The sequence below is a fragment of the Silurus aristotelis genome, assembly GCF_946808225.1.
Source record: "Silurus aristotelis genome assembly, chromosome: 9".
NCBI lineage: Eukaryota > Metazoa > Chordata > Actinopteri > Siluriformes > Siluridae > Silurus > Silurus aristotelis.
The window spans coordinates 22,780,355-23,068,712 of NC_139582.1; the positions used below are offsets into that span (position 1 = coordinate 22,780,355).

The 288,358-nt window shown below is 38.4% G+C and overlaps 3 protein-coding genes and 2 pseudogenes across 10 annotated transcripts; 3 read left to right on the plus strand and 2 right to left on the minus strand.

Annotated features, from left to right (window-relative positions):
- Positions 1-15,283: 15,283 nt before the first annotated feature.
- Positions 15,284-17,090, plus strand: LOC310731278 (tubulin beta-4B chain-like; annotated as a pseudogene). The gene is made up of 3 exons (XR_014538409.1): positions 15,284-15,401; positions 15,736-15,846; positions 16,040-17,090. The product of XR_014538409.1 is annotated as a tubulin beta-4B chain-like (transcript).
- A 28,875-nt stretch (positions 17,091-45,965) lies between these two features.
- Positions 45,966-50,005, minus strand: LOC310731107 (tubulin beta chain-like). Its single transcript, XM_083550499.1, has 4 exons — positions 49,829-50,005; positions 47,942-48,050; positions 47,309-47,419; positions 45,966-47,115 (listed from the first exon to the last, which is right to left on the minus strand). The coding sequence occupies exons 1-4, from the start codon at positions 49,883-49,885 to the stop codon at positions 46,061-46,063; spliced, it is 1,332 nt and encodes a 443-aa protein (XP_083406625.1). The 5' UTR covers positions 49,886-50,005; the 3' UTR covers positions 45,966-46,060.
- Positions 50,006-80,276: 30,271 nt separating this feature from the next.
- adam12b (ADAM metallopeptidase domain 12b) lies at positions 80,277-227,135 on the plus strand. 2 transcript variants are annotated; one of them, XM_083550436.1, is made up of 23 exons: positions 80,277-80,583; positions 107,018-107,124; positions 110,774-110,847; positions 146,480-146,552; positions 152,978-153,054; positions 156,358-156,544; positions 159,298-159,363; positions 160,113-160,184; positions 163,021-163,190; positions 163,420-163,504; positions 175,268-175,416; positions 205,764-205,941; positions 207,612-207,701; positions 208,761-208,956; positions 211,114-211,222; positions 212,701-212,899; positions 213,031-213,108; positions 216,656-216,764; positions 218,297-218,483; positions 219,037-219,145; positions 221,884-222,150; positions 226,449-226,624; positions 226,710-227,135. In XM_083550436.1, exons 1-23 carry the CDS (start codon positions 80,484-80,486, stop codon positions 226,747-226,749), a joined length of 2,898 nt encoding a protein of 965 aa, XP_083406562.1. In that variant the 5' UTR covers positions 80,277-80,483; the 3' UTR covers positions 226,750-227,135. The 2 variants fall into 2 exon arrangements, with proteins under 2 accessions (XP_083406562.1, XP_083406563.1); XM_083550437.1 differs by having other exon boundaries at positions 218,345-218,483.
- A 3,955-nt stretch (positions 227,136-231,090) lies between these two features.
- Positions 231,091-240,174, minus strand: fank1 (fibronectin type III and ankyrin repeat domains 1). 5 transcript variants are annotated; one of them, XR_014535064.1, is made up of 12 exons: positions 239,923-240,174; positions 238,661-238,844; positions 238,369-238,493; positions 237,381-237,462; positions 233,856-233,930; positions 233,665-233,730; positions 233,365-233,530; positions 232,367-232,510; positions 232,186-232,263; positions 231,982-232,026; positions 231,813-231,907; positions 231,091-231,695 (listed from the first exon to the last, which is right to left on the minus strand). XR_014535064.1 is itself a non-coding variant. In XM_083550519.1 (12 exons), exons 1-12 carry the CDS (start codon positions 239,969-239,971, stop codon positions 231,752-231,754), a joined length of 1,050 nt encoding a protein of 349 aa, XP_083406645.1. In that variant the 5' UTR covers positions 239,972-240,174; the 3' UTR covers positions 231,091-231,751. The 5 variants fall into 5 exon arrangements, 4 of the variants coding, with proteins under 4 accessions (XP_083406645.1, XP_083406646.1, XP_083406644.1 ...); XM_083550519.1 differs by having other exon boundaries at positions 231,091-231,754; positions 231,878-231,907; positions 238,661-238,847; XM_083550520.1 differs by lacking the exon at positions 231,091-231,695 and having other exon boundaries at positions 231,765-231,907; positions 238,661-238,811.
- A 39,568-nt stretch (positions 240,175-279,742) lies between these two features.
- On the plus strand, positions 279,743-280,883 carry LOC310731596 (putative nuclease HARBI1; annotated as a pseudogene). Its single transcript has one exon. The product of its transcript is annotated as a putative nuclease HARBI1 (transcript).
- Positions 280,884-288,358: the final 7,475 nt, after the last annotated feature.

The window sequence follows — 288,358 nt, forward strand, 5'->3', positions numbered from 1 at the left end:
ATGTTCTGGGACCTGTTTCAGTACTTGTTATACTTTCTGTTCAGTCTGTTCTGAGCCTTCTGCCCATTAGGGCCATTGTCCTACCTGTTCCATTTGTGTTTTGTAATCAACACGGTGGGAGCTATTACACTATCTTTGTTCGATAGCTTTATGTTAAGATATTTTTCATATGGTGACACACTCATTTTCTTCTACTGGTATCCATTCAATTACATGACTTGCTTCCTTAACTATTAGCCCTAAGTCTTTTTTTTTTAATTTACACAAGATCATTATGGAGACATTTGGAAAGAGTTCTTGACTGAATACCGCTGAGTGATTTAGTTTGGTAACTGTATTGCTGCTGATATCCCTTGGGGACCAATGATCACGTTTTCTGCTTTGATGCTGTACCGGTTCCCTCTACTTGTTCTTTCCACAACGTCTCATATTCTTCATCTTGTCCCCCTCATAAAACTTTATTGTACAATGCCATGGTTTTCTGGCATCCATAAAGTCAGGGTGCATATTTGTGAACCAGGTTCTCCACCATTCATACAACTTATGGATTTCTGAAGAGGTATCCTTGAGTTCCTGTGAGTAGACTTTGTCCAGTGTTTGTTGTTTTATCTTTCTTTTCACCATTACATATTGTTGAACTAGATACTCAGGAAGTTCAACCCATAAACCTGTGGGTCCACAGTAGATTTTTGCTCCTAGCTTGCAAAGTACATGCCTTCCTAGTAGGTTCGCTGGAGTATCAGGAGAATACATTTTTGGCACTTAAATGGTGATTCTTTCTACCATTGTTACATGTGGCTCTATAAATTGCAAAGTTTAAGTTTTACCCGAGAAGCTAGTCTTTACTGCTTTGTGTGAGAGGGGGAGCTTAGGGCCTTCTTTTCCAATACTTGTAAATGTTGCTCCTGTGTCAATCAAGAAAGATGCCTGGAGCTGGATACCCACATCCACCATTATTGTTGGTTCCTGTGCAGGGTACAGAGAGGTGGGGCACTGTACCAGCTCCCCCTCTAGCTTCTCAGGGCCTCCTCTAAGGTTCACTTAAATTTAGTCTTGCTGATTTGGTCCAATCCACAGTCCTGTCCAGTTTCCAGGATTCTGCCAGCTTTGATTCTGTTGAAGGTGCCCAAATGCATGATAAGGGACTGCCCATATCCAGTAAGACAGCAACAGGAATTTGTTCCCCATCCCCAATTTTGGTACTGTTGGGTGGATACTGTTGATTTATCGTATATGCCATCTAAGGAATTAGCATTCAAATTGTCATATGTACCTGCGGTTTGAACAGCTGGAACCTGCTGTATAGCGCTTTCTCTCCTTTTTTTGTTTTTCTTGATTTTCTTGTTTGTTGTGTGTCAATTCTCCAAGCTGTGCTTTGTGAAATAGTACCACTAGATCTTCTGCCACCTTCTTGTTTGTTTTTTCCCTTTTCGCATACAGTTCAACAAAGTGTATTACATTTGCCTTGAAGGTTGTCCAGGGCATTGTATTAAGCCCTACAACTGTTTTAAGTTGTAATGTACTTCACTCAAGAGTGCCTTTTCCAAAATCATCTTTAATAATTTGATGCTAGCCGTTGTCTTATGCCATGCTGCTCCCATCTCTTCTCTCCAGGCTTCTGTAACTTTATGATGAATTGAGCCACTCCCTCATTTTCTTTCAGTCTCAACTTTCCACCTTGCTTGAATCAGCATAAGTTAGCTATGCTGTTCAACGAGCATCCCAAATTGTGTTTCTTCTTTGAAGGGGTTGTACTTCTTTTTTTTTTTTCCTACAAATTCTATTTGTGCCTCTTCCATTATTTCTATCATCTTAGCTTTTCACAAAGACTGTGTCAAGATTGCCTTGATATCTCCCTTGGCCAGCATCTGACCCATTGTTTGTTCTTCAAAGCGTGTTATCTATTTCTGTGCTCCTTCACACATGGTGGTTTGTGTTGCATTTTCTTCTCCATGCAGGGTCACTTGTAGCATTTGCATTTCTGTCTGTAGTTGGTCATTCTTTTGCGGCATATTGGGTGTCATCTTCAATATTTCATGACCAGTTTCTGACCACTTCAGGTAGACATTTATCTGTCCCACTGTTACACAATATCCTCTGGTCCCACCCCGTACTCTTTACGGTGACTCTCCGAGCCTTACACATCTACAACTACATCTTCTTCTACTACTGAACAACTCATGACCTTTCAATGTACCCTTTCCACTCCAGGTTAAGAATCTGGATCCCCCAGTAACAACCAATGGTATCTTTACACTATTAGACCATATGAGAAACCAGAATCACAGATCACCATCATCCTGTTCTGCATAGTCTGCAACCTATTTAGACCAATGAAAAGATAAGATATACCTTTATTTGTCCCAGCAAAGAAAAAGAAATGTGAAAATATATAAAGAAGTAAAAACATAACAGTATATACAACACAATGTATAAATAAAAAAGAAGAAAAAGAGATCACGAATAGGTAGTTACAGTATTAAACATATTGCACATAGGTAATATTGCACGGTTTAAAACTGTGCATTAAAAAAAACTTATTATTGTTGTTATTATTATTGCACAGTTAAACACAATAACAGTGTATATTTTGGTGACTGGTTTCCTGAGAGCAGCTCTGATTGTAAAGTCTAATAGCAGCAGGGAGAAAAGTCCTTCTGTATCACTCCTTCAGACACTTAGGATATATTAGTCTGTCACTGAATGAGCTGTTCAAAGATGAAACCATTTCATACAGGGGGTGAGGGTCGTTCCAGACTAAGGTACTTAGGTACAAATAATCAGTCGTAGTTCTATTTGGGTACCACCCTGCGTCTCTATATGCAGTGACTCTCCAAAACACTATTTTTTTATTCACATTTGCTTGTTCTCATCCAACGCTATTTTTCCACCCAATAGTTCTTGACCTGAGGTCAGCAGCCTACATGGGCATACAGTTACTAATCACAGACTTTGAGTATAACAGGTGTTTGCTTGACACCTAAATTAAATGTTTGTTGCCAGCTTTTGCAGCCCACAGGATGCTCAGTCCCTCATTCAGGTTTTCAACCTTTCAAAAACCTTGGAAAGTGCTAATTTAAGTGTTTAAGTGTAAATGTTTTACTAGCCACATAAGCAACATGTGAGGGAAAGGACAGTTGATTGTCCATAGTTACCCCAATGTTACAAGCAGAGGCTGGAGGGGAGAGCAGAGAGTCATGAAGAGTTGTTCTGAGATCTTGACCAAGAGATGAATCATCTGGGATGACCAGCAGTTCTGTTTCGCTTGGGTTGAGTTTTAACTGATGAGCACTCATACATGAAGATATGTCTGTCAAGCATGCCGAGATCCGAGTGGAAGCTATGGTATCTGAGAGAGGGAAAGAAAAGATGAGTTGAGTGTCATCTGCATAGCAGTGGTAAGAAAACCCATGTGAGGATATGACTTCACCAATGGAGTGGGTATAGAGAGAGAAAAGTAGGTAGATGTGGGTCCCCTCCATGTTACCTGGTATGAGCGACCTTCCAGGTAGGAAGTTTACTGTTCCCATGCTGTTCCGTGGATACAGAGGCTCCTGAGGGTAGACAAGAGAGTCTTGTGGATGACTGTGTTGAATGCTGCTGAAAGGTCCAGGAAGATAAATATAAATGACAGCTTGGCTGATCGAGCAGCAAGCAGTTTCTCAGAAACAGACAAAAGGGCCGTCTCTGTGGAATGTGCCGCTTTGAAACCAGACTGGTTTGGATCATGAAGGTTGTTCTGTAACAACTTAACAGACAGTTGGTTAAAAACAGTGCATTTCAGAGATTTAGAAAGAAAGGAGAGAAGTGATACTGCTCTGTAGTTGATGATGTCTGATGGATCCAGATCAGGTTTCTTTAAGATAGGAATAACCCTTTCTTGTTTGAAGGTAGTTGGCACATAGCCAGATGTTAAAGACCTGCACAAAACTTCTGACAGCCAGGGTGTGGGACTTGGGTTTTCTTGGGTTTTGTAGTCAAGGGGCAGATGAGGTCCATGGCTGAGGAAAGAGAGGAGAGGAGTCAGTAAGCAAAGTCTAAGGAAAAGGATTTAGAGTACAGCAGTACTACAGAGGAGGGAGAGATGGATTAAGGGTTGGATGGATGGATAAGAGAGACATGTAAATTGTTTTTAGGTAGAACAGGAAGATTAATTGAAAAGGAAACCAGGTAATCATCAGAAATTTGAAGTGTAGTGGCAGTCATGTCTGTAGCTGGGGTAGGGAGGGTAAAAACCAGGTCCAGGACATTTCCTCCCTTGTGTGTTGGAGGGCAGCTGTTAAATGTCAAGGAGAAGGTATTCAGAAAAGTCAGGAGGCAAGATGACCGAAGTGTTTCAGATGTGAGGATGAAGTCATCAAGAATTGTCAAAGGGGTGCTCTCAGAAGGGAAAGTACTGAAGAGTGAGTCCATCTCTTTTAGGAAGTCTCCAAGTTGACCAGGAGGGCTGTAGATGACAATAATGAAGAGGCTGATTGGAGAGGTAACTGAAACTGCATGGAATTCAAAAGTAGACATGGTTAGACAAGACAAAGGGAGAGGTGTAAAACACCATCTCAGTGACAACAGTAAACCCGTACCACCACCTCTAACGGTTTCTCTTGGTGAGTAAGAGGCAGAAGACAGAGCAGCTGGTGTAGCAGTGTTCTGTGGGGATATCCAGGTCTCAGTAAGTGGCAGAAAGTCGAGGGCATAGTGTGAAGCCAAGGCTGTGATAAAGTCAGCTTTCCTTACGACAGACTGGCAATTCCAGAGCCCACCTACCACCGCTGTTTAAAATTTAGACATCAGAGGAGGATAGATAAGGGTACTGGCAATGTGACCTCTGTTCTGTGGATGAGAACGTCTCTGTAAGAGGTGACTACAGAGATGAGTTTAAGAAACATGACTGATCTCTCAATTTGAGATCAATGTATGAATTTTAAGAACACAAACAATATATGAACTGATAAATAAAGAATTACTGGCTTAGATAAGCACCTACAATATAAGTGATTAAGCCCTGCTCACAATCCGCACCTCAAGTGAGACAGAAACTACCCTTGAATAATAATTCGCTGATAGAACTAATAAGCACAGACTAACACTCTAGAATAAATTGAGTTACATAGATATACAAAGTTAGAATCCCAGCTTACCAGAAGAGAGTAGATTCAAGATAGAACTAAAACACACTTTAGTACCATCACCATCAGTTTTAACTCCTCTCCCTCGCATCAGAGCTTGCACAGTTTATTGACTATCTATCTTCCCTAACTGTTCCAGATAATCCCTTTATGCCTCCTCACATTGTGCAGCATACTAATATGCATGATGTGAGCACACAGACCTCACCTGACCTTCCTGCTATTTTTCATCATCGACAATGAATACTATGGCAACCTACACACTTGCACACCTTTTATCCTCCCGTTATTCTACCTGCTGGTCTCCTACTGATTACTTTCTTCCCATGCCTTCACCTGATTCTGACCCTAATTATTTTCCCATATCCTTTCCAACTCCCAAGGCCTACGAGCTCGTTTATCCCAATAAACTTGCCCAAATCTGCCACCTGCTGATTGTTTTATTTCACCTGCACACTCACTTCTTCTCTATATGTTAGTATATGCTTAATTTTACTTGAAGTAAATAGGCAAAAAAAATGTTTGATGATGACATAAATAAGTTTAATCATGCTATTTATATTACATTTATGGTATCTACCATAAATCCGACTTCCAATATCAACACATTAACAATATAATTTTTATGAAAAAAGTTATATTTTTGCCAAAAAATCATTTGTCATGTAACTTTTTGGTTATCGTTCACTTATTAATAAATATAAAGGAACTTGATAAAGACATAGATACGTTATTCTCAGGAAAATCTCCAGGCCCAGACCACCTCACTCCTGAATCTTATCTTTTTTTTTTTTTAAGTGAAGACTTAAGTGTTCCCATACGAACATCAAAATGTTTTTTACAATAAAATACTAAATACCTTAACTTTAAGCATATTAAAATTAACTACACAGTACAGCAGCCACACCAGGTATCAAAATAAACTACTTTGTTCAACTGTGAATGTCCTTCACAGTTAAATGTCTTAGGTGGGGCACTTGGGGTAAAGTCAGTTTTGAATATCAGACCATAAAGCATCCACAAACATACAGTAAAAAAAAAAAAAATGTTGTGTGGTTTTATTATCATCACAAAGTATACATTTATTAAAAGCAAATTCAAATTGTAGTCATTAATATTCACTGGATGGACCGCTTAAATATAAAATGTATTTCTTTAATTTTAGGATATAAAGGAAATTTTAAATACTTGCTTCTAAGTATATGAATGGCATCTTTTGAAAAGTTGTGAGATTGGGATCTGAGGGACTCATGAGTCCACGGATTCTGTGAATTATATAAATTCGTGAGTGCCCTCTAGTGGAATTCCATTGCAAAAGCAGGCAGGCTCTAATGAATTAAGTGGCTCAAGGAAATCGTGAGACTCGGATCCGTTCACTGAGTGATTCAGAAGGTTTTGATTCGAAAAACGAATTCGGATATCTCATCTCTAGTTAAATAGTTGTTGTAAAAGATCTTCCGGGTTGCGATTTTGGGTTGGCCAATTGGAGCGCGAGGCAGCGGGCTGCTATAACCGGAAACCGACGAGTCCATTGTTTGTGCTTCGGGGGGGAAGAGAAATAATGTTTATACAATATTTTATGCATTTTGTTTTATTGTATTATTAATAATTATAAATTATCAATATTTGTATAGAATAAATGGTATATAAATAAATATATAGAGAAGCATCTATAAACTTGTGGTAATGGTTGAGCCAGAGGGAGGGGCTTAGACATATAAAGAGAGCCCCTAAGCGGCTGTGATGTCACAACATTTATTGTATTAATACTGTGAGTTATCTCTAGCAAGATTGCAGTTAATATGGACGCGTTATACCTTTCACGTTGTGTTTTAGCTCTATTTTTATTTGGTGTTTTTTGTTATATATTTTATTTAATCTTAACATATGCCAAATAGGTCTTCCATTTGGAAGCATCACCTTACACTTAGCTGTTATTTGCTGTTCTGCTTGAAAGCCTCCATCACTGAACAGCAAACCTCAACAATGATAAAACTACAATGAAAGGACATTCGGTGCCAACCAGATGAGTCTGGTTCTCTCAAGGTTTCTTCCTCATACCATCTCAGGGAGTTTTCCTTGCCACTGGCTTGCTCATTAGGGATCAACTTAAAGGCACCCTTACAAAAAAATAACTACAGTATTACTAAGATAAACAAAAGTTCAACTGTTGTAAAACAGCAGTATTAGAATGATAACTACAACATTTTTATATAATGATGTTTAAGCACAGTTCAACTATAGAACAATAAAGTTCTGCAGTACATGGAAGTCCAACTGTAAAAGCACTAAAGCTTTAAGACTGGTGATGTACACCATGTTTGAGTGATATACTGAAATGCATGTTTACTGCACTTTGTCCTATATATTTGTGCAGTGATGATCTATAGTGCAGTCTGCCAATGCTGTGGTTACTGTACTTCATTAAATGCTAGTAACTGAGGTGGACCACTACTGTGCAAAATTAAAAGATGAGGGTGGTGTGTGTGTGTCGTTTTCAAAGAACCTTTAAAACATAATAAATTCCTTGTGTTACGTAAACTTGGCCAATGGATTATGTGTTAATTTGTATGCTTCGACAGAACATTTTAGTAAAACATATACTGTATAAAAAATATTTAATTTGTCATATTTTGAGATTAAAACATTACAGCAGGTAAGTTACAGTTAATACAAGAAATCTAGTAGGCACCTGTTTTTATATTCACTCCCAAGTATAGTTTTTACAGTTTACAGTACTGTATAACCAAGTATACAGTAGGTTTACTGGTCGGCGCTATTTTGGTTTTGTGTCTCGTCTTGTCTTGTGTTGTCTGTCTGTTTGTACTGTTTGCACCAGGTTGCACTCAATGCACTTTATGTAGCTTGTGTTGTGTTGTAGCTTTATGTTATTGTTTAGTGTAGCACCAGGGTTCTGGAGGAACGTTGTCTCGTTTTTACTGTGTACTGTGTACCACTGTGTATAGTAGAAATGACAATACAAGCCTCTTGACTTGACTTGACTTGACCTGTGTGACTTTTTACAAATCATATCATATTGAAATGATATTTAAAATTAAACATTTAATATTTTATTTTTAATTTATGTCATTAATTATTTATTTTCTCTCACACATTACACTGAGACACTGTCACAAATTAAGTCATTCTGATTATTTGTTAATCATGTTCATATGAATTTGGTAAAGGTAAAACAACCCATCTGGTGTTTTTTTTTTCAATTTCTATACATTTGTTTGTTATTTCAGATGTACATACTGTAATAATAATAATAATAATAATAATAATAATAATAATAATAATAGTAATAGTAATAATGTAAAATATTTTGTAATTGTTTCTGGGATGTTTTTGAATTTGTGTCTTTCACCGATTTGGCGTTTGATATTTTTATTAATGAAATTACTGTAGCCCGAGCGCGCGCGATCTGTCCTTGTCTTAGCGGCAACGCGCTTGGTGTCCTGCCAATGAGTCTCGAGCGCAGTTGCTACGTTGTCTGGAAGAGAAGTTCCTCAGGCGAGCTCGAGCGGTGGCCTGGTTGATTCATTCAATTCTGCGGTGAGTATTCATTCATTCATTTTCTCCCGCTTATCCGTAATTCGGGTCGCGGGGGCAGCAGTCTAAGAAGGCCCCCGCCTGCTGCCCAATCCTCACAGCACCGTCCCTTACGGTCCCTCCTGCAGGTGGTGAGCCCACGGAAAGGCGGCCCCACGTCACGCACCTTGATATTTCCCTCGTAAGGGACCCCCGGAGCATAGAGGGTTAAGGGCCTTGCTCAAGGGCCCAAGAGTGGCAGCTTGGCGATACCGGGGCTTGAACCCCAGACCTTCCGATCGGCAACCCAGCGCCTTAACCGCTGGAGCCACCACTCCCCCGTTGCAGTGAGTATATTACTGTATATTTTCCTCACAAGTTTATAATTTAAGAAGTTTTTCTAACGTCATGTACAAAATGCTTTACGAATGTCATAATCAGGAAACGGAGCTTCATTACTGAACTGATTGAATACTGAGTGGTTTAAGCGTGCAACAGTCGGTTCTGGAAGTAAAAGCAAAATTTCTCCTTAGTGAAATAGATTTTTAACAATAACTGAACCTTTGAAAACAGATATGTTGTGAGCCCAGGTTGAGTCTTACTATATGCCATATACTTATGTTGAACCTATTTCCTCGCTTTAATTCAACTTATTAGAAAAAAAAAAACAAACTACATTTCCCATGATGCTGTGCAGAAAATTCCACCAATCGGCGAGAGATATCGGGCAACGTGCGCCAAAAGAGATCTTCAGTTCCACCACTGCTGTGAAACACCGCAATGAAGTAATCGAGGAGACTGTATTACTGATTTATTTGTATTTATATGCATATTTGTCTCTAAACGTATTTATTTTAACGAATGTAATTATTTGTACAGAAACCAACAGAATAATTGTAAGGAGCATCTTCACCTTAAGCAAGGCAGTTGTCCTCTTGGCGATGTGTTTGGAGTCGTTCTTATGTTGAAAACTGCCGTTCGGACCAGTTTCTGAACGGAAGGCATCATGTTCTGCTTCAGAATGTCACAGTACATGTTTGAATCCATGTTTCCCTCAATGATCCACAGCTCCCCAGTACCAGCAACACTCATGAAGCCCTAGACCATGATGCTACCACCACCACGCTTGACTGTAGACTTTAGAAGTTTCTTGCTACTCGGTTTGAGCACTTACGAGTGGACCTTCTGCTTCTGGAACCTATAAAGCAATGCTGCAGCACTCATGTATCTATTTTTTGAAGCGACTTCTTTGATGGACCCTTGCGAGGTCTGTTCTGAGTGGAACCCGTCTTGGAAAACCTCTGTATGACCCTGGCCACTGTACTGTAACTCAGTTTCAGGGTGTTACTGATCTTCTTATAGCCTCGGCATCTTTGTGGAGAGAACAATTCTAATTCCCAAATCCTCAGAGTCTTTACCATGAGGTGCCATGTTGAACATCCAGTTTTCAGTATGAGAGAATCGACTCAAAGCACCAAATTTAAACTGCTCAAATATAAGATACACAAAATTGTATGGTCCTGTCAAGCAGACAAAAACATGAACATGATGAATAGGACATGTGGCTTTGTGTGGATACACCATGCACAGCTGATATCACTTAGGGTGTACTTACTTCTGTTGGCAGTTATTTTGACAATAATGGCTGTATGTTGAGTTATTTTCAGAGTACAGTAAATCTGTACTGCTATACAAGCTGCACATTTACTACTCTAAAATATATCCAAGTTTTTCTATAGTATTTAAGATTCAAGGTTAGATTTTTTCTGAATAGACCAAGCATTTTAGGGGCTGCCAACATTTGTGACAGGGCCTTGTGAAAGTATTCGGCCCCCTTGAACTTTGCGACCTTTTGCCACATTTCAGGCTTCAAACAAAGATATGAAACTGTTATTGTTTTGTGAAGAATGAACAACAAGTGGGACACAATCATGAAGTGGAACGAAATTTATTGGATATTTCAAACTTTTTTAACAAATAAAAAACTGAAAAATTGGGCGTGCAAAATTATCCAGCCCCCTTACTTTCAGTGCAGCAAACTCTCTCCAGAAGTTCAGTGAGGATCTCTGAATGATCCAATGTTGACCTAAATGACTAATGATGATAAATAGAATCCACCTGTGTGTAATCAAGTCTTCGTATAAATGCACCTGCACTGTGATAGTCTCAGAGGTCTGTTTAAAGCGCAGAGAGCATCATGAAGAACAAGGAACACACCAGGCAGGTCTGAGATACTGTTGTGGAGAAGTTTAAGGCCGGATTTGGATACAAAAAGATTTCCCAAGCTTTAAACATCCCAAGGAGCACTGTGCAAGCGATAATATTGAAATGGAAGGAGTATCAGACCACTGCAAATCTACCAAGACCTGGCCGTCCCTCTAAACTTTCAGCTCATACAAGGAGAAGACTGATCAGAGATGCAGCCAAGAGGCCCATGATCACTCTGGATGAACTGCAGAGATCTACAGCTGAGGTGGGAGACTCTGTCCATAGGACAACAATCAGTCGTATACTGCACAAATCTGGCCTTTATGGAAGAGTGGCCAGAAAAAGCCATTTCTTAAAGATATCCATAAAAAGTGTCGTTTAAAGTTTGCCACAAGCCACCTGGGAGACACACCAAACATGTGGAAGAAGGTGCTCTGGTCAGATGAAACCAAAAAATCGAACTTTTTGGCAACAATGCAAAACGTTAAAACAGCTCATCACCCTGAACACACCATCCCCACTGTCAAACATGGTGGTGGCAGCATCATGGTTTGGGCCTGCTTTTCTTCAGCAGGGACAGGGAAGATGGTTAAAATTGATGGGAAGATGGATGGAGCCAAATACAGGACCATTCTGGAAGAAAACCTGATGGAGTCTGCAAAAGACCTGAGACTGGGACAGAGATTTGTCTTCCAACAAGACAATGATCCAAAACATAAAGCAAAATCTACAATGGAATGGTTCACAAATAAACATATCCAGGTGTTAGAATGGCCGAGTCAAAGTCCAGACCTGAATCCAATCGAGAACTGAAAACTGCTGTTCACAAATGCTCTCCATCCAACCTCACTGAGCTCGAGCTGTTTTGCAAGGAGGAATGGGCAACAATTTCAGTCTCTCGATGTGCTAAACTAATAGAGACATACCCCAAGCGACTTACAGCTGTAATCGCAGCAAAAGGTGCCGCTACAAAGTATTAACTTAAGGGGGCTGAATAATTTTGCATGCCCAATTTTTCAGTTTTTTATTTGTTAAAAAAAGTTTTAAATATCCAATAAATTTCGTTCCACTTCATGATTGTGTCCCACTTGTTGTTGATTAAAAAAAATAAAAAAATTGTTTATAACAGTTTTATATCTTTATGTTTAAAGCCTGAAATGTGGCAAAAGGTCGCAAAGTTCAAGGGGGCCAAATACTTTCACAAGGCACTGTACTGCATAGTGTTGATTATGTTTATAAGTATGTTATTCATAATGCTATTTATTGTAAATAGGCCACCTATGCACTTCTGGTTAGATTCTAAATGCATTTCATTGGCTCTGTACATGTGCATTGCACAATGACAATAAAGATGAATATAATCAAATCTAAAAAAAGGCACTTTATTTGTATTATTTAAACATTGTATATTAATAATCCAATGGTTGTACTCACTTATGTTGCCAGTTATTATGACAATAATGTTTTTTTATTCTACAGTAAAAACATATCCAATATAAAATATATCCTTTCTGAGATACTGTATATTGTGTGCACATGCCGACTGAGAGAGGGAGAGGGCGGGGCTAATTCTTAGAGCGCTCTACCTCATATTATAACATATCTTAGAACATGTGATTGGTGTACTTGATTGGTGTATATTGTGTTCACTCAAACAGATCTTGTACCACAATGATCTACAGTTTTAGACATTAAAGATAACTTCAATTAAATGTCATTTTTTATTGGATCAAGGCCCAAGACCTCAACTGATATCCCAAAATTACTGTGAATCCATGGGGCTTCCCCAGTATTTTATAATGCAATAAATTACCAAATAAACATGATCCTAATGGTATTTGGTAATGTGTGGTGTATATGCTGCCCACCCTGTAAGAGTGAATATGTCTTATGGCTTTGTCAGGGGAACCAGGCCAAACTGCAAGGCGTAGAATTCCCCAGTCACTCTCTATAGGGGCTAGAATACAATAACTAAGAATTCTGAGCAGGTCTTTGGGTTTGAGGGGTATATATGTGGAACCTATTTCATACATGTCAGATAGTCAAGGGCTAAGCTGTGAAACATGAGTTTTTTGGCCCCATTAATTTTCTATGGAAAACAATTAAGAGTGTTTGGTCATGTGATCAAAAACCGTTAGTTACAATCCTTTAAAAAGTCATAGCACACATCCCACTAATGGGCTGAGTGATATACTGAAATGCATGTTTACTGCACTTTGTCCTATATATTTGTGCAGTGATGATCTATAGTGCAGTCTGCCAATGCTGTGGTTACTGTACTGTGGTCACTACTGTGCAAAATTAAAAGATGAAGGTGATGTGTGTGTCATGTTCAAAGAACCTTTAAACCACAATAAATTCCTTGCGTTACGTTTATTTGTATGCTTCGACAATACATCTTAGTAAAACATATACTGTATGAAAAATATTTAATTTGTCATATTCTGAGATTAAAACATTACAGCAGGTAAATTACAGTTAATAGAAGAAATCTAGTAGGCACCTGTGTGACTTTTTACAAGTCATATGATAAACAGAATACATCTTATTCAAAATGATATTTTAAATTAAACATTTCATATTTTGTTTTTAATTATTGTCATTAATCCTTAATTTTCTCTCACACATTACACTGAGACACTGTCACAAATTAAGTCATTCTGATTATTTGTTAATCATGTTCATATGAATTTGGTAAAGGTAAAACAACCCATCTGGTGGTTTTTTCAATTTCTATACATTTGTTTGTTATTTCAGATGTACATACTGTAATAATAATAATAATAATAATAATAATAATAATAATAATAATAATAATAATGTAAAATAAAATATTTTGTAATTGTTTTTTTTTTTTTTTTTATTCGGAATCGATTTTTCTGAATAGAATTTGTGTCTTTCACCCATTTGGCATTTGATATTTTTATCAATAAAATTACTGTAGCCCGAACGCAATTTGAGGTATGTTTCATGGCATTGGCGTGAAAACTGAGGGACTGGTTAAAAAAAAAATCTTAAATATGAGCAGTTGTAATAGTAATGCTTTTCAAGTACTACTAATAAGAGGTTGTGATGTACAGCACTGTAAATTAGGAATGTGCATCTCTATAACAGGCTGATGTGATTCGCATCTCAATGCATAGCCAACGATAGCCCTGTTTAAGTTGCAATGTTTGTAAATTCTTGGGGCTGCCCCAGGATTTTATGATGCAATTAATTACCCAATAAACATAATTCCTGAGATTATTTGGGAACGTGTGGTGAATATGCATGATCTCCTGCCCACCCGTTCAAGGACCCAGCTGTGACACCCAGCGTTTTCGGCCCTATCCATTTACATGGGAAATATTTCTACTTTTTTTTAAATCCTTCGAAAAGTAATACCACATGTTGAACCAATGGGCTGCACAATTTGAGGTTTAATCAATTATAACAGTGAGGCTTTGCTTTTCGAGCATCACTATTAAGAAGTTATGATGTACACCACTGTAAATGCATGAATATATCATGGGCCCCTGCGTAGCGCCTGGCCTACAGCATTCCTTTGAATGCTGTTTTTTACCATTTATAAGAACAGTTATAACCAGACTTAGAGACCTAATCGTTATTGTAGTGATACAATGAAATTGTTTGGTAGCTCTCAGAGTCCAGCAGCAATAAGAAAATGTAAGAATAGACAAAATAATGTACAAAAAAGATAAAAGCAATAAAATGTAATATGACTTTGTACAATGAAATACATGTGCAGTGGGACTTGGTGCAAACAGAGGAGTGCAAACAGGATTATCAAAAATAATGAAATATTGCAGAAGTTATACTCATAACTGCTTACTAATAATACTAATAATAAATAGTAGTAGTCTGGGTGTAAAGTGTAAGTGGTGCGTTAGTAGCAACGTGGGAAAAAGAGGCAGACAGCTCGTTTTATGTCTGTCTCAGTTCTTAACAGCTGTGTGTGTGTGTGTGTGTGTGTGTGTGTGTGTGTGTGTGCGCGCGCGAGTGCGCGCGCGCGCGCGCGTGTGTTTGGGGGGTGTGGGGGAGTGTAAGATAAAGACATGAACATTAAAATCTACTACAATGAAGTTACAGGTGAGTTTTTCACTTTTTATTAAAAATATTTGTATCAATTAAAAAAGAATTCCATAAAACTTTTCTAACAACATCAGACATAAGTATCCACCAACACTGTAAATCTTCTGGCCTATGACGTAAACACGCGTGCTACGTATGTTTCGGTGATTCCACCAGACTGTAGAAATAGGCTTTAATTAGGTTTAACGACGACATTTGTTGCTGGAACTGACAGGAGTAGTTTCAAGTTTCAATAGCAACGTATTTTTTTATAACACGCTAGGAAGAAAAAAAATTATAACGCGTTTTTAAAAAAGCTATAGTGTCTTTTTTTTTTTTTTTTCGGCCTTCAGTTCTGGGAAGTAATTAGTGAAGAACATGGGATTGACCCAACAGGCAGTTACCATGGCGACAGCGACCTTCAGCTAGAGAGAATTAATGTCTACTACAATGAAGCTACAAGTGAGTTTATTTCTTTTCACTGTTGGTATACATTTTTTTTTTTTTTACTTTATTTATTGATCTCAAGATAGTGCTGCACTAATGGCAGCCTGTTGCATTAGTTCCTGTGTATTTTTTGTATTTATTTAATGTTTATTTATGTTTATATATTTATATATTTTTATGTCTTTCTCACTCTCTTTGTATTCTGATTCGGATATTTTAATTAAAATCTAAAATTTTATTCTATACCGTATTGCTTGTACTTTGTTGTATGTCTGTGAACTGGCTACTGTAACATTTCAGTTTCTCTTTGGGATTAACAAATCTATTTATTTACCTTTCAATTTGACAGGTGGTAAATATGTCCCCCGTGCTGTGTTGGTGGATTTGGAGCCAGGTACCATGGACTCTTTGAGATCTGGACCGTTCAGACAAATTTTCAGGCCTGACAACTTTGTTTTTGGTAATTATTACATACCATTCTAATGGTTCATACAGTTTCTTTTTCTATAATGTATAGAGGCAAACTAGTAAATCTGATGGTCTCTCTTGCAGTGAATTTTGGGTTTATTCTGACAGTGTGCATTGAGATTTGTCTGCTGTTTCCTGTCAGCTGTAACAGTGTTTGCATGATAGTCACTGTTTCCTTTCCACAGGTAAGACTGGTGCTGGTAATAACTGGGCCAAGGGCTACTACACAGAAGGTGCTGAGTTGTTGGACTCTGTCTTGGATGTGGTGCGTAGGGAGGCTGAGAACTGCGACTGCCTGCAGGGCTTTCAGCTCGCTCACTCCCTGGGTGGAGGTACTGGGTCCGGCATGGGCACTCTGCTGCTTATCAGCAAAATCCGAGAGGAGTACCCGGACCGCATTATGAATACCTTCAGCATTGTCCCCTCATCCAAAGTCTCAGATACAGTGGTGGAGCCTTACAATGCCACCCTGTCTGTCCATCAGCTGGTAGAAAACACAGACGAGACATTCTGCATTGACAATGAAGCCCTGTATGGCATCTGTTTCCGCACCCTAAAGCTCACGACACCAACATATGGTGACCTCAACCACTTGGTCTGTGCCACCATGAGTGGGGTCACAACATGTCTGAGGTTCCCTGGGCAGCTCAATGCTGACCTGCGTAAACTGGCTGTCAACATGGTGCCCTTCCCTTGTCTGCACTTCTTTATACCTGGTTTTGCCCCTCTGACCAGCAGGGGGAGCCAGCAGTACCGTGCTCTCACTGTGGCTGAAATATCCCAGTAGATGTTTGATGCCAAGAACATGATGGCCGTTTGCGACCCACGTCATGGCCGCTATCTCACGGTGGCTGCCATTTTTCGTGGCCGCATGTCCAGGTGGATGAGCAGATGCTCAACATGCAGAACAAGAACAACACCTACTTTGTCGAATGGATCCCCAACAATTAAAGACAGCCGTGTGCGACATTCCACCCCGTGGCCTTAAAAATGTCCGGCACCTTCATCGGGAACAGCACCGCTATTCAGGAGCTGTTCAAGCGAATCTCTGAGCAGTTTTCATCCATGTTCAGACGCAAGGCTTTCATGCACTGGTACACAGCTGAGGGTATGGATGAGATGGAGTTCTGTGAGGCTGAGAGCAACATGAATGACCTGGTGTCAGAGTACCAGCAGTACCAGGAAGCAAGTGCTGAAGATGAAGGAGAGCTTGAGGAGGAAGTAGAGCAAGCCTAAATATACAGTTTTCCATTCACCACCTTCCTTTTAAGCTTTATTAATTAACAAAAATAAGTAATACAATTAATTTTTTTTTTATTATGTTTCTAAGATTCTATGTTCCAAGCGCTAGGTTTGGAGCTTAATACAAAAAAAGTATGCAATAATTAGTTCTTGTCCTTTCAGTGTTTTAATCCACAAAATGTAATAAAAGTTCTCCTACAAATTTAATTGACCAATTGTCTCTGTTGCAGTGTTCTGATATAAGGCTTATTAGGTATTTTTTTTGCACATTCCAACCACCAAACATGTTGGGTATTCAGTGTGACCATCTGCAATAGTCACATTGCAGCTTCTGGGCACTGAGATTGGTGTTGTTTCAAAACAGATCACCAAAGCAGACAAGGTTGAGAACATCAAAAGGATAAGGCACACAGTTCCCCATACAACACACCTGGGTAAATATTTGCAATTTATTAGCTGAGACATTAAATGCTGAATAAAGATAATTCTTCTGTCTGGAGTGTTTTTTTTGCAAAGGTTTTATACACTCAGTAGCAAAAACCTTTTATTAAAAATCATACTATTTTCACACGTATAGATTTGTGGGCCAGATCAGGTAAAGAGGTTTGAATAGTAGTATTTTTCATTGTATTTTAGTAAATCTATACTTGGTCTTTGCTTACATCACATTTCTTTGTCTATTTAGTGCAAACAAATGATGGATACAACAATAAGTCTGCAGAAGCTCATCACAGCCATTAACCTCCATCATGCCTTCTTTTCCTGATCTAACTCTCAATCTCAAGGCTTTTTTTTTTCACTGATATCATGCTTTCACCTCACAGGGACATTAAACATGACTGCCACATTAAAGGAAACAAAACCAAAAAGTAATCAGAAATTAGGCAGTAATTAATGACGGATAAATTATTTTGTAAATGACTAGTTATTGACCTTTTGAGAAAACGTCACCTTTACTTAGGGTGAGCATGAGGTCTTAAAAAGTCTAAAATGTAAAAATAAAATGTAACATCTTAAAAAATCTTAAATTTAAACAGGTCTTTATTTGTTTATGCACATGTAACCCTACCTCTAATGCTCATTAAAATGCTCCCATTTTTGTTTTTGTTTGTTAGTTTTCTTGGTGTTGTAGTTCTTTTCTTCGCTGGTTTAAATGTAATTCACTGTATTACAACTACAAATAAAACCAACATTTAACAGCCAATCAACTTTCTGTTATACAAAAATTACAGTAAGAAAATGCTCCCATACATGCGATTTGAATTATGCAGGAGGGTTTTCAATTTCTTCTAATGAACAATGTAGGAAAGCTATTTACCTCTGATGTTATGTCAATGAAAATGGGGTGCAGCCTTCTTTCTTTTCTTCTGTTTGTCTACTAGTTGAGGCTTATCTGATTTGCACAAACTTGGTGATGAGGAGGTGGTGCCATCATTGTCATCATGGTGGTGGATTTCCTATTTCACACTTGATGCTAAAATACTATTAAACCATCGTTTAGGCAGTTTTATATGGTAAAACACGTCAACTAGGAATGCTAAGAATCACCAATTCACATGGTGCGTCAGCGTAAAAGTTAACGATGTGATGCATCGATTAAAATAATATGTTTTTAATAAATAATATCGGATACAAGTTGCCATTTGTTTTGCACTGCATCGTTTTTAACATATTTGCATCGGTAGAAACCCATTTATTTATATGTAGTGAGTGAAATTTAAGGTTATAAATAATGTAGTACAAATTTAAATAAGATCTGAAGATAATACCTCTAGAACTGTCACGCTAAGATCTAGAGTCAGCAACCAAAATACAGACAGTACATTTATTAGCGTTGGGAGACAGACAGAAACTAGGTCGAAGCATGCACCGGAAGACAGGCATACACCAAAACACTGGTGGAACAGGGATGATCGCCAGAATGAACTGTAGATCGGACAGTAAGTGAGTGAGAACAGTGGGCCTTATAAAGGTAGGGTGTAGATCGGAGACAGGTGAAGGTAATTAGTATGAAGGCGAGGCACTGCGAGTGTGCTGAGTGCAGAGGGGAGGCGTGGCAGGTGGTTTCCTGACAAGAACAGTGCCCCATGATTTGGAAACGCAGAAAAGAACCGTCTGCGCTGAAGTTGTGAAAGTGTAAAGTGCGAGAGAGACAACATGCAATGTTTAATCCACTGTGGCGAATATATGAGTTTCACCTCCCGATGTTCAATAAACCAAGTGTTGTGATCTCCGGAGCTCCTTGTCCTAACTGCAGTGGTAAAAAACCGAATTGGCAGAACAAAGCCAAGAGCCTATGAACACCGCTGGGTGAGTGAATTATATGTAACTAAATGTTTCCTCTCTTCTACAATGTGTTACAGTAAAACAGTTTAGATATCATAATCCCTGGTTAGGCGGCTAACACTAACATCATGGATTCTTTAGCGTTTTCATACATGCGCAAAACAAATCTTATTTCCCGTACGAAGGTTTTCTTTTTATACCCCTGGCATTGTCGTGTCAATGTTTTCAAGTTTAATAATAACAACACAATAATAATAATAATAATAATAATGATAATAAAAGCACTCAAAATGCAAGGAGGAGACTAAACAAACTTGCGGTCCCCCACTTAATCCGTTCCTGAAGGAACACGTGTACTGAACACAAAGCTCTGTACCCAAAAATATGTGTACCGTTACAACCCTAGTGCCTACAAAGATGGAATCGACTGTTGTACTTATGATTTATGATTAAAGAAATATAACTAAAGCTGTTAACCTAAACTAATAGCCCTCAGTAGCCATACAACTGAAATCAATGAAAATAGCAGAAGTTCAAATGTCTGATGTGTAATTTGCTTGTACGTAATAAATATTGCACACACAGTATTGACCATCATATTATTAAAATATATCAACAATAGACTAAACAAATATTATAGGTATTACTTGGTTAGTATATTAATCTGTTCTTGATTATGTTCTCTGAGAAAATCATGTTTTTCAAGAAACAAACTTAAAGGCACTATGCAAATAAAATAAAATAAATTAATTAATTTGAAAAAAGACAACATACTACAGTGGAACCCAGTTATGTCGCCGGCCTAGGGGTTGCCAAAAAGCGTAGAGATAACCGATGATCAAGATAAACGAAAACCAATATGGCGCCAATATATTAACATGCTTGAAATTTCTTTATTTACATGATGCGTTATTAAATGAGAATGTACATGCACATGTTTTTGAAGGTTTTTTTACAGAACAACGTTGCCGCGATTTGTTTGATTGGTCATGCGGCTCGAGATAAACTGTAATGCGGATAAGGAGGTGGAAGCCGAAGTAAACGCAAACAAAGTTTATTGAGAATACTCAGGAGATAATCCACCAATACTTGTAGAGAAGCAGTAATATCAAGTGCTGCACTCCGAGAGCGCGGTCCACCAAGTTCTGTGAAAGCAGAGACAGTTTATGTAGAGAATCCACGGATCCGCGCTATGGAAAGCGCAGCGCTGGGCAGCAACGGATAAACGTGGTGCAGACAGCGTGAACATGGAGAACAGCAGGATCAGGGGAATCCGAGGGGCCGTTGAGAGAATGCAGAGTCCGAGAAGAAGGGTACGTAGCAAGATACGTATACGCGATTACACAGACCGCACAAACAATAATGGACCGCGTGTGTGTGGAAGTGAGGGGCTTAAATAGGAGATGGGATGAGTGAGTGAATGAGAGTCAGGTGTGTGTGTGATTAGCATGAGTGCGACGAGCTCGCCCGCACGGGAGAAGCAGGGTGCTTCGGGGAATGCTGTCACCAAAGCGGGCGTGGCAGGGGGATTCCTGACATATCTGACGTTAAGTGGAAAATTTGCCCCCCTTGTGCTCGAGATATTAGGGTTCGGCGACATTAAAAAAATCGACATAACCGATTAAAAAATGCTAAGACAAAGAGAGAATTTGGCAGTTCCACTTCAGAAATGTCGACTTAATAGGGTTGGCGAGTTAACCAAGGGCGAGATAAGTGGTTTCCACTGTAGTATCAAAACCCTGGCTGCTGCATATGGCTGAGCAAATTGTTTACACTTTCTCTGAGTTTTTCTCTGGACCACATGTCAGGAGTAAGATTGTTAAGATCGGTGGTGGGCTGTCAGGGCCAGCAAGGCCTTCTCCGCTGGCCAAAACACTATCAGAATCACTTACTTTAATATATTTTGACCTTGAATATGTAGTAAATTATTCTCATTAGTCTATTCCCTGAATTTCATAGCATTTCTCTTGATTGCGCATCTTCAAGAAGTGTATGTTCAAGAAGCAATCTGCCAGAATCAAGAGTGCAGACACTTGCAGCTTCAAATAGATAAAAGATACACAGATTAAATGAGGAATTCGGATCTAAATTAGGCTGAAAGTAATAGCAACAGAAAAAAATAAGTTTTAAAACAACACCAAATGCATTGTTCAAGAGAAAGGCTAAGGGTGAATCATTAGTTTTTAAATTAGAAATTTGGTTACCTGAGTGTGGTTTCCAGAGGGAGGTAATTTCAATCTGAGACAAAGGAAACAGAAGAAAGGGGAATGAAATGACTATAGATTGGATTGCATAGAAAATGTGAAAATCTGAGGCAGAAGTCAGGGCAACAAAAACTGGGTTACATAAACTGCAATGTTTTGATGAGAGGAAAGCTTTGTGTGGAGATTGCAAAATGTTACATGACCTTGTTTTGGAACGAGTTGTCCAAAATCTCAGAGATGCATAAGTGAATGGATTCCCAGTGAGACAGGACATGAAAATCAGGATGTGCAAACAGCTGGTTTATAAGACTGTTTTACAGAATTTCAATGACTCACAGCGGCCTATGATGTACACTGTGAAACTGAGCGACCTGACAATGTGGCGGATGAAGTGGTTACGCCATACAAAGCTCATTTCAGAAACAGCTTCCTTAAAGGCCTAAAACCTGAAATATCACCCAAGGTAAATAAGTATATAGCTAGGACACTAAAAAGCTGCATCTTATTTAACAGCATGCCATGTGTGGTAGGAAACTTCTGTGAGACAAGAGGACAAAGTTCACTACGCAGAGAGAAGCGATGGCTCACAAAACCATGCTCAGTATGGTGCAGATGGCATGAGAAAATCTGAGATTTAAATGCAGGCCAGGGAATAGTTTGTGGTGGTAGTCATGGCAGGGGAGCAAGAAGAGGTTATAGCTATGGTTGTGCCTCTTCTGGAAACAAGGGAATGTTCAGAAAAAGACATCGATTGATCTAAGGATGACAAACCAGAAAGATGTGGTGAGTTGCAAACTTTTTTCTTCCTTGTCATGAAGTCTCGCTTACACCCTTTTTGCTCTTTAATCAGAAAGACTGTGTAAAGGAGGTTGAAAATGCTATTAAGTATTTAGAGGAATAATGTAAAATCTAAAAGCACACTAGAATATTAACAACCGGCAAACTTCTCTAGCCATGGCATAATGACTCAAGACTCTTGCCCCAATTTATTATAGAGGATCCTCGTATACACAAAGCTAAATTGCAATTCATAAAACAACAGGTAAAATTGTGGCAGACAAAATATCCCTATGCCCAAGACAAAAAAAAACCTCATTTTTTTAAGAAAGTGTACACAACAGTACACAACAGAACATTCATTCAAAATTATGCAGTCCTTGAGGCTCTCTTGAGTGCAGTATTTCATAGAAACTAAAAAATGCACTTAGCTGGACAAACAATGATTAAATACATATATAGATAATTAAAAATAAAATAAATTTTTTGCAAATCTGAAATAGGCTTTGTAAACCACTCCAACAGTGAAAAAATTAACTCCAGTAGCCTAACAGCACACATCAGCAGTAAGATGGTTAAGAACAGCAGTGGGCTGTCAGGGCCAGCAAGGCCTTTTCCGCTATGTTTTACAATATTTTTGTTCATAAATGTGTATTAAATCATTCCCTTTAGTTTATTCTCCTAATTTCATAGTGTTTTTCTTGTGTGTGCTGCATCTAGGAGTGTCTGTCTACGTTTGAGTTTCTAATCAGATTTCAGCCATCATATTACGTGTTGACAGGGTCAAAGGTATCTGTTGTGAGGCCTCCATAGTCAGTAACGTGGGTGCCTTCAGCTTAAAGTTTACACTACACAAGTTAAAATATATTATTGTGGATTTAATCACGGTTTTAAAACTTTGCTTTTATCATAATTTCTCTCCACACAAAATGCTTTGGAACAATTGTCTCTAGGAATAAGTATTTATTTTTGTGTAATTGGTTTGAAATAACCTATACATTTTCATTGATCTCTTTAATAAAAGCAGACCTTTTTCAATAATATATCCATTTTGTTGGAGTTTTAGAAAGTTGTAAAAACTTTTCCAAATGGATTTATACACTTTATGAAAAGTTACCTATTAATTAATTGTATTAGTCTATTTTCTCATTCCTGTAATAATAAAAATATTAGGTTAATTTTTTAATTCAAACATAAAATCCTCTAGAATGAAATGTTTTTGGAATGTGCAGATTGCTGATATTTAGTGGAAAGAGGCATGGTTAAATCTATATAAATTTTCGTTTGTTGAACAAAGTTAAAGAGGTACAGTAAAATACTTCACAAAATCTACCCATCATTTGTTTTACAGCTGTGATCTAGCTTTATAAATTATATTTAAAAGATGTACTGTTCTTACACAAACAAAACCATATTGTATAAATATGTGGTGACTTTTACATTTTGCACGGTACATATTATATACACAAGCAAAAATGTGCAAATTGTATACCTAAATGTAAATTGTTCTTAATAGAGATGGAGTCATCAAGAAAGTCCTTAGTGTTTTGATTTTGGTCAACTTAAGGAAAAAAATTATTTGTCTTTAGGGAAGGGAATCTCTATTCAATTCAATTCAAATCATCAGGCCCGGGTTACCAACGACCGCCAAAGGTATCATTAGCCAACAGGGTACTGGTGGAAACTGGGCTCATGGTTGCTGAAGGAGGAGAAGGAGAGGAGGAAGACGTCTACAGAGACAGCAGGGAAAGGAGAAGTATAGAAAAGTGGAGGATAGGGTGGGCACTTTAAATGTTGGTACTATGACTGGTAAAGGGAGAGAGGTAGCTGATATGATGAAGAGTAGAAAGGTGGATGTGTTGGGTAACTACTGCAGAAGTGATAAAGGAAACAGCTAGAAAGGTACTTTGTGTGACATCTGCAAACAGAAAGGAAGACAAAGAGACATGGTGGCAGAACGAGGACGTGCAGGAGAGGATACAGAGAAAGAAGTTGGCAAAACAGAATGGGATCGACTGAGTGAAAAAAGTAGGCAGGAGTACAAGGAGATGTGACAGCAGGTGAAGAGGGCCAAGGAAAAGACATATGAGGAGCTGTATGAAGTTGGACACTAAGGAAGGAGAAAAGGATTTAGACCGATTGGCCAGGCAGAGGGACCGGGCTGGGAAGGATGTGCTGCAAGTTAAAGCAATAAAGGATGGACATGGAAATGTGTTAATTAGTGAGGAGAGTGTGTTGAGAAGATGGAGGGGGTATTTTAAGCAGCTGATGAACGAGGAAAATAAGAGAGAAGGTTGGATAGTGTGGAGATGGTAAAGCAGGAAGTGGATAGGATTAGTAAGGAGGACGTGAGAGCAGTGATTAGGAGGATGAAGAGTGGAAAGTCAGTTGGAAAAGATGACATACCGGTAGAAGCAGGGAGATGTTTAGGAGAGATGGCAGGGGAGTTTTTAACCAGGTTGTTCAACAAGATTTTGAAAGGGTGAGAGAATGCCTGAGGAATGGAGAAGGAGTGTGCTGGTACCGATCTTGAAGAATAAGGGAGATGTGCAGACCTGCAGTAACTACAGGGGAAAGTAAGTTGATCAGTCACACCATGAAGATATGGAAAAGCCATGTGGAAGCCAGGCTGAGAGAAGAGGTGACCATCTGTGAGCAACAGTTTGGCTTCATGCCGAAGAAGAGCACCACAGACACCTTAGTTGCTTAGAGAATGTTAATGGAGAAGTATAGAGAAGGTCAGAAGGACTTGCATTGTTTGTTTGTGAATTTAGAGAAAGCGTATGACAGGATGCCAAGAGAGGAGTTCTGGTATTGTATGAGGAAGACAGGTGTGTCAGAGAAGTATGTGAGGGTGGTTCAGGACATGTATGAGGACAGTGTGACAGCAGTGAAGTGTGCAGTAGGAACGACAGACTGGTTCAAGGTGGAGGTTGGACTGCATCAAGGATCGGCTTTGTGCCCCCTTTCCTGTTTGCAGTGGTGATGGCTCCATAGACTATGATGTTTGCAGATGATTTTGTGATTTGTGGAGAGAGTAGAGAGCAGGTTAAGAAGAGCCTGGAGAGCTGGAGGTACACGCTGAGGAGAAGGGGAGTAAGACAGAGTGCATGTGTGTGAATGAGAGGGAGGGGTGCAGTTGGAGAAGGTGAGAACAGTTGGAGAAGGTGAAGTAGTTCAGGTACCTGGGGAAAAATGTGCAAAGTAATGGATAGTGTGTTAGAGAAGTAAAGAAAAGAGTGCAGGCAGGGTGGAGTGGGTGGAGAAGAGTGGCAGGAGTGATTTGTGATAGAATGGTATCTGCAAGAGTGAAAGGGAAAGTTTATATGACTGTGGTGAGACCTGCGATGTTGTATAGTTTAGAGACAGTGGCATTGACTAAAAGACAGGAGGTGGAGCTGGAGGTAGCAGAGCTAAATATTTTGAGGTTTTCGTTGGTAAAGTGACGAGGATGGACAGAATTAGAAATTAGTTTATTAGGGGGACAGCGCATGTTGGACGTTTTGGAGACAAGGTGAGGAAGGCGAGATTGAGATGGTTTGGACATGTGCAGAGGAGGAACATGGGGTATATCGGTGGGAGACTGCTGAGGATGGAGCCACCAGGAAGGAGGAAAAGAGGAAGATAAAGGAGGAGGTTTATGGCTGTGGTGAGGAAAGACATGCAAGTAGTTTAAAAGAGGCAGATGTAGAGAACAGGTGGGTATGAAGACGGATGATCCGCTGTGGAGACCCCTAATGGGAGATGCCGAAAGAAGAAGTTTGTAGAGTTTTGAGGCAAATAATGAACTTATCTAAGGTGAAGATTGATGTTAGTATTAAGATTATCCTCACACTGGTTCTCTAAACATGCATTCCTATGTTGTCTGTGCAGTGTCTATAGCAGACATTGGCAAACTATGGCCTGCGGGGCACACACTTGGTTGGGCTTATTAATCCAGCTCGCCAAATGTGACCAAATTATATTAAAATAGGTACGGGTAAACCATGTTCAATTTACCTTTCCCCTGTAATGCCCACGTTATCAAAGAAAAGTGGATAGTAAGTGCCGAGTGTTTAATACAAAGTGGACAACAAAATATTTTTTACTGAAGTCTGATCAAAGGCTGTATGTCTAATATGCCAAGAAACTATCGCGGTTTTCAAAGAGTACAATATCAGCCGTCACTTTGCTACTAAGCATGCCAACTACGCTAGCAAGCAGTCAACGCAGGAACAGGCGGCTACGGCTCAGAGGTTGGCAGCCAATTTACTGACTCAGCAACATTTTTTTCACCAGCAAACAGCGATTCAATTGTCAAGTACCAAGGCAAGTTTTTTGCTGCCATTCAAATTAGCAAAAGCTAGCAAGCCTTTCTCTGAAAGAGAGTTGTTAAAAGAATGCATGGTAGAGACGGCAGGTATCTTGTGTCCTGAGAGCCAAGGCAAGTTTGAAAAAATCAGTTTGTCACAATGATCTGTGACTCGCCGGGTGGAACTGATTGACAAAGATATAGCCAGCCAAATAAACAAAAAAGCTTAGTCCTTCAAATTATATTCACTAGCACTAATGATAGTTTTGAGATAACAGAAGAGTTTTTGAGCATGGAGTCCCTGAAGGGAACAACGCGGGGAGAGGATTTATATAACGAGGTGTCTGCTGCCATTGAGAGACATAAGCTACCTTGGAGTAAACTTGCTCAAGTCACGACAGATGGATCACCAAATTAAACTGGAAAAAACATTGGGCTGCTGAAAAGAATCCAGGATAAAGTGAAAGAGTAAAAATGAACTTGAGTTTTTCTGGTGTTTTTATTGATGCACTGGCAAAAAAAAAAAGATAAAAAAGTTGTTGATCTTTTGCCACTTGATAAAACTGAATGTGAGTTTTTCTGCTGCGTTTATTCAACTAAAATTTAATAAATTCATAATATTAATTTAATTGATGCATTTGGAAAACAATTTGTACAATGAGCCTTGCATATTCATGCTTTGCTACATGTTACAGGGCAAATATCGAATGTATTATGTACATTATATATATATATCCTGGCCCGGCCCTTCTGTCAAATTTTACAACCCATTGTGGCCCGTGAGTCAAAAGGTTTGCCCACCCATGGTCTATAGGATCTTTACGATGCAAGTAAGCAAGGTATACAGAATGCCTTTGTCTGAGTTCCCACATCTTTGGTTAATGTTATCCTCTAGCACTGCTCGACTTGTAGCACCTTCTCTCAGGATTCTCTCAAGAGGCAAGTATACCTCTAAGACTATTCTCTGTTCTGGCACTGAGGTGATGGAATGAACTTCCCCTAGATGTACGAATAGTGGTGTCCCTGGCTATCTTCAAGTGATGTGTAGAGCCCTTTCTTTTCCTGAAACACTCAAACTAACACTTTCCATGTTTGCTTTGTTGAACAAAAAAACACAAAATCCTCTCAACAGAGTTGTAGGCTGATTTATCTTAAGTTTGTAATCTAGCTAACAGTGTAGATCTATTTATCTATTAATTAAAAGAGACTCAAAGCACTTTTGTACATCGATCTAGACAAGGGCATCTGCTAAATGCCACAAATGTAAATGTACTGTCTTCTGATCCAATCAGGAACAATTTTAGCCAATTTATTTTTCCAGTTCGTGTATATTATATATATATATATATATATATATAAGAACGTATGCGTACACTTGTATAATTTTGGATGCAAGTATTTTTATTAATTTGGAGTGTTACTTTGTTTCAGTTTAAATGCATGTCATTTTTTACTCAGTGTTTATTAATATAATTAATATATTCACATTTATTTCATTAGCACATTCTCCTGCTATCTGCACTGTTCTCAGCATGGCTTTGTGAGCCAGGGACTTTGTCTTCTTGTCTAAGTTTCTCAGCACAGCTCTCAGGCTGTTAAATGTGATGCAGTTTTCAGTGTCCTAGGTGATATACTTATTTATCCTGGGTGCTCTTTCAGGTTTCAGGTCTTTTAGGAAGCTGTTTCTGAAATTAGTATAGTGTAACTGCTTTATCCGCCACATTGGCAGATCGCTCTGTTTTACAGTGTTCGTGTGACATTTTGCAATATCCACATCAAGCTTTCCTCCCATAAAAACCTCACAGTTCATGTGAAGTTGGATGGAATTCTCAATCTTGCCTAACATCCTATCTTGCTAGTCTATCTTGCAAACATCCATCTATCTTTGGTCAGGCCTGTTCTTTTTCCTAGGGGGTAATTCCAGAAAGCAGGTTATGTGACACACTGGGGTAAGTTTAATGGTACGTAAACGATAACCTTAGCTTTCGGTTCCAAAAATTAAGGTAACTTTCAGGGTATGTAGGTAACCATAGCAGCTTATGCTCTAAACATATCGTGAAAGTGAACCAGCTCTGGAGCAAGTTCAGTTTGTATCATAGAGGTGACAAAGTGCCCTTTTGAAGATGATCTTGTGGATGTGGAAGCACAAATAATACAAAATCTTTTCCATTAAAGGGTGATAAGACCACATATGTCCATACGATGTCCAAATGAATATTTAACAGTTTAAATATTTTAATAGATTATTGAGTGATGAATCTTTTGGTGTTTAAACAGTTCAATCATGTACATTTAATGGTCCTCATTAACTAGGTAATATGTGCTGCCACCTGCCTCCTCACTAATGTTGAAGCCAAATGGCCAAGGTCTGCACGTGATGCCAAAATGTTTAGGGAGCCATCGTTGTGCAAATATCAACAGGGAATATTTTGCTTTACACAATGTGGGGTTTTTTTTATTTTATATTATGTTATTTATATAATTATACACCTCAACTACCAATATAGGACAATTCTATGGTTACTTGCTCGAGGACAGAGGGTACCCTTGTCTGCCCTATATGATGGCACCCTATCCTAATTTCAGTTTTTGTCACAACAGATGTGGTCTCGATTCTCATTCTACAGTGCAATTAAGTAAGGATGCTTAGTCTACCAAACAGAGACATAAAAACAATAATAGTCTGGTGTTGCAGGAGGGTCCAACAATGCAATGTGGCCATCAGCAACTGCAACACAATTAAACCAATAAAATACTTAATGTATATTCTCAAACCAATACAACTAATAAAGAAAGTCATTAGGAACATCTAAGTATACAGCATATGCAGTAAAATAAAATAAGCACGCATAATGCACAAGTAAAACACAATTCAAAACACCTTTTTTTAAAACTGATAAAAACAGTGCAAAGATCAGTAAATCATAAGTAATAATACGGTGCACCTACATTTTACTAAGCCACTTGAGTTAGTAGCGGAGTCCGACAAACTACCCCCTAGAATCCCATCGATAACAGGTCACCCTTTATTAGGGGGCAGTGCCAGCTCCTTACCTAGGGTGAGGAAAGGGTGAGGTGGACCCCATCTGTATTATGCACCTCAGCCTTCTTTCTATTGGCTACATAGAAAACTAAATTACACGAAATACTAAATTCCATTGCTTCAGTAACAGTTTATCAAGTTTTAAAAATATGACCTTTTTGGAGAATGTTTTTATGCTTTATTTTGTGTTTGCCTCTAAATACTTCTGGTTCCAGAAGGATTACACCTGTGTGTATCCATCCATCCATCCATCCATCATTATTCATTTATTTTGTCAATATATTAGTAGTTAATTATGTATACTACTACAGTAATATTAAGAAATTTATAAAGCCCAAAAAGTAAATGCTTGTCTATTTTTATATTATACAGTATATTTGTCCAGAATGCAGCGGTTCTCACAAGGTTGAGAAAATATGACCATATTACCCGATCTTATCATCCCTACACTGGCTACCTGTTAAGTTTCAAATCGACAACAAACTATTGCAACTTTCCCACAAAGTGGTTTGGCTTCCATGTATCGATCCAGTCTAACACGCTACAATCAGTCACGCTCTTTAAGATCACAAAACTCTGAACTTCTAATAGTTAATAGAATAGCAAAGTCCACTAAACGTGGTAGAACATTCTCACATTTAGCTAAACTTTGGAATAGTCTTCCTGACAGTGTTCAGGACTCAGACACACTCTCCCAGTTTAAGCATAGGTTAAAGACGCATGTTTTTATCATGGCCTATAAATAACACATCACATATAACCTTGTGCTCCAGTACATCTGATCAAATGCACATTATTAACTTGTGCTTGTTAATATTGTGAACAGCAGCTACACTAATTCCTCTCCACTGCTTCTCTTTCTCTACTTATCCGGACGCATTCTGAGGTTGCGCCAGCTCTACTTGTGTCCCACCTCATGAAGATTATTGACCTTTAAAGAAGAAGATACTGACACCACAAACATCACGGACCATCTAAAGACGTACCAGCAGATTTTGAATCCCACTTTATGTAGAGTTTGGCATTGGACCTCTTTGAATGTTTAAATGTGTTGGATCTATGATGATCTCAAATGTTGAGCTATTTTATGAGTTGCTCATAATATATTTATTATACTGTATATTTCTTGTCCTTTCTACAGTCTTCTACAGTATAATGTATATTACTCATAATCACACATACTGCGGTACTTCTCACTCTTCAGTGTTTTTTATTGTTTTAAGATTTATAATCACACAATTGATATCACCCAAATGAGGATGGGTTCCTATTTTGAGTCTGGTTTCTCTCCATAAGCCACCATTAAAACCTCCAACTCTGTTTCACTGAAGTATGTAGTATAAAAATTCTATGGTGACTCCTGAAATCACAGATCCATTCAAGATGTCTTTTGTAAGAGTCAGAGTAAGCAAGTTTGGGGTTAATTAACCGAGAGTTCAGGGTATATGTAATGGTAAGTTAAACATGCGCTCTGGAATACCCCCCCCTGACCCATCAATAACTGTTTTGCTTGCAATTACTTCTGCTTCCGATTTTCACATTATATGCAAACAATTAACAGTGCATTTGATGATGTTTTAAAACTCTCCTTTTTTATGTTGATTACCAATCTTTCAGCTAAATTTTGTTATGATTTACTTAGTCAACCTGCATGTCAAACTTTTTTTTTTTTCACCTTTTGCACGATAATCCCATCTTGGCCATTGAATGTCCGTGGAGAAGATCAGAGTCCTTGAGGGCTGGAGCCAGTTGGATCCACTCAAGATGAAGTGAAAGCCTTCAAGGACGACCTAGGATGTCCTCCTCAGGGATCTTAACCAAGACCATACCAAGTAGTGAATCTAGCAGACAACGCCAACATTGTGGTGGAAACATCTGTAAAACAAGTCTCAAAACATAGTATTTGATGAAAGCAAGAGGAAAAGGTTTATTTGGCACATCTGCAGAAAGTGGGAACGCTGCAGAAAGCTCACCCAAATTGCTCAGCCAACTGCAGTAGCCAGGGTTGTAAAACTAGTAAGTTGTCGATGTCACAAATGCAATTAACTACTTACTATTATTTGTTTTGAATATCTCATTTCCATACATTACCATTAAAATGAAGATTGAATTTCTAGAAAAGAAAATAAGTGGCAAGAAAAAATAATTGGAGAACTAGAAAATTAACATGATTTTCTCAGAGAACAGATTTAAGAACAGGTTAATATGCTTAACAAGTTATAATAAAATACCTAAGTATATTATTAATATACTACATTAATATGATAGTATAATTATATGATGGTCCATGCTGTTTGCAATATTACATATTACATGCTTTATCTTTCACCATAAATCACAAGTAAAACAGCCGATTTCAAATTTGTAGGCACTTGTTTTTCACACAACAGACTTTATTCAGAGCAACATCATGACTGGTATGAAAGCGAAGCTGGAGGGATTAATATATAACTCAACAAAATTATTTGTTTATTTCTAATCAATTTATCAGATAAAAGAAAAATATATATTTTTTTAATTAGATGTTTTTCTTATTATAACAATAAAACCATAATTTAGGGTATTTATGTATAAAAATATACTTAAGCCACATATTGAGTAACTATATTTAATTTTGACATTGTAAAGCTTATAGTGGCTGCATGGTGAGTACATGAGGGATTTCTCCTTTGAACAAATTCCTTCATGCTGGGTTGTTTCTGTTAAATAAATAAATAAAAAGAAATCATTTGAGTATGCAATGTGATGCAATTTGTGTAAATCAACATTTGTATTGTATTTTTCAGATAGCGAATTGACAACTATGCTTAAAAAAAATCTATATAAAATAAAATTCAACATTTTGAAGTAGCTTTTTTTATGACACAGACATTTTTGTTCAGTTGTAAAGATAAGCATCTAGAATATATAATATAATTTTGTAGAGTAATTAAATGATATATGCATGAATTAATTGAAAACAAGCATTTGAATGTAGTAAAGCTGCAGTTAATCACGTTCGAAAACAAGTCAACTGTTGTAGTAGACAAATGCTATAAAAAGAGAAGAGAATGGATGCAGAAACGCAGCAGGCTAATAGGCTTGATTGAAAAAAAGGAAAAAAAATATGCATAATGCATCACCCGCTAAACTCTGGATGGCGATTGACAGATTAACACAGAAAAACGCTACAGAATGAAAATTTGAGAAAACCGAGGGAGGAGGAGAAGATTTAGGCCGAAGTATCATGGTATGGTACTGTGCGAGATTTAATAATTAGTTTCATTAAACAAACAGTTTACCATAACTTGCTCTAAACGGTCACTATGTAGGGACTTTCTGAATGCACTGTATTTGTATTTTGATTAAATATGGCAATTAAATGCAGTAAATGGTTTTAGTTTTTACTGATATTCTTTTCTGCAATTTCAGAAATACAAATACATTTTTTTCTAAAAAGAAAAACAAATTACTTGTTCTTTTTAGGAGACCAGTCTTATTTTCTCTCATTTATTATTGCTCTTTAATAAAGAAAACTTCTTATCCGATTACTTGATTATTTAATGGAATAATCATTAGAATACTGGAATCCTTATATAATCGATAGCAGCAGCCTTACTTCTAAGTAAGTTGTTCCTGCCATACTTTTGTTTTCCTCCTTAATTTACATTTATGATTTTCTCTTTTAAAAATAAAAGTTAATACACTCAAAGTAACCACAAACACAATTAGGTCATTAATGCATTAATCTTTTTTTTTTTTTTTTACATTATGCTATTTAATGTCATTGATCACTGTGATATCAAAGCTTTAGGCTTTATTCCCACAGAAACAAAGTCAGACCATTAAATGGCAGTGTCCAAAGTTACAGTAAAAACACACTCTTCCTGTCTAGGCAACACCTTTTTCCTTGTTTGTCAATAGCTACAGAATCTATTTTCATTTTTTTACTTGAAAACAGGAATATTATCTGCTACCGTCAGCCCAAAGAAAAATGACGGAAAAATGGCGGAAAAAACCTCTCATAATTATTTCAAATAATAATCAGTATGTGTAGCACGTAGCTTGCACCTGCACTGGCCAGAAACTAAACGTATAAGTTCTGTTTCCAAATCTATAAGGACGTCAACGGAACTACCGACCATGAATGAGACTCATGCATTTTTACACATGCACACACATTAGGCACTTACTGTGGATATACTGAGTACACTTTCTTTGGTTGCACAGTGTACATGTACAGTGCATATATATATATATATAGCGTTGGGTCGGACCATGGGTCGCACCACGTGGCACGTGCGTGCCGGGGTACTTTTTCTCCACAGCTTGCGCCCTCTTCATGAGCTCTTTCTCTCGCACTTCTAGCTGCAGCATGATCGCGCTCAGCTCCATGTACAGGTTGTTCGCCCTCTCCAACATCTTATAATGCTCTCGAATGTCCAGTGCAGTATTTAGTATTTAATATTTGCGTACATTCCAACATCAATATAAATGGGAACATGTATAGAATGTATGTGTATTTGTGAATGTGTAAGTAATCAAAACTAACTGGTAATTCAGAACCCTGCCAAATAATTATTTGTCCTTTCTTAATATATGCATTAATGTTTGTGTATGCATAAGTCCAGAAGTCCATATGTGTGTGTGTGTACATGTGTATGTGTTTGTGTTTGTGTGGATGAGTGCAAATGTGTAGGTGAAACGGGTCACTGAGATCAGAAACAAAAGTGTATAGTCCATTGTATGTGAGTGTTAAAGTCCCCTTCTTCTTCTTCATTCCGCTTCTCCCATTAGGGGTCGCCAAAGCATATCATCCTTCTCCATACCCCCGTCCTCTACATCTGCCTCTTTCAAACCAAGTACCACATCCATGAAACTCATTTACTCCAAAACGTCCTACATGCGCTGTCCCTCCAAAAAACTAATTTCTAATTTTGTCCATCCTCATCACTCCCAACAAAAACCTTAACATCTTCAGCTCTGCTACCTCCTGTCTTTTACTCAATGCCACTTTCTCTAATTCATACAACATCGCAGGTCTCACCACAGTCCTATAAACTTTCCCTTTCATTCTTGCAGATACCCTCCCATCACAAATCACTCCTGTCACTCTTCTCCACCCACCCCACCCTGCCTGCACTCTTTTCTTCACTTCTCCAACACACTCTCCATTACTTTGCATTGTTGACCCCAGGTACATAAACTCCTCCACCTTCTCCACCTCTCCTCCCTGCAACCGCACCACTCCACTGCCCTCCCTCTCATTCACACACATGTACTCTGTCTTACTACTACTAACTTTCATTCCCCTTCTCAACAGTGCGTACCTTCACCTCTCCAGGCTTTTCTTAACCTGCTCCCTTCTCTCACCACAAATCACAATATCATCCACAAACATCATAGTCAATGGAGAATTCTGTCTGACCTCGTCCGTCAACCTGTCAATCACCACTGCAAACAGAAAAGGGCTCAGAGGCAATCCTTGATGCAGCAGTACGAATATCAGCAGGACGTTCAGTGTCACGTTCAAACTTTTCAGCAGCAGCCTGAACTGGAGGTTCTGATACCTTTCCCGCCACTGGTGTTTCCTCTTCTTGATCATGAATGTCTTCAATGTCACCCATTGTTGCTTCACAGGGTTGCACCCATGGCACTCTGGTAATCCATCAGTAGTGATTCAGACGAAGAGGTACTGCCTTCAACTTGTACTGCTGTCGGATTAGCTCTCACTTCTGTGTAAAGGCCTTCTCTTCTAGGCTCATTCCACTTCCTTCTGTACACGCTGGTAGACTTCATCACCTGGAACAATGTGAATCTTTTTCTTGCACCAGCTCCTTTCTTTTTTCCTGTAAATAAATAGACATATGTATATGTATTGCAGTTAATTGCTGCATACTATCTTTAATCTCCATCTTCAACTGCTGAAGTGAAGGCCCTCCTAATAAAAAGGCACAGGCATTGGTCGACCAGTTAGCATTTCATCCAGCTTTAAATGCATGCGATAGGACGTTAGTGCAAGCGGCAAAGCATCAACCATGTCTAGTTTAGTACGATCTGTGTACGATCACAGATTTTGTTAAGCAAAGCTTTCAAAGTACCATTTACTCGCTCTACCATCCCCTGAGATTATGGATGGTGCACACATCCTAGCCTCTGCTTTATCCTAAGTTGCTGCAACAGTTTTCACTTTTCTGAATAAAGTGTGATCCATTATCTGAACTTATCTCTGAAGGTATGTCAAACCTAGGAATCACTTCTTTTGTTGAAAAAAAACCCACTGTTCCTGCTTCCTGGTCTGCAGTCGGCACTGCCTCTACCCATTTGCTAAGTCGATCAATGATCAACATCTCTTGCCTTGCACTTGCTTAATCATATCTACAAAATCAATAACTAGCATATGACCAATTGGAGTAAAACGTCTTTTTCCCTGACATTGTTCTGGACACATAGATCACTTGTATATAAAACATTATCTACCATTGACTGCAGATATAGAGTCCAGTACCTATGCTGTTTAATCTTCCTGAGAACTTCACTTCTCCCACAGTAATCAAATCTATCTGCAATTAGAACCTCAACCATGCCTTCATGTAATTACCAAATACAACTTGCATCCAACATCCTTTGTAAGCCCCTCTCTAATTTCACACTCATTTCATATGGACCTGCTTGTTCTTGAATGCGAGCAATATCTGGCTTTACCTGGGGTTCAGTTAGTATCATAGGGGCTAGAAATGCAACTTGGCATCCGGATCCCTTTTTTTGCTTTTGAATTAGCAGCATTATTTCCATTTATGACAAAATCATTGCTCTTTTTATGTACTTGACATTTAGTTTGAGCTAACCTGCTAGGTGTCATCGTGGCAGAAATTAGTTGACCAATTTGTTCAGCCTTTTGAACTGGAGGACCATTGCTTTTCTTAAATCGAAGCGGTTTCCATACATACCCTAAAAAAATTACTATGTGCATAAGCAGAATCAGTATTCATGTTGCAATTTTTTTCCCCTTTGCCAACTGATCATCTTTTCTTACAAACCAAGATGATCTCTGAAACATAAACCATCTAAAAAAATAATCAACACCTGCATTTGGAACAGGTGACTATTCTAAACGTGGGCGTAAACGAGTGAATGCTAATGACTCAGCAACACAAACATGTGGAGTTCCCAAAGGGATCTCCAAAGGGAGCAATTCTGCTGGATTCACAGTTGTACATCTTTTGTCACATCAGGAAAGGTCAACAAAGGTGATAACCCATAGTCAAAGTATAAGCTCTCATATGCATAATGTACAGCTGCCAAACTCTGCTGATAGCATGGTGGAGAACCCTGAGTGACACTATCCAGCTTAGTGCAATAGTAGGCAATAGGCGGTTTCTTCCTACCAATACACATCTCCTGCATGAGCACTGCAAAAGCATACCCCTATCAGCACACAAATAAAAAGGCTTTGTATAATCTGGAGTGGCTAATGTAGGTGTTACTTGAAGCTCTTGCTTCAAAAGCTACTAAAGAATCAGGATTGCATTCGAAAAATGATTCCAATTTTGCTAATTTGCCGTTTTCTTAGGTTCTCCAAGGGGAGCAGTTTTAACAGCATAATCATCTATCCAGTCTGCAAACCTGGTCACTCTTTATGTTCTTTTTGCTCAGCGGCGGTTTCTGTCATGAAAGTCTGCCTTTCAGACCATTTTTGCCCAGTCTCTTTCTTATGGTGGAGTCAACACTGTCTTTAACTAAGGCAAGTGAGGCGTAAAGGGTGAAAAACATGCAAAAAAATAAGAATTCAGGAAGGAGGCAAACATTTTCACACCACTGTACACGGTTTTACTGCATATGTAAAGGCAAACAAATGTCTGCTTTCCTCTGCCAGGAGAACACTGAAAAAGACTGAATAGAGATCAATAACAGTAAAAATTTTAGCATCAGTTGGAACATTTGTCAGCAATGTGTGTGGCCTAGGAGCCTCTTCTTATTCTTTTTTCGGCTGCTCCCATTAGGGGTCGCCACAGCGGATCATCCGTTTCCATACCACCCTGTCCTCTACATCTGCCTCTTTCACACCAACTACCTGCATGTCTTCCCTCACCACATCCATGAACCTCCTCCTTGGTCTTCCTCTTTTTCTCCTTCCTGGTGGCTCCATCCTCAGCATGCTCCTACCAATATAACTCATATCCCTCCTCTGCACATGTCCAAACCATCTCAATCTTGCCTCCCTCACCTTGTCTCCAAAACGTCCAACATGCGCCGTCCCTCTAATAAACTTATTTCTAATCTTGTCCATCCTCGTCACTCCCAACGAAAACCTCAACATCTTCAGCTCTGCTACCTCCAGCTCCACCTCCTGTCTTTTACCACTGTCTCTAATCCATACAACATCGCAGGTCTCACCACAGTCCTATAAACTTTCCCTTTCATTCTTGCAGATACTCTACTATCACAAATCACTCCTGTCACTCTTCTCCACCCACTCCACCCTGTCTGCACTCTTTTCTTCACTTCTCACACACACTCTCTATTACCTTGCACTGTTGGGAACCTGAACTCCACCACCTTCTCCACCTCTTCTCCTTGCAACCGCACCTTTCCAATGCCCTCCCTCTCATTCACACCCGTACTCGGTCTTACTCCTACTGACTTTCATACCCCTTCTCTCCAGCGTGTACCTCCACCTCTCCAGGCTCTTCTTAACCTGCTCACTACTCTCACCACAAATCACAATATCATCCCCAAACATCATAGTCCAGGGAGACTCCTGTCTGACCTCATCCGTCAACCTGTCCATCACCAATGCAAACAGGAAAGGGCTCAGAGGCAATCCTTGATGCAATCCAACCTTCACCTTGAACCAGTCCGTCGTTCCTACTGCACACTTCACTGCTGTCACACTGTCCTCATACATGTCCTGCACCACCATCACATACTTCTCTGACACACCTGACTTCCTCATACAGTACCACAAGTCCTCTCTTGGCACCCTGTCGTACGCTTTCTCTAAATCCACAAATACGCAATGCAATTCCTTCTGTCCTTCTCTATACTTCTCCATCAACATTCATAAAGCAAATAAGTTATCTGTGGTGCTCTTCCTCGGCATGAAACCATACTGTTGCTCACAGATGGTCACCTCTTCTCTCAGCCAGGCTTCCACTACTCTTTCCCATAACTTCATGGTGTGACTGATCAACCTAATTTCCCTGTAGTTACTGCAGGTCTGTACATCTCCCTTATGCTTAAAGATCGGTACCAGCACACTTCTTCTCCATTCCTCAGGCATCCTCTCACCTTCCAGAATCTTGTTAAACAATCTCGTTAAAAACTCCACTGCCATCTCTCCTAAACATCTCCATGCTTCTACCGGTATGTCATCTGGTCCAACAGACTTTCTACTCTTCATCCTCTTAATCGCTGCTCCCACTTTCTCCTTACTATCCTATCCACTTCCTGCTTTACTAACTCCACATCATCCAACCTTCTCTCTCTCTCATTTTCCTCGTTCATCAGCTGCTTAAAATACTCCCTCCATCTTCTCAACACACTCTCCTCACTAGTCAACACATTTCCATCGCCATCCTTTTTTGCTCTAACTTGCAACACATCCTTCCCAGCTCGGTCCCTCTGCCTGGCCAATCGATACAAATCCTTTTCTCCTTCCTTAGTGTTCAACCTCTCATACAGCTCCTCGTATGCCTTTTCCTTGGCTTTCGCCACATCCCTCTTCACCTGCTGCCACATCTCCTTGTACTCCTGCCTACTTTTCTCATCACCCTGTCAATGCCACTTCTGTTTTGTTAACCTCTTTCCCCTTATGCTCTCCTGCACATCCTCATTCCACCACCACGTCTCTATGTCTTCCTTTCTATTTCCAGATGTCACACCAAGTACTTTCAATTCAATTCAATTCGTTTTTATTTGTATAGCGCTTTTAACAATGAACATTGTCTCAAAGCAGCTTTACACAGATGATGTGGTGATTAAACGTAAATATGTTCTTCGTAAGTATGTTTGTCCCTGATGAGCAACTGTGGCAAGGAAAAACTCCCCGAGATGGCATAAGGAAGAAACCTTGAGAGGAACCAGATTCAAGAGGGAACCCATCCTCATCTGGGTTGCACCAAATGTCCATTTGAAGCAGATATACAATGCTGCGGGGTACAGTGATGACGATCAGAAGCAAACTGCACTCCCGAGTCAGTGCAGCAGACCGCCGACACCAACTACAGTCCAATCCATCCTCAAAGCACCCTTTCTACTCCGGAATTACATGGAACCACCCAAGGTGTTGATGAGAGACCGTCCCAAGCTGCACAGAAGTGTGAAGATCCACGGAGGGGAGAGGGGCAGGAACAGTGGTCACTGGAGCCTCAGGAGCATGTTTAACTCGACAGAGAGAGAGAGAGAGAGAGAGAGAGAGAGAGAGAGAGAGAGAGAGAGAGAGAGAGAGAGAGAGAGAGAGAGTGATGGGAAGAGAAGGATATGGATTATTAAGTGTCCCTATTGGTGTATGAAAGTTAATGTCACTGTGCAGTTTGGACTCCGGCAAGACTCGCTATGGCAGCATAACTAGAAGGGAGAACCAGAAGGTAACACAGACATGAGGGATCTCTGAGATAAGAGACGACCCACCACACCACCGCCAACAAACCCGAGTGAACGTGTGAATGTGAGGGGACGACAGCATACAAATATACCAGTTCACCAAACACTCTATATCCATGCTCCCTCCAGATCTGCTCCTTTACCTAAGAAAAATCTACTGATTAAAGGCTTGACTAAATAAATAAGTTTTCAACCTCGACTTGAACACTGAGACTGTGTCTGAGTCCCGAACACTGATTGGAAGGTTGTTCCATAACTGTGGGGCTTTATAAAAGAAAGATCTGCCCCCTGCTGTAGTCTTCATTATTTGAGGAACCAACAGATAGCCAGCACCTTTTGATCTAAGTAGGCGTGGAGGATCATACTGGTACAGAAGTTCACTCAGATACTGCGGTGCGAGACCGTTAAGTGCTTTATACGTCAGTAGTAATATTTTATAAGATTTGATTGGGAGCCGGTGTAGATTGATTAAAACAGGGGTGATGTGGTCATATTTCCTAGATCTAGTGAGGACTCTTGCTGCTGCATTCTGAACTAACTGAAGCTTATTTATGCACTTACTCGCACACCCAGACAGTAAATCGTTACAGTAGTCTAATCTAGAAGTAACAAAAGCATGAACTAGTTTTTCTGCATCCTGTAACGACATCATATTTCTAATTTTAGCAATATTTCTAAGGTGAAAGAAGCCGATCCTGGTGATATTATTCACGTGAGACTCAAAGGAAAGACTCGAGTCAATAATCACACCAAGGTCTTTGACAGCCGTACACGCTGAAACAGAAACACCATCCAGAGATGCTACGTAATCGGAAAGTTTACTTCTAGCTGCATGTGGTCCTAGTAAAAGTACTTCTGTCTTATCTGAGTTGAGCAGAAGAAAGTTATTAAGCATCCTCTGTCTAATGTCCTTTACACATTTCTCAACATTGTTAGGGTGATCTCGCTCATCTGGCTTTGCTGAAATATACAGCTGTGTGTCATCAGCATAGCAATGGAAGCGAATCCCATGTTTATGAATGATTTCACCAAGAGGCAGCATATATAAAGAGAAAAGCAGTGGGCCTAAGACAGATCCTTGAGGAACACCAAACTTTACCTCATAAAGTGTGGAGAACTCACCATTTACATCAACAAACTGATAGCGATCAGTCAAATAAGACCTGAGCCAAAAGAGAGCTGTTCCCTTTATTTCAACAACGTTCTCAAGTCTAGCAAGCAGTATAGTGTGATCAATGTTGTCAAAAGCTGCACTAAGGTCGAGCAAAACAAGTAAGGAGACAAAACCCTGATCAGAGGCCAATAACAGGTCATTTACCACCTTAACTAGCGCCGTCTCTGTGCTATGATGAGGCCGAAATCCTGACTGATACATTTAAAAAATGTTATTCATAAGTAGGTGTGAGCATAACTGCTGCGCTACAACCTTTTCTAAAATTTTGGATATAAAGGGGAGATTTGATATTGGTCTCTAGTTGGACAACTGACATGGGTCAAGGTCAGGTTTCTTAATAAGGGGGTGGACAACTGCCAGTTTGAAGGATTTAGGTACATAACCAGTGCTAATGGAAGAGTTAATTATTTTTAAAACAGGTTCAATTACCTCTGGAACTATCTGTTTAAAGAAACTTGTAGGCAAGGGATCGAGAATGCAGGTTGATGATTTTGATGAGGGGATTAATGAAATTAAGTCATTCTCATGAATAGGAGTGAAGCTTTGTAGTTGATTGTCTGCTATAATTACTCTGCTGTCTACAGGGTTACTTGTAAAATAATTTGGATTTATATTAACCGTCTGGATTTCTTGCCTGATGTTTTCAATTTTATTATTAAAAAAGTTCATGAAATCATTACTACCTAATGATGGTGTGCATGTTAGTGCAGTGCTTTTATTCCCTGTTAATTTTGCTACCATGCTGAATAAAAAGCCTAGCTGCCTCCCTCCTTACTCCTGCAGTGGTTTCCCAATCTTTCAACACCTCTTCACCAACGCACTTCACCTGTGTTCTGAGCTGCACGGCATCGGGAGAAAAATCACCGATGGTGATTTTTAAAGGCACGACGATGCCAAAAGAAAAACTCTCAAGAGAAATTGTTGTGAAAGGAAGGAGGAAGATGGTAAACAATGACTTTCTTGGTGGGCTACTGTTTAGATACAAGCCGTGTTACAGGCATGTCTTTTGTTAAAACCTGTGTAAAGTTCATTAGTTTTAATGTAGGCACCTGTGGCTTATAGACAGGTTCGGTGTATTTATGTACAAAATAAAATTCTGTCAAATTCAGTGGGTGTGGCTTATATTTAGGTGCGCTTAATAGTCCGGAAATTACGGCAAATTGCTTAATGAATATTTTGTTCCCAACTCCTTTACCAGAGATCTTATCAAAACTCTATCGAAAAAGTGGACACACTTGCCTGATAAGGGTGCAGTCAACGTAGCATTGTATGAGGAGATGGAAACTTGATAAAAAATTACACAGTATTTACAAAGAATTGGAAGAGGCATGACCACAACAAACAAAACAAATGAAAGTACCATTTAATGTTTCAGTATATAATTATTGTGAAACCAGGGGCAGCCATGCAAGTAGACAATTGTACATTTTTCGAGATTTTCCCATGATGAAATCTGTACAAAATATTTAATGGGAAGCTACAGAAAAGAGATGTATATTAAAATTGTGTGGTACTCCAATGATTTGTACTCTTAGAGAAATAAATTACAAGTGTATGCAGATAAGCAATACTCTGAGATGGAGAATGAAGTGTCAGTTGAATTATGGTCTCGGCATGACACAGATGTAGGGTAGGTACAGTCAGCCATACCCATTTGGATTAAAGTTATGCCAGGTGCTCATTTGCCTTAAAGGCAACAATATCCATTAAGTCCTGAAGCAGAACAGGGCATTCACAAGACTAGTCTATTAATGAAGAGCTGTAAACGAAGTTGTGGAATATTACCCAGCAGAGGCTCCTAGTCCACCCAGCCATTAGGGAGGCACAAGCCAGTGCACTCTTAGTGCCGGTCCCAAGCCAGGATAAATGGGAAGGGGTTGTGAAATGAAGGGCATAAAACATGGATTTGGCATAAAACATGTGCCAAATCGAATATGCGGGTCACGATTAAGAATTTCATACAGGATCGGTCGAGGACCGGGTTAACAATGACCGCCAAAGGTATCGTTAGCCGACAGGGTACCGGTGAAAATTGGGCTACTGTTGGCCGAAGGAGGAGAAGGAGAGGAGGAAGACGTCTACAGAGACAGTAGAAAAAGGAGAAGTGTGGAGGTTCGGGTTGGTATTTAAAATGTTGCCACTATGACTGGTAAAGGGAGAGAGCCAGCTTATATGATGGAGAGGAGAAAGGTAGATATGTTGTGTGTTCAGGAGACCAAGTGGAAAGGGAGTTAGGCCAGGAACATTGGAGGTGGGTTTAAACTGTTTTTTCATGGTGTGGATGGAAAGAGAAATGGTGTAGGGGTGATCCTGAAGGAAGAGTACAGTAAGAGTGTATTAGAGGTGAAGAGAGTTTCTGATAGGGTGATGAACGTGTAGCTGGAAGTTGAAGAGATGATGATAAATGTCATCAGTGCCTATGTTCCACAAGTCGGCTGTGAGATGGACGAGAAGAAAAGATTCTGGAGTGAATTAGATGAAGTGGTAGATGGTGTACCTAGAAATGAACGTTTAGTGATTGGGGCAGACTTTAATGGGCATGTAGGTGAAGGGAACAGAGGTGATGAGGAGGTTATGGGTAGGTATGGCCTTAAGGAGAGGAATGTGGAAGGGCAGATGGTGGTAGATTTTGCTAAAAGGATGTAAATGGCAGTGGTAAATAGATATTTTAGGATGAAGGAGGATCATAGGGTGACGTATAAGAGTGGTGGAAGGTGCACACAGGTGGATTATGTTCTATGTAGGAGATGAAACCTGAAGGAGATTGAAGACTAAGGTGTTGGCAGGGGACAGTGTAGCTAGACAGCATCAGATGGTGGTCTGTAGAATGGTTTTGGAGGCGAAGAAGAAGAGGAGGAGAGTGAGGACTGAAAGAAGAATAAACTGAAGGAGGAAGAGTGTAGTGTAAGGTTCAGGGAAGAGTTCAGACAGGGGCTCTGGAGGAAGTGAGAGCAGTGATTAGGAGGATGAAGAGTGGAAAGTCGGTTGGAGCAGATGACACACCGGTAGAAGCATGGAGATGTTTAGGAGAGATGGCAGTGGAGTTTTTACCCAGATTGTTTAACAAGATTCTGGATGGTGGTAGGATGCCTGAGGAATGGAGAAGGAGTGTGCTGGTACCGATCTTTAAGAATAAGGGAGATGTGCAGACCTGCAGTAACTACAGGGGAATAAAGTTGATCAGTCACACCATGAAGTTATGGGAAAGAGTAGTGGAAGCCAGGCTAAAAGAAAAGGTGACCATCTGTGAGCAACAGAATTGTTTCATGCAGAGAAAGAGCACCACAGATGCCTTATTTGCTTTAAGAATGTTGATGGAGAAGTATAGAGAAGGTCAGAAGGAGTTGCATTGTGTATTTGTGGATTTAGAGAAAGCTTACGACAGGGTACCAAGAGAGGAGTTGTGGTATTGTATGAGGAAGTCAGGTGTGTCGGAGAAGTATGTGAGGGTGGTGCAGGACATCTATGAGGACAGTGTGACAGCAGTGAAGTGTGCAGTAGGAATGACAGACTGGTTCAAGGTGAAGGTCGGACTGCATCAAGGATCGGCCCTGAGCCCTTTCCTGTTTGCAGTGGTGATGGACAGGTTGACGGACGAGGTCAGACAGGAGTCTCCCTGGACTATGATGTTTTCGGATGATATTGTGATTTGTGGTGAGAGTAGTGAGCAGGTTGATAAGAGCCTGGAGAGCTGAAGGTATGCGCCAGAGAGAAGGGGAAAGAAAGTCAGTAGGACTAAGACAAAGTACATGTGTGTGACTGAGAGGGAGGGCAGTGGAGTGGTGCAGTTGCAGGGAGAAGAGGTGGAGAAGGTGGTGGAGTTCAGGTACCTGGGGTCAACAGTGCAAAGTAATGCGGAGTGTGTTAGGGAAGTAAAGAAAAGAGTGCACCACCCACTAACAGGTGCCATGATGAAGAGATACTGTTATTCACTTCAATGTCATAATGTTATTCCTGGTACATAGCTTGTAAAAGTAAATACTGAGTCATTTAGAAATGTGGCAGTCCATGTGTAATGTCCCTGTAAAGTGGAAGCATGAGATCAGTTAAATAACCCACCTTAAGATTAAGAAGTGGATCAGGAACAGAAGGCATGATGCAGGTTAATGGCTGTGATGGGCCTGATGATGCAACTTCTGTAGACTGTTGCTCAGTGCTCTCTGGCAGACTGGTAATTGTTGTATCCACAGTTTATACCGATCTGGCCCCAAAACCTAAATGTGAAAATAGAATGATTTTAATAAGTTTTTTTTTCTAACGAGTGTATAAAACCTTTGCAAAAGTCACTTAAACACTCCAAAAAGTTGGTTAGAAGTAAGCACAGTGCAGCATCTTCACTTAAAGTGTGCTTTGGTGATCTGTGTTGAAACACCGATCTCAGTGGTCAGAAGTCGAAGAGTTAAAATAGATAAGATCAAACATTCAGAAATGGTCCCATTTGTCCAAGAATTCATTACATTTAAGGACAAGGATTAATTATTAGCATTAATCAGACCAAGAAACTGGAACATAGAATCTGAGAAACAATTTTTTAAAATAGATTTTATTAAATAACTTTGTTAATTAAAGCTTAAAAGGACAGTGGTGAAGGGAAAATATGTATATTTAAGCTTGCTCTTCTTCCTCCTCAAGCTCTCCTTCATCTTCAGCACTTGCTTCCTGGTACTGCTGGTACTCTGACACCAGGTCATTCATGTTGCTCTCAGCCTCACAGAACTCCATCTCATCCATACCCTCAGCTGTGTACCAGTGCATGAAAGCCTTGCGTCTGAACATGGATGAAAACTGCTCAGAGATTCGCTTGAACAGCTCCTGAATAGCGGTGCTGTTCCCGATGAAGGTGCCGGACATTTTTAGGCCACGGGGTGAAATGTCGCACACGGCTGTCTTTACATTGTTGGGGATCCATTCGACAAATTGGCTGCTGTTCTTGGTTTGCATGTTGAGCATCTGCTCATCCACCTCCTTCATGGACATGCGGCCACGGAAAATGGCAGCCACCGTGAGATAGCGGCCATGACGTGGGTCGCAAGCGGCCATCATGTTCTTGGCATCAAACATCTGCTGGGATATTTCAGCCACAGTGAGAGCACGGTACTGCTGGCTCCCCCTGCTGGTCAGAGGGGCAAAACCAGGCATAAAGAAGTGCAGACGAGGGAAGGGCACCATGTTGACAGCCAGCTTACGCAGGTCAGCATTGAGCTGCCCAGGGAACCTCAGACATGTTGTGACCCCACTCATGGTGGCACAGACCAAGTGGTTGAGGTCACCATATGTTGGTGTTGTGAGCTTCAGGGTGCGGAAACAGATGTCATACAGGGCTTCATTGTCAATGCAGAATGTCTCGTCTGTGTTTTCTACCAGCTGATGGACAGACAGGGTGGCATTGTAAGGCTCCACCACTGTATCTGAGACTTTGGGTGAGGGGACAATGCTGAAGGTATTCATAATGCGGTCCGGGTACTCCTCTCGGATTTTGCTGATAAGCAGAGTGCCCATGCCGGACCCAGTACCTCCACCCAGGGAGTGAGCGAGCTGAAAGCCCTGCAGGCAGTCGCAGTTCTCAGCCTCCCTACGCACCACATCCAAGACAGAGTCCATCAACTCAGCACCTTCTGTGTAGTAGCCCTTGGCCCAGTTATTACCAGCACCAGTCTTACCTGTGGAAAGGAAACAATGACTATCATGCAAACACTGTTACAGCTGACAGGAAACAGCAGACAAATCTCAATGCACACTGTCAGAATAAACCCAAAATTCACTGCAAGAGAGGCCATTAGATTTACTAGTTTGCCTCTATACATTATAGAAAAAGAAACTGTATGAACCATTAGAATGGTATGTATTAATTACCAAAAACAAAGTTGTCAGGCCTGAAAATTTGTCCGAATGGTCCAGATCTCAAAGAGTCCATGGTACCTGGCTCCAAATCCACCAACACAGCACGGGGGACATATTTACCACCTGTCAAATTGAAAGTAGACCGACATTATAATCCCAAAGGGGAATTGAAATGTTATAGAAGAATATTAAGCATGGATTAAAACCACACACACACACGCACACATACATGTAATTTGTTTGCTTTTAGAAAAATGTATTGCTGAAATTGCATACAAGGATCTGTGAAAACACACTGTACAGTGTTTTCTTTACATTTTAGTTTCAAATGATCCCAAACTAATCCCACATAAATAATAATTAAAAATTTTTTATAAAGTTAGCCTAATTCTGACACCCCCCCTGACACCCCTCGCAATTCCAAATTTTTTCCACCGCAATTGAGACTACTTTTTAGCAGGTGGTGCATGAGTAATAATGGTGAAACAGAATGGTCCGTGTTTAGTTAAAGGGACTAAACAAGTAACGAGGAAAATAATTTGTGATTTGAATTTTTGTATTTGAAATACATACATCGTTTCAGCCCTAATATTTAACATACATATAACTCACAACAAAAAAAAACAAAAACAAAAAGAAACTCACCTGAAGCTTCATTGTAGTAGACATTAATTCTTTTTAGCTGATGGTCACTGCTGCCATAATAACTTCCTGTTGGATCAATCCCATGTTCTTCACTAATGACTTCCCAGAACTGAGGGTCAAAAATAATTGTAGAAGGAAGAGGAAAAAAAAAATTTAAAAAAAGGCAACTTAAAGTGGCTTAATGCAATAAGACCAAACTCAGTAGACATTAATACAGCACATGTGCAGACAAGCACAAATCCAGAATAAGAACGTAATACGTTTAAATTTAAGCTTTCCCTCACACAGAAAACTTAAGGAAAATGCTTAACGTTGCATTAAGCATATTTGAAAAAAGCATTCAATTATTTTGTACAATTATTCCATAATTCAAATTATTTTAGATCCTTGTCGCCCTGTTTTTGAATACAGCCGCTTTCACATGGTCACACAGTTGCTTACAACCAATCTTAAACTGTATACTTATCTATACACTGTACATGAAACATGAAATAAATGCTTATATACTAGCCAATAGTTAAAAAATAGTTAGAAACAAATAATTATTTGACATATATAATTCAATAACACAAAAACACACACGATTCCTTTGGCATCGTCGTGTAAAAATCACCATCGGTGAAGCTTTTCTCCCGATGCTGTGCAGCTCAGAACACAGGTGAAGTGTGTGTTTTTATGCCCGGTTGTTTTCAGCGTGACGAATGATTCGCATTTCCTGAAGACAGTCCGAGTGAGCGGCAGGTCAAACGTCAGAGGAACCGCATCCATATTTATGATGTGGTGCGGCCCGATTCAGTGGGAGCGCATCTGATTTGATATAAATAGTTTCATTGGTTCACCTAAACTCGTTCTGCAATTTCATTGGTCTAATATTATGGGGCTCAGTTTTTTGGCTTGAAGTTTGTGAAACCGGGAAAAACCAGGAAAAATCCATAAATTAGCCGCTTCATTGTTTAAGCCGCGGGGTTCAAAGCGGCACACACACCTACATACACTACACACCACACACAAATCATCTAGGGCATTGGTTCCCAACCTTTTTTTTTTTCCCAGAAGAGCCCCCTTTTTATCCTTGAAACATTTTAACGACACTCATGATCCTCTAGTGCAGGGGTGGCCAACCCGCGGCTCTCTTTGGCTGGTTTCATGCGGCTCTTACGTTCATATCAAAGTTTGTGGGGGTTTTTTATGTGCGTGTTCGCTTCACTTTAGTTCAATATGGTATTTTTAAGACTTAAATGATCTTGCCCCTACTGGGAAACTTTGCGGTATAGTATATTCATCTCACGCGCATGCGCATTTGACGAAAATACATAAAAAAAAACACAAAGTCTGTGTTTTCTACCCTGAAACACATGAAATCAAAGCATCAATCTGTTCTGACTGACACCCATGTGAAAGAATTGCTTCCAGTGGCAACAACGGAATACGAGGCAGATTTGAAGGGGATTGTTCAAGGCAAGGATGCCAAATTTCCCACTAAGTAACATGCATAGTAAAAAAAAAACGCTATTGTAAATTATTATATTTTTGTTTGTGGACTTGGTTGAACTGAGAGTTTGTGTGTGAGACAGTGCACACAATGTTAATTGTTGAAAATGACTGTCCTGTGGTCTTAGAACTGTAGGAGTCCATTTCTGTCATTATGTTGGTGTGTGACATTTACAATAAATCTGGCTGAGCAGAGGTGTGTGCGTGCGTGCGTGTGCGCGCGTGTGTGCGCGCGTGTGTGTGTTAGAGGAAGGGATGGGTGATGTTCATGTGTGCCCATGTGTATGATGTGGCTCTTTGTAAAAAAACAGTAACACAGTAAAAAAAAATGTGACTCTCGGTCTCTGACTGGTTGGCCACCCCTTATCTAGTGTTTAAAAAGCTTTAACTTCTTACCTTGGCACCAATTTGGTTGCCGCACTGTCCTACTTGCAAATGAATAATTTCTCTCATTTTGTACGCTGTTGACCGAAGAAGCAAATGAAATACAACTTGCTCGAATCGGTTTCAGCGACAAATGAGCCGTTACGTCAAAGCAGCTATTTATACACTGGTTAAATCGCCCAAGTTTACGTCATAGGCCCGCCTCCCAAAAGAATTTATTGGTGGAGACTTGTCGCGAGACTATTGGCTGAAAGTACGTAAACTCGCTTCTGATTGGCTGATGTATTTACAACCGTTGTAAGGGAATATTTTGTAATAATTTATAACAAGCATAATTCGTTCTTGAAAATTGCTCGTAGGTCCATTTGCTCGTACGTTCGAACTAGTTTTCCCAATAAGAATGAATGTAAAAGCGATGTAATCCGTTCCGAGATCTCATTCGATCGCTTAATTCTGCAATTTGTAGACTATTTTAACAAACAAATACACCGCAAATTACCATATAATAATTGAACACTTACTCGTGTGGTAGTGGTTGATTGCGAGTGTGAGACGCACAACACGCTCGTAACCGTCTCGGTTTCCATGGTAATTTACTTTCGTTTTTCACAGCACATCCAATGATATTCAAGTGTGAGACGTGCACCATGCTTGTAACCTCCTCGGTCTCCATTGTAATTCTATTTACTTTCGTTTTTACAGTACTTCAAAACATTTTCAAGATTTCTAGTGAAATAAAAATATTAAACTAAAAAAAGTTAAGTTTTTGCTGCACTGAACAATGAGAGCGACCGAGTGATACGTCATCAACTAAGCGACTGATGCTTCCCTCAGCCGAAAGCGGGGAACCGTGGGTTTGCTCGTGAATTAGGGTAAAATTTTGCTCGTAAACGTTCGTATCTCCGTTTGCTATACAGTAAAACCCCGTTGGACGAGCATAATTCGTTCCATTTGCTCGAACAAATGTCCCCATAGGAATTAATGTAAAAGCGATTCGATCTCTTATTTCTGCACTTAAAAAGTATCTGCAGCCTATTTTAATAAACAGATACACCACAAATGACCGTACTGTAAACATAATTTAACACTTACCCATGTGGTAGTGGTTGATTGCGAGTGTGAGACGCACAACACGCTCGTAACCTTCTCGGTTTCCATGGTAATTTACTCATTTACGTCTCTCTATATGGGTAATGTAAAACCTTTTCATATGGAAACACACTTTAGTTTTGCATAAACATTGAATCTGGAACAACCAAAGTTTAATATTATAAACACGAGAAATTAAATTGGAAATAAAACACACATCAGCGGTATTCGTATCTTATTATGTTTTTCTCTCTCTATCTAAAGACTTTCTAATTCCTTTTTAATGTAAACCTTTTTTCACAGGGCAACAACAAAACAACCAAAAAATAATAATTTCCTTCAATTAAAAAAAAGCAATCTTTCAACTATTAACAGTGCATGCCTTGGAGTAGGAAAAGTGCATAAAGACCAAATTAATTCAAGCTCAGTTTTTACACACTGATTTCCTCTAAACTCATGTCTCCTCAGGATAGAGTGGAGGTGTTCATCAGTGAGACTCCTGAGTGGTGTTTTGTTCATCTTCATTAAAGAGAACAGTTACACACACAGACAGTGTTGCGGGGAACGCGTTACAAGTAACGTGCGTTACGTAATAAGATTACTTTTCTGGAGTAACAAGTAAAGTAGCGCGTTACTTTATAAATTTACACATTAATATCTGAGTTACTTTTAAATAAAAGTAATGCGAGTTACTTTCCAGTTAAATTATTTTGCATAAAAAAAACAATACTGAATTAAAATGAACGTAGTCACGTAGAATCGCGCACTCATACGTGCGAGCCGCGGGAACAGAAGCTGGTCAGAAGCGGAGATGGCAAACCAGGGCATTACATTACTGTGATGGAAGTGTTCTTATTATTTTGAAATAGTCGAGGAAAAGGAGAAAGGAATAATGGTTAAGTGTAGATTATGTGTTGGTGAAAAGCTCTTGTCAACTGCAAAAAATAACATTTTGCCGACTTTCCACCTCTGCAGATCTATGGACTGCTCAGAATAAAGGTTTTCTGTGGGAGACACATGATAGAGAGCATGATAGATAGAGTTTTCCGATAGAGAGCAAATTCACAGCTTATTTGCTCTTTGTGGGAAGATAAAGTGCCACGGTCACTGATAATAGCACGAACTTTGTAAAGGCGTTCAGAATGTTTAATGCTGATGATGAAGCAGGGAATGATGTAGACGAGGACGAGGTCATATTTACGGAATTGCACGATGTTTTACGAGATGACAGCGAAAGGTATGTTCTCCCTTCACATCACCGGTGTGCAGCCCACACATGTCTTTTGCTCTAATATAACTTATTTCTTAATGGCAATTATCTATATTACACCTGTTACACCTGTAAGGCGTGAAAGAGATACAAGTAACGCAAAAGTAATATAACGCATTACTTTCCATAAAAAGTAACTAAGTAACGTAATTAGTTACTTTTTTGGGGAGTACCTCAATATTCAGCTCCATTTGGAGGTTGGTTGGTGCGCTTCCCACGTCAACCACAAACGGATTACTGAGCAGATCAAATCTGCATTTCTGGGCTTTAAAGTCGGTAAATCTCCGGGTAAATTCAACGCTGAGTAGGCGGAGTTTTTCAGCGGTCTTGACTGACGCGCCAACGCAATAACAAAGCATTCTGGGATTTGTAGTATTAGCGGTGTATGCGCGATATACTGGCGGGCCAGCTATAATACACATTTGATATGATCTCGCGGGCCAAATATAATTACACCTGAGTTTGACACCCCTGCTCTTATCTGTACGATCAAAAAAAGAGTAATTTAAGTTCGTTTCAGCGTTACAAAGAAAAAAATGCCACAAAACACAGAAACGCTGGTGCGTTTGTCGACCCCCAAGAGGGATACTTGTGTGTATCATGGAGGATTTTGGTGCTGATTTGAGACTTTACTGATTAAATATTATTTTTCGGTGGAGCTTATTTATTTATTTTTTATATCTGAACAAAGAAAAGACATTGTGAATAAACGTGTGTTGTGCTGAAGGTTTTAATTTTGCCTCTTTTATATTTATTTATCTATATTTTCATAAAAAAAAAAAGGTCAAACAGAAATGCTCGCTGCATTGATTACGCGTTAATAAAACCAGTGCATTTTAACACAACACGAATTATAAATGTTGTTACCCAATACATGTATACAGGCTAAATATCCACTATAATGAACACAAGAAGAGAAATGATGATGATGATGATGATGATGATGATGATGATGATGATGATCAGGAATGTTTTTGTTCTCAGTCATGTTTACATCACTGACTCCCTCTGTCTCATCCACATTAACCCATAACTTCTTGTTGCATTCTGACTGCTCATTGTTTGCTTCATAAACTAGTATACATCTGTGGTGTGTGAGAGCCAGGAAGTAATACACCAGTGGTAGATTAAAAAAGCTGCACAATGACAAGAAATAGGCTGATGATCTGAAACATTAGTGTATTTTCAATTATTAATTAAAGTCGTTTTACTGTACACTTTTGGTTCAAATTAAATAGACGTATTTATGAATTTTTTTAAACAAACGTGTTTGGAACGTGTTTGATGAGTGTTTGAATATGAGACATGATAAAAATGCACTGCTGTTTGGAGTGATTCTGTGTTTACTTTTCTCAAAAACTCTACAGTAAAATGACTTGACATGTTATAGAGTAATAGATGGGAACAGTCTAAATAAGAACATTTGAAAACATTGAGCAAACCTATAAAGCAGAATGTTTTATGAGTGTGTGAATGTGGAACATAGATAACAAATGCACTGAGGTTTAGAGTGATTTTGCCTTTACTTTTCTCAAAAACTTTACAGTAAAATGAGTTGAAATTTGATAAAGTAATAGACAGTGACACTCTAAATATGAATTATTCGAAAGATTGAGCAAACCTATAAAGGAAAATGTTTTATGAGTGTATGAAAATGTATAGAGTGATAGACAACATCTATCTAACTGACAGATTACATCTATTTTGAAGGCGCCCACCACCCATACCGTAAGTGTATGATTAGACGCGCAACATAAAGAAAAGTGCGGATGGTTTGACCGCAGTTGTTTAATAAGGCAAAGCAATGTCGAGTTACTCAACCAACCCAAGGACTGAATACAAACTGTACATTAGACAGTTCAGTTGTTAAACGTTGTTTTTAGCAAGTAACTGTAGCAACAAATAGCTGACTGAGTTGTTTAGGAAATGTCCTGTATGGTCAGAAACACAAGAGACTCCGTTACACTCTCACAACTCCCTCACAGATTCTTCTTTTCCGCTATTCCAAATCACGTTTCTTGCGTTATTGCCTCCAGATCTTATTTAAAGTTGTAGTACATCATTTATAACCTTACATTTCACTCCCTACAATTTAATATAATTCAGTTTGCAATGCGATCTATTGTTAGCATAGACCTACAGACTTAACCGCGTTTGTTATTGTTTACGTTCTCGAAATGGACTACAACATCAGCCAATCAGAAGCTAGTGTGCGTGTTTTCAGACGATAGTCTCGCGTCAAGTCTCCACCAATGAAATCTTCTGGGAGGCGGGCGTATGATGTAAACCTGTGGGATTTAACAGGCTGTATACCCAAATAGACGTCAAATAAATAAATAAATAAATAAATAAATAAATAAATAAATAAATAAATAAATAAATAGCGCAGGGTTGACGGCTGCGTTTGTTAATAATCATATCTTTTTATTACGCGCTACAATAAAACAATAATTATTAATTATTAATTAATTACAAAATTTAAAAAACGTTTTTATAAACTATAGTGTCAGCGACAGAGTTCAGAACTAAATCCCAGATGTGCTAAACCGCGATTGTGAAGCCAAAGTGTCAGTTGGCTAAGCGCTTCACTGTGTTAAATTTGGGCGTGTGCTTAATTTTTGTAATGTCAAGGACAATTTCAAGTAAATTCAAATTTATTCCCTTTTACAATTGTTTTTTTACATTCTTAATTCTGGGAACTCGTTAGTGAAAAACATGGGATTGACCCAACACACAGTTACCATGGCGACAGTGACACAGCTAGAAAGAATTAATATCTTTTACAAAGAAGCTACAGGTGACTTTTTTGATTTCTTTTTTAGAATTGTGTACCTGTGAGAAAAAAAAAGTATGGGCTCTGGCATGTACATACTGTTAGTACAGGTGATCGTCTACTTACATACAGAATCGTCACTAATGTCATGAGACACCTCAAAGTTCTTATTAGATTTTTTAAAACGCTTCTCTTGAGAATGGAAAGGAAAGATCATCTATGTCACACAATTTATTTTTTTTGTTGGGCACGTGTCAACATACAAACAGAGAACACATAGGAGTGGATGTCACCAGGCTGAAAAGTGACACTCACAGGTTCTGAAACTACTTCAGGTAGGGAGATGACCTTAATCACGGCAACATTATTTCCTAGAATGACTGAATCGCCTCTGACTAGTAGCTTTGAGTGCACACCTTCACTATTTTTGAGAAATTTCTCCATTTCCAAATATACATAGTGTAATGGTACACAAATTATCCCCATATCAATGCCTTGAATTGATACATCGCTACCTGCAGAATAGGCTTCAGAGAACGCTACTATCCAACACAAATGTCTGTGTCAAGCAGTATCTCTTTATACATTTACCGGAAGTTTAACTAGGCGAACACTTAGATACATAACCTGAGGACACAAAGGAATTTAACACTTGCTATATTAAACTCTCAGAGGTGTTTTGCAATCATCTTTTTAATCGCCGTCTGCGGTTTCATTTGCTTCCAATTTAACACTGGACAGTTTGCAAACACATGTCCTGGCTCATGACAGTAAAAATGGCAGTGGGAACCAGCTGAAGATTTAGGCTTAGTACCAATTTTAGTCACGGGTTTAGACGAACGTGCAGACACATTCTAAGATAAAGGAGGACTGAAGACAACTTTATGAGTCAACACAAACTCATTGGAAAATATCGCAGCTTTGGCCAAGGTGTCAATCTTCTGCTCATTTAAATGTACCACCAGCTGTTCAGGCAAACACAACTTAAATTCCTCCAGCAAAATCTTTTTAAGATGGTCAAAATCTCTCACACCACTGATTGAGCACCAATTATTAAAAGAGCGTGGCAAACTCAACATAGGTCTGGTGAGCGAACTTCACAGTAGCTTTTACAGTCTCATAATTTAAATTGTGTTCTAGAGTGTGGGAGGAATCTTACCTTACCTTGCCTTATCAGACAGTTTACACTGCAATAACAATGTCCATAAACCTTCTTTGCTCAGTGGCAACGGGAGATGGAGAGGCTGCTGTTGAGCACTTAAACCTCCATGGCAGCCTCACCAGCTTTCGTCACTGATATGCCAGGTCGAGTTTTTACCTCTCAAGTTTCAACTCTCGTGCCAGAGCTCCCAAGAACTGCATTTGGTGCTCCTGCTGCTTATTCTCCACTTCAAGCTCTTTTAGCATGCGCTGCCAACTGGGATCTACTGCATCGACCTAAGGCTGCTCACGACTTGCCTCAGCCATCTCCAGCTCCATCATGGCCTCCATCATGGAAGTGTTTCCCACACAGGTAGTACCTGATGATCGACAAGTGCCTCATATAGGGCTGCTTTGGCAACCTTCTTGTTAACTGTCTGGCAAATTGACACTATGAAAAAGTCAGCAACAAAAAGCAGATCATCCTTCATGCACCTTAAATTCTACCAGTGAAGAACACAGTGTAAATGTGACAAGATCATAATACCACCGAACCAACACACCAAAACGGCAAACACACCGGAATATATCTCACAAAAGTGAGTACACACCTCACATTTCAGCAACCATGTTATTATATGTTTTTAAGGGACAATACAATAGAGATGAAAACTGGATATATTTTAGTCAATGTGCAGCTTGTATAGCAGTACAGATTTACTGTCCTCTCGGACATGTGGCTTTGCATGGTTGTTATCATCTGTATTCACTTTTGTTAGCAGTTATTTAGACAATAATGGCTGTATGTTGAGTTATTTTCAGACGACAGTAAATCTGTACTGCTATACAAGCTGTGCATTGACTAAAATATAGCCAAGTTTTATTTCTATTGTATTGTTCCTTGAGAAGATATACTAAAATGGTTGCTGAAATGTGAGGGGTGTACTTACTTTTGTGAGATACTGCATATATCTCACAGCTGTACAGTTACCTCTCTTCAAGGTGGGCCAAAATAATAAACAAAAAGGTCTGATTTGAGAAGCTTTCTTCCCTAAAAGAAAGTATAGTTTAAAAATAGTTTAGTAAGTACTGGAACAGTCTGCCAGTGCAAAGACAATCCACTCTATAACTGTATAGTAGTAGTAGGCTGTTTTGTATGGTTTCTTTTTTTTTTTTTTTTTTTTTTGAATGATGGTACTCAATTACGTTTAATGTCCTTCATTAAATTGCATTTGCATACAAATGGTGGACGTGAGTCATTCTAGCACAGGAATTGAGTTTGGGAAATCTTAATTAACTGAGTCAAAGTTGATCTCAGGGCATTCATCTTTCACAAAGGATAAAGCACAACTTTGCATGACTAAAATAGCTGAAACATTTCTCAACAAGGTTATTTAAGAATGCGTAAAGACAAAAGATATTTTTTTTACATCTCATGCAAATATTTAATTGTTGCCTTTTTGCAGGATGATTCTAATGACTTCACAAAAAAGCTGACTAAAATAATCCTAAAATCCTAAGAGTCAGTGTGTTTGGTAATGGAATAGCCTACACTCATGAATAAATTGAACCTTTTTTTTGGCAGGAGCACTGAAACCTGACTCACGTTCACCAGAGCTTTTACTTTAGACTGATCTGCAATGTGGCAGTGCAGCAGTGGGTTCTACATCATCTACAGACAATAAAACTTTACAGGAGAATGATGGCAAAGAAACACCCTGGGGTATACAAGTCCAGCTTGTAAATATTTTAGAGAGGAATAAAGGGGCACACAAGGACCAGAGGAATTGAAACTTCAAAAGCTGGAGGCAGGTTTCTTGGGTTCCACCACATTCCTTTATTCACCAAGAGAACTGAAAATAATCATCTTACTGAAAGAACAGTCCTATCCTAAAGCCTTTACCAAGGCAGAAAACTTGCACAATTGCAAAGTACTGACACTGATATTTTTTTCCGTAACTGCTGAATACATTTCTCCTTACAGAATGTAGATACTTTACATTTTTCTTCAAAAGGTGCTTTTTATGTGTCTACAAATGATTTGTTAGTATTTAAAGTTATATCAGAATCAGCATATTATTATAAGCATGGAGATTTGATGTACATCTGGAACTACTGTGTTGGTTGTGCTATTATAGAAAATAAATCAAATTTTAAAAACTTCAAGTCTCTGCTAATTAATACTTTTTGTGAAAGAACATAAAATGACAGACTCTTGATACAATTAAAAAATTTTTAATTAAATTAAAAACAAGGAAATGAGACAAGACAGGAATATTAATATTTCTTGAACAGACTACTAAAATGGAAATTATGTCCATATTTCTAAACATAAAAACATATGTATACCTGCATATTTATGTAGTTAGACAATCTGTAACAGCTCTATAATGCCAAAAATCATGCAGATACAGCTCAAGAGCTTCAGGTAATGTTCATACCAAACAACAGAATAGAGAAAAAATGTGGTCTCTGTGGAATAACTATGGCATAGCCGAAGGTTTGAGTGTTTCAGAAATTGTTGATCTCCGTTTTTCACACACAACCATCTTTGGAGTTTACAAAGAATGTTGCAAAATCAGAGATCAGAGGAGGATATCAGATTTATCAGAGACTTGTCTTTATCCGCTGTAATCCATCTGCCTCCAGGCATGGTGCACATTCAGAGATGATTGATCTGCACACCACAATTGCAAGTAGTGGCCAGATTAAATCAATACATTTCTCTTTTGCATCTTTATCTAAAAAAAGCGTTCCCAAGCACATTAAACACAAGAACATTGTCAGCTATCCACTGACTGCATGCTTCTCTGCACTGAATAAGTATATATTACTAAGTATATTTTGCAGAATAATTTTCATGTCTTTCAGTAAATTGATTCTACAGTTCTAAAGCTAATAATGGGTCTTTTCCAGTGCTTGAATTGAGGGGGGCTGGGGGGGATCCAGGACCCCCCCATTAGGCATAAGGGACTCCCCATGACAAGTAAAAAATAGACTTAGCAAGATTTTTTAAATAAAAAAAATATATGAATTGCACAACAACTGCGAACCCCCCATAAGACTTGACTCAATTCAAGCACTGGTCATTTCAACTAAATACATAAAGACCTCAGTATTCATTTTGAGGTACTTGCCATTTCTTATAAAACTGATAACAATTTTGAAAAAATGTATAAAAGTTGAAAGTGTCATGTATATTACAAGCAAGAAACATACCAAGCACACATCCAATCTATGCAATGAATGGTATTATGTGACTGTGGAACATTAGGTGTTGGCAAACGTCTATACTACAGTATATAAATCCGACGGTCAGGGCAATGATGCATAGTGTTCGGTCTCCTACAGTATGTTTAGCATTCTGGCATCACATTGGTTCCTTTTTACACTTTGGAGATAGAGACAGGCACAGAGGAACACACAGAAAAAGAGTGATCTGGTATTTGTGCAATTCCACTCATTGGTAAAAGATAAGATTTGATGAGATGAGATGATGAGATGAGATCTAACATTTCTGTGTTACAGCAGCAAGGAAAAAGAAATGTGCAAATATGTAAAAAAAAAAAAAAAAAAAGTAGAAACATAATACAGTATATACACAACACAATGCCTAAATACAATAAAAGAAAAAGAGACCACAAATAAGTAGTTACGCTATTATACATACTGCACATAGGTAATATTGCAAGTTTTAAATTATTGTTATTGCACATGTATTGCTTAAAATAAAATACTTTGTTATTGTTATTATTGCACAGTTAAACACCATAACAGCGCATATTTTGATGACTGGTTCACTTGGAGCAGCTCTGATTGTAAAGTCTAATAGCAGCAGGGCGAAAAGTCTGTATCGCTCCTTCAGACACTTAGGGTGTAACAATGTGTCACTGAAGGAGCTGCTCAAAGATTAAACTGATTCATACAGGGGGTGAGAGTCGTTCTCCAGTAATGATGATAGTTTAGCTACCATCCTCCTTTCTCCCACCTCCTGTACAGTGTCCAGGGGTATCCCCAGGACTGAGCTGGCCTTCCTAATCAACTTATTTATTCTTTTCCTGTCTGCAGTAGAGATGCTGCTGCACCAGCAGACCAAACCATAGAAGATGGTAGATAAAACACAGATAAAACACATAGAAGATAAACACAGATAAAGTAGAACACTTTACTCTCCACAGGGTATTTCAGTGCTTCAGTGAAAGCTAAAGTAAAATTGAGTTGTTTCACTGGGGATTTTGGGTAGGGTGGGGAATTAATGCAGTTGAAGATTGTACTAATCTTAGCTTTGCATTTGTATTTGTTTAAATTGCAGGGTTGCTGTAGTGCAAAAAATGATTTCAGATTTAAATGGATTTGAATGATTTAAATGGATGTTTATTTAAAAAGCCAGCCTTTTAGGATTATAGATTTTATGTTTGTTTAAACTGTTTGTTGGGCATGACAGAAGAGGGCCAGTCTGATGAAATTACAGTACAAGGGCTTTCAATGAGATTTGTTTTTTGCTCCATTAGAGGTTAATATGAAATCTCTAAATTTGACTGATTTATGGCAGCCAGAGGTTTTACAAAATAGTCAAATATTGTGTGCTAATCAATTTGATTTAGACCCATATATAATAAATCTGATGGTTATAATACGAAATGGACATCTTAACCTGTAGCTGGTGATAATAGGTGCCTCACAGCTCTAGCATTAATTGTTCTATCCTGAGCTGTGTGAGTTTTTATGCATCTTCTTTTTCTGGTCACCTTTTTCCTATGTCTCTGTAGGTTAGTCCCTGTTTGTTGATGTCACCAAAATGCTTGTCTCTGCCTAAGTATCTTTTTCGTAAGTACATTTTCTATGCTTTTAATAATGAGTATTTAAGCAATACTATTTGCGGCTAAATGCCACAAATGCAATACTTTGTCCTAAATTGTTTCAATTATTGTATAGCGGAAGCTGTAAAAGATGCTAATAACTTGTCAGTAAACTGACACAATGTACCTGTTAATAATTGATATGATACAGATGAAAGCTGCTCCTGTTACAACACACATCTTCAAGTTTAGACAGCAGAGATGGTGTCCTGTTCTGACTTAGTTCACTGTGTAACACAAAAGGTTTTTGTTGTTGTTTTTTTCCTGCAAGATTATTGTAAGCCCATGCAATTTTTCTGTTGCTTATTTTACCAATCTTCATGGGACTATAAAATTGGAGATTAATGAGCCAGGCTTCACAAGACATAGTTTTGGTAAGTATCTTACAGCCTTACAGCATTTTACAATAGGTCTTTTCTTGGTCTTTGGTTTGTGATACCAGTAATAAATTGTGTGTTAGGATTTTAAATAATGTTGCTGAGATGATGTATGATAGTATGTTTGTGATGGTTTAAAAAAAATTGTGAAAGAAAATAGTAGTCATTGCTTAACAGTGTGTTTGTGTTAATCTAAGGAATTTGAGATTATTAATTTTATAATTCCTCGAATCCTAAGGTATGTGAAGATACATAAAACACGTCAGATATCTTTATCACACAGTCTTTTATTTTTTAATGTCCATATATCTCTAGACCAAATTGAACAATATACATGTTTTTGAGATTTTCTAATTCACTGTTGTTCTATTTTTAAATAAACAGTTTGCATGTGATTTAACATTAGTAATAGAACCTCAGGAAGTGATTTTTTTTCCACCAATAATTTCCAGCTGATAGTAACAATGTAACAAAACCATTTTATATTGTGTAAACAACAACATAGTTTTAAAAGAGACCTAATAGGATATCCAAATGTATTAATGCTATAGGCTGTTATTGAATGAGTTTTTAAACCCAGTAAAAGAAAATAAAGAGCCAACAACATTTAGTATGCACACTGGAGTTTGTATTAAGTAGTTGTTCACCTATGTTAACTTATAAACATACACCTTAAAATGCACACACAATGTTAAAAGCAGCCTAACAAATTGGTATTGGAAAAGTGAGACATTCTTTCCTTTTTTTTTCTCAAAGTTTGCTAAAGAAGATCACCAGGATGCACATGCATTTCTTCTTTATCCCTCTTTAAAATATTATATAAGATCTTGCAGTACAAATGTTCAATGCTGACAAAATGTCTGACCATTATTTGAATAAATTTTGACCATTCCCAGTTAGGAGCCAAAAAGGTGAAAGAATTTGTGATTTTTTTTGCCAGAGTGGCAATATAAATACTGTCTGTCATTGTTTAATATTTTGTCAAAGTTAGCCTGTTTGTGTGAATGCCACACGTTGCCTGTTTTAGCTATGTACAGTATTTAAGTTAATGCTACTGCTAAACCTGCAGATTTGGTTAGTTTAGGGTCTTTTTATTCTTTATCTTTTCAAATACACTGTATGGAAAAAAATTGTGGAAACATTTACATTTATGGCATTGTGGCAGATGCCCTTATCCAGAGAGACTTACAACTGAGCAGGGGTTAAGGGCCTTGCTCAAGGGCCCAGCAGTGGACAATGCCTTAACCACTGAGCTACCAGCCACCAAAACCTTCCCATAAAATTCATATGTTATTTTTCAACATCCTATTTAGTTCCAATTTGCTGTTATAATAACCTCCACTCTTCTGGGACTATTTTTGGGAATGTCATTGTGGAGATACGTGGAGCTCATTCAGGTGGACTGGGGTGCAGTCAGCTTTCCAACTCATGCTAAAGGGATTGGGTTTAAGTTTGGTTTCAAGTTTTTAGGATCCTTAAGCTCTTCTATTCATGTAAGCTATATCTTTATGGAGCTCTTCTTCTTCTTTCAGCTGCTCCCATTAGGGGTCGCCACAGCGGATCATCCATCTCCAAACTACTTTGTCCTCTACATCTGCCTCTTTCCAAACAACTACCTGCATGTCTTCCTTCACCACATCCTTGAACCTCCTCCTTGGCCTTCCTCTTTTCCTCCCTCCTGGCGGCTCCGTCCCAGCATTCTCCTTCCGATATAACCCATGTCCCTCCACATGTCCAAACCATCTCAATCTCACCTCCCTCATCATGTCTCCATAACATCCTACATGCACTGTCCCTCTAATAAACTAAATTCTAATCCTGTCCATCCTCTCAACTCCCAACGAAAACCGCAACATCTTTAGCTCTGCTACCTCCAGCTCCGCCTACTGTCTTTTACTCAATGCCACTGTCTCTAACACCATACAACATCGCAGGTCTCACCACAGTCCTATAAACATTCGCCTATACTCTTGCAGATACCCTTCTATTACAAATCACTCCTGCCACTTTTCTCCACCCACTCCACCCTGCCTGCACTCTTTTCTTCACTTCTATAACACATTCTCCATTACTTTGCACTGTTGATATCAGGTACCTGAACTCCTCCACCTTCTCCACCTCTTCTCTCTACAACTGCACCACTCCACTGCCCTCCCTCTCATTCACACTTATGTATTTGTCTCACTCCTACTGACATTAAATTCCTTTCTCTCCAGCACATACCTCCACCTCTCCAGGCTCTTCCCAACCTGCTCTCTACTCTCACCACAAATCACAATATCATCCGCAAACATCATAGTCCAGGGAGACTCCTGTCTGACCTCGTCCGTCAACCTGTTCATCACCACTGATTACAGGGCTCAGAGCCGATCCTTGATGCAGTCCAACCTCCACTTTGAACCAGTCTGGTGTTCCTACTGCACACTTCACTGCGGTCACACTGTCCTCATACATGTCTTGCACCACCCTCACATACTTCTCTGACACACCTGACTTCCTCATACAATACCACAACTCCTCTCTTGGCATCCTGTCATACACTTTCTCTAAATCCACAAACACAAAATGCAACTCCTTTTGACCTTTTATATACTTCTCCATGAACATTCTCCAAGCAAATAATGCATCTGTGGTGCTCTTCCTCAGCATGAAACCATACTGTTGTTCACAGATGGTCACCTCTTCTCTCAGCCTGTCCTCCACTACTCTTTCCCATAACTTCATGGTGTGACTGATCAACTTCATTAGCCTGTGTTTACTGCAGGTCTGCACATCCTTCTTATTCTTAAAAATTGGTACCAGTACACTTCTTCTCCATTCCTCAGGCATTCTCTCACCTTCCAAAGTCTTGTTGAACAACCTGGTTAAAAACTTCCCTGTCATCTCTCCTAAACATCTTCATGCATCTACGGGTATGTCATCTGGTCCAACCGACTTTCCACTTTTCATCCTCTTAATTGCTGCTGTCACTTCCTCCATACTAATCCTATCCACTTCCATCTCTTATTTTTCTAGTTCTTCAGCTGCTCAAAATTTTCCCTGGCTTTCGTCACATCCCTCTTCACCTGCTGCCTCATCTCCGTGTATTCCTGCCTACTTTTCTCATCTCTCTGCCGATCTCTATTCTGTTTTGCCAACCTATTTCTTCTTATGCTCTCCTGCATTTCCTCATTCCACCACCATGTCTCTTTTTCTTCCTTTCTATTTCTGGTTGTCACACCAAGTACCTTTCTAGCTGTCTCCCTTATCACTCCTGCAGTAGTTTCCCAAACATCCAGCACCTCTTCACCAACACTGAGCCCCTGTCTGACCCCTTCCCTGAACCTTACACTACAGTGTTCCTCCTTCAGATTCCACCATCTTATTCTTCTTTAAGTTCTAACTCTCCTCCTCTTCTTCTTCACCTCAAAAGCCATCCTACAGGCCACCATCTGATGCTGTCTACCTACACTGTCCCCTGCCAACACCTTACAGTCTCCAATATCTTTCAGGTTGCTTCTCCTGCATTGAATATTGTCCACCTGTGTGCACCTTCCTCCACTCTTATACGTCACCTTATGCTCCTTCTTGTTCTTAACATAAGCATTTACAACTAATTTACCACCATCTGCCCTTTTACATTCGTATTCTTAAGGCCATACCTACCCATCACCTCTTCATCACCTCTGTTTCCTTCACCAACATGGCCATTAAAGTCATCTTCCTCCTCTCCTTCTCCTGCTTCGGCCAACAGTAGCCCAATTTCCACCCTCTACCCTGTTGGCTAACAATACCTGTGGCAGTCGTTGGTAACCCGGGCCTCGACCGATCCGGTATGAAATTCTGATTCGTGACCCACATATTTGATTTGGCACATGTTTTACGCTGATTGCCCTTTCTAACACAACCCTCCCAATTTATCCGGCAGTAAGTGGCTTGTGCAACCCTGATGGCTGGGTTTATCTGTTTTTTTGTCATTCTGGAGCAGGTTTAGGTCTCCTAGTTTAAGCCAAGGGGTAATTCAATGCCACTCCATCCAAAATCATCTTATACAATTGTGTGCCTTCAGCTACGGTATGTGGAATAGTCTGGGAAAGAACCACATATGGCTGGAACAGTCATGTGTCCCGATACTTTTGTCCATGTAGTGTATGTCCAAAAGATTAATAATAACCATAATATTGCATAATATATAATACATGTATCTGCTGCATCTAGAGATTGACTGTATCCTATTTAAAGAAAGTAGTTTTTAGGTTAACGCGGTGTTATTTGCAGTTGTGTATGGTGTATTTTAAAAAGTTAAAATTAATATTACTGTTTAAATGATGCTATAGGACACTAATATTTAAACACTTTACAGGCAGAGATAAAGGGCTCCTGTCCACGTCTTCAAAATGTGTTTACAACATTGAGAGGCCAAAAGAAGGAGAGAGAACAGGACATCAAGCAGTGTTGGAGGCCCACAGCCTCTCACTTTTCTGCAACTGTTGGTGAGAAAACAAAAACCAAAGCAACAAAAACTATTGCCTCGACTCCTGATGGTCCATTTGTGAGCTGGACTCTAACTGACCCTCAGGCTCACTGTCGCGGTCCCTCATCTGGATTATTATTCATCACTATCTCCACTCGCAAAATATCAAGCCCCCTGAAACAACAAGGCCAGATCCCAGCATCCTCTTGTGTTATTTCAACAGTAAAGAATGATAAAGCATGCAGTCATTCCACAGTGACATACACCTGCAGTGCAACCATGGTGAAGGTGATAGAGTACAGATCAAAATATGAGTCAGACCAGAAAACCAGTGCTTCACAACTCTCAGTCACAACACGACCCACCTTTTCTTCCTCTATCCATGTGGAAGTCTCAAGCCAGTCTCCCAGTTCAACATTTTACCTGTACAAATCACTCTCTCATCCTCTTTGCAGTCCACAATCTGTGTACAGGTCATCACTCTTTCTATCGATTGGAAAATGTAGTTTGTCCTCCAGCTTAAAGAAACCACAAGAAGCAAGACATATGCCCAAGTCCTGTAAACAAAATATTAGAGTTTGCAATAGAGCAGTAGAAAAGGCTCATCACCTCAGCATGGCCATTGTCAAATCCAGGAACTCTGTAAATGAAAATGCTAATGATGTCTCGGGGACTCTGCGGAGCAATCAAATGGGGAACGACAAAGGCCCAGGTAGGAATCACAGCCACCTTTCTTGCAGAAGCCACTGCAAATGGGGTCAAGCAGAACCTCTCTCACTCAATCATGCAACTTGCCTTTCCCTCCATTTCAGTACCATCAGCAATGATAATAAAGCATTGGTCAGTCACCAAAAACCTTGTGTGTGTGTGTGTGTGTGTGTGTGTGTGTGTGTGTGTGTGTGTGTGTGTGTGTGTGTGTGTGTGTATATATATATATACAGTGAGGAAAATAAGTATTTGAACACCCTGCTATTTTGCAAGTTCTCCCACTTAGAAATCATGGACATAGACATAATCTAAAAAAAAAAAAAACCAGAAATCACAATGTATGATTTTTTAACTATATATTTGTATGATACAGCTGCAAATAAGTATTTGAACACCTGAGAAAGTCAATGTTAATATTTGGTACAGTAGCCTTTGTTTGCAATCACAGAGGTCAAACATTTCCTGTAGTTTTTCACCAGGTTTTCACACACTGCAGGAGGGATTTTGGCCCACTCCTCCAAACAGATCTTCTCTAGATCAGTCAGGTTTCTGGCCTGTCACTGAGAAACACGGAGTTTGAGCTCCCTCCACAGATTTTTAATTGGGTTTAGGTCTGGAGAGCAAAAGTTCTATTTTGGTCTCATCTGACCACATGACTTTCTCCCATGACTCCTCTGGATCATCCAAATGGTCATTGGCAAACTTAAGACGTGCCTGGACATATGCTGGTTTAAGCAGGAGAACCTTCCGTGCCATGCATGATTTCAAACCATGACGTCTTAGTGTATTACCAACAGTAACCTTGGATGACAATTTAAGACCCATCCATGATTTCTAAGTGGGAGAACTTGCAAAATAGCAGGGTGTTCAAATACTTATTTTTTCCTATATATATATAAAAGAATACAAAATATTACCTTGCACAGTCCTCTCTTTTTAAAACTCTTTATCTTTGCCCAGTAGCAGTTGTTTTTTTTTACTTTTATCTTATATGGCTCCCATCCACACTTTCTTGGCCTCTTATTTACACTGATCTTTTGCATGCAGTCTACAGGGCATGTGCTAATTTGATTGCATGATTGTGCTCCGGAGCAATCACTGCAGGTAGGGCAAAGAAAAGGACACTTCTCCTCAAGTTCCTTTTTTATCAAATCTCTCTCTCTCTCTCTCTCTCTCTCTCTCTCTCTCTCTCTCTCTCTCTCTCTCTCTCTCTCTCTCTCTTCTCTTTCTCTCTCTCTCTCTCACGTATATGCCTTTCTCATCCCCTCATTGTTCTTCTCTACCTTTGACATCATTTGCTTCTTACAATGACTTTCTGATTAAAATATCTTAGTTTTATCTTTTAGTTTATATCTTTTAGCTTTATTAGCTACACTTCAGAACCTGATATAAATGAAAGGTTTAGTTAAAATACCTCTGCTGTGGTCAGGTCATCATAAAAAACCTTAACCAGGAAAAAAAAGAAGATGCAAAATGGCTATAAAATTGCTCTGCTTTCAACTGTTAATTGTTACCCAAATTGGATTATTGTATTAATAGTAGACCCATAGCATTATCTGTGTGTGTGTGTGTGTGTGTGTGTGTGTGTGTGTGTGTGTGTGTGTGTGTGTGTGTGTGTGTGTGTGTGTGTGTGTGTGTGTGTGTGTGTGTGTGTGCATGTGTCTGGGCGCATGTCTGTGTGTGTGAAACCTGCCTTTCATTAGGGAAGTCTGGAGTGAGTGTGAGAATCTCTTCCCCAGGCACAGTTTCATGCTCCCACACTGAAATAATTCCTGGTTCACAAGAGTGTGTTGTCTCCTCCCACCTGCGAAAAAGCTGTGCCTGTGGATCCAACAGCACTGACCAGCTCCAGCTCTTAAGCCTTAAAGTATGCACTTATATATTCTATGTTCATATTCCAATTCATGCTTCCAATGATATACTATGAGCTGTTTAACAAAAGGTGAACACTTCATAAACATAACATTTCCAACCATATGTGGTTCTTCACCAAACAGTAACAATGAAATTAGAGGCACACAAATGTATAGGATGTCTTTGGATCTGGCAGTGGTGAACATTAATGACATAAATGTAATTGGTTATTGCACTTAAGTAGCTTTTTTGTGTATTGGTATTGGAGTTTTGATGGCTGCTTGATTGTATCTATTTAGCATGAACATACAGTGTCAGTTCAACAGCAAGCAGAACATTTTGAGAGTAATAAATGATAGAAGAATCTCCTGAATCTAACTTACCACAACACCAGTGGCCTTATTTGTGTGATTTTTTTTTTTCAAGTAGTTGAAAAGTAACATTTGGGCTCATTATAATTTTAATAGATATCAATCAGTGTTTGATTAATTAATATAATTCTATTAATAGAGTGTAACAGAGTCTTTTCACATAGACTAAGTTGATTAAGCAAGAGTATTCTGACAAAAATGATAGCAGGAACATTATAGCCATATTAAAACATATTACTTTGGTTACTTAAGTATATTCGAAGGGAGCACTTTTACTTTTTCTGGAGTAATATTTTAACTAGTGGGTCTCTATATTGAGTACTTGGTTTGTGTACTTCATCCACCACTAGGGTCTGGTAGAAGTTTTCCCTTCACTTGAACTAGAGGACTCATTTGTGATAGTGTAAACTGAGCTACAAGTTTTGTTTATATTTTAGGAAATGGAACCAACAAAATTTGTTAGTGTTTTGGTGAGCATAGTGGTGGCAGTTATATTTAGTTTACAAAAAAACCTTTTCACTTTTAGCCATGTTGGCTTTTTATCTAATCTAAATATGAGATATTTTTAACACTAAATAAATGGCACCCTGACTTTGAGACATGAAACATTTTTTACCTGTTGTGCTTGTGCATTTAATGGCTGAAAACTATGTCTGTTAAAAGATATTATTTAATACGCATTTATGCGTATTTTTCTTTTGTACAGGAGGCTTTACAGCTTTTTCGACCAGATTTTATTCACCGTTCACAGAGACGAGTACATCGACTGGAGCAGAGGGCCAGAGAGAGGCGGGGCTTACAACCAGCAAATTCCATAATATTGTTTCAGACCACCAATAAGAGGCAGAGGTGCACCAGGCCACACCCACTCAGTGGTATGACATGAAATTGAGGTGAAATGTTTCTAAAATGGATCAGTCTATACTGTACTGTATATGTAGCATTCCTTATACTGTAGTAGTATGCAGAATCATATACACTTTGTGATAACCAGCCCAAAATACCCTGTGTTTAGCATTTTTGTTAAATTTTTGTTCATATTTAATACATTTTAAACTCTATTGAAAGTATGCCGTAGGAGGACCGAGCAGTGTAAAGATGTATTATTAAATAAAAAATTTCTTTACTTTATTGCCCCAATTTTATTTCACTTGAATTCCAGTTAAAAATCCCATAATATTTATCGCTATAATTAGGTACTTGTTGCACTTCACATATTTGTTTTAAAGTAATTACTTTGACTGAATAGAAATCTTTTAATTATATATTTTTTCTTTAATTAAAAGAATATAAAGAGCAAAGAGTCATTAAGTTCCACAAAGATTTTATTTTTTAAATTAATTGAAAACGTGCTTTATACTTATCACTTTACTGCACAGTAAAATCTTTTCTTCACATATCCCAGCTATGTTAGGAAGCTGGGGTCAGAGCTCAAGGTCAGCCATGATACAGCACCCCTGGAGCACAGAGCATTAATGATCTTGCTTAAGGGCCCAATAGTCACAGCTTAGCAGTGCCTGGGTTTAAACCCCTGAACTCCTGATCAGTATTTTAGAGCCTTAACCACTGAAATACCAAAACCCTATAAGTAGTTATAATTGTTTGTCTATAGGTACACATTTCTTTCCACTTAGGAGCATGTAACACTGGTGTACAAACAAGAAAATATTTGTCTATCAAACGGCAACTTTCTTTCGGCTTCTTAGGGGTTGCCACAGCGGATCATCCGTATTCATGATCATATACATATGGTATATTGATATACCTTGTAAAATTCATGGATAAAATTATTAGGAAACCTGACTTTTCAAGGTGTCTCAGGTGTGGTTCTGCTCCAAACTGTTACCTCAAAGTTGGAGGCACACAATTTTAAAGGATGACTGGATGCAATACATTTTCCCATTCACTTTAACTAGGAGAGCCAAACCTGTTCCAGCTAGACAATACCTTTGAGCTCAAAGCCAGCTCTATGAATCTTAAGTGTATTGCTATACAAGCCTATTGAACACCCTTGGGATGAATTGGTTGACTGCACCTCAAACCTTCTAACCCTACATCAGTAGCTGACTTTACTTATGCCCTTGTGGCTGAATGTGCACAATTCTCCACACCCACACTCCAAAATCTATTGGAACCTCTTCCCAGAAGAGTGAGGTTATTTCAACAACAAAAAAAAGTTGAATGGGATTGAAATAAAATACACATTAATCTTTTTGTCAGGTGTAGTCCCTAGTAGTCCCTAATATTCTCAGTGGTGTTAGGGTCTAGTGGTCAATCTATGTGTGGAAATGATATTTCATCCTCACTGAACCATTATTTTACAATTTGAGCCTGATTAATTCTGGCAATTTTATCTTGGATATGCCCATGGGATCATGAAGAGAAAAAATGATTGCTTAACAAAAAATAAATAAATAGATATATATTAATTGGAAAAACCTGGACATTAAACCTAGATCTTAACATTACCCACACAGGCTTGTATGTTATGCACTAGGCAGGATAAATCACTTCATTCACCTTTCTTCCTACTCTAATGTGGCCACCGCTCTGGAACGGGTTAAATCTGGCCTCATCAGATCTTGTTCCATTACCTTAAATGACACACACACACACACACACACACACACACACACACACACACACACACACACACACACACACACACACATTACTGTGTCCTTTAATGTTTGGAATGTCTGCCATCAGAGTGAGATAGCACTGTCTGTTGCATTATTTAGTTGTTAACATCGAATTGAACTAGCCTATCTCTTCCACAGGCATTCACTGACTCACCGGTCGCAATATTCAGAGTAGAATAGACTAGTCAGCGCAGTGCTTGCTATAGAAACCAGACACGAAATTACATAGTACATATAATCATTTAGGAAATAAACTAGACAGCATGACACTCTTGCAATAGAAAAACCTTATTTGATACATAGAAGATTTTCTTTAAGCATGTTTGTTTGCTGCAGCAAACATATTGCAGTATGGCACTAGCAGCAAAGCACCTGCAGACTTTTAATCAGGTCTGCAATCACATAAATGCTGCATGGTCTTATATAAGACATTTACAATTGACCAGAGTACACACAACAATTGACCAGAGTCCATTTAATCCAGTGCATACACATACTTTATATTATGTGATTTAAAAACAACAATTTTTATGTCTGTAACATCAACTCAAACCTATAGTATTCTGTTTCGTCCACAGTGTTCTTTAAAAAAATCCATATTAAACAGCTTTATGGTTGAAATTAGATATTTAGTTTTACTCTGTTTTACAGTGCCTGAAAACTACTGAAATGCATATTCAGTCTGTCCCCAAATCAGCTTACTCATACCCCCTGCCGGTCATTATATCAACCTACACCTTTAAAAAAATGAATAGAAGAATCAACTACATTATTTACACATAATTAACTTCTTGATACATGCAGTGTTTTGTAAGTACTGTTGTGATAAATTCCCCTATAAACGTGCTGTGCTGTGGCCAAACATTTTTTTCTGAATCTGTTCTTTAGATAATCTTTTTAAACCCAAGGACAGAGAGATCTCAGACAAGGAGATGCAAGTCCGATCTAGACGGTTAGTCCATACACGGATGAACATATTACATAGCATGCTGTGAACAAAATTATTTGTATTTTCTCAAATTCTTTTATTTTGTAATTCTTGTCCCACTTCATTGTTTCAGATCTTCAAATCATATTTCAGAAAAAAACAAAAAAAATAAATAAATAAATGCACCACAATTTTCTGGTTTATGTTTGTTGCTGTGAATCTTTAAAAGCTAGAAACAGAGAAATTGTACATATATTGTGTTCTTCCTTCTACACAAGGGTAAAATCATTAAAATTACTCAAATAATTAATGGAAAAATTGGGTTTATGAAAAATGTCAGTGAAATTTTTACAGCTCATCAACACTGAATTGAACAACACTGACCCACTGACTAATTTTTCCATGAACTGTTGTTAAAACCATTGAAAACCCAATGAAATAATAAAAGATACAGAATGGTTCCTACAGTATCAGTAGTGAGCTGTCAGGGCCAGCAAGACCTTCTCTGCTGCTTCTTTGCGTTAACCAATCATATTTCGTGTGGGTGACACCGGGGTCTTCTAGCAGGCATACAATAACACTGGCATTTTCACCGCTTTTGATTGACTAGTCAGAGCTATCAAACCTCAAATATATTCATGTAGGCTTATCAGCTGTTTTTTTATTTCATAATTGATGAGAGAGGAGAAGAAATTCATTTGGATTCAGATATACTTACAAGGCAATTTTCAAGACAGACTTTTCAAGAAAATCTAGACATCGTGAGGAAACGTCAGCCAGTTGTTAAGCTTATTCAAACTTATTATTTAGACTTTTTAATTTTTACTTTTTTTTATACCATTTATAATTTTTAGTTTTCTTTTCAGTAGGATTTGCAGGTTTTCCAAGGTCAGACAACTCAAAACATACTACAAAAAAATGCATGGAAAACCAGGCTGGAATGTATTTTTGTCTTATGAGGTTAATATTAATGCTTCTTTAAAAGCATTGCAGATATGGCTGCAGTGAAAGGAGACTTGATGAATTGTATAGTTTGGTTTTCTTGCTTTAGCAATGACTCATTTTCTCTGCTTGAGAGACCTGTCTGTGAAGCAGTGCTCTGTTATACTGCATTTCTGTGTAATATCGATGATTTCTGTAGTAATGACGGTGTTACGAGGTAAAATGAATGCAGGGCCTAGGTGTGAAATGCGTGGCATGCCACTGTATAGAATTAGCTTATTGTCTACTTTGTGAAACCTTTCAAAAGAATACCAAGCAAGTCATTTATTAGTAACAGTTAACTGAATTTATATAAATTTACTTTGAGCGTATCTGTTATCTCAATATAATATACATCTAGATATTAAATAAAGGGTATTGTACATAACCAAACATAGACCCACACAAACAATTTAAAACAAATAACTACTCACAATTATTTTATCTTTTATTCTGTTTATCTTGCAGTAAATCGATTTAGCTTTTATGTGAGAAGATCTCTTTTTTGTTTAAAGGAGCTAATTCCACGTCTCCATTCCATGTTTAGGATGAAAATTACATCTTGTACCATGAAAATACCACAGAATGTTAGCTAAGGCTCAGTATCAGAACAGAACCAATTCAAAAGCTATGATCTTGTTCTGTAGACTATTTTCTCTCTTATAACAGAATTTACAACAAACTGCCTGAAGTGACTAAAAAGAAAGAAGACGAGAGAAGAAGGCTGGTGCTGCAAACCAACAGACTGAGAGCTGATGTCTTTAAAAAGGTAGAACTCTCTCAACATTCGGAAGTATATTTAAACACCAGTAATAATTTATTACACTATGTAAAAGCTTCAGGGTTAATAAAACACACTTCTTTTACGTTGTCATTCATCATGTATTAGGTATAGTTTGTAGAATTTTGAGGAAAAAATGAATATAATCCATTTTGGAATAAGGCTCTAACATAACAAAATGTGGAAAAAGTGAAGCGCTTTGAATACTTTCCGGATGCACTGTATTTGAACATACATGAAAAATATATAAACCACTGGTTTACCGATACACAACCAAATATTAAAGCTTTAGCTGTCTATTCCTATAATTTTGTTTGCCTAAAATGGAGCAGTCTGACACTAAATGTTTGGTATTTCATGTTGTTTAACACATGTAACTGAAAATCCTAAACTCTTGTCTCACATTTACCTTTTGATCTTGAACCTCGAAAGTCTTCTACAACAAAACAGCAAGAACAAATAAATTGGTCTTGCCATTTCCATAGTGTCATAGGGGACTATATGCATTTGACAAATCTTAAGTAGAACAGTGTGCATCTGATCTCAGATACTCAGAAAAGTATGATGCTTGCTGTTTGCTGTAGACAGTAGGTGTTGAATGACATCATGATGTCCGCTCTCAACTGGGTTTAATCTTAACTCTGAGCTGCTTTTGCTGTGTTTGATAATGTCCCCAATTTAAGAAAAGGCTTATGTTCCATGCTTATAACAGCAATTTTAACATTTGACCAAAATCTATTATAGAGGCTGTTACGCTTTTTGGACTAATATACTTCACTCCTTCTAAATGAATGGCTCTCTACTGTATAGACAGATTTTTGGGCCTAACTTTTCCCGTCGGGCCATTTTTTATAACATTTTCACACAGGTGGTTATGACATCTGCTGGAAATCAACTTCAGGAAATCAAGAGAAATAAACCTCAGGCTTTCGAGTTGATACCTGATGATACCACTGAATTTGCTGGGGTCTGTATAAATTAATATATCAGCCTTACAGAATCTAGGGTAGCCCTACCATTCATTTTCAATTGATGACATAAACAGAAACGACGAACAGCCTCAACAAAATGATTTACAAATACAAAACTTTGAAAATTGTAATTATTTTTACACACTTGTTGTTTGTCCTTTATTAATTAACAATTGATTCATTAATGTGACATTGATTAATGGAAATTTAAATTGATGAATCAATCCAGATTGTTACTATATATCATTGATCCAGATTGATTGATTTCTTTGCAATTTTATATGTATATTTATCATATTGATTCCAAATGATGACAATTACTGTAGCAATCACAGTTGTAGAAAAGATCTGGGGGCTGTGAACATTTACGCAAACCTTATTTATTAACAAATAGTAATAATTACGTGAATCTTTTTCTTCATGACCAGTAGAGGTCAATATTGTCCTATGTATGAATCCATCCTACCCTCTCAGACTTTGCTGTTTAGAGTTCCTTTAAATCATATTAATTCATCCATTTGTTTTGGTTATTTTGGCTTTTGAATGATTGACACTTAGATTTGAGATGGAATATATGCTCATTCTGCCTCTGTTTTGGTGCTGACTGTCAGGACAGTAGCAGTGCCCCTCACACAGTCTGATGTACTTCCTGACAGGCTGCTCTGTGGATAGCTAAACAGCATTGACTTTCTGATGAGAGCTCCGCTTTTGCGTCGTGGTGATTTAATATTATCAGTATCAGATCCTCAGAGAGCTCAGCTCTATCATCCACAGTCAGTCTCACTGTCTTCCCTGCAGCTTGCTATGAGAGCTACAACTCCGCATGACAGTGACGGCTGTGTGATCACTCAAGCAAGAGACAGGCTCAGAGTCTGCACATCAACTCCAGCCTGGAGTGTAACAAATTCCAGATCTAGGGGTGTATCAGACTTTCCTTTTTTTTTTTTTTTTTAAGTGAAACAGCTGAGCTGTGATCACTATTTAATATTTCATAATACAAATATAGGTCATCATGAGGGCAATCTTGTGTTAAATAGGAATTCTGAGATGCATAGTTGTTTTCTGTGATTCTAAACTGTTGGGTATGTGAGCTAGACTCTCCTAATGCTGGTTTTCACTGTGTTTGTATGCGTATGTATTTATATACAATGAATATCATTTTGAAGCTTAAAATGATAAGCTTATATTGCTTATAAGCTTATATTGCACTACTGCATTTTTTTTTATGTTGATGTTGATTTTTATAACTGATATTCTGCTCCACCCAAAAGCACGCTTGGCTTCAGAGTGAATCAGATAAATGAGATAAATGCTTTGCTGCATTACATCTAAAATCGAATTACAAGTACACCTCTAAACACTTTCAGAAAGCAATAATCATTTTTTTAACTAGAAAAAAAACAACTATATTTTAGTGTTCACAAACATTTAATAATCAAAATTCAAAGTTTCATGGGATCTATACTGTTCAGTTACAGTTACTGTAATGTTCAGTGCTTTTGCTGGCAACAGAATGGGAGATACGTAAAAACAGGATGTTCGTCCAGGAGTAAAAACTCCACAATTAGGGGAAAAAAAGATGTGATAGTCCAGTATGGTGGGTGGACTGATAGCAGGTAATCACCACCTTTTACAAGATAACCATTCGAGGAATAAACCAGACAGAATTCTTGGTAAACTGTATTTTATATTGTTATCCCAAAGGGTAGAAATCAGCTGTGAACAGTAGATTAGCTGTTGTAGATCAATAAAATAAATGTATTTATTTTCTTTGCTTTCTTCACAGAAACTTCTAGACCAGATCCTACAAAGAAACATTGACTGAAAAGTGTCTGTGCACAAAACGTGCGTCCTTCATGGTCTCCTTGCCTATGGTGAAGAACTTGAGGTTCAGAAGAGCTATGAAGCCCCCAGCTGAGATCAGTACAGGATTTTTTCCAAACACACCTCAAAATACAAACCACATCTCGCTGTAGTTGAGGTGAATGCACATATTCAAGCCCTGATGCTGATAAAATGCTGATTATAATGCACTTTGTCAGAATAGAAGACAAAGCTTAATCCTAGCAGACCTTATGAAAACAGCATGACTGCATCTCATTTGAATGGACATTATAAAGTTTTATAGAGCTAATTACGCCCTACTCTTAGAGCACTAATGAAGAGTCGAACCAATCAAATAAAAGAAATGACATTTCTTTTTAATCATTTTATGTGCTCCAAATTATATGGGCGTCTAATTATCGGATAAATGCCGAGTTAATAGAGTCTCCGGAAAAAAGACATATGCACATACATAGACTAATACATTATTCATAGAGTGATTAATCACCCCACTGTTTCAGCCTGAAAGAAATACATCACTCCAATGCTTTGGGATTAGCATGAGGGTTTTCAGTCAGTGTTCTATACAGCATATCCTTTTACAATGTCATATTTTAAGAAAATGCGACCCTTTTGTTATATCAATTACACAAAATGGGTTGTCTTCCTTTTTTTTTTCTTTACACAAATAACTACTAAGAAATGTTTGCTTTCAGCATGATGCTTTATAATGTACTACACTGATATCTGTCTACTTGTCTTTCTAATTTTAGATATTATTCCCTTGTTTGTCTCTTTCAATAAATTGAGCTGCTAGCACAAGTTGAAAATGTAATCTGTTGTTTGAGAGAGAATGGAATCTTCTGCAATTCCTTGAAATGCCTTTTGTGGTCATGGAACATGGAATTTTGTATGATTGACTGAAAGAGGATGAAAGCTCCTCTCACAGAGAGGGTCACTAAACAGAAAAGGACAGGATAACATCATGATAGGAGAAAGATTGCTGACTCTTATCTAATCAAAGACAAGATCAAAGGTGAAAACTGAATACATTTTTTTTTCCATAAAGAAAGTGCCTGGAGAAGAAAAAGATGAATATTTTTGGGGGTGCAGGATATACAGTATATAATGCTACAAATACACCTACATGCATATCTTGGACACTAGAAGGAAATCTGAGAACAAGGAAGAAACCCAAGTTAACAGAGATGATCAGATGTTACAGAAAAAAAAAACTGAGCTGAAAACTACAGCGGGAACCCTGGAGTAGTTAAACTGCCCACTGAACGACAAATCCACCTGTTTTTGCGATTTTTCTCACATACTGTGACTGACATATTCGGTAGCTTATACACTAAGAAAAAAAATAGCAATATAATTTGAAGATGACTATAAATTACTATTTGTTTTTTAGCATAATAGTAAGAACAGTTTTAACTAACACTATTCCTGAAAATGTGCATTATCACAGACGTCAGTTCCAACACAAACATGCCAAAATTTGTGTTTGATTATAGATACGACTGAATTCCAGGTGATCTTTGCTTAGGAAGGGTTTATTTTATGCTTGGGTAAAAAATACCATTCATGAAAGTGATGTCTGTACTATGGAGTGTAGCACTACTCAATGATTTCTTTAAAATTGCTTTTTCATAGCAAATAAAAATATATGCTGTATGGTCTATGGTTTGTTACCACAAAGTTGGAAGCACACACCAGTGTAGAATGGCTTTGTATGCTGAAATTTACAATTTCCCTTCACAGGAACTAAGCAGTCCGAACTAAGTTTTGAGTAAAAGAACTCAAGTGGCCTTGACATATTCCTGACCTCAACCCCACTGAACACCTTTGGGATAAATTGGAAGGTGACTGCACCCTAGGCCTCCTCACCTAACATCAGTACCTGAGCACATATTTCAAGTCACCTACCAAAATCTAGTAGAACACTTTTCCAGAGGAATGGAGGTCATTATAACAGCTGAAGTCTCCATCGTGTTGTGTCCCCAGCATGTTTATGACAGCAAGTGACGGAGAGGTGCTGCTTAATAAAACAAAACGCAACATGCCCTAATCTGTCAAATGCTGCAAACGTGACCTGTACTGCAATTACATTTCATGTTAAAAGTATATGCAATTAAACCCTTCTAAGTGAAAGTTACTAAAGATACAAAAGGTTTTTCCTTAAAAGTACCCTCCACCCACGGTGGCAAGGAATGTACAGTTTATTAATTTTTTCTGAGTAAGTATGCTACTTCTTCTATCAAGGTCTATGTTTTAACCCTGGTTCAATCCTCAATTTTGGTTACTGTTTGGTTAATATTGGTCATGTGTGTGTGTGTGTGTGTGTGTGTGTGTGTGTGTGTGTGTGTGTGTGTGTGTGTGTGTGTGTGTGCACCATAGTGTTATTTACTCAGAGATGCCAAATATACATACATCCTTTACTCAAGGAGGAGTACAGACACTTATGTTTTGAAGATTGAAGTAGTTACTACAATTTTTTCCCTCAATAAAAGTAAAGAAGTTTGGGCTCTGACATGTACTTATGTAAGTAAAAAGTAGCCTTTACGACACCCTCTTTTAGTGTCTAGCTGGTAACTAGACCTTACATCAGAATATAAAATTTTGTTATATAATGAATTAACATCCATGTCATGTTTATATCGCTGACTCCCTCTGTCTCATCCACGTCAACTATACTGTACTTCTTTTGCCTTCTGCCTTGCTTGTTGTTAGAGTCGTAGGCTAGCCGATGTCTATGGTGTGTGATGGCCAGGAATGATATACCAGTGGTAGGTTGAAAAAGCCACACAATTATAAGAAATAGGTTGATGGGCTGAAAACGGTTTGTACTTATTTCTTATTCTTTATTATTGATCATGTCATCAAATAGATTAAAATCAAAGTAACAAGCCTGGGTTGAAAATGTAAGAAGTAGAAAGTACAGATATTTGTGTAAAAACTGTAATGAGTGAAAGTAAATAGTTGTCTGAAAAAATAAATAGTGAAGTAAAATACTAATACCAGAAAAATCTACTTCAGTACAGTAACGAAGTATTTGTACTTCATTACTTCCCAGCTCTTTATTTTCTGTATGTAAATGTCTCGACCCGAATTTTTATTTGCAGTTCCAAATAGTAGTCCATGAGGACTTTCATCAAATCTGGCAACATATAGTAGCTGAAAGCTCAGAAAGAGTGCACATGGGAATCCAGCTGTTTAAGTAGCGCGGGGTTTCAGCCCATTAAATGAAGCCTCTCTCTCTCTCTCTCTCTCTCTCTCTCTCTCTCTCTCTCTCTCTCTTCTCTCTCTCTCTCTCTCTCTCTCTCTCTCTCTCTCTCTCTCTCTCTCTCTCTCTCTCTCTCTCTCTCTCTCTCTCTCTCTCTCTCTCTCTCTCTCTCTCTCTCTCTCTCTCTCTCTCTCTCTCTCTCTCTCTCTCCGTGCAGCACGCGCCACTGTTTCACTATGGATTTCCATTCTGCAGGAGAAGGAAACTTTTTCTTACGGACTGAATCCGCCCCTGTGCATTTTGGGATTTGATGGTGGGCTGTTCGCAGGAAGTCCCTCCACATCCTGCCTCCTGCATCACTGCGCTCTGAGGGTTTATTAGAGCTGCTCTTTCCTGCACGCGTGCTTTAATCCGGTAAACATGATGCACCGGCAGCGCGCGGACAAATGCACTCTCACAGCTGCGCTTGTGCACGCGCTCGTGCTGCTGACCGTCACACTCGCCGCTCAGTTACCTAATGGTAAGCCTTTACATCCCACATTCAACACTATTATAGATTTTTTGCTTTTTATTATTGACACACAAAAGTAAAGAAATAAACAAATCGTGGCCACAGGCGAATCTTTTATTTGTTTATATATATATATATATATATATATATATATATATATATATATATATATATATATATATATTGCTTTTGCACTACAGCCCGGGGGAAGTGAAATTAATGAGAAAAAAAAAGTTTTACACCCTTTGTTGTGGATCTGCCAGTCAGTATGAGAGCTGACAATCTGTTTTCTATTCTATTCTATTCTATTCTATTCTATTCTATTCTATTCTATTCTATTCTATTCTATTCTATTCTATTCTTCATTTATAGGAATATATATATATATACTTTTTTTTTTATGATATACCAGATATAAAAACTTGTATGTATTGCAAAACTGTATTTGCAGAAGTTTCTGTACTTATTCAGTAAAGAAAAGCATGCAAATGACATACAGATTATAGCAGTGGTGTGTGATCTCTCTCTCTCTCTCCTCTCTCTCTCTCTCTCTCTCTCTCTCTCTCTCTCTCTCTCTCTCTCTCTCTCTCTCTCTCTCTCTCTCTCTCTCTCTCTCTCTCGCTCTCAGTTTGAGAGACAGCACAAGAATAGAATATCTGACAGTAGTTTTGACCTTGTGGGGACATTTGGTTGCTGTAAAAAATAAACTAAAAAAAAAAACCACTCAGCAAGTATTAAAAAAGAAAAAAATAATCAAAGATTATTGATTGAGGTGTGATCTAAGTGCAGGCATGTCATTAATCACATGCATTAATAACTGTCAGGAGATGTTCGTTAGAAGGATAGTAAGATGAATTGTGTGTGTGTGTGTGTGTGTGTGTGTGTGTGTGTGTGTGTGTGTGTGTAGTAATCTACTATATGCATGGATCATTGATCTGAATATTAGTTTCCATCATATATATGTGTGCGTGAATGGGAATGAACAAAGCACAATGGCAGGAATGAGAGTAAAGAGACACTGTTTACATGAGTCAGCTGCATGCTTCCTCACTTATCAGGAAGAAAGAAGTGTGTGTGTGTGTGTGTGTGTGTGTGTGTGTGTGTGTGTGTGTGGGTGTGTGTGTGTGTGTGTGTGGGGGGGGGGTTGTGTGCTTATTAGTTACATACATCTGTTGTTTTTTCATTAAACACTTTCAACAAAGGAACAGAGAGACAGAATTTGCAATAAATACATGAATCCAATTATGTCCTAACATAAACATCAGTAGAAGTGTTAGAAAATGTAGTTCTCATGCCACAATAAATTAAACTTGTACAAATTAAAAAAGGTAGACAGTGTCTTCCAATAACTGCTAAAAGTACCGATCCTTTAAGTAATGCCCATGAGAACAGCACACTCCTGCTAGTGGCATGTTACAGTAGGAGTCATGTATCTGATCTGCCTATGGTCCATGGTGACGAGGTCCATCACCCAGTGGTCCAGTTTCTGTTTTGCCGAAGAATCTGCTATGTCATTTGTGTTTAACAATTGACATTTTAGTTAATTGACAATTCAAAAACATGAACAGTTGGTTAAAGGATCTGATGACCACAATTCTGTTTAAATAGTACCACGGGGTGTATCTTGGGTATAGGAAAGGAATAGTGTGGAGGTTCTCTCATGGAACACTCACAATATATATTATAATAAATATATATATATATATATATAAACATTTTTTTCCTATTTTGTCATGTTTTAATAGAAGAGTTTATTTTCCCTCTTTATGTTATTGCATTAGAATAATCCCTGCACACACAGCATCATAAAAATGGAAATGTATGTTATACTGTATACTTTAGAGAAGCTGCACGTTGAAAAATTAGAACATTGATTCAATGACAGTTTAATATGAATCAATACACTGAATATTGATTTATACACCATCATTTTATTACAAATGGATCAATGAATATCTTAGCTGATTAAAAAAAGTGTGTGTGTGTGTTTCCCAGAGCTTTTATTTATGATAATGTATACCTTATTTTATACAGGTTTACTATTTGAACATTACATCCAGAGCATGTTGATTTGGTAGAGTTAATACAGGTCAAAGTACTTAATAATTGTATTATTACTGCTACTTTTTTATACTACAAAACTTGATCAACATTTAAGTGGTACAACTTGTTTTAGATAGAAAGATAGATCGACAAAATAACATTAAAGCATGCCAAGGTTGTGCTTTGATTAGTGGATGTTCGTGGACGTCCAATTCTTAGTTGCACTTCCAACACATCATTTTGAATTTGATTAATAAGGTTGGCAGCAGTGTCATGTGTGATGTGCTTGCCATTGTCTCTTGTTATAGTCTGTTGCAACTTTAAAACATCTTTCCGATCCAGCCGTGAAAACTCTTTTGTCAAAGGCATTCTTGAAGGCTGTGTGAAAACTGGTAATGTATAGGAGACTTTTGGGACATCCTGTTTATTTGAGGATCAGTGGTTTATTTAAATCGGCAACATTTTTAAGAGAGTTAAAGAAAAAGTCGGGATTTTATACCTCTTAGCCTTCAGCGTCACCCCAGCACAGCTGATATCCCATTGCTCTGAGGTTTTAATGTTTACCAATAGATTAAATGAAAAGGGACAAGAGTAACCATGACAAACTATATATCATTCTAAATGACATATTCTCAGATAAATGTTTGTAGGCAACTAATTCTTTTTACATTTTCATAAAATGTACAATAGAAACTCATGAGACATGTGGCCCAGTACTTTTTTGGATTGCTCCTGGACTGATTTCATGTATTTATATATAAAATTTAAAAAAAGGTTCAATAAAGGAAATGTATATTTAAGGCATTTCATCATATAATACTTATTATCTTTTTGAGCAATATCAACTTTGAATGATTGACAGTTCAAAAGTGTATTCCAAATTGTGTATGTAGCCCACTTCTGTCAGGAACTGTTAACATTTAAAGTTAGGTAGGTCATTTTTTAGCTGTGATTTTAAAAGCGGTGGCGAAGACTAACAGTTTAAACTCTATATGTGTTACGGTTATGGTTTTTGTGCGGGAGTTGCTGGAAAAGGGATATGAATAAATACCTGAAATAACAGGTAATGTTGGTAAAAGTAGCTACAAATATTGACTCAGAGTTGGCCAATATGGTGTAGCATTATAACTCGGTTTTGTCTGATACAACATTAAAGACATGCTGTATTATTTAACCATGACAAAATATTTAACCAAAAATATCTACAGTTTGATAGTGGTTCAAGTCATAAGTCTGGACTGCTGTTATAGGATAGAGAGAGAGAGAGAGAGAGAGAGAGAGAGAGAGAGAGAGAGAGAGAGAGAGAGAGAGAGAGAGAGAGAGAGAGAGAGAGAGAGAGAGAGAGAGAGAGAGAGAGAGAGAGAGAGAGAGAGGTTTTATGCCTGCTAACATACTCCAGACTTATCAGGGTTGTAAGATGTTTCACATGTTAACTTTTAAACTTTTGAGTTATCAATCTGTGTGTGTGTGTGTGTGTGTGTGTGTGTGTGTGTGTGTGTGTGTGTGTGTGTGTGTGTGTGTGTTTTAAAACAAAACAATCCACAGAATCTCTGTTCTTTAGAAATGTAAAACTGTCAAATGTGTTCTTTGACAAGATCATAAGTCATTTAAAGGTAAGTGAATATTTATTAATATTCTTAACAGCACATACACGTGACTCAAACAGAACGAGAACCATGACGTGGTCAGCGTAGTAATCTTGCCTCTTACTTCTGGGGTGCACCTCTGTACAGAGTAACCTGATAAATGGAAATGGACAATGATTGGTTTACCTGCCTCCTTTTAAAATGACTGGAGGATGTTACTTAAGCATATAAGTAGTGTGTGTGTGTGTGTGTGTGTGTGTGTGTGCGTGTGTGCGTGTGTGCGTGTGTGCGTGTGTGCGTGTGTGTGTGTGTGTGTGTGTGTGTGTGCTGTCTATATTTAAGCACTTGTCACTAACACCTGATACTCAGCAGGGAATGTTGTATAGAAACTGTCTTTTGGTTTTTATAGTCATTTATCACCCTCTGTCACTCTGAACGCACCGCAGTGTGTATTTATGTGTGTGGGTTTGTTGTAATTGGAAAATGTCTTGTACTAAACTTATACATTTGACATTGCATGAGATTATCAACTTTACAAATTTTCTGCATCACAAGTCTGTCTGGTCAAAAACAAAAACATTTGGACACTGATATTATTATTATTTTATGGTTATTAGTATTTAGGTGTCTATTGGAGTTAATACTGTATATGAGCTCACAGTGACTACTTTCAGCTTTAATTTCAGGGTATTCACATCTAAAATGGTGTGGGAATTACACTAAGTTTTATATGATCCCATCTTTTTTAAGGAACGACGAATAACTGGACAAATGGACAGTCATCAATTTAACTGTAAATTTTCGATAGTTTGGTAATTAATCCTTTGAGATCGATGACTGCTTGGAGTCTGGAAGCCATAAATATCCCTAGCCACTATGTTTCTTCTCTGGGAATGCTCCGTCAGGTTTTTACTATGGCTGTCTTTTGTTGCTGCATGCTCTTGTGTACAGTTTTGTCTTCATGTTTGCTTCCAGAAATAAAGTTGGATTCGGTTTAGGTGACTGACTCGGCCAGCACTAATTTTTGCACTTCTTGGCTTTAAAAACGTCTTGTGTTGCTTTTGAAGTATGCATTTTAAGTCGCGCACCTATTGTAATATGCAGCTTTGGGAAGCAGTTGTCTGAATCTGAGCAAACAAAACAGCCCTGTACACTACAAAATACATTCTCAATAAATACAAGGTATCCCGTTTCATTGTCATGCTTTCACTGGTAGTATCAGGGAAAAATTCGAAGGATGTACTGATTAAACTACATTTCCATCTTTACTGCAATTGTTCAAATTCTGCAAATTACCAATGTACAGGTTGTACCTGTCAGAGAGTCACCAGTCACGCCTCCCTCCAAGGCTCAACACTCTTGCTCAGCCTCTCCCTCCTACTAATTACCTACACCTGTCCTCTATTTACCCGTCCCATTTATAAGGCCACTCTTCCCCTCTGCCCCCCGTCCGATCTACAGTTTATGACCGTAGATCATCCGGACTACCTACCGCTCTTACTGCCTGAGTTTCCATGCTTCTAGCAACGCTTCAGGTGAAGCACTCATTTAAGTTTGCCATTTCCTGCAGTTTTGTTTCCGTCTCGTTTTCCTATCCGTGACAGTACCTCTGAGATTGCTATTACTTTTTTGATAATTCAAATAAGAAAGGAGCGTTTCAATGTCTCAACTATGTCTAGACCAATAAAAAAAGCAAACAAATAAGAAAATAGAAAAAAAAGACAAAGCAAAACCATATTTGTCGTAATTGCTATAGGATTTCAAGGTATCATACAGCTAAAATGAAACCTTAAAATAATTAACATGAATTATTTAATATGATATATATTTGGCACTTTTCTAATGTAAATGTATATTCTACTGAAATATAAAATAATATAAATATAAATAATAATAGTGAAATAATAATAATAATCATAATCATAAAAATAAATCACAATCATAATAAAATTATTATTATTCCGTCACTTTCCTGGATACAAAGTTTTTCATGACAGTGAACTTGATTATTTACACCCTTCACTCTGACAGAAGCACACCAGGAATCCCAAACACAAAAAGACAACATAAAAGAGTCGAGCTCGTGTTTGTGAATGTGCCGTGTGTGTTTGTGCTGTGTGTGTGTGTGTGTGTGTGTGTGTGTGTGTGTGTGTGTTTGTATGTCTGTCTGTGCATGTGCACTCACTTCCAGTTTATGTCTCTAATGCGGAGTTGCAAATTTTGATGTTTTATACTGGAATTTTGTTTGAATCTTGGTTTCCCAAGTGTGAAGCCTGCAGGCGTTCAAATCCAGACTAATTTAACACCTATGCTCTGTGGTAAAACAGGTGGGAATTAGGCTTTAAGTTCATATTTCCCTTGCTGGGGGAATTTGTGCAGAGGCGTGTGTGTGTGTGTGTGTGTGTGTGTGTGTGTGTGTGTGTGTGTGTGTGTGTGTGTGTGTGTGTGTGTGTGTGCGTGTCTGTGTCTGTGTTATTCTTTAGGGGATTCAGGAATGATATTTTAGAAGGGTGTGGTAACGTGACCCAGAGTAGAGCACTACTCTACTTGCGACCTACTTGAACGCTGTGTGTGTGTGTGTGTGTGTGTGTGTGTGTGTGTGTGTGTGTGTGTGTGTGTGTGTGTGTGTGTGTGTGTGTGTAAATGGTTTGCAGGAAGTTACCCTGAAGTTGTGTTGGTCACCTCTTAGTGGCTTTGCCATTCACGTCTGTCAGGTGCACACACCCAAAAAAACCATATGTTCCACAAAAATTTCACCTTCAACTGAAACAAATGTATATGTGCTGTCTAGTTTGTTATGTATTAATTTACATTAATATATGTTATACACCAAGCTTGTTAGGTTTATGAAATAAAACTATTATGCAAGTTTAAACTACTGATATCCAAACTTGCTGACTGTGCATTAACTATTTCATTTTACCATTTGGGCATGGACAGTGAAGGATAATCGCTATACTGCTTTAATGGACATTTTTTTTCTTTTGCTATTTGGGGGAACGGCTGACATTGGAAAATCAGATTTCTCTGCATATATCAGATTTTTCTGGAAATTTCAGATTTTTCAAATTCGAATGTAAGCAAATGTGTCATATTAACTGCTTTGTACAAAAGGTCCCATTTTTCCAATGTCAAATCTCTTCTATTGAAGCACCTATTTAGAAAACACTCCTAGTGTTCCTAGATTTAAAATGCCTAAATCCGGTCAAAAGTTTGTCTATTCCAGCGTGAGTGCACACTGTTGTATTTCACAACTGCTTCAATCTATACAATCAACTTTGTAAGATTTTATCTTTTTTTTATGTTAGAAAAATTAATCTGGTGTAAAATCTTTTCCCAACTTTTCTCCATTGTAATTATTATTATTATTATTTTGTAAAATTACAAAAATTTGAGTAAAGGTTCATGTATATAACTAGCTGGATCAAACTTCATTCTTTAAATTGTTTCATAAATGTAACTATATCTAAACAAACATATGTTGTTTTAATTTTCTTTCAAATTTATTGTGTATGTTTTAAGTTTAGAGAATAGTTGCGAGAATAAAAAGTGCACCAGAGCCTCAAATTTTAAATAACTACCTGTCAAGAAGAAAAGCGAGCTAGGCCTTGGTTATCAATCAAAGCACTATCAAAAAAACCTTGTCAGATAGGAAGACTTTATAAACAAAGGAGAAATGCATTTAGTTCTGAAGAATAGGGCTGTCATGATATTTTTATCTAAGCTAACTGCTTAGAATAAAATGGAATCATGACTTTGAGTGCATTATAATTTTGTAGTGGGGGTGTACAACTATAATTTCATTGTATAACGACTACTGTAATTGGTCAAGGTGGGAATAGTTTACTTTATATTTTTTTTGTATTAGATATTCATTTATGTTTCAAATGTGTTACTTTATAGGCAGTAATGGCATGATTTTTGATTGTACTAGTCAAATGTGTCATGCAGTAAGAGACATTTATGTGTGTATGTTACAAGAGTGGAAACTATTATGCTTCATTTCTAAACTGTAAAATTTGTCATGTAAATTAACAGTAGAATATTGGCAACACGGTAGTCTTAAGTTTACTTTTATTTTGCATATTCATATTGAAATTAGCTATACACTTTGTTACTCTAATACAACAATGCCCTGACTTCCAGTAACCTGCAGCATTTTCTAGATTTAACAGCAGGCTACTAGCAGGGTTGCCAGTACAACCATGTACTAAAAGATTGCATTAACAAACTTCATATCAAGAGAAAGTTAAAGAAGGAAAGCCTCATCATATAATATGTGTGAATGATTCCTTATGAAAAATTACTGATGGTTTCATGTTTTTTCTGTTGATGGGACAGCTGTACCGAGCAACCTCGCGCCTTTAGAATAAAAAGCACAAACAACAGAAAGAACTGTTGAATTACAGACACTCGGACACTGATTCAAATCCTTTTCAGAACCTTGAAGTGTGTCACGCAGTTAGGAGGAAAGGTGGATGCAAGTAAAGATTACATCCACTACATTTCTTACTCTAGAAAAAGTTATAAGTAAAAGAGAGGGAAGGATCACAGGGTTTCTATAAATCCTAGGCTGAGCAGCAACAAGTTCTTAATGCAAGAGAGCTGGGTTCATAAAAAGTACAGGTTTATAAAGGCACGTATGGAAGACATCTTGAGCTCTACTGGCACTGTATCTTCTCTTCTTTAGATCAGACCAGGCAATCTTTTGAAAATTAATAGAGAACAATTACATGCACCAAGAGCAGACAATCAGGTCGCTAGTGCTATACCACAAATAATCTTTTATTGACCAGCAACAGAAAAGAAACCTTTTCTGTTTTACAGATGTTAATACAGAAATTACATTACTAGAATGTACACTGAATGTATTAGCCATGACTTTGAAATATCGGCTTTCTAAAGTCATACATGATGTAGAATTAATGCAATTCCAAGTTGATAAACATACACATACACCTAAATTACATCTAGATCCTTGTGTGTATCTACACTGGCAAATGGCAATGGCAAAAATGAAGCTTTTAATAATAGTGTGTTCATGATTTTTACATTTGTGTACAAAAATAAATAATTCATTTTCCTAAAACAAACGACTGCAGCAAAAAAGGTGAAAAAGAAGGTGGCACAGGAGCTATCAGAAGCTTTTTGTTTCATTCTGGATAACTTTTTGAGCAATGATTTGTGGTTATGACCATTAAAAGCTTCACATTTGCCATATTTGCTTGAATCATTTTATGTTGCACAGGAGTGTAGAAGAAACTGCATGTAGTCAAGAACTCCTAGACTCCACTAACAACCGAGTCATAAAGGACATGCCGTTAAACACGCTAGCAACGAGGAAATTTATGAGCATTGGTTTACAGATTTCACATACTACATCACACTAAAGGTTAGAACACACGCCCATGATAATTAAAGCAACATGATCCTTTTTTTGTATCTAGTGAGCATTGCATTGTGGACCGGGTGTGTAATGTTCATCTCCCAGTTCCATCACTGTACTGTTGCAGCAAGAGCAAAAAAAAAAAGAAATCTTTGTACTGTCAGATAAGATCAATCTTTTAGCAAAGTAGACTAAAATCTGAAAACAGAACTCCAAAATATTGAAAAGCTCTCTTTTATTTTTAAATTCTTTTAATTTTTTTGACATAGTATTGATTATAATTTTGTTTTATTTCAGTCTTGTCTGCTGTCAAAATTTTACTGAAGGTGACTTTATTGACATTTGCATGTTTTCTATTGTTGTTATTTTTGTTTCAATCTGTGATGTACTGCACTTTATATCATTTCCATCAAAAATCTAACTGGCTAACAAGTTCTCTTAAACTGTCATTATCATGAAAGACAGAAACAGCAAAGGGAAATTCCCATCAAACTCGTTCAAACACACAAGTGACTTGCTAAATTTATGTTGTTATAAGTATATAAGTATGCTAATATTCTAAAGCTAACACTAGTATTATATGCTCTGAGCTTGTTTTACAGGGGTGTACTGGGTGCCTGGATTACTTATTTTTCAACACATTAACTCCCAAATAAATTTTATACATTTGATGCATTAAATCAATTATTTCCTGTTTTTAAATAATAATATTTATAATAAACTCCAGGAGAGAGAAAAAAAACCCTGCTGCTTTTATTAAATTATTTAACACATTCTGGTAACAGGATTCATTCCGGTTTTGAGGATGTTCCACAATATTATAATGCAGCTACATACAAAATAAAAATGTTAAAAAGCATCAAATATTGTTATTAATAATGTAACCCTTTTAATGTGTTAGAAAGCTGCCTACCTAGTTTGTGTTAGCGTGCCAAATGGGTATTTATGTTATCTGACTATATTATTATTGTTATATATTATAACAATTAGTTATAACAGTAGTGACTTCTTTTTCTTCTTGCGGCTTTTCCCATTAGGGGTCACCACAGCGGATCATCAATCTCCATACCCCCCTGTCCTCTCCATCTGCCTCTTTTAACCCAACTACCTTCATGTCTTCTCTCACCACATCCTTCCTCTTTTCCTATTAACTGGTGGCTCCATCTTCAGCATTCTCCTCCCGATATACCCCATGTCCCTCCTCTGCACAAACCATCTCAAGCTCGCCTCCCTCACCTTGTCTCCAAAATGTCCTACATGCACTGTCCCTCTAAAAAAAAACTCATTTCTAATCCTGTCCATTCTTGTCACTGCCAATGAAAACCTCAACATCTTTAACAATAGTGACATCTGATGGGCAATTTTATGTTAGGAAAGAGGTAAAAAGTCACTGTTTCACATAATCAAATACATTTTGCTAAAAATTGCAAAGTCAAATAGAACATCTAAAAGCAGCATGTTTTTATCTCTTTCTCAAATTGACAACATAAATTTTATTTGTGTGCGTGCGTGTTAAAAATAAAGATTTTGAATTGAATACTGAACATTGACAAGGTGTTTGTGTTCATATGCATAAATCACAGTATGTGATTGTTTAGTGTGCTCCTTACTGTGCATATATGTTTCCCACATTTAGGTGCTCCACCCTTTTGTCCCAAACATCCCTAATGGGAGCAAGCTTGTGATTTAAATGGCGAGCAGCTCTTGTCCCTCGATTGTCAAAGCAGATAACTCTTGACAACACATAAAAGGTCTGAATGGTAGCTCGTAAAATGCTCTGGGGTGACTCACCATCCCATAAGCTGGCTGTAGCCTCATTACTGGATCTGTACACTCCAGCAAGAACCAACGGCCCTATATAAGCATTTAGGTGTGTTTTGTCAATCTCCACTCAGCTGTTGCCAAACACGCTTTACCCTTTAGTGTTTGTCATCTCAAGCAGGATCCTCTAAACAGATGGTGGTATGAACAACTCAAATTCTGTCCTGATGTATTTAAAATGTGACACAGCATATCTAGTAGACCTCGGGGTTATTCTGATCATGTTCTCAGTTGGTGCTCTGCCTTGGTTGGAATAAGGGATTGACGAGCATGAGATGTTACCTTTTTTTATTTGAAGATTTTTTGTGCCATTTGGACTGTCCTTTTAATCAAATGTATCTTTTTCTTCAGGAACATACTCCACATCGTCCTCATCCTCAGACACATCCTCCTCACTGTCACTTTGCTCTCTGTCCTCAATATTACTCACATGACCAAATATATGGTCAGTAACCTTATAGACACTGAATATATGTTGTGTCTATGAGGTTATTGACCATATCTTTGTTCATGAAGGAAATCTGTGAATAAGGATGATGTGAAGTATGAGCCTGAATAAGACACATCTGATGACAGCCCAACGACAATTAATCTCTTGCTCATGTTGAAATAGACTGATGATGCTACAGACTGAAACTGATAACACACAAGCTTTATTTACAGGTAGCAATGTTCAGAGAATTCTGTGCATATTGTTCATACCACACCCCCAAAATCAATATTCCACAAAACGTTTTAAATGATACATGGATGTATATAACAGTCAAAATACTTGGTGTTTTAAATTTGACCCATTGCACCACAGACGCTTTTAAGACCTTCAGAATTTACTAAAATGGTGACTGTTTCTTTTGTCGTGTTAAAATTGCTGTCTTTGAGGAGATCATGAAGGCTTGTTCAAGCAAAAAAGTAAATATAGTTTTTTACATATAACTTGAAAACATGTCAAATTTCACCCCAACACAATATAAGGTTAAAAAAAAAAGATTAGAAATGAAAAAAATATAGATAAAGGAATGTATGTATGAATGGACTGCTTGTTAGATAGCAGAACCATAGGGTCATTCAGATCCCTATACTTTTGTGAACGTCTTTTTGGATGACTGCACATGTATTCAGTGGAAGAGAAATCTAGCAGCAGAGGCAAAAAATGGTTGGGTTCTTTGATGGTTCTCCACATTTATCATCACACAATGAAAAACATATGGCTACAGATGTTAATCACCAGACACATACTACATTGCCATGAAAGGTAAGCATTAGTACATACTGTAAAGGTACTTTAGTGAAACAAACACAAAAGAAATACATAAAACATAGCCAACCAAACACAAAGCTATTCACAGGTATACTGACACTGATACCTGGGTCCTTATTTTCTTTGTTGAGTCAACAAAGTCAAGTTGACTTGAAAGAACCATCTTTAATATTTAAAATAAAAGAAGCAATAGTGGCACCTTATGTGTCCCAAACAAAGGAAATAGCTGAGAACAAAAAAAATGCAGTGGCTTTCTTGCAGTTAAGTGTGGTTTGAAGCCAAATTATATATTTTATAAGAGCTCCAAATAAGCAAAGATAAATAGGTATGTGTACCGTATTTTCTGGACTATAAATCGCTACTTTTTTCCCCACACTTTGAACCCCGCATCTTAAACAATTAAGCGGCTAATTTATGGATTTCTTCCTGAATTTTCCGGGTTTCACCCTCTTGCCGAACGGGTTCAGGTAAACCAATTAAATTATTTATATCAAATTGGATGCGCTCCCACTGAATCAGGCCGCACCACATCATAAATATGGATGATGTTCCTCTGACGTTTGACCTGCCGCTCACTCGGACTGTCGGAAATGCGAATCATTCGTCACGCTGAAAACAACCGGGCATGAAAACACTCTTCACCTGTGTTCTGAGCTGCACGGCATCGGGAGAAAAGCTGCACCAATGGTGATTTTTAAACGCACGACGTTGCCAAAAGATAAACTCCCGAGAGAATTTGTTGTAAAAGAAAGGAGGAAGACTTTCTTGGTAGGCTACTGTTTAGATACAAGCCGTGTGTTAGGCGAGGTACGGAGGCGGAAACCGGAGTAACGGCAAACAAAGTTTATTTTAACAAAAGGCAGAGCCAACACAAAATACCCGCGTAGATCGGAAAAATCCGGCAAACGGCAGTCCAATAATAACATCCACGGTGCGTTATGGAGGAAGCGCGGCGCGGAGGAAGCGACGGAGTAGCGTTGGTAGTCCGAGGTGCGCTGGGGAAGGTAAACGCAGCTGTGGAGTGAGCGAGGAGTCCGGGAGGAAAAGGTATGTAGCGGAAGCAGCATACACACGACCACGCATGAACATATAATAACAGACGCTGAGTGGGGGTGAAGGAGGGGTTTATATTGGCGGTGTGATGAGCGAGTAGATGGGAGTCAGGTGTTCCCAATGAAGCCCGATTGCGAGCAGCTCTGTGCGGGCGGGGCACGCACGGGAGAAGGAGCGAGGTGCTTTGGGGAATGCCGAAGTCTGGCAGGGGAATTCCTGACACCGTGTAACAGACACTGTCTTTCGTTAAAGCCTGTGTAAAGTTCATTAGTTTCAGTGTAGGCTTATTTATGTTCAAAATAAAAATCTTTGTTAAATATAGTGAATGCGCTTAATAGTCCGGAAATTACGGTATATACAGTATGTATATTTATACATATTCAGAAAATTTAATAGATCAAGTAAATAGCAAACTGCTGTTATCACTGCTCCTACTGTTCAGCCATGTGGCATTAAGCAGCTAATTTAATATATAGTGCAGTGATTTTGTAAAGGTTTTACTATTTCCTATTGTATGTGTACTCCTTCCCCTACCCTGGCTACTCCAGTGCTCTATAGGTTATCGTATTTAGTGTGCAAGTGAGATAAATACCCTACAAAAATATAAATCAATGCAAAAGCAAAAAGAGAAAGGGTAATTAATGTATTAATAATATTTTTTTTTATTTGCTTGTCAAAATTCTTCTTCTTTTTCTTTCGGCTGCTCCCAATAGGGGTCGCCACAGCGGATCATCCGTCTCCATACCACCCTGTCCTCTACATCTGCCTTTTTTACACCAACTACCTGCATGTCTTCCCTCACCACATCCATGAACCTCCTCCTTGGTCTTCCTCTTTTCCTCCTTCCTGGTGGCTCCATCCTCAGCATTCTCCTACCGATATAATTCATGTCCCTCCTCTGCACATGTCCAAACCATCTCAATCTCGCCTCCCTCACCTTGTCACCAAAACGTCCAACATGCGCTGTCCCTCTAATAAACTCATTTCTAATCTTGTCCATCCTCGTCACTCCCAACGAAAACCTTAACATCTTCAGCTCTGCTACCTCCAGCTCCGCCTCCTGCCTTTTACTCAATGCCACTGTCTCTAATCCATACAACATCGCAGGTCTCACCACAGTCCTATAAACTTTCCTTTTCATTCTTGCAGATACCCTACTATCACAAATCACTCCTGTCACTCTTCTCCACCCACTCCACCCTGCCTGCACTCTTTTCTTTACTTCCCTAACACACTCTCCATTACTTTGCACTGTTGACCCCAGGTACCTGAACTCCTCCACCTTCTTCACCTCTTCTCCCTGTAACCGCACCACTCCACTGCCCTCCCTCTCATTTACGCACATATACTCTGTCTTACTCCTACTGACTTTCATTCCCCTTCTCTCCAGCGCGTACCTCCACCTCTCCAGGCTCTTCTCAACCTGCTCACTACTCTCACCACAAATCACAATATCATCCGCAAACATCATAGTCCAGGGAGACTCCTGTCTGACCTTGTCCGTCAACCTGTCCATCACCACTGCAAACAAGAAAGGGCTCAGGGCCGATCCTTGATGCAGTCCAACCTTCACCTTGAACCAGTCTGTCGTTTCTACTGCACACTTCACTGCTGTCACACTGTCCTCATACATGTCCTGCACCACCCTCACATACTTCTCTGACACACCTGACTTCCTCATACAATACCACAACTCCTCTCTTGGCACCCTGTCGTACGCTTTCTCTAAATCCACAAATACACAATGCAGCTCCTTCTGTCCTTCTCTATACTTCTCCATCAACGTTCTCAAAGCAAATAAGGCATCTGTGGTGCTCTTCCTTGGCATGAAACCATACTGTTGCTCACAGATGGTCACCTCTTCTCTCAGCCTGGCTTCCACTACTCTTTCCCATAACTTCATGGTGTGGCTGATCAACTTTATTCCCCTGTAGTTACTGCAGGTCTGCACATCTCCCTTATGCTTAAAGATCGGTACCAGCACACTCCTTCTCCATTCATTAGGCATCCTCTCACCTTCCAAAATCTTGTTAAACAATCTGGTTAAAAACTCCACTGCCATCTCTCCTAAACATCTCCATGCTTCGGTATGTCATCTGGTCCAACCGACTTTCCACTCTTCATCCTCTTAATCGCTGCTCTCACTTCCTCCTTACTAATCCTATCCTCTTCCTGCTTTACTAACTCCACATCATCCAATCTTCTCTCTCTTTTATTTTCCTCGTTCATCAGCTGCTCAAAATACTCCCTCCATCTTCTCAACACACTCTCCTCACTAGTCAACACATTTCCATCTCCATCCTTTATTGCTCTAACTTGCAACACATCCTTCCCAGCTCGATCTCTCTGCCTGGCCAATCGGTACAAATCCTTTTCTCCTTCCTTAGTGTTCAACCTCTCATACAGCTCCTCTTATGCCTTTTCCTTGGCTTTCGCCACATCCCTCTTTACCTGCTGCCGCATCTCCTTGTACTCCTGCCTACTTTTCTCATCACCCTGTCAATCCCACTTCTGTTTTGTTAACCTCTTTCCCCTTATGCTCCCCTGCACTTCCTCATTCCACCACCACGTCTCCTTGTCTTCCTTTCTATTTCCAGATGTCACACCAAGTACCTTTCTAGCTGCCTCCCTCATCACTCCTGCGGTAGTTTCCCAATCATTCAGATTTGCTTGTCAAAATGAAAACTTCAAAACTCAGAAGGTCTTTTTTTCAGTATTTTTTTCATTTTAATATTCTAAATGAAGTATGCTTTGACTTTTATGAAGTGTGCTTTAAATTAATAGAATAGCACAATGCAAAAGTATTCATGTGTTGCTCAAAAAAAAGAAAAAACTTCAAAAACGTCGACTTAATAGGGTTGTATATATATATATATATTTGGGGGTTGGGGAAATTTGCCATTTAACGTCAGTTATGTCGATCGGCGCCGCAGAAGAACTCGTGAAAATGGCGGAAAAATCAAGCCTTACAGATGCTACAGGTGTTGTATTGTATACTGGTGAATCTCTGCTGTTATGCCTTTTGTTGTTAAATGTTATGCAATGAACGGGAGGCGAAAGCGCGCTTGGTAGGAGCGGCAAAAGCAAAGAATTAACAACGGCAGGATCGGGGGGGAATCCGCGATGCGCTTTGGGAAGAAAAGAGCAGCCGGTGAGAGAGTGCCGGTGGGAAGACACGTACCGGGATACGCATGCGCGATAACAACGACCGCCATGAACCAACATATACCAACAATAACGGACAGTGAGAGTGTGGAAGTTTAAATAGGAGCTGGTGATTATGCTAAACGAGCACCATATGAGCCGGGAGCTTCAGAGTAAGCGGCCGAGAAATCAAGTGGATTCCTGACAGTTAACAAACATGTATGTACATTTTTATAGCATGCCTTCATCAAACAAATCGCGGCAACGTTGTTGTGTAATAAAAACCTCCAAAAACACGTGCATGCGCATTCTCATTTATTAACGCACATCATGTACATAAAGAAATTTCAAGCACGTTAATATACTGCCGCCATATTGATTTTCGGTTATCTCGATCATCGGTTATCTCGATGCTTTTTGGCAACCCCCTAGGACATCGACATAACCGGGTTCCACTGTGTATATATATATATATATATATATATATATATATATATATATATATATATATATATATATATATATATATATATATATATATGTGTATGTGTGTGTGTGTGTGTGTGTGTGTGTGTGTGTGTGTGTGTGTGTGTGTGCCTATTAACCATTTGTTCCGTTTGGGAGAGATTCAACGTTCCTCCAGAACCCTAGTGATACACTAAACAACATAGAGCTACAACACAACACAAAGCTACATAAAGTGCATCTAGTGCAACCTAGTGCAGATGAAAAACAGTACAGACAGACAATACAAACAGACAGACAACAGTATAGACAGACAGACAACACAAGACAATACACATAATACAAAACAGCGGTGACCAGTAAACCTACTGCATACTTTAAATATACAGTACTGTGCAAAGAGAACTATAAACACTATGCAGTGCAAAAACAGCAGTAAGAGAGGTGCAAAAAACAGCATGTAAACAGTGTAATATAGTTAAGTATAAATAATAATAAATAAATGGTGGTGGAATGGATTGAGATGAGTAATGAGTGTGTGTTAAGTTCAGGTTGTACAGTTTCAGTAACACACAGTTGAGTGAGTGTGTCCGTGTGTGTGTGTGTGTGTGTGTGTGTGTGTGTGTGTGTGTGTGTGTGTGTGTGTCTGTGAGTTCCAGTTTAGTTCTGTGTTGAGGAGCCTGATGGCTTGCGGGAAAAAGCTTTTACACAGTCTGGATGTGACGGCCCGAATGCTTTGGAACCACTTTCCTGATGGCAGGAGGGTGAAGAGTGTGAGTGTTGTGTGTGGTCATCCGCAATGCTGTTGGCTTTGTGGATGCAGCGTGTGGTGTAAATGTCCATTATAGAGGGGAGAGAGACTCTGATGATCTTTTCAGCTGTCCTCAATATCCCCTGTAGGGTCTTGCGAGCCGAGACTTTGCAGGTCCCAAACAAGCTCCAAAGGTCCCAAACCAGGCAGTGATGCAGCTGCTCAGGATGCTCTCAATGGCTTCTGTAGAACATGGTCAGGATCGGGGGAGGGAGATGGACTTTCTTTAGCCTTCTCAGGAAGTAGAGACGCTGCTGGGCTTTCTTGCTGATAGAGCTTGTGTTTAGTAACCAGGTGAGGCTATCCACCAGATAAACACCAAAGAATTTGGTGCTCTTGACGATCTAATGTAAATGTGAGGATCCATTGATGATCAGTGGAGAATGGCCTCTCTGTGCTTTTCTAAAGTCCACAACCATCTCTTTGGTTTCGACAACGTTCAGAGACAGGTTGTTGGCTCCACACCAGGCTGTTAAATGGTGCACCTTCTCTCTGAATGGTGACTCGTCGTTCTTGCTGATGAGACCCACCAGGTCGTGTCATCAACAAACTTGACTATGTGGTTCGATCTGTGCATTGGTACGCAGTCGTGAGTCAGCAGAGTAAAGAGCAGTGGGCTGAACACACAGCCCTGAGCGGCCCCAGTGCTCAGTGTGCAGGTGCTGTTCCTGATCTGGACTGATTGATATCTCTCAGTCAGGAAGTCCAGAATCCAGTTGCAGAGGGAGGTGTTCAGGCCCAGTAGGCTCAGCTTCTCAATCAGGTGCTGAGGGATGATTGTGTTGAATGCTGAGCTGAAGTCAATGAACAGCATTCGTACATACGTGTCCTTGTTGTCCGGGTGGGTGAGGGCCAAATGGAGGGTTGTGGAGATGGCATTGTCCGTGGAGCGGTTTGGACAATACGCAAACTGCATGGGGTCCAGTAAAGGTTGAAAGCTGGGTCTTAATGTTCCTCATGACGAGCCTCTTAAAGCACTTGATCACGATGGGTGTGAGCACGACGGGACGATAGTCATTGAGGCAGGAGACAGTAGACTTCTTCCACACGGGAACAATGGTCGTTGTCTTGAGGCAAGTAGGAACAGCGTTGTTGCTCAGGGAGATGTTGAAGATGTTGGTAAAGACATCCGCTAGCTGTTCTGCACATTGCCTGAGCACTTGAGTCAAGTCAAGTCATTTCAGGTTTATTTCTATAGCGCTTTTTACAACAGACATTGTCTCAAAGCAGTTTTACAGAATTTTGAATGTGTGAATGGTGTGCATTAATCCCTGATGAGCAGCCATGGCGACTGTGGCAAGGAAAAACTCCCTTAGATGTTATGAGAAGGAAACCTTGAGAGAAACCAGACTCAAAAGGGGAACCCATCCTCATTTGGGTGACATCAAGAGTGTGATCATAAATCTTTGAACAATACAGAACACTGGAGAGTGAGAACTAACATGAGCACTGGAATGCAAGATTATGAGTAATGACCTTTCTACATTCTTATACAGTCATTTGCTCCACAGAGCACCTGGTCACTGGGAGGAGGGGTGGTCTTCCTCGCCTTCACGTTGTTCTGTACCTTAAACTGGGTGTAGAAGTTGTTCATCTGGGAGGGAGAAGTCACGGTCACAAGCAGGTGATGTCTTGTAGTTCATGATCGCCTGGATGCCCTGCCACATGCGCCGGGTGTGTCCGCTGTCGTGGATTTTCTTTGCATGTACGCGCTTCGCCTCTCTGATGGCACGGGACAGTTTGGCCCTTTCTGTTCTTAAGGCTGTCTTGGCCCCTGCACTGATGGCAGAGTCTCATTGTTTCAGCAGCGCACACAAAAGCACTACATGCTTCTGGTTGAAGCATGTAGTGATGGACTTGGAGATGGTCACGTCATCAACGCACTTGCTGATGTAGATGGTCACTGATGATGTGTACTTCATCATAAGCGGGCTTGTATCATCATAGGCCTTGTCAAGGCCTAAATAAGTTTGAGACTTTGCCAGTGTCGAAGAGTCAAGAATTAGTCTTTAGGAAATCTCTTCATTATTTCCAGTTGGAGCAATACCGATAAACATTACATACATTGTTAGGTCAAGCCTTTACTTCAGGTTGCCTTGATTTGTTAATTTGTGTACATGTTAATCATAATGCTGTGGTTTCTAGAGGAAGGGATTACTTCTGGTAAAACTTTGTACATTCAGAAAGCAAAGATAAATCCAACATTAATTTCACAAGCTCTAGGTCAAGAACAAGATGCATGTTTACAGACTGACACTGAAGATGTGAAAAGTCCATGAACAAAACATAGCATAACCATTGTAATTCAAAATTTGTCCTACAGCTCTATCACAGACTTTAAATTACATCTTGACAAAGACATTTAAGGTTTAATAAAAAAAGCTTAAAAAAAAAATTGCACATGAACATTCATAGCTACACCGTTTAATTTTAACTTAATTATTTTGTTGTTTGGTTTAGACTACTGTATAAACCAGCACTTTAGAAATCAAGATACATGTCTTGACAATCACAAACACAGTTTAGGGTTTTAAAAAATAAACCATAAAAATAATCCATCATACATACATTTTTAATCAATCACAAAAAGTATTTGGGGACAAATCTAGTGTTTCTCTTTCATCAGAGGGTTTCTATTTCTCACAGTCAGGCTGAATGTACAGTGTTATTTCCAGTTTATAAGCATACTTACTGTATAATCATACCACTTTAACGGATGAATTATGTAATAATTTTATCTTTATGAATTACACTTTGAACCAGTTGACTTGTCACTCATATTTGTCATCCAAAAAAAAAAAAAAAAAAATTTAAATCTTTATAAATCCAAGTTTACAAGTTTTAAGAGAAACATACCAAAGACCAAAGAGATAAAGAAAGAGACAAACTGAGGGTGGATAGACAAACCTCAAGACACACACACACACACACACACACACACACACACACACACACACACACACACACACACACACACACACACAGGAAGTCAGATAATTTGTGTGTGTGTGTGTGTGTGTGTGTGTGTCTTTGGATCTTTGTATATATACTTTGTGTATACTGTATTTTCGTATCTACTAGATATATTAATATTATATATTTTAAATGTTTACATTATTAATATTATGTGTGTAAGAAAGAGCGAGAGAGAAAGAGACAGAGACAGACAGACAGTCAAAGCAAAAGAGACAAGAAAAAGAAAGGGAATTTAATTTTTAAACAGAGAAATGAGCTTTAAAGAATAGAAATAAAACAGTGAACAGCAGAAATATTCCACAACTCAAGCAATGGCCCTTTTGCTAGCCTTCATTTATCTGTCCTCCTGGGAATCAACATATCCTGCAACAGTCTGCCACATGATACCCTGTCTGGCCCATTTTTTCTTGCCTCAGAGCCTCTCATTATGTCATTGTAGGGCGCAGTTTCCCACTTCCTGCCTCTGGGAGCAGAGCTATGGGGAATAGGAAGCAGCTTAACAGAATCTGGCAGCGGAGGTTCAAGTGGGATCAGGATTCAGGGAGTGTGTTCAGCTCAAGGATTTCTGATGTGCTGAATGCTACGAGGTGCTGAGTGTGTGGGAGCTTAATATAGCATGAGCAGAATTTTCCCCACTTATGTTCAGTGACCTTGTATTCATAAGTACTGTCTCTCAGTGTCTTGTCTAATCGTATATGCGGTTTACATTGGACAGTAGTGTTTGCGCGAAAATGTATGGCTCTTAATGTAAAATTCATAAAAATACACTGAAGCTTTTTTATTATAGAATAAAAATGACAAATGGTCGATTCATATAAAAAAATATAGAGTCATTCTCTTTGCCATTTGCACATTTCGATCCATTTTACTTTTTAACAAATATAAAAGCCACAGTTGTGTGGTTATGTTCTCACTAGGAATGTGCCTTCTGCCTAATTTGAATTTTTAAATATGTATAAGAGTTAATGGAATGGATGAATGGATTTTCAATTAACCACCAGGAGAGAATACATCCATAATGTAGTATATCAAGTGGCAAGCACTGAAACTTTACTTCTATTGGTGGTAGTGTGCACAAATGTGTGTCAGAGGAAAGAGCAATAAACATCCAGCAAAAGGTTTGCTACAATTTCACCTGTGCTATGCATTATGATAACAGCATAAGCATGCATAAAGATAGCAGTTAATTTTCTGAATAGGTAATCGTCCTGTTTGCATTAAAATGACGGTCAGTGCATATATTTGTACATTATATTCACTGAACGAGTAAACAAAAACACCTCCATGTGAGAGTGAGACATCTGGTGTAAAATGAAAACTGCCAGGGAACAGATGCAATCTTCCGCAAGTGCTTCTGATGTATGCTGGAATTAGGCTGCTACCTGATTTGTGTCCACTGTGCTTTAATCCTTTTAACTTTTTTATTTAAGGCCCAAAAATGGAATTTCTGCTTGGTTTTAGTTGCTTGTGTTTAGTGTTTTGATTTATTTATTTGTGGTGCCACACTCCAGAGAAGTGTTTAATGGCTCTTTTAAAATTAAAATGAATAGGCGCCTGTAACATTCAAATCTATGCTTCATGAAGTGGTAGCTTTCACACAATCAGACTACGATTTGGCCACTCCAAAACCCGCTAGCAGGCATCCAAACACGTCTGCCACATGATACCCTGTCTGGCCCATTGTTGTGTGGTCAGAGAGCACACTAGTCAGACTCGGAAACTGCACAAATATATTTGTGTGGATTTAATATCTGTTTTTTATTCCACATTGGCTGACAAAGGAGAAGAAATTGATTTTGAATGAAAACATTTACCATATTTTTCGGACTATAAGCCGCTACTTTTTTCCCACGTTTTGAGCCCCGCGGCTTAAACAACGAAGCGGCTAATTTATGGATTTTTCCATGGTTTTTCCCGGTTTCACAAGCTTCAAGCCAAAAAACTGAGCGACATAACATTAGACCAATGAAATTTCCGAACGGAAACGAAAAAAACGCACCTCACCTGTGTTCTGAGCTGCACAGCTTCGGGAGAAAAAACTTCCACTGGTGGTGATTTTTAAACCCACGACGATGACAAAAGAAAAACTTGTTTTTTTTTTAAGAAGAAATAGTTGTGAAAGGAAGAAGGAATACAGTGAACAATGACTTTCTTGGTCGGCTACTGTTTAGATACAAGCCGTTGTAACGCGTTGAGTCAGGGTCATGGGAGAGCTCGCTAACTCCAGTTGCAGCAAAAATCATATAAGCACAGACAGGTTTCCAAAACTTGTGCTTTTTTATTTTTCTTGGCAACAGCGTTACGGGTTAGTCAAAGAAACTTAGAAATGAGCATCAGAAAATAATAAAGACATATTCCTCGGTCTTGCACACATGCAGTAATAGCGGAAAAATGCGGCTGCAGGCTATTCCCAAAATGCTGCTCTGCTCTTAAAGGAGCCACAACATATTTCACCCGTTACACCATGTAACTGACCCTGTCTTTTGTTAAAGCCTGTGTAAAGTTCATTAGTTTCAATGTAGACACCTGCGGCTTATAGACAGGTGCGGTGTATTTATGTTCAAAATAAATATTTTTGTCAAATTCAGTGGGTGCGGCTTATATATATGGGTGCGCTTAATAGTCCGGAAATTACGGTACACAAAAGACTTTTTAAGAAAAAACTGGACATCATGGGCAACGGTCAGCTAAAAAAATTCAAAACAGTTGTCAAGCTTTTCATGAATCAGTTTGTTCTGTAGAATTTGCACAAACCATGCAATCAGTTTTCATTCTCAAATCCACAGGAAAACCATAATGCATGGAAAAAAATGGTATGGTAGAACACCACTGACGGCCTAGGTGTTAAATGCACAGTCCGCACCTACTTAAACACCTCCCATAACCTTTTTCCTTGCCATGCTCTTGAGCAGCTAAACACAGTTATGAGACTGTACACACAAAAACCAAGCTGTGTCCTGATTAATCATATAACAGAACTTTGATTAAAAAGTTCATTTAAATTCATAATACTAGTGAACATTCATTCAAAAATCATACTAAATTTTCTAATTTAGAATATTTCTATATTTTGTAAGTTCTAATGGAGATTTTTAATGGAAATCAGAAATGTTGAGAAAGTATTATTTCTCTTCTGGCCAACAAGCAGCATCCAAATATTGCTTAATGCTGCTTTTTCTTTTTAAGCACCATTCCTATTACTGGCTTTATGTTGATGTGTAATGAATATTGGTTTCAGTAGGCCCAAAAGCTTGTGCATATTTTGGAGTGTGACTGTGGTTATTTGTGCTCATTCAGCTACAAGGGCATTAGTGAGGCCAGACAGTGACATTGGGTGAGGAGGTCTGGCATGTAGTCAACATTAAGTGGGATTTAAGGTCAGGGATCTGTGCCCAAGTTCTTCTATCCAAAATTTTATATTTGACCATGTCTCCTTTTGCAAACGGGCATGCTGGAAAATGTCTGGGACTTTTTAGTTCCTGTGGATGGAAATTGTAAGGTTACATCCTACAAAGACATTCTATGCAGTTGTGTGCTGCCAACTTTGTGGAAACAGTTTGGGCAAGAACCACATTCGGGTGTGATGGTCAGTTGTCAGCAAACTTCAAAGTGTATTTGAACAAGATGGGATGTGTTTAATATTGTCTATTCAGTGCAGTCTGTTTTGCATTAAAAGTTGGTTGTGCTGCCGAGGATGCATGAACTAAATTATTCCACTTGAAAGTTTTTTCCTTGTTAAGTTTAATATTTCTCTTCATTATTTCACTTTGGTTCATCTGCTGAACAATAACAATCACGTGTGCTTTCGCTGACAGGAAGAATGTTCAGTTTTAGTGGGAAAATTATACTTGATTGCACCATATTAATGAAGGAAGCATTTACATTTTTGACTTCCCTTGTTGTAATTAGCCAAATAAAGATTTCATTACCGCTTCATTAAAATAAGGCAGAAGGACCACCCCCACTATGTCAATACAATCTGTACGTCCCTTCTTCTTCAGAAACATCTGGTTCGATCATTAGAGTAAACTGACATTTGGATTTGAAGGCAGGAACTTAATTCTCCTCGTTGTTTACAGAACAATAGCTTTTTGTTTGAAATGCCTAGCTTTTAGTCATGTTCAGTCACAGTGGCAGTTGCCTTTTATTTTATTAATATGAATAAATCCATATTCCAGAATGCGTTTCTGCAGAATTACACCATAACTCTAAAATTACAAACGTTTTAACGTTACTCCAGAAACCATTAAAGTACTCCTTTAACATTACTACTTTTTTAAAGGTACTTGCAAGTAGGGCTGCAGCTATCGATTATTTTAGCAATCAAGTATTCTACAAATAATTTTATATCTACCAAAGTTATTTTTCTTTATTAAAGAGCAATGCTTAATATACAAGAGGAAATTAAACAACTATCTTAATATTAACAAGTAATTTGTTTCCTTTTTAGAATTGCATACAAGAATTTCTGTGAAAACTAAACACATTTAATACATTTAATTATCATATTACTTTAAAATGCAATTTCAAATATATAAATAAAATATTGAAGAAAAAATCTATTTCAAAATACTTAAAAAAAAAATGGTAACCATAGTACAACTGAAAACTGAGGCATACATCAAAATAATAGTAATAAAAACAATAATAAAGCCTAAACATTGCATTTACAGTATGAAGTGCAGCTTCACGTTTCAGTGGAACTACAGCTCTAGCATGACATAAGCCTTTACAGTCTTCTTGGAAGGCTTTGTGGCTATTTTTTGAAACACCACCTTATTGTTATATAATATATTTTTTCATATCTTCTTTTACTTTTTAGTTTTCTCATATTCTCTTATATTTTAGACTAGAATGTTATCTCTACATTCGATGAAATGTAGTGCAAAAGGTAAACATTGAGTAAAAATACTTTGGTACTGTCTTCCATGTCATTTCTCGTCATGTTCGCATTCTGTAACTTCATTAATGAACTCTCAGATACAAGAAACATACACAAAGTACCTGGAAGTCTAGATGTTATTATAAGCATGTTTTTCAGAACAACTCGTATGAAGAAAATAAAGGCGGGAATGTAGAGTTGTAGGAACTAATTGTGCACATAAGTTTTTTTGTGTTTGTGTGTCAGAGAGAAAGATGCTTGCAGTGCTCCAAGGAGCTGAAAATAACGCACTCGGTCGCCTCACTTGCTTCCCGGGTCTCAGAGCTGTTGCACTATTATTCTGTAGCGTGTGCCTTTTTCATTCATAATGGATGTTGTAATGGATGGTTGTGGTGTTTGGAGAAGCCTACTGGGACATACTGCACTACCTAAAGAAGCGAGGGGAAAATTTTGATTAGGCTAAAGTAACAAGGTACAACAAAAAGAGAAAGAAAAAAAAAATTGCCTAAATTTGTAGTAGTATTTCCATAAGAAAATTTACATAATCCCTGATGGTAAGAAATTTTATGTGGAAAGCTGGCAGCAAATTAAAATATATATAAAAAAAATAACCCTATCATGCTCTTTTTGATCCTTAATCCAATTACACGAATCGCTTGCTGTTTGTCGGAGCAGTGGTGCGGTGAATCAAAAACTAGGACGGTAGGCGTGTGTGGAACATGTAGGCTTGTATATCTATATGCACCTATAATTTTTTTGTGTCAAATTCATCGATTTTTTTTTGTCATTTTGCTTTGAGTTTGAGCCTGTTTGTATTTCATGGAGTGAGGGCGGTTTTGGGGGTGAACCTTTTCGCTGTATACCAGTATGTTTATCTCAGTTTTATTTAAGCCTTGGTGTTTGATTTACTTGAGCAAAATATTTTGACTGGCATTCCAGTCTTTTTTGATAGCCTTTCAAATGTAAATTTATTCCACTGCAAAACTCCTAGGTACATTTCTTCTGTACTTTTTTACAGGGCGGCTTTTGAAAAGAGTGGACATGAAGCTGGAACATTATGAGACTATGGTACCACTGCTGCTGGATGGAAATAAACAGCACTCAATCACCTGGCTTCGCTCTAGGGTAAGACCAATATTAGACCTGCAAGTGCCACATATGGCATGACATATCAATAATGCAAAACTAAAAGCTATCTGAAGCCTGTGTGTGTGTGTGTGTGTGTGTGTGTGTGTGTGTGTGCGATTATTTATTTCTACATCAATGATCTATAGGATGAATAATCCATAGCACTAATAATTTTCTTATAGAACATGTATGATTTCCATTAAGAAAGTCATTAATACTGTACACACATTGGTGATAGGGGTCAGAAAGTCATCCATCACTTCAGGTTTTATACCTTGTGTCATGTTATATAGGCAGAGGCAGATGCAGATCATTACTGAATAAATGTAAAACACAAATAAACAAGCTAAAAAAAACAGAAACATGAGCATGAGCTTGAGCAAGAACAGCAAAATTGAAAGACAATTATTAGACAATGAGGGTAGTACACAATGTAACTACTGTAAATGCAATTAACCACAAATGTGAAGCAGGCATGTGGCATGAGGTGCAGTTTAATGGTGATGACAAGTTTAGTTCTGAGGTATGAAGCCAAAACCTTCCTGTATTTATTTTATTTTACAATGTAATTCTTGCTCGAAAATCTGTATGCAGTACATCATTATCCTATTTCTAGTTCAAGTACAGTACTATACTACTTATCCAATGGTCCACTTCTGTTTTAGCCAATGTTTTAACTCACACAACCTCCCAATGTATGTTTATTTTATATGCAAGCAAAGTATACGCCACACTGATGGCCATAAGGAATAGACAACGTGGTTCTGTATTTGGATTTATACCCAAAGTAGGTGTGGACTAAATCAGAAGGCTTGTTTGACTGTTTGTTTGTATTCACCACTATGCCTCTTGAAAACATAGGAAAAAACTAAACAGAATGATTGAACACTGTATGTTCATGTTAACATGGTTATTGTCGTCATGTTACCATGGGTATTGTGCTTCTTCTTCTTCTTCTTCTTCTTCTTCTTCTTTTGGTTGCTCCCATTAGGAGTCGCCACAGCAGATCATCGGTCTCCATATTACTCTGTCCTCTACATCTGACTCTTTCAAACCAACTATCTGCATGTCTTCCCTCACCACATCCATAAACCTCCTTTTTGGCCTTCCTCTTTTCCTCCTTCCTGGCTGCTCCATCCTCAGCATTCTCAATTGGGCCTCTCCCATATTGTCCCCAAAAACGTCCTACATGCTAATAAACTCGTTTTTAATCCTGTCCATCCTTGTCAATCCAGATAAAAATCTCAACATCTTTAGCTCTGCTACCTCCAGCTCCACTTCCTGTCTTTTGCTCAATGCCGTTGTCTCTAAACCATACAACATCGCAGGTCTCACCACAGTCCTATAAACTTTCCCTTTCATTCTTGCAGATACTCTTCTATCACAAATCACTCCTGTCACTCTTCTCCACCCACTCCAGCCTGCCTGCATTTTTTTCTTCACTTCTCTAACACACTCTCTATTACTTGTGAACTATTGACCCCAGGTACCTGAACTCCTCCACCTTCTCCACCTCTTCTCCCTGCAACTGCACCACTCTACTGCCTCCCCTTTCATTCACGCACATGTACTCTGTCTTACTCCTACTGACTTTTATTCCGCTTCTCTCCAGCACGTACCTCTAGCTCTCCAGGATCTTCTTAACCTGCTCCCTACTCTCACCACAAATAACAATATCATCCGTGAACATCATAGTCCATGAAGACTCCTGTCTAACCTCGTCCATCAACCTGTCCATCACCACTGCAAACAGGAAAGGGCTTAGAGCCGATCCAACCTCCACCTTGAACCAGTCTGTCGTTCCTACTGCACACTTTACTGCTGTCACACTGTCCTCATACATGTCCTGCACCACCCTCACATACTTCTCTATCACACCTGACTTCCTCATACAATACCACAAGTCCTCTCTCGGCAACCTGTTGTACGCTTTCTCCAAATCCACAAACACACAATGCAACTCCTTCTGACCTTCTCTATTCTTCTTCATCAACATTCACAAAGCATCTGTGGCCAATTTTAAGATATTTTGAGTTTACTCAAACTGTACATTTCAGTTTACTTTTTCTTTTGCTTATTATAAAATTAATATGCAAAGTAAAACAAAAGTGAACAAAAATCCATATAAATAAACTTTGAATTGATTGTACATTGAAATAATGTTAGGATCATTAACCATGAAGCATATCACATGTTTAATATTATAGCTCTTTTTTTTAATTATTGATGTATTATTTTTCCTTATAGGAATGGTGTGAATAAATACATATGTAAACACATTTAACAAAATTTTTATAAAATGAATCTGTGGCGTAGAGGGTGAACATTTAAAACACTTCCTTCACACTCACATTGTAAGATGGCAGAGGTTTATAATAGTGCCTAGTAACTGATTAATCTTTTGCCTCGTATGTTATTTCACCTTTTATTATTACATCGCTTTAGATAGATTTAGATTAATTTCCGTCATATTTAGTATTATAATATTATTGAGCTAATAATTTATTCTTCATTGATCAGAGGAAATATTAGTAATATCACTATAGAATACATCTGTTAACTGCCTGGAAGAAATTAATAAAACAAGCAAATATGTATTATAGTTAATGCAATAATAACAGTAATAATGATTTGCAGCTTACTGTATATGTGGCTACAACACCTGACTTACAGCAGAATCCTAAATATAGTAACTTTTTTGCGTCTGTTGACAATTATCTAGTATTTACTATAATATAACTGTTTTTTTGTGTTTTACCTACAAACTAGTACAGTTTGTAGTTAAACATTTAATAATGTAAAAAGGTTAATCAAGCAGTGGTAGACAAAGTAAACTATTCCTGTACTTGAGTAAAAGTACACATACTCATCTGCTTAATTATTACTGAGGTAAAGTATTACATTTCAAATAAAGCAAAAGACCTTGCTTTAGAATTTACTTACGTATCAAAGTAAAAATGCTGAGACCAATAAAAATATAAGAGCAATATCTCAGTAATTTATGCAATTCAAAGTTTCATTCTCCTGCACTTTATAGCTTTTTATGGAGTGAGCTTTCTATTGTTACAGACACACATTAAAAGAACCCTTACTACACACAAACTTGCATGAACCGTAGGGTTACAGTTGTGAACCTTAACAGGTTTTCTTTTACCACAATTTATGTATTCTCTACATAAGTAGCAAGGGACGGCATTTTTCTGAAATATAGATGAGTAAAAAGTAATACATTACAATAAAAGTGTAGTAAAGTCAAAGTTTCCCAAAATAGAAATACTCTGATAAAGTACAGATACTAGCTAAATGTACCCAAGTACGGAAAGTGAGTAAAAATATTTCTAAATATTGCATCCAATGGTCACTTTCTGTAGACAATGGCAAAAAGGACCAGCATTTGATAGACTTATAGTGGCCTACTAAAAGTGAGATATGGGATCTTAAAATACATCAATATTAAAGTGTTTAGCATTGACCTGGTGTGCCACATGCCCTTGTGGAAAATGTCAGTCGATGGGCTCCCTTTGGCTCCATAGGGTTTTCTGTCAAATTTTGATTTACACACTTTAAGGATTTTTTAAAGTAGATTCGACAGATTTAAACTATATGGGACTTATGAGGTCATATATTTTTGTTTGTCTCTCCTCAGAGTCCGCCAGCTTTGCTGCAGATATTGATAGAGGCAGAAGGCCAGCAGTTTATCCTCTTGCTGAAGAAGAATGAGTAAGTGCAATCCAACAGCATGTCTTCTTAAAATATGTGAAATATGGTAAAATGCCTACATACAATAGCAGTGTATATAACACATTAGCCAATATGTTTGGCCAAAGAACATTTACGGTTCATAGCTTTCATATAGTTTTACTACTAGTCCAAACCGTGTGAAATGATAGTGAGATAGTGTGATTCTGCATGTGAGTATATGACTCTCAGCACTTAGAAGCAATGAATGTGGACAATTTTAACACAATTATACAATTGAGTAGAAAAAACAAAAGCTCTTTCGGGAAAGGAAAAAACAAAACATTCAAGAATTACAACCTGATGCACTTTTGGCTCTACAAATAAACCATTCATTCTATTTTTTGAGTTAGAGGAGTTCAGATTTACAGTCTCTCCATCCAGTGCCTGCTGGTATAAATGAGCCTGTCTGTCTTTGAAAGAAAATAGGCTCATATTTTGCCTCCACATTGTCATCATTTGTTGTTGCTGATAATAAATAGCTTAACAGAGATTATATTTAATTTTCATGGAAGCTTGAAACAAAGCACCACCTATGTCAGTAATGCCAAATGCATAGAATGAGACATTGATTCTTTCTAGCCCACAATGTAGATTTGTTATTTCATGGTATAGCATCTCTTCAAATTCCCCCAAGTGTATTGAGTTAATTTTTGATTAACTGGTTTATTTGTGCACAATCACTGTTTTTTCCTAAGTCATTCATTTAGATATTTAGCTTTCCCATTCAGTTTCATAACATTCTTATTTTTTTCACTTTACTCTTAATCATTTGCAAGATCACATTTCAGACACAATATTTAGGCAAAAAAATTGATAAACTATATAATATTTAGGATTTTGAAATGATTCAGTTAAAAATAGTGCATTCTAATAAAATCCTTTGTATTTTGTGAAATCACAAGTTAATAAATCTCTAGAGAAAAACATTTGTCAATGATAAATTATGTATGCATTAACATGTGTTAGAGAGAGAGAGAGAGAGAGAGAGAGAGAGAGAGAGAGAGAGAGAGAGAGAGAATACTCACAATTTTGCATACTTAAATACAAAAATAGTTACCCAGCTGTAGTTCATTTGGAGGTGACGTGACATTTTATGCACATATAATTAATAATTTTATTAATTATGACTAATTACTGTATAAAGTGATTGATGCAGTGAACAATGAAATGGTGACTCATTGTCTCTGAATGATGGTGATGAAAGCAGATGGAACACTTACAGAATGGTTTGTTCTTCCAATTGCTGTACTTCACACTTGTTGCATGAAAGTCATGTATGTTTTTTATTTAAATAGAAATAATGATCATCTGTCTATTTTTCTGTACACTATAATTTGAAATAAAAATTATGAAGCCCAAGTAAATTTAAATAAAATATGTTATATCTCCTGCATTACTCATTGGAAAAGCTTGCCTAATGCTTCAGTGAAATTAGGCTTTGCAGAAATGGATATTGTGACATAATTTAATATTTAGAAGCGCCTCAGGGAGTCTAAGATGGCTTCCACAGTGGTCTTTTTGACTCTTGGACACAGCCAATAACACAGTGAAAAAGTGTGACTTTCACACAAGCCTTTCTCCAAACGTGTTCTGAATATATTACTCTTCCTATGTGCACTAATGTTATTTCTTACTTAAGTTCTATTAAATTCGCAAATCTGATTGGCCAGCAGGAGCTGATTAATTTTCAATAAAAGCAGCTCTGACAGAATAACTGTCTGCAGGCAAACCTTAGGATTATATTAGTGTTCTCATTCTAATATGCTCTTGTTTCTATAGTAACAACTTACACACAGGGGCTTGTATGGTGGAGGTGACACATAATCGGATTATAAAATGTGTGTACATGTTGATATGGTGAAGTATGTGTGAGGTGAAAGGGAGAAAGTGTCAGGGTTTTGAAACAGTCTGAGGTAAAGCTATTATATTAAATCTTCAGGCGTGGTAAAGTTTTACTTTTTCTGTTTATTTTGTCTTATCAACTTCGAACCAGAAAAAAAAAGCAAAAAGCTATTGAGGGAATTACTGTTTATATAACAGACTGAATGTTTCCAGACACCTGACCATCACACCCATATGAGGGCCTTCTTCAAACTGTTGCCACTAAGTTGGAAGCACACTAGTATAATGTCTTTGTATGCTGTATTATTGCGGTTCCCCGCCACTGGAACTAAGAGTCCAGATTTGGAGTGGAAGATCTTGAATGTCCTGCACAGATCTCTGAACTCAACCCCAGTAAATACCAGCAGAGGATGGGTTTCCTTTTGAGTCCTGTTTTTCCCTATAGCATCTCAGGGAGTTTTTCCTTGTCACTGTCGCCAATGGCTTGCTCATTAGGTATTAACATATAATAGATACATTTATGTGGACTGATTTATAAATGTAAAAGTAATATTCATAATCTATTTATTTCTGTTATGGGAATGTTCATTGTTAAAAGTGCTATACAATGAAAATTTTATTAAAATGTAATTAATTTAACACATCTGGGATGAATTGGAACACCTAGTACACCCTCGACCTCCTCACATAACAGTTTCAAGTCAAGTTTATTTCTATAGCGCTTTTCACAACAGACATTGTCTCAAAGCAGCTTTACAGAAATCAACAGTCAAGGTGAATGGTGTGTATTTATCCCTGATGAGCAGCCATGGCAACTGTGGTGAAGGAAAAACTCCCTTAGATGTTATGAGGAAGAAACCTTGAGAGAAACCAGACTCAAAAGGGGAACCCATCCTCATTTGGGTGACATCAAGAGTTTGATTATAAATTTTTTAACAATACAGAAGTGTGTGTGATCTCACTACTCACTAAATTGGGTTTTTACAGTGGTGTGTAATCTCACTAATGCTCTGGCTGAATGAAAAATAATCCCCATAGCTGAGGTCCAAAATCTATTGCAAAGACTTCCCAGAAGAATGGAGAATATTATAACAGCAAACAGGGATGCAACTCTTGAATCGAATGTTTAGCAAGCAGAAATGAGTGTAATTGTCAGGTTTTCACATACTTTTGGCCATATGATGTAATGGATAACAGGATGTTTTGTTTTTCTTTAAACATTAGTTTAGGATTGGTGATGGTGTAAGTGGAATAAAAATACCCTTTGACTATTTTTCCAATTTGACAATTTTCCAATAGCAGACTTTTAAATGCTAAACTAACTGCAGTATGTTTAGTATTCATCAGCTGCCTTTTTTTTTTTTTTTTTTTTTTTTTTTTTTAAGTTGTCTACCCATTCTAACACTTGCACAGTTACACACTTACTACATGACATAAATGAGATGTGAACTACACTTAAATACCAGCAGGTCTAATATGACATTAGGATTTGGTCCCAGCCTTTTATCTTCCTTTGACACATTAAAAAGAGCTAATGTCTGAAACCCCTGCAGTAATCGCTATGGTATGAATTATAATGGTCACAGAAATAGAAGATGAATACTGTAGATTCCATTTTAACTCATCTTTTAAATGCTTATAAAGTGGACTAGGACCCATAGTTGTTGCTAGATTGACAGCTGTGACATTTCGGCTAGGTTCTTTCTCAAACATTGCATCTGTTCTGGGAATAAATTCTACCTGTCAAACATATCCTGTCATGCATCCTCTACTAATATAGAAAGATGCAGTGAGCTATTTTCACTACCACAGATGTCACTGCTATTAAGGAAAGCGACAGAGATTGTGCAGTACATATTCTTCCTCTCATTCAGCCAAGCAGGAAGGAACACAACAGAGGGATACAAAAAACATCAGTCTGCAGTAACTCAAAACATCTCCACAGCAGCCAAGGCAGTGTGTTCGTGATAGGGAAGGTGTTTGTGCTTGTTCTTGCCTGAGTGACATCACCTGATCTTTAAGATCTAATAGTACTAGATCTGTTTATTTGCTTTAACCTAAGACACACACACACACACACACACACACACACACACACACACACACACACACACACACACACACACACATACATATTTAATTTTACTCCTCACAGTAATATATATAGGTAGCATATGTAATGTATGAAAGAGATAAATTGGTTTGATAAAGATAGAAAGGCTGATAAAGAAAAGCTAAAGATAGAAAGGCCGATGATCTTTTTGTCCTTACCTCACTTTTAGATAGCAGCAGGCTCACTAGACATGTGTTCTGACAAATTGGTAAACCTATGGTAAAACTATGTTTATATACATATATATATATATACACACACACACACACACACACACACACACACTACATTTTATATATATAAACACGTTATAACAGGCAAATAAATTTTAACGGCACTCATTTTATTAATGCAGCGTGCATTTCTGTTTGCTTATTTTATTAACAATATTAATAAATAAATATAAAAAAACAAAATTAAAACCTTCAACGCAACACACATTTATTCACGACATCCTTTTTTTTCTCAGATCCCAAAATAATAATAATAACCCCCACTGACAACTGAGTGTAATCATTAAACATTCGTTTTACTGATGCATCAAGTCTCAGATTAAGCACCAAAATCACAGTAAATATGCGCACATCAGGCAGTTAAAGCCATCCACGAGAAAAAATAGCAAAAGTTGTGTTTGGTATCCTGATGATTAATGTAAAAAAAAAAAAAAAAATATATATATATATATATATATATATATATATATATATATATATATATATATATATATATATATATATATATATATATATATACTGTGTATATATATATATATATATATATATATAGATAGATAGATAGATAGATAGATAGATAGATAGATAGAGAGAGAGAGAGAGAGAGAGAGAGAGAGAGAGAGAGAGAGAGAGATTGATTATTAGGCATGCCCATAGTCCCATAATAATTAAGGACAGTGCATAGTGGGAGCAGAGGGCACATACTAACATTGACAGCATAACAAAGTTTAATAATGTCTGTACTGTACACTGTGATCTCAAACAGTACTTGATCGATTGTAATGTTTCAGTTTATGTAAAATCAGCAAAATCTTTGTTATGAATATGACAATATGATAGTGTTCCTGGAGCAGATAGAGTTAAGGGCCCAAGAGTGACAGCCAAGCAATAACCCAGAGTCTTAACCATTTAGCCACTAGTCTGCAAATAGGCTTGTTAAAGCGAAAGTCTGATAAAGTCTGCTTTTGAGCATATGCATAGCTAAAACTATTTATTTTGTAGTAAAATGTTATGTAAAGAATTATATGCCATTAACTAGAACTGGAACGGATGCTAGTCTAAACCGCCAGTAGCAAGGAAAGAAAGGTTGTCTTTTACATACAACAGTCACGCATCAGAATAGCAAAGCAGTGCAATTAGTAAAAGTATTTTTGCACCCATGGTTAAGTATTTTAAAAATAACTTGCTTTTAGGATATGCTATACATAAAACGAATACCGACCCTATTATGATAATATTGTAAATAGGAGTTATGAACTTTGGACAGTAATTATGCAGCAGTTATAATTACAGCAGCAGTTCTATCCAGGTGTGATTATCTATGGAAGCAAGAGTGCTACTTTGGCATAAATTGTTTAGTGTCCCCATGGTGGACTATTGAAAGCAGCAGAAGGTGAGCTACAACTGCAGAACTCTCCAGGTAGAGCTTCATGATGAATCAGTTATTTCTAAAAGGAGAGGAGAGCAGAGTCACAGCAGGGAAGGTGTGTCAGAATTAGGCACCGGCAACACATCAGGCAGCAGGAGTACACATGCAACTCGACAGAAAACAGATTATTAGTTATGCATTTAATAACTTAAGTGATGAGACTGCATGCAGAAGCTCTGTCAGGGCTAATCAAAGTTTAACATTCAGTAAAGTTCTTCATTAGTTACTTATTGGGGTGGAAAGAAATCTTATGTTTACAATATGCACTGTCAGACTGTGGTTCTTTCTCAACATGGTTACCTATATTTTGTTGTGAATCTAGGAAAAATTCAGTTTTACAAAATCTGCTTCGAAAAACATCAAGACATTTAACTCTAACTATGTCTGTATGTATAAAATCTGCATAAAATGATGACAGAAAAAAAATAGAAGTATGAAAGGGGGTTATTATAGGTTAATGAGAAAGTCTGTAGATTCAGTGTGAACGTTTCCAAGTGCGCATGAACGTCCCCTCTCCTGAAAATTACTCCTGCACAGGGGGCATCAGGTAAATTTTCGTCTTGAAATGGAAATAGACATTGTGTAGTCAGGAGTGCTGGAGAGTGCCATAACTTCAATAGGTTGGAGACACAGGAGAAGTTAATAGCGTTTGCCGATTTAAAATGATAGAAAAATGTTGCTTTGACTTATTTATGAAATCATGATCTCATACCTCATTTTTATGTTTTTTTGAGACAAAATCTTGGGAAATTCTTAATTTTTCAAGCATGATGTCTTTTGTTTGTGCCTTTTGCATGTACACCTCCTTGTAAATCTCTTTGACTTCTGGCTTATATATATATATATATATATATATATATATATATATATATATATATATATATATATATATATATATATATATATATATATATATATATATATATATATATGTGTATAAAGCTGTTTTTCCACATTGTTAGAATTGCTTTAAAATTTGAATTTAATTTAAAATAAATATTGCAAAGATGCTTAGAAAATAATGAATAAAATGTTTTCAGTACTAAATATGTGTCAGCAGTTTTAGCTATTGATCCCTTGTCTTACCTGAAGATAAGGTAGGAAGGTTTGGTGCATTTCGCGACACACAGCAGTGTGTTCTTTCTGTGCACCTCAGTTTGTACATCAGAGCCTGATAAGAAGAGAACTGGAAGTTTGTGTTGCATGACTGTGCAGTGTCATGATGGTGTAGAGTGCAGAACTTGTTCTTTTAGGTTGGTGTCTCCTCTGGTTATTGCCCCAATTCAATTCAATTCAATTCATTTTTATTTGTATAGCGCTTTTAACAATGAACATTGTCTCAAAGCAGCTTTACACAGATAATGCGGTGATTAAAAATGAATATGTTCTTTATGAGTAAGTTTGTCCCTGATGAGCAAGCCGGTGGCGACTGGCGACTGTGGCAAGGAAAAACTCCCCGAGATGGCATAAGGAAGAAACCTTGAGAGGAACCAGACTCAAGAGGGAACCCATCCTCATCTGGGTTACACCGAATGTCCATTTGTGCCGGGTATACAATGTTGCGGGGTGCAGTGATGATGATCAAAAGCGAAGTGTATTTCTGAGTCAGTGTAGGAGACTGTTGACATCAGTGTAGGAGACTGTTGACATCCAATCCAGGCAGGCCTGGATGAAGTGGGAAGATCCACGGGGGGGAGAGGGGCAGGAACAGTGGTCACTGGAGCCTCAGGAGCATGTTTAACTCGACCGAGAGAGAGAGAGAGAGAGAGAGAGAGAGAGAGAGAGAGAGAGAGAGAGAGAGAGAGAAAGAGAGAAGAGGGTGACAGGAAGAGAAGGATATGGATTATTAAGTGTACCTATTGTTGCATGAGAGTTAAAGTCACTGTGCAGTTTGGACTCCGGCAAGACTCGCTATGGCAGCATAACTAAAAGGGAGAACCAGAAGGCAACACAGACATGAGGGATCTCTGGGATAAGAGACGGCCCACCACACCACCATCAACAAACCTGAGTGAACACGTGAATGTGAGGGGACGACAGCGTACAAATATCCCAGTTCACCAAACACTCTATATCAATGTTCCCTCCAGATCTGAGCCTTTACCTGAGAAAAAATCTACTGATTAAAGGCTTGACTGAATAAATATGTTTTCAACCTCGACTTGAACACTGAGACTGTGTCTGAGTCCCGAACACTGATAGGAAGGCTGTTCCATAACTGCGGGGCTTTATAAGAGAAAGATCTGCCCCCTGCTGTAATCTTCATTATTGGAGGAACCAACAGATAGCCTGCACCTTTTGATCTAAGTAGGCGTGGAGGATCATACTGGTACAGAAGTTCACTCAGATACGGTGGTGCGAGACCATTAAGTGCTTTATATGTCAGTAGTAAAATTTTATAATCAATGCGAGATTTGATTGGGAGCCAGTGTAGACTGATTAATACAGGGGTGATGTGGTCATATTTCCTAGATCTAGTGAGGACTCTTGCTGCTGCATTCTGAACTAACTGAAGCTTATTTATGCACCTACTCGCACACCCAGACAGTAAAGCGTTACAGTAGTCTAATCTAGAAGTAACAAAAGCATGAACTAGTTTTTCTGCATCCTGTAACGACATCATATTTCTAATTTTAGCAATATTTCTAAGGTGAAAGAAGGCGATCCTGGTAATATTATTCACGTGAGCCTCAAAGGAAAGACTCGAGTCAATAATCACACCAAGGTCTTTGACAGCCGTACACGCTGAAACAGAAACACCATCCAGAGATGTTAGGTAATCGGAAAGTTTGCTTCTAGCTGCATGTGGTCCTAGTAAAAGTACTTCCGTCTTATCTGAGTTTAGCAGAAGAAAGTTATCGAGCATCCACTGTCTAATGTCCTTTACACATTTTTTAACATTGTTAAGCTGATCTCTCTCATCTGGCTTTGCTGAAATATATAGCTGTGTATCATCAGCATAGCAATGGAATCTAATACCATGTTTATGAATAATTTCTCCAAGAGGCAGCATATATAAAGAGAAAAGCAGAGGGCCTAAGACAGATCCTTGAGGAACACCAAACTTTACCTCAGAGAGTGTGGAGAACTCACCATTAACATCAACAAACTGATAGCGATCAGTCAAATAAGACCTGAGCCAAGAGAGAGCCGTTCCCTTTATTCCAACAACGTTCTCAAGTCTAGCAAGTAGTATAGTGTGATCAATGGTGTCAAAAGCTGCACTAAGGTCGAGCAAAACAAGTAAGGAGACAAAACCCTGATCAGAGGCCAATAACAGGTCATTTACCACCTTAACTAGCGCCGTCTCTGTGCTATGATGAGGCCGAAATCCTGACTGATACATTTCAAAAATATTATTCATAAGTAGGTGTGAGCATAACTGCTGTGCTACAACCTTTTCCAAAATTTTGGCTATGAAGGGGAGATTTGATATTGGTCTGTAGTTGGACAGCTGACATGGGTCAAGGTCAGGTTTCTTAATTAGGGGGTGGATAACTGCCAGTTTGAAGGATTTTGGTACAAAACCAGTGCTAATGGAAGAGTTTATTATTTTTAAAACAGGTTCAATTACCTCTGGAATGATCTGTTTAAAGAAACTTGTAGGCAAGGGATCGAGAATGCAGGTTGATGATTTTGATGAGGAAATTAATGAAATTGAGTCATTCTCGTGAATAGGAGTAAAACTTTGTAATTGATTGTCTGTTATAATTACACTGCTGTCTACAGGGTTACTTGTAAAATAATTTGGCTTTATATTAACCGTCTGGATTTTTTGCCTGATGTTTTCAATTTTATTATTAAAAAAGTTCATGAAATCATTACTACCTATTGATGGTGTGCATGTGAGTGCAGTGCTTTTATTCCCTGTTAATTTTGCTACCGTGCTGAATAAAAATCTAGGATTATGCTTGTTATTTTCTATGAGGGTGGAGAAATATGCTGATCTAGCAGCACTAAGAGATTTTCTATAAATTAGGAGGCTCCCCTTCCATGCTATTTGAAATACTGTTAATTTTGTTTGACGCCATTTACGTTCTAATTTTCGAGTGGTCTGTTTTAAGGTGCGTGTATGATCATTATACCACTGTGCTAATTTTTTCTCCCTGATCATTTTGGTCTTAAGGGGAGCTACATCATCTAGGGTATAACGTAATGTTGATTCTAGGTGTTCAGTGGCCCAGTCAAGCTCTGCAGGGTCTGACGGAGATCTATCTAATATCGTAATTTCTGGAAGATTGTTAATAAAACGCGCTGTTGTAGCTGACGTGAAAGTACGCTTAACACGATAACGTGGTGAAGTAGTAATGCAATGACTGAGGCAAATTTTAAAAGAGATGAGATAATGGTCTGAAATAGCTTCAGACTGTGGAATTATGACTACGTTTTTTATTTTTAATCCAAATGTTAACAACAAATCGAGAGTGTGTCCACCACTATGAGTGGGTCCTATAACATTCTGATTAATTCCAACTGAATCTAGAATGGACACAACAGCTGCTCTTAAGGAGTCTTCCTGATGATCAAAATGAATGTTAAAATCACCAACAATTAAAGCTTTGTCTAGAGAAGTAACTAAATTTGTGATGAAATCTGCAAATTCTATGAGAAAATCAGAGTAGGGCCCTGGGGGTCTATAAATAATAATGAGTGGAATTGTCTGACTGGACCTGCTTTCAGACACTGAATATTTTATGCTGGTGTAAAGAACTTCAAATGTTTTACATTTGTGTTTAGTCTTTTGTGTGACGCTTAGATTATTATTATAAATAGCTGCGACTCCGCCTCCTCTGCCATTTAGACGGGGTTGGTGTATGTAACTATACCCAGGAGGACTCGCTTCATTTAATGCTAAATATTCATTTGGTTTAATCCATGTTTCTGTCAAACACATTATTTTAAACTCCTGGTCGGTAATAATTTCGTTTACATTAAGCGCTTTAGACGTGAGAGATCTAATATTCAGCAATCCTATCTTTAGATCAGAGGTGCTGGCTGTGCGTTTAGTCCTATTTAATTTTATGTTAATCAGGTTACTAAAACAGACTTTCTGAGAATTCCTATATGTTGGTTTCGCTCGGGGGACAGACACAGTCTCAATTTGGTGGATCCTGAGTAACGACTCTGTGCAGCTAGCAGACGGTCGGTTTAGCCTGTCTAAACCCCATCCCCCTTCCAGCTGTTAGCATTCGGAAACTATGTTCAGTCCATTTGTTTTTCGTATTTCATTTTTTCCAGACTCATCCAGACTCAGCTCTATTCGAATCTTCCACAGCACTGCTAATTGATGATGCTTTATCTATATTTATGCACACGTTCTAATACATTAGTGATTGAATAATAATCACAAGGACTTAAATTATAAAATGTTTTTGTATTATTTATATGATTATATTATGTGCTTTTAATTAACAAATTAAAATGTATAATCATTTGTACTGTGAAGTTATGAGAAATATATAAATAAGAATTATATTTCTGCAGGACAGGATGTTTTCTTGCTTTATTAAATTCAAGATAAGTAACAACAGAGAAGCAAGAGAATACATGCTTATACTGTAGCTGCCCTGATCAGCTCTATATCATAGGCAAAACATAGAACTTTTTTGCAGGAGTTTCATAATGTTAACTGAATAAAAAAAAATATATTTATGGTCAGTGTTTTTTATTTTTTATTTGATTAGTTCAATTTGTAATTATTGGCAAATAAAGCTCTATGGAACATTTAGTTATAGGAGAATAATTTAGCTTTTTTTGGTCATTACCGTGGCTGGGCTTTGAGTTGACCTTTCACACACCTTATTATTTTCCTAATACAGCACATCTCATTGTTATATATCTTACATATAGGATTAGAGTCGTTTAGATTAAATCAGACCAGGTTAGATTAGATTAAGTATTTACATGCACATAGGAAGTCAGTGCAGGGAGTGTAGCAATGGGGCATGCAATTAATACAGGATCCATTTCATGCAGAAAAAAACACCGATCCGCTGTCACTGGAGTCTGTTGTTAAAACTTAAAAACAAATTGTAGAAGTATTCACATGTAAAGAAAATCTGTCCAGCAAAGACATTTAAAAAATTAATGCTTAATGTTAGAAATAAAAAGCTTCTTAATTTGAAACATAAAACTACCTTATATTATATAGAAGTAAACAGCCAAATGACTAAGTCATGAAAGTAAATGGATTAAAACTAAATAAATAAAAATAAGCACACTCACATTTCTCTCACACAGATTTGATGAGTTGTTCAAAGCACCTTAGGGAGCATGCCAGTGGAACACTTATTCTGCAGAGTTTGTCTTAGCAAGTCCCCATATGGCCTTAATAATGTTTTATTCTTCTTTTAACAACATATAACATTTCTCTCTGAGATTTAATGTTTCAATTTGATTGTAATGATTGGAAATCAAAATGTTGCTTTTTTTATTTTTTATTATTGTGCAGTAAGCAGAAATGCAGGAGACATAAAATTCATATAAATAATATATGAGACAAGCAAAGTCGTAGTGCCTTAGACACAGCTTGTGTGAAATGTATTTTGCTTACACAATTCATTTAGCAGTAAACAGAGTATAAGCACCAAAGCTCATAGGTTAGTGCACCAAAATCCAGAAAGTCACAATTTACTGTCGAAATCGTATAAAGGGTCTTTTTTGTTTAAAACTCTCAGAGAGTAATATAATAAGGTAACATATACCCATTGGTTTAGAATTGCATTTTTGTACTACTTCATGATTATATTTGGGTAGATAAAACTGGTAATAGAATGATACATTGTATCACCAACTACCTCATCAACCTAAAGTATTTATTGCTACAATACACCCCTCAGAACCACATGCTGCCTCAGTGCACTTTGGGTAAATCACTGTTATTAGCATTATTCCTCTAGAGGTTATTTCTCCCAAATGGCTAATTCATAGACTGACTGTTCAACTTTTTAGTAGTGACCCCATTTCCCAATTGTTAATAAGGTGACGCTGTCATAAAAAAAGAGCAATACCCCTCCCCTCCCCCCTTAGAGAGAATAAAATGCTGCTATGCTTTATGATACACATCTTGGTTTAACTTAAAATTGCTTGTGTAATAAGATTAATGTTTGTCTGCTTTTGAGAAGACATATAGTTTGCAGCGAATGTTGGACCAAATCATATAATTATAATTCACAGAGATGGCAAATAGGCAATCCAATGCATTTGTGTGTGTATATATGTATATATATATATATATATATATATATATATATATATATATATATATATATATATATATATATATATATATATAAATGATAGATAAACATTTTACTATAAATAAAGCAATGGTATAGAGGTTAGTACTTTAAAGCATGCTATCATCACTCTGGATAATCATAAATTTTCTTTCATGCGGAGCTTCAACTCCAATTCCTGTTTAATCCCTTTAGAGTGTTCATATATGCTTGAGAATGTGCAAAATATTCGCTTCTCGCTAATTGCATCTCTAAGGCCAGTTTTATTCATGTCGATGCTCATGCTCTTTGTTTATCTGATTAAAATACTTGCCAAAGTCACTCAACTAGAACAAAGTACCTAAACCTAACATCTGCCATTCATAGGATTAGAATAAATTACTAAGGTGCTTCAATATAACATGGCAGAAACATGTCAAACATGAACAAAAAGTTCAACAAAGTAAAAAAAAAAAAAAAAAAAAGTAAAAAGCAAATGATGTTTTGAAACAAATGTTTAATTTTTACAAACCAAAAAGTTAAACTAGATAAATGCTTTTGCAGTTATCATCTTGTAGGTTTCTCCACAGTCAGCTAAGATTTTAAATTGTCGCTCTCACAGTCTCACTTCCTGTTCCCAGCATAAGTTTTGACCATAATGACCTCATCACTGAAGGTCAACAGCACAACCAGGAAGTGAGTACCCTCTTTATCAGGAAAACGTGATGATGACAAAAACATAGGAAATGCGCATAGGGGATAGGGGATTTTTTGTGAGTGAGAGAAAGAAAGAGAGAGAGAGAGAGAGAGAGAGAGAGAGAGAGAGAGAGAGAGAGAGAGAGAGAGAGAGAGAGAGAGAGAGTGTTTGGTAGGACAAAGACAGTGGAGCAATGGGTCCAAGTGGAAACGTTTTTTTTTTTTTCTTTTCAGGAACTGACAACACAATAAGAGCGATGTTTGATGTTGTGTGTTGTGAAAGAACAGTTCATATGTTTTGGACATACTTTACTCAAGGGAGAGAAATTTAGAGAAATAGAGATAGAGAAATTTACCCAGAAGCAGATTGTCATCTGCTGTCTTTCTACTCTTTTTGTCTTTCTTGCATTCTCTCACTCTATTTCTTGTCTAATTGTCCTGGTTACAGCTTGTTAGTTTAGAGATCTGGTTAAACTAATATAAATTACATTGACATTAACTATACCAACTCTTGTGGTGTTACTTACAGATGCTCAGAAAATGCTTACGGAAATGTAACATTTAATCACCACATTATCTGTGTAAAGCTGCTTTGAGACAATGTTCATTGTTAAAAGCGCTATACAAATAAAAATGAATTGAATTGAATAAATGTAATGTAGGTGACTTGGTTTGTGGAATAATAATACTTATAATACTTTGATTAAATGCTTTTAATTTGTCTTATGTTTTCCCCTTTTTTTCCAGACTTCCTCAGACCTCTCAAAACTTCTTTTGTAATGAAGCAAGTATTAAACAAGAGCAGTTTGTAGCTTCTGCCTGTCTTTTTTACTCTGTGTATGTCCTAGTCTTTAGTACATTACAAATCCATACTAGAGAAATACACCAGGACACACACACACACACACACACAGAGAGAGAGAGAGAGAGAGAGAGAGAGAGAGAGAGAGAGAGAGAGAGAGAGAGAGAGAGAGAGATTAGGCTCTAATAAATTACCTGAGAATTATTAGCATGGAAAATTACCAGAGAAGAGGGTAAGCCCACACACAAAAAAAATAAGACATATGTGAACATGATCCAGAAATGGTGTCATCTTCTCTAAACCAAAAAAAAAAACATTTCAAATAAACTGAAACCAAAGTATAAAAGTTTTCTGTGGTCAGACAAATTTAAATTTAAAATTCCCCATGAAAACCATGGACAACTCTATCTTTGGAGTAAAGAGGAGGGGGACCATCTGGTTTACTATCAGTGCTCAGTTTAAATGCCTGCATCTCTGATGGCCTGGGGTGCAATAGTGCCTATAGAATGTGAACATTAATGCAGAATGGTATATACAGGTTTTAGGGCAACATATGCCTCCAACCAGATGCTGTTTTTTTTATTATTATTATTCAAGGAAGGCCTTGGATATTATAGCTAGACAATGTTAAATTGCATATTGCAACCGTATGGCTTTGTGGTAGAAGAGCCCGAGTGCTGAACTGGTTTTCTGTCCAGACCTTCCTAAAGAATTTGGTGCATCAGGAAGCAATAATGGGCAACATTCCTCTTCCAAAACTCCAGCAACTAATCTCCTCATTTTCCAGACATACACTGATCAGGAATAACACAATGACCACTGACAGGGGAATTAAATAACACTGATTATCTCTTCATCATGGCACCTGTTAGTGTGTGGGATATATTATGCAGCAAGAACATTTTTCATTAAGGTCTATGTATTAGAAGCAGGAACAATGCTCATTGATACACATGGGGAGTGAAGATTGGCCTAAATGGGAAGAGTTAACAGATTAGCTAACTGTAGCTCCAATTGCTAAAGAAGGTTATGAACAAATTGTTCACTTGATGCCTAATATATCCGACCTACTAACGGGTGTATTGATGAAAATATATTCAGTGTTATTCACTTCACCTCACAGTGGTCATAATGTTAATGGTACTTACTTTTGTTGCCAGCTATTTAGACAGCAATGTTTGTATGTTGAGTTATTTTTAGAGGACAGTAATGCTATACAAGCTGCACATTGTCTACTCTTTCCATACTGAATACAGCTAACATTTTAGCCTTCTCACTTAATCAGAGTCAAATACCTACTGATAATCCTGTAGATGCTCCTTTTACAGTTCTCATAGTTAAATATAAAGATAAATTCAATACTACTGAACTTCTTAACTAACACACTGTAAGTAAACTGTGCTCACGTCAAAAATATTGGGTTTTAGTAATTAGCATTAAAAAAATGTGTGTTCTATGCAGAGCAACTGATGTTCTTTCAAAGGCTCTATCAATACATGCCCCATACATTGTCAACACTGTCATGTCAGCACTGTTAGCATTCTGAATTCTGGCTCTGATAGTCCCTGAACTTGCTCTTTGTTTGTTCCACAAGCTTAATATATGAGCAAATACGTAAACCCAAGTGAAAGTCATTCATCTAGTCATTCTCCTAGTTGTAAATTTTTTCCTTTTTTTTTTTTCAGAAGTCTTTAGCTGTTTAATCGTTAAATATATAAAAATGCATTTATATTTAGTTACATTCATAGTATATTAGTGTGTGCATTCGGATATTGTATGTATAACCAGGCACCTGCACTTGAACCTCAGCACGCACTTGATGGTATTTCATCTCAGATGGATGTGTCAGCTAGGATTTGGAGTGGAAATAGTTAGAATATCAAAAAGAAAGAGATTGTAAAATCATAAGCACAGTCTCAGTGGGATGACTGAATTTGAGCAACCAAAAGCATAGTCTTAATGAATAGATGTTTACTTGTGTTTTTACTGTGAAAGACGCTGAGTCAGTCTTTTTTCCCCTAAGAACTAGGGTTATGCACTCTGTGTTATGTAAAAAAAAATTTTATTATCCATTTTTTATTAATAATGTACCCATTAGGGATACTGCTTTATATCTTCCAATTATGGCCACATCTTTTATTGTGTATATATGTGTGTGTGTGTGTGTGTGTGTGTGTGTGTGTGTGTGTGTGTGTGTGTGTGTGTGTGTGTGTGCAGAGAATCAGTACAATAATATCCCAGGTTGCTTGAGGAGCCATTTTCAGTACTTTTTTTATATTAACAAATACAGTAGGGATCAAGCAGAGAGCTGAAAATGAAAGCTATTTAACAGCGTTTTCCTTTTGTTTCTACACGCCATTAGCTTGCTTAATTGTGCAACCTAGCACTTTGTTCCAAAATGTAATTACTGTTGACTTTCTTTGGGTATAAAGTGGCAAAATGAATTAAGCAGCATTAGTACATGGATACAATATAGTGTCAACTACATAATTATAGGCACCTTTCAAAAGAGTAGGTGAAAAATTTGTCTATAAAATAAGCATCAGACAAGATCATGCAAATTTTCCATTCAAGCAACTGGAGAAATGACAGACCATTCTTAAGTAGAACCATTCTTAACACAATGTATTCATGATATTTAGAGTTAGTGTAATCTTGGGGATGTCAGGTTTCCCAGATTATACAATATATGGACCAACGTTTGTGGACAGATGACTATAAGATTTGTATGGGATTTTTGAAAGTGGAAGACATTGAACATGAACAGTACTATAAAAAGGGTTTCAAATAAGATCTTCTTAATAGTTAGGGGAAGCCGACATAAAATTCTGGGCAAGCAAAGGAAAAATGCAGCAAGGCCAAAATACCAAATGTTAAGCTTATAATAACCTTAAAAACTAAAAATATTTTTTTTAATAGCTTTGCTGATTGTTATGAGAGTGTTGACTTTAGTTTAGGAGAAATGTACCATCAGTTATGTAAATGCCAAGGTGCAAATTGTTTTTGAACCACTTTTTTACAGAAAAAAACATCTTCAGAAAATGTGTGCTAAATTATGCAGTGTCATATATTTTAGCTTAAAATCGTTCAATTGTTTTACTTTTAAAGTATTTTTAGGGGGGTTCTTCTTCTTCTTCTTCTTCTTCTTCTTCTTCTTCTTCCTCTTTCGGCTTCTCTTATTAGGGGTCGCCACAGCGGATCATCTGTCTCCATACTGTCCTCTACATCTGCCTCTTTTAACCCAACTACCTGCATGTCTTCCCTCACCACATCCATAAATCACCTACTTCTCTCCACCTCCTGTCTTTTACTTAATGCCACTGTCTCTAAACCATACAACATCACAGGTCTCACCACGGTCCTATAAACTTTCCCTTTCGCTCTTGCAGATATCCTTCTATCACAAATCACTCCTGTCACTCTTCTCCACCCACTCCACCCTGCCTGCACTATTTTCTTAATTTCTCTAACACACTCTTCATTACTTTGCACTGTGGATCCCAGGTACCTAAACTTCTTCACCTTCTCCACCTCTTCTCCCTGCAACCGCACCACTCCACTGCCCTCCCTCTTATTCACACACATGTACTCTGTCTTACTGACTTTCATTCCCCTACTCTCCAGCGCGTACCTCCACCCCTCCAGGCTCTTCTCAACCTGCTCTCTACTCTCACATTAACATTTACATTTGCGGCATTTAGCAGACGCCCTTATCCAGAGCGACGTACAAAAGTGCTTTAAATCTCTAGTAATGAATAAATCTACACTGGGACGCAAAATTACAAACTTAATATAAATATAACTCGAATTCTACAAACATATAATGTATATACAGACATACCATTTAATTAACCTGTAGAGATGAATCTATATTTTAGATTTGAGGTATAATTTCGGTTAAAGGCTGCTTTTATTTTTACTTTTATTCCCACCACTAGCCGTTTTTCTGTTATTGTCACTTGGTCTATGCTTACTTCCTCGCTTTCAAATGATGTTTGCTCAACTCTCATGTTAATAATTTGCTGAATTTGCTGAATATTTTCCAGTGTGATGTTTTCTGATATTTGGATAGTGTACAATAAAAAATACAGTGTCATATCTGTAGTATTTTTTTCCCCAGAATGTTCTTTCCATATCAACTCTTCCAATGAATCACAACGGGGTGGTTGGGGGCCTCTGCTCTAGATATACTATACTGTATCTGTACATATCACTAAGCATACTTTCAATAGCATCTGACTTAGAAATCTTAATTATTTCTGTAGTGTGTAAGAGTTTATCTGACATTACTATAGTGTTTTGACCATTTTAAGACAGTTTCATTGGTGACAGCTAAGCTCAAGTAAAAGTCTATAAAAGATCAATAAAAAAACACTTCCTTGTAATAGTAGATTGTAATTCATCGAGAACACCTTAAGTTGTTCCTAAATCCTTGTTGGTTTTTAGAAGGTTTATTTAGGATTTAACCTGGATTTTATATAGACTATACCTCTGGACAAACACTGTTCTTTTCGAATTATTATTATTTTTTTTTTTTGTGTGCATGTAGTATGGGCAAGGGGTGATTCTGCATAAAAGGTATAAAAGGTCAACAGGCCGAGTTGCTCTCACAAGGATTGGATACGTGTAGGAAAATATTTTTTTTTTACCTCTGAGGATTTCACCACTCACCAGCAGTGTTTGAATTGTGAAGGTAGAACTGGATGATGCTGTATTCAATTTATGAATTATGGCAGTATGTGGAAATGGAAATAGAATTAGGATTTTAGAGCAAGCAGTAAATTAGGGTAATCTATGTGTGTGTGTGTGTGTGTGTGTGTGTGTGTGTGTGTGTGTGTGTGTGTGTGTGTGTGTGTGTGTGTGTGTGGTTGGGGGGCGGGGGGTTTGGGACTCAGTAGTAGAGCATATGTAAATCACAGACTGAGGAAAAGCTGAAACTAATGAGATTAAGGTGTGTGTGTGTGTGTGTGTGTGTGTGTGTGTGTGTGTGTGTGTGTGTGTGTGTGTGTGTGTGTGTGTGTGTGTGTGAAATAAAACATTTTAAGGTAATGCTAAATACGTTTCCATTCTCTCTTGAAATGGTAGAATGTGTCTGGATTGTCTATGTTTCTGTCTGTCTGTCTGTCTGTCTGTCTGTCTGTCTGTCTGTCTGTCTGTCTGTCTGTCTGTCTGTCTTTCTCTGAAAAATATACATTTATCTTGACTCAAATCCAAGTCAGCTACTCCTGACACAGTTCAGTTCAGTGCATGTCTGGCCCAGAGCAAAACAGTTGTGTAAGGTAGAGTGCAGCTCATTATCTCTTAAATTAGACAGATGTTTAACTTTGAAGCACACTATTAGCTCGACCTCACCTCTTGCCAACCCATTACATTTCATAGATACAATACATGCAGCATTTATGTATAAATGCTGTATTAAGACAGACTTTAACAGCTGAACAGGAGCTGTTTTTATTTTTTTATTTGTGTTTATATAAGTATTGTATTTTTGTAGAGCTTTGTATACGGGTTAATATTAAAATAGTCTGTGGACCTTTGACATAAGGAAATGCCAGTACTTCTTATTATGAACATGGCAGCACTGTTTAGAGTTGTTATGTGTACAGCATAATGTGTGTAGGTCAAAAACAAATCAATGTTTTTAAATGAAAGTTTTAAGTAAATGAATTGTTCTTGTTCACTTTTTATGTACTAACTCATATTTCTTTTACCCTATGTAAAGTATGTAACTGTAACTGCTTATGTGGCTGTAAAGGAGCATGCGATTGGTTAGAACTATTAAAAGAACACGGCTCTTAATGAACATTACTTGGTGTTGAGTTTGTATGAGGAGATTTTACTGTGTACTGCACTGTATATGTTTGGAATGAGAATACTTTAGTTTGCTTGACTCAGTGGCCATTTTAACAAACTTGTGATAGACTTTATGGACTGCAGTGGTCTGTCTAACTGTCCCAGCCAATTTCTCTGGTTTCTCTGTTTAGTGACGGGTGGTCAGGGCCAGCAAAGCCTTCTCTGCTGGCCTAAACACTATCAGAAGCACTGACCTACATTTACAACCTAAATTCTAATATTTGTTCAAGGATTTTGTATTAATTTATTTCCAACAGTTTATTCTCTTCATTTCATAGCGTTTCTCTGGGCTGCATTGCTTCCAGTATGTGGATGTTAGATTTTTTTGTCCAATCAAATTTCAGCCTCTATGTGCTACCATGTCAATCTAATCTGCCCAGGTTGCCTGCAAAGTCTGTTCTGCTGGTCCTTTTTACCAACATCTCATCAATAAATAGCTCTGTCCCTTTAACCAATCACATTCGCTAGCTGGCCCAGAATAGCGCCAGCATTTTCCGCCTGATTAGTTGGTCAGAGGGAAACTGTTACAGCCAAGTTTCGACTGGCAAAACACACGTGTAGCGCTCTGCACACATTAATACATCTGAGATAGACTTTTTTATGCCTACGGAGGAAATTAAATTAATTTGGTCGCAGACATATTTAAAAATAAATTTTCTAGAAAAGCTAGACATCGTAAGAAGAGGTTGGCCAACCCTGAAGCAGGCTAGCTTGTCTCAGCCCGGGAAAGGGTTTGTTCGCCACTTCCAGACCAGTGAATATGAGAGGTACCACTGGCTTTCAGTCTCTGAGGAGCGGTGCAAATTATGAGTCTGCATCTCTGGTGAGTAGGTTGTATTTTATTTACATTTTTTATGTTTTTGTCATGTTATTAGACAAATATTGGTTCTGAACTGCTCCAGATAATGTAGGTGGTACAGTTGCAGTTGTAGTGTAGAGGTTTGGAGTTGTTTTAGTAAAATGGTATTCATCCTCAATATGTGAAATGCCTCTCTCTCTCTCTGTAATGCAACGTGTTGTTATATTGCGTTTTTGTATTGTATTGATGGTTTCTATTCTATTCTATTCAGTGGGGTAAGTCCCCACTGAAGGCCCATGTACCAAATGCACGGCACACCACTAGTTTACGTTATCATCAAAAGAGAAGCTTCAGAAGGGCAAAATGTAAATTTAACACCTTGTACACCGAATTAGACAAACGGTCCTTCAATTCTGGCTGTAATGAACATAATTCTGTGTGTGTGTGTGTGTGTGTGTGTGTGTGTGTGTGTGTGTGTGTGTGTGTGTGTGTGTGTGTGTGTGTGTGTGTGTGCCAGGGCGAGCAAGAGAGAAAGAGACAGACTTCAAGGACAAAATCAAGTGAAATAAATGGAAGAATGAACACTTAACATTTATTTCACCTGCCAAACTCCTAGCACCTGATGAAGTTATGTCTGGGAAAATACATGTGTGCAGATTCAGAGCAAAATGAACCATTTGAACCTATCTGAACAGTGATTATCCGAAAATATATATATATTTTTTTTTTTTCATTTTTGCAGGTTTGTCCCTCAGAGAGAGAATAGGTCTAGACTGAGACAGAATTTTCGATATTGTCCGTGTGTGCCAGACTTTCTCCTGACAACCACCCATGAAGTCTGGAATTTAGTTATATATGAGGAGTCAGACTGGATACTTTTTTACCACTCACTCAATCTCACACACACACACCCCCACACACACACATTTGTCTACTTCACCAACCAAAAGTAAACCCTGTGACACTGTCCTGATTTCAAGTGAAGGCATGTGTCCAATTTCTTCTAGGACATTTTTGTAAATGTTTTTATATTTATATTCAAATATGTCAATACTTAAATACTAAATACTGATCTGTCATAAAAATGGAAATGTCGAGTCTACTATATAAGCCGAGTGTTTGAGTAATTATGGTAGAAATCTATTCTTCTATTGTATTGGAAACGTCCATAGCAGCAACTGTGGTGATAAAAGAAACATAATGGAAAGAGAAGCTTCAAAGGTTGCACAATTTTAGTTTTTTACTGAATATTACAGAAATACCAGGTGTTCTACAGGCTGTGGTGACAGCTATATAAAATCTACCTACCTACACACAAAAAAAAAGAAATATAAAAGAAATACAAGAGCATGTTGTTGAACATGTTGCAGATATTGGAGAACTGAATTTTTTTAAGAAGACTTTCTTTCTTTCTGGAGTTTTGTGGCTCTACACCATAAATGTATTCATGTCATTGCTTGATATCCCGCTAGAGTTTGTCATTGTAGTCCTAACAATAAGTCCTAACAATAGCACATTGATTTCTTGATTTCTTTATGCTCTTGGAGTGTGTGAATGTGTTTGTTGCATGTAAAAAAAAAAAAAAGTGGCAAAAAGGATGGCGGAACCATCCCACATGGCGGTGTGATGTAACATCAATTCCCAAGGCCTACATACTGCTCTGTGATCATAAAAATAATTTTTGCTCTCGTATTGCGATGACTAAAATTGAGGCTTCTGTGTTCTCAAGACTTTCATTCAGTCTTAGTGAAAGCATTTATCTCCCTAATCCAGGGGTGGCCAACCCGCGGCTCGCGAGCCGCATGCGGCTCTTTGGCTGGTTTCATGCGGCTCTTACGTTCCTTTCGAAGTTTGTGTGTGTTTGATTTTTAATGTGCGTGTTCGCTTTGCTTAAGTTCAATACAGTATTTTTAAGACCTAAATGAGCTTGCCCCTACTGGGAAACCTTGCGGTATATCAGACCTTGGCATGAGGCCAATCATAAATTACAGGGATGCACCAAGAATTTTCGGAAATACCTAAATCCCCGAAACAACACGGCAGAAACACAATTGTAATGACGCAATAAAAAAGCGCAGCAGCACACGGTTATCTGGATAAGAGCAACATGTCTGCGGTGTGCGTATAGCGATTTGCAAAACATGCAATGCTGAAATTTCAAGAGGGGGTGTATCTGCAAAGAGTTTCTCCAAGTCGGGTTTAATTTATCACCTGAAATGCAAACCTCCCGATTGCCTTCTAAATATGAGAAGAACGCGGCGCAGAAAAGTAAAGTCAATCCGAGCATGCGCACTCCGTCTGTAGAGGACGTTTTTGAAAAGGCAGGAAAGTTTTCCAGTGATGGTTTTTCATTTCGGTGCATCCCTAAAATATTATCGTTGGTGTGGCCCTCTGACACAATTCATGTTTCTCATGTGGCCCCTTGTAAAAATTAATTGCCCACCCCTGCGGTATATTCATCTCACGCACATGCGCGTTTGACGAAAATACCGTATTGAACTCAAGCGAAGTGAACACGCACATAAAAAAACCCCACAAACAAAGTCTGTGTTTTCTACCCTGAAACACGTGAAATCAAAGCATCGATCTGTTCTGACTGACACACACGTGAAAGAATTGCTTCGAGTGGCAACAACGGAATACGAGGCAGATTTGAAGGGGATTGTTCAAGGCAAGGATGCCAAAAGTCCCACTAAGTAACATGCATGGTAAAAGAAAAACGCTATTGTAAATTATTATATTTTTGTTTGTGGACTTGGTTAAACTGAGAGTTTGTGTGTGAGACAGTGCACACAATGTTCTGTAGGAGTCAATTTCTGTCATTATGTTGGTGTGTGACATTTACAATAAATCTGGCTGAGCAGAGGTGTGTGTGTGTGTGTGTGTGTGTGTGTGTGTGTGTGTGTGTGTGTGTGTGTGTGTGTGTGTAAGAGGAAGGGATGGGTGATGTTCATGTGTGCCCATGTGTATGATGTGGCTCTTTGCGGTAACACAGTCAAAAATGTGGCTCTCGGTCTCTGACTGGTTGGCCACCCCTGCCCTAATCTTTATACACCCTTTACATAGACAAACACACACACACACACACACACACACACACACACACACACACACACACACACACACACACACACACACACGGTGTGCGGTCATAATTATTCTTTACACTCCAGAGTTGTTTGAGCAGAGACCATTTGTCTATTCTCCCTGCCTTTATCACGCTCTGATTCTTATATACTATCCTGTCCAGGATCGATACAGTATGAGTTTATAAAACTCTCGCAGCACATTAAGCATGTAAAAGGGAAATTGTCAGCAAAATCTATCGCTAGAAATAGATATGACAATATATATTTTTTTTTAATGGATTAAGCATGAATTAATTTTCTTTTTAATTTGTAGCACTGGTTTCCCTTTCCATTACACTATTTAGTAATGAATGATATACACTTAAAACTGCATCACAATATTTAATAGAATTCACACAAATGACAATATGAAACACTGGTCTACTGTACATGTCACATTGATTATACTGTACATACAAGATGCAGTATTAAAAGCTGTGCATACACATACTTGTCAATTTTTTTTTTTACTTAAAACACATCAATTTGAAACATACATAATATGCCAATTAAGTAGAAATAAAAAAAATAAAATATACATTTTAATCACGAATTTGATTTCACTAATCACATGATTTATAATCTAAACTGTAGGACAAAGAGTGAAAGTAAATGTTATTTTAATAGTGTTATCCAAAGTTCTGGTATTTCATTGATAACAATATGACACAGCCTTAATATCATATCTATAATATTATAATATAAATAATTTTTTTTTTTTACATATTTTTGTAATTTGTTATTAGTATAAGCATTGAAACATCACTTCTTCCCTTGGATTTTGTTTTTCTGTAATATTAATTACTGCAGTTCCATCTCATCCATGCATTTGTGGTAGGCAGACTTTCAGCACTTTTAAGATTTGAGATATAAAAGCCGTGTCACAGCAGCCGCTCTGAACATCATTCTTTCAACCATGTGATTGAGCATGGAAGGAGGAGTTCACGTAAACAAGGCTAATGAGCTGGTGAAGCTCTCTAAGACCTGGATCAAAAATGTGGCTTTGCTGTAAGAATGCAGTTACATATTTACATGACTGTCTAAGTTATTGGAATCATTTTATGTCTCTGAAATTAATTGCAGTTTGAATACATTAAACTATGTTACAAAATCATTATTTTTTCAGTGTAATTTCTTTTATTTTTCATTAGCACATATCCTGAAATGACAACCAAACGGCAGACAAGGGTTGACATATCAAAAATCTATTAACTATCTATCACCAGGCAAGTAAAGTCTTCGACTTTTCCGAGGTTTTTAATGCTGTTGACTAAAATGTCTAGTATAAAATTGATCGAACGTAATGAAAGTTAACAAGTAAAAATGAAAAACTGTGCAATAATTGTGATTCCGAAATGATAATCTCTCATGTGTGCATGCTAATGAATCCAGTTAGTAAAAATACTCAGTCAGACTCCTCAGCCATGTAAGAAAGCATTTGTAAGAATTTGGAATGATGTATAGCTTTAATTACAGCAGGGAGAGCCTGTGAATTGTTACATTTAAATATATCTGCATTAGGGAAAACATTTGTTTTGCAAAATTCAACGAAAAAGAGGGTTCTTTGTTAAAAATATATCTACCAGACAAAAAAAAAAAAAAAAAAAAATCATCTTGTCCCAGGTCTCAGTCCATGTCTGTAGTTCTATCACTGATATACCAATAAATTGTATTTGAAGAAAAACAAATACTGCAAAAAAGGGCACTTTTGCAAACTGCTTGTGTCTGCAGCTAAAGTAACAATTTGAAATTCATGATGCTAATGTTTATGGTGTGCCCTGAATATAGGCCACAATCTAGAAAGTTTTAATTATTTATGTTTATATAGGACACTTTTACCGCAGTATTATTTGCACGGAATGATAAGAATTAGGACGCAGTGTATTTCCTGAGCACAGGAATAAACAAGTAGCACAGAACTCGAAGAAAGATTAGTGCAAGCATATTTACACACGTGTGCACTTGCATACCCACATTTACATTTTTTCTTATACAGTATTTATGGCATTGGGAACGTGCCCTTATCCAGAGTGACACACAGAAGTGCTTTAAAGTCTCTATGAATATTTACAACCTGATAGTCGTTCATACATTCAACCTGATGGTTGTTCAGGTCATAGACTAAGAATAAAACAAAAAAGTTGAACAAAAAACTGGTGGGATAGAGTATAGTTTAAAGACAAAAGAATTGTCTTTAAGTGCTTCTGAAACAAGTAGGTTCAAAACAGCCAGTGATTCAGTTGTTTGGACATCTAGGTGAAGTTTATTCCACCACCCAAAAGGCAGAAGAGAGGAAAGTCTTGATACATGTCTTCCTTATACCCTGGGAGATGGTGGGAGCAGTCAAGCAGTGCTAGAGGATAAGAGGGAGCTTGGTGCAGTGCGGGGTGTGATAAGTGCTTTGAGGTAGGAGAATGCAGGTCCGTCTTTGGCTTTGTAGGAGTTTTGAATTTGATGTGAGTAACTACAGGAAGCCAGTGGAGGGGATGCAGCAATGGGGTAATGTGTGAATTTAGGATGGTTGAAAAAAAGTTGGGCACAAACACACACACAATACATATTTGCATTATAATCCTTATGAGGATCGGTAAACAGTTCATAACTTCAGCAAAGTTTTGTTCCAGCTGGTTACACAATTGCCCTCTTAGACTATATAGTGCACATCCCCCAGTGTCACCCAGATAAAGGCTGTTTATTGACTCCTCTCAAGATTTCCTTATTTTATCTTATATCTGCTGCTTTGTGATGATGTCCCATCTTAAATGTACTTATACAAATCAAATTGAATTGAGTCAAATGATTGTTAACAACAGTGGCGGGGCGTGCTTTTGGTACCTGGGCCTTCATTGGGGATTTACTCCGACTTAATCCACCTCTTAATACCACCACTATCATTTCGCAATTATAGAAACCATAAATACTATACAAAAACACAATATAACAACCCGTGGCATTACAGAGAGTCATTTTGCGTATGGAGGGTGAATACCATTTTACTAAAGCAAGCTCCAAACCTCTACACTACAACCACAATTATGCCACCTACAGCTTCTTGAGCAGTTCAGAATCAATATTTGTCCAATTCCATGAAAAAACATTAAAATGTAAATAAAATACAACCTACTCACCAGAGATGCAGACTCATAATTTGCACCGCTCCTCAGAGGCTGTAGTCCAGTGGTACCGCTCGTATTCGCTGGAAGCGGCGAACAAACCCTTTCCCAGGCTAAGACAAGATAGCTAGCCTCAGGGTTGGCCAACCTCTTTTCACGATGTCTAGCTTTTCTTGAAATTTTTTTTTTAAGTATGTCCTAGACCAAATCAATTTCTCTTCCTCTGTAGGCATACAAAAGTCTAACTCAGATGTATTCATGTGTGCAGAGCGCTACACATGTGTTTTGCCAGTCGAACTAGGCTGTAACAGTTTTCCTCTAACCAACTAATCAGAGGACGGAGAAATGCTGATGCTATTCTGGGCCAGCAGTTTTGACTTTGAATGACCTGGGCAGATTGGATTGACATGGCAGCACATAGAGGCTGAATCTGATTGGAAAAAAAAACCTAACATCCACAGTGCAGCCAAGAGAAATGCTATAAAATTTAGGTTGTAAATGTAGGTCAGTGCTTCTGATAGTGTTTAGGCCAGCAGAGAAGGCTTTGCTGGCCCTGACCGCCCACCACTGGTTAATGATACTAACTACAGATAAATAGTAGTTTTTTCATAATTTTCAGATAAATCTATGCCAAGCCTTTAGTTGTGCAGTGTATGTGTAGGCATCAGAGAAATAGCAGCAACTCAATAGGGAATATGTATGTGTTTTATGCTTGGTAATACTGATGAATATGATAAAATCATAATGTAATCACCTCGGCAGAATTAACAGGTGGCACTACTGGGGGAGTCTGTATGTCTGTTTATGTGTGTGTGTGTGTGTGTGTGTGTGTGTGTGTGTGTGTGTGTGTGTGTGTGTGTGTGTGTGTGTGGGTGTGTGTGGTGCTTTACTTCCATTGTACTGCGAAGCAGTTTAGGTACTTGATAATGCACTCCAGAGTAATTAAACTCAGGGCAGAGGAGCACCAAGTAGTACAGCACGCTCACCATTTGCTTTGTAAATAACTTAATTAAATGTAATTAAACATTTGTATCGCTTCGTTAATTAGATGGATACAATGGCACAGTCAAGTGCATTGATATGTTTTTTGTTTTTTTTCATTGATACCAGTGTTTCTGTGTTTCTGTGTAAGTACTGAATATAAGTGTTAATTATGCCCTTTACTTATATTTAATATATATAACATAAATACGGTGGCAAAGCTCTGAATACAAAAAGTTAAGTATGTAATTGTAAAACATTCCATTGTGTTTTAGTAATTTCCACTAAAACAGCATCTCCTACATAATTGTGCCATTGATTGTCAAGACATGTTTTTATAGTTTTATCTATAGTAACACACACTATAAGGAAAATAATTATGTACACTTCACCATAAGATTTGTTTGTGAATTTTAAACATCTCATTCTTCATTTATTCACCATTTTCTCCTATAATACCCTACACTCTTCTGGGAAAATGTTGAAGTGTGCTTGTGGAAATTTGGCATAAATAAGTCAAGTACTGATGTAGGTTGAGGAGGCCTGGGGTGCAGTCAGCATTCCAATTCATCCCAAAGGTGTTCAGTGGGGTTGAGTTCAGAGGTCTGTAGTAGGCCACTCAAGATTTTCCACTCTAGCCCATGGAAACCATATCTTCATCAAGTTTGCATTGTGCACATGGGCATTGTCATACAGGAACAGGTTTGGATCTCCTAGTTCAAGTGAAGGAAAATGTTAAAACTACCGTATCCAAAAACATCCTATACAATTGTGTGCATCTAAATTTGTGGTACGAGTTTGGGGAAGAACCACACATGGCTGGAAAAGCCAGGTGTCCCATTACTTTTTTCTATATAGTGTGTGTTACTGTAAAATATTAGATGAGAGGTGCCCGTGCTCCCTGTACAGGCTGGCATGCCAGATCCTCTTGTGGACCCAGTGGAAGCTTCTCTCCCTCAGAGCATCTTATATCCCAGGCTGTTTCAACAAAGCAGCAGACACCCTGTCAAAACAGGGGTCCAAGCCCGGAAAGTGGCACCTCCACCCTCAGGTGGTGGAGCAGATTTGGGAAATATTTGGCAAAGCCCTAGTACACCTGTTTGCATAGAGAGTAGCGCTGTCCCCTGTGGTTCTCCCTATATCTTCCAGCAAACAGTGCAAAGACAACACAAATAACTCCACCAGTAAACCTGTTGTGTATTGCACACTGCAGTGTAGAGTACATTGAAGTGAACATTGTAATTAACAAAAATTTAAACAAAATGTTGTGCAGAAGAGCAATAGCAGCGATCCAAAAAAAGATGTGCAGAAACGGCATGTAAACAGTTTGTAGAAATTAAGTGATGTAATATGAGTGGTGCTGAAGACATGGATGTGTGAAGTGAGTACGATTGTGTGTTTGAGTCCGGGTTGTACAGATCAGTCACACAGTTGTGGTGTAAATGTCCATGATAGAGTGGAGAGAGACTCAGATGATCTTTTCAGCTGTCCTCACTATCCTCTGTAGGGTCTTGCGATCCAAGATGGTGCAGTTCCCAAACCAGGCAGTAATGCAACTGCTTAAGATGCTCTTAATGGTCCCTCTGTAGAACGTAGTCAGGATGGGGGGAGGGAGATGAGCTTTCCTCAGCCTTTTCAGGAAGTAGAGATGCTGCTGGGCTTGGTGATGGTGCTGGTGTTAAGTGACCAGGTGGGGTTATCCGCCAAATGAACACCAAGGAATTTAGTGCTCTTGACGATCTCCACGGAGGATCCATCAATGTTCAGTGGGGAATGGTCGATCTGTGCTCTCCTGAAGTCAACAACCTCTTTCGTTTTTTTGTCAAAGTTCAGAGACAGGTTGTTCGCTTTACACCAGGCTGTTAAACGTTGCACCTCCTCTCTGTATGCTGACTCAGCGTTCTTGCTGATAAGACCCACCACGATGTTGTCATCGGCGAACTTGATGATGTGATTCAAGCTGTGCATTGCTACCCAGTCTTAAGAGAGCAGAGTGAACAGCAGTTGACTGAGCACAAAGCCCTGAGGTGCCCCAGTGCTCAGTGTGGTGGTGCTAGAGATGCTGTTTTTGATTCAGACTGACTAAGGTCTCCTCGTCAGGCTGTCCAGTCGCCAGGAGAGAGTCTGTCTCCTCATGGTAGCTCTACGGTGGACAGGCCATCCGTGGTTCATGGACCTGGTGGCCCTCCTTGAACAGCCTCCATGGGAGATTCCTCTGAGGAGGGATCTCCTCTCTCAATCAGGGGGCGCAATAGTTCACCCCTGCCAAGCTGTGGAAGCTAAGGCTGTGGCCCCTGAAGGAGCACAATTCCGAGGTTCCTGTCTCTCCACCGAGGTGGTAGAGACTATTCTCCGATCCAGAGCTCCCTCCACAAGGAGGTCATATGCAGCGAGATGCCGCCTGTTCAGTGCAACCAGAGCAGTTCACAAAAGAGTTGGCTTCATCCACCTTTGAAGTCTTCACATCCACTGTTTCGGTGTATCACGCCCCCGTGTCTGGGCATTCACAGGGCAGAGACCCACTCCTGACTCTCGGTGCGTCCAAGAGTGCCTGGGTGGGACCGGGCCGTAGTGTTGGAGTCTGAGTCTTTGTCTGAGCTCCCCTTTGAGCCTTTGCCTAAGATTTCATGGAGGCACTTGTCCTAAGACCGTGTTCTTGCTGGCTATCTGCCAGGCATGGCCAGTGCCTTTCTGCACTGAGTGGGTTACGTCTCCAAGGTGCCCTTGGTTGTCCCACGACCTGTTAGGCTCCAACCATTCAATCCTCCGACGGTCTGGGGTCTGGAATGTCGGAGGATTGAATGGTTGGAGCCTAACAGGTCGTGGGACAACCAAGGGCACCTTGGAGACGTAACCCACTCAGTGCAGAAAGGCACTGGCCATGCCTGGCAGATAGCCAGCAAGAACACGGTCTTAGGACAAGTGCCTCCATGAAATCTTAGGCAAAGGCTCAAAGGGGAGCTGGCTGGGTTAGGGTTAGGGTTAGGGGGAGAGTTAGGGTTAGGGTTAGAGAAGGGGAGAGGGGAGAGAGGCTGGCTGTGCCCGGTCAAAGGGGAGAGAGGCTGGCTGTGCCCGGTCTGAGCACTGGACTGCTATGTCCACCGGACAAGTCCCTGGAGGAAGTTGGAACAATTGTTCATCTGCTACAGCCCTCCGAGCAGAGGCATTCCTGCTCATAAGCAATCGCCAAGCAGATGGATTATTGACGCTATAGCATCTTCTTACGGGTCCTCTGGTCTCCCCTCTCCATTCGGTGTCAGAGCTCACTCTACCCGGAGTGTGGCAGCCTCCAAGGCTTAGTCCTCTGGAGTGTCCCTCCAAGACCTCTGCATGCTGCGGGCTGGTCCACCCCGCTCAACCTTTTACAACCTTGACCTCTGTGCCACTCCTGGCACCTCTGTCCTTCAACCTAGAGATGCTCTTGCCACACCTCCAGCGTCCCTTCAGCGCTTCCTTCTCGGTTACAGAAGCTGAAGCCGGCTTCTCTCCATGGGCGTTTTATACTTCCTGGTCGTGACCTCACCCCGCCAGTGATAGCCTGCCCTCAATTTTGACTGATTAGACTCATTTTCAGAGCATGAACAACGCAGTCGCATTCCAAAAGCATTCCGACACCGCATCTCAGTCTGTCAGGAAACTAGGGTTACATACATAACCTAGAGATGATTTCAATCATGCCAAACATCTATGGGATGTTGTGGACAAACAAGTCTAAACTGAAATGATCCAGTTTTAACATCATGGCGGTGGATACCATGGCACACCTTCAGAGGTCATGTAGAGTTCATACCTTGATGGGTCAGAGCTTTTGTCAGCTCAAAGGGGATGTACACAATATTAGGAAGTTGGTGTTGATATCATATCTGATCAGTGTATATCCACTTCATATTTACATATAGAATGTCTTTGACTTTGTACTAATAAAAATATAGAAAATATGAACAAAAACGGTGTATTTATAAGCATGAACTAATATATTTAAGCAGTTTCAGGTATAAATGCTGTAAACATTCTTTTGCTAATTGCACCTGGTGCAAATGAAAAAAAAAGGTATTTAATAAGTACCATTTACATTGCTCAGTTAAAATCAGTTAAAATTGCTTTGATGCAGGTTGAAAGCTCATGGATCTAAAACTACTCATGTGAGCCATACAAGACTTTACAACAATTTTCTCAAACTAATGATAAGAAAGATGAATGAGAACCCTCAAGTCAATGGAAAAGCTGATATCAGGAAGCAAATATCAGGAAAATAGTTACACAGAGAACAATAAGCAATAAGGGCACAGCAATCATAACCATTCCTCCTCTCCACTCAAAACACCTTTGCTAAAAAAGAAGCACAGAGATGTGCTTTTTAAAAATATTTAGATAATTCAGAACTTTTTTCATGCACTCTGCTGGACTCTGATGTACTCTGGACAGACAAAACAAAAATAGAACTCTATGGTAATAATTCAGCCATCATGTTTGCTGAAAGAAGGGCATATGCGTATGAACCTAAGAACATCATAACCTAAGTAAAATATGGACAGAGTGATCATGATTTAGGGCTGATCTTTGAATTGTAGCATTACACATCATCAAAGGAAACATGTGTGGAGCACCGTTACCTGGCATATTACAGGAGATTTTTATCTTTTGCTGCCATAAAACTAAACCTGGCAAAAAAAGAACATCAGTTTTAAACTAGTTAATTAGAGGGACTGTTATTACCTTCTACTATGCTGCAAAAAGCTTTTTATATTTCTTACTTTAGACCAGTGGTTCTTAACCTTGTTGGAGGTACTGACCCCCACCAGTTTCATATGCGCATCCACCGAACCCTTCTTAAGCGGTGCGTGTCATCGCGAATCATATGAGTCGGGTGTGTGTCTTGACCTCCTCCGAACCCCTGAGACTGACTCACCGAACCCAGGTTAAGAACCACTGCTTTAGACCTCTTAAAAGTGTAATTTCCATTAACAGCTCTGCAACAAAGTACTAAAGTTGGCATTTTGTGCTGTCCAAATATATATTTTTTGTCCTTATCAGCATTGTTTTTGTAAACACATCGTTGTTTGTGGTTATATATTTAAACAATTTAATCTTCATCTTCACCACCCTCTGGACACTACGAGTATCACATCATGCCATATGGTCTATCTATTTTCCCTGTGGTGTTCCAAACATTCATTAACGAAGTGTTCACGCCGTTTCTCCACCGGCTCATTATCGTTTACATTGGCAATATCCTTATCATCTCCCGAGACCCTACGGAACACCGCGGCCATTTCACCCAAGTTCTGAAGTGGCTATGGGAACATAGCCTCTACCTCAATCTTGAGAAGTGTGAGTTCCATCGGCAGGGGGTGCAGTTCCTAGAATGTCCCAGATCCATGGCCCCGACGAGCCCACGGACCCCGAACCCATTGTTCCTCATAATCTAATCCTCAGGCCCATCGTCTGGGAGTTGCATCGTCCGCAGGATGCCCAGAAGGAAGAACGTTCATCCCCGGGCCATGCCGTCAATCCCTGCTGAGGTCGATCCATGAGGTCCCAGGTTTGGGCCACCCGGGGAGGAGACAGACTCTTCTCTTGGCCCAAGCCTGCTACTGGTGGCCAGGGATGAGCAGGTCACACGTTACATTCAGGGCCGCCCTGTCTGCGCCATATTCAAGACCCTAGACACCCTAGACCTAGACACTTACCCGCATAAAAAGCTGGTCCCCCCTTCCCATTCCACAGTGGCCGTAGTAACATCTAGGGGTAGATTTCATCATGGACCTGCCCAACTCGGATAGTAACACCTGCGTCTTAGTGGTTGTGGACCGATTCTGCCCACAGCCCTAGAGACCGCAGAGCCACTATTCCATCACATTTTCCAGAACTTTGGCCTGCCAGAGAAAATCGTGTCCGACCAGGGACCCCAATTCACATCCCACGTGTGGAAGGCGTTCTTCCGACTCCTAGGGGTCAAAGTCATTCTGTCGTCGGGATACAGGAGCAGGAGCTGGGACACTACCTCCAGTTGTACTGTAATCAGGACCAAACAACCTGGAACCGCTTCCTCCCTTGAGCAGAGTACGCGCGGAACTCCCTGCACCTGGCCTAACCCCGTTCCAGTTCGTGCTAGGGTTCCAGCCGCCATTGTTTCCTTTGACAGACGAGCCCTCCCTAGCCATTAATGGGGTCACCATAGATCCTCCTTCCCTGGAGATGCTGGACCAGCTATTGGTCTACTCGGTCTGAGAGATTCTGAACTTGCGACATAGGGGTTCTACCCTGGAATACCTTGTGGACTGGGAGGGGTATGGATTAGAGGAGTGCTTGTGGGTTGCCAGGCACAACGTGCTAGACCCAGCACTCCTGGAGGAGTTTTTAGCCAGCCACCATAGCCGCCCCACACCCCGGGGCTGCGGGCATCCCAGGCGCTGCATTAGGGCGTCAAGAGCAGCCCCTGGCGGAAAGGGTAATGTCAGGGAACCACCATCCACGCCTCCCTCCTACACAGCACACTCGCACAGCCTCGCCCTCCTACTAATTACCTTCACCTGTCTCCAATCTACTCTTCCTTTTATAAGGCCCCCATTTCCACTCGCTCATCATCCGATCTACAGTTCACACTGGCGATCATCCCTGGACTTCCCACATTACGGATTATACTGAAGCTTCTGCCTCGTGTACTAAAACTAATAATGCGTTTGGCCGTACTCTGGTTTCCGACTCTTGATCCATGCGTGACATTGACCACTTTGCTGAATCATGCTTTTTCTCTCTCTCTCTCTCTCTCTCTCTCTCTCTCTCTCTCTCTCTATATATATATATATATATATATATATATATATATATATATATATATATATATATATATATATATATATATATATATTTTTTTTTTTTTTTTTTTTTTTTTTTATCAATTCTGGGTAAGGTTAGGACATACCTATTAATGTACGGAAACATAAATACATAAATGTAGAAATACTAAATACATTTTAAAAAATGTGGTAATGCATAAACAAACAAGCAAAATGGCAACTGATTAATAACTAAATAAATATGGAGATGCAGAAATAAATTAAAATGATTCATTTAATTAAGCTTATTTTATGCTGACCAATACACTAGGTGTAACTAAGTTATTCAGACATTTCTTATTTTTTTTCAACACTTTTTAACTCCCTTCTTGCTCTTGCTGAAATCTTTACCTTCAGGATCTATAAAGGCACATAGAGTAGAGGGCATTCCTGTATTCCAAATAGGTTTTTGTCAGCCACATCACACTTTGAACTGAGGTCATGTCATAAGCCATTTTCTTTTCATGTTTCTATATATTCTGCAGCTTATTTGCCTAAGCATGAAGTAAAAGAAAAAAAATCAACTGGACCTTTAATGTTTGTGTGCAATTTGTGCTCTTCTGCAGGGGTCTCTTCAGCAGCAATTACAGTGAAACACACTACAGAAAGAATGGACACACTGTCATTCATAACTCTACGGTAAGGTTCTTTACAGTTATTACTGGAATTGCAAGTGCATGTTTACGGTATATAGTGCGGTATTTCAGAAAATTATATTTTCCACTTTATACTTCCTGTGAAGGAAAGCTTTATTCATATTATGTGCGAACCTTATAGAAAAGAAGTCTAAACAGTGCTTTAGTGAATGGGTTTTTTATGGCTTTAATACAATTTTCTGATTCAGATGTTAATAATGAGTGGTGAGATGATTGACAGTTCCATTTAGGAAAACTTCAGAAGCTATTTGACTGTTTTTTTTTTCTCTATATTCCTTGTTAAAATAGTCTTAGCTCATGGGACATAATGGAAATACTTTGAACTCTGCTTGCCAATCACTGTCTAAATCAGTGCCCTGGTTCTCTCGGGTACTTAGTCTTTAAAGACATGTCTCCTGTGCCGACACATTTGTCAGGCCTTGTTTGGGTCAGCTGGATCTTTCAGAGTTACATAATTAAAACGACACATGAAGCAACAGTTGACAAGTTTGGCAACACGTCGTCTTCCTCCTTTCTTCTGTCAAATGCACCATCTGCGTTTTCTCATCCAAAGCAGAATAACGCTTAGCCCTTTGTCTGCAAAGCACTGACAGCCGGGATCTTCGGTGAATTCTAATTAAAATACCACTTTGGTAAATAGCAAGACAATATGAGGACAGAAACCTCATAAAAAAGCACAAACCCACTAATAAAATTTCCTTCAGCTCCATCTTCTGTGATGTATTGCATTGCTTAAAAAAAACAAAAAAAAAAACATAATTTGTATGTGCCGTGTTCATAAGACTGATTAAGCTAAACAAAAGCTAAAGATGGCTTTCTGATTCAGCCATAACATTTATTTTAAATACAAGTTACAAAAGGAACTTTCGTTACTTTTAATCAGTGGCGGGCCGTGCATTTGGTACCTGGTCCTTCAGTGAGGACTTACCCGACTTAATCCACCTCTTAATACCACCACTATCACGTCGCAATTATAGAAATCATCAATACTATACAAAAACGCAATATAACAACGCGTGGCTTCGCAGAGAGAGAGGCATTTCGCATATGGAGAGTAAATACAATTTTACAAAAGCAAAAAACCCAGTTAAGACAACCACAACTGTGCATCCACATCATCTGGAGCAGTTCAGAACCAAAATTTGTCTAATAACATGACAAAAGCATTGAAATGTTAAAATAAAAGATGCATACTCATAATTTGCACCGCTCCTCAGAGGCTGTATTCCAGTGGTTAAAGAAACAGAGCTTTTATTAAGGAGACTATGGTAAAAAAGGCCAGCAGAACAGACTTTGCAGGCCCTGGGCAGATTAGATTGACATGGCAGCACATAGAGGCTGAAATCTGATTGGACAAAAAAATCTAACATCCACATACACATACTGCATTCAGTGCAGCCAAGAGAAATGCTACGAAATAAAGAGAACTGTTGGGAATAAATTCATACAATTTCTTGTTGTATTATAATCGGTTGTATTATCAACAGTAATTTCAGTATCACACCATTACTGCTTATAATGAATTAAACAGTGTACTCAAGGTGTGTACCATTTGCCCTGCAAAAATTAATGTTTCCATCTCATGGTAATGCTCAGAATGGGCAGCATTTCTGGAAATAAGATGAAAATGGAACCACCTGGAAACACCATGAAAGAAAGATGATTGGGTTATTAATACATGCCCCAGACGTTGCCCTGCGGTACTGGTGCATTATTTTAGGACGCCATTAGTTGAGTCATGCGCAGATATTTTCAGTCCTGGGTATGAGCGCCTTCAGTAGCTGTGTGTGTGTGTGTGTGTGTGTGTGTGTGTGTGTGTGTGTGTGTGTGTGTGTGTGTGTGTGTGTGTGTGTGTGTGTGTGTGTGGGTCTGTGCCAGGTATAATTGAGTAATTTTGTTTTCTCTGTAAACCAGTCCAGCAGACACTTTTCATGCTGGCAAAGTTAGTCTTCAGGAAGCTGCCACAGTAAATCCCGCAGTACTTCAGACGCCATGCAGGCATCTCAAACACACTGACCAGCTGGCCAAACATAATAAGTATATGTCTGCTGTAAATCCAGAGCCTCTGACAATCTAATCAAAATATATGTTGACCTTTCTATCCAATTCCAACCTTAAAATAATGAATCGCAGTGGTATAAAATTCAAAGAATCATTTGGATGCCAAAATACTTGAGTTTTTAATAACGCTCTATAAACAAATGTATTTGTATTGCTACTATATAACATTAGCTTTACAGTATTTAACTGTACTGTATTATCATACAGTAATAAAAGGTCATATAACTCAGAACTTTTGCTCGTTAGGTTAATTTAGGATACGACTGAGCTGTAAAATCTTGCTTAATCAGCCAATCAAAGCAGTTGTAGTGGCCCAGTGGTTAAGAGTTGCTGATCAGAAGGTTGTCTGTTCAAATCCGAACACATGGATGAGGAACCTTCATTTTTTTCCATTATGGTAATTTATTATATGTTTTTTGTTATGGTAAATTTCCAAACATTCTTTACATTTATTTACTTAAAATTCAACAGTGCTTCAATAGTAACCCAAGTGTATCTGCACATTCTTACAGTGTAGATAGAACCATCACTTTCTATTTTTGCATGCATACATTTTTAAAGATGCCCTTGAAGAAATAAAAAGAAATGACCATGAAGAAACAAAATCTAAAAAAATATTCCATTATATATTGAAAATGTCTTTTTTTTTTCTTTCAGCTTTTAGGCTACAGTATATATGTTATCGGTTCTCTCTCTCTCTCTCTTTCTCTCTCTCTCTCTCTCTCTCTCTCTCTCTCTCTCTCTCTCTCTCTCTCTTTCTCCCATTCTGTTTTGCTTTGTCCTCATGCAGTTCAGCATGTGATTTCATGTAATTTTTTTTTAGCATCCTTACAGGCTAATTACATATGGCATTGTAATGTAAAAGGTTACATTTAATTATAGTACAAATGTCTAAAAGGCAAGTAAAACGATGTTGTATTTATATGCTGTATATTTAGATTAATAAGGCTATTAAACTACATACAGTATATGGGCAAAAATTGTGGACCTTTGCCCATAACATGTGATTCAGTCTCTTTTTCTTGTTATAATATCCTCCACCCTCCTGGAAACTTCTTTTAACTACATTTCAGAGCATGGCCATGGGGATTTGTGCATAGTTATTATGGGGGCTTGGGGTGCAGTCAGCATTTTAGTTTATCCCAAATTTGTTTACTGTGGTTGAGATCAGGGGTTTGTGCAGGCCACGCAAAATTCTTTCACTCATAATTTGGCAAACCATGTTTTCATAAACCATGCCAGTGGCGGGCCGTGCATTTGGTACCTGGGCCTTTAGTAAAGACTTACCCAACTTAATCCACCTCTTAATACCACCACTATCACGTCGAAAACATTGATACTATACAAAAACACAATATAACAACGCATGGCATTACAGAGAAAGAGGCATTTCACATATGGAGGGTGAATAGCATTTTACTAAAGCAAGATTTAAAACAATACTGGCATGAAAAAAATTAAAAATGTAAATTAAATACAACCTACTCACCAAAGATACAGACTCATAATTCGCACCGCTCCTCAGAGGCTGTAAGTCAGCGGTATCGCTCGTATTCACTGGTCTGAAAGCAGCAAACAAACCATTGCCCAGGCTGAGACAAGCTAGCTAGCTTCCGGGTTGGCTGACCTCCTCACGATGTCTAGTTTTTCTTAGTAAAATCAATTTCTATTCCTCCGTAGGTGTAAAAAAAAGTCTATATCAGATGTATTCATGTGTGCAGAGCTACACACATGTTTTGCAAGTCGAACTTGGCTGTAACAGTTTCCCTCTGACCAACCAATCAGAGGACGGAAAAATGCTGACCCTATTCTGGGCCAGCTAGCTGCCCTGTGAGGCGAATATGAAATCTGATTGGTTAAAGAAACAGACCCGTTGCTAAAATTCTCTATTGTCAAAGAGCCAGCAGTGTTAACTTTGCAGGCCCTGGGCAGATTAGATTGACATGGCAGCACATAGAGGCTGAAATCTGATTAGACAAAAAATCTAACATCCACATACACGTACTGGAAGCAGTGCAGCCAAGAGAAAGCAACGAAATTAAGAGAATAAACTGTTAGGAATAAATGTATACAATTTTATGAAACAAATATTAGAATTTAGGTTGTAAAAGTAGGTCAGTGCTTCTGATAGTGTTTAGGCCAGCAGAGAAGGCTTTACTGGCCCTGACTGCCCACCACTGCTTTGTGCACACAGGTATTGTCATGCAGGAGCATGTTAAAGCCTCTTAGTTCTAATGAGGGGATCTTATCATTCTAGGGCATACAAAGACATTCTTATAATTTTTGCTTCAAACTTTTTGGCTACAGTTTGGAGAAGAACCACATACTGGTGTCATTGTTGGGTGTCCGCATACATTTGAAAATAATTGTACATTCAGCACTCGTTTTTATTATCTGTATATTTATGTACATTTTTAATGCAAATAGTTTTTTAATGTTAGCTATGTTATGATATGGAAGTCTTTCGAAGTGTATTGTTGAAGACTAGCTACAATGCTCTAGCAATAATATGTACAAAACTCAAGAAATGCAGCGCAGTATAAATTAGTGTGGCTGACACATCACATCAGCCAAGAGCTTACTAAAGGAATATTTATAACCAAATCTATTATATCATCCTTGAAACATCTACAGCAGCTGTAAACTTTATTTTTTTATGGTTTAAGCAAAGATTTTGAAATGCTTTGAGCTAGACGCATTGGTTTGTCTAAAAATAAACAATTGCCTCATGAAAGGGAGTCTTGGACATTTCTCGGCTGCTCCACAGTGTTTTTGTTTCTGGTTATTAAAAAAAAAAAAATATTACAGTTTAAAAAAAGAATTCAAACTGAACATTGAGGAGGCTGAGATGAATAATAGGGTCTGTATAATCAGTTATGATACATACACTGAAAATGGCTTTAGCATTCAGACTTTGGTACTTGTGTATCTCTAAACAAAACCTTAGTAAACGTACCTGCTCACAATTTGTGATTCCAGGGTTGGCATATTTGTAAGTGATATATTAGCAACCTTAAATAGGCTAAAACATACTGTGCATCTTAAATGTAAATGATCCATGCATTTATACACTTCATAATTCAGGTCAGTTTTAATTATATAGTGCTTATAACAATGGACATTTTTCCAATCAGTTTTCAAGAAATAAACTGTATGGGTAAAATTTTGTGAACACCTGACAATAGGTTTCGTATGTGCGTTTTGGACATCCCATTCCACATTTAGTTCCCATTTGTCTGTTTAAAAATCACCTGATGGAAGTTTTTTCTCCCGATGCCATGCAGCTCAGAACACAAGTAAGGTGCGTTTTTTGGTTTCCGTTAGGGAATTTCATTGGTCTAATGTTATGTCGCTCAGTTTTTTGGCCTGAAGTTTGTGAAACCGGGAAAAACCCAGGAAAAACTCATAAATTAGCCGCTTCGTTGTTTAAGCCGCGGGGTTCAAAACGTAGGAAAAAAGTAGCGGCATATAGTCCGAAAAATACGGTAGTATGGTTAAGGTCAGAGCTCTTAACCATGCCACTTTGGATCTTCCACTTGAACCTAGAGTATGTAACCCATATCTTAATGGAGCTTGCTTTGTGCACTGTGATATTGTCATGCTTGAACAGGTTTGAGTCTCCTAACTTTCAAAATCTGCATGCAGTAAGTAGATTTGATAACATACAGAAGAATGCCTGGCATGCATTGTGAGTATCAGACACACTGTATTTGGTGTGACCTTGCATAGTTCAGACGTGTTCAGAGTGATCTTGTGCGTTCTTGTATTTTACACTTTGCTGCTTTATTAACCATGGCTTATGTCTGCGTCGGAACGCATCATAGAGTAGTCACACAGACAAATACAGGTAGATCACAACTTACATAGATGGTAGATGGACTTACAACCGTTTTTTTGGTCCCTATCTATGTCGTAAGTTGTGGTCTACCTGTATTTGTCTGTGTACACTGTTAATTATGTTAAGTATGCAGTTGGGCCCTTTGGCAGCACCCAATTAATTTTAGCAACTTGCTTAGAGCTATCCAGTAGCTGAGACATGACACAATTCACCTTTCACATCTCTTTCAGATCTTTCAGAAGCAGTCAGACTCTTTCAGATCAGTGAAAATAAAATTAGAGGAGCAAGATCTACAACAGTAATCAGCACTTGCAGAATTTGCTTTATTTATTACACTTTAACATGCTTCATTACACCAGCATTTTGCCAAACGTCTGCATGTCCATAACAGTGATTATACAAGATGCAGTCATTTCTTGGCTGAATTGGTGAATCAGCAGCAGCACTTAGCTAAAGTTTATTTGATATGTTAATGTTAATATAATGATTGGATTCCTTTGTTTTTTTAGGTGAACTGCTATTATCATGGCGAAGTTGAAGGATACACTAATTCAGAGGTCAGCCTCAGCACATGTTCTGGTCTCAGGTATGAAAGACATCCTTTACCAATTCAAAGCATACATTTGAAAGGAATAACTACAAATATGTATACTTCTGTTATCAAATATATTTAATATTTATTTATTTATTTATTTAAATAATATTATATATATATGTCTGGTCTCTCACCTGGAAGGGTGAATTTTGAAACTGTAAACCTGACAGAATGAATTAAACCATCGATAAAGTCAATAGCATCATCCTCTGCTTAATCACTTGTGCTGAAGGTACACACTGTGATAAGCAGTATTCAACATGTCATGAAAACGTTTGGCCATTGAGTAAAGTGTAATTACCAAGGACCATTTGGTTGCCAAAAAAAGCTGACCAGGTGAAAAAAGTAAACATTAACTGCAAGCTATTTAGTGACAAAGCCTGCTCTTCAAGGACGACTTCTCAGTGATTACACAAAGCTTTTTTTTCTTCAATGAAAGCTTACCATGTCCAAATCTGCCTGAGTCTAAAATCTTCAGGAACACCGACGTGAAGGCCACGCTTCATATCCTGAGTACTAATGAGGTTTAAGCCTGGCAGGATTTGTTGTGCTTGCAGTTGTTTTCTCTGGTTTGCAGAATGTTCAAATATTTCTGCTTAAATTAAAGTTAAATTAAAGTGGCAGAACAGATTCCGATTGTTTATTTACATTCTTTATTGTACAGCCAGCTCTGTTCTCTTCTTGAATCTGATTGACCAGATATTTTTTATTAGTTTTTATATAGCAACAAGCTCTAAAACTTGTGCTAAATGTTATACAAATCACAGGTCTATGTTAATACACTTACATGCTAATATGAATTCGTTTTGTAGTTCTTATTTGCAGGTATTTGTAGGGAGGATGCAATATATAATCCAAGGATAATAATACACATATTGGAGTGTAATCATTGACATAGCAAAAAGTCTTTTGCAAGAAGGCATTTATTTTTGACATTTATAGAATTTCTCTTTGCAACTGTCATTGTATTTTTCAAACCGCAGGAACGAAATTGCAGACCTTCCACAACTTAAAATGTAACTATAAATGGTTAAAAACACAACTTTGTCTTTTATTAATTACAAAAAGACTAATTTATCTAAGAGACATAAGAATATACCCTAAACCGTGGAATAAGAATCACAACATGACCATGGGGGCAATGTGAGACAGGGCTTTTGTTAAGGTGAAGGCTATGTACAAGTGCTAATCAAGGTGACAAGGAACAAGTGTGAGTGATTAGTGTCATTAGATAGATATGGAAGTGCAATGGCTCCTAGGTACTGTAATACAGTGTATCCAGAATGTTTTCACAGCGCTTCACTTTTTCCACATTTTGTTATGATACAGCCTTATTCCAAAATGGATTAAATTTATTATTTTTCTCAAAATTCTAGAAACAATACCAATAATGGCAATGTGAAAGAAGTGTGTTTGAAATCTTTGCAAATGTAAAAAAAAAAAAAAAAAAAAAAAAAAAAGGAATCATAAAAAAATCAAATCAATGCCCTTCATTAATCCTGACAATTTATATACTAAAACGTGTAATCACTGGCAATTTGCTTAAGCTCAAGATAAATAAAGCACTTTGGGTTGTGCTGTTATGAGAAAAAATATAAAGACAGAGCGGTGTAATGCATTCTAAGCAAAGCGTACACCCTGGGCTTGTGTTTTTCGTATCACGTAGGAGTGGTGGAAGTGGATGCAAATGCAGTTTTATAGACGAGGTACAGGTGAAGAATGTTGAAAATGTAAATCAAGAGATGTAAATAATAAACTAGCAAATTCATGTGATCAGCAAACAACTAGCAAGGATAATCCACAACACAGAGAACCAAGTAAAATAACAGGAAAGTAGAAACACAGAACCAAGGCTTGATTTTTCCACTCTCCATAATTAAGCACACGCTCGTTTAAAAAAAACAGTGTTCTTTTTTATTTTTATTTTTTTTTTTACTCTGGAACAATCTGACATATTCGTGGCAGAACTTAGGCTTCGAGAGCCTGACCATTTAGGGCAGGGGTGGCCAACCTGCGGCTCGCGAGCCGCATGCGGCTCTTTGGCTGGTTTCATGCGGCTCTTACGTTCCTTTCGAAGTTTGTGTGTGTTTGATTTTTAATGTGCGTGTTCGCTTTGCTTAAGTTCAATACGGTATTTTTAAGACTTAAATGAGCTTGCCCCTACTGGGAAACTTTGCGGTATATCAGACCTTGGCATGAGGCCAATCATAAATTACAGGGCTGCTCCGAGATTTTTCAGAAATACCTAAATATGCATAAATCTTCTATGTACACCTATACATTTCTAAGAAGTTGCGTGCATTTATATAACAAAACATTGTAAATGAGCATATCTGAACATTTGAGCCTTGCGTTTCTTTACACAACTGAGAACAGCATATATTACTTTGATCACCTATGCCTAGCATTTTTAATGTTCCTTTCTGATGGCCACATTTTATGCTCATCTCTTTGCTGATTCATGAATATCGAAATGGAGTTGTCTGTGATCTTAGTAAGAAATGCTTTCGCAAACATTGTGGAACTCTTAAACAATTTTGGCCTGTATAAGCTTCCAAAATGAATAATGGGGTGTGGGGACACCATGAGGGACAGCAATATGAAACTTACCACAGTTCTTTCCACACACCCACATGTTCCAACCGAGAAGAACAAGATTAATTGTGAAATAGTACGTTTGATGGTTAGCAAATATAGTGTTTGGTGTGTGTGTGTGTGTGTGTGTGTGTGTGTGTGTGTGTGCGCTGTAAACCCCTGCTTTCCATTCCACATGAAATATTATCTGTATATTTGTCTATTTGGATAGCACTTGAAGTGAGTTGATGAGTGATCTAATTTTGCTCATGTCAGCTGTCTTTGCAGAATGTACAGGACAGACTCGTTAATCCCAGTTAAAGGTGCTATAATGTTACAGTTTAATAAGTATCTGCACACACTGGACGTTAGGGCATATATTTTAGAAGCAAGTTTATGGCTGGAAAATGTGCACTGTGGTTTAAAAGTCCCCGGAGGTGAATCACAATCACATATAAAACTGATATACAAGTGGCAAAAATAGCAGTAAGGTTAAATGTCAGAAACCTTCAGATTTCATCATCATCAGTACTCTTTCATTGCTTCCTTTAAAAAAGCACAGACCCAATAATAAATCGAATGTTTCCCTTGTGAGTGCTCTGTAGTCCCATTGAGATCTTATTCTTCACCAAAATCTCTGTTAAAGTGTGATTATTGCATACAGTTATTATATATTAACCTTAATTTCTTAAAAATTTTTAATGCATGCTTGATCCACAGGGGGTTCATATTACTTACAAATGAGATGTTCATGGTGGAGCCTGTGTTTGAGCCAGACAATGGAACACACATAGTTTACAGAGGAGAACAGTTAAGCTTCCCTTCTGGAAACTGTGGTCATGGACACAACATTTCCACCATTAACCAAGGGAATGTCCGGGAACTATTACAATCCTTCAACTTCAGGGTAAGTCATTTAGAATTCTCTCTTTTCTTTCAATTTGTTTTTTATTTTCTATAGCATAATTTCTCCTGAAATATTTTACCAGTAATTACTTATTATAAATGTAAGCTTGTTTGTAATAGTTGTACTCCAAAATGTATGTATTAGATCAGGCTGTAATTATCTGCAGAACAGCTGTGCTAACATTCAGTTCAAAAGCACTCTTGCGTGTGCGATATTTTACTGGATTCAATTAAATGCAAATGAAATTAATATACATTAATAAGCCATAACATTAAAACCCATTGACAATTATTAACAATAACCATTGTGTAAAATTGGCACCTGGACAGGGGTAGGATATATTGTCATCATCGACAAGTTGATTTGTTGACACCAGTAAACAAGGCAAAGGTATTTATCTAAATAATTTTGGAAAGGATTGTGATCCTGTGGGGTGTTTTTGGTATGCAGTGGTTAATACAATATCTTCCTTAGCAAGAACTGGTCCAAGGAAGAACATTGTGTGAACCAGCAATAAGGTCATGGGTGCCCACAATGTGGTGTGAAAACTAGTTTCAAGTTATTGACATGGCCTTCAGATTTTCCCAGATCTCAATCCAAACATTCAGTTGTGGGATGTGTTGGACAAACAAGTCAGATCCAAGGAGGCCCCACCTCACAATTTACAGTCACAACTGCTAAGGTTTCGGTTGCATATACCACAGCGCAGCTTCAGAAGTCTTGTTCAGTTCATGCTTTGATCAGACACAGCTGTTATTGAAGCACATGGAGCATTTGATCGGTGTTTATTGTTGAAAATGCAAAGCTTTTTCTATATTGATGTTTTTCCAGGCCACCATACACAGCTTATGAATACATTCATGCAAATGTTATAGAAACCCCTTTTGTTTTTTAAATCAAAGACAGAAAGACATTAACATTTTGCACAATATCCCACCTCATCTTTATTATTTCCCTCTAAAGATTGTGTGGAATAGCAATTATCCATTATGATCATTTTTCGTAATAAAAGAAGTCAGTTGTAAAAGTAAAACTGTTTTCGTGGTAGTGCACGAGACTGTTTCATATGGAACCCATGAATACAGTGATGAGATGTGATGAGGCATGATGAGGTTTGATAGTGGTCTGTAATAGAGTTCATGGCTGTGGCTGGTGGTTAAGATATATTTTACAAAAATATTGCTGCAAATAGCGAGATGTGTATGTATGTTATTTTGTGTAGCAAATAATAAATATGAAAATAAGAATAATCGCAGTGCTGGAACTGTGGTAATGTTAGTACATTACAAAATAGTTTAAAAGCAAAAATTAAATAAAAAATTACCACTGTTATATCAATAGAAATGTCCACTTAGATATAACAGTTATGCCACCACATGCTCTGAAGCAAAATTTCTGTTTGAATTCTCTTATATATTAGAAGAGAAAATCAAAATTGTTAGGGTTGCATATTTTGGTGAGATGGCAAACTAGGTGAGAAAGGGGAAAATTGATGCAGTGCTTTCTAAGTAATGATGTATTTAGAAAAGCCAGAAATTTAGCTAATAAGTACAGTAAATTATTGCGGTCGAGCGAACAGATTGTTTAAGCGACAGATATGACTGAGCGGATGAGGACTTTTGGGAATACTGTTTCACAGTGATATAAAAACTTGTACATGTTTGAGCCTGAACAAAGTAAAGGAGAACTGTGCCAGTAAGTCGATATACAGGAAGCAAGCAGTTGCAAGTCTGTCAAAATACTATTTGTAATTATATTAATTTGTGTTTGTGACCTTCGTAGCCATCTTACTAGTAGTTCCATTAGGTCAAACATTTGCTAGAAATGTTTAATATCTTACCTTCGCTCAGCTCCTTTTGTCAGGAAATAACTCACCATTTTGTACCTAATACAAAATAATTGCCATTTTCTTTAACGTCTAATTTGGCTTCTTTGACCCCGCTTTTAAATCTCTTTGATTGTCCTCCAGAGTAAAGTGCTGGCTGTACACTTGTTAATAGTTACACTTTTCCAGTGTTGTATAGACACTGTTTGGTGTGTTCAAACACAAATAAAGGCATATACTGTAATCTGGTTGCAAAAGCAGGTAGCCTAGCACCCTGATACTACTTGGTTTTAATCTGAATGAAGAATCTTTTTGGAATTTGATTTAGGAATCGGATTAACATTAGCTAAAATGTTATATAAACTGATATACATATGAACTGATTATAATGAATTGCTACTAAAAGACAGGGGGTGCAGTCCTCTGGTGGTGTTGTGCTCTGTCAGTGACTAAATGATCCTAGACAGCATTTAGCCTGCAATAGCTAAACTTAACTGATCTCAGAGAAACTCCTAGTAAGTGTTTAGAAGTCAGAAAGAAGTGAGGGCAAGATACAAGCATAAACATAACATTAAGTCACAAACATAAAATATTGAATCTTGGCCACCACCATGTCTTTTAAAGTTAATTAATTTTATGGGTGGTGTTTTACGATTTAAACATTGACAATGTTATCGCACTTAAAGCGAAAGTAAAAAGTTAGTTAGCTAAACATATAATATCTAGCATAGCTCAGCTGTTTGCAGTTCACCTGTGCACAAGTAGGTATAGCAACAAGAAAAGGAAAACAAAAGCATTAAACTGATTTTTGAAAAACAAGCTTTTTGTTTGGTACGGTTTATATCTACAGTAACTAACACTCTTCACATTTGCATTTTTTAAACAATGTTTATAAAGAATGCTACTTTACATTTTTTTTCCCTTGCAGTCTAAAAGAGATGCACAGAAGACAACTAAATATGTGGAGCTCATTATTGTGGCGGACAACAGGGAGGTATGTTTTTTTTGCCAGGTTAGCGGTAATGCCCATAGGACAACAGATGCCACTTATCTGTTGCCATTTTCTATGAGCTCATAACCCACCAAGGGTTAAGGGATAGGCCATGGATTTTCAGACCACTGTGATGGTCTAGTTGTTTTTTTTTTGGCTTGTTTTAAAATCAGGTCAGAGTGGGGGTTTACACAGGAAGTGGAAAACCATTTCCTACTGGCCAGACAGGACACAGGAAGTTGAGTGCTGGTCAAAAATGGGCATCAGCTGTAAAGGAAATGATGACTAGAGAAGCTGCTGTTTAAGTGTTTGCGAGTGTGTGTGAAGTGTGAGTGAGCGAGAGGGAGAGAAAGAATAAAGTGTTCTTGTTTTCAATGTAATAATGAAGTGTTCCTCATTTTTTAAGTTTACCTTGACAGGAATTCACAAACTATTCATCACAATTCATCGATTCATTTTAAATCGATGTGATTATTTGTCTGCATTATTATTATAAATGATAAAAAATACTGGCAATCTTTTTATTTCCTCCTCCCTGTATCTCTGATTGACAGTATTGTAGATCTTATCACACATGCACAGATTTGTTAGTTTCACTTGTTATGAAATTGGATCACTTTTTTTCTCGTTTTCTGGAGCTCATGGAGCTCTGTTGGTTTTCATGTGTTTTTTCCCATGATGTCAATGATGAGTTATTACATTGTTGTGTATTGAGTTGTTGAGTTATGATGAATCTATTTCTCCTTTCCTAGTATCATAAACAAGGAAAGGATGTAGAGAAGGTGAAGCAGAGGATGGCCGAGATTGCAAATTATGTGGACAAGGTACAGTATGATGGACAAATACTGTAGCTGTCTTGAAGATAAACACTGTATGGCCTGTATGTGGACACCTGGCAATCACAAATATAAATAAGCCTTTGTCAAACTGTTGCCACAAATGTATAAATGCACAGTTTTGTAGAATGTCATTGCGTGCTGCAGCTTTAAGAATTCTCTTTACTGTAACTACGAGACACAAACATGCTCCAGCATGACACTATATAAGATTTATCAAGACATGGCTTGCCAATTTTGAACTGAAGTAATTCGAGTGACCCTGACCTAAACCCCACTGAACACCTTTGGAATGAATTAAAACACCAACTAAAGCCCAGATCATCTCACTTGGCATCATTGCAGGATCTTACTAATGCTCTTGTTGCTGAATAAACACAAATCCCCTGGGCCACACTTGTGGAACGCTTTTCTAAAAGAATGGAGGATATTATAACAGAAACTCTATCTAATGCCCAGTATGTGAAATTGGGTGTATGGGTGAAGAAAAGGTGGAAAGTTGTTCACATACAGTGAGGAAAATAAGTATTTGAACACCCTGCTATTTTGCAAGTTCTCCCACTTAGAAATCATGGAGGGGTCTGAAATTGTCATCGTAGGTGCATGTCCACTGTGAGAGACATAATCTAAAAAAAAAAATCCAGAAATCACAATATATGATTTTTAAACTATTTATTTGTATGATACAGCTGCAAATAAGTATTTGAACACCTGTCTATCAGCTAGAATTCTGACCCTCAAAGACCTGTTAGTCTGCCTTTAAAATGTCCACCTCCACTACATTTATTATCCTAAATTAGATGCACCTGTTTGAGGTAGTTAGCTGCATAAAGACACCTGTCCACCCCATACAATCAGTAAGAATCCAACTACTAACATGGCCAAGACCAAAGAGCTGTCCAAAGACACTAGGGACAAAATTGTACACCTCCACAAGGCTGGAAAGGGCTACGGGGAAATTGCCAAGCAGCTTGGTGAAAAAAGGTCCACTGTTGAAGCAATCATTAAAAAATGGAAGAAGCTAAACATGACTGTCAATCTCCCTCGGACTGGGGCTTCATGCAAGATCTCACCTCGTGGGGTCTCAATGATCCTAAGGAAGATGAGAAATCAGCCCAGAACTACACGGGAGGCGCTGGTCAACGGCCTGAAAAGAGCTGGGACCACCGTTTCCAAGGTTACTGTTGGTAATACACTAAGACGTCATGGTTTGAAATCATGCATGGCACAGAAGGTTCCCCTGTTTAAACCAGCACATGTACAGGCACGTCTTAAGTTTGCCAATGACCATTTGGATGATCCAGAGGAGTCATGGGAGAAAGTCATGTGGTCAGATGAGACCAAAATAGAACTTTTGGGTCATAATTCCACTAAACATGTTTGAAGGAAGAAAAATGATGAGTACCATCCCAAGAACACCATCCCTACTGTGAAGCATGGGGGTGGTAGCATTATGCTTTGGGGGTGTTTTTCTGCACATGGGACAGGGCGACTGCACTGTATTAAGGAAAGAATGACAGGGGCCATGTATTGCGAGATTTTGGGGAACAACCTCCTTTCCTCAGTTAGAGCATTGAAGATGGGTCGAGGCTGGGTCTTCCAACATGACAATGACCTGAAGCACACAGCCAGGATAACCAAGGAGTGGCTCTGTAAGAAGCATATCAAGGTTCTGGCGTGGCCTAGCCAGTCTCCAGACCTAAACCCAATAGAGAATCTTTGGAGGGAGCTTAAAGTCCGTGTTTCCCAGTGTCAGGCCAGAAACCTGACTGATCTAGAGAAGATCTGTGTGGAGGAGTGGGCCAAAATCCCTCCTGCAGTGTTTGTAAACCTGGTAAAAAAACTACAGGAAACGTTTGACCTCTGTAATTGCAAACAAAGGCTACTGTACCAAATATTAACATTGACTTTCTCAGGTGTTCAAATACTTATTTGCAGCTGTATCATACAAATAAATAGTTAAAAAATCATATATTGTGATTTCTGAATTTTTTTTTTAGATTATGTCTCTCACAGTGGACATGCACCTACGATGACAATTTCAGACCCCTCCATGATTTCTAAGTGGGAGAACTTGCAAAATAGTAGGGTGTTCAAATACTTATTTTTCTCACTGTACCTTTGGCCATATAGTGTAGATGGGAGTCAATAATTTGGTGATCTCACTAACTAAAGGCCAGGTGTGAGACAGCATTTTTTTTTTTTTTAGATTAAAGAACTGCTTGTCACAGTGTGCAGATAGATTTGGTTGTGTATTCAGAAATAGGGGAGTTTAAAAACTGACCAAATCGACTTACATTAGCAATACATTGCTAACACCAGAGCATAAAAACTCATGCGAGCTTATTACCCTGTAAAAAAAAACAGGAAATCAACAATATTCTTGACCATTCTCATAAATCATTTTGAGTTATATTCATAGTTTTATAACCTGGCTTTCAAGGAGTTGAATGGCATCTTGTACAGCTAACTATGCTAACACAGAAGCTTAGAAAAGCTCATGAGAGCTCATTACAGAAGAAAAACAGCATAGCAAAGGCATACATACCTGTATGAGTTGAATTTCATTTTGAACTGCTGAATAGCTGAGCATGCTAACTTTTGCCAAACCAGAGCTGCTGTAGGTTTTGGGGCAGAGCATTGTGTACTTGGATTAAAATGAGGATTGGGCTTGAGAAATGGTTTATTTGCCAGACTTACAGGCTTAATTTTTACTATATATCTCTAATGCTCTTTAAACACTGATATTGTACACATTAGCATGTGTGTGTGTGTGTGTGTGTGTGTGTGTGTGTGTGTGTGTGTGTGTGTGTGTGTGTATCAGTTTTACAGGGTCCTAAATATCAGAGTAGCTCTGGTGGGACTGGAGGTTTGGAGTGACTCTGACAAATGCTCAGTGACACAGGACCCTTTTACCACACTGCACGAGTTTCTAGACTGGAGAAAACTTAAACTGCTACCTCTCAGACCTCATGACAATGCTCAGCTTATCAGGTACACACACCAAAAACATCTGTGCAACCTGTATATCGGTACCATACAAAGAGTTTCATACTCATCATGGCACACACATGTCACATGCATACTGTACATACAGTACATACTATACCTAATGTTTAATAAATGAAATTGATTCTAAATTAATCAAAATAAATTCTAAAATCCAAATGAAATTTTTAGTGGATGCAGTTATTTAATGATATGTTGTTGTTTTTTCTTTTAGCGGTGTGTATTTCCAGGGGACAACCATTGGCATGGCCCCCATCATGAGCATGTGCACTGCTGAGCAGTCTGGAGGAATCGTTATGGTGAATCATTTCTATAGATCTTCTCTTTAAAAATGCATTAAATTAGTGATTAATTTAAAATAGCTCTGATGTGAACAGTGATGTTCTTGCATCTAATCAGAAGTGAATATTACTAGTGCAGCAGCAATTGTGTTTAATACTAGGAAAAAAGAAAACTATGCAATCTCAAACATACTGCCCAATCGTGAATAGTGTTCGATTGTGTTTTAATGAGAATCCCAACACAGAAGAGACAGAAAATGTTGGAGTCCTAGAATGCAATGGTATTATGGTTGTGCTAGTTATCTTTGACATGGCAAATACAATAGTGTTGGTAGTAGTATTAGCATGAACAGTCAAGCTTTGGAAGCTGATTTGTTGAACATGTGAGAGAAGTCTAGTTATTTATTTTGTTTTATTTTATTTCAAAATGCATAGAATCAAATATCAGTTGGAGTCTCAGAACTTAAGTGGCATCATACCTCGTGAATGCATGTAATGTTTGTGTTTTTTCTTAGATTTTTTTAATTGAATTTGGTAATTGTTCCAGGAACATGGGCTCCTGACACATCTCCAAATGACAAAAAAAAACATACAGGTCAAATCACACATCAAGACAATGCTAATCACTTTTTTGCCAGACATGTTCTTACAGAGTTCTGGATGGACTGTTAGGCTTTAATGAGAGCACATTAGGCAAAAAATATTTTCTCTTTGAGTTTAAGTTAACATTTTTGGAACGAAAATGACACTGCCCATGACACTGACAGGTGCCCCACTGCCCAAGCTCCAAGATCTTCACTCCTCCAGAGTGGAGAAAAGGACTACAAAAAAATCACTTTGTACCCCACACACCCAGCCCACTTCGTTTTCAAACTGTTGCCTTCTGGTCATACACCAGAACAGCCAGGCACAATCAAATCTTTTTCCCGTAGGCTATACTCAGCCTGAACAATTAAAATACTACTACACATTGAACTACACATTGTCCATCATAACTGACACATTTATAGATAGAATCCAAATGGTACATTTGTAAACTGCACACTTATAAATAACATCTGTACATTCATTTAAACAATATTTCTACTTTGTATATAGCGCATTATTTATTTGTCTGTTTAAAAGTCACTAAAAGCTCCTGTCGCTAAGTCAAATTCCTTGTGTGTGTAAACATACTCGGTAATAAAGCTATATCTGATTCTGATCCTGATTCTGAAAAGAAGTTGCACAGATTTGGTGTAATCTGGCAAATATGACCTATGCGTGCCACATGTGTGTAAGTGGTAACCTTCTGTAAGATGTGTAACAATCATAAAGATTATCTATTCAACATCATAATGCAACATTCTGTTTACACACACACACAAAAAAAAGATTTTGTGCAAGGACAACCTGTTAAGCTCAAACGAAATTCTCTATTTTCCGTCCTGATTATTGGTATGGTTCCTAGGTGTTTAAGATATTTTACTCACAGGCTTCAACTGTTAAACCCAATTTGCTAAATCTGTTATTCGTTCAGTATTCAGTGGCATTTATCTCAGTGGGTTAGAAAGACAAGTGTGAGAGTAAATTGATTCTCTGTAGAAATCACACCTTTTAATGCACATCACCAAAAAATTTTAAAAATAAAGCTTTAAAAAATTCTCCTTCTTCAATGGTATATTAATGACTTTCCATAAAAGGCCCACATTCTGTTCTTGTTCTTTTTTTTTTGTGTGTGTAATTTTTTTCCTCACATATGATTGCCTCTATTATGCTGCCTTGGGCTGTAGAGACTTGTGCTAGGTGAACCACATGTGATTTTGAGTTGTAATGAATCTAATTAAGTTGAACACTGTTGGAGCTCCCCAAGGTCCTTTAGCAACACCTACATTCTCTTCACCTCTCAGCAGTAGCTTGTCAATCCGAAAGAAAATCACCCGCGGTTTTGAAAGGCAGCTAAATACCACACATTTACATTTTTATTAACCCAGATAAATCACTCGCGCTCCAGGAATATGTCCCTGTTTCGGGTGTGGCAAAAGTTCCCGTCTTTTAAATTCAGCAGAGTCTCATTTGGGAGAAGTGATTAGGAGTATGTGATAATTAAAAAAAAACTGCAGCTGTCTGCTGTGATAAATGGTGCTTATTAATTGACTCGGTAGTGTCAGCAGATCAGCCACTTGTGAAGTGAGAGAAGAGAGTTTTTTTTTTCTTTGGTTGGTTTGAGGTTTTTCTGTAGGTGTGTTCCTTCCATTTACTTGCTCTATTTAATAAGCTGACTTTTACAACTGAAACATACAGCATGCATTCAAGCTACCAGGTCCTGACTTTATATGAAATAAGGCAGACAAGGATCTTGCATGGTGACTGTAAAAATAAAAAATGCTCCTCTTGTCACCAGCTCCTATAATGAATATGATCAATGCAGGAAATGATAAATGTGTAACAATAAAGGTACTGAAAGTCACATTTTCTTTTTTTGAGATATGTAATATTCCAGTTGAGCAGGTATTCTTCGCTGCTTTAAGACAATGTTCATTGTTAAAAGCTCTATACAAAAAAAAAGAATTGAATTGAATTCTTTTGTATAACTCTAAAAGAGATGCAAGCAAATACAATATATGACAAGAGGTATGTGGACACTCGACAATTACCCCCATTTGTGCTTGGCAAATGTTCTGCTCATTTTAGTCCTATGGGTATTAATTCGGGTTTGGCTCTTCTTTTGCTGGTATTAACCTTGTAGTTTAAAATTTGCTTTCTAGTCCTATTAATCAGAAAAGAGACAGAGAGTCGACATGAGAATATTCATCATTCATTCATTCATTCATTTTCTCCCGCTTATCCGTAATTCGGGTCGCGGGGGCAGCAGTCTAAGCAGGCCCCCGCCTTCGACTGCTGCCCAATCCTCACAGCACTGTCCCTTACGGTCCCTCCTGCAGGTGGTGAGCCCACGGGAAGGCGGCCCCACGTCACGGACCTTGATATTTCCCTTGTAAGGGACCCCCGGAGCATAGAGGGTTAAGGGCCTTGCTCAAGGGCCCAAGAGTGGCAGCCTGGCGCCTCAACAGCTGGAGCCACCACTCCCCCCAACCCCCCCGCCAACATGAGAATAAGAATAGACAATTTTATTTGCCCTCTGCAGAGAGCAAACAGACGTTCATCAGTCAGACAATGCTGCACCGAGAAGCGCATCGATAAACGCTTCTCACCATGCTTTTATGCTGTTATTCAACCTTCGAGAGTTTTCTCTCGCTGTTTAAGACTATATTATTAATTCTCTTATTACGACCTTGCAATATTATACTGATTGGTTTGTTCCATAATAAAACTAATCATTTGTTTCTCGTGCTTTTTTAGTTCACTTCGCCCTAGTGACACACTTTGCACACAGATGTTTTCCCATTCTGTACAAAGATAATCTTTTATCTTTCTCTGTTTTGCTTAGCTAAGAACACAGTGCCTGGTCAAGAGCATTGTGTTCAGACATGCAACCTTGATCACTCTCTACATTGCAAGCTTTATGGATTATTTGCAGTTCAGCTTTGAAAAGAAAAACTTTATACATACACTGATTATAACAAAATACATATAATTAAACAATATTATAATATTAATGTAAAAATTTCATCTTACATTCCACCCCTTTGTCATTCTATGACAACCAAACCTTATCATATAAAACACTTATTTATCACATCAAGAATATAGGTCTTCTGTTTAAGATTTTCCCTATTTCTTTTATTCCATAAGTTCCGTTTTACGCATGATCATCCTCCTCGCTATCATCTTCTATGATAACCTGAGTGTCGTCACTTGGTTCAGTTACAGCAAGGGCTAATAAGCGGGTACTTACAGATGATGATATGCACGCCCGTACCGCCGTAGTAATGCAAGGCATTATACATGGAAAAATGAAAACCAACAACAATAAAATAATAACAACTGGAGCCCCAGTTGTTATGGCCCAAAAAGCCTACCCCGATAATCCTTGTAACCAGGCGTCCCAAGAGGAGGACATGTCATGTGGTGTGGCTATTGCAGATTTCATATGTTGTAATAAATCTGATATATTTGCTGAAACATCCGGCAAGCTGAAACAACAGGATGTTCCCAACATTTTGCATACCCCCCCTTTCTCCGCGGTTAACATATCTAAAACCAACCTAATTTGAATAACTGCTTCTCTGATTGTATGTAGTTCTGCTGATATCTCAAATAGCGCTTCCTCTGTTTCGTTGGCCAACCTTAACACTTGCCAGGCAAGTCCATTTATCTTTAATGGGGCTGCCGCAGTGCCCCCTCCCAAGACTAATGACCACCCTGTCATCGCCCCACGGCTAGTCCAGGGGTCCCATAGTTTAGTACCTTGGTAAAATTTAGGCATAGTTGACAAGTCACACTTTGCCCGTTTTCTAATTTCGTAGTAACAGTCAATAGTTGTTTCATTTCGTTAGTGAGTTGGAGACCTGCCCTTATTGCTACAGCATTTCCCCCTAACACGTCGCTCCAACTTCAAGGGTCTTTGCAAAAGTACATAGTGGTACCCCATTCATAACTAGATTTCTCAGTATTGGATTGTGGTCCTGCTTCCCCTATGGGGTCACAGGTAAATGTTGCAGAGCGACCTTCTACAAATTCTATTGTTATTCCCGCTTCTGCTTCTGTTAGAGCTAGTTCTTTTGCCCTTACCAAAAAGATAAGAGACACCGTTGTGGGAGATGTTCAGGTCTTGGATGTCCTGGTCCTCTGGGGATACGTCTTCCCCTGTTGGCGCGTGAATCCACGGTACCTTCTCTGCTACTTTCACTGCAGCGTGTGTTATCAGCAACACCTGGAACGGGCCCTGCCACCGTTGCTGATTCCAATGGCGTCGGCGGAAATCTTTGATGACCACGTAGTCGCCAGGCTTGATCGGGTGTAGAGGACCTTCTGCCCCTTTCCCTGCTACCGTTTTCACCTGTTTGGAGATGGAACATAACACCTTATCTAGTCCAATACAATATGACATAAAATCATGTTCACACATTGTAGAGTCAGGCAATATTGCAGCTCTGGGTTCCCAGCCCATGTGTGGAGGCCTTCCAAATAATATTTCGAAAGGTGATAATTTCAACTTTCTTCTTTCTCTCATTCTCATGTACATCAAAACAATTGGCAGAGCTTTTGGCCATGGAAGATTCGTTTCTTCGCATATTTTAGCTAGTTTTTGTTTTATTGTTTGGTTTTCTCTTTCCACAGCCCCTGCAGACTGTGGGTGATATGAGCAGTGATGTTTCCATGACGTTCGGAGGAACGTTTCCACTGCTTTTATTGCCTCATTCACGAAATGGGATCCGTTATCGCTAGAAATTTTTGCAGGGATTCCCCATCGTGGTATTATTTCTGTTAGTAGCAATTTTGCCACCCCTTGTGCGTCTGCCTTAGCAGTGGGGAGTACTTCTACCCATTTTGAGAACATGTCTACAGCGACTATGCAGTATTTCTTTCCCATAGAAGGTGCTAATTCGATGTAATCGACCATGAGATGTTCAAATGGTTTAGATGGGCTGGGATGCCCTGCTTGCTGTACTTTTTGACCCTGTGATATGTTATTTGTTTGACAGGTTTGACATCGGGCTGTGTAGTACTGTGCTGCTGCTGTAAACCCTTTTGTGAACCAATTTTTTCGAACTGCATCCACCATTCCCCCTGTTGACACATGATCCAATCCATGTGTTAATTAACAGAACGTTAGAAAAAAATGTGAGGGAAGGCACGGGCGGCCGTCAAGGGAGCGCCAGACGTTAGAGGTCAGAGTGCAACCAGTGGTTTGCCAGAGACGTTTGTCAGAGGCGGAAGCGAAAACCTGCAAGGAGGATAGGTCAAAGAAGTTAAAAGGAACATCGTCAACAGAGACTGCGATCTCAGATGGTGAGAGAAGCGAATCCAGTAAATCTTTTACTAGAGAATGATTTAAGATTGCCTTACCGTCTGCCTTCATAAATTTCCTGTGTTTCCACAAAGCTCCGAAATCATGTACTACCCCAAAGGCGTAGCGGGAGTCTGTATAAATGGTAACCCGCTTACCCTTGGCCAAAGCACAAGCTTTCGAGAGCGCCACTAATTCTGCCGCCTGTGCAGAGTATGAGGAAGGCAGTGGCTCCTGAAAAAGGATGTCATTTAATGTTACTACGGCACACCCTACTTTATTGACGCCCAATGCGTCTTTGCTGGATGAACCATCTACAAACAATATAAGATCGCTGTTCAGCAATTCTGTGTTCTGTAAATCAGGACGTGGAGTGCAGACTTGTTCCAGCGCCACCACGCAAGAGTGCGGGTCCCCGTCACCTGCGATAGCTGGGTTAAGAGTAGTACATCGTTTAACAGTGAGATTTGGCATTTGTAAAAGAACAAAATTATACCGCAGCCAACGAGCCGCTGAAAGATGAGACGTTTTTTGTTCTAATAATATCATGGAAACCTCATGAGGAACAAGCAGTGTAAGTGGAGCGAAGCCCACAAATTCCTTTGAAGCCATGACTGCTTTTTCAGCTGCAGCCACAGCGCAAAGGCATGGAGGAAGACCTCGAGCTACTGCGTCCAGTTTTGACGAGAAGTATGCCACTGGGCGCAGTTTGCCTCCATGGTCCTGTAAAAGGACTGAAACCATGGTGCCCTGTCGTTCATCAACTGTCTGAGTGGAAGTTTGATCTGGGTTCGGTAGGCCAAGAGTTGGAGTACATTGCAAAGCGGTTTTCAATGCTATAAACGAATAATTAGCCTCCGGAGTCCATGTTACTGTATCAGATGCGGACATACGGGTACCATAAATGCACTGAGTGAGTGGAGCTTCCATTTCAGCGTAATTTGGAATAAAGGTACGACAGTAGGAGGTCATTCCCAAAAAAGACATAATTTGTTTTTTTTTGACTGGTTTTGGCACCTGTTGGATGGCTTGTATTCGTTTAGTGGAAAGTGTTTTCCCTTCTGCTGAAAGCACATGGCCTAGAAATGAAACCTGAGTGGCTGCTACTGTGACCTTTGAGGGATTGACTTTGTGGCCTTGGTCGGCCAAGAATTTCAAAAGAATTATCGTGCTATCAAGACACTCCTGTCGGGTTGGGGCACAGAGTAGGAGGTCATCCACATATTGCAAAAGTGCCACACCCTCGGACAGCAGGAGTGAGGATAAATTTTCCCGCAAAGCATCATTGTAAATAGTGGGGCTTTCACAATACCCCTGACACAAGCGAGTGAATGTGTAAGACTTGCCGTCAAAGTTGAACGCGAACCAGAACTAAGAATCTGGATGGACTGGGACACTGAAAAAAGCGTTGGAAATATCAACTACTGTGAAGTATTTTGCAGATGCCGGCACCTGGGAGAGGATAGTATATGGATTAGGGACATTAGGAGCACGGGCCTGTACAGTGTCATTAACAGCCTGTAAATCTTGAACAAAACGGCATTCTATTGGGAGGCCCTTGTCACGAATCTTTTTGACCGGAAAGAGAGGCGTTCGGACGGGCGAGTCTGGGCAAGGAACAATGATGCCCTTCTGTAACAGTGCCTGAAAAACTGGTCGAATTCCGTCCAAGGCTTCTTTTTTCAATGGGTATTGTTGTTTCTTTGGACGGAATGAGGACTACTGGTGCACAGTCCTTAATGAGTCCCACATGATATTTGTCAGTGGCCCAAAATGTGGACGGAACGGATTCAAGGCCTTTCGGGACGGCCACAGGGTTATTACCGCCTTGGTCACGCGCACATCGAGGGGCAAGGTTAGATTCCGAGATTACCTCAACCGAATGGAGTGCGCAGATGGTATGTCTAAAAGGGAAGCGAAACAAATCGCCTGATCACTCCATTGGGGGCGAATCAGTGCCCACCCACCCTCTAGCGTTTTTGCATGTAAATACGAAAGGGCCCAATTCTTTTCATGCATGCGAAACCGGTTTTGCTAGTGATATATGTGGTGCTGCATCCTGAATGCTATATAATGCTCTTTGTGCGTCAGTGAGGTTTACTGACAAGGCACAGAATTTATTATTCCAATATAACCAATCAGTGTTGAGTACATCCATTTGCATTTTCATCCAATCAGAATCAAAAATGTGGTCTGGGCCTTGTGATACATGTACCGTGCAATGCAGGTGGTTAGGTGACATGAAGGAATGTGTCGGCGACATTAGTTGTGCAGCTAGAGTTAGTGGGGAGAAACCATCGGTTTCAGGAGTGAGCCATTCATAAATGTACAAATCACATCCTGAATCGCGATACATTCTCAAACAGACCTCAACCCCTGTCCCTGAGCATTGCAAACTAGCACCTAATTTACATAGTAAATCCCTTCTTAACAAATTGTATGGGCATGTGTCCGTGATTAAAATATTATGTTTGAATTTAGTATTATCCCAAACACAAAGTAATAGTTCAGTAAAGGGTTCTTTAACTGTGTGTCCTGTTGCGCTACGTGATGTAATCCATTTATCTATTTCTTTTACATGTTGTGGCAGCTGTTCGCGTATTATAACGGAATTTGTAGCTCCTGTGTCCAATAAGAAGCTAATGTGTGTGCCAGAAACACTGATACTGACTGTAGGCAAACGTTGGAAAGCTTTCAAAAGCGTAAGCATTTTTTCATTGCAAGCAAAAGAAAAAATAGACGAGGATTTATCTGAGTCTGACGAATGCTGAAAACTGTCGTCTTCCTCACTCTCCTCCTCTCAGTCCCCCTTCTGTTTTTCTCCTTCTCTTGGTTTCTGCCTGGGTGGGTTAGGACATTCTCTTCTCCAGTGACCTTTTTGTCCACAGTTGAAACACACCTCAGGGTCGCCACGTAACTTAGTCCACCTTTGTGGCCTGTCTTTTCCTCTTCCCCTCCCTCCCGTGGCTTGAGACGGGGTTGTTTGTAACCCAGCCATTTTAATCAAGGCCAGTTGGAAGTCATTGTTTTGTTTATCAGATTTATGTTTTCTAGAAGCTTTTATCAGTCCTTGTTGATGTGTGGCATGTCTTTTTACTTCGGCCAGGCTGGCAGTCCCCACCCCCACACAGGAGGTTTTTACACGACTACAGATGTCTGGTTTTAACCCTTCCAGAAACATAGTTTTTAAATAGTCTTCGTATGGACCTGGATTTTGTGGGTCGGTAGATGGCGTCATACCACTGCAAGCGTCAAATGTTTCTTTGAGACGAGCCAGAAAATCCTCTACATCTTCGTTGTCTTTTTGTTTGGTGTTTCTGATCTTTTCAATATTTACTACCGTGGGGAAGGTTTGAACAAGATTAGCCTGTAGTTGTGTCAATTTCTTTCTATATGGGGCATTGTCTGCATGGTCCCAGTCAGACTTTCGGGGATGGTCGACTGCTGGCCATTTTCCATCCATCCGAGCCATCTTGGTGGGTCCGAATTTCAATTTCATCAATCGTGTCAGTTCGGACATTGTGGGACGAAATTCCTTACAGAAAAGGAGAATTGCGTCTCCCAACGCTTTCCCTCCTGCATCCAGTGGTGGGAGATGTTTTGATGCTTCTACAATGTCATTGTTGGTCCATGCTCTGTGGACTAGTATAGGTCCTTCTGGACCTGCCACTTCAACCATCGGGGCATGAGTATGCACAAATCCATCCTTACTCTCACTCTCTGATTCAGTGTCTGTGTCAGGGTCGTGTTTTTCGTCGGAGTGTGGATCAACGGTTTCATCATACCAGTCCCACTCTCTATCTGGGTCTCTCCTTGATTTCCGTCGTCTGATATTTGTTCGGTCTTTTAGCAAACGATGTTCAGATGTTGATTTTTGGCGTCTTCTGGTCGAAGATCTGGTTTCCATCTGTGGTCCGTGTCTGCCTCCGTCTTTCTTTCGTGCAGCGGATCTTCCTCTGCTTCTATCTTTTCCTCTTGTATCCATTCTCCTCCCAAGTTCCGCCTCGGTATATGGTGGGGGGGGGGGTCTAATGGAGTTAGAGCTTCTTCGCCCTTTACTTGAAGGAGTCGTGGAGATGGAGGCGGTGGGAGAGGCAGTGTAGATATTGACGATAAATCAGAATATGATGGTGCAGCTTGTGTTTCTTTTCTTTCCTCAGCTGGTCCAGGTCCAGGCTTTGATTGTGGTAAGGGGAGTGCGGCGGCGACAATTTGAGGAGCAGGGAGAGGAGGAGAGCGGGGAGAGACCAGACAGCGATCGTCATCCTCTTGTCCTTTGCGGTCCCTTACGCATCTATCCCTCTCAGAAAAAACAGAAGTAGAAACAGTTGATGATACAGGAGCCATTTCTTTACACAATTGTTTCTTATATCGTCTATCAGCTTCATTAAACCAGAGCTGTAAGATTCTACCATGTCTTTCATGATTTAGGACATCATCTCTCCCTTTAAGCCTATGTTTTTTCCATCTCTGCATTACATCTGTCATGTGCGTCACGCCTAGTTTCCCCTTAAACCCATATAATTGTTGTAAGGCGTTCACATCCTCATGCCACCAAGACCCATGTTTGTTAGTCATTATCTTATAACACCCTTGAGTGAAATCCACTCCTGAGTCTCTGTCTCTGTCTGTTTTCTGTTGACTGTTCCCCATCTCTCCCCTCCCTGTAGATCTATTAATTCTCCACGTGGTCACCACGTATCATCGACTAAGCGTCATCAGCCTATTTTTCCCTTTACTTAATCCCCTGTTTTGGATTAAGTCCTGACCCTTTTGAGAATATGTCCCTGATCTACTTTTACCTTTGAGGAGAGAAAAAAGGAACACTCACCTAGAATTTTTGTAGTATGTGCACCGTGTGCAAGTTCGTTGGATTGGTTAACCGAGGATCCCGGATGAGCGCAACCCTCCACCCGATTTTGGGGTTCAGGAGCCAGAAGACGATTTTGTCTTGGGATGATCAGTCTGTTGCTTCCACCAGGAATCCTTAGCTAGCCGATTGCATCCTCGTCGCCAGATTGTAGTTTAAAATTTGCTTTCTAGTCCTATTAATCAGAAAAGAGACAGAGAGTCGACATGAGAATAAGAATAGACAATTTTATTTACCCTCTGCAGAGAGCAAACAGACGTTCATCAGTCAGACAATGCTGCACCGAGAAGCGCATCGATAAACGCTTCTCACCATGCTTTTATGCTGTTATTCAACCTTCGAGACCACATTTTTATTACGACATTGCAATATAATCAATTGTTTTCTCTCGCTGTTTAAGACTATATTATTAATTCTCTTATTACGACCTTGCAATATTATACTGATTGGTTTGTTTAATAATAAAACTAATCATTTGTTTCTCGTGCTTTTTTAGTTCACTTCGCCCTAGTGACACACTTTGCACACAAATGTTTTCCCATTCTGTACAAAGATAATCTTTTATCTTTCTCTGTTTTGCTTAGCTGAGAACACAGTGCCGGTCAAGAGCATTGTGTTCAGACATGCAACCTTGATCACGCTCTACATTGCAAGCTTTATGGATTATTTGCAGTTCAGCTTTGAAAAGAAAAACTTTATACATACACTGATTATAACAAAATACATATAATTAAACAATATTATAATATTAATGTAAAAATTTCATCTTACAACCTTCACTACACTTGCAATTCATCCCAAAAAGTGTTCAGTAAGTGTGATGTTTAGGTGCCATATTTATAACGCTGATCTTCGATTACAATTCCTGTACCTAGATTTATTTTTAGAAATAATATGACAGGTACACATAAGAAAAAAAGCAAATATGGATGTATTCAGCTCAGGTTCAGGCAGAAGTTTTACAGTTCAATAATAATGTATGACTGCACTGTTCTGATTTAGTTCTCACTCCATCCAGGACCACTCAGAGAATCCACTCGGGGCAGCTGTGACCTTAGCTCATGAATTAGGCCACAACTTTGGAATGAACCACGACACTCCAGAGCGGGGATGTGGCTGTGGGATGACGGTGGACCGTGGAGGCTGTATCATGACACCATCCACAGGGTGAGTTACATAAATGCAAACTGCATTATTACCACCATATTTAAATTTGTAGGTCATTATCGGGTCAGCATTTATTAACAAATTACTAAATATCAATTACTTTGTTGTGAAAGCCTAAGGCATAAGCTCTCAAATGCACAAGCAGCCTGTTTGGGACTTTTATGTACACACCACAAATTATGTAGTAATGAAAGGAAAACTAATTAGCTAGCTAGGTGCATTAATATAGTTTAAAGTATTAAAATGTGTTATTATTATTCTCATTTATTCTCATATTTTTATTTTGGTCGTTCTATTCAATGTTTTCACATACCTGTGATTCTGAAAAAAATTGTCTGACTTTGTTCTACCATAAACATGCTATGTGTCCTCCACAACACTGACACATGATTAATAACACACATAGACATATACACACACACACGCACACACACGTGCACACACAGGCACACACTCGCATACACACAATGTGCACCTGCATCTTTGTATGCCTACATCTCATCAGTCTTCAGAGAAAATTGGGTGTGAAAATCTCACAGGCTCAAAACTAAGCTGGAAACTCAAGAAATTATCATTTTTTTTCATGCCATTTGGAATGTGGGTGATAACACAGTTGCCATGAGTGAAGGTTAATGTGACTAGAGTCTGCCATGAGTAACTATCAGGTTAATCAGGTGAGGGCACCTCATAATGCAGAAAGTTCTCTTTTCAGACTGATGCCAGTTTGCTCTTATTAGATGATAAGTTTGAAACTCACTAAATGACCTTGTGAGTTTCAGGCGATCATCGGTGTGTACTTTGGTTTAATCCCTAACTCTACACTGACCATTAAGGCACATACTTATAAAATGTCATTTTGTAAGGGTGTACATATTTAAATATGTGGTAGGTGGTGATACTTCAGGAAAAATCTCCTGCAACAAATCTATATTAATTTCAACATAATGGATTTAATAGTTCATCAGTAACTATTTTTTTTTTTTTTATCCTGGTTATTTTCACAGTGGTTTTAAAGAGGTGATAAATGGGTGAATGGATGGAAGACACCATTCTCATACTCATTCACATGTATTGTCATCTAGCCCGTTTGTCATTAATGACTGTGCCACCTCCAATTTACTTTTCCTAAACCAAAAGCTACTGATCAAATCATAAAAGACCTCAACATTTGAGATCATCATAGATCCAACACCAACTCCTCCAAGCCAGAACCTTTAAAAATTCAAAGCGGTCCAATGTCCAAACTCTACATGAAGTGGGATCCAAATGGCGCTGGTACATCGCTAGATGGTTCGGGATGTTTGCGGGGTATGCATGTATTTCTTTGAAGGTTCATAATCTTCATGAGTTGGGACACAACTGGAACTGGCGCAACCTCAGGATGCCTCCGGATGGGTAGAGAAAGAGAAGCAGTGGAGAGGAATTAGCATAGCTGCTGTTCATAATATAAACAAGCACAAGTTAATGATGTGCATTTATTCAAATGTACTGTTATGTGATGTGGTATGCGTAGGCTATGATAAATGCGTCTTTAATCTACACTTAAACTGGGAGAGTGTGTCTGAGTCCCAAGCACTGTCAAAAAGGCTATTCCAAAGTTTAGCAGCTAAATGTGAGAATGTTCTACCGCTTTTAGTGGACTTTGCTATTCTAGGAACTACTAGAAGTCCAGGGTTTTGAGAACCTTAAAGAGCACGATGAATTATAGCATGTTGAAAGAGTGGATAAATACATGGGAGCCAAACCATTTAGGCCCTTATAAGTAAGTAGCAATAGTTTGTAGTTGATTCGAAACTTAACAGGTAGCCAGTGTAGGGGGTAATAAGATTGGAGTTATATAGTTGTATTTCCTTGACCTTGTGAGAACTCTGTCTGCTGCATTCTGGAGCTTGTTTATTAATGATGCAGGACAACCACCTAGTAATGCATTACAATAGTCCAGTCTGGAGGTCATGAATGCATGAACTAGCTTCTCTGCTTCAGATATAGACAACATGTTTCTTAGCTTAGAAATATTTTTAAGGTGAAAAAAGTCTGTTTTTGTAATATGGGTGAAAATAGTATAATTTTTTAGAAGACAAGTTGCTGTCTAAATTTACTAAGTTTACAGTGGAATTCGTAGTTACAATAACTCCTTCTAAATGCAATATTATAAATTGCTGGAGCTTCTGCGTATTGTTTTTTTGGGCCGATGAGCAATATCTCTGCCTTATCAGAATTTATGAGTAAAAAGTTTTGCGTTATTCAATCTTTTAATTCTTTAACACAGTTAACCAAGCCCATTGAGATGTTTCATATGGTTTTGATGAGATATATAGTTGGGTATCATCAGCATAACAGTGGAGGTAATCCCATGCCTTTTATTAATATTTTACAAGGGAAGCATTTATATTGTTAAAAGCAGGGGTTCTAGACCTGAACCTTGTGGCACCCCATAACTTACTTGAATTAACCTGGATAGTTAACCATTTAAAGCTACAAAATGGTAACGATCAGACAGGTAGGATTTCATCCAGCTTTATGCCTGTTCCTTATAATTATTATATCCATGTAATTCTGTCAACAATCTATGAAAAAATCATGATCTATACCGTTAAATTAAGCACTAAGATCTTGTAAACACAACGATCGCTCACAAAATCACTAAAAACGTGCAGGGTGTAGTTCGTTTTTACAAAAAGATAACCAGTGTCAAAATTTAATTCTCGAGTCATTTCACTCTGACACACAGCTCTGAAAAGTATCCTACACCTGTAGCATCTCTAAGGCTTGATTTTTCCGCCACTTCCGTGAGTTTTTCTGCGGCTGCGCAGCGTCGATCGAGATAACCGACGTTAAGTGGCAAATTTGCCCCCCTTGTGCTCGAGATATTAGGGTTCGGCGACATAAAATAATCGACATAACCGATGAGAAAATGCTAAGACAAAGCGAGAATTTGGCGGTTCCACTTAAAAACGTCGACTTAATAGGGTTGGCGAGTTAACCGAGGGCGAGATAAGTGGGTTCGACTGTACTTTTAAATTTTTCAGTGAAGAAAGTCCCCACTACTACACTGTCATGGAATACTCTTTTTAGATATCTGAATTGTTGTCAATTTTGCCACTGTACTAAAAAGAAACCTGGGATTGTTTTGGTTGTTTTCTATGAGTTTGCTCAGGTGCTCAGCCGTAGCAGCAATTAGTGCCTGTTTGTAGCTGAGCATTCTGTCTCTATGCGATTCTAAAAACCTGGCTGCAGGCTGCTCTCTTTTTAGTGCATGAGTATGATTATTATAACATGGTGCAGGTGTTTTTTTCTCTAACCGATTTTAATCAGATGGGGGCAACAGTGTCTAATGTGCTGTAGGATAGTGTATATGTTGTTAGCCATTTTGCCAAAATCATTAGATCAGATCAGGCCATTTATGAATCTGTCCTTAGTAGTCAAAACAATAGTCCTACCAATTCGATAACATGGTGAGAGGCAGCTAATCTGCTCCAGCGGTAGTGTGTATTGTATGAGATAATGGTCTGTGATATCATCACTCTAAAAAATAGATAAAATATCTATATCCGTGATGTCTGCTTCGTGGGATATTATTAAATCTAGTGTATAATTTAAACGATGAGTTGGTCTGGTGATGTTTTGCTTAACCCCAAAAGAGTTTAGTAAGTCCACAAATAATAGTCCTAGGGCATCATTTGCATAAATATTAAAATCTCTCATAAGCAGCACTTTATCAAAATTGACCAAGAGGTCTGAAAGAAAATTAGCAAACTTTTGAAGAAAATCAGCGTAGGGCCTTGGGGGTCTGTACACGGTGAACAGCATGAGAGATAGTAGGGGTTTTCTATGTATGTCTGAAATATAACATTAAGAACAAGCACTTCAAATAATTTAAACTTGAACCCTAATCTCTGACTAGCATTAAGAAGGGCACTATAAATGGTTGCTACACAACCCCCACGACAAGTCTGATGGGGCTCATGCTTATAAACATTTTTTTTTTTGTTTTATTTAAGATAAATGTATTACAACAATCAAAAGTGTGATATGTCAGTGTTTATTTCTCACCAAATGTGCTCCCATCCTCACCTAGCGCACATTGGCCTGATTTTCACTACACAAAAATGTAGAATTAGTGGTGTTTTACGCTACACAAACAAAAGGATTGGGACACTTGACTTTTTCTGGCTATGTGTGGTTCTTCTTTACATCTTTACCACAAAGATGGTGGCACAGAATTGTATAGGATGTCTTTGGAAGCAGTAGCATAAAATGTTTCATTTGGACTAGGGGAGTCAAGCCTGTTCCAGGATGACAGTGCCCCTGTGCACAAAGCCAGCTCTATAAATCCTAAGTGTCTTGCTATAGAGCTCTGACCACAACCTTACTGAACACCTTTGGGATAAGTTGAAGCGCAGGCCTCCTCACCCTACATCAGTGGAACACCTTCAGAAATGCAAAGACAAAAGAAATGTGGAATTAGATGTTTAAAAAGCACACACGAATGTGTGAGAGTGACCTGTTTGACTGGCGCTGTGACTGCAGTGTACATTTCTCTGGATGCTAACACTAAACTAGCATGGAGGAACTGCATGCAGCTATCAGCAAACAACAGTCTGCACATCCCGAAGGAGCTTTCATCGTTGCTGGAGACTTCAACCACTCCAACCTGAGATCTGTAATTTTAATTCTGAGATCTGTGACTCTAAGTACTTAGGATGTAATTATATATGTCAGTATATATACATTTCGGAAAAAAATGTACCTCCTGACTTGGTTTAGGTTTAGCTTGGAGTTTAAAATAGTCGTTATGACTGAACGTTGTGACTGGGCTAGCATGCAGTTTAAGTATCAGTATCATGACCAGTGTTAGCAAGATTAGAGTTATTATGAATGCATTGAACTTTATTTTCTTTGTATAGAAAATATTTGTATAAAAAATATGACTACCATGTAAAAATTATTGTTTATTGAATACAAACAAGTATTTACTATTCTACACCCTAAAATTTCATGTGTCAGAATTCTTGCATTATTAAAACCCCAGATTTTTACATTCACGTTACAGCAGACTATTTGGGAAAGTGATTGTGCATTTATTGTTTAAAACAACAGGAAGATATTTCTATTTTAAGCACAAAGACGTGGTCTGCAGCCTGTAAAATCACACTTCTCCTGTTTGAGCTGTGAAATTGACAGAACTCTAATCCAATGGCATATACGGTTAATGATTGGGAGTAAACCAGACAGTGAGTAGGTGTGTTCTACTTCAAGCGGCGCTACACTGCCGATAAGCGTATGAAATCAGCGCGTGCGATTTTTTTTCAAGACAAATTGCTCCTGCACCGCAAAAAATTATACTCTGATCAGTCAGCACTGTTGGGGGCACAAGGGGTGGCACAGCAAATTTTGGGGGGGCCAGTGCCACCCCATGCACCCCCTTTAGACATGCCTCTGATTGCCACTCAGATGAGGATGAGTTCTCTCTAGAGTTTGGTTCCTTTTAGGGTTTCCTCCTCATACCATCTTCGGGAGTTTCTCCTTGCCACTGGCTTGTTCATTAGGGGAAAAAAAACTTACAGGCACTAAACTTATAAATTCTAATTTTACAACAGCTTTATTTCTGTAAAGCTGCTTTGGGACACTGTCCATTGTTATACAGCTATACAAATAAAAATAAATTTAAGTTTGTCCTGTGTGTGAACCTGGAATTCAGCTGATAAAATCACACAATCTAATGTTCAGGTGTTCACAGAATTTTCCCATATAGGGTATATTTAAGTGGTCATTGTTCAGAATTCCTTAATTAAGTGCAGATGTAATTAATACAATCAGTAAAGATTATATAAGTCTATGTTGTACAAACAATTAAATTAAAGTTGTAGGCTGGAAACATCAGGCTCATTTTGTGAACCAAATATTATCATTTTAGCATTATCAGCTCTGGAAAGCTCAAGCTGTTTGCCTTATAATTTGCCCTAGAGCTGGGTGTTAGTCTGGGAAGTTCAGGAGTCACTCTTTAACTCTCAGTTGAATTCACAAGCTCGCGGCTGTACGTTTCTTATCTCTCACTGTGGTGTTTGTGTTGGAGCTGTGACTCGCTGCTGGAGTACAGCCACAACAAAGAGAGCAAGCCCATTCTCCTATTATACACTCATAGAACAACATGGCAACATGCCAAGAAGAAAGCTGGCACTCTGGAGGTCTTTCACTGAACGTAATATAAAAGGTAAATGTGAAGTCTCTCGTGCGGGGGAGTCAATGAAATTTGCCTTTTTAAATCATAAACAGGATTTTATAAAAAAATAAAGGAGTGCGCTATCTCTTGCTTTGTTGTTGTTGTTTTATGCCACTTTGAAACCCTTCAGCACTAAAATGCGTAAACGCTTTGCAACATTTCAGTACCTTGCATGAAAGTTAGCGGTCTTTTATATTTTATAACTTGGGAATCAGGGCACAGGTCTATCACTTCATCACCTCCCTAAATTCACTTTACATACATGCAGAGATACAGTAACTCCAACAGTGAAAAGTAGCCTGGTGGAGTGGTGATATGCAGTGACATTGGCAGATGCAGGGTTTTGGAAGATTACATTCATACAGTCTGCAGTTTATTGTGTATTGATTGTAGGTATTTATTCTGCAGCTAATTTATATATATATATATATATATATATATATATATATATATATATATATATATATATATATATATATATATATATAAAAAAAAAAAAAACTTACACCACAGTGTTGCTGATTTCTCATTTCTGATTAGTTGTCCTTCTTTTTATCCAAGCTCTGACTGTAATGTTGGCTGAAAGGAACAATCTCAAAAAAAGAAGTACTTCCAGGGTTCTATAAGTAATAACTAAGCACTGTTAGCTTCGAGGTTCAGAATTTTCTACACTACATAGACAGTAGTGGGACAACTGACTTTTCCAGCTATATGTGGTTCTTCCACAAAACTGTTACTGCAATGTTAGATATATAGCATAACAGGCTGTTTATTAATTCATTTTATTTTATAAACTTGAAGAGATTGATGAAGATAGGATATCTATTTAAAGCTGTTATAATGTAAATGATAACAGCATTCACATTTTTTGTAAACTCTACAACATTAAATGTAACCATAATATGATAAAAATAATAAAATACATATAAACTTTAATAAACAACATTTTTTGATGAGTGTAAGTAAAATAATACACAAAAATGGCATTATACAGATAAAGCCTTTGTAAATCACAGTCAAATATTTGGACACACTTTTTCCTTTAGTGTTTTTTATTGTACACTATAATAACACATTAATGCAATAATACATTACATTATTATTATTATTATTATTATTATTATTATTATTATTATTATTATTATTATTATTAATAATAATGTACATTAATAATAATAAGTAATGAAAGTACATGTATAGAATTTTGTAGTGAACAAAAACTTTTGAAATAACCCTAAATATGTTTAAAATTTTTATTCTTCAAAGTAGCAAACTTTTGCTTTGACGACAGTTTTGCACACACTTGGCATTCTCTCTGTCAGTCTCATGAGGTAGCCACCTGGAATGTTTTCCAACAATCTTCAAGGAGTTCCCAAGGGTGTTGAGTGCTTGTTGGCTGTTTTTCCATCACTTTCTGTTCCAACTCATCCCATCCCAACGCATCTGATGTCCATTCCTTGTGTTTTTTGGCCCAAGCAAGTCTCTTTTGATTGTTCTTCCTTCGAAATAATGATTTCTTTGCCACAAGTCCTGACTCACAATCTCCTCTGAACAGTGAATGTTGAAAAATATTTTGTCACTTGAATTCTGAGAAGTATTTATGTTAATATGCATTTTCTGAGCCTGGTAATTCTACTAAACTTATACTTTGAAGCAGAGGTAACTCTTGGTCTTCCTTTCCTGGGATGGTCCTCATAAGAGCCTGTTTTATCATAGCATTAGATGGTTTTGACAACTGCACATGGGAATACATTTTACATTCATACATTTAAATAATATAGATTTGTACAGTAGTTGTATTAGCACTAATAGGGATATTGACACTGTATTGACCCTTTCCTCTTTACAAGAAAATTGATAGTTTAAAGCATATAAAGTAGGCAGGAAATGTTACAAATTAACTTTTGACAAGGCCCACCAGTGAACTGAAAACCATTCCAGATGACCATCTCGAGAATCTAATTAACGAATGCCATGAACTTGCCAAGCTGTCATCAGCTACTTAGGGCAATCTAAAATCTAAAACATATTCTGGGGGTATTTACACACTTTTTTTTACTACCTAATTGCATACGTGTTGTGCTTTCATAGTTTGGATGTCTTTAGTATTAATGTACAATGTTTAAAATAAAGGAAAAGTATTAAACTGTAATCGCAAAAAAAACAAAGGTTTCAACATTCCCTACATATACATATATATATATATATATATATATATATATATATATATATATATATATATATATATATATAATGTGTGTGTGTGTGTGTGTGTGTGTGTGTGTGTGTGTGTGTGTGTGTGTGTGTGTGTGTGTGTGTGTGGTGAAATTGTAATGCACATCCTGCAAACACATCTCTCCACAAAAACACAGTGGCCCATGTGTTTGTTAGATTAGAGAGGTTGTGTGTGTTATTGTAGTCAGGAAAAGTCTATTTTTTCCTTTACTTCTCAAAAGAGGGACACAGACTTCCTTGCTGGGTTCAACTATAAATGCAAAAAAATAATGCACATGAAAAGACATACTATACATCTTCTTCTTCTTCTTTCGGCTGCTCCTATTAGGGGTCGCCACAGCAGATTATCCGTCTCCATACCACCCTGTCCTCTACATATGCCTCTTTCACACCAACTACCTGCATGTCTTCCCTCACCACATCTATAAACCTCCTCCTTGGTCTTCCTCTTTTCCTCCTTCCTGGTGGCTCCATCCTCAGCATTCTTCTACCAATATAATTCATGTCCCTCCTCTGCACATGTCCAAACCATCTCAATCTCGCCTCCCTCACCTTGTCACCAAAACATCCTACATGCGCTGTCCCTCTAATAAACTCATTTCTAATCTTGTCCATCCTCGTCACTCCCAATGAAAACCTCAACATCTTCAGTTCTGCTACCTCCAGCTCCACCTCCTGTCTTTGACTCAATGCCACTGTCTCTAAACCATACAACATCGCAGGTCTCACCACAGTCCTATAAACTTTTCCTTTCATTCTTGCAGATACCCTACTATCACAAATTACTTCTGAAACTCTTCTCCACCCACTCCACCCTGCCTGCACTCTTTTCTTTACTTCCCTAACACACTCTCCATTACTTTGCACTGTTGACCCCAGGTACCTGAACTCCTCCACCTTCTGCACCTCTTTTCCCTGCAACCGCACCACTCCACTGCCCTCCCTCTCATTCATACACATGTACTCTGTCTTACTCCTACTGACTTTCATTCCCCTTCTCTCCAGCGCATATCTCCACCTCGCCAGGCTCTTCTCAACCTGCTCCCTTCTCTCACCACAAATCACAATATCATCCGCAAACATCATACTCCAGGGAGACTCCAGTCTGACTACTCTTTCCCATAACTTCATGGTGTGACTGATCAACTTAATTCCCCTGTAGTTACTGCAGGTCTGCACATCTCCCTTATGCTTAAAGATCGGTACCAGCACACTTCTTCTCCATTCCTCAGGCATCTTCTCACCTTTCAAAATCCTGTTAAACAATCTGGTTAAAAACTCCACTGCCATCTCTCCTAAACATCTCCACGCTTCTACCTGTATGTCATCTGGTCCAACTGACTTTCCACTCTTCATCCGCTTAATCGCTGCTGTCACTTCCTTCTTACTAATCCTATCTACATCCTGCTTCACCAACTCCACATCATCCAACCTTCTCTCTCTCTCTGATTTGCCTCATTCATCAGCTGCTCAAAATACTCCCTCCATCTTCTCAACACACTCTCCTCACTAGTCAACACATTTCCATTTCCATCCTTTACTGCTCTAACTTGCAGCACATCCTTCCCAGCTCGGTCCCTCTGCCTGGCCAATCGGTATAAATCCTTTTCTCCTTCCTTAGTGTTCAACCTCTCATACAGCTCCTCATATGCCTTTTCTTTGGCTTTCGCCACATCCCTCTTTACCTGCTGCCGCATCTCCTTGTACTCCTGCCTACTTTTCTCATCATTCTGTCTATCCCACTTCTGTTTTGCCAACCTCTTTCTTCTTATGCTCTCCTGCACTTCCTCATTCCACCACCACGTCTCCTTGTCTTCCTTTCTATTTCCAGATGTCACACCAAGTACTTTTCTAGCTGTCTCCCTCAACACTCCTGCAGTAGTTGCCCAATCATCCAACACCTCTTCAACACCACCAAGCCTCTGTCTGACCTCACACTACACTCTTTCTCCTTCAGTTTCCACCATCTTATTCTTCTTTCAGTCCTCACTCTCCTACTCTTCTTCTTCGCCTCCACAACCATCCTACAGACCACCATCCGATGCTGTCTAGCTACACTGTCCCCTGCCAACACCTTACAGTCTCCAATCTCCTTCAGGTTGCATCTCCTGCATAGCACATAGTCCACCTGTGTGCACCTTCCCCCACTTTTATACTACAGTCTCCAATCTCCTTCAGGTTGCATCTCCTGCATAGCACATAGTCCACCTGTGTGCACCTTCCCCCACTTTTATACGTCACCCTATGATCCTCCTTCTTCTTAAAATAAGTGTTCACCACTGCCATTTCCATCCTTTTAGCAAAATCTACCACCATCTGCCCTTCCACATTCCTCTCCTCAAAACCATAACTTCCCATCACCTCCTCATCACCTCTGTTCCCTTCACCTACATGCCCGTTAAAGTCTGCCCCAATCACCAATCGTTCTTTCCTAGGTACCCCATCTACCACTTCATCTAATTCACTCCAGAATCTTTCCTTCTCCTCCATTTTACAGCCGACTTGTGGAGCATAGGCACTGATGACATTTATCATCATCCCTTCAACCTCCACCTTCACGATCATTACCCTATCAGAAACTTTCTTCACCTCCACTACACTCTTACTGTACTCTTCCTTCAAAATCACCCCTACACCATTTCTCTTCCCATCCACACCATGATAAAACAGTTTAAATCCACCTCCAATGTTCCTGGCCTTACTTCCTTTCCACTTGGTCTCCTGAACACACAACATATCTACCTTTCTCCTCTCCATCATATCAGCTACCTCTCTTCCTTTACCCATCATAGTACCAACATTTAAAGTACCAACCCGAACCTCTACTCTCCTACACTTCTCCTTTCCCTGCCGTCTCTGTAGACGTCTTCCTCCTCTCCTTCTCCTCCTTCGGCCAACAGTAGCCCAATTTTCACCGGTACCCTGTCGGCTAATGCTGACCCTGTCGTTGTTAACCCGGGCCTCGACTGATCCGGTATGAAAATCTCATTTGTGATCCGCATATTTGACTTGGCACATGTTTTACGCTGGATGCCCTTCCTAACGCAACCCTCCCCATTTACCCGGGCTTGGGACCGGCACTAAGAGTGCACTTGCTTGTGCATCCATAATGGCTGGGTTAAAAGACATACTATACATGCTTGTAGATATACCAGGGATCAAACTAACAGCTACAAATGCATTTCTTTGTCATTTTGTTGTCAGTGCATTTGTTGAACAAAACACTGTGTACGGATTTTAATTCAATGTTGAGTTTAAAGCTTAATACTTCACCTAAACTCAAATATCAAATAACTCAAATATCACTCAAACACTTGCCAAAAATGTTATAGTATAGGAAAAGGAAGACATAATCGTCTTCTTTTTACCCAGTCTTCCTGTGGGAAGCAATTTACTAGTGGTGCACACAGATTTCTAAATCACAGTATTTGCAAATTGCAGACATCTACAAGAGGCAATATTGTGGGCAGTTCAAAGTTTATATATATGATAGTGCCATGCACAGTTTCCAAAAATATTCTGGATTAAACTTTTTATATATATATATATATATATATATATATATATATATATATATATATATATATATATATATATATATATATATATATATATATATATATACACAAAATTATTTTATAGAAGGCAGATGTAAAACTTTTAATCCAAAAAAAAAAAAAAAAACTGAGGAGCAACAACAAATGACAAGACTATGACTAGAAAAAGAATAGGGAACTACAACAAAGGGGGAAAACCTAGAAGGCACAAGACAATTGAAAATATAAGACATATCAAATGTTTAAATTAAAGAAATGTACCACTTAAAGGAGAGAATAAATCAAATTGATAGCTGCATCAAATCTCAGAAAATCTGGGATGCAGCCAAGTTTACCACTGTGTAGCTTCCCCTCTTGGTGTATCAACAGTCTGTATACATATGTGTGTATTACATTCACTTCTGCTGCTTCGCTGCAACTAATAATACAACTTTTGGCATTTATTTAATTTTTATTTTCATTAGAATTTTTTAAATAAAGAATAATTATCAAAGTATTAACCGTATGAGTTAAATGAGTAAGGAAATTAGAAAATTTTACAATGGTTGTCTCTCTTTCTATGCAACTGCATGGTTACTTCGGTTGCAGTTGTTATAAAGTAATGTATTAATTTCAAATGGTAATTAAACTGACCAGAAATACCTGTGACCCTTCTACAAACCTTCTATCCAATCAGTATTAAGTGTGCAGACTATGGTATAAAATCAACACACACAACTGCTTGCGTGCATCCAAATGTTCAAACCACTCAAACTGACAGACAGATTCAAGGCCAGTACTGAGGGCAGGTACATAAGAAAACCGAAAAGAGAAAGAGAGATAAAGGAATAGGTTAGACAGACAGACTGAAGTGAAGCAGAAAGATGCATGAGTGGATAGAGAGATAGGTATATTGTTATGGACAGGGAAAAAAAACAGGAAAGAAGTTTGTAAGAAAGTGAGGACAAGCTTGAATTATGTGATGAGTGCTGACAATACCTGTACGGTTTCCAGATTTATGAGCAGAGGGAGAGAAATAGAAAGAAAGAGAGTGATGTACAGATGTAAGAGGAACAGGTAAATCTCCTGAACAAAGTGATTCCAATGCTATTCAGTGACCTTAGAATGGCATTTAGTTTTGAGAGGATTACTTCTTCAAAGGGATATAACAGCTTCACTGGTCATCTTTAGCAAAGCCAATAGACCACTTGGTGCATTATATCAGTGAGAATCATAATTACATGTTAACCAAACATGCCACTAGTGTCCAAGTGCCCCCCATTAACAGGTTCATAAAATAATAATACAGATTTTTGAATATTTATGTAAAATTGAACGTCTTGGTTCACAAACTGAACTGTTTGAAGCTATCAGAATTTGACTTTTCTTTTTGAAAAAAGCTGTCTATAAGTTTACCCACATAGCATTTAGAGAACTCGGTAAAAAAAAGGTAAGAAGCTATCCCATGTTAATATACATATTCTTTATTGTTTAATTCTTGCTCATTTCCTGACCAATTGTTTGTCGTTAAGACTGTTCAAAGCTTCATTGTTTGTTTTGTGGCCTTGGCCCATTTGTTTGCCAAGTAGTGTATAGTAGTGTTTGGAATTGCAGTTGCTTTTTTTATAGCTCCGCTGTGTGTTGTTAAAACAGTTGGCTGTTTAATGGATCACTGTGGGTATTTTGGTTTATTGCAGATTATATCTTGTGAAAGGTGTTGATTGCCCAAGGTTGTCCCAAACCTGGATTACTGTTATCCATTAGTGATTCCATCATGCATCCACCTGTACAAAATTATTGACAGACCACATAATCATCTTCTTTTTCTTTAAGTTTTTTTCCTCTTCTTCTTCTTCTTTTCCTTCTTCATCTTCTTCTTCTTCTTCTTCTTCTTCTTCTTCTTCTTCTTCTTCTAATATTAATTATTCAGGTAGAAATGCAGTTTGGATTATGAACTTTCCTGAACCCTATCTTTAGTTACTCTCAACCCTATGAGAAAAACAAATGTGCCTGCAATATGAATCGTGTCAGATGACATTTGTAAAATAAAGGACATCTGATGTTATCTCAGAATGCATATCTCCATGGCCTTTTATTGCTATGTCTGCATGTCTAATCACAGACTACTCTGTTATTGCCTCAGCAATGCACAGCGCAATGGTGTCCTGATTCCAGATTGGTAAACGCTACTTAACAGCACTGATTAAATGACTGTCTGCTTCCACATTTTCACGTGGTCTTATCAGTGCAGCATTAATAAGGTCAGTCAGTATACCGTGCCAAAAAGGTCTGGGTGTAAAACGAGTTATATTATATCGAGCTTTGCATTACTTTCCCTTTCAGTGTTAATAGAGGTGATAAACGTGTACTGTTGGATGTCAAATAGGAATATAGGAGAGTCAGCGTGTGAATGTGGAGATGTAAGAAAGTGTGAATGTCGGAGTGGGTTTTTGATATGAGGTGTACTGATGGCCTGTGCTGCAAGACTAAAGATCCCAAAGGGAAGTTTGATTAATGTTTTTTAAGTTTTGGCCTTGTCGGGAGGGCTTTAAGCTAACATTATCCATTGGAACTCTCAACCTCTTCCAGGAAATTTCATGCAGCACACACGCTCAGCTGAAATAATAATCAACAGCATGCGTGTGTGTATGTGTGTGGGTGAGAGAGAGAAAGAGAGAGAGAGATTGAGAGAGCGAGCACATTTACTTTCCTGCAAATGAACTAGGAAGTGAAGTTGACCTGCTGTGTAGATGAATTGTAAACAATCTTTCCATGATTTTAACTGTTATTTTTTTTATCTTCCTCAACACATTTTTTTTTCTATCTCAGTCTTTTACTATTTTTCTCTCGCTCTCTCCTTTCACTCTTTTTTTATAATTTGTTTTTCATGATCAGTCCTGTCAGTTGTGCTTACTTGTGGGGGGAAAAAGCTGGCTTTGCTTTAGATCTGATCTCACTTCTTCCAACTAAAGAAAAACACGCTGTAAGATGTCAAAAGCACTGCAGGTGCACTGGCGCTTGAACAGAGGTCCACACAGCATGATGTTTTGGAGTGATTGGTTTTCTGAAAAAACAGGGAACTTCAGAAAACTTCTGATGTTTCTGCACACACACACACACACACACACACACACACACACACACACACACACACACACACACACACATACAACCAATTTACTCTTTAATGCACATGTCAAACTCAAGGCCTATGTGCCAAATATAGCCAACAGCCTTGTTTCATTCAAGTATGAACTTATATATATAATATTGTAACAGCCTGCAGTACCTGCTGTTCAGTATGTTTAATATGTTTAGTCTATTAGTAAAGTCAGTTTAAATACTTGATTCTGGTTGGAAGGTGTTTGTTTAAGCATTCAATGGGTAACTCTAGGTAGTTGATCACTGCTCTAAATGAATGTGCTTCCATTTAAACAAATGTAACCACAGTAACATACAGAGTGAGAGTTTTCTAATGACTTTATTGAGCTAAATAAATAAGTTTTACTTGTCATTGACCTTATATGATGATTTAAAAAAACAGGCCGTAACACAAGACGAATTTAACAAACTGGAGAAACATAACTCAAAAAAACAGATTTATTATAGTAGAGGCATGGCACAGACATACATTATTTATACACATCTGATCTCTCATACTCTCTCTCTATAACCCTCTCTTTAAAAACTATTTCTTTGTTTATTAATTTAAATTAATGTAAACTTTTTGCACTTTTTTATCTGAGAGCAGGAAGAATCCTACATCTTAGATATATTTCACAAAAGTGAATTTTACCCACTTTTGTAAGATACTGTATATTCAGATCTGTATTAGTTATTAATATATTTGTTATTTAGACCCAGTAGGTATTTTATTTAAAATTGATGTTGATGTTCACAATTCTGCGTTAACTGCATTACGTGTATGTGTGTATATATATATATATATAAAATGGTGTAACTGGATGAATAATGTTTTGCCCCTTCTTTATTTTAGAATTGACTTGATCAGTACCCCATTTTAGTTTACTAAATAATGCCAGTAATCAGTATAAAGAACGACACCACACCTTTACTGCCTCATGTATGGTTTACTGCAAACTGCAACACAACATACAAGATCATTTATTACATAAAAATGTTTTATATATATATATATATATATATATATATATATATATATATATATATATATATATATATATATATATATATATAATAATGTAATAAATGATCTTGTATGTTGTGTTGCAGTTTGCAGTAAACCCAAAATACCGCTATGCTCCTAAAGGAAGCGCAACATATTTTACCCGTTACACCGTGTGTAACATGTCTTTCGTTAAAGCCTGTGTAAAGTTCGTTAGTTCATTAGTTAGGCTTATTTATGTAAAAAAAAACTAATATATATATATATATATATATATATATATATATATATATATATATATATATATATATATATATATATATATATATATATATACATATATATACACACCGTAATTTCCGGACTATAAAGCGCGCCCATATATAAGCCGCACCCACTGAATTTTACAAATATTTTTATTTTAACATAAATAAGCCTCACCTGTCTATAAGCTGCAGGTGTCTACACTAATTAACTTTACACAGGCATTAACGAAAGGCATGTTACACACGGTGTAATGGGTGAAATATGTTGCGCTTCCTTTAGGAGCATAGCGGTATTTTGGTGAATAGCATGCCAATGCATTTTTCCAGTATTACTGCATGTGTTCAAGACGAAGAATATGTCCTTATTATTTTCTGACGCTCATTTACAAGTTTCTTTGACTAACCTGTAACGCTGTTGCCATGAAAAATAAAAAGGCACGAGTTTTGGAAACCTGTCTGTTCTTTTATGATTTCTGTTGCAACTGGAGTTAGCGAGCTCTCCCATGACCCTGACTCAACGTGTTACAACGGCTTTTATCTAAACAGTAGCCTACCAAGTAAGTCATTGTTCACGGTCTTCCTCCTTCCTTTCACAACTATTTCTCTCGGAAGTTTATCTTTTGGTATCGTCGTGCGTTTAAAAATCCCCACCATTGGAAGTTTTTCTCCCGATGCCATGCAGCTCAGAACACAGGTGAGTTGCGTTTTTTCGTTTCCGTTCGGAAATTTCATTGGTCTAATGTTAAGTCGCTCAGTTTTTTGGCTTGAAGTTTGTGAAACAGGGAAAAACCCAGAAAAAATCCATAAATTAGCCGCTTCGTTGTTTAAGCCAAGGGGCTCAAAACGTGGGAAAAAAGTAGCGGCTTAAAGTCTGAAAAATACGGTATATTGTCAGTTTTGCACTAAAAAACATCAATGCCAGTTTGAACTTGCTAATGCTGGCAAATGCCTACAGTGTAAGATTAATAATCCACAGCTAATCCATGCATTATACCCATCAACACCTACTGTAGCCATAGATTATTTCTTACCTAATTATTAAAAATTTACAGCAGACCTGTAGCATAGCAGACATGGGATCACATCTCATAAGGTTAAAACACTGCTTAATTCTTGTGTGAGTCAGACCCATGAAAAAAAAAACAGTTCAAAACTTCTGATTTTGTGCAGTTCATTGATGCCAACTTTCAACTTTCACCCGCTGAATAGAAACGTCAGTTGTGTGTGAAGTCGAGAGAAACAAGACTATGCAATTTTTTTCTTAAATGCCTTTCTTGATGGTATATAGGAAAACATAGATTATTAAAAAACATTTAATAGGTTTATCACCTAGGCCTAATGATGTATACAAAATTATTTTGTTTGCCTTTTCTTTATCTAGAATCTTATTTAATACCCCATTTTAGTTTAATGAATAGTACCATATCAGTATAAGGAAAAACACCACCACACCATTACTACTTCATATATGATTTACTGCTAACTGCAACATAGAAGAAAAATTATTCAATTCCAATTTAGTGCTTGCAAAAATCTCCCAAATTAAAAGCATTAGAATCAAGGGCTATACCAAAAAGCAAACAAGATGACGATACTTCCACCCCCCAAATGATTTATCATCATTGAGATATTTTTCTGTGCCACCTAGTTGGTACATTCCAGCACATGTGTTTGGTTTCATGAATTTAAACGAATTTAGTCACTTCCCTTATTATTTGCAACTATTTTGTAATTGACTTTGTAATTGACATATTTTTTAAATGTATATTTGCATGTTCCTTTGATTTTTTTTTCCTCAAAGAGTGCAAATACTTCTAGAGTTGGCTGTATAATGTTGACGGCTTTGAAAGTCATATAGCTGATTTAAACTGTATTTGCTATAAGCAGATGTTTTTCCCTGTCCTTGAAAAAAAAGGGTGTGGGTGAGTTGTGTAAATTTAAGCTTTTTGGTGGTTTGAGTAACGTTATTACGTTACTGGGCCTGGGAATCACTTTAAGGATTTAGTGGACCAAACATGGAAGTGAAGTGTGATTGTGGGCTGAAGGATTTGCTGGGCACTGAGATAGTTATGTAAAGTGATTCCAGAGGGGAAGTTTAGGGGGTTGCACAGATTGTGGCTAGGAACAGAGGGATTGGTTTGGTTTGGCAACGGAGAAGACAGCGAGGTAAGCATTGAATATGAGAGGGTCTGAGTGGACACGCACACTTGACTCGTGTGTGTGGGTGTGTGGTGTATGTTTTTCATGCTTGTGTGCATGGCTGGCTTTCCTTATCTGCATACTTCCTGCAGCATGGCTGGAGAGCGCACTGGCAGGGAAATGGCACTCGCACACTCTTTACAGCTTAGTTTGCTGAATGCTCAGTTCCAAGCTCCGTGAACCAGTCTGACCTGCCACCAGGCTTTCCAGCTTTGCTCCATGCCAAATGCTCCAAGCTCCTGTTACTCCTGAGCCAAGCTTTGGTGCCAAAATACAAAACATGCCAAGAGACTTTCTTGCATTTGCCATTAATATTCTATCCCTCCCAGCACAAACTTTGTCTGGCTTCTTGGTCTACATGTCATTTTTCACACTGTGCCTTATTCAGCATTGATGAATTAAGTATCTAAAGTTGGTGACACCATTATTAATGGTGTGAAAGTTTTTTGAAAGGTGTGCAGTTCTCATTTCTGATGTAACTTGAGTAGAGGTCTCAAATTTATTTCCGCAGTAATATCTCAGGCCACTGCCTTTAAGCCAGAGAACATTTTGTAAAAACATACAAATGCAACACTAATGAAATCTTATTTAAAATATGGCAATTATTCATGGAAAAATAAACATGTAACATTTAATACATGTACACTGCTACTGCATTGCTTAATAAAAAGCATTAAACCATGAATCACTCCAAATTTGGTTTAATTTTGGAATATGGAGTTCAGCTACATAAATCAGCAGCTTATAACAGATCCTATTAGGCACAGTTTATTTTTTTTGCGTTGTAAAACAGCAGTTAGTCTGTGTGCACTAATGAATGAAGTTGAAAGATAAAAGATAAATCAAATATTAATAATATTGTTTTATATTATATTATAATAATCTTAATAATAATCTTAACCTAATAATATCAATAATATTAATTAATGACATTACAGGTAGTCATCGACTTACGACCACTTGGGACCGACAAATCGGTCGTAACACGATGGTCGTAAGTAGAGTAGGCTATATGTACAGTACTGTGAAATGTACTGTCGTACGCCGAGGCTAGCGATTGTGGTCGTAAGGTCGAATGGTCGTAAATTGCATATAGTACCTGTATACTGATATATGTATGTATGTATGTTGGATATTCACCTCAATGGATACTATTGGTGGGCTGTCAGAGCCAGAAAGGCATTCTCTGCTGGTCTAAATTCAGAATCACTGATTTATTTATTATTTTATTAATATGAATATACATTTAATTATATAATTATTATTATAATTATTATTATTAATGTGGCAACATAATGACAGTATTAAAATGTGGATTGATTCACAAAGACAACTAAATTTTACACAGGATTATCTATGGTAATATTATAATTGTTGTTTTATCTATGTGAGACCTGACATTTCATGTAGGTAAATTATAGTTTTTCTTTACATGACTTTACATGACCTCACATGGAGCTGGTTTGACTTTGAAAAGAAAGATGTTGCTCAAAAGACAGCAGTCTGAAAACTAACAACTGTTAGTTGTTAGCTGTTTCCATTAATATTATTTCTAAGCTAAAATTAATATTTTATTAAAAGGAAACTTGTTTGATCAATATTGCTGTGACAAGTTTTGGAAAGAGGAAACTGGAGGAGGGCTTGGGACAGATCTGCAATTCCAATCAGTCATTCCAATGCCAGTCAATAATCACTCACACCTTCTTGTTGATGTCTACTCTGTTCCATGCTGTGTTTACCTTGTCATGCTCCTAGTTCTTTTGCTTTTGTCTTGTTTTTGTTTCTAGTGTTGCACTTTTTTTAAACTTGCTATACTTGCTATGCTCACAATTAAAAATCTACACGTGCATCCACTTTTGAATTCATATTGTGTTTCGGACTGTGATGAATACTTCAGTAATTCTTAATAAAAAGCAAATTAATTTCGTTTAGTCTATTTTACGGAATACAGAGCATGGTGTTACCCACGGACCATTGTTACACTTTACCATTGTAACACTTTACTGACGCTCTGGACAGGTAACATAGAAAACGTTGCAGAATGAAAAATAGAGGAACGGGGAGAAAACAGCAAAGGGCGAGAAGAAGATTCAGGTCAAAAATATGACAGAAAGTTTCTAAAGTTTGTGATCATTTCAAACTAAAACATAAATAAAACGCGGTGCGGTTACCGTTTTTAAAGTTGATTTTTATAGCAGGTAGTGGAGCACGTTTTTTAAGCTGGCGATAAATACACGGATTTAGTACGTGGAAGATTTCAAGCAGCTTTCCGGGGACAAGAAAACCACATCATGGTACTGTGCGAGATTAAATAAATAAATACATGAATGAGAATAATTATGAGTTTCATTAAACTAATAGTTTCCCGTAACACCGCCACTACAGAGAGACTTAATAAAAGCAACTCGATTTGTATTTTGAGGTAATATGGCTGTTAAATGCACTAAATGGATTTAGTTTTCCATTATATTCTTGTATGCAATTTCAGCAATAAAAATTTACATTTTTCTCAAAAGGCAAACAAAATACTTCATTTCAAGAGATCCGTTTTTGCTTTTTAATTAAGAAAAAGTCCTTCTTATCCAATTACTTGATAAATCGATGGAATAATGGCTAAAATACTCGATTACTAAAATAATCGATAGCAGCAGCCCTAATTATGTGACATCAGCTTTCAAGTGAGGGTATGGAGAAAGGCTTGAATGATTGAAGACAGAATGTTACATAAGCAAGGGCTCTTTTTACATCCTATTTTTTATTTTTTACTTTTTTCAGTGTAGTGGTTAATATTGCAACAATCAATCTTTGTGTTGCCAGCTGTCTCTTTTGGATGTGGCCGACTGGGTAGACACAAACTGGCTGCAAAAAGCCACTAGTGAGAATCATTACGTGTTACCTGCCACTTTGCTTGCCTTCCTTCTGTCTACAGCTGACACTTGACCACACCTCCGCTGCCACAAACTAATGAAGTATGCTTCTTACTGCCAAATGCTATGGCCATTAGTGCTTCGGTATTGATTTCTCACTGCTATGACATGTTGTCAGTAAAAAGTCTGGGTTCAACATTTGAATGGCATTCCCTTTTTCCTGGTATTTCATCAGAAATTAAGTTATAGTAGGAGGTTAAACACTAGGAAATGGACTTGGTGTGAAGGTAATGAGGGGCAGAATAAAGTGAAATGCCATGGACATTCCACTCTTTTCTTAAAGCAGGTATTTCATTGATTGACTCTTCAGCTGTTAATAGCATTCTCTACTGTGCAAAGTTGTTGAAATTTTGTAAAATTGTTTTTGGCCTTGGAATCACAAGGCAATGTATATAGATTAGTCACAATTCAAAAATTTATTTGTGGCTTAAAATTATGCTTTGCAGCTCAGAAAATGGCACTGGGTGTAAAATTAGAAAACAACCACGATGGGATGCCAGGCCACACACACGTTTTTTTAATCTATTTTTTGTAATACTGTATATACCAATGATATTCATAGTTGGGTCTGGCTTGCAGGGATCTGTGAAGCTGAGCCAGGGGGTCTATGATTTTTTTTTTTGTTGCTGTTATTGAAGTTATTTTTAATTAAAAAAAAAAAAAAAAAGGTTACTTAAACTGAATATCCACTAAACCATACCCATTTCTTAATATCATCCACTTGCCTTTCATGTGTTATGTAATTAAGTATTAACTGTGATAAATGCATAATTTTATTTTATAAATAAAAAATACTGTAAATCTATAATGACAGGATATCTCAATGTATTTCCTGCTGACTGCAAAAAGATTTAGTGATCTTGCTTTTATAGTGCAACTTGACTTATAATAAATCAAGATTTAAAAAGATGAGGTGTTTAAATTTAGTCTTATTACATAGGTTGTCTCTAGTAATACTTAAACACTCTTTTAAATATTGCATTGTTTATTATAAACTAAATGACAAAAAGTACAATATCGATTATAATTGCATTATTATATTTCAGGAAACATTTTAGTATATCTTCTCAAGAAATAAACCTTTAGAGTAGTCAATGTGCAGCATGTTTAACAGTACAGGTTTACTGTCCCCTGAACATACAGCCATTATTGTTTTAATAGCTGGCAACAAAAGTGAGTACAGCCTAAGTGATAACAGCATCTTTATTTGCTATGTTGGATGTTCTTTAATAGCACTGGTGACAGTCAATCCTGACACAGGAACGTTTGATTCCCAGCAGTGTCCTCCTGCTTCCTTTCACAAGAAGCATTAAAACCTTACACTGAACTTCCTCTTGTAAGAGGTAATGCCTTTGCAAATGGAAGTGCAGAGTTAAAAAGGCACAAAAAGGGCAGGCTTAAAGGAATGAGGTTATGTGGGAATGTGGGTGCCAAGCGTAAGGACAAAGTGACGTTATTTTCAGTGTTTTGTTCTCTAAACAAATAGATGAACAAATAGTTGAGGCAATTCTGTATGAAGTATTCTTCACTGCACCATAGACCATCAAAACGTTGATATCAATTTACATGAAAGCAAAGAAGTAATTCAATTCATTTTTATTTGTATAGTGTTTTTAACAATGAACATTGTCTCCAAGCAGCTTTAAAATGATAATGTGGTGATAAAAATGAATAAGATGTTCTCTCCACTGGTTCCCTGTACAGTACAGGATTCAATATAAAATCCTATTATTTGTTTTCAAATCTCTGTCTGGTACGGCCCCAGTCTATTTAAATGAACTTATCCATCCATGGCTGAACTCTCAGGTCCTCTAATCATGTCTTGTTTGAAATGCCTAGAACAAGATATAAATCGTGGGGTACATTCTCAGTAGCAGCTCCTAAGCTTTGGAATTGCCTCCCTCCTGATCTCACCTCTGAACGGGATTTCTCTACTTTTAAAGCTAAACTTTAGTCCCACTTATTCACCAAAGCCTTTGTTTAGTAGTAAAGGTGTGCTTAGTCGTCTGCTTCTTAACGTTTATTTTATTCTTGCTAATTTCCTGACCAATAATTTTTCTTATAAACATTAAAAGCATTTTCTTATTAACATTTAGCTATATAAAGCTTTTGCCCAAGTGTGTATATATGAGCCACAGGGTACACATTGCTTTTCAGAAAGCCAAAAAGTAGCCATGACCTGAAGAAGTTTTGGTTTTGTGGATGTTTTTGCATTACTAATAGTAAAAATGTGCAGCTGAGCAATCCCTTGCAGAAATATTTTGTATATTTAATGCAAATAAATTAAAATTTTAATTGAATATTAAAATTATTACAGCTAATGTTTACTGTCTGCAACTTTTGTTTTTGTTCTATAATTAAATGTACTTATTTAATACTGCTAATCAAATATGTTTAAATACCATCATTTGGCTTGAAATAGATAGATAGATAGATAGATAGATAGATAGATAGATAGATAGATAGATAGATAGATAGATAGATAGATAGATAGATAGATAGATAGATATGCAAAAAAAAAAGTAAAAAATGAAAAATAAAATTTTTTTTGCATCTCATAATTTTTGGATTAAAGAAAAAACATAAAAGACATATCTGGTCAGGGTATCTTTGTCCTAGCACAAACCATCTTTTTGTGGCAATTGATGTTGAAAAACCCGATGAAATATGTATTTATAAAATATCCAATTTGATCAAAAGTCAAGCTGTGAAAGTAAAGAGCAAATGTGACTTACCTGCATGTTGCCTTGATGATTAACCTTTCCGATTATCTATCTTTCTCATTTCTCTCACACATATTCACACACACTTTTAAAGTGCATATGATAATAAACATTAATTTTGAGATGAAGCAATAATGACTAATCACTGATACAATCAGTTATTCATTTACCTATACATAATGAAGATTATAAAATAAACAGCATGTAGTAAATACCATGTGGTTTATCGCCAAGCGTCATTACTTTTATGATCATCAGAATGTAAATTTACTTGTCCCTGCATTCATGCAGAGATCTACTAACGTGGAAAATTTTGCAACATGTGTTTATTCATGAGCACGCTCTGGTGTTTGACTTCTTTGTTGCTTAATTAAGTGACTTAATGTTTCTGTGTCTCAAAGAGTTAAACCTTTTAGACAGCTATTTTTATATGGAGCAGTCTCAATTTGATAAGGTGAAACAAATGAGCTCATCTTTCTCATTGCCCCATGACTTTGTTCCAGCTTGTCATAAGTGACAGCTTTTTGACTGAGAGAGATTAAAATGATGCTCAGACTGCCTTCTTTGGTTGTTAGAGTGATATGGTCAAGCTGTATTTAGAAATTGGGTTTTTCTCTGCATAATCATGCTAGAGGCAGATTTCCACCATGCCATCTTTTCTTTGAAATTTGCTGCATGCATGTCAAAGAGTAAGAACATAATTACACTGATCTATGTTCTTCAAGGATTTTTTTTTTCATATATATCAAAGATAAGACGTTAAATTGTGAAATTTGGTCAGATTTTTCTTTGCAAGGGAAAAATGTCACCTTGTAAGCAAGCTCCTCTCTGTACATAACTATGCTCATTGTTTATTCATACCATCTTACATAAGCTCCAAAAACAAGAATGAATGGTCATATTCACTTCAATTAAACTCAGGTCCTTTTCAGCAACTCGAGCTGCGTTGCAACATTTTGGGAACGAGGCTGTGTTGTCCATGCACTAAAATAATCAGTCAAAATTGGAGGCAGGCTGTCAAAGGTGGGGTGACGTTATGACCAGGAAGCTATATAACGGGCATGGAGTAAAGTGGAGTGGAGCTTTTGTTTTTTCACGAAGTGCTCTGTGTGAAAATGTTAATGTTGTGTTCGTCTTTGTCTGTCAAAAAAATAAATAAATGAAGGCATAGAAAAAATCCAAGCACACTTTTCGGTTGTGTTTGTGTGGCTTGTTTGGGGGGGTGGGGGGCAGCAGCTAGCGAGCCCGAGAGCGAGGAGCTCCTGAAGGTTGTGACACAGGCCGTAGAGAAGCTAGATATAGCTTGGCCAGCCGATGAGCATGAAGCCAGATGAGTGATTTTTGCTCCCGGCGTCGCAACGTGTGAGGTAATGAGGTGAGGTCCTGATGAGGTGAGGTGTCCAGATGAGGTGTCCAGGTCCTGGGCCCTTCTCACCCCCCGCTTTAGCCCCAAGACCGCGGTGTATTCCAACATCATGGAGCTCAGGATTCATGGTTATGGAGTCATGCCTGGGGTTGACGTTAGCCGGCTATCTCTTCCTGGGTGTGGCATCCTCCCTTAAGGCCCCGACACTACCCACCAAGCCCCTACATACTATGTCAGTGCTGGTGGGTAAGGCATACGCCTCGGCAGGTCACACCATGGCGGTGTTACAGGCATACCAAGCCAACCTGCTATGAGAGTTGGATGTGGGAGACATCAGGTGCAAGACATCCTAACCTTAACATCCACAAAGAGACATCTGTGGCTTGCCACAGTAATTTCTGAGAGGGACATGGCCATGCTGCTGAACACCCCACTAGATCTATGTCAGCTGTACCACTCTTTAACGAGACTCCGGTTCAAAATGCTGATCCTCACGCAGGTCGTGTCTCAGATCAGATCCGAGGACTGTTTTTTTTTCATGGTAGATGTAAAGAATGCGTACTTTCATGTACCTATCCTTCCTTCTCACAGGAAGTTGCTGAGGTTCACTTTTGGGGTTGAAGCTTACCAATATCGGGTTCTTCCATTTGGCCTTGCCTTGTCACCCTGCACCTTCACGAAATGTGTGGATGCGGCTCTGGCTTCCCGGAGACTCCAGCGCATTCACATCCTCAATTATATCGACGACTGGTTGATATTAGCTTGATCAGAGCAGTTAGCAGTCCAGCATCCAGATGTCGTTCTCTCTCACATGAAGGAGCTGGGGTTTTGACTGAACGCTGGGAAGAGTGTGCTTTCCCAATCACAGAGAAAAACCTATCTTGGCATTATATAGGATTTGACGACTATGCGCACGCAGCTTTCTTCTGCCCGCATTTTGTCCATCCTCACAGCCATCAGGAAGGTCAGAGAAGGGCAGTTACTGAATGTCAAGCAGTTAAGCAGAGCTTAAAGTGACCCCTAAGGGGGAACAGCTCAGAGGCTTTGGTCTCTCCACCGAGGTGGTAGAGACCATTTCCCAGCTCCAGCTCTCTCTACAAGGAGGTCGTATGCGGCTAGCACTAATTTGACCCAGTCCACTGCCTGGTTGGTTCAGTACTGCAGATCCTGCAGGAACAGTTCTTAAAAGGTTTGGCTTTTTCCACCCTTAAAGTCTACGCGTCCGCCGTTTTGGCGTGAGACTGGGTGGGACCTGGCTAGTGTGTTGGAAGTTTTATCTGAGCCCCTTTTGAGCCTTTGGCCAAGGCTTCATGGAGGCACTTTTCAGTTAAGACTGCGTTCTTGCCCAGTATCTGCTCTCTAAAGAGAGTAGGTGATTTACAAGCCCTCCCTGTGCCCCCCTTCTTTCTGGAGTTCACTCCAGGCATGGCCAGTGCCTTCCTGCACCCTAGAGCGGGTTACATCCCCAAGGTGCCCTCGGTCGTCCAACGACCTGTTAAGCTCTGGCATTCAACCCTCCTCCATTTCAGACCCCAGACCAGGAGAAGCTAAACTGGGTGTGTCCGGTCCGAGCACTGGACTGCTATGTCCACAGGACAAGTCCTTGGAGGAAGTCAGAACAATTATTCATCTTCTACGGCCCACTCCCCCAGGAGAGGCCTCCCTGCTCATAAACAGACTCTTAGCAGATTGATTTTCGATAATAATCTTTGACGTCTTTCTACGAGTCCTCTGGTCTCCACGTGCCCTTTGGGGTCAGATCGCACTTGACCCGGAGTGTGGCAGCCTCTAAGGCTTGGTCCTCTGGAGTGTCTCTCCAAGACCTCTGCGAAACTGTGGGCTGGTCCACAACGCTGACCTTGGTCGGGTTTTATAACCTCGACCTCTGTGCCACTCCTCTGTCCATTGGCGTAGCTGTGCCGACTCACACTAGTCAGGGATTGGTCAGTGTGGTGGTATTGGACTCTCATTCCTAAAGTGTTGCGACGCAGCTTGAGTTCCTGAAAGGGAACGTCTCTAGGTATGTATGTAACCCTAGTTCACTGAAGGAATGCAATGCTGCGTCTCTATGCAACACTGGCCGGTGTCCCTTCAGCACTTACTTTCCATTACAGAAGCTGGTGCGGGCTTTACTCCATGTGTGTTTTATAGCTTGATTGATTGCACACATTATTTCAGAGCATGGACAACGTGGCCGTGTCCCAAAGCGCCGCAACGCAGCGTCTCGTCCCCTCAGGGAACTACAGTTACATACGTAATTTTAAGAGGTTTTATTTGTATAATGCTTTCAACAAAAGACATTGTCACAAAACACATTTACAGAGATAATTAGGTTATAAAATTTGTATTTATAAGTTAGTGCCTAATTTATACATTTATGCCTACTTAGCAAAACCCAGCCATTATGGATGCACAAGCCAGTGCACTCTTAGTGCCGGTCCTAAGCCCGGGTAAATGGGGAGGGTTGCGTTAGGAAGGGCATTCAGCGTAAAACATGTGCCAAATCAAATATGCGGATCACAAATGAGAATTTCATACCGGATGGGTCGAGGCCAGGGTTAACAACGACCGCCACAGGTATCGTTAGCCGACAGGGTACCGGTGGAAATTGGGCTACTGTTGGCCGAAGGAGGAGAAGGAGAGGTGGAAGACGTCTTTAAATGTTGGTACTATGACGGGTAAAGGGAGAGAGGTAGCTGATATGATGGAGAGGAGAAAGGTAGATATGTTGTGTGTTCAGGAGACCAAGTGGAAAGGGAGTAAGGCCAGGAACATTGGAGGTGGGTTTAAACAGTTTTATCATGGTGTGGATGGAAAGAGAAATGGTGTAGGGGTGATTCTGAAGGAAGAGTACAGTAAGAGTGTAGTGGAGGTGAAGAGAGTTTCTGATAGGGTGATGATCGTGAAGGTGGAAGTTGAAGGGATGATGATAAATGTCATCAGTGCCTATGCTCCACAAGTTGGCTGTGAGATGGAGGAGAAGGAAAGATTCTGGAGTGAATTAGATGAAGTGGTAGATGGTGTACCTAGGAAAGAATGATTGGTGATTGGGGCAGACTTTAATGGACATGTAGGTGAAGGGAACAGAAGGGATGAGGAGGTGATGGGTAGGTATAGTTTTAAGGAGAGGAATGTGGAAGGGCAGATGGTGGTAGATTTTGCTAAAAGGATGGAAATGGCAGTGGTGAACACGTATTTTAAGAAGAAGGATGATCAGAGGGTGACGTATAAGAGTGGAGGAAGGTGCACACAGGTGGACTATGTGCTATGCAGGAGATGCAACCTGAAGGAGATTGGAGACTGTAAGGTGTTGGCGGGGGACAGTGTAGCTAGACAGCATCGGATGGTGGTCTGTAGGATGGTTTTGGAGGTGGAGAAAAAGAGGATGAGAGTGAGGACTGAAAGAAGAATAAGATGGTGGAAACTGAAGGAGGAAGAGTGTAGTGTGAGGTTCAGGGAAGAGGTCAGACAGGGGCTCGGTGGTGTTGAAGAGGTGCTGGATGATTGGGCAACTACTGCAGGAGTGATGAGGGAGGCAGCTAGAAAAGTACTTGGGGTGACATCTGGAAATTTTGGTTCAGGTTGAGAAGAGCCTGGAGAGGTGGAGATATGCACTGGAGAGAAGGGGAATGAAATTCAGTAGGAGTAAGACAGAGTACATGTGTATGAATGAGAGGGAGGGCAGTGGAGTGATGCAGTTTCAGGAAAAAGAGGTGCAGAAGGTGGAGGAGTTCAGGTACCTGGGGTCAACAGTGCAAAATAATGGAGAGTGTGTAAGGGAAGTAAAGAAAAGAGTGCAGGCAGGGTGGAGTGGGTGGAAAAGAGTAACAGGAGTGATTTGTGATAGTAGGGTATCTGCAAGAATGAAAGGGAAAGTTTATAGGACTGTGGTGAGACCTGCGATGTTGTATGGATTAGAGACAGTGGCATTGAGTAAAAGACAGGAGGTGGAGCTGGAGGTAGCAGAGCTGAAGATGTTGAGGTTAACGTTGGAAGTGACGAGGATGGACAAGATTAGAAATTAGTTTATTAGAGGGACAGCGCATGTAGGATGTTTTGGTGACAAGGTGAGGGAGGCGAGATTGAGATGCTTTGAACATGTGCAGAGGAGGAACATGAATTATATTGGTAGGAGAATGCTGAGGATGGAGCCACCAGGTAGGAGGAAAAGAGGAAGGCCAAGGAGGAGGTTCATGGATGTGGTGAGGGAAGACATGCAGGTAGTTGGTGTGAAAGAGGCAGATGTAGAGGACAGGGTGGTATGGAGTCGAATGATCCACTGTGGCGACCCCTAATGGGAGCAGCCGTAAGAAGAAGAAGAAGAAGAAGAAGAAGATGCCTACTTAGCACGTGAGTGAAAAAAAGTGGCCAGAAAAACTCCCTGAGATGGTATGAGGAAGAACATTGAGAGGAACCAGACTCAAAATGGAACAATCCTCATCTGGGTGGCACCGTATGTCCGTTCGTTTTAGTTCCATCATTGTTGAGAGAGTAGAGGGGTGTCAGGGAGAGAGAAATAAGGATTATTATGTATACTTATGGTTATATAAAAGTAAAAGACACTGTGCAGTGATCAGGGTCCAAGTAGGGAATCCAGCAAGACTAGCTATGGCAGCGTAACTAAAAGTAAGAGTGAGTCAGTGCTTTTTATGTGAACAGTACAGTATTTTATAATCAATGCGAGATTTAATATGAAGCCAAATGTTCATGTTTTCTCTTTCTTAGCTACCCATTCCCTACTGTGTTCAGCACATGCAGCAAGAAAGATCTTGCAGCCAGTTTGGACAAGGGAGTGGGTATGTGTCTCTACAACATTCCAGAGGTCAAAGTATTGTATGGGGGACAGACATGTGGCAATGGCTATGTGGAGGAAGGAGAAGAGTGTGACTGTGGAGAGCCTGAGGTAAAATTAATCTCTTCTTAATTTCTTAATTTTTTTGATTAGCTCATATATCAGTTGAAAAACACGTGACACTTGCTAACATTTAAAGTATTCAATAAAAAGAAATAATAAGCTACAAAAATATGTTATTGTTCCTATACACTGTAAGTTGATTCTGGATGCTCAATGATCGAAGAGTAAAAATTATTTTACTATAAGTTATTTAAGTAGGACAAATTATCATTGATAGAAATAAATGTATTAATCTAAAATTAATTCTGAATTGAGACAATTTCTGTATAGCTGATTTGTGACTGTAAGCAGCCTTTTTGTCTTACATTAACTTACAGAGAAAAACAAAGAGAGACAATAAGAGGAAGGGAAGTGAACATTAACTAACTTCTAGTATGTTCCACAGCATTAAATGTAATTATTAATGTATTACATAGAAAACTAGAAAAACATTTTTCATGTTTTTTTTTTTTTTTGGGGGGGGGGGTTGTGAATTTATTAAATTTTTTATTCTATTTAGTCACACTAACCAGTCATTGATTATTTTTGTATAACATTAGACCTTGTTGTGCCAGTAAAGTCAAGTCAAGAGGCTTTATTTGTCATTTCTACTATACACAGTGCACAGAAAAATGAGACAACGTTCCTCCAGAACCCTGGTGCTACACTAAACAAGTGATACTACATTTAAAAAACTCGGTTATACTGCTAAAAAAAATGCCTTGAATGGCAATGTAAAGAATGCAAGCAACTCCTTTATATGATCTAATTCAGGCCTTTACCAAAAGCCTTGATGGCTTTGACAGTTTATCAGGTTGACATTTCAGAGACTGTTGGGTTTGGTCAGATTGATGGGTTTAAATTAGGGAAAGGCTGAAATTCATCATACTCCATGTGTTCTTAATAACTTAGACTTGACAAGGCGTTTACCAACACATTCACACATCTGGAAGGATGCAGAGAATACAAGCCAAAGGAAGGATGAATGCCAAACAAAGGGACTTTATTGGATGCCAGATGAGGGACCTCCACCAATTTTCTCTCTTTTAATGCATGAACAACAGATTTTATAAAAGCCCAATCTTAGCCAAAAGAGCTCAAGCCTCACCCAGGCCTGGTCTGCCAACACAGGACAACATATCTGGGCTATGTTAACAGACAAAAATAATTAAGTAGAGGAAGTAAAAGAGAGAAAAAAACAAACCCTTGGCTCAATTAAAACCCATGTGAAATGTCCTAAATGAGTTCTTCTATAAAACAAACACCTGGTGCGTGTTTAGTCGATGTTTTTCTGTTAAACCAATTCTGCAGTTGTCAGAGTTGTTTCTTGGACTCTTTCTTTTTGACCTCTTTTTTCCTCTTCTTACATTTGAAAGACATCTCGCCTTTCCTTCAATTGTGAAGTGCTGATGAAAACCGGATATTTTCTGGCAACACACACACATCCTGGTTACACATTTCATTTGTTTCAGTATTTTTTCTCTGATGGGTATTTAAATCACTACCCCCGTTCCTCATACAGTATGTTAATCTAAACCACATGTTATACACACACCAACAGAAAGAACTGTACAAAAACTTCCTAACAGTGTGTGTGTGTGTGTGTGTGTGTGTGTGTGTGTGTGTGTGTGTGTGTGTGTGTGTGTGTGTGTGTGTGTGTGCGTGCATATTAATTTCAGGAGTGTGTGAACCCATGCTGCAATGCAACTACCTGTACTCTCAAAGAAAATGCTGTTTGCGCACACGGACAGTGCTGCGAGGACTGCAAGGTACTCATTTGATCTGTGCATGTCTCTGTTTTGACTCACTCCCTACTTCTGTCTCTCCTCCACCACATTCTCATTCTCAAAGGGTTGAAAAAAGGGACAGCATGGAAAACGCATTCTCTTTGCGCCATTAGTGAGCGCAACATGAACTGTCATTTACACTGCAAAGGCACACACTCAATTTCCTCTAAAGGCTTCAGACACATAAATCTGCCCACAAAGTTCACTGAATAAGGACAGAAATACTGAGCCAGCTTACAATCAGCACTGCTTTTTAGGCTGGCAAGGTCATGCAGATATCTTTTGGCTCATAGCTCAGCTGACACGATTTGGCATGCATTGTGTAGAGTTAAGCACTCGAAGAATCGCTTGGAAATGAAGTCCAATGCTGCTGCACAGTCACAATTTTTGCTTATTAGAATTGTGGATTATGAAACACTGTGCAGAACTTTGGGTTGTGTGCACTGCGATGCCACTATTGTTATTTCACCAAAGGCTACACTTCCCTGTTCTTGTGGTGTTCTTTGTGTTTTAGAGTATGTGTGAGTGTTTGTCTGTACATAAATATGTGTGTATGTGTGTGTGTGTGTGTGTGTGTGTGTGTGTGTGTGTGTGTGTGTGTATGTGTGTGTGTGAACTTGTTTCCCTGCTGCTGATTTTTTTTTTTTACTTTATTAAATTACTTCCATATACATGTATAAGAAGTCTTTAAAGTAAACCCGAATTTGATCACATGACCATTCCAAAGACACCTTGTTAAAATGTATAATTTTAAATGTAAAAAAACACGACACATCTCAGCAGGCACTGGCAGCTTTTAGGTAATATACTATGGTACATTGTGTGTTTATATTATTGTATTAATTTTTCATGCCATGCATCAGTGAACTTCCCAAGCTATTATTTATCCTGTATTAATACATATTAGGATAGCTGAGAGAATCGTTCATGTTTTTCTTAGTGCTTCAGTGTTAAATTAATTGTATGATATTTCTTGCCTTCTGTTAAACTTCTTAACCCTGGAATAAATATATTTCAACGTGTGCCTATGTGTGTTTGAAGTTGAAGCCTGCTGGAACACCATGCAGAGATTCAAGTAACTCATGTGACCTGCCTGAGTTCTGCACTGGTTCAAGTCCCCACTGCCCAGCCAACGTTTACCTCTATGATGGGCATGCATGCCATGCCGTTGATGGTTACTGTTACAACGGCATCTGCCAAACCCATGAACAGCAGTGCATTACACTCTGGGGTCCAGGTTTGTTTATTAACAAAGCTTTATATAAATTAGAAGAAAAACCTATACAATATATAACATATGAATGGTCCAAATGACCCATTTAACACCTGAAACTCCATCAGCATGGTAGTCTTCATGGCATATAATACACTTTAAATACAGTCTTTTACAGTTCTTTTAGATTTCTTTCATTCGATCACAGACATTTTGACAACCAGCAGAATTGTTTGGTTGTATGTCCATTTGTTTATGTAGCAAATAATTATCACATAACTTACTTATTTTATAGTAATATCGGTGATCTTTACCAAAATCACAGCCTAGGCAAGATGAAAAAGTTCTCTTAAATGTGAGGTGCCAATAAACAAACCCGATTCCAAAAAAGTTGGGACACTGTACAAATTGTGAATAAAAACAGAATGCAATGATGTGGAAGTTTCAAATTTCAATATTTTATTTAGAATACAACAAAGATCACATACTAAATGTTTAAACTGAGAAAATGTATTATTTCAAGGGAAAAAATAAGATTTTAAATTTCATGGCATCAACACATCTCAAAAAAGTTGGGACAAGGCCATGTTTACCCCTGTGTGTCATCTCCTCTTCTTTTTATAACAGTCTGCAAACGTCTGGGGACTGAGGAGACAAGTTGCTCAAGTTTAGGAATAGGAATGTTGTCCCATTCTTGTCTAATACAGGATTCTAGTTGCTCAACTGTCTTAGGTCTTCTTTGTCGCATCTTCCTCTTTATGATGCGCCAAATGTTTTCTATGGGTGAAAGATATGGACTGCAGGCTGGCCATTTCAGTACCCGGAACCTTCTTCTAAACAGCAATAAAGTTGTAATTGATGCAGTATGTGGTCTGGCATTGTCATGTTGAAAAACCGTCCCTGAAAGAGACGACGTCTGAATGGGACCACATGTTGTTCTAGAACTTGGATATACCTTTCAGCATTGACGGTGCCTTCCAGATGTGTAACACGCACTCATCCAACCCCATACCATCAGAGATGCAGGCTTCTGAACTGAGCGCTGAGAACAACTTGGGTTGTCCTTATCCTCTTTAGTCCGGATGACATGGCATCCCAGTTTTCCAAAAAGAACTTCAAATTTTATTTCTCCTGAGCACAGAACAATTTTCCACTTTGCCACAGTCCATTTTAAATGAGCCTTGGCCCAGAGAAAACGCCTGCGCTTTTGGATCATGTTTAGATACGGCTTCTTTTTTGACCTATAGAGTTTTAGCCGGCATCGGCGAATGGCACGGTGGATTGTGTTCACCGACAATGTTTTCTGGAAGTATTCCTGAGCCCATGTTGTGATTTCCATTACAGTAGCATTCCTGTATGTGATGCAGTGGCGTCTAAGGGCCCGAAGATCACGGGCATCCAGTATGGTGGATATCCAGACAGCGTGAATAGTGGAAAAACAATAACGGACAACGGGGAAGTGAACATGGGCTGCTTATATGTGTGTGTGATTAATGGAGATCAGGTGCACCGTGTTAATAATCAGGCGAGCAGCTCCGTGCGGGCAGGGCTGGTGCGGGTGAAGACGCAGGGTGCTCCCTGACAATTGCTACCTGTCCCAACTTTTTTTAGCTCTCATTAAATCCAAAATGAGCCAATATTTGGCATGACATTTCAAAATGTCTCACTTTTAACATTTGATATGTTATCTATATTCTATTGTGAATAAAAAATAAGTTTATGAGATTTGTAAATTATTACATTTCATTTTTTATTTAATTCGTACAGTGTCCCAACTTTTTTTGGAATCGGGTTTGTATGTTGCATACACAAATAATAAAAACATAAAAATGTAATTGATTTAGTGGAAGAATCTTGTCATTTTGCAGGTTTGCACTGCAAAACAAAATTATTATTATTATTATTATTATTATTATTATTATTATTATTATGAGACAACTTAACAGACAAATTTTATTTAATGTTCATATAACATCCACACTATGCAGTGTTGCTCAATCCAAATGGCTGCTAATATGACACAGGACACAGTGTGATACATGTTTAAACATTATTCCCTCCTTTAAAATAAGAAATTGAAACAGAAACAGACTGTTTTTCTAGTGCCAATTTGAATTAAGAATTAGAATTGACATCTCTCTCTCTCTCTCTCTCTCTCTCTCTCTCTCTCTCTCTCTCTAGGGGCTAAACCTGCCCCTGGTATCTGCTTTGAAAGAGTAAACTCCGCTGGAGATCCCTATGGCAACTGTGGCAAAGATTCCAAAGGCTCATTTGCTAAATGTGAAGCAAGGTACACCTTGCTAACAGCACATGACATTGCTTACATGCATACAATAATGTAATATTACACAGAAAGGGAAACAACTGACCTAGTGAACTTTGTTTTGTACTTATATGAGTAAAACAACAGTCTTTCTGTCCACTTTTCCTGCTTCAAATTAACTTTTTTTTTTTTTATAAGCCTCACTTTGCAGATCTATGTCCTGTATTTTAAAATAAATGTACTCACTCAAACTGAAGGACTGGTAATTGGCTTAATTGGTCTGTTCAGTAAAAAGACAAGATTATTCATGGTTGTGTCAAAATGTTATCTTGTAACAAAACAGAACTAATTACAATACAGCTCTGTAGAAATGTGTGGCATGAGACTACAGAGTATAAGTGTGACTGGGCTTTTAAATCATTGCCTACAAAAATATGCTTTAAAAAGACTACACCAAAGATACATGCAATTAGCAAACAAAAAAGGTGATAATTGGACTTAAAAAAAACACTTAAAAAAGCAGAAGGGATTGCATTTATATATATACTAAATAGACAAAAGTTTATGGATCCCTGACCATTAGATTTCCACATTTATTTTCTAATTGCTGTTATACTGTAATACCTAAACTCTTCTGGGAATATTTTGGAGTGAGGATGTATAGATTTTTTCTCATTCAGTGACAAAGGCATTAGTAAAGATGGGTACTGATGTATGATAATGAGGCTTGGGGTGCAGTCAGCGTTCTAATTCAAACTGTACCAAAGGTGTTCAATAGGGTTGAGATCAGAGCTCTATAGCTGACCACTCAAGATCTTCCTCTCCAACCCATGTAAACCATATCTTCATGGAGCTCACTTTAAGCAGGTTTGGGTCTTCCAGTTCAAGTGAAGAAAAAATTTAATTCTATCTCTTACAAAGACATCCAATTAAAGAGTCTGCCTCCAACAGTTTAAGGAAGAACCACTCATAGCAGAAAAAGTCATGTCTCAATACTGCTGTTCATATAGTGTACATGCAGCATACTGCATTGGGTTAGTGTTCGTTTTCCATTAACTTAAACTAAGGGGCCCAAACATGTTCTAGCATGATCTACAAATCAAGCGCCATAAAGACCACGGTCGGAGTAGAATAACTTGATCATCAATGACTGACTTCACTAATGCTTTTGCATAGCAAATTTGTGGAGAATTTTCAGTAGAAGTCTATTCAGTTATTATTGTTCCTTTTGTAGAATCTTATTTAATCATTGTGCAAAAATATGATAACAGACATTGGAGAGCATTTTTCAGAATTATATAATATATTTAAATTTGTTTTAATTATTCATTAAATATTTTTTTCTCTCTTTCTTTCCCAGTGAACATTTGACATACATACTGTTAATGTGAAGAAAGAGAAAAAAAACTGAATAAAACAAATAAAAGCCTAAGCACTGACCCACTAATTTTCATTTCTTGTTCTCATCTATCGATTTGTGTGTGTCTGTGTGTGTTTTGCTACAGGGATGCTAAATGTGGTAAAATTCAGTGCCAGGGTGGTGCCAGTCGACCTGTAATTGGAACCAATGCTGTTTCCATAGAGACCAACATCCCCCTGCATGAAGGAGGGCGTATTTTATGTCGAGGTACACATGTATACCTTGGGGATGACATGCCTGACCCAGGACTTGTGCTGACTGGCACCAAATGTGCTGAAGGCATGGTAAGGCTCTTTAGATCTTCTGGAAATGTTTCACTCACAAGCAGAGTCAACATTTAATCAAGCAGAGTTTATGTTTGCTATAAGGATGTACTCGTGGCACTCTCTTCATGCATTTTTCCTCTCCATTACAGATGTGCTTGAACAGACAGTGTCAGAATGTCAGTGTATTTGGTGTGCATAAATGTTCAGGAAAATGCCATGGCAGAGGGGTAAGAAACACAAGCACACATGAACAGTACAGAATCTTCCATAAATAATCCGCTTATAATGCTGAAAAGATAACATGCCTTTTTCCTGTGACAAATTTTTGAGTTTTCAAAACCCTGGGTATCTCAGTGAACCTTATTTTTTTTTCTAGCTTATAAAATATGTTTTTAATTATGTTTTTCTGTATTAAAGCATAGCTTATTAATCTAAGAGGTTTGTACCTCAATAATATTGTCTGGTTAATTCATATATTTGTCTCAATATTATACAAATGACCTAAAGATAAAAAAAAAATACTGAACTATTTAATGTTTAATATTGATATAATATTAAATTATTCAACAGTGCACACACCACAAGTATGAAAAGAAAATGCATAAACGTAGACACTACGGACTGTAAGAAAAAAATGGCTGAAAAAGTGACTTTCACAGAAGATCTAAAGCATTTCTTGAGAAACCTTTCATGAAAGATATTGCTTTAACATGCTCAATTTTGATTCATTGATTTGGTTTGACAATAGTGCTGCAAGGTTTACCATAAAGCATTAGTTCTTTAAAAAAAAACAACAACAGTTTATTCTATTATTTATATTGAAGAAAAATGTCTACAGTAACAAATTATGCAGGGACTTCTGTAGCAATTGGTCCATATAAAAAAGTAAAAAAAAAAAGTGTGTAGATGATGCCACGGCTATGTACTGTAAGTTCCATGTTCAAAAGAGCAAAATTGTCCATGCTCTCTGTGTGGGAGGATTGATGTACTTTCTCTTCTTTCTACATCAGAGCAACACTAGCCAATTATGGACCTATGTAAGCTCCATGTTGTAGCATGACCAGTAGTTTGGAAAGATTACAGCTGGGTGGCTTTAATTGTCTCAGAGGTAGCACATATTGGCTTTTATTTTACCCAGTTGGTAGCTGTGGTATGATAAAGGAGAGCTGGCTAGTGGGGGAAATGGGCAAGTGAACAAATTGAGTAAATGCAGTATATACTTCTTGGCAAAAAATGCAGTATATTAAGCTTTTATGGTCTTAAAACTAAGTTATTAGAAAATGAGCAAGAATCATTTAGATAGACAAAGTAACTTAAAGTAGCTTTTCCCTTTGATTTGTTTAAATATTTAAAGCCTTTTGGGTAAACTTGTCAGAAGCATTTTACAGAAAGAAGAGTCAGTGTTTTTTTACCATTTAACTTTGATGTGCTACATAGAGTTGATGAGTAGTTGATGTAAAACCAGGTGTTCAATTTTGTTGATGAAGATGATGTGAAGTGAATTTCCCTGTTTTTAGCTATTCCCCCAAACAATTCCATGCAGAAAAAATTAATTAGCAAATGGGGGCATATGAGGTCTCAGAAGTTCTTACTCATTTCCTGACCAATGATTTGTTGTTAAATAAAATATTAAAAGTTTAATATTTTGCCATTTTGGTCTCGGCCCATATTTTTTGGCCCCAGGAGTGTACACAGTAATAAATGTGGATGATCCAAAAAACCCTGGGCTGCTATTTCAATAAAATAAAATGCTGATGAAGACCTTTTTACTACTTCACACAAATTTAGCTATGAACCAGAGCAGCCCTGCTCATGACATCAGTTTGACATGTAGGAACATTTTGACTTCCATTTAAACTATAGGACTTTAAATTGCTCAGTGAAACTTACATCATACTGCTCACTGCAGTAAAATGCTCCGCAATGTACAATCAATAACAGATCAGAGCTATAATAACAATATTGCTGCCCAGTTAGAACCACATGCACCAGTGGCTTCCCGGCAGCTGCCGTGTTAACTTTTAATCGTTTTTTATTCCCTCACTACAGTTAAAGCACTCGTATTTAATAGCTTTATTTATGTTCTACTTAAAGGACCATTCATCATCATTTGGCTCAAATGTTTGCCAGCAAAGCACTGAAATGTGAATACTATACATCCTGGCCAAGATCCACTACTGCACTGTCATTCACATCCCATATTCCTCCCCTTGGGGTTTATTTACATACGGCTTTATTTATTTATTACTTCTTGTCCCCCTCTCGAATAGGTACATGCTCAGTGTCGAAAATGGTAAAATTTTGTTGAAATTGTGTGTTTTTTTGTATATAAGCTGATACGGAGGAGACAATTGGCAGGATCTTGTAGCAACTTTTTGTTGTTTCTGTGCTTGAATAAATGAAATCGTGTTGACGACAAGCAAATTAGTGTTGTTTATGATTAGCGATGTGTGAAGAGATGTAACAAAACAAACCAAAAGCTGTTCTTGACATGTTACGCTCCCTGATCATGTTGCTGTATGGACTAGTGGGCACCAGAACATAATCATAGTGAAGTGTCTTTTGTGTTTGTGCTTCTTTATCCCTGAATTCTAAATCTAGCTCACTGCTCCTAGCTAATGAGAAGTGTTTTACCTCAGATATTGTGTGTGTTGCACATGCCAGTGTCTAGTTCCCTAAACTAATTCCCACATACATTGGTTTTCTTCCATAATCAGGACATATTGGACACACACACACACACACACACACACACACACACACACACACACACACACACACACACACAGCTGAGACCCATTACCTCCTAAACCCCCCAGGATCATCAGTAAAGCCTGAGCTGAAGAGTGACCTTGTTTTCCACATCACTGGCTGCTCCTAAGCCTCCAATCGTGAGCAAGAAAACTGTTGAAGTTTTGGCAACTTTGTACTTTTATGTCTATGCAGATGTTTAGACTTCATCAGTAAGGATTTTCAAAAGACAGTTTGGAAAAATAACTGTATGTGTGCTTATGCTTCAGAGATAGAATGTGACTTACTATCACATTCCAGCTGTGACATCACTGTTCTACCTTTTTGACTGAACCGCATGTAGAGGATTAATCTGTTTGTTTATAATTTGGTTTGTTTATAGGATATTAAAGATATGTCTACCCTTATAAACATGAAATAGGTTTATATTTGAAATAGTTGTAAAGTGTGTAGTATATCAGATGCTATGTTTTTTCTGAATTTGTGTTACTCTTTTGAGAACACTAGGGCAGATACAATGGCACTCAAAAGGTGAAAGATTATTAACAATCTTGTTAATAAATACTCAAGATTTGCTGTAAGCTTCTGCAAGCAAAATCGCTTAATCTTTTTTCTCCCACCATTTTCCAACCTACTTTTTTTCTTCTCTCCATCAAGCATGAAGAAATCAATGTTCAGGCTAAGCAATAACAATAACTGGAAAGAAATAATTGGATAAAGATATAATCTAACTTTAAATATAAAAATATGTAGATTTTAGTGGGTATTTCAGAGATAGTACTGCTAATTTGATTATTATTCAGGACCGACGCTAAAGCATCTGAAACATGTACGCTGCTTAAACATCCCCGAGGTCATATCATAAAGAAATTCAGCTTAGAATTAGTAGAGACAGCAAGAATGATCTCAGAATTTAATCAGATAAAATCAATATTTTTCGGTCACAGTGATTAAATATATTTATATGCTATTTTTTCAGAGTGGATTCTTTTCCTTTAACTCCAGTCCACTTTGTGTCTACAGGTCTGTAATAATAAGAAAAACTGCCACTGTGAAGCTCATTGGGCACCACCGTTCTGCGAGAAGGCTGGGTTTGGTGGCAGCGTGGACAGTGGTCCAATGAGGCTGGCAGGTACAGCGGTGAACAGTTGTTATACACATACAATACAGGATTTGCATGTAAAAGAATATTTTTTAAACCCTAATACAGCTGTAAGACTCAAAGCCTAATACTGATATGATTATGAATATTTAAAAGCAACAGATTGCAAGCTGGTGTTGCTTAACATTATGTGAAACGGCAGATGATAGTAGAGTGCTGAAATGTTTTATGTTCAGTTTACCAAGTTTATGTCATTTGAGATGACAACATTCACATTAACAGCATAAAATAACTCATTAATGCATTGGATCATAAAAAAATGAATTAAATATTTAACCCGTTACAGATTCAGCATTTTCAACTATCAGTATCAGATTCCTGCTTCTCTATACAGTATGTACTATAACTCTAGAAATTCTTGTGAGTAAGCATTTAATTCTCATGTTTTTTCCTTGAACCTCATAAATATTTGACCAGAAATGCAGTGTAGTAAAGCATTTTACACATCAAAAAATTGTATTCACTGATGAGCCACGATGTGTGTATATATGAACATGCTTAAGGCTTTTTTGCTCTCTCAGCATGTAAAGTTTTTGTATTTACAAAACTTAAAATAAGTTTAGAAACACTGAGGATTACTTGTGAAAACTTGTAAATCAGCCTCCACTGAGCTGACCATTTCAAATCAACAGTAATTAATAATAGTTATGTGTGCCGGTAATGATTAATAATAGAGCATGATATGAACAATTGTGCCTGTTCTTTTCACTGTGCTTTCTTTGATTGATGAGCAACTATTTTAAACAAAGTACATGCAAGACTTTTATGTTTGGTGGTTTGGCCAATGGGGTGCTTTATCCACATTTCAATTTAACTTGGCAGCTTTTATCTAGAAGCTATAATTCCAACTAAACTAATGCTCTGACATGGCCAGTGAATCAGTTCTTTTTTTTATCAAACTTGATTTATTATTACATGTGATTAGCAAAGATGAAAAATTACTACAACACTCATAGCAATGTTCCAGTGTTTTTTAAGCATCAAATCCACCTTGGCTAATTACCACTGAACATTTCTGACACATTTCTCTGTGCTGGAAAGATCATCAAAAATCAGTTTATGTGAAAACGTATAAAATTTGTAACTTAAAATGAAATTTTAAAAGCAATTGTTGGGAAGGTCAATATACTGAGTCAAAGTATAAAATTTATTTTAAAATTTATGTCAGTTGTAATCACCTCAAGGCTTGAGATATTTGATTCTGGTGTTTTTTTAAATCTTATTTCTTTTTCACTTTTTCTTTTTAATTTTATGCCTGCAATGGCTCCTATTCTTTCATCTACCTTATTTCATTTACATACATATTTTATTTACACATAGGAGGCTAGAGTCCCTGCTCTTAAATTATGGCAAACTCCCTTAAAAAAATCAGCTCTGTTTTAGATCCAATGCAAACTTGTATTGCACTGATAAATTAGTCCAGAAATATTTTTTTGAGTTTTAAACCACCTTTAACTGTTTGCTGTGTGTGTGTCTCTCCTCTGTGATGTGCTGTACCTTAGATGTGCGTGTGTGTGTATTAATGTGTGTATTGTCCTATGTGATGTCAGCTGATAGTCGGGCCGTCACCACAGGCGTGCTGGTCACCGTGTTCTGCTTGTTTGCGGCTGGTTTGCTCATCTGCTTAAAGAGGAAGACTCTACTCCAGTTGCTCTTTACTAATAAGAAGAGCACAATTCAGAAGCTCAGGTATTCCTGGAAACAGGGCAATTTTTCCAAAAATGAATGTTATAAACTAGATTTGAAATAAAATGTGTATGTAATGAAGCTCTCCATTTAGAGAAACATGCTGGTGCTACCATATGGGAATACCTGCAACCAGGGTTAACCAAGGTCAGGTTTGGTGCCAAGATAGACGGAGTCAAATCCAGGGAAATTCTAGAAATTCCTGTTACTGTTTACAGAAGACTTGATAATGGGAAGGACCTTGGAAGCAGACTTTCAATGCTTCATTAGAGTGGTTAAAAACTAAGTATATGAATCAGTAAAATGGGCCAAAGTCCAGTTATTGATCCAATTGGTCCAGCAATTTTACCAAAAAAATTTAAATCCAGATGTACAAAGTGGAGAGAAATATGTAGCAAAAGACTTGTAAGAAATCTGAAATTGTGTAAATCAAATTATGAATTTCCTAATTCCAAGACCATTCTAGTTACAGGTTATAACAGGTTATAAACATGTGGAAGGGGCAGAATGACCAAAATGATTCATCTTACATTCATATTTTCCTATTCTTCTGTAGGTTAGTGGGATGGAGAAGAAAGACCAGTCCATCACACTTGCATCCTGTGTACAGAGACTGTCCTCAAAATAAATCCCCATCCAGAACCGCTAATTGTCAGTTAGATAAGGTACTTAAGATTTATTGTGTTTACAGCTAAGTGGGTACGGAAAGTATTCAGACACCCTTACATTTTTCACTCTTTGTTATATTGCAGCCATTTGCTAAAATCATTTAAGTTCATTCTTCTTCCTCATGAATGTACACACAGCTCCCCATATTGACAGAAAAACACAGAATTGTTGACATTGTTGCAGATTTATTAAAAAAGAAAAACTGAAATATCACATGGTCCTAAGTATTCAGACCCTTTGCTGTGACACTCATATATTTAACTCAGATGCTTTCCATTTCTTCTGATCATCCTTGAGATGGTTCTACACCTTCATTTGAGTCCAGCTGTGTTTGATTATACTGATTGGACTTGATTAGGAAAGCCACACACCTGTCTATATAAGACCTTCCAGATCACAATGCATGTCAGAGCAAATGAGAATCATGAGGTCAAAGGAACTGTCTGAAGAGCTCAGAGACAGAATTGTGGCAAGGCACAGATCTGGCCAAGGTTACAAAAAGATTTCTGCTGCACTTAAGGTTCCTAAGAGCACAGTGGCCTCCATAATCCTCAAATGGAAGACGTTTGGGACGACCAGAACCCTTCCTAGAGCTGGCCGTCCGGCCAAACTGAGCTATCGGGGGAGAAGAGCCTTGGTGAGAGAGGTAAAGAAGAACCCAAAGATCACTGTGGCTGAGCTCCAGAGATGCAGTCGGGAGATGGGAGAAAGTTGTAGAAAGTCAACCATCACTGCAGCCCTCCACCAGTCGGGGCTTTATGGCAGAGTGGCCCGACGGAAGCCTCTCCTCAGTGTAAGACACATGAAAGCCCGCATGGAGTTTGCTAAAAAACACCTGAAGGACTCCAAGATGGTGAGAAATAAGATTCTCTGATCTGATGAGACCAAAATAGAACTTTTTGGCCTTAATTCTAAGCGGTATGTGTGGAGAAAACCAGGCACTGCTCATCACCTGTCCAATACAGTCCCAACAGTGAAGCATGGTGGTGGCAGCATCATGCTGTGGGGGTGTTTTTCAGCTGCAGGGACAGGACGACTGGTTGCAATCTAGGGAAAGATGAATGCGGCCAAGTACAGGGATATCCTGGACAAAAACCTTCTCCAGAGTGCTCTGGACCTCAGACTGGGCCGAAGGTTTACCTTCCAACAAGACAATGACCCTAAGCACACAGCTAAAATAACGAAGGAGTGGCTTCACAACAACTCCGTGACTGTTCTTGAATGGCCCAGCCAGAGCCCTGACTTAAACCCAATTGAGCATCTCTGGAGAGACCTAAAAATGGCTGTCCACCAACGTTTACCATCCAACCTGACAGAACTGGAGAGGACCTGCAAGGAGGAATGGCAGAGGATCCCCAAATCCAGGTGTGAAAGACTTGTTGCATCTTTCCCAAAAAGACTCCTGGCTGTATTAGATCAAAAGGGGGCTTCTACTAAATACTGAGCAAAGGGTCTGAATACTTAGGACCATGTGATATTTCAGTTTTTCTTTTTTAATAAATCTGCAACAATGTCAACAATTCTGTGTTTTTCTGTCAGTATGGGGTGCTATGTGTACATTCATGAGGAAGAAGAATGAACCTAAATGATTTTAGCAAATGGCTGCAATATAACAAAGAGTGAAAAATTTAAGGGGGTCTGAATACTTTCCGTACCCACTGTATACACTAATGCACACAATGTGTGTAACAGTGAGCATCCAACCTAATTCAAATAAAGTTTATTAAGCAACCTTATAAACAAGATGCTGTGAAGGTTCATCACTGATTTATATTTTAGGTTTATTCCAAGAAAATTACTTAAACTTCAAAAAAAAAAAATATATTTCTTTGTAAATGACACAAATACATAATAAAATGACTTATGTTTATGACAGTAGAATGCTTATATATGGCATTTGGCAGACCCCCATATCCAGAGTGATTTACATTTATCTTACTAATACACCTGAGCAGCTATGGGGATAAGGGCCTTTTTTAGGGGGCCCAAGAGTGGGAGCTTGTTGTGGGTGGGATTTAAACTCATGACTTTCAGATCCAAAGCCTTAACCACTAAGCTACCACCTCCCCATCTATGTGTTGGAGAAATAATAAAAAAATACGGGGAAAAAGATTGCATGACTTAAATTTTCTGAAAATGAACCTTTGAACCATTGCTAATGCAATTTATGTAAATTGTTTAGCTGTAGGCATCTCATTGGATCATAGACTGTCTACAGGGCTAGAGACATTAGAAATAAATTATAAGGGAATTATAAAGTTTTTCTGTCAGTGACTAAAACTTGTAACTAAAAAGGTGTTTATTTTCCTCGTGTGTCATTTATTAAGAGTCAGTTCCTCTGACTATTCACTCATGTTAGATGTTAATGTAGACCTTTGTAGGAACATAACAAATTTGAGAATACTTCTACCTTTGAATATTTTTCTCTGTACATATCATTATGTGTTTGATTGCATAGCAACATGCTACAATTTAAGAATACTTTGTGTGTGCATGGCTAATATAAAGACAAAGAAAGTGTGTGCAGACTTTTTCATACCAAAGCAACAGTACTTTATGCACATGGCGATGTTATTGACTGAGGCAAACGCAAAGGTTAAGCATCAGAAAGCAAATTTCAAACGAACTACACAGAGAGATAAGGGTACAGGGAACTACAGAAAAGCTTGTGACGTATGGTATTCATCAGGTTCTCTCTTTCTCTCTCTCTCATTGCCTTGTTCTCTGTCTCTAGCCCTGTCATCTCAGTGTCGAGCCTCTTCTGCCTCCTCCAACATTTCACCCTCACAGTCTGCGACGGTTCCCTCATTGCCCTGCTCAATGCCAACCCCTCCACATCAGCCACCCCATTCCTATTACACTGGGTGTGGGTGTGGCTGCTGGTCTACAGGCTCCACCCCCTGTTCCTCCCCACAGGCCTCTGCCCAGACACACACAGTCTCCTGTGAGAACATCTCCTTTTTTTACCCTCCCAAGGCAGCCGGTCTTTATACCCAATCAAGTAAGATATCTCTTCTGCACTGCACCTTCTATATTTATATGAAGCTAACTAGACACATTTGGCTCAAGTTGGCTGTACACAGGATATTGTCAATAGATGATCAAGTCTATGATCAATTCTGACACTAGTCATGCATAGGGACCTCAAAATTCTAAGCATTATATTGTTAACACTAAGCACATGGTCAGTCCAAAACACACTGCATTAAAATACTGTCACTGCACAATCATTGTTAGTCCCTGTGTTTCAGGTTTGGGAGGAAGAGGTGGTTTCTAGTGCCGAATATTTTTTACGCAACACAGAAAACATAAACTTTAAAAGACAAACGCTATAACTAGGAGTGCTGTATAAGATATCATTATACAGTGATAAGCAATCAGCCAGAATACCATCATTGAGTTTGGCGTAGGTCCAGCTGACTACCTTCTAAAAACTGATTTTAGTCAATGAGACAGGGCATATATATTTTCATCTGACTGCATTTTTCAGCCTGCTGCTTTTACATGACTTGAACGTCACCTCTGCTTCCTCCTGAGCACATCATCCTTATACCAGTGCAGCCTTAGAGTACAGTAAAGCTAGTCCTAATACATTTAAAGCTGATTGTGGCAAGGCTTTGCATGAGCATAGGTCTTTAATTGACATGCATGCTGTGTTATGAGGCATTAATCTCACAGCCATAAATGCATAGCTATCTTCTAGAGCTTTCCCTGGGGAGGAGAATGCAAATGTAATATGTAGGGGATGTAGACAAGTGGGTGAAAGTTCTGCATGGCTTATTAGTTGTTGTTTTTTTTTTTTCTTTTAATAAATCAGACATTTTTTCAAAGTATCGAAACAGGAGGAATTGGTTAAATTCAACAGACAAGCAACAGACTGGCAAAACAACAAGTCCGGAAAACATTCAGATTATAAACCAAAAGAGACGGCCTATGTGACCTATAAGAGCTAATACTTAAGTCAGAACACTTAACAGAGTCAGAACACAATTTTTGTCAAACTTCCTTTCGGACACTGACAGATGTATTGATCTAGAAAACCAAGTTCAACGCAGAATGTCAGCAAAAATATAAGTAAAATAAAAATGATGAATGGCCGAATGCCTCGTGGATCGAATAATGATGAACATATGAAGTGGGAAATAAAGAATTAGTGTTTTATATATATATATATATATATATATATATATATATATATATATATATATATATATATATATATATATATATATATTAGGTATGGGGGAATTAACGCGTTAATCTTTGCGATTAATTTTAGATGTTTAACGCGTAAAAAAAAAATAACGCAATTGACGCAGCACTTTTTTTTTTTTTCTTTTTTTTTTGCTCGTTTCCATGACTTCCTATTGCTTATTGTGAATGTGCCGAACAGTCACCCTGTCATGATGGAGATGAACAAAGATGGAGTTTTAGGAGGAATGTTTACATTTAAAAAATTGCCTGATGGCCTGTTTGATAAAACAAAGATGGTGTGTACGATTTGCAAAGCTGAATTCAAATATTATAGAAGCAATTCGTCTTTAATCTACCATTTAAAAGCAAAGCACCAAGGTGCTAGCAACATAACTAGCGAGGCTACAGGAGCGCCTCGCCAATCCACGTTACTAGAGTGCTACAGTAATCGTGGCAGGCCATTGACCAAACCTGTAACTGATAAATTAACCGATGCTTTAGCTAAATGGATAGCTAGAAACTGCCGCCCAGTTAGCACTGTGGAAGACGAGGGACTGAGAGAAATCATGCAAATTGCATCAGGAGACACGTCTTACAATCTACCCTCGAGAAGAACGATTATGTCGAGAATACACAGTTTGTATGACAGCGAGAGGGCGCGAAGGATGGACATATTAGAGAAAGCAAAATATGTCGCTCTCACAGGAGATCACTGGACATCGGTGAGCAATGACAACTACTTGGGTGTCACAGCGCACTTCATAGATGAAGAGTGGCGATTGCGTTCGTTTGCCCTTACTGTGAGTCAGACCACAGAGTGGTTGCTGCACACATTTTATTTGATGGAAACAGCTACTCTGTGGTTCTGTGGAGAGTCTGTTTACAGTTCAAATGTCATTAAAATGTTATGTCATTAAAAACTTTGTGTTGTTTAATTTAATTAGGTGATTCTACATGTAAATATTGATGATAACAAGCTTGGGGGAAAACACAATTAATTGCAATTAATTACAGAAAATGTGCAATTAATTATTAAATTTTTTTAATTCCCAGCCCTAATATATATATATATATATATATATATATATATATATATATATATATATATATCCTAAATCTTCATAGCATAGTTTGAAGTGGTTTAACCCTCAGTCCTGCCTTTCCGACTGATTCTTGTAGCACGCTCTTATTAAGACTTAAATCAGCATGAGTAGTTCAGAAAGCATCACCATGACAGAGGAGCTAAAGTGACTCTCTTTAAGTGCACAGTATATGTGGAATGCAGAGACCAGTGCTGTCCACTCATACCAACTCAAACGGTCCTGCTGAGGCAGTAAACACCACCCACCCCCTGGGACCTTTGCTTTTTTTAAAGTAAAAATCAAACAAACAGCATGCACTGAAGAGGGACTTTGCTGACAGCTAGGCTGAGGTTTAATATATTTCTGGATTTAATATTGTTCTAGAGACTGAAGTAATTGTTTTTTCAGTTATATCGGTCAAGGCTCATTGCAGAATTGAGTTGTAAGTAATGGCTATTGTGTGAATGGGTTAGTATCGAATATCCCACCTTGCCTTAATAAAGTACTTTATTAAAAGCCATCTTGAGGAATAGAAAGGAAGCATCTTCCTCTGTGTGTGTGTGTGTGTGTGTGTGTGTGTGTGTGTGTGTGTGTGTGTGTGTGTGTGTGTGTGTGTGTGTGTGTGTGTGTGTGTGTGCGCGCCCAGCTGGCATTTCACTCAGCTTTTCAGTACTGAATCAATAGACATATGTCCTAGGTTCATCAGAAAAAAAATAGACACTGCAAAATTCTGTTCTCTTTATTTCTCAAGTAATGTCTTATATTGGCTATTACTTATTATAATGAGCAATAATACTGCTCTCCGGGTATAGCAATACCACTATACTAAATAACTTTTTAAATAATATGCACTGGAACTTATCAGTAAAACTACTGGACAGTAACAGTCTTGTTAGTAGTGATGGTCACATGGCTAGCATGATCACAATCCTGCTTGTTTAAGCAATAATGAGAGCAAATCAGTTAACTCAGTGTCCTTGAGTGCCTGTGCTGGTTGACCATTTGCAGAAAATTTAATAATTTCTTTCGCCACTGGAGGCAGGGTTAACATTCATCACTTTCACACACCAGAGAGACGCAGAAAGCTGTTTTCATGATCACACCGCAATCACTAAATAAGTCATAATATTGTGGCGCTTGTGTGTGAAAGAAAAATTCTTTGTGTGTCTGTAACACTCAGCACTACCAATTTAAATTGTGTTTTTATCTTTGAATGCATTTAATATTGTAGTAATAATTTTTTTTTATATTTGGCTGGAGTAGTCTTTAGATTAGATGGTAGATTAGATGGTCTTTTGACCATCCAAAAAGTTTAAAAATGAAAAAAGAAAATAAATAGTACACGGCAGGAAAATATATTTTTGAGATTGGCTTGTGTTAAGACAGACTTTTAGCCAGCAGAAACAGAAGTGCAATTTTTGACAAGCATGAGTTTGAAAATACCAGTGTGACAGCAGATTTTGAAAATTGCACCTGTAGTGGATCAGGCACAGGCGCTTTTATCTCTGAGCGTGAAAATCACAACTCAGCAGGAACATGAAACAATGATTGGCTTGCACCCAACCAAACAACCATACATTAGTGAGGGCACAAAACCCCATAGTGACCCTAAAGTTTCTAATGTATAACAAATCCATATATGTGATCTAATTTTCAAAGAATGTTTCAAGAAATTATTATGTTAAATATATGAATAAATGGCAGTTCTTTTGTAAGACTCTTCAGACCCAAAGCATTAATGACAAGCTTCCCAAGACATCATGCAGTTACTTTACTTGTCATTATATCATCCTTGGAATAATTAGCTGCACATAACTAATTTTCCAAAATAGATTCCTTGAACTGCTAGTCAGGAAGCCTGCACAGCAGTTCCAACTTGATTGCTATACACAATTTGAGGATTCGGGGCTGTAATACAAAGCCTCATACCACCATTTAGTGGTTATGTACTATATATCAATTTTTATTTCAAATATAGTGTCGCAAAACAATAGAGGTCATTATTATTGTGTGTTGTAAACAGGACCATGAGAAGCCCAGTCCTCCCCAAAAGCCACTGCCTGCAGACCCCAAAGTCAGAGGTTACAGATTGGCACAGAGCACTTCAGCAGTTGGAGTGCACACATCGAGCACTGGTGGTCTTTTTATTCCATTACCAACTTCACCACGCCCTCCACCTACTATTCCACAGCCAGCGAGGTCAGTAGTAATGTGTTAATTTTTTTTCCTAATCCTTCATTATATATACAGAAAATTGACTAACGGCTTCTGGTTTATACTTTAGGCCAATGCCAAGGCTGCCACCTCCTCTATATGAGCGCTGACACTAGCTCTTGATAAAATCAATGACGAACTCCACCAGCAGACTGTAAAGTATATTATTTGCACTATAAAAACTTTATTGGACTCACTGCACACCCCTGTGGAACTCCTTAGAGCAAGACAGGATCTGTGCTATCTTCTCGGTGCTGCGCCTCACACCAGGTGCTCAGCATGGTCACTCAGGTACTGGGTAAATGAGATGTATATTTATTGTCAGAAGAAACACAGTGCACTGTGGTCAACACTTTTTCTACAGTGTCTATTAATGTGATCTTTTTATGACCATGCTTGTGCTTGTCTTTTATTTGTCAAGACTATGGACAATTCTTGATTTTGAATCAAAAGACTGTTTGCTTTTATTCAAGTTAATCTGTACTAGGCAGAAAAATGTCTGTGATGTTCCTGTAAATAAAATATGAATGAGTGTTGTAAAATTACTCAGCCTTTGTACACTCTGTGTGCAGAGAAAGCGGAGTGTGAACACGACATACTGTACTTGCAGGCTGACGCTGCATTCAGCAGAGATTTCTCTTTAGGTGTATTTGATAGCATAATAGCAACTTAAACAGACATTATCAGTATCAGTAATCCTGACGCATACTTGCATACCTGGTTGTTACAGATCGTCTAAGAAGGAACTATAACTAAAAACGTGCAGTTTAAAAACAAAAAGGGGTATGTTATTTTGCTGATTTTTTTTTCAATAGCTGTGAAGCTGGCTAATGCAGACTCGATTCTGTTGTACTTCTGTACTGATGTCCCACCAAAACATTTACGGTGCATTCCAAAAATATTCAGACTCCTTCTCCTTTTTTCACAAGTTGCAAAATGCTTTTGATATTTTCCTCTATCTATATTTTCCTTAAATAAATAAATTTGAAACAACCTAGAGCAGGGATGGGCAAAATCTTTGACTCACGGGCCACAATGGGTTCTAAAATTTGACAGAGGGGCCGGGTCATACACACACACACACACACACACACACACACACACACACACACACACACACACACACACACACACACACACACACATATATATATATATATATACACACATACATATACAGTGAGGAAAATAAGTATTTGAACACCCTGCTATTTTGCAAGTTCTCCCACTTAGAAATCATGGAGGGGTCTGAAATTGTCATCGTAGGTGCATGTCCACTGTGAGAGACATAATCTAAAAAAAAAAATCCAGATATCACAATATATGATTTTTAAACTATTTATTTGTATGATACAGCTGCAAATAAGTATTTGAACACCTGTCTATCAGCTAGAATTCAGACCCCTTAAAGACCTGTTAGTCTGCCTTTTAAATGTCCACCTCCACTACATTTATTATCCTAAATTAGATGCACCTGTTTGAGGTCGTTAGCTGCATAAAGACACCTGTCCACCCCATACAATCAGTAAGAATCCAACTACTAACATGGCCAAGACCAAAGAGCTGTCCAAAGACACTAGAGACAAAATTGTACACCTCCACAAGGCTGGAAAGGGCTACGGGGAAATTGGTGAAAAAAGGTCCACTGTTGGATCAATCATTAGAAAATGGAAGAAGCTAAACATGACTGTCAGTCTCCCTCAGACCGGGGCTCCATGCAAGATCTCACCTCGTGGGGTCTCAATGATCCTAAGGAAGGTGAGAAATCAGCCCAGAACTACATGGGAGGAGCTGGTCAATGGCCTGAAAAGAGCTGGGACCACCCTTTCCAAGGTTACTGTTGGTAATACACTAAGACGTCATGGTTTGAAATCATACATGGCACAGAAGGTTCCCCTGCTTAAACCAGCGCATGTCCAGGCACGTCTTAAGTTTGCCAATGACCATTTGGATGATGCAGAGGAGTCATGGGAGAAAGTCATGTGGTCAGATGAGACCAAAATAGAACTTTTGGGTCATAATTCCACTAAACATGTTTGGAGGAAGAAGAATGATGAGTGCCATCCCAAAGAACACCATCCCTACTGTGAAGCATGGGGGTGGTAGCATCATGCTTTGGGGTTGTTTTTCTGCGCATGGGACAGGGCGACTGCACTGTATTAAGGAGAGGATGACCGGGGCCATGTACTGCAAGATTTTGGGGAACAACCTCCTCAGTTAGAGCATTGAAGATGGGTCGAGGCTGGGTCTTCCAACATGACAATGACCCGAAGCACACAGCCAGGATAACCAAGAAGTGGCTCTCTAAGATGCATATCAAGGTTCTGGCATGGCCTAGCCAGTCTCCAGACCTAAACCCAATAGAGAATCTTTGGAGGGAGCTCAAACTCCGTGTTTCTCAGCGACAGTTTAGAAACCTGACTGATCTAGAGAAGATCTGTGTGGAGGAGTGGGCCAAAATCCCTCCTGCAGTGTTTGTAAACCTGGTGAAAAACTACAGGAAACGTTTGACCTCTGTAATTGCAAACAAAGGCTACTGTACCAAATATCAACATTGACTTTCTCAGGTGTTCAAATACTTATTTGCAGCTGTATCATACAAATAAATAGTTTAAAAATCATATATTGTGATTTTTGGATTTTTTTTTTTTTAGATTATGTCTCTCACAGTGGACATGCACCTACGATGACAATTTCAGACCCCTCCATGATTTCTAAGTGGGAGAACTTGCAAAATAGCAGGGTTTTCAAATACTTATTTTCCTCAGTGTATATACATACACATACATACATACATACAGACAGACAGACAGACAGACAGACAGACAGACAGACAGACAGACAGACAGACAGACAGACAGACAGACAGACAGACAGATAGATAGATAGATAGATAGATAGATAGATAGATAGATAGATATAAAACATTAGACATTTGGCAAATTCAGTTTCATCAATTGCAACAATTTGTTGAACTTTTATTTTGCCAGTGCATCAGTAAACACAGCAGAAAAACTCAAGTTCAGTTTTAGTAGGAACAGTGTTGTTGAACTCCTTATTTTGCCAGTTCATCAAAGTCTGGAGTAAGTTTTGTTGTAGCAATTCTCAGGATAGATCCGTGGTGTTTGTCAGAAACTGTTGCAGTTTTTATATAGTATCAGATTAAGCTCTCTTAAGAGAAGAAGAGAGTATTGCACGCGAACAACGTCAATGAAGCTGAAGTGCGACATCTTTAGGGGAAACGTGGGCATTACAGGGGAAAGGTAAATTGAACAATGTTTGCCCGTACCTATTTTAATAGAATTTGGTCACGTGCGGCGGGCCGGATTAATAAACCCAACCCGTGTGGCCCGCGGGCCGTAGTTTGCCCATGTCTGATCTAGAGCTTACTACTCAGCCATACCAAGCAATCAGAAGAGCAATGCCTTGGTAAGAGAGATGACCAAGAACCTGATGGTCACTATGGTTGAGATCATTTGTAGAGATAAGAACAGCTTGCAGAAAGTTTACTGCAAAACCAATCTGGTGATTTTAAATTTAAGAAGAGTTTTGCTTCTTTCAAACTTCTTTCACCTATAATTATGAAAGTTTTTTTAATTTTTATGCAACTGACTTACATTTTTATAAAACTAAGCAATTTAGCGGTTGCAGGTCTTGCTCGGTACAGTAACAGCTTGGTGGTACTGGGATATGAACTCACCTTTTCAATGCAAAGTCCAACACCTTAACCACTGAGCTACCACATCCCATTGGTCCCTCAACACATCACAATCCTGAGCTCTGCAGGCAGTTCTTTTGGCTTCGTGTCTTGGTGTTTTTTTTTGCTTTTTATAGGCTTTTCTTTTTTAGCTTCTAGACCTATCTAGACAGCTTTGCCTTTCTAAATCATGTTCAACCAACTAAAATTGCCACAGGTGGACTCTAATCTAAATATAGAACCATCTTAAAAATTATCAAGAGAAATGAGATGGGCCTGAGCTACAAGGGTCTGAACATATTTGTCAATGTGATAAAGTTTTTCTAATGAATAATTTTGCTAAATTATTACAGATCTGGGTTTTGCTGTTATTATGGTATATAGAGTGTAGAATGATGTGAACACAATTAAAACATTTTACTGCACCATAAGCTGCACCATAACAATATGTGAAAAATAAAGAGATCTGAATCCTTTCTGAATGCACTTTAATTGTATGTGAGTCAACAAATACAGACTTATTTTCCCCTGTTCCATTTGATTACACGATACTGATTCATAACTAGCACATGTTACATCTACTGTCTTTTTAAGCCACAGGACCTGTTATAATTACAACCTGGTTTACATTTACACTTTTTCATGATATTTTATAAATCTCACTGGTATCTTTAGTACTGTTAACTTCTCTATTATTTTAACATGTCTATAATAGTGCTGTGTTGAAATGCATTAACCTTTTTTTAGTTGCCACAAAACATTTGTGTGCGTTTGTTTTCTACATGATTAAAATTTTTGTCAGCCTGTAGATCGCGTCAAAGAAGCTGTTACTTCGAGACATTTCTGTTTCCCTCATGTCACTGTTCCATCACAAGCAGATGTGAATCTGAACAAGTGAACTTGAATTGTAACTGTTTTTGGGGTTATTTAAAGATTGAAAAGTAAAAAAAATCAATAAATATATAAACACGTCTTTACTCCCATCACTGTTTGGGTGTTTTGTGTAAACTACTGATGAATTGACTATTTTTCATTCCTAAATAAAACCAAAGAAATTTTTTTTATTTCTAGTTATGTTCATCCCATTGTATATAAAAAATAAGCCCTAATAGAAATAAAAACAATTTAGACAAAGCATCAGTTACAGGAGAGATATATTTTCCTACAAAAGTCCACGTTGATGGATTTTTCCCTTTTACGCCACATAAATTGTTCATTTTTCTTCATTTATAAAAACAACGAATTATGTTGATTTTTTTAGAGCTATATTTAATGGTATGGATGTCCATGAAACATGTTTGGTTCTTACATATCCATAGCCTTTTCCTTTCTCCCCAAAAAAAAAGCTTTGTTTAGCTGCTATGTGTTTTATTTCCATTTTTGCGGAGCATCTGCTGTACACCTCCTAGTGAAAATTACTGTAAAAATTCATAAATATTAAATAAAATTAGTAGTTTATATGAGAAATAAAAATACTGGATAGTGGCATTGTGTCATCTCTAGATTTTATCATATTTCTGTTTGAACCAAACTTAGCGTACCTTGTTTTCCTCCAACAAGTCAATGATGTTCTAGAAAACAAATGAGAAGAAATTTATTTCCTGATAAAATGCAAAAATGGTGGAAAATAACAAAGTTAAATCACCTGCTTTGCCAAAGCTTTGGCCATTTCAGTTACACTTGATCCAAACTAGAATGAAAAAAAGGCACACATTCACTCTACAAACAAGCTACTCAAGCATAAAAGCATCATGTCTTCTTGAAATTGAAATTTTTTTTTTTTTGTCAACTTTTTCCTACATAATTGAATAAAATGCATATTGTAAAATAAAATGTTTTTATATTGTACCTCATTTGTCACATGTCGGTCAGCACCACTATCTAGCAGGAGCTTCACCAGCTGCTCATAATTGTTCAACACAGCTATCTAAAAAAGAGATTAGAGCTTTAACAGCGGGCCTGTTTCCTTTAGTATACTTAAGTGTCCTACTGTAAACAGCAAGCCACTGATTTTTGCTATTTTGCAATACCATGAGCGATGTCTTTCCATCCTTGTCTCGGGCATTGATGTCAGCTCCAGCATCGATAAGAAGTTGTGCCATGGCGGAGTTTCCGGTCACTGCTGACACTCTCATCAGCGGGGTCCACCCAGACACATTGTCCCGCACATCTACCTGCATGTAGTGCACACACAATACACAACAAACCCACTGACAATAAGGTGACTTGCAAAGTTTTCTGTAACATGTAGGGCAATGTCCAAATAGGACAGCCTACAAAAATATTACAAAACATGTGAAATATAAAGTGCTGTTTTTTATTTAATTTAATTTTTTTATTAAGACTATATTATTTGTAGTTTTAGTATATATATATATATATATATATATATATATATATATATATATATATATATATATATATATATATATATTATTTATTTATTTATTTATTTATTTATTTTTTAAGAATGTGAAATGTACCTAAGTATCCTGTGTTTTTGGTTTTTTTGTTAATCAGGGACAGTAACTAAATGCATGCAGCCAGCCAATTGCATCCTTTTTAAATATCTGCATATGCAACATCATGAGGTTGCATTTAGAGGAAAGCATTATCTGTCCATCTCCCTATGCATGCGATCACAGATAAAATTGGATTGGGGTACTGAGTATAACAGAACAGCCGATTTTGTTTGCTAGGGCTCATCAGGATTTGATCTCCTAATGATGTTCAGATGATAAGACGAACAGTTACATATTTTTATATTTAATTTCTCAATTTGTACAGTCTTGTACAAGTACATTTTATGAATTAATTTTACTGCTACTGTGAAAACTTAATTCAATAAAAATTGATTTAGAAACATTTTCTAGCCCTACTGTTTTTCTGTTTCAAAATGTATTACAAATGGTTGTACACATACTTGAATCTTGTACATTGTTAGTTGCTGATCAAAAAGCGTTTAAATGATTAAATACCACAAACTTAGATTAAATGGACATATTCATGAATATCAAATGATACTGACTTCACAGCCATTCTGAATCATGTAGGTGACAACAGGAAGGTGACCCCCATCTACAGCCCAGTGGAGAGGAGAGCAGCCAGCTACGTCTTGAGACTGCCATGTAGCCCCCAACTGGCGCAATTGCATCACAATATCCAAATGCCCAGCAAAACAAGCCAGCATCAGACTGTCAGTAATACATAACATTAACAAGGTTTACAAAAACCCTTATGAAGATAAATCCACAGACTCAAACACAAAGCAGATGCTATTCTAACAAAAGGTCTCCAACCAAAACGATACAAGCAAATCCATACTTACGCGTCTTTACCACTGGCATTCTTAATGTGAATATCAGCCCCGTGTTCTACTAATACATGGACCATCCTGCGAACATAGTTACAAAAACATCAGTGTCTTGCAGTGTTGTTACTCTTCATCCAAAACAACTTAAATGCAAGTGGTTGATGAATACATTGAGACTAATTTCCCCAGTAAAAAAGCATGTCTACCTGGTAAATCCTTTCTGCGCAGCCACCATGAGTGGTGTAAGTCCTAGTTTCTCACAAACATTGACATCCACAGTCCTGATGAAGGTAAAGGCATGAGAGAAGATTAGTGCATGTGTAAAATATAAAATATGGATGGAAATTTTTTAGCACATTACAATCCAATGTAATGCTGATACAACAATGGGTGAACCATAAAGAACTCCTAAAATATTTGGATCTATTTTTATTATCATTTACATTATGTTTCTTTTTCTTTTATGATTCTTTTAAGTTTTTCACAGCACATTTTTTAAAAAGAAATGTTTCATTTGATTGACAAACTTCTTTCATTTATGCATTCATCTGAAGTAAATGTTTTATACTGGTTTCTCTGAACACCTGAGGCAGAAATACACCCTAGATGGAATGTTAGTCCATTGCAGGCACATGGGCATTTATCCACAAAAATATTAGTTAAGTCAGGCATCGATGTCAAATGAAGACCTGGCATTCAAATCAACCCCAAAGACATTCAGTAGGTTTGAGAGTGCAGGTCACTCAAAATCTTTTACACCAAAGTTGCCATTTGCCAAGGACCTCACTCTGTACACAGGGTCTTTGTCATTTTGGAACAAGGAGCTTAACCCTTTTACTTACAGTGAAGGTGAAATGCACAGTATATCAAGTTTTAAACAATATTTTGGTTGCAAAATTGTGCCAAAACTTTGGAAAAAACCGTCACTAATGTGATGGTGTCCACATACTTTTGGCCAATCAACTTTAGAAGTGTTCAGCAGAGATGTTTGGTACTGTTGACATTTAAATTTTAAGGAAATAACATATAGGATGTTTGATGAATAAATTATGCATTCTCTTTTAAAAAAAAAGAACGGAATTGCAATTTTTTTGTCCTATTCTATCGACCCCACATTAAAGTCATTTAGCCTATAGGACAACAGACTGCTTAAAAATGGCATGAGACAAATTCTTTAAATCACTATGTGGACACAAGTTTTTTTACAATAACCTTCTAGGAAGGAGAATTCTAATTGTTTCTCTCCACAAAGATGGCCTAGGCCAGAGGTGCCAAACTCAAATTCACAATGAGCCAAAATTAAAAACTGGGACGATGTTGCGGGCCAAACGCAATATTTATTGAAAAATTGACTGCAATTGTGCATGTTTTCTATCTCTCCAGATGTAGTTTTGCATAAACATTGAATCTGGAACAACCAAAGTTTAATATTATAAACACATGAGAAATTACATTTAAAACACACATCAGCGGTATACATTTCTTATGTCTCTCTCTCTCTCTCTCTCTCTCTCTCTCTCTCTCTCTCTCTCTAGACTTTCTAATTCCTTTATACAGGTAGTCGTCAACTTACGACCATTCGACTATTATGATCACAATCGCTAGCCGCGGCGTACGACAGTGCGTACCAGCTTCCGGCATCATTTCACAGTACTGTACATATAGCCTACTCTACTTACGACCAAATGTTACGTGTTACGACCGATTTGTCGGTCCTAATCGTGTTCGCAAGTCGACGACTACCTGTAATGTAAATCTTTTTTTCACAGGGCAACAACAAAACAACCGAAAATAATAATAATTTCCCTTAATTAAAAAAACAATGCTGATTTACTCTGATTGGTTGAAGTCAGATACCTGCATCTCTTCTTAGATACAAGTGCATCATGTGTGGGGTTTAGGCTCTGAGCTGAGGAAATCCTCAGGATAGAGTGAAGATGGTGTGTTTTGTTCATCTTCATTAAAGAGGAAAGTTACACACACAGATATGTGCCGGTTAAACACAGAGAGATTTGAGCAGCTTGGGCACCGTGTTGGTGCAGTGTGTCAGGGAGGAAACATGGAAACTGTGCAGCACACACAGAGTCGTACTTTGACTTGAGCGTGTCACTACACTGAAGTTTAATCAGCTCCATTTGGAGGTTGGTTGGTGCGCTTTCCAAACCAACCACAAACGGATTACTGAGCAGTTCAAATCTGCATTTCTGGGCTTCAAAATCAGCAAATCACGGAGTAAATTCAGTACTTTAATTTAATTTAAATTTAATACTACAAATCCCAGAATGCTTTGTTAGTGCGCGTGCGCGTCAGTCAAGACCGCTGAGAAACTCCACGCTGAAAAACTCCGCCTACTCAGCTGTCTCGACTGACGCGCCCGCGCACTAACAAAGCATTCTGGGATTTGTAGTATTAGCGATGTATGCGTTATATACTGGCGGGCCAGCTATAATACACATTTCATATGATCTCATGGGCCTGAGTTTGACACCCCTGGCCTAGGCTATAAAAAGATTAGTAACATCCAGTACAGTGACCAAGGTCATACAGAGGCTTTCCAAGATGGGTTCCACTCAGAACAGGCCTTGCAAAGGTTGATTAAAGAAGTTGAGTTTGAGTCCACGTGGTGTGCGTCAGTTGCAGAAGCTGTTACAAAAAACAGAGGATGAGTGCTGCCAGCATTGTTTTAGAGGTTGCGGAAGCGGAAGGTCCGCTTGTCAGTGCTCAGACCATACGCTGCACGCTGCAACATGTTGGTTTGCATGGCTGTCATTAAGCCTCTTCTGAAGCTGGCTCACAGGAAAACCCAAAAACAGTTGGCTGAAGACAACCTGCACAAGAGCATGAATTACTGGAACCATGTCCTATCGGCTGATGAGACCAAGATAAACTTGTTTGGCTTAGATGGAGTCCAGCATTTGCAGTGATGCCCTGGTGAGGAGTACCAAGAAAACTTTGTCTTGCCTACAGTCAAGCATGGTGGTGGTAGCATAATGATCTGGGACAGCATGAGTGCTGCTGGTACTGAGAAGCTTCAGGAAAACATGGATTTCAATATGTACTGTGACATTTTAAAGCAGAACATGATGCCCTTTCTCCAGAAACTAGGGCGAACTGCAGTTTTTCAACATGAAAATGACCCCAAACACACCGCCAAGATGACAGCTGCCTTGCTGAAGGTTATGGAGTGGTATTGCAAGTATATCTCAAGACCAGAACCGTATAGAGCACCCTCAAGCGGAAGTTGAAGAAGCACAATGTGTCTAACATCCAGCAGCTTTGTGATGTCATTGACGAGGAGTGGAAGAGGATCTTAGCAATGACCTGTGCAGCTCTGGTATTGGCCCAGGAGGATGAAGGCAGTGCTAGACACACTTTGGACACAGTTTTGACATGTTCACTTAGGGTTCACTTTTGTTGCCAGTTATTTTGACAATGATTGCTGAATGTTGAATTACTTTTAGAGGACCATAAATCTGTACTACTATAAGAGCTGCACATTGACTACTCTAAAATATAAAAGTTTAATTTCTGTAGTGTTGTCACTTGAGAAGATAAATTAAAATGGTTGCAGAAATGTGAGGGGTGTACTCACTTATGAGATACTGTATATATATATATATATATATATATATATATATATATATATATATATATATATATATATATATATATATATATATATATATTTTAATACAGTCATAAATTGGATTTGGATGATGCTACTCACTCACCCAGCCTTCAACACTCTGAGGAGTCCCTCTTCATCATTCCTGTTCACAGCTTGGTGAAGGTCTTTGCCATACCGGGGTTCCCCTTAAACAGATACACAGGGTTTCTTTTTGGAAGTAGATAATTATGATTATAATAATAATTATGCGTTGCAGTGCAGTGCAATTGACATTAAGGACTCTATAGTACCTCGGAACTAGAAAAACTCGCCATCCCAAGCCATTTGTGGCAAGTTTTTATTCCTTTGTATTATACAATATAAACATTGATTAGCCGTAATATTAAAGAGAATTCATATTTACAAGTAGTATAGAAGTATATAAAACTGATTATTTCACAGGGGCCATTAGAAAAATACAAGCAACCCAGACAAGGGCCAAGCAGTAATAACTAGATGATTGGGTAAGAGCTTCTTCAGATCAGGCCATGTGGGGATCAAGCCCCTGCTTGGCAACATTCTCTATTCTACTCTCTATTCTCTTCTTAAGGATAATGTGCCCTGTCAGACCGGATATATAATTCAGGAATGGTATGAGAATCATGATGTTGACTTGGTGTTCAAGTTGTTGACTTGGCCTTCATATTTTGAGATAGCAATCTACATGCTAGACAAGCAAGTCCAATATATGAAGGCTCCTCACATCATATTAGACTAAAAGAATCTTTTGCTAACATCTTGGTGATGCCATGATTGGTCAGAGGTGAGGGTCTGACCCATCAAGATCTGACCCTCACCTCTGACCAATCATGGCATCTTGGTGATGCCATTAATGGTCAGAGGTGAGGGTCAGATCTTGATGGGTCAGAGTTTGTGGCGCAAGCAGGACAAAACAATTTTAACATTATGGCTGATCAGTGTACTAGCTACAAGATTATTTTTTACATGAACTAACAAAAGTGTTAAAATACAGTTTCTTACTCCAATTTCAATTTAACTATATCTGTAATAGAACCGAAAGCAGAATCCCAAACTAAAAATAGCAAACTCACGACAAGTGAAGGCAGAAACAGTTGGAGTGATAAGGCACTCTCCATTTGCTTTACAGATCCTCAGTCTGAACTGATATGTTGTGCACGGCTTTAAATCCTCTACAACATATTCAGTGCTGAATCCTCTGGAGCAACATACCAAAAAAATTTAAAAAATTATAAACTGCTTATCTGTAAATTATAGTTGTTTTGCTCATATGTTTTATAGTTGTTTTTTGTTAAAATGAAACATAATGTTGGTGTATCAAACCTATTCTTATACAAAACTTTGTGCTTTTGACAGAACACTTACACATATATGGTTTTGTAAGTGTCGGTTTTGGGATTCATCTGATCCACAGCAAAGCGAGTCCATTTGTCAATAGGGCAGCTGCTGCGTTCCTCCTGCAACGTTTTCCAGCTCAGCGCAATACTGTAATGACTGATATCTTCAACCACGAGAACTTCAGGAGACACAGAGGTTCCACTGATCGAACCTGCTTTAAAACACAGTGAGATTACCAATATTAAACTTTCACTAACATGTAGCCAAGTCTACTTATATTTCTCATTACATCCACATAGGAACCTTTAACAATTCTATGCAGAACCCTACAACAAAAGGTCCTTGTTTAAGAAAAATATTCCAACTTAAGCCTTTAGTATGTTATGAAACCTTGCAAAGTATTTGTTTCAAAGCCAATACTGGAAGATTTGCTTGGAGAGGTATAAGTACAAATAATTGGCTGGAAGTTGAATGGTTTAATAACATCCACAGATCTTATTAACAGGCCCCAATGTTGAAAATGTGCAACAGTGGAAGGCGAAAATAATCCATGCGTGAAGCACAAATTCAGAGATACATTTAGAATGTTGATTTAATTCATATTCCAGTAATATCTTCAAGAGTCATAAAGCAGATGACATGTGACTAAATGGAATTTGAATTATTGGACAGACAGACAGACAGACAGACAGACAGACAGACAGACAGACAGACCCTAAGAGTATTTGTATTATAGTAACTATATTGTAACTATACCTTACTATAATGATTAAGTAGGATCAATTTACTTTATCATGTAAGTGCATTTCCTTCTGAATTGTTGATTAATAATGATAATAAAATAGAGCTAGACTTATACGCACTAAGACTATAGTGTACAGAAAAAAAATCTTTTTTTTTCTTTTCTTTTTTGAGTTTAATCCATATTTAGCCTGTGCCTATACGCATTAGGTGTCTCAATTCGCATTCTTCTGTATTAAATGTTTTCAGGCATTATTGGTTCTTATATAGAACAGTATGATTTTGCTATTTATTACTCGTATGTACGAATTGAGACGCAACTGATCACCATATATAAGGAAGACAAAGCGACTAAAAGACACTTTACCACTTTAACAAATGGGAGATGCAACTCGACCGGATATTTTATAGCTTATATGCAATATATAGCTTGTACTATAAAATATTTAACACTGATCACTTAACTAGCTGACTGGCACCGAAACGTTAGAGGCTATGATCTAATAACATATTACACGATTTCTGTGATATAATAAAATAAGCTTTACCTGCATCCATCTTTGATTCTATATGGTCTGTAGGCAATGTTTTGCTCATTACTAAGTCGATAATATTTTCCGCGTTAAAGACAGCAAGCAGACGGTAAACTTTCCGTATAGCTGTTATTGCATTAAACGTCAAGTTTTAGTCCGTCACAGCTTCCTCTTTGTTGTTTGGACAGTTGCCACGGAAACCGTGCGTGAGTCTGGTTTACCACGCGTGAGCGTTTACTTAGCTGACTAGGCGGGTTTTTTTCCAAAAAAAAAAAAAAAAAATCATCATTCTTAAACAAAGTGAATATTGTTCCATAGGTTTAAGTTAAAGATAATATATAGTTGTAAAATTATTATGATTCGGGTTTTACTGCTGCAGACAACCGTTTTATTATTACGTGATTAACTTGTCAACAGCGCCCCATATGGAGAAAATTGTAACCATTATTTATTACTGGAACGTGCACGAGCGCTCGTGTGCGCGCCTGTTGGAAATCCTGATCAGTGATCAGAAATACATTCTAGGCACAAGCAACCCCAGTGGAAAAATGTCAGCCAATCAATCCACCTTTTAATAACGTCGCTATGAAGCCACGGCTATAAAAACCTTCACATATTTTACAGAAATGCAGTATAACAGGGCGCTGCATCCCAATAAACACATTTCAACAATTATATTAGCTGAGAGCAGGTATGTGCAGATCCCCTATTAATAAGCTGTAAATATTTGTAAAAAAAAAAAGACAAATGAACAACAACAACAACAAAAAGAAATCCAAAATTGTGCATGTATTCTGTGAGTATAAACAATAATCACATCATGGCAGTAAAAATAATAAATTTACCCCATAACCTTCTAATGTGACATGAACAGGCATCTCCCACAAGTTTACAAGAAAATTAATTCTGTAACCACTATACAAAAGGCACATGCATGAGCCTCAAAAACAATACAACTAGGTGTTTTTAAACTTCTGACAGGCACTAAATATTAATTAAATAATATGTTAATAATATGAGAATATTGTTTTTTTATTTAAACATACCTGAAGTCAAATGAGTATCCCAGCACATCCTTATCAACTTTAATGACAAAATACTTTCTAACACACATTAAAAACCAAAGGAAAATGTATTAGTTAATTGGTTACATAAGAATAAATATAGTATAGATCAGTGATTTCAATAACTATGCCATGACACACAAGTTTGCTGTGAGAGATACTCAGGTGTTCCATGGGAAATTATCCAATGAAACTTAATTGGGCCAAAAAACATATTATTTAGTTACTGAAAAAAGTAAAAGTGTAAATTTCAAATTGGGTCCTGGACAAAATTCTGACCCAGATGAAGGCCCTAATATGAGTGATGGTTTAAAGAAAGCAAAAACAGGGAGCTTGAGGCACACAGTACTGACTTTGTTATGCTTGGTGTGTGGGGAAAAGTTATCCAACAGTGCCATGGTCCAAAGCAAGCTCCCAAGCAATTGTGTTTTGTTCTCCAAACATAACACACATTACTTTAAAACAAAAATGCAGACTATTTTGTACATCTGTGTGAACACACATAGAAACAGACAGTGTCTTATTATGAAAAAAACAAAATACACACAAATTTAAAGAGTGCGCTCTCAAAGCTAGCATTGCTAATAAAGTGAAAACTAAATTGCTCTGCCCCAATAAAGCATAGACTCCACAATACATATGAACGTAGTGAGTGTTATCTGGCTTCAAAACATAAGTTGAGATAGAGCCTCTATGGATTAGTTCTCCTGCACATCTCACAAACAACTGATCAAAATGGGATTTGGTAAATATAGAGGACTTAAGAACACTTTAAAACACATGTTCTTTAAACCATTTCTAAACAATGCTTGCAGTGGGACAGAGCGGCTAAAGAAGAGAATCCTGCTAAGAGAAACTGCTGTTCGGAGACGTTTTTATCATATCCTGCATTAACCACTGCAGCAATTCGGCTTTCATTTTCATTGTTTTTTTTTTATTTTTCAGCAAGAAAAGACACCTTTTACACCTTAGAGCTGTGTGCTGTGTCCAGTCAACAAAGGAAAATGTAAATGGACTTATCTTTATTAATTAATTTGCTGATTAATCAATTTCTGCATCAGAGATATCATCTCCAGCTGGTTAAATGTATTCTCATAATGTTATTCTCATAATGTTATTCAACAATTTATTTTGTTTACTGCAGATTTCGGCTTAACAATTCAATTTTCTGTAGTAACAGTTCAAGCTTTTATGTGATAAAGCTAAAAAGAAATACGAGCAAGTGATGAAGTTCAGGGCTCAGCTAGAGAAAGAGATCTACAAACTGGTATCAGAAATGGACTTGGTGCAAGTCTCAGCTCAGCAGAAAGAGTAAGAGCTGCTTTAGACTAAAAGGAAAGTGCAGCATGATAATAGCGTTAAGTGAGAAAACACTTGCATTAAGCAGTACATGATGAGTTACATCACATGCTTTATGAATTTGAACAGAATATAAATTGTATTTCTAGTTTGAGATCAGTTTTCCTTTTTATTGAATGGGTGTTAAGTTTAAAGCTATTCTGTTCCACTGCTGTCTTTTAGGAGTGGGAGCAATACCAGGATGCTCAACATGAAAACGAAGTACAACAGAATAAAATAATCCATGAAATGGCACGACGTAGTCGGAGTAAGTTTTGTTGTTTTAATTTTGTATCAAGTCATAACTTTAATACTTCTGTAGTTCAAATTCTTTATATTTTTAATTCAAGTCTTTAAGGTCTATTAATTTACTCATCTTCTTTTACATGATTGTGTTTAGGACCTTAAATGAGAAAGAAGTGAGCTCAATAGCCTTAAGATTAAGTAACAAGTGCTGACAGAAAATGAAATAAAAAATTGGATAATGCTGAAGGTAAAAGTCTTTCTATGTGTGTGTGTGTGTGTGTGTGTGTGTGTGTGTGTGTGTGTGTGTGTGTGTGTGTGTGTGTGTGTGTGTGTGTCCATATGTGTGTTGTGTTCTTATTGGACATTTTGTCTCTTCTCCCAGAAGCATTTCAATCTGTTCAAAAGTTGGTGAATGTGTGTAATAGTAATTAAAGCTGAAGCTGAAAGAAAATATGACCTAGAGATAGAGTTGAAGGCTTAGATATGAAAAGAGAACCCGAGTCTCTAAATGTTGTTCTACTCTTGCACTGTTTCTGTTTAATACACATTTTCAAAGAATGGAAATGGAAGTGGCCCATTGTTAATGTGAACATGTCTGACATTTCTCATTTTCTCCTTGGCAGTGTTTAGGATCAGCAGCGAGCAGAGGAGGATTACAGCATCCTGCAGTCTAAACCTGAAGAGACATTAGAACAACAGGATGACTTACTAAGGACTGTTACATCCTAAGTGTCTGAAGGAGCGATACAGATGGTCTTTTCTCCCTGCTTTTATTAGACTTTACAATCAGAGCTGCTCCCAGTGAACCAGTTACCAAAATATACATTGTTATTTCTGTGTAAGTGTACAATAATAACGATAACAAAACATTAAAGCAACACGTGCAATAACAATAATTCAAAACCGTGCAATATTACGTATGTGCAGTATGTATAATAGCGTAACTACTTACTTGTGGTCTCTTTTTTCTTCTTTTGAATTTATGCATTGTGTGGTGTATATACTGTATTGTGTTTCTACTTTTTTTTTTTTTTTTTTACATATTTGCACATTTCTTTTTCTTTGCTGCTGTAAAAGAGAAATTCCCCCATTGTGGGGCGAATAAAGGTATATCTAGCCCAGCTTATAAAGGTAAGCTTTTTCTCTCTTTGAGCCATGAAAGATGTAGGACTGCTACAGCAAATTTTTAATTAGATTACAAATAAACAAATAAAATAAAATAAAATCCCCTTAAATTTGAATTTCCACAAACACTATAATACATACACACAGTATCAACCATTTTAGTATATATTCTCAAGGGATAACACATGTATGTAGGATGTATTTTACAGTAGTCAATGTATAGCAGTATAGATTTACTGTCCTCTGAAAATAGCATACAGTCATTATTGTCAAAATAACTGGCAACAAAAGTGAGTACACCCTAAGTGAACATGTCAAAACTGTGTCCAGAGTGTCAATATTTTATGTGATTACCATTGTTATGTTGCACTGCCTTAATCCTCCTGGGCATGGAATTCACCAGATCTGCACAGGTCGTTGCTAGGATCCTCTTCCACTCCTCCATAATGACATCACGGAGCTGCTGGATTTTATACTCATGGCGCTTCTCCACCTTTTCGTTTGAGGATGCACTACAGGTGCTCACTAGGGTTTGGATCTGGTTTCTCATCAACACCCTGGGGAACCATGAAATTGAGGAGTAAGAACAGGAACTCTGAGGATTTGGACTGTAGTTAATGTCTAACAGTCTGCTACACTGACTCAGGACTTCAGTTTGTATCTGATCACCATCACTGCACCCCACAACATCGTTTAGCTGTAATAAATATACATTCGGTCCACCCCAATAAGGATGGGTTTCCTCTTGAGTCTGGTTCCTCACAAGGTTTTTTCCTTATGCCAACTCGCCACAGTCACAAACATACACTTATAAAGAACATCTTATTAATTTTTATCACCATATTATCTGCGTAAAGCTGCTTTGAGACAATGTTCATTGTTAAAAGTGCTATACAAATAAAAATGTATTGAATTGAGACATACTTGGCAACTCCAGCATCTTCACGCACAGCACTAGGAGTCAAATTCTTTGATCGACCCTTGCGAGGCCTGTTCCAAATGGAACCTGTCTTGTAAAACCTCTGTATGGCCTAGAACACTGTACTGTAACTCAGTTTCAGGGTATTACCGATCTTCTTATAGCCTAGGCCATCTTTGTGGAGAACAACAATTCTAATTCTCAAAGTTCTTTGCCATGAGGTGCTATGCTGACCGTCCAGTGGTCAGTATGAGAGAATTGTACTCAAAGCACCAAATTTTAACTGCTCAAATACAAGATACACAAATGTGTATGGTCATGTCTAACAGACAAAATCCATCATAAGTAGAACATGTAGGGTTAAATGACATACTCTACAGCCATCACTTAAATAGCTTGCCACTTTTGTTGCAAGCTATTTTGACAATAATGGTTGTATAGAGTTATATTCAGAGGATAGTAAATTTGCACTTCTATACAAACTTCACACTGACTACTCTGAAATATATCCAAGTTTCATTTCTATAGTATTGTTCCTTGAGAAGATATACTAAAATAGTTGCTGAAATGTGAGAGGTGTATTCACTTTTGTGAGATACTGTAACGTGACCCACCCAGGTGCAGATGTAAAACTTGACTCTGTAAAATGTGGTCTGAGAATTATTAGTATTAAAAGTGTATGAATACAGCAATATGTATACATTAATGACTCTTGCACCTGATATGCTTCAACATGGCAAAAAGCGATCTTGCTCAGGCCTACACTACCACTACTACTCAGTGTGCCCACTACTATTCAGTGTTTAAGTCAAGGCTGACAACATATTTATTTATATATTTATATTTATATATTCAAACCTTCTATTTGTAGATTTTAATTACAGGAGCAGATCTGGAGGATCATGGATATAGACTGTTCTGTGAACTAGAATATTTTTATTTTTATGCTGTTGTCCCCTCACTCTCACACGTGGTGTGGTGGGACGTCTCTTATCCCCTCATTTTTGTGTTACACTTTGGCTCTCCCTTTTAGTTATGTTGCGATAGCCAGTGTGACTCTGTGCAGCTGGGGATGTTTTACATCAACGGTCTGGGGATCCATTAAATTAAGGAGTAAGACAGGAGCTTCGAGGATTTGGATATGGACTGTAGTTTATGTTAACAGTCACTAACACTGACACAGGACTACAGTTTGCATCTGATCACCATCACTTTACATCTCAACATTGTTTAGCTGTAATAATTGTACATTCGGTGCTACTTAGACAAGCATGGGTTTCATCTTAAATCTGGTTGAAAGAGCTATACAAATAAAAATTAATTGAATTAAAAAATGGGAGGCACCTGAGCAAAATTTTTGCAAAGGGCCTGAATACTTATTAATGTGAAATATCAGGTTTTTTCTTTTTTTTTTAAATGCGCAGACTTTTCTACAAATTCTGCTTTCACTTTGTCATGATGGGGTACTGTGTAGATTAAAGAGATATAAATAAAAAAATATAAATATTTTTTTTTTAAAAGCAAAGGGGGACTGCATGCACAGTAACTACAGGAAAAGGTGCACAGATAAACATGACACAAAATAAATTACTTACCACTATGTTCAATTAGTGTGCATGCAATTTGAGTTATGGCATGATCTATCATATAACAGATCTCACAATTTTGCACTACTCCTGTTTTAAGAAACTCTTCAGAAAAACTTGAAGAAAGGTAAATCATCAAGTTTAATACACTTCAATATCATTTGAAAGAAAATCCTAAAAAAACAAACCAGACCTTTTGATTTGTTTACATTTGATTTATTTGCACAGATCTTTTATAACACTAAATAACTGAACATAAAAGCATGTCTTAAATAAAGAAGCATTGTTACATTTAACTCTCAAAAGCACAGAAGAGCAGAACTAAGGAATCAAACACAGTTTGAGGAGGAAAAAAAAAAAAGAAAAACGCGTACTAACTTTTAAGACTAGTCTAATACAGTCATATGCAACCAAACCCAAATTAATTTTTTTTCTTAAAAAGAACACTGATGAAAAAAAAAGAAGGTATGTCTTCAGTTGATGCTGCAATGTCATGGAGACAGCGCTGTTTGTTTCTTTCAGAAAGCCAAAACCTGAGAAACCTTTCCGATACCTGAGATAGTACAAGGCTGACTTTGCCTTGGGAAATTCCAAATTTGCTAGAACAGGCTTGACAACTTGAGGCCCCTTTGGAAATTTATTGAGGCCCCCTGGTTGGGCCTGGCCCCCTGGTTAAGAAACACTGCACTAAACCTCTGCAGATTATCCAGGTTGTAGTAATACATCTGTTTTTTAATCAACCAGAGAGAGCCCATATCACACCACTCCTGATTTCCCGTCACTGGCTTCCTGGCTACATCAAATACAGGGCCGACACTGATAGTCAAGACAGTCACTGGAACCTTACCTCCAAACAATCATAAAATATATGTTCCTTCTCACCATCTGTGTTAACTACATAAGCAACATCTGGTTATTATTATATTATTATATAATATTATTAACAATTGTATTTGTATATTTATAAGAACTTTGAACATTTTGTAAACAATCTTATACACACCACAAGGATCCAGTGCCCTGCAGTGTTGTTTGGACATAGCCAAACATCGTTTCTGGGATGATCATCTACAATTGCTAGAATTTATTGCCACTTACATGTAACTGTAGTAATCAGAAAAAAAAATTATAATCTTAAAAGGATGGAGTCCATTTTTTCACAGACTTAATGATGACTGCTCGCCTTTCTTACACATCGGAATCTCTTAACAAATAGTGCACATGACACTACTGTAATGTTTCTTCATCCAATAAAGAAACGGTTTTGTAACAAACTGATTTTTATTTTACTTTTGTAAAAAAGTATTTTTTTAAATTTAATTTCTCGTTCCTACACACTCCACTATTAAGTGTAACACTACTGACACCTAGTGGTTAGTTTTGGTACCTGCAAATACAATCCATCACTACAACTACTGCAGATTCTTGCTTCTTTCTTTTTTCTTTCGGCTGCTTCCATTAGGGGTCGCCACAGCGAATCATCCATCTCCATACTACTCTGTCCTCTACATCTGCCTCTTTCAAATCAACTACCTGCAAGTCTTCCCTCACCACATCCATAAACCTCCTCCTTGGTCTTCCTCTTTTCCTTCTTCCTGGTGGCTCCATCCTCAGCATTTTTTTACAGATTTACCTCATGTCCCTTCTCTTCACATGTCCAAACTCAATCGAGCCTCCCTTACCTTGTCCCCAAAATGTCCTACATGCGTGGTTCCTTTAATAAGCTCATTTCTAAACTTGTCCATCCTCGTTACTCAGAATAAAAATCTACAGCAAATCTAAACCTTCAGCTCTGCTACCTCCAGCTCTACCTCCTGTCTTTCATCAATGCCACTGTTTCTAAACCATGCAACATAGCAGGTCTCACCACAGCACTATAAACTTACCCTTTCACTGTTGCAGATACCATTCTATTACAAATCACTCCTGCTACTCTTCTTCACCCACTCCACCCTGTCTGCACTTTTTACTTAATTTCTCTAACACACTCTCCATTACTTTGCACTGTGGATCCCAGGTACTTAAACTCCTCCACCTTCTCCACCTCTTCTCCCTGCAACTGCACCACTCAACCTGCTCCCTGCTCTCACCACAAATCACAATATCATTCGCAAACTGCATAGTCCACGGAGACTCCTGTCTGACCATGTCCGTCAACCTGTCCATCACCAATGCAAACAACAAATGGCTCAGAGCTGATCCTTGATCCTTGTCAGTCCTACTTCATACTTCACTGCTGTCACACTGTCCTCATACATGTCCTGCACCACCCTCACATACTTCTCTGACACACTTCCTCATACAATAACACAACTCCTTTCTCGGCACCTTGTTGTGCGCTTTCTCTTAATCCATTGCAACTCCTTCTAACCTTCTCTATACTTCTCGATCAACATTCTCAAAGTAAATAATGCATCTGTGGTGCTCTTCTTTGGCATGAAACCATACTGTTGCTCACAGATGGTCACCTGTTCCCTCGGCCTGGCTTCCACTACTCTTTCCCATAACTTCATGGTGTGACTGATCATTTTTATTCACCTGTAGTTACTGCAGGTTTGCACATCTCCCTTATGCTTAAAATCCGATAGCACACTCCTCTATTCCTCAGGCATCCTCTCACCTTCCAAAATTTTGTTGAACAACCTGGCTAAAAACTCCACTGCCATCTCTCCTAAACATCTCCATGCTTCTACTGGTATGTCATCTGGTCCAACCAACTTTCCACTCTTCATCTTCTTAATCACTGCTCTCACTTCTACCTTACTAATCCTATCCACTTTCTGATTCACCATCTCCACACCATCCAACATTCTCTCTCTTTCTCATCTTTCTCCTTCATCAGCTGCTTAAAATACTCCCTCCACCTTCTCAACACACTCTCCTCACAAATTTCCATTTCCATCCTTTATTGTAGAACATCCTTCCCATCTCGGTCCCCTGTGCCAATTGATACAAATACTTTTCTCCTTCCTTAGTGTCCAACTTCTCATACGATTCCTAGCTGTCTCCCTTATGCCTACTGCAGTAGTTGCCCAATCATTCAGCACCTCTTCACCACTGAGCCCCTGTCTGACCTCTTCCCTGAACCTTACATTACAGTCTTCCTCCTTCAGTTTGCACCATCTTATTCTTTTTTTCAGTTCTTACTCTCCTTCTCTTCTTCTTCACCTCCAAAACCATCCTACAGACCACCATCAGATGCTGTCTAGCTACACTGTCCCCTGCCAACACCTTACAGTCTCCAATCTCCTTCAGGTTGCATCTCCTACATAGAACATTGTCCACCTGTGTGCACCTTCCTCCACTCTTATACATCATCCTATGATCCTCCTTCTTCTTAAAAATATCTATTCACCACTGCCATTTCCATCCTTTTAGCAAAATCTACCACCATCTGCCCTTCCACATTCCTCTTCCTAAGATCATACCTACCCATCACCTCCTCCTTACAGCCAATATCTGTCCAAAATATAGCATAACAATTATATCATGGCCTGTAACAAATATAATCAGTTTATCTTTAAAAAAAAACAATTTATCAGTTTTGTTTGTCTAAAATACCTCATCTGATACCTCACCAGTTATTTCCCTGCAGTGTCTTAAAGAAAGAATCAAAGAGCTTAACCCAGAATAACCCAACTACTGCTTCAACCTGATGGATAGCCTCCTTCATCTAGATCAGGGGTCGGCAACCTTCGGAGCCGCGGGTTGCCGACCCCTGATCTAGATCTATAAAACTGCTACAAATAAAGAACAGCTGAGTTACCTAAGCGGAATGTATTCAAACATGATAAAATGTGTTAAATTGGTAGATTCTGTAGAAATCTGTGGAGTTCTGCATGCACAGATTCGGTGTGGGCCTGCTCATAGTCTATATCTTGACTATCTCACTCAATTATGAATATCATCTTATAATTTACTCCTAATGCGTTCCCTGATGTATAAGACCTTTTTCTTTGGTTAAATCCTGATATTTAACAAATTTAACTTTTCTTTACGTTACTTCAACACTTTTGTAACCAGTAAATGCTGAACTCCCACAGAACAATATTCTTCTTTGTAAGCTACATTTTATAAAACTTAAATGCAACACAGTTCCTGTTTAGGTTATCACATAGTCCTTGTGCCAAATAGGCTTATGGCTTATATGTGACACTTTCACAGGACTGTGTGTTGTGTTAGGTGTTTGCTGAAATGTGTTACTGGCACATTTGGTCACTCAAGGTGAATATGCCAGGTAAGCAGCATTCCACCGTTTACCATCACTGAGCAAGAATGTGTTAGATGCCACTTTCTTCTCTACTCTCACAGGAGTGGAGAATCTCGGATGACCTTTTGGGGTTGCACGAGGAAGCCTTATTCCCACTCTCCCACCCACATTAAATAGAGGATTGCGTGCACTGCGTTTGTGATCTGTGTATTGTTTTATTTTGTACTGTTTCTTTTTCACATTCTCACAGACAGCAGCAAGATTTACCCTCTCCCTGTAAAGGTAGGATGTTAAGCTTGGTTCGCATCTTCCTCCCGTACAACAGTTCATAAGGTGACACGCCGGTAGTGGTATGAGTGTCATTGTGTGTGCTGAATTGCTGTCTGTATGCAACCTTTCAGTGCGCAGTAAAATCTTTCAACAGGGCGGTTAGAAGCCGGATAGTACACCGATGTACAGATGTGTTTTATTTCTCACTGTTTCAAAAACTCGGCAAAGACAGCAGAAGTGAACTGGGTGCCATTGTCCGTAACAATACACTCTGGATTGCCATGATGACTAAAGACAGTGCTCAGAAATTGTATAACATTCTCAGTAGTTGCACTGCTAGCAAATGCAAGCTCTGGCTACTTGGAATGATAGTTAGCGAGTGTTATAATATATCTGCAAGCAGGGGTAGCTGTTTCAAATGGTCAGACTATATCCAGACCCTGTTTTTTCCATTGACCCTCAGCAAACTGAACTGGCTGCAGAGGTGCTGGATGTGTTACAGACGATTTGTCGTTGGACTGGCAATGAATGCATGCAGAGATTGTTGACTGAACCTGAGATTCCCTAGTGGGTTCCCTAGTGAGCTTCATGTGCCAAGGAAATTACAGTGTGTCGTAAGGCTAAAGGAACTAACAGCCTTGTTCCTCTGAAAACAAATGCATCTTTTACTGAAAGTTCATCTTTAGCTCTGAAATATGGAATCAAGTCCTGACTGACTGCCTTGATGGAGGGTGGCCAGCCATGCCTGATTTGCTTTCGCAGTTTTTCCAGTTCAGGACAAGCAGTACAGGCAGTTTAAAATCAGTCACTGCAAGAGAGCACAATGTTAAGGAAATAGACGCAACAATTTCAGGCTCTACATCATCAGAGGAATCAGCAGGTGCAGGTATGGGAAGACGACACAAGCAGTGTGCAGTGTGGTTCTGGGACCATGTCCCAGATGACAATGTCATAATTAAAACAAAGTAGACGTGCTGCCCAACGAGCAATTCGCATTCCAGCTCTTCCTATTCCTTTTGTAGTAAGTAAGGTGGTAAGTGCCTCTGTGCGAAGTGTAAAGTGATGGCCCCACAAGTACATTCACCATTTTTCAGTAGCCTACACACATGCTAGGGCCTCCTCTACAATAAAATATTTTTTTTCAGTGTCTGTGAGTGTGCAGGAAGAGAAAGCCACTGTTTTTTCTGTTTCGCTGGATTGTATTTGTGCAAACACTGCGCCCAACCAATAGCCACTTGCATCTGTTGAAATTACTGAATAAAGTGTGGGGTCATAAATGGCAAGGGCCGGACTGGACACAAGCATCGGTTTAATGTCCTTCAAAGCTGTTTTAAGCAGCAGGAGTCCAAGCAAACAGTCCTTTTTCCTTTGCACACTCACGCATTGGGGCAACAACTGTCACAAATCCCGGAAGGAATTTTGAGTACCAACATACTAATCCTAGGAAGGATTGCAGAGATGCTGCATCCGAAGGAGGCGGAGCTTTACGGACAGCATCCAGATGCTCCTGGTCAGGTAAGATGCCACTAGCATTGATTATGTGTCCCAGGAACCTCAGTGAGGTTTTTTTTTATTTAACACCAGTCCAGACTCTCTCAGTTTCTGCAACACAGTACTAAGGTACACGTCATGCTCTTCCAATGTTTCTCCATACACGATAAGATCATCCAAGTAGTTTTTTTTTTACACCTGGTCCCCCCCTGCAGGATGGTAGCCATCATCTTTTGGAAAGTAAAGGGTGCTGATGCCAGGCCAGAAGGAACCCTACAAAATCTGAACAGGCCATCATGGGTGATGAAAGCTGTAAAATCTCTACTATCTTTATGCAGTGGAAGCTGATAGTAGATAGTAGAAAATACTGTAGCACCCCTAAGGCTGGTAAGCATTTCATCAATGTGTGGTAAGGGATAATAGTCAGTAATAACGGCTTTGTTAATTTTCCGTAAATCAGCACACATTCGTATCCCATCAGTTTTCTTCCTTGTAACAACAATGGGAGACACCCAAGCAATAGCATCCACGCGTTCAATCACACCAGCTTTCTGTTCACGGTCTATTTCAGCTGAAACAGCCTCAGACTGCCAAAGGTAAACGCAATTTCTGACGCACAGGTTTCACTGAGGGTTAAATTTTTACTTTGTGAACACATCCTATTATGCATTCTTCCATGGGTGTGGTATTGGTGGCCATGACAGAGGTGCAGATATCACCATTAATTGGTTTTTGTGCAGAAATCAAATCCATGCCCAGCAAAGCAGTCCCTTTATCCACAATGAAAAATGTGGCAGAAGCAGATGTATTGGAGACACACGCTTGCACTTGCAGACATCCAAGTACAGGTATGCATTCCTGAGTATAAGTCACCAGTCGGCTGGCAGGTGTAGATAATGGTGTGGCACTGAAGTAGCGTTTATAAACATGGAGGGCCAATATGGACACAGAATAACCTGTATCGACAACGAATTGTACTGTGGTGCCAGGTAAAGCAGAAGTATTAAGTCACTTTGCAATGTAGTTTCTGTGGTGCATCGGCAGAGTTCTCTAAATACAGTACGGTGACATCATGCACTTGGACCTCATGCACGTCTGAATAGCACACTCCCGCAAAATGTCCTTTCTTGTTGCATAATTTACAATAAAGTTTTGCAGCAGGGCATTGTGCTGAATTAGCTAGGTGTTTGTCTGAACCGCATCTGAAACATGACTTACGGCCAGACGAAGCGGAGGTGGCAGCTGGACGTGAGCAGTGTTTCACTCAAAGCAGCAATGTACTGTGGTATGTTTTCGTGTGAGGCTTGCACACTTTTTTTGAATGTATGCCATTCCACAAACGATAACATTCGGTATGAACTGTTTTTTTTAAAGCAGCGACAGCAGTATTATATGTCTCACCAGTGTCTGGCAGAGTGCCTAAATGATGAAGTAATATAGCCCTCTTCCAATTGTCAGGTCATGCAGAGCCCACTGCATTGATTTCCAGCAAATAGTTATCAAAGACACGTAACCACATGTCGAATGGCATGGTAGGCTCTCCCAGACAGGGCAGGAATGTTGTCGGTGCTGAGACATTCACGGACATTATTAGTCAGTCAATAAAGTCAGTACTCAAGGTTAGCATCCTCGTCGCCAATTTGTTAGCTTTCTAATTGCATAAGACACAACACCGTTCTGTTGCTATTCAACAATAAACTATAACAGGGTGATCAGGACACAAACCACAAACCAAAAAAAGAGATGGACACAAAATATTGGTGTAAAATATTATATTAGCTTATTTGTAACAAATTCAAACTCAGCAAGACTAAGGAGAAGGTGGAGTGATACATTACCGCTTTACTTTTCAGCTATCCCGTCACCCCAACTGCTGAAAGAGATGCGCTGAATAGGAGCCATGGGTTTCATTCGCACATACAGCTACTAATACATGCTTTTTTTTTAACCTGTTATGTGTTAATTCATGTAGCATATGCTCAAACAATACATTAGTACTACAGAATAAGTTTTTTTTACCACTAATGTGAACTAGGGCTGCAACAACTAATCAATAAAATCAATAATAATCAACAATGAAATTCGTTGTCAACTAATGGCGTTATCGATTAGTTGGGATGCACGTTATGGGGTAGTGTGAAGACAAAATAACACAGCCACTTGTGAAATAGTGGAGAGGGTCAACCGGCAGCATAAAATAATGTGTGCGTCCAGAGTCATCCATGGCATGGGAGCTTTTTATTTTAAATGCAACAAAGAAGACTGTAACCTGCAAGTTAAGCTTGTGTGGCATGGAAGTACCACAGTGATGCATGAGCGAGCACATGTAAAGGAAACACACTGGTGTTATGGATGTGCAAACTGTTTGTTTGCTAACTTTGGGACAGTTCTGTTTTGCCAGGACTCGCGAGCATCAGGTCACATTGCTCATGACATAGTGATGGATTCAAGGGGCGAACAGAGACAAACTCCACATCTAAAAGCAGCAAATAACAGCAGCAGAAAATTATTACATTTTTTTATTCACTGTTGTGGTTTTCAGAGAATGATTATGCATTTGTACACCAATGCATATTTTTTTCTTTCTTTTTGATTAAGCCTGTTAGCTTGCTGTTTTCTCCATTCCCTTCTCTTTTATAGCATTTGTATACTACAACATTAAAACTTCTGTTTACACTTTTATACATAAATACCCTGAATTCGAGTTTCATAGTTATATTTAATAATAAAAAAAGAATCAGATTAATCGATTAATTGTAATAATAATAATCGTCTGATTATTGGATCAAAATAATAGTGGGTTGCAGTTCTAATGTGTACATATAAATGAATCACTAGCAATCAGAGATAGAAAGAGTAAATATACTACTGAATTAAAAGTACTGTTACTTCAATAAAATTTTATTTAAGTACAAGTAAGGTTACCAGTCTAAAAAGTCTGAAAGTAAAAATTTGCTCATTTAAAATGTATTCATAGCAAATTTTACTCTCCCTGTTTGGGAGATACACTAAGCATGTAGACAGCAATAAAAAAAAACATTTTAACTCCCTAAAAGAAGTCTTTCGGCTGTGTTGCTGTCCCTGTGCTCAGCACTGTAGATCTGCTCCAACAGACTAGAAGAGTGCAGAGCGCTCTCTTCTATGGGTAACACACTGACTAGAAACCACATAGAACAACAAAACAACAAAACTATTACCTTAACATTCATTTATGCTGCATGTACATATAATGAATAGTGCCACTGATGTTTGAATTTATGCTGTTTGCATAGCAAACTTTTCTGAGTGTCACTACTCGATCCATACAGACAACACAATCAGTTCCGCACATGTGCGAAATGACGTCGCTTCCTGCCATCGCCGGTGTTTTACGACAGTCTGCTTAACTGGGGTCATGTGGTGGAGAGTGACGAATATTTGTGACAGCAGTATGGATTCCTTTGCATTTTATGTACAACTTCAAAAATTTCTCTTGAAAAGAAAAATTTCCGACAGTCCTACAAAGTTTCGGAAGGTGAAACGTACGTCTTCCAATTTTACCATCAAAGGTAATTATTAATTATTTAAAACTACCGATAGATTTTATAATGACTAAAGTAAACTTACGGGTACAGCATGGGCCATGTGCTTAATTTACAAAGTTATTTCTAAAATATTAAGCTACGTTAACGATTTGCTTAGTTCCCATATTTGGGTAACGTTATCCTGCTGAAAAAAACAATGGGAACCTTCACAGAGATTCTACAGGATTTCCATTAGCTTTTACCAATAAAACAAGTATACAATTTTTCTGGTGTGTTTTGGGCATTATTTGCAAAGGATCACATACCAGTAGGGCCCACAGAGACCCTAATAGTTTCCATTACAACCAATACAATTTTCATTAACGTTATGACCGATCGATAATTATAACATCGATAATTATAACATCAATTTATAAAATCTAAAGAATTTATGTGATGTTTTTATTGGGGGTTTTTTCCAGCAGTTCATTTACACAGTCAATATCTCTCACAGTCATGCTTATTGGAGGTTGGAGGTAACTGAAGAACACACAAAAAAAAACAGCATTTAAATTTTATATTTTTATTGCTTTTAATAATCTCAAATGTGTCTGATTCTGTGTACAGTAGTAACAAGCTTTGTTTGTTAACCTTCCCTAGAAGAGCTGTTGATACCAGGTGCTGGTATGGCACTGTTTACTTTGAGAGATAACTTCCTGACTTGTGGAAAAACATATAACATATTCATACCTCCAGTTGGTGGATATAAAATGTACCTATCCAGCTCTCCTACTTGTTAGGGTCCTTTCTTCAAGGAGGACAAGTCATCCTCTTCTGATTGACTGCTGTTAGAGAGGCATAATTTTCCATGTTAGTCTCCAAATTATGTTTTAATGTAATATAGTCCTGTGCCAAAATAGATTTGAACACTTTAAAATGCATATTTCTAATGCATATTTTGTATATCCTACACACTACCAATAAAGATTTCAAAACATTTAAACTATAAGTCAACACAAGTAAAACACAGAGTGTAAATTACTTTTATTTGAAGGCCAAATAAATAACTTTTGAATTGACAAACATAGATTCGTTGCTATCTGCCAAGATGCTCTGTTTTCCGGTATGTTCTGAACTTTAGGAGCAGTATAGCTGGTGCAAACTGCTCTGGTTCCTTCCTACAAACTTCATTCATTACCTCTCCAAAGTGTTTCACAATTCCTTCTTCCAGGATCTTAAGAAGGCTTTGACACACTTTACCGAATGACTCCAGCCTCATAGGCTTTTTCTGTAATTGGTAAAGGGTTTGAGAAGAAAACCCATGTGGACTGATGATTCACAATTGGAGGAAGTTTAGGGCCATTGTAACAGGCTTCATTCAGCATTACACTCAGCCAAAAAAACCATTTCTCCACCAGTCACCCTGTTTTCAGTGAGGTCCTGCAGTCCTGATTAAATGTGTGTTACATTCCTAAAAAATAGGAAGAGCAGTTTCACACTCATATTCCACAGTTTTAAAAGCCATGGCTGATCTGCTGACCCACTAATCTTTTTTTAAATGCTGACAATGACATTGACAATGTTTCTTGTATGTATCACTTTCAGCGTCTGCTGCTGCAGCATCAACAGTAGTAAAAAGATTGAGTACATGGCATGCACGCACACACACACACACACACACACACCATATCTTATTTTTTATTTACTTTATTCGTACTATTTGTTTACAGTGCATCTTTATGTCTGCGCCAGAACCCATCATTGAGAAGTCACTCTTCTCGACTTACGACTTACGTTTTTTCGTGTCCTATCTACGTCGTAAGTTGGGGTCTACCTGTATATACAGTATATAGTATATTAACACTCAACAGTAATGGCAGAAAGCTAATAAATGTAGTTAAGTACGCTCCTGTTATTAAAAATGAATGTAAGTACAAGTGATACCAGTTTAAACTACTCTTAAATGTACCAAACAAAACACACCCAAAGAATTGATGCCTAAGATTTTTATTGATTGTTTTCAACAAAGAGTGTATTAAGGTGTTTTTTCCCCCACTTTATTTCTTTGGCACATGAACACTCAGGGGTTTATCTGAGTACTCTCTGCTGTTCTTCTTGGAAATACTTCTGCTTGGCTTTCTCTTTACTGTGCTCACATGCTGAATCTAAACTATCATACAGCTCTGTAAATTTCATGCTCTCCCATGCTGCCATTTTCTGTTCCTTATTACATTTCAGAGAAGCCTGGGTATTGGTAATGGTTTGGTGTTGCAAGGCATTCTGTAAATCTATGTCGAGCTTGACCTCCTTTTCTTCTCTCTCTCTTATTTGTCTAGTGATATCAATTCGTTGAATAGTTCTAAAGTTTCCAACAGTTGGGTTCCAAACGTCGTGTTTCTTTCCTCATCACTGATCTTTGTTTCATCAGAGATTTTTTGTGACACAGTGGACATGGACATGTTTGGCATTTTGTCCTCATCCTTGACATCCAAATTTTCTTTTTCCCGCTTCTGTTTTTCTTGCTCAGAATCCAAAGTGACCTCCAGCTGAGCAACACGTGTCTCCAGTTGTGCTCTGTCTTTCATTAAATTATATCTCTTGTGCTCAACAATCTTTTTCTCTTCCACACAATGTTTCAGGGATTCCTGGAGTTTTCTGATGGTTTCGAGCTGTAAGTTGTTCCTCTCATCTATGTCTAGTTTGTCCTTCTTCCTTTTCTCCTGCCATTTTTTATTTTCGAAATCCAAAGTGGTCTCCAGCTCAGCAGCACGTTCCTCCAGTTGCTTTCGCTCTCTTGCCCAGCTCTGTCTCTCCTGCTCTATAATCTCCTTCAGTTTCTTATGGTGTTCCAGGGAAGACTGGAGCTCGGTGATCTTTGTCAGCTGTGCATTATTATTTACTTCCATCTCTTCTATCTTCTTCTTCAATTCCTCCATTTTTTTTTCTGCATCCTCTGGCTTTTGAGGATCCTCCTTGGATTCCACCTCAGTTCTATCTCTATGCCTTTTAAATAGATTCATGCGTTCTCCCACACGCGGCAAATTCGCAAATGAGCAACATTAACGCGCAATTACTTATATAGATAAAGTACATATGTGACGTCACCTTACCACGCCTACTTCCTCGCTCCCGGAAGTGTCCCCCTGTGACGTACTTGCCCCGTGGGCTCTCCCTCCCTCCCCCGTGGGCTCTCCCTTGGGCTCTCCCTCCCTCCTCGTTTGGCTTCACAACTTTTCATTCTTTTTTTTCCCCCGAGAGAAGAGTGATATGACAGTCTTAAATAAGACATAACGGGTGTAAACTCGGAAAAAGCGACTGATGTTCAGCCGATTGAGGCGCGCTGCAGCTTGCGGAGGCTCGGGGACGGATAGAGCCGGAGAGGAGAGCGAGTGACTAGGTGAGTGACTAGGACACTACAGGGCTGGAGCCAAACTGATCTGGAACATCTCCAAGCATGAATCCAAAGTAGTTTGGCTGATTAACTTTACATGTTAATAGAAACTTTCAACGTATTTGGCCAAGTTAGGACTAAAGTCTTTAAAGTCTTTTTTAATTCACATTATTTTGTGGCACAACGCCTGAAATTATTTTGCAGGCATAAATGAACCATTGCCTTCTCATAAGTAGTCTGTGTTGTTATTATTAATTTTTATTTTTTTATTTTATTCAAACTTGTCTTGAATAATACAAATATTACAACTAAAATAGCTTTAAAATACATGTTTGAAAAAAACCGATGATGATTAACAAGGCATTATTTTGAGATAGAGTTAAAATATTATAATGGTTATTATTGTTCAATTATTGCAGCATTATTAAAATGAATTAAAACAATAATGGTTACTACTATTGACTTAAAGTGTAGAAATATCATAAATAGCCACATGGCACCCAACTACCTTGGTGTCAGCTACCATCCCCACAGCAGATGCTTCCACAGATCACACAGCATCTTCAGGGACTCCTCATCCCCCATTAAAAAAAATAAAATCAATTATAGAAATAAATTAAAAAAATTAAAATGTTTAACTGTTAACCGTGAACACAGCATCTACCAGCAAGTAACTTTTAGAGAGTAAGAGTTCCATTTAGATTTTTGATTTTTTTTGACAATCTGTACCTTTGGGTAATTGTGTAAATAATCTGTGAATATTTCTCCCCATTTCCTCAAGAATTGTCAAGTAAAGAAGCTTTCATTATTTCAACCATATATAGCTGATGGAGTACAGTAAAATAAGACAGTGTTTCTCTAGAACCCTGCTGCATAAAACAACATAGAGCTACATCACACCACACAACATACACAACACAAAGCTAAGGACTAAAGTAATTTTCCTAAAGTATTACTAAAGTAATAAAAGTCCTAGCCACATAAAATGCATTATTTGAAACCTAGTGCAAGAAGTGGAGACAAAAGACAGTGTAGGACAGATAAATTGGCTTTCAAAAATGTTAAGAAATGTGTCTGTTATTAACTTATAGCTAGTTCATATTACCAAATAGAATTACTGCTATATTTATTAAAATTAAAAAGTTTGTGTTATAAATAGTATCGTTATAGTGCATTTAATGACTTGCTAATGCGATTATTTAACATTTACAATGTGTATATAAATATTAATATTTTTCCATAAAATGCTTCATCATTTGGATTTTTTTAAGACTGATTTAGACTGATTAGAGTTATGATTTAAATGGTGTCTAACAAAAAAGAGAAAGAATATTAATAAATTAATTAATAAATTAATAAAGCAACACGTCACATGCGGATGCTTTTGAATGTTTTTTTTTTGTTTTTTTTTTTCATTGTTAACATTGTGTATGAATTTATTTTTAAATACGATTTTTATTTTTATTCCAAATAAAGGAACATTCAAATCTTATCAATACTGATACAGTACTGAAATCTGTCCTCACATGTCATTCAAGATATACAGGAAGTATGAAATCTTATAACTTTGTTTCTTGTACATGTGTAAAGTATTTTGTTTACTTTAAACTATTTTTTTTTTTATCTTGATTAGTGTTCCTTTAAATATACGAAAATAACAGAAGTAAACATTGTCAAGCAAGGAGAAACTGTTGTACTTCCTAACTATCTTGAATGACAGGTGTTTTGTCCAATGATCGGTAAGTGTTCCATTCACAAACTATACCTACCTTTTCCGGTTTGTCTGAATTGTTGCACATTAACAAATCTGAAAACACAAGACAATTCATTTAGTTTGTGAATGGAACATTTATCGATCATTGGACAAAACACCTGTCATTCAAGATAGTTAGGAAGTACAACAGACTTTTTTTTTCTCATTAAGCAATTAGCCATATACAAACAACGTGGCAATAACAAGTACAATTTAAATCACAATACACAGAACGGGTGCATGAAAATACAAATATATACACATATATTTAGGAGATAGATAAATAAAATTAATAATAATAACAAAATGTAAAAAAGGTTAAAAAATAAACAGGGCTATGGTTTATTCTGTAAATCATATGTTTCTATAAAGAACAAAAGATTAATTGCATTTTTTGTTTTAATCAGTTATATATAAATAAACTCATTATAAAATGCAAAAAACGTTGGTTTCACTTTCAAATATTTTGATTTGTGTATATAAAATGTTACCATCAGAAGTATATTATTAACAAGAAAGTCATCTTTGTTATTGTTCATTACAAGTCCAAGGATAAGATGGATGTGGGATGGGGAGCCTTTGGGTAAAGCAAGTTATGGATATCAGACCATAAAGCGTCTGAAGCACAACAGTCTGCACTGTAAAAAATGTCCGTAGTTTTAACGGTGAGCAACTGTAAAGTAGCAACGGGAAAAGGAATGTAATTATGAAATGTGAAATTACCGTTGAATTAACAGTTAAATACTGTTAAATACTGTTAATGTAAATACAAGAAAATGTTGTTAATTTTACATTCTTACTTTGTAAAAACTGCATTAAAAAACTATTAAAACAACAGTAAAGTACACTAAAACAATAAAATAAATGACAGAAGATTTAAAGGTGAATGATTGTAAAGCAGCAATGGTAAAAAACTGTAAACTTTAAAATATGAAATTACCGTAGAATGAACAGTTAAATACTATTAATGTAAATACAAGAAAATATTTTTGCATTATTTATTTGTTTATATTTATATTTAATAATTATATGGGTCCCTGGTGGTCTAGTGGTTAGGATGCGGCGCTCTCATCGCTGCAGGCGGGTTCGATCCCCGGTCAGGGAACCAACCCCAGCCACTCTTAGTGCCGGTCCCAAGCCCGGATAAATGGGGAGAGTTGCGTTAGGAAGGGCATCCAGCATAAAAACACGTGCCAAATCAAACATGGGGATGATCCGCTGTGGCGGCCCCTAACGGGCGAATCCAAAAGAAAGTTTTATTTATATTTAATAATTGGAAGCTCTTAAATAGTCTTAAATTGTTTAGATTTTTCAGTGGCTCAATAGATGTACAATACATGAAATTACGTTGCATAAGAAAAAGAAACCATATATTTAATAAGTATTTTGTGTTTTAAAGTCATTGGCTAATGGCGTTTGACTTGTCCAGTCACAGCAGTCATGACGTTGCATTTTGAGATTTTTAACTGCCGGTGTTTCTCTGAAACAGAAATAGGGAGCAACGTGCAAACCGCGACAACCTTCTGACATTATAATTTTCCTCACGAAGTCTGTCAGGTAAGCACAACTCATTCTCAAACTCATTCTGTAAAGTTTTATTTCAGCTACAGCTTTTGTGAGGTAAAAAGTGTTATTTTCTTATCTTTAGCGTCATATCTCACATGAAATGAACTTGTTGGCTGTACTGATGTTTTATCTTTTTTAATATAGAGCTATTCATTCAAGTCATTAAAAATTAACGAATTCACTCTGATTACTTTGATTTAAAATGATTGTGACGCAGTTTACAGTCTGTAAACTGTTAGCAGTTAGCAGTCTGCCGTTCCAACTATGGTGAAGCGAACGTTTAAACGATATCTCGCCTCGATTATCACTTAAGTTCACGACAAGTGAGATTTAAATACATTTAAATGTACACTTGCTGTTTTTGTAGTTTAACAGTGCAAAGTCTGAGGAAATATGTTCTGCCCTGCAGACTGCATCGCAACAAACCTTGCGCCAGTTTCAAATGTGTCGGTAGTGATTGCAAACAGTGGTTTTTTTAAATACGTGACATTTTAAGAGGCATTTTTATCGGCGCCATAACAGCTCTACTGCTGCTGTGACTGCACATGCAGTGGTTGATACGGATTTGATTTGTAGTGTTTCACTATTTAGTTACCAGTGCCAGATGTGGCTAGTCTTGTTGCTCACTTAAAGAACCATATTAAAGAAGGTGTCGTAACTCAGACCCTATGTCCGAGTTGACATTACAATTAAGTGGCTCAATACTCAAATTAGTTTTAGCTATTTACTAATCATTTGCCAATAAGTTTCAAAACTTCAAATAATACATAAACAAACCAAATGAAGACATCTTCCAGTCAGAAATGAGAAGGAGCAAATCAGCTTTATTGCAGTCAATTCAGCTAGTCTAATGGAGCTCTTGGGAGAGAACTATCCTGACAGCAATGGCACCCGTCAGCTTTCACATGCGAGTGCGATTTTTGATATAAACAATCCTTACTTTTTCTATCTCGCACCTAGTAATATGTACATATTTTGTCTAATATCTCCTCCTTCACAATTTACGTACACCAATCATTATACGGGGCTTTGCATATCCCACCTTTTGCTTACATGCTTTCTGGTAAGTTTCTACCTATTCTTAGTAAAATTCCACCCATTTCCAGGAGGCCTCGTTCACCTCCATACGATCCTAATTTACATGTACAACAAACATCTCTTGATAGTGACCCTGTCTTAAAAAAAAATCCCCTGATCATGCACTTTTGCACAGAATGCAACAGATCATTCACAGCAATATTCACACCTTTTTCTTAAAATCTCGTCTGGGTTTTTTCCTATGTCTGCAAATCATCTTTTGTTTTGTTTTGTGTAGACTTGGTATAAAAACGTGTTAGGGTTTTTTACTAGTTTTACAAACCAGGATTTTAGTTTTAACACAACAGCACTTTTCTCCCAATGCTTTTCCTATTTCTCATAGCACTCTTCTTTTACTTACTTTTTCTTACAATCTTCCTAAAATATATTTCTTATGCCATAATACTTCTTTATATAACATTTCCTGTCTTACTCTCATCCTGCATCTTAAGATCATGCTCTCATAGAAACATCTTACTTCCTGTGTGTTTTGGACATTGTACCTCTTATACAAATTCTTGCAACTATTCCCCTACGTTCTTCATTATCTGACGATGTGTTGTGCCTATTAACCTATTACTCTGCTCATTTTTATATTTTTATATTTTTTTATATGGTATTCCACTTAAGTTTCTACTTGTGTTTTGAATATATGTGCATATGCTGAAGCTGACCTAAGTTAAATTACAGGGGTGAACTTTATGCACCCTATTATGCAAGATGAGTAAAGATGTCATGCGGTCTTTCTGTTTTTTCCGCATAGCCAAGGTGTTTAACCACATAGGCAGCTCCATACATGACTTCTGACTGAATTTTGCACAGTGCATGATGCAACTGCACTCACCAACCCAATTAAACCTGACTTTTCTACTATTATTGCTGTTATTATTATTTTATATTATATATTATTATATTTATTATCATTATATTATAAACCAAACTAGCTAAATTTCTCAACAAAGGTTGTGTAGTTTACTGTCCAGTAAGAGGGTGCAAAAGTGTTTTTCACATCATGTCCTCTTTTACTTCTCATATGTCTAGGAAGCCCAGGAACTGTTCAGTTAACAGCATTACTGATTCACATTGGCCTTCTGCATCAGAGATACTGTCAGTTACATCAGAGCAATGTCCTGCTGACCTGGATTCAAATACAGGTGAGTCTGAAGTAAGTGAAATGGGCTCATTTCAAAATTTTGATGATCTGTATTTAGGAAATGTAGATGAGATGTAAAATCGGAGCAAAGCTGTGTAACCACTGCAATTGCTGAGATTCTCAAAGATATTTCATTTCCGGTGCAACAGTCAGTGGTGGAGACACTGAACTCACTTGGAGTATCTTCACCTGAAGATTTCGGATATGTTTAGGAAGCAGATCTCTTCAGGCACGAAAACTTGTGTCTGCCTGAAACCAGATCAGTAAGTACATTTCATTTCTTGATAAAATATAAAAATGTAAAAGTTTTCTTAAATTGGTTTCATAAGTGATAATTTTTACCTTTGTCCTCTTAGAAGAAAGTTCAGATAGCTTGCTAAGTTCTAGAGACAGCTGCAGTGGCACACGGTCTTCTTCATGCTCATCATCACCATCCCCAACATTTGGCAGGGCTTCCACGGTTGCTTCTGACTGGGCTGACTATTTTAAAATACCATGGGAGAAGTTGCCGGAAGCATTGATGCAATGTTTAAAAAGGCAGAATAGACCAACCCCAAGATTGCGACGAGATATGGTGAAAATTGTCGTGATGAAAATGATGAAGATATGCGAGTCTCCAAGTAAGCAAAACTCTACAGCCATTGCCAAAAAGATGGTGGGCCAAATACCCTGCATCCTTGCAGGATGTTATTGATGGTGATATAGTTGGTGCAGGATTTTACTCACTACTTAAGCAGATCCAGAATCGTGTAGAAAATGTGAAAAGGACCAATGTTCCGAAAATCCTGAAAACGCAGCAGAACAGAAGACTCTGACACAGAGGAGATTCCTGCTGTAAGAAAGGCAGCGGTTCAAGACACTTACGGCTGTGTAAATTGAAATGTAAAATTTATGTCATTGAATGAGACCAAAGAAAGCCAGCTGGAAAAACAAATTTGGAAGAAGTTAGCAAACTCCTGAAAGCAATATACTACACACAACACAAAGACATAAACAATGGAGCAAGCATACACCAGCTTTGTGAGAACTGGCCATTTCTATTTCAAGAGGTTGGTATGTGTACACACTTCAAGCAGCTAACTGGAATTAATCTGAAGGAGATGTTTCTTAAAAGCTTGGATAAAAAAGGACAGCGGCTCCTGAACTTTTTTTAAACAGTGGGTGCAGAAAAGAAGCCAAAAGTTCTGCAAACTGCTGCAAAACTAGATGTTTTGAGGTGTCAACCTGAAGGATGCAGTGAGGATTTAAAAGATGTGCTTTTTCTGCTTGCCTACTTTGAAAAAAAAGAAGTTATGTTTTATTATGTGGAAGAGTCTTGCCTTGTGGAAGATGTGGATGTAGACAACTTACCAGCAACATCCTGCATCATTGTCTGTGGTGAGTTTGAATAAAAAAAAATTGTTTTTTACAATTTAAAGGATAGTTCAATATTATAATTATGTAATTTACTCAAATTAAATTTGTTTAAAATCTGTATAGAGTTCTTTGTTCTGCTATTATTTTGAAGAAGGCTTCTAACCGAACAGTTGTGTTCGGATATTGACTTTATTAAGCAAAATACTGTGGAAAAGAAATTATATAGGTTTTGTTTTACTTGCTGGTGAGTAAAAGATGACATTTATTACTCACTATCATGTCATTCCAAGGCAGGACTACTCTGGAATTCATACAAAGGTAGGCATTAAACAATTCTTAACATGTAATTGCACTTTACAGTAATTTCTCATTTGTTAACGTAAGGTAATGTATTCACTAAAAATAACTGACAATAGGAAACATTTGTAACAGTTCTTTGTACATTGTTTCGGTTAGAAAAATAAAGTCGTTCATTGTTTACTTATAATAGATATTTTCATGATTAGTGAACTAAGATTTGTACTGTTAACTTAATATGTACTTGTACTATATTAATTCATCTAAAAAAAGTTTTGTGAAGTAATTTGGTGAACTTTATTCTATCTGTATTTGTGATCAACAAAATGAGTGATTTACAGTGAGGAAAATAAGTATTTGAACACCCTGCAATTTTGCAAGTTCTTAGAAATCATGGAGGGGTCTGAAATTGTCATCGTAGGTGCATGTCCACTGTGAGAGACATAATCTAAAAATAAAAATCCAGAAATCATAATGTATGATTTTTTAACTATTTATTTGTATGATACAGCTGCAAATAATAATTTGAACACCTGAGAAAGTCAATGTTAATATTTGGTACAGTAGCCTTTGTTTGCAATTACTGAGGTCAGACGTTTCCTGTAGTTTTTCACCAGGTTTGCACACATTGCAGGAGGGATTTTGGCCCACTTCGCCAGACAGATCTTTTCTAGATCAGTCAGGTTTCTGGCCTGTCGCTGAGAAACACGGAGTTTGAGCTCCCTCCAAAGATTCTCTATTCGGTTTAGGTCTGGAGACTGGCTAGGCCATGCCAGAACCTTGATATGCTTCTTACAGAGCCACTCCTTGGTTATCCTGGCTGTGTGCTTCGGGTCATTGTCATGTTGGAAGACCCAGCCTCGACCCATCTTCAATGCTCTAACTGAGGGAAGGAGGTTGTTCCACAAAATCTCGCAATACATAGCCCCGGTCATCCTCTCCTTAATACAGTGCAGTCGCCCTGTCCCATGTGCAGAAAAACACCCCCAAAGCATGGTGCTACCACCCCCATGCTTCACAGTAGGGATGGTGTTATTGGGATAGTACTCATCATTCTTCTTCCTCCAAACATGTTTAGTGGAATTATGACCCAAAAGTTCTATTTTGGTCTCATCTGACCACATGACTTTCTCCCATGACTCCTCTGGATTATCCAAATGGTCATTGGCAAACTTAAGACGTGCCTGGACATGCGCTGGTTTAAGCAGGGGAACCTTCCGTGCCATGCATGATTTCAAACCATGATGTCTTATTGTATTACCAACAGTAACCTTGGAAACAGTGGTCCCAGCTCTTTTCAGGTCATTGACCAGCTCCTCCCGTGTAGTTCTGGGCTGATTTCTTACCTTCCTTAGGATCATTGAGACCCCACGAGGTAAGATCTTGCATGGAGCCCCAGTCCGAGGGAGATTGACAGTCATGTTTAGCTTCTTCCATTTTCTAATGATTGCTCCACAAGTGGACCTTTTTTCACCAAGCTGCTTGGCAATTTCCCCGTAGCCCTTTCCAGCCTTGTGGAGGTGTACAATTTTGTCTCTAGTGTCTTTGGACAGCTCTTTGGTCTTGGCCATGTTAGTAGTTGGATTCTTACTGATTGTATGGGGTGGACAGGTGTCTTTATGCAGCTAACGACCTCAAACAGGTGCATCTAATTTAGGATAATAAATGTAGTGGAGGTGGACATTTAAAAGGCAGACCAACAGGTCTTTGAGGGTCAGAATTCTAGCTGATAGACAGGTGTTCAAATACTTATTTGCAGCTGTATCATGCAAATAAATAGTTTAAAAATCATATATTGTGATTTCTGGATTTTTTTTTTAGATTATGTCTCTAACAGTGGACATGCACCTACGATGACAATTTCAGACCCCTTCATGATTTCTAAGTGGGAGAACTTGCAAAATAGCAGGGTGTTCAAATACTTATTTTCCTCACTGTACATTCTCTTTGGTAGGTGCTTCTTCAGCATAAATCCTGAGAAGGGAACCAAAGTTGAGTCAAGGAAAAAACAAAAAACAGCTTCCAGTGAATCCCAGAGTCCTTACACTCATAGCAAACCTTGCTGATCACGAATGGAGAACAGACTAAGGTTGGACAAAACTTAATTGACATATGTCTGAGAATAACGTTGGCAGTGACAATGTTTTTCAAATTTATACTGGAAGATGCTTTGAATGTTGAAAATGACTTAAGAATGTTAAAAAAATGTGTGAGCTGTCCACTTAGAAATGTATATTTTACCAATATACTATACTAGTAATTATCTAAGCAGTGAGTACTTAAAATGTCAATTTTGCATTAATCGTGACAAAAAAAACTTTCTCTTTGTATTTCCTTGATTAACCTTTTGTTTGTATACTGCTTTCTAACTATAGTATGTTTGTTACTATACCAGTAATTATTTGAGCAATGATACTTAAAATGTCACTTTTGCATTAATAATTGAATGTCGCTATAATCGCTAAAATAGCTTTTTTCTCCTTGTATTTCTTTGATTATCCACATGCCATTAAGAGCATAGAATACTGTTCAGATTAATGAATGTTGCTTTCTGGTAAAGACTTTAATAATTTAAAATGTTTGTTCTGGAATACCTTTTCCTGCTGTTTTAAGGAAAAGAATATATCATAATTTCCGGACTATAAAGCGCGCCCATATATAAGCCGCACCCACTGAATTTTACAAATATTTTTATTTTTAACATAAATAAGCCATATCTGTCTATAAGCTGCAGGTGTCTACACTAATGTACTTTACACAGGCTTTAACGGAAGGCATGTTACACACGGTGTAATGGGTGAAATATGTTGCGCTTCCTTTAGGAGCATAGCGGTATTTTGGTGAATAGCATGCCAATGCATTTTTCCAGTATTACTGCATGTGTTCAAGACGAGGATTATGTCCTTATTATTTTCTGATGCTCAGTTCTAAGTTTCTTTGACTAACCCTTAACGCTGTTGCCAAGAAAAATAAAAAAGCACGAGTTTTGGAAACCTGTCTGTGCTTATATAATTTCTGTTGCATCTTCAGTTAGCGAGCTCTCCCATGACCCTGACTCAATGCGTTACAACGGCTTTTATCTAAACAGTAGCCTACCAATAAAGTCATTGTTCACTGTCTTCCTCCTTCCTTTCACAACTATTTCTCTCGGGAGTTTATCTTTTGGCATCGCCGTGCATTTAAAAATCACCCAATGGAAGTTTTTTCTCCCGAAGCCGTGCAGCTCAGAACACAGGTGGGGTGCGTTTTTTCATTTCCGTTCGGAAATTTCATTGTCTAATGTTATGGGGTTCAGTTTTTTGGCTTGAAGTTTGTGAAACCGGGAAAAACCCAGGAAAACTTCATAAATTAGCCGCTTCATTGTTTAAGCCAAGGGGTTCAAAACATGGGAAAAAAGTAGCGGCTTATAGTCCGAAAAATACGGTAGTTGTCATTGTTAATGTTTGTGGTATTAAAATAAAAGGTATATTTGCTTTCCTTACCAGTTCTGGGTGTTATTGAATAATTTATCGACTTTCATTTTTCTGATGCTGCCAGTTTTTATTGTAAATTTTACAGTTCACTTAAGTATAATGTAAATACTTGCAAGTGAACTGTTCAATTTACAGTAAAAAACTGGCAGCTTTGGTTGCCAGAAATCTACCATAAACAATACATTAAAAAAATGTTTTGTACCGTAAACGAATAAACATTTCAACTGTAATATTTACGGTAAATTTCTGGCAACCACAACTGCCAGTTTTTTACCGTAAATTTTAAGGGATTTTTTTTACAGTGTAGTACAGTATGTTATTTTTTATATGTTTGGAACTTTTAAAAATGGTGCTTACAAAATGTTTCCTGATTTATTTTGACAACATAAATACAATAAAAAGCTTTTAGGTTAAGCCAATAAACACAAAAATACGACAAGATGATCATGGAAAAAGCTTTTTTTTGTAAATGGTTATACATGTAGAAATTTTTTCTTTTTTTTTTTTACAGATTTTATTTATTATTTATTATTTTTATTTTGTGTCATTACACTGCAGTTTTAGCTACTACATTCCAGTGTGTCCACTCTGATTCTTAACCACAACTAGAAGAACTGAAATGGCCTATTTCTTTATTTGTTGCATGTCACTACTGTAAGTTCCTCAAAAAAAATTATTAATGGCAGCAATTAAATCAGACTTTGTAATTGGTATTGCAGCATAAGAGCATGCCACACCATCTAGTCAAGTCAAGTCAAGTTTATTTGTATAGCGCTTTTCACAACAGACATTGTCTCAAAGCAGCTTTACACAAATCAACAGTTAAGGTGAATGGTGTGAATTTGTCCCTGATGAGCAAGACTGTGGCAAGGAAAAACTCCCATCTCAATGGGATTCATGTCAGGGGGTTCTGCTGGAGTCTTTACCCAGTTATTGCCCTCTGCATTGATCACTTTTCTGGGTGAGCAACCTGCTGATTAATTTTGCAAGGAATACGTTTAAGAGAAGTCCGTTCTTTTTAATGTCTTCTGATGGTGTTCAATTTTGCATTTACATCAACCGCTTTCAGATGGCTGTGTATTTCTTCCAGCACGCCTGAAGCTTACTGATCTTGGTCATTTTGACAAGCCTTTACTCTACCTGTGGATGACTGTATTTATCTATACAGATGTCATGGTGTCAACGGGGGCATGGAAAATAAGTGAGAATGGGTTGTGGATAATCTAGATCTACACTATGGCCTATTAACAAGTTGTCAATCTAAAAAATAAATAATAATAATAATCTGTGGGAAAAAAATTTTTTACTCGAATAACAGTGCTTTCTCTTACAATAATTACTTTCAGAGATTTGTTTAGATAAACAGTTTATTGTTTAGGTTAAAATATACAAATTATCGAGAATTTTTATATTTTTTTAGACGCTTTCATGTAAATGTTTATAATTGCTCATTTGAAATGTTGACTGCAGAGGGCGGTTGTTCAGTGCAGCCTGTAGAAGACAACATAAAAACTATTTTATAACCTTTTATTACACCAATAATCTGTACTTGATTCCCTACTGATATTACAATAAAAATGAAATGCATACTGATTTTATTTTTTACGAGCCCAATGTTCCCTGACATTTTAGTGTTTGGTCATGGCTTGCTCTCTTTTCCAGAATGCTGTAAAGACAGTATAATACACAAGTACTCATTGTAAAATGAGGTCAATGTAAAACAAAAGGGTAACTTTGGTTTGATATATTCTATATCTTAGGAAAAAATTGTGTTTTTGTATTGACTGCATGTAGACAGAAAATGCCCCAAATTACCAGTTGAATAGACTGTAAAATGTTAAAGAACAACCACTTGATATCTACCACTATTCTCAGAACTCTAAAGGTCTTTAAAAAATAATTGGTAATGGTTAAGACAAAAGGTCGCTGAATTTGTTTTTTACATTTTACCACCTATTGATTACTACCATGGCTAATTTTCAGGGTGTTTAATTAAATAAAATAGTAATTTTAATAAATAATTTTTTTAATTGTATAATTAGTCTCTATAAATAACAAACAATTATGCTTTCTGTAACTGAAACAAACTGGTGCAAAGAATTTTATGAAGCCAGAATTTCTGACACTTGGATTCAGTAAAACAGCATGTATGTGGATAAGAGACCAGCAAAGCTACTTGCAATATTTTTTTGGCTTCACCCATTGTTTGAAGGATTCACACACCCTGTGTGTTCTCTGTCTGTGCTGCATGCTTCATCAGAGTGTTTCTCCTGCAAAAAAAAACAGAGCAATCCTTTGTAGAATTGATTTGAACATAAACCTAATGTCATTATCCCTAGTAGCAATATAAGTAGCAATATAAACAGTTGTAACTGGCAAAATGTACAGTCTGCATGTGAATGTGAAATAATGGGGTAACCACTTTGTTTCTGTGCTTATGTTACTGTTTGAGTGGAGTTTCCCCATGTTTGTCCTGTGAGCTTGTGGGTTTCAGTTGGTTTTTCTGAGTTTTTTTTTTTTCATAAAACAGGAGCAATGTATTCTGCCAGCAAAACTAGGAACTACTATGCAACCCTTGCAATTAATTATTTAGGAGAACCAGATCCAAACATTAATCCAGACATGTACATCTTTCAATGCTTGGCTGGTCATGTGTATATTTACCATTTGTATGACCAGCCATCAGTGTGCATCCATCATGTCTGCTTACCAGAGTAAATGTTGATTGCATGGCCAGTTACCCTGAAGTGGACAAGGAAAACAGCAAGAGAAAAGGAACACCTGCCTATGACTGCCTCTGTTAGATAAAGCTCATGTATCAGCCGCTGAAAGACGCATGTAAGAGCAATTTTCATCCCCACCAGAACATTGCCATCAATGAGAGGATGGTGGCACCAAAACGCAGAAATGGCCTGAAGAAATATATGAAAGGCAAATCGACAAAGTTTGGATACAAGCTGTTTGTGCTGGCGGACTCATACTGTGCGTACACATGGGACTTCTTCGTGTATGAGGGCGTCACCAGATGCACAAACAAACAGCAATGGACCGAGCTACGACTCTGTCATGGAACTTGTTGGATGTGAAGATGTTGGGAACAGGCTACAAACTGTTCGTGGACAATTTCTACACAAGTCCAGCACTGTTCAGAGATCTACTAAAAAATAACATCTGGGCTTGTGGGACTGTCCAAGCAAACATTGTTGGCTACCCTAGAAGCACAATCAACAAACTTCCAAATAAAGCTCCCTGTGGTACTCATCGCTGGCTGAGAGACGGAGACCTGGTGTTTGCTGAATGGAAGGATACAAGGAAGGTCCAGATGTGCTCAACCATGCACAGAGGCACTCAAGCAAGCATGGTGCACATGAAGGTCAAAGGCCATGGTGGACAGTGGACAACCGTCAATGAACATGTTCCAAATTGTGTTGTGGATTACAACAGTTTAGCAGAAAGTATTCAGCAATGTAACTTTAGCTAGTTCATATTTTATTTTATATTTTATAATCTTACCTATAATTATGCCTTTTTTAATTTAACATCCGATTACTTGTATTTCTTTTTAGATCCATGGGTGGAGTAAACGTATCGGATGCACTGATCGGCTATTACACAGTGTCACACAAGACAAGAAAGTGGTACCAAAGCTTTTTCTACCACTTTTTGGACATAGCCATAACGAACACCTGCATACTACACCGGAAGTTTGCCTGTTTCAAAAAACAAAAGCCCATGACACAGAAGCAGTTCCGAGAGCAACTGATTGAGGAACTTGCTTTTTCGGTGTGTACAGAACTTCCTCTAACTCCTCCATCTTTTCCAAAGGACATGCGCCACATTGTAGGGTACATTGCTGCGGACAGCACTAAAGGAAGGCGCAGATGCAGACGCTGTGGGCAACATACTCCTATGCACTGCAAGACTTGTTTGGTGCCACTGTGCTTTCAGCCAAAACGTGACTGCTTTGGTGCTTGGCACAATGAGCACTAACCTCTACATGTGTATATAGAATTTAGGGGGGTAGAGGCGATAAGCGGAGGAGGAGGAGGGGAAACTCCGTATTTACTATCACTACTGAACACTACACATCCCTTAACTTCAAATTTTTTACTTTTTCTTCTTTGCTTATCTTAATTTTCGTTACAATCTTCGCTTTCTGGCTTTGCTTCGCCACATAGCAGCGGCGTCTCTAGCTCGTACCTGAATTTTTTGCTCGCAAAAAATAGACCGAGTGACCGCTCTTACCTCGGAAAACTCATACATTAATTCACTCATAGGTCAAGGTACCACTATATTATTTTTTTGGATTGCTCCAGGACTGACTTCATGGATTTGTTTGTGAAATTACAAAAGGTTTAGTGCGGTATACTATTTAATATTTACTTTAGTGTCTACAGATTTTTATGTTTTTGAGGTTTTTGAGATATCTATATTGTTTATGTAACAAAGTTGTCAGGATCTGTTAACATTTAAATTTAAGTAGGTCATTTTCAGCTGTGTAATGTATTGTCATTTTGACAATGTTTCTTTAAGTGTCACTCTGGCCTCCGTAATTGATGCTATGACTCCTCCTACTTTGTATATGCACTGCAGTACCTAATAAAGAACCCTGGTTTAAACCGGAACTATGGGTACTGTCTATTATCTTATTATATTGTCTATCTTTAGAGCTTCACTGTGATCGAGCTGCAGTTGGTTATAAAAAAAAAAAAAAACAGTTGAATTGTAACTGCAAGGTCACATCAGTCTCACACTGACCTGTAGTGGCACTATCAGGACATGCTTTTTGCTTAATCTTTTCTAAAAAAAAATTTGTTTTCAAACTATATTTAATGTGGAGATTTCTCTTTCCCTCTCTCTAGTTGAGGTTGGGTCCTGCAGTATACGTAAAAGAAAAGCTTTGCAGCACAGACAGACAGACAGACAGACAGACAGACAGACAGACAGACAGACAGACAGACAGACAGACAGACAGACAGATAGATAGATAGATAGATAGATTTATGTGCAGTTTACTCTATTAATTATGTATTCACCCTTAAATAAAAGAGTCACACACGCAGATAGATAGATAGATAGATAGATAGATAGATAGATAGATAGATAGATAGATAGATAGATAGATAGATAGATAGATAGATAGATAGATAGATAGATAGATAGATTTATGTGCAGTTTACTCTATTAATTATGTATTCACCCTTAAATAAAAGAGTCACACACGCATATTCTTCTGTGCTTTCTTTACTTCACTTCACGTGTTGGCGCCCTCTGATGACGTCACATACACAACAATAATCCTTATACTACATGGTATGTCACCTCTTGTAGACCTTATATAACATATTGTAACATCTTTCTCTTTTTTTTAAATAATAAACACAAGCCTAAAAATTCAACAATTGCAAACTTCAAATTAAGTACACTGTATGCTCAAAATAGCATGTTCATGTCTTAAGAACAATAAAACACATTTAAACAAAGTCTTTCAAGTGTGACGGTCTCATGACCATTCTGCCACTTCTAGTTGTCACAACTCTATTGCTAGCATCCTAAAAGTGTGTGTTTGTTGTGCTTGACTCTGGCACTGCTTTTGAATGTCCCTTATCCGTAAGAATCTTCCGATTGATCTGATCAAAGTTGACACTTGTGTTTGTTGAGACTGCTCTCTGCAGTCCTCCAGGCACACTCCTGAGATGTTTACGATTTCTCCGTACAACAGTTCCGTTTTCCAGCTTCACTGTGTATGATCTGTTGTTGGCCATTCTTTCAACCTTTGCAACCAATGTGCTCTGTGTTTCGTGTCTAACTGAACTCTTACTTGTTCACCTTCATCCAGAGATCTAAAATCTTTCGCTCTTCTGTTGTAGTAGAAGGCCTGTTTGCATTGGTTGTCTTTTACAGCCTGTTCCATGTTTACAACATCTGGCTTCAGAAGACTGTTATGTGTTGGCAGTAATGTCTTGGTTCTCCTGCTCATGAGTCTTTGGGCAGGACTGGCATTGAATTCCTGAGATGGGGTGTTCCTGTGTTTTAGAATAGCCAGGTATGGGTCAGTCTTTGCTCTCTTTGCCTTACCCATGAGTTGTTTGGCCATCTTTACTGCAGACTCGGCTTTGCCATTGCTTTGCGGATATTCCGGAGATGACGTCACATGTCTAAATTCCCAAGTAGTGCTGAACTGTCTGAATTCCTGAGAGCTGTATTGTGGCCCGTGTTCAGAGATTACTGTGTCTGGGATGCCGTGTCGTGCAAAATGGGCCTTTACCTTGTGTATCACTGCTCCTGAGCTGGTTTCAGCGAGACAATCAATTTCCTAGAAGTTGGAGAAATAGTCAACTGTGATGAGATATGCTCTGTTGTTGAATGAGAATAAATCTGTTCCCACTTTTGCCCAAGGCCTCATAGGAATGTCATGTGCGTACATAGTCTCTTTCTGCTGTCGTACATCCACAGTTCTGCAAACAGCACATTTCCCGATGTATGCTCTCACAGCAGCACTCACCCCAGGCCAGAATACACAGTCTCTCGCTCTGCGCAAGCAGTTTTCAATGCCTAGGTGTGATGCATGAATTCTCTCCACAATCTCGGTCCTCAGCTTTGCTGGTATTAGAGCTCTCTCTCCTCTAAAAATCACTCCATCTTGCACACTGAGCTCTTCTCTTACAGAAAAGAATTGTCTTGCCTCTTCTTCCAGCTGAGTTTTCTCCTCTGGCCATCCCTGGCCATCACTTTCTGCAACAAATGAAATGTTTCACCCTTAGCAGTTTCTCTCTGTATCTTTTCTAGAATCCCTTCTGATATGGACAGGTAGTGCAACATGTTGATTGTCTCAATTTCTGTCTCTACTGATCCTTCTGCAGCACACTCTGGTAGTTCTCTTTCACCATCTCATGTTCGAGATCCACCTATGGGAAGGACATCCGTACCTGACCTCTGCAGAAGCATCCAATTGCATCAAGTCTGGCTTGACAGACAGGAGTGCGTGCCCAATGGCAGGTAAGGCAACGCCCCTTACCCGAGTGCATAAGGCACCTGCACGCACTACCTTTCCTCAGTGAGCAAATTTGCTTCTCGTGCAGCTAGCAGGGCAAACTTGGTGGATCTCTTCACTCGATGTTTCAGAGAACCAGGGTTACGAAAGTAACCTATTGTTCTCTTTCACCATCTCATGTTCGAGATCCACCTATGGGAGATATAGACAACTCCCTGGTTGCCCAATACACTCACAGCGAGGCCCTGTAAGCCAGAGGACAGCCAAACAGGTGGTGCACGGCACGTCACAAAGCAGCAGACTCAATAGACTGCTCGGGATAAAAACCCAGCCATGGAAAGAAACACGACATGTGGTAACACGCATGTTAGAACCCCGATGATGACCAACAACATGTGACTGGACCAACCTGAGTCTCAAGAAAAAGGGGAACTATACGCTTGAAATATACATAACTAGGCCGGGCAGACGGAGTTGAAAGGAGTGCAGGCTTAGTAGCACGTGGCTACGAAGAGCCCACACCAAGACCGCCAAAAAGCTGCACGCCTCTCGATTCATACGCTATGGAGAAGGCCACTACCAGCCAACGAGAGAGGCATTGCTTGGAGATGGGGTTCCCCGTGTTATCGGTGGGGCCCAAGAGATGAAGAGCTGGTCGCTCCTTAGAAAAGAGTTTGTCCTGTCCAAGTAAACCTGTAGGGCACGCACAGGGCACAAAGCATTTAACCCCTGGTCCTCGGCAGAGGAAAAAGGAGGAGGAAGAAAGGCAGGAAGCACAATCACCTCACCAGTGAAGGCTGGAAAGCATTTAGGCACGAAGGCCGGGTTAGGCCTAAGCAAAACACTATATCCTTTGAACGAGAATTTGGAGCACGAGGAATGAACCGAGAGTGCAGGCAAATGACTGACACGTTGGGCGGAAGCCAAAAACCAGAAGCAGAGCCGTCCTGAAGGACGGAAGCCTGAGGGAGATATCCCAAAAACCCAATCCGGGTCCACACCTTCGGAGACCGGGATGGAGCGGCGCGCGCCCTTCATAAATCCACGGAAAAGGAGGTGCTGTCCCACCGTAGTGGCGTGACATGCAGCGATAGCCGCTAAATAGACCTTGATCGTCGAAAAGGTTCTGCCGCGATCGATAAGGTCACGCCAAGAAAACCCAGAATGTCAGCGACCGAGCACAGATATGAAACGAGCCGGTGTTTCTTGCACCGCGGCTTAAACACACGCCATGCACAATCGTAGAGAGAACGCGTGGAAGAGGCCCTGGCATTCTGAATTGTGGCGATAACACGCGAAGGACGCCCCAAAGTGTTCAAATATGCCCTCACAGGGGCCAGGCCCAGAAAGCCACCCTGTCTGGGCGAGGATGATAGATTTCCCCGTCCGCTCAGACCACAAGGTCCGTGCACAATGGGAGGGGCCAAGGTTCCCATAGGTGGATCTCTCCACTCGATGTTTCAGAGAACCGGGGTTACAAAAGTAACCGATTGTTTTCTATGGTTTAAGAAAATAATTAGCATAGCAAGACTTTTATCTAAATCTTGTTGCTAGCTTCTACAACTTTTTCACCACCGCGCTGCGTAATATCCTGGAGAGTGGCTCAATAACTACCGTCCAGTAGTCAAAGCTTTTTCATTGGGTACTCTTAAGGCCGTCGCTTAAATCGGGTTATCGCTTCTCGGCCTTTTGGCTAAGATCACGTGTAGTATCTTAGCGCGATGCCAGAAGAAGGCGAAAAATGCCGGCCCGAGTGGTGCGGCTTAGGCGCGCAGTTCGGCTTGAATTGAAGGTGGCTGCTTCAGCAGAAGTTAATCCTCTGGGCCCGGTTTTTCAAAAGGTTTAATCTGGATAAAATTGATCCCGATTTAGTAATCCTTTTTTTGCAATCTGTGATCACATAATCCAGCTTACTTCTTGAGCCAGTTTTTCGAAGCAACATCGGATTGGATCAATCTGATCCGGATAGAAACTTTTCACAATGTAGAACTATAGATATGTAAAGAGCAACAAGTAGAATAGCCAGTGTGCGGTCAATATAAGTTTATTATTATTTGAAATGAAAACACACATTTAAAAGAAACTAAACACAAGAAAAACCCCACCCCATCCTCTTCCAGCAGAGACCTACAACACAAACACTGTACATTGAGGATATTTATAACAAGTTTCAAATATAGATGTATTAAAAAAAAAAAAAGACTTAATGTCAAATACTCCACAATAATTTCAGACTTCCTCATCTGATGTGGAGAGACCAGCTTGTCTGAGCGTAGCCTTTAGGAGGCGGATCTCAAGTCTGGCCTTGGTTTGCTGCAGTTTGGTCAGAGTCAGTTGTTCCTCTGCCAGATGAAGCTGTGCTTCTGCCCTTTCAGTCTCTTTTTGCAGAAGTGCCTTGTAATCATTATCTTTGTTTGATGAAAGGCGCTTCAAGCCTTTGCTCTGAGATCCTGTGGCAACTACCACTGGCTCAACCAATGAGGATCCAGCTTCTTCCTCAGGAAAAGAGCTGAGATTCAATATAAATACGCTCTCTGGATCAGCCTCAGGAGGAATTGGCAGATTCTCCTCCTCCTCCTCAATCCAAGGCTCGCCATCCCCTACAACACCTTGAATACCATGGAGAGCTTGCGACTTCTCACCTCCAATGATGTCGAGGACCACATCTGTGTAATCTCCCCTCTTAAATGGCTTGTTGCCTGTTTGTGGGTTTTTGGATTCAGCATGGTCCTTTGTTGCCCTAGCCTTAAAATTCTTCCACCGCAATTTGATTTGGTCTGTGGTCCTCCTCTGGCCAGACCCTATGGCATTTACATTTTCTGTGATTAAAATCCAAGCATCATTTTTCTTTTTGTTGGTATCCTTAGCAGAATGAAAACTTCCCACTATTGTTCCATAATGGCACCGAACACCCTCTAGTAGTGCATTGGTTTCAGCAGCAGTGAATTTACAGCTTCTTGAGTCTATGGTTCGTTGCTTTACTATAGTGAACATTGTTCATCAATTATAGGCTTAGGGTCCAATTGCCTCAATTGAACACAAGCCAAAACTAATCAGTTGTAATAGGTGTGTCTGAAAAGACCAACTACACAGCCATATAAATCAGCCTTTCTCAGAGGATTCACAGAGAGACAGTGAAATGGCAGGTGTTGTCCACCGCCACCACCACTTTGCCAGGAGAGGATACCGTCAAAGGGTGTATGTTGAACCTACCAAGCCACTGGAGCAATACACCACTGAGGAGCTGTATGTCCGGTTTCGCTTTGGGAAGGCTGATATAGAGTACCTTGTGAACCTTCTCAGGCCAAAACTTCAACACAGAACCCAAAGGAGTCACGGTCTGTCTGTGGAAGACCAGATCCTCATTGCTTTCTGATTTTATGCATGTGGGACTTTCTATCAGGTTGTTGGTGACTATATGGGAGTGGTGAAATCAGCTGTGTGTGATGTGGTGAGAGATGTGTCAATCACACTGGCCAGCCTGGTCAATGAATTTGTTTCTTTTCCAAAGGACAACCAGATTGCCCAGGCCAAGCGCAGCTTTTTTCTTTTGGGGAATATGCCTAATACTATTGGAGCAATCGACTGCACACGTGCATATACAAGCACCTCGTGAGAATGAATGGGAGTTTATAAACAGAAAGGGGAGGCACAGCATCATTGTCCAACTTCTGTGATGCTGACCTCATCATCACCAACTGCGTTGTCAAGTGGCCTGGGTCTGTCCATGATGCACGCATCCTGAGGGAGAGCGCTCTATATAGAGACCTCCAAACCAACCGACCGGATGGCATAATATTAGGAGACAGTGCCTACCCACTCCTACCATGGCTGATGACTCCTTTGCTAACAGCAAATACACCGGCGCAGGCACGCTTCAACACTGCTCATTGCAGAGCAAGATGTGCAATTGAATGTTTAAATGGAGTTCTTAAGAGGCGCTTTGCATGCCTTAACTACCTGAGAGCGGAACCACAGAAAGCATGCAACATAACCCTTGCCTGTATTGTCCTGCACAACATCGCTACTAAGCGCAATGTCCCTCTCTGTGCTGACAATGATGCAACTGAGCCACTTGGAGACCCTAACCAACCTCCTGCATTCTGCCAGAACGAGCAAACAGGACGTGCAACAAGGGACGCAATAGTAAGACACTATTTCTGATTTGGAATTGTTTTGGATTTAAAAAATCAATATATATATATATATATATATATATATATATATATATATATATATATATATATATATATTATATATATATATATATATATTATATATATATATATATATATATATATATATATATATATCAATTAGTGACAGAATAAAATTTATTGTTTTTTGTCAATTTTGACAGCTGTTTGGGGGATTATTGTATGAGGCCAAACTCTTTCTACTTTGCTGTAGGCCTATACTGAAAGGCTGAATACGTTAAAGCCTACCTAATCACTGTAGCCTGACGGATGAACAAATAAAATTAAAACCTTATGAATAAATAGGATATCTTGTAAGATACTGCATGATCCAAATATAGTATTATTTGATACATTTTTAAAGTTTTCATTACATTTTGGGCATGGAATCCATGCTGAATCCACCCTTCTGATGGGATCAGTTTAATCCAGATTTTTTGGAACAATGTCACTTACAAAAAGATTTTGTAGAATCCTACAAAAAAGTTCTGAAAAACTAAAGGTTTGATCCGGATCAAAACCAAGATTGGATTACATGATCTAATCCGATTATGTAATCCGTTTTTTCTTTTGAAAAACCCATTTTCAAGATTTGATCCAATCCGTTATCCAAAATCCTAGCGGATTACTTTTGAAAAACCGGGCCCTGGAGTCTGAGGGTGTTTTTGGCCTCTTGAGAGATTTTGACATGCTCTTACATTTGGTTCTTTTTAGTTGCTTTTAAAATATATTATTGACAAAAAACTTATTACACTGTATTCAGCACAAACTGGGGTACCATAATATGTAAACAACTTATATGTGTGTGTTTGTATTTTTGACAAAATAAGGTTTATGCGTGTGTTTTTTTTAAAAAGCACACAAAAAAAAACCTAACTGAAATAAGGCCACAAAACCTATAGTAAACATGTTTTCCCAAGACTTTTTGAGAACAGATCTTCTAATGTAGGTTTTTTGTTTTTTTTATCATGTGAAAATCATCCTGCCTGCTCATTCACATTTAACAATACTTTGATTTAAAATTTAAAAGACACTTTCTACTTTGAAAGGCCATATGTGAAGAGGCGTCGACATGCTGTGACTGACAGCTTCGTAGACAATGGGTCGCATAATGAGCTGTCGATTACATAATGAGCTGTGGATCACTGAGCCAGGATCACAGTGAGAAGTACAGTACTACAACAAGGAATGCGTTTCCTTTGTGGTTTATTTAAAATACACATTAGCAAGGACAGCATTAAAAAGGGAATTGTGTAACAAGTATACAGTACAGTATGTATAAAAAATAAAGAGTGCAACAAAAACAATAACAATACACTACAGTAGGGTTCTGCAAAGCCTAGCCTGTAGGGCTACAATACTATGACATGTAAAATAAGAGCCCAATGTAGCGATACATCTCACTCACGGTTACATCTCTCCATTTGTATTTGCGTCCCTTGGCTATTGACTTGTCCGCTTGAGCATTTGTGTTGTGGCACAGAGTTGACACAACACTCTCCGGGAAAAACATTTTAAATAGGCTAAATGGAGAAGGAAAGTCAGAAGACCTCAGTTGAGGTCCAGGTTCATGTGCGGGCAGGAATCGCAGAGTCTGTGGATCTGTGTCATTATCGGTCTGATCCTTCCATGACTTGGTGGACTGTGTGTGCTGCCCTTGCCCTTTTTGGAGCAGGTGCTTGATCACATCTGTTTATGAAACACACACACACACACACACACACACACACACACACACACACACACACACACACACAGACAGACACATAAACATCACTAATTGTGTCAAGTTGTTTGCATATGTCATACAATGCAATAATGATTCAAACTAAATATAATTTAAGAAAATATAAAATATGTACTTACTCAGGGTGATTCTCGGTCGAACTCAAAATGGAGCGACGCCTGCGTGGCCTGGTGTGAGTTTTCAGTGAAGGCAAGGGGGATGCAGCCACATTCCTAAAAATAACCAAACAATATATTTTTCAGTATTTTTGATGAATACACTTGAACAATATATATTTGTTAGCATGCATTGTACATATAGCATTTACACCTTAGCATTCCGGAACATTTCTGCTAGGTAACACTACATTGGGGCGTGTCCGGTGGAAAAATCTGTTCCTCTACTTGTTTTCACATGATTTATATTCATTGGAAACATATGTTTTTTATTTCACCGACTTATTCTAAAACTACACACTTTAAGCTGTCTAAAGATATATTTTTTATTTCCGTGTGTCAGCTATTGGCCAAGTTTCAGGGCTTTTTGATGACTCTAAACGAAGTTTACGCAGACAGAGGCGACAGATGGCGCACCCTGACTATTTTATTCATTTAAAAAAAATAAAACGTTTTGTTTATATAGTGAGCATACACAAATAAAAGTAGACCCTTTACAGATTTAAATGATGTATTACTTTGACATGTTTGATCAAATATGACCGAGCAGTTTAAGCTCTTTTTGCTGGCATCTGAAAAAAAGCACAGTTGGGCGCCGGCGGCGAATCAGACTCCAGAGGGTTTAGAGGCGATTTGGCTGGATTGGCTGGTTCTCAGAATCATGCAGAAATTTTGTGGGATGAGTCCGTCCAAGATATCCTGTTTGCAAGATTTCACGTCGTCTGGTTTTTTGAATGTAACCTTTATCTCTCTCGCGGACTGCTCTTTGTTTTTTGACCAGTGTACTCGTCAGCCTAAGGTCTCCGTTTGGTTCCTCTTTTTGCCATTAATGAGGTTCCCATTACGGTTCATCTCTACAACCTGTTTGTGCCGGAGGAGGATGTTCGGGCGTTTCTGCAGAGGTACTGCTCTACAGTTTCAGCTGGTGAAAAAGTGAGAGGCCACTTTGGGATCTGGAACGGTAAAAGGCGTTTTATGGTACAGATGAAAGTGGACCAGACTGCTTTAGGTGGTCTGCTACATCCACCAGGCAGCTTTGCCATTGGCCCTCACTGGGGTTTTCTCCACTACCCTTGCCAGCCCCTTTATTGCCGAAGGTGTGGTGCCATTGGACATAACAAGGAGGCCTGTACTGGACGCAGATGCCGCCTGTGTGGATCTGGGGATCATGCAGCCATAGATTGTGGAGTACCTAAAACTTGTAGTCTTTGCGGAAGTGGGGAACATTTGTACCGTCAGTGCCCTTCGAGGATGCGTACCTTTGCATCCTTGGTTACCGAGGAGAGGGAGATTCCTGCCTCTGCAAGATTAACAGAGCCTGGTCCGAGTGAGTTAGAACCAGCAGCAGAACGCCCAGCTGAAGATTCTCACATCACAATGCCATCAGCATCTGCTTCCCAGGCAGGGGAGATCCTGGTGGATTTTTTCGACCCTGCACACCTTGGGAGCACCCAGGGGGAGCCTGAATTCGATTCGAGCTTGGGCCAAATTACATGGACCCCAAATGAGCTGGGCGGAGGCACTTGAGGACCTGGAAAAAAACGCCTACTCCGTCCCAGCCTAACTGGACACCCATGGATCTTACAGATGATTTGGGGAATAGAGAGATGGACATAAAAAGGGACAGAGAGCAACCACAGCAGGGCCCTCTGGATCCAACCAGGTGCCGACAGACAAGAGCGGCAGATGCCGGTACTGAGGAGCGGGATTCGAAGAGGACCAGGGTGGATCAAGGGATTAAGCAGTCCCTTAAAAGGGCTGCAGTGTTTTTGAGTTTGCATTCTGTCCACTTTGATTTGTGTTTCCTGCAGGAATGCCATTTGAGTTTAGAGGCAGAGGGGGTTATTTTTTCCAAAGGGTGGGAAGTGGGGCCTTCGGTTTGGGGGGCTGGTGAGGGAAAGGGGGATGGGGTGGGAATTCTGTTTAAGTTTTGGGATTGGGTCGTTGAGAGCAATGTAGTAGTGGTTCCTGGGAGGGTGATTTGTGTAGATGGGAGCTGGAGGGGGTAAAGTTTACGGCTGTTTTTTCGGCAAGGTTTTTTCGTCTCTTAGAACCTCTATTCAGCACTAACAGAGTGTTATTGGTGGGCGGGGATTTTAATGTGGATGTGGAAGAGGGGGGGAGCTGGCCCAGGTGGTGGCTGGAGCTGGCTTGGTGGATATGTTTAGGGTGTTTGAGCCACAGGCTGCAGGACCCACCTGGAGAAACTCCAGGGGTAACTCCTCCCCATACAGGGTGCTGTATGACACACAAGCAGACTGGTGGGAAAACTTGAAAAAGAGGATTGCTATTTTATGTCATTGGTGGGGTCAGAAGATGGCAAAGAAAAGGAAGGAGCAGGTCGGAAGGTTCAGGGTTCAGGGTTCTCAATACAGCCTGGCGAGAGGGTGATTATAGGCGGCTCAGTGATGCTAGTGAGGCCTTAAAAGCCCACTATGAGGCTGAAGCTCGGGGTTACATTGTGCAGGCAGGCAGGCAGGTACTTCTTTTGGATGAGCGCCCGACACACTTTTTCTTTAATAGCGTGCGGAGCCGTCAGTGTGGGTGTTATTTAGAGGGCCTAAAAGATGGAGCCCACTTAGTCACTTCACCGGAGGGTATGCTGGCTGTGGCTGGGTCTTTTTATGGAAACCTGTTTGGTGTTAGATTTTTAAAAAAAAGGCAAAGAGGGGTTTTTCCTAGAGGGGATAGCTGGTCGTTTGCCGGAGGATGATGCATCAGCTTTAGAAGGCTGCATCAACTTGGCGGAAATGGAGACAGCTATGCTCTCCCTAAAAACTGGAGTAGCTCCAGGTGGTGATGGGCTGCCAGTTGAATGGTATAGGACCTTTTGGTCTCTGGTTAGCCCAGACCTGGTGACCTTGTATGAGGAGGCTATAGAGCGTGGCACTCTACCTCCTTCTCTGAGGGTCAGGACTGTCACTCTTCTATATAAAAAGGGGGACAGGACCGATTTGGCAAACTGGAGACCAATCACCCTGCTTACAGTAGACTATAAGATTCTGGCTAAACTGATCAGTCTTCGCCTCAGCAGTGTGATGACGCTAGTCATTCAGCCAGACCAGACATGTGGGGTGCCTGGGCGTACCTGTAGTATGAACCTGGCACTGATCAGGTTCATAGAGAGACGGACATAAGCATGGGCATGGGCAGAGCAGCGTCAGGTGCCTTTAGCCCTACTGAGTATAGACCAGGAGAAAGCTTTTGACCGTGTTTCTCAAGCTTTCCTGTTTACTTTGTTGGAAAGAATGGGATTTGGTCCGGTCTTTGTCGCAATGGTGTGCCTTCTCTACACTGAAGCAAGCAGCCGCATCATGATAAATGGGCATCTTTCCAAGCAGGTCCCACAGTTAGGGGGAGTCAGGCAAGGGTGCCCATTGTCTCCAATGCTCCATGTGATATACGTGGAGCCATTGTTAGAACGCCTTAGGAGAGAGCCAGCCTTTCAAGGACTGCACATTCCAGGTGCGGGTGGGATCAGGGCCAAGGTGTCAGCATATGCTGATGATGCGACCCTTTTTTTGGGTCGTGAGGGAGACTTTGGTGTTGTTGAGCAAGTCCTGGAGGCTTTCACTGAGGCCACCGGTGCTTGAGTTAACCGGAGTAAATCCACAGTTCAGTATGCAGGAATATGGGCTGGGAGGACTGAGGTCCCAGGGGGGTTCAGTCTGTGTTCTGACGGGATTAAAATTTTGGGTGTGATTTTTTTAGAGAGAGGATAGTGCCCGAAAAAACTGGGACAGGGCTCTCAGTAAACTGAGAGCAAGGTTTGAGAATTGGGGTAAGAGAGATCTCTCACAGGTAGGGAACTGGTGATAAATGATGATTTGCTGGGAGGCTTAAACCATTCGGCTTTTGTTTTTTCAACGACATTTGTGACAGGCAGGCGCTTTGAGCGTCTTCTTTTTACCTTCATATGGGGGGGGGGGGGTAGGAATGAGTGGGTGGCACGCACGAGATTGTACATGGAATGGAAGGATGGTGGAAGAGGGGTGGCTTGTGTCCCTCTAAGGACCATGGCATTGTATGTGTCTTTCACTGCTAGGTTGGTTAGGGGTGAGGAAGGCCATCTCTCATCTTTGTTTACAAAATTCTGGTTGGGTTTTACCCTGGGAACGGTGATCCCCTGGAGAGGCACAGTGCTGTGGTTGACTGACCGTCCAGATTATTATCAAAAAGTAGCTGAATTAGTTCGGGATCAGCCGTGGTGTGTGGTGGATAGCATCGTACTGGACCACAGAAAGCTGTATAGAGAATGGAGGGATCGCTGCACAGCACAATCTGGTGGTGTCACTACCCGAATGCCAAGTATTGAGTGGTTGGTCTTGCAGCCCAAGTGGCTGGACGGGGCCAGCAAAGATTTGCACTAACTGGGAGCCTTGGGCCGTCTACCAGTTAGGGAACGGCTGTATCGGCATGGCTTAAGTCAATCGCCTCTGTGTCCAAGTGGATGTGGTGGAGAGGAGACTTTTGAGCACGCTTAGTGGTCTTGCACGGTAGTGAACCAGTTCTGGAGTCACATATCGGATTGGTGGGCAGCAAAAAGGGGCACAGGTCTGAGCCGGGAGCTGGTGTTGTATGGACAAGGGTTGAGACATATGGAGCCGGGAAGGGTGAGGCTGCTTTTGCAAGTTGAGTCAGTGGCTAAATGCATTGTGTCGGGGACAAGGTGTAAACGCATCCGAAGTGGTTCTTCATATGTCAGACTAGATTACATGCTCCATGCATTTTTGGCTAGACTTAAGAAAGTTCAGGGGGTACAAAATAAGGGTGAGAGTTGAGATAAATAGAGCAGGAATGGGCTGTTGAATAAACAGATGAACTGTATTTATAGAATAGCAGGAGAATTTGTTTGAATGAACGGACGACTGTACATGTGATATGATTTTGTGAATGTATAGTTATGTGCTTTGGTTTAATAAAAAAAAATAATAAAATGAAAAATAAAAATAAAATGTTCTTATCAGTTTAATATCTGATACGTCCTCTATATGAGGACTACATATTAAACGGATTTTTGACCGGGGAGTCGGAAGAGGGGCTTGCTCCAATTGCAGTACTTCTGGGAATGGTGCACCTCTTTACCTGTTAAAAAAGCAAAAATAACGAAAGGAAAAAAAGAGCAACCTCATGCTCATTGTTCTTTTCTTGAGTGCACATAGCTTTCAGTTGTGTAGCGTGTTCAATTTAATTTAATAAATATAAGTTCAATCTTTCTTTTCTTTTCTTTTCTTTTCTTTTCTTTTCTTTTCTTTTCTTTTCTACACCTGTACACCATCAACAGTTTTCCTGCCACAGGCCAATTTACCCTTAGCAAGCTTTCTAGCTCACCAATGGACTTTCAAAGGCCTAGAAACAACCAAAGCATAGCTCAGGTTTCTCTTTATTCACGAATAAATCTTTCGCCTTTTACTAAAAATTTCTATGGAGAGGAACATTGATAAGTTCCAATTATTTTTGCATGCTTTGCTATTTCAAAGCTACTTGTTTTCTATGGTTCCAGAAAAGAATTAGCATAGCGAGACTTTTATCCAAATCTTG

Coding starts and splice junctions, on each gene's coding strand:
- adam12b (XM_083550436.1), top strand. CDS start 80,484: ATGATGCACCGGCAGCGCGCGGACAAATGCACTCTCACAGCTGCGCTT. Junction 212,900..213,030: donor CCAAATGTGCTGAAGGCATG/GTAAGGCTCTTT, acceptor TCTCCATTACAG/ATGTGCTTGAACAGACAGTG. Junction 222,151..226,448: donor CGGTCTTTATACCCAATCAA/GTAAGATATCTC, acceptor TGTTGTAAACAG/GACCATGAGAAGCCCAGTCC.
- LOC310731107 (XM_083550499.1), bottom strand. CDS start 49,885: ATGAGAGAAATTATTCATTTGCAAGTAGGACAGTGCGGCAACCAAATT. Junction 48,051..49,828: donor GCAACCAAATTGGTGCCAAG/GTAAGAAGTTAA, acceptor TTTGACCCTCAG/TTCTGGGAAGTCATTAGTGA. Junction 47,116..47,308: donor GCCTGACAACTTTGTTTTTG/GTAATTAATACA, acceptor TCCTTTCCACAG/GTAAGACTGGTGCTGGTAAT.
- fank1 (XM_083550517.1), bottom strand. CDS start 239,971: ATGAGCAAAACATTGCCTACAGACCATATAGAATCAAAGATGGATGCA. Junction 238,494..238,660: donor ACTTACAAAACCATATATGT/GTAAGTGTTCTG, acceptor ATGTTGCTCCAG/AGGATTCAGCACTGAATATG. Junction 232,027..232,185: donor ACCGACATGTGACAAATGAG/GTACAATATAAA, acceptor TTTTCATTCTAG/TTTGGATCAAGTGTAACTGA.